Here is a 215042-nt window from a genome sequence, read left to right on the forward strand (position 1 = left end):
AGGACCTCTCACTTCGACCGTGTACTTAGAAGGGTTGTTTGTGAGAAAAGGATCAAGCGTATTGGCTGTATGATTCGGATTGTCCGGTATTCTTGTAGGTAAATGAACAATCTGTGCTAGGTCATTAGTAATTGCAAAAGCCTCAGCATCTCGACCTGCTGGGTCGGTGTGACTAGAAAACGGAAGCCAGCTGGAGTTGTGAACATTAAAATCACCAAGGAAAATTACCTCACTGTTAGGAAAGTTGGACTGGAGAAAGTCAAGTTGCAACGAGAGGAAGTCAAAGAGCTCCAAGTGATTAGTGGAGTTGGGAGAACGGTAGAGACAACAGATGAATTTGACACAATGAGGTAGAGAGATTTTAAGCCAGAGAAGATCGAAGAGAGGAGATTCCAAATTGCCAAGTCTCTGACAGGGAATATCGGAACGGACATATGCACAAGTACCACCTTTGAGGCGAAAGGAATCATACAGCAAATAATTTGGACATCTGAGATGAGAAGTAGTTGAATCAACTGATAACTGAGATTCAGTCAGAAAAGGTACATGGGGTTTGGAAGGCAAGTGGAAATGGACATCGTTGAGATTGGAATTGAGACCACGTATATTTGTGAAATGAATTAGGAAGTCCTTGGGAGGTTTAGATCTTTTCGCAGATAAGCTTGTTCTATTAGTTTGACAATTCATGGTGTATTCAATAGTAAGAAAAAGTGGGTGGGACATGCTGTATGAAGTAATGAAATTTTTGGATATGGCGTACATGTGGTAAGAATATACCCAGATCCTTGACATAACGTGGCCTCGACAATGCTCCCCGCATACACACTACTCGGACTCCCTCCAGTCACTATCTGGCAGAGTAGAGGTAGCAAGATTATACACTAGCTGATCCGGAAGCCTCCTAGAGAGTTACCAATAGGTTCGGTCCGGTGAACTAACTAGCGGCCGGCCTGCGAAAACCGTTTTAGAGCTGTACCCTCGAAATGTAAGGAATATTGGATCTCGCCACGACGTTCATCATAACCTCAAAAGTCATCAATCATACTGCATGATGGAAGAGATAGGGAAGGGTTGACCGGAACTTAGCTCTAGAGACTAAACATGGGTTCCACCACTTCAAGCCTCAATAAGCAAAGTGGTGGTATTTCACCAGTTGATGAGAGTCATCTACCACCTAGTACTGCCTGGTAACATAGAGGGGCGGCGTTCCTCCATGTGGTGTGGGCGCCACACCTCGACCCCTGCTTACGTTGGTTCACACCTGGGTGGTCACCCACCATGTGCTTGTGCATGGAGGTTATACCCAGGATTACTAACAGTCCCACCATCGTGAAGGTGCAAGCTGAGGATTTGGCTGTCACAGACCGTCCGGACTTCGCCGAAATTCGGACCACTTGACTTGAGTGTCACCCGAATATCAGTTCCATCAGCGTTTTAGACTCCCAGGTAGCAAGTACAGCTTGTCTGGCATATCTGAGAGAATGTCTGTGACAACCTCATGGACCCTTATACAAGGGGACCCTTATACAAGGGGATATCACCTCCTTATCCCTGCTAGAAAAATTCCTGTATTTCATTGACAAGACACCATGAGCTACTCTTGCAGCCCGTCTGCACTGCTCAGAGAACTTCATATCTGCCTGCACAATTACCCTCAGTTCCACGGAGTTGATACGTTGCTGTTTACCATATGTAACACTCTTTACATTTGTCAATGTTAAACTTCATTTACCACCTCTCAGCCCATCTGCTCAACCTTTCCAGATCCTGTTGCAGCAGCATAGCGTCAGTAGAGTCCTTAATAGCCCTACCAACCTTTATATCGTCTGCAAACTTGGACATTAAGCTTGATATACCATCATCAATATTATTTATAAATACAGAAAACAATAATGGATCCAACACTGCACCTTGAGGGACCCCATTATTAACATTAGTCCACGATGAGCAGTGTTCATTGATTACCACGCACTCTCTTCTCCCCTCAACCACACCTTTATCCATAGCAGCAATTTGCCTCCAATGTTACACTGCTCCAATTTGTGCTGCAGTCTTTCATGTGCAACAGTATCAAAAGCCTTTCTAAGATCCAAATATATAATACCGAAGTTATTCCCTGCATCCAGTTCTTTTGTGACTGCATCATAGTATCCAATCAAATTGGTCAGGTAACACGTCCCCTTAACAAAACCATGCTGTGTCTAAGGTATAACTGAAGTCTTGTCTAGATGATCCTGCAGTGCTTCTTTAACCAGTGCCTCCATTAATTTCCCTGCAACAGAGTTAAACTAACAGGTCTATAATTACTTTTGTCTCCCTTTGATTCTCCTTTGTGAATTGGGGTCACATTTGTACATCTCCAGTCTATGGGTACCTCCCCTGAGTCCAAGGAAGCTCTCATAATTATGGCTAAGGGTTTGCTTACTTCCTTTGCTGCCTCCTTTAATATAACTGGATAGATCCCATCCACTCCAGGTGCCTGTCTTGTGTTTATCTTCAACAATTTCTTCACCAATTTATATGTATCCCATGCATTTTCTTCTCTGCCTTATGTCTCATTAGTTCATATGACATCCATTTTGGCCTAAACTTTGAACAATATTTCTTAGTTGGTATGTAAAGCCTTGTAGCTTCCAAAATACGTTCTTTGAATGCTTCCCATTTTGAATTTAAAAACCAACATCATCAGTTGGTCCCACTGTATAGAATTTAAATATTGTCTCAGAAGGTCTTTACGAAAGCAATAACCCTTCCCCCCCTAATGGTAGTTACCTCTGAGTAAATCCAACTTCAGCACACTGTGATCACTGCCAGCTAGTGGTTCATTTATCTGCAGATTCTTAATGCATGAAGAATCACTGCTGATAATCAAATCAAGAGTATTACTCCCTCTAGTTGCCTCCCGAACATGCTGATGTAGAAAACAATCATCCAATAAATCCACAAAAGCCTTGCTAGTGTGTGTGTGACCAACCCTCAAATTCCAGTCAATATCTGGGAAATTAAAATCCCCCATTAGAAGACTCTCTGATTTACTGGCCCACTCTATTTTGCTGTACAGTTCTTATTATACTCATCAGTCATTAGGCTTATAGCACACTCCTACTCTCAATTTTGATCTCCCAATGCTTATATCACACCAAACTGACTCGACACTGCACTGCCTGTCCAACAATGTCGACTGGCTTCCCTTCCTTGGATTTTATGTATTTCTTAACTAATAGCATAACCCCTCCTCCCTTCCTATCCTTTCTGTAGACGCTGTACTCCCCAAATTCCAGTTCTGCATTCCTTATATCTGTGTGATACTACGTGTCTGATATCCCAACAATTTTGATGTTTTGAGCAATACCTCAAATTCATTTGCTAAACTCCTAGCATTGGTGTACACGCAAGTATACCTGCACCTGTTTCTATTCTTAGCTACCCTAACACAACCCATGTGTTTTCTTGTACCGCAATGACTACCAGTAGTCTCTGAATATCCTGCATCTTGTTTTCCAGGCTTCTGCTCATTCCAATAGAAGCAGCGCAAGAATCACTTTCACCTCTGCCAGTAGCTACTGTTAATCTATTAGTCCATGTATACCCCACAAGCTAGCAGGTTTCCGACCCACCTAACACTGCCTCGATAGCATCAGCAAACATTCTTGCACCCTTTCTATTTAAGTGTATCCCATCCCTGTAGAAGCAGTCTCTCCTGTTAACAAGTACAGACCAGGCTGAAAAAAATTCTACCTCCTTGAGCCTTGCACAATCTTTCCAGGGCCGAATTGATCGACAAGGCTCTCCTCATATACTCCCTCCTATCGTGTCTGGGCTGAATTACAGACACTTTCAAATTCAACCCTAATTCACAGCTTTTTTTCAACAGTGACCTGTACTTTTTAATTCTGCCGGTCTCCTACTCTTAATATCATTAGTGCCAACGTGTACAACTATATCACCTTTTGTGCCCTTAAAAGATGATATCCGCTCTACAACGTCATCAACCTTTGCCCGTGGCAGACATACCCTGGTCCTGTTCCACCTATCCTTTTTACAAAGCATGTTCCCTGTTTCCCTGACAATAGAGTCACCAACAACTACTAGTTCCTGTGGGACCAGCGCATTCTGCCTTGGGGGCTGACGCTGTGTTGCGTGATGACCAAGTGCAAGCTCTGGCATTGGTGTGGGCAGCTGAGAGCTTGATAGGCCCCTCACTTTAAATCCTTCGAGGGCATCCACCCTGTCCTTCAAGCTCTCATATAGGCCCATAACAACGCTGAATTGTCGCCTGATTTCGTTACACTCCTTGCATCGCGCACACATAAATACATCCCCCATGGCAGTATCATGTCCCGTACCCGACTGCTCCACAAACATCAAGCAAGTAGTGCATTTTAAAGGCTGTGATTCAGAGGGCAACTGCCCCCCTCAGTTCTCCTCGAGCCACAGCATTCCCATTAGCTTGAGTCTTTTGTTTTGCTGCTCTGAGTCATAATTTCGATTTCAGTACAAAATTACAACCCTAAACTTGTATCGCAACACAGTTATAACGCTATATATATTTTTCAGTATCGAGTGTTATCTGCGAGTTCCCTTTATATAACTTCCGTATCAAGTTATGTATTAATTAATTATGTGTCGTTTGTAATCTAAGTTATATGTATTTAGTTAAAAGTACAGTTTAATTGACAACGAAGTTTAGCAAGATTAATATATTTTATTGATTAATTGGCAATCACAAGGCCGAGTAAAGAATAAATACACCAGATTAATCAGAAAATCACAAAATAATGCTATACTACGAAATTTAAATCAAAAGTTTTAGAAAAACAATAATTTCAAATCTATAAATAAGAAAATCCACTTAGCGGCTTTGAACACTCTGACTCCCACTAGCCTCGTCAACAGAATCCAAATAACCAAACAGCACAACATAAAGTGGTGTTCAGGTAATTAAGAAAGGCCTTTTGATATTTGAGCCCGTTGGGAAGTGTGCGACTTTCTACTTAGTTGACTTACCCTGCAGGAAGCGCTGCCTTGATCAGTAGTACTACAGGCTGGGAAGCCCAACTGAACATGTTGGTGACGCCTGCAGATAAGAGCCGTGGTATCTTTAAAATGCAAGAATCGCCCCTTGGATAGTTCCTAGAAAACCGAGACATCCAACATAGCCCAGATGGCAACATCAACAGAACATTGGCAAATATACCTCCCTGCAAGGATTCGCTTTTACTAACATCAGATGACATCCCTAGAAGATATCCAAGATCTAGAACCTTACAAACACCTGCACAGGGGTTCCTCTACTAGCACCAGATGATTCTAATGAATCCAAGCCAGACTTACCAGACGGTAGCCAACCAATCAAACCAAGCTCTTTATATCAATATTCACTCCCTTGGCATCCTGCACAGATATTTGCATTTAAAATAGACAAGCCATAAGGGTATCAACATAACATGCATGGACGCTTTTCTATCCACGAAGTTTATAAGAAGCCCACTAGTACTGTATTTTATAAGAGGAATGATCAATAGGTTTCAGGTGGTAGATGACTTTCATCAACCGGTGAAATACCACCACTTTGCTTATTGGAGGCTTGAAGTGGTGAAACCCATGTTTAGTCTCTAGAGCAAAGTTTCCGGCATCCCCCTCCCCCCATACTTCTCCTTCAACCCATGCACGGCACTAAGTACTATAGGTTTTGATACCTTTCGTGTTTGGGGTTTTCATAAAAAAAAAAAAAAAAAACAAATGTTCTAGATTGTAACTGCTGTGATAGACAAAATTATATTACAGTGCAGTCAACGCTGCAGGATGCCCCCTTCCCCCAATCATGAGCATTGTACAGCTTTTAAAGCATCCTAAGAAATACATTTTATGTTAGTCCAGTCTATTCTGTCTGTAATACATATACACTGAATGATCACCCCTGTGAAAACTGAATGCGACCCGTTGACCACGTGAAGTACGAGAGTTGCAGAGTTAGTCAACCTACATAGCACAGATAAGGTGTCAGTGGTTCAGTAGGTAGTAAACTTCCGAGCATGATGGATAAAAGGAAGGATTTATCGGACTTTGATAAAGGACAGATTGTGCATGCTCGCCGAGCTGGTGCCTCGATTTCCCAAACGGCTGAACTGGTGGGGTGTTTGAGAGCCGCTGTAGTTGAAGTGTACCAGGACTGGCGTCAAAATGGTCAAACAATGACCCGATGGCAAAACTTCAAAGGTCAGCGAAAGGTTGTTAGAGGTGAGCGTTGGGTCCGACAAACAGGCCCAGCACTGTTGAAAAGTTGACTACCCAATACAACATGGGCCAACCCGGAACAATATCTGGCATGACCATACGTCACAGGCACTTATGGGCTATACCAGCAGATGACCCATACGGCATCCTCTCCTAACCAAGGTTCATCGGCGTAAAAGACTCGCCTGCTGCAAAGATCATGAAAGTTGGACGTTAGAAGACTGGAAGAAGGTGTGCTGGTCGTGTACGGATTTGGCGTCAACAACATGGGGTTGTTTATCCATCATGCATGGTATCAAAAGTGCAGACCGCTGGATGCGGTTGTATGGTGTGGGGCATGTTTCACTGGCAGGAACTTGTACCCCTGGTGCATGAGGAACGTATCAGTGGTCTCGGCTATCGTCAACTGCTTGCTGACTGTATACATCCCACTATGTTACTTTTTCCCGAATGGCGATAGTGTCTTCCAAGATGACAATGTGCCAAGCCAGCGGGCACTTGTTGTGCAGGAATGGTTTGAGGAACACAGTTCTGACTTCTTGCATATCGATTGGCCTCCGAACTAGCTGAATATCAATCCCATAGAGCACTTGTGGGACACTATGGAAAGGCATATCAGGTGTCTGGATACACCAGTCACCTCCATTGCTGACCACATTATACACAGCTTGGTTGGCCATACCTCCCAACCTCTTGTTGAATCAATGCCATGTCGGATAGCTGCTGTACTGAGGGCAAAAGGAGGATCTACAAAGTATTAGGTAGGTGGTCATAATTCAGTGATCGCTCAGTGTATACCTACCAATTTCTAGAAATCAGACTAGAAAAAATAATAAAAATCATTCTTTCAACCAGAATGAAATTCTAGATTGTTTCTTCCAAATTAATAAGTATTTTTTTTTTAATGGAAACACGAAAGGTATCAAAGGTATCCAAACATGAAAGGTATCAAAACCTTTAGTACTTAGTTGTGTGCATGGGTTGAAAGAGAAGTATGGAGGGGACGCCAGAAACTTTGCTCTAGAGACTAAACATGGGTTTCACCACTTCAAGCCTCCAATAAGCAAAGTGGTGGTATTGCACCGGTCGATTATCATATAACAATATTAATGAATCTGCTATACACCAAATTACTGTGATGAGTATAACAAACAATTGAGGCAGATAGACTGGGCAGATAGATCAGAATGCCTTATAATGGTGGACTTTACCTTTCCAGATATTGACTTGTAGTTTGGTAATTTACACAGTTGCAGAAATTCTGGATTTATTGGATGGCTGCTTTCTACAACAGCATGTTAGAGAGACAAGAGAAAGCGATATGGTCACTGATTATCAGCAGTAACTCTTCATAAATTAAAAATTCATGAAAGTGGTTCCTTTATCTGGAGATGCTGAATATCCAGATAAAGGAAGCAATAGATGGCAGTGATCAGTGTATTGATGTTGGCTTTACTTAAAGATGTTAGTATTATCAGGGTAAGGGATTTTGCTTTCATAAGGGAGGGTTACTACAGTGGTCTTTAGACAGTTTTTAAAATCCTTTCAGTGGATCACTTAATGATGCTATGGTCAACTGCAAAATGGGAGAGATTCCGGCAAGGAATCGTCGAATTACTAGGCTTTTTACTGTACCACGTCTGGAGGCTTCACTTTTAAAAATGTAGATATGCTGGAACAGGTGCAGGGGACATCCAGACTGATGAAGGGAACAAAAGGGTGTTCAGCAAATTACTACGTTTTAAGACTAGGCAACTGCAGTTGGCAGCCAGCAAGTGGTTTGATTGTTGGAACAGGTTTCCATCTGTTGTTGCAGAAGTGGATCGGTTGAATAAATTCAAGGAAGAACTAAACAAGTTCTTGGAGAGTAGGAATGGGTGACATTTAGAGTTTTGTAGGGGTGGTTTTTTTTTTTTTTTTTTGGCTGAAGCTATATAAGCTTGCTTTCTTAGATCATTTGCCATTACTACTACTACCTCCTTTGTGACTGGCTACAGACTAGTTTATATCTACCATAGCCCTCTGTATCGTTCAATAATTTATTTGCATCCCATGCACTTTTCTTCTTTGGCAAGGTTCATCAGTTTTCACGAGTTTCATCAGTTCATCTAACATCTATTTAAGCCTAAACCTTGAACAGTATTTTACAATTGGTATTAAAAGCTTGGTAGCTTCTATGATTAATACCTTGAACGCTTCCCATTTAGAATTTTCCGATGGTAACATCAGGTGGTCCCACTGTATAAAATTTAAAAACTGTCTGAGGCCACCATAGTCACCTTTACGAATTCAAAAACCCTTCCCTTTACCTATGAATGTAGTTATATCTTTAAATAAATCCCAAATCACTGCCACCTAGTAGTTTTTATCCAATATCTGTGAGTTTCAGTTTCAGGGTGACAGTTCCAATTCCAACCGAAATGGATACAAACTATCTTTTAGGATGAAAACCTGAAACAGTTGGCCACCGCCCAAGAGTTAATAGTCAATGACATCCTGCAATTGCCTTTCGATAACCGTCATGTTTCATGACTATGAAAAGATGCTAATCATCAATGAAGAGGGTGTTGTTTAGTTAGAGGTAGCTCTTCAGTAATAAAATTAACTTTGATAACAGAAATCATTACACTTTGGACTGATTCTTGAGGAACTACTCCTTTTGGCAAAATGGCTGTGTGCAAGAGAGAGAGCAGATCCTACAATAACTTGGAATGACTGGTTTGAGAGAAAAAAAAAAAATGGCAATGTGTTCCCTTGGACAAACTTGTAAATACCCTTTAAAATTCCAAATCTCCAAGTCGTTTCATACACTTTTCTATATCAAAGAAAACCAACACCTGGTGCTCGCATTTCAGTAAGAAATTTCAATTAAATGGCTGCGTGTGGAAGGCTACTATATTAAATAGTGACTAAATATCCCCCCATGACTTGTTTAGTGGCTTTCTTGCCACTATGTATTCTACCATGGTTTTGGAAATGGTGGAAATTTGAGTAGAGGTCTTTGGAATTGTTTTACATGCTTGGCCAGTACTTTCTGTGATGCTCTTAACTGCATCATTAATTGGCGCTTTGTTAACTGTGGCATTCAACATTGCCAGACATTCGAAGGAATTCCAGTTTTGATCGATCTTCCACCAAGATATCCTAGATAGGTGGCATGATCTCCCATTGTAAAGGGTAAATATCATAGGTGATCACTACCATAAGTTTTCTTTAACCTTCCAGTTTTCTTTAACCTTCCATGGACATAAGCAGGAGAGCAGAGCAGATGGATCAATGGCAGTAAATGGGCTAGAAGTTGGTGAAAGGTATTAAATCCCACATTTAGACGTCAATGTTTTCAAATATACACTCTGTAATCCAATCCCTTCTACTGATGTTAGCAGTACTCCAGAGTTCTATATAAATTGAAATACCCAATAGAAAAGAGGCCATTGTTCAATGAGATTATCAAGGTGTCTGGGTGATGTCATTTGCAGGTAGAAAATTGATCGAGCAGATAGAATGAACCCTACTGTAAGACGAATAGCTGTAGCCTTCATTGTAGTGGTCAATGGTGTAGGTTGTAAGGGGGTATATAGAGACTCCGCACACCCACACCATTGCCAGCCTGTATCCTATCCTTCAGGCCAAGGGAGTGCAGGCATGGCATTGATTCTTGCAGGCAAACCCACTAATTGATGTCCCCTCAACCCACTAGGATCCCCTTCCCTTTCTGAGTTTACATGGGTCACACAATATCTGAATTCATATGGTTAATCTGGAACCTAGGCTGTAGGTGCAGGGTCAGTGATGCTAATCTGGTGGCCTAGTGTCATTGGGAAGTCTTTGCCACATACAGGTGTACACATCAAGGGGTTATCATAGATGGTTGTGGTCAGCAGTGCACTGGTGACTACAACCAGCATGGAAACCTTCGTCTAGTGGTATTTCCAGGAGAGCAGGTATGAGGCAGTGGTATTATAACTTAGTTAAGTCAGAAGAATGCTTGCAACTCAGTAGCTCAATGAATGCGTTGCTTGATTGATTGATTTGATTGTTGTTGGCGCATCGGCTTCTGTGGCCATATTGCACCTCCCAAGGTTTTTGCAGTACTTTGATCCAAGCCCGAGGCGGGAATCGAACCCGCGACCTTTGGGTTGCCAGGCAGGTACTTTACCCACTCGGCTAGCCCGGTCGGCGAATTCTTTTGCAACGGCCGGCCGTTGCAAAAGAAGTTTCATTCTGTTGTCTTTGCATGGATGAGCACAGTTTAGTTTTAAATTTAAAACAAAATTTTAATTTTAACCTATAATAATCAGAAAATGATTATTGAAATTACAAAGTATCAAAAATCAAAATACAAGTTGCAACCACTACTTTCTTACACCAAGTACCACCACTGGTTTAATCAATAATACTCCATCAAATGCATTCTCGAATATGTTTGTCCACAATCTTATGGTCCACAGGATATTTTGAGAGTTTTGCATATACAAAGACAATTATATAGCTTTTAACAGAGCTATTGTGTAGAATTTGAAGTCTTGGACAAAGAGTAGAATTTATAATCAGAATTAAATAATTAATTTTTCATTCTGAAATACTGAACAATTGCTTTTGTTCCAAGTTTTGCAATTCAGCTGCTCACTATTGTAGTGTGGCAATAACTCGATAAAGGTATTAATAAAGAACAAGTGGCATAGCACAACCTCGTGCATAAATGAATTTCTTGCAGTGCTCTTGATTGTTGGTATACATCTGTGGATGGAAAGCATTAACTTTTTTAAAATTAACTTATAGACAAATGCTATATAATTTATGTTTGAGATGATGCTATTGGAATAGCAGTCATAACAAGAATATCACAGAATTTGGCTCACCTCTATATAACAGTACAAATATGTGAATATGTATTGCATTAAAATAATACTAAGGCGCATTTAGGGCTAGAGCCTCAAGCTGCGAACAAATTTGGACTATGTATATATAAAGTGCTTTAGCATCATAATACACAGCCATTTCTGAATAAATGAAGAGTTACTTATTCGAAGTAGTGCAATATCATGGCAACTCGTTGTGAAGGTATTCACGATATGAGATATAACCTAAAACGATGCCGCCTTAAAAATTTTCTGTTTATTCAGAAATGGCTGTGTATTATGATGCTAAAGCACTTTATATACACATAGTCTAAATTTGTTCGCAGCTTGAGGCTCTAGCCCTAAATGCGTCTTAGTCTAAATACTTCATACACCATCAGGCATCTCTCATATTGTGGAGTTATACTTCATAACTGTTTTTGCCATCATTGCATCACTTGGGTACCTACCCACTCACCGAAGAAGGGCCAAATAGCCCTGAAACGGCACCAGGGGGAGCCTGATGATGTCCGGAGTTTCCAAGAATAGGCAACAACAGCCTTCTCCACTGGGGAAGCGTTGCCTATTCACGGAGTTTGACTTTTTGAGTGGTGTGAGTTGAAGGAGTTACTGTCCCTTTCATTCTTCTACACCGTTTCTTTTCTTCTTCCACTCCTACTATTACTTTTCCTCTATCTTTTTGCTTTTCTAAGTCTAATAGGGACAAGTGGATAGTCGAGTTATTATCCCACATATATACAAAATAGCCCTGAAACGGTGCCGTCTGGGTGGTGGTACCTATCTGAGAATAAGTAACGTTAGTCTTCTCCTTAGGTGAAGCGTTACTTATTCGAAGTAGTGCAATATCATGGCAACTCGTTGTGAAGGTATTCACAATATGAGATATAACCTAAAACGATGCCGCCTTAAAATTCTGTTTATTCAGAAATGGCTGTGTATTATGATGCTAAAGCACTTTATATATACATAGTCCAAACATTAAAATAATACTCAACTTATATAAAAAAAAAAAACGGCATTTAACTTTTTTTTTTTTTTCATCCCTTACATTTATCTTTCACATTCTGAAGCATCTTTTAATTAAAATAGACTATTTTATTGCCAAAGCAGTGATTTACTGAATTACCCAAATTCAGCAAATTAATTTCTTCAAAGTAAATTGTTAAAGTCAGTATTGTTAAATTTAAAGTCATGTTCTGTATGTTTTGTGAGAACACATTATCAGTTCATTGTGTATCAAATCTTTTGTTGAAATAACAAATGCTATTTATTAGCAATGTGTGCTGTGGATTTATCAGCTGATAAAGCAGTGGTTTACGACCTTTTGTTTTAATAATGGCACCCCTAAGTACGTAATTTATTTCATTTTGTGGCACCTCTACTCAATTTTCTGCAGGTTAGATCCAATTCTCTCTCTCTCTCTCTCTCTCTCTCTAATATTAAAAAAAAAAAATGTTATATGATAGTTACTACAATAATATAACTATAAACAAAATTACAATTCATAATACAAATTATATATTTTATTCTTTATATAGAGGTACTAAGTAAACATCAATTATAGATCACCCCAAAATTAAAAAGATACCATACACCTTTTTATAATGAAATAAATAAAAAATAAATAAGTTTAAGTAACTTAAATCCAAATTACGTGGCACCCCTGGAACGTTGTTGCAGCACCCTGGTTGAAAACCACTGTGATTAAGGTTAGAATAAAATGGTATGTCAGAAGATTTCTGCATGATGATTGTGGCTATTCCTATGAAAATCAATGTGGAAACTAAAAGTAGTTTTAGAAAAAGTTTATATCTGTTTGATTATTATTAACTTCAAGTGGTAAAAATTAGCAAACTTTCATTAGAATATACTGGATGAATGTATGATGAACTAAGGGAAATCAGGGCCATTTTCAACCATAAAAATATCATTACAGTCTTATATATCCTATGAGTGGGCCCATCTGTTTTTGTATATAAAAAACAAAAAACAAAAAAAAAAAAAAGAAGAAGAGGAGGGGGAGGATCCCTTGCCCCAGAAATAATACCTAGACCTTAGAATGAAAACAGTTCATTGAAACTCATCCCATTCCTAGTGGAAAGTATCCCTCAACTTAGCAGTTTGTGTGCTTATGCAGAGAGAGAGAGAGAGAGAGAGAGAGAGAGAGAGAGAGAGAGAGAGAGAGAGAGAGAGAATTAGAATTCAGGCTAATCCCTAATAGAGATATGTGATTTTATCTAGAAATCTGAGTATCACTGAAGACAGGAACAGAAGAACGCTTTTTGCTAGATATAAGACAGGACTATTGAAATAAACTAAGTTATCCTTGCCCCACTGGTGAATTACCTGGAGATCAGCATTTAAAGAATTAGTAATGGACATTTGAGAAATTGGAGCTGTTTAGCAGGGCAAGGTTTTTCAAACTGGAAGGTGGAATACAGTGCTGGATTAAGGTATGAGATAGCAGGGCTCCTGCCTGGGGCACTATCCTCAGTAAAGGGAGCCAAAAAATCATTCTGCCCGTGGCACAGAAATACCTTGGCCTGGCACTGGTGGAATACAAACTGCTCTCATCAGCAGAACTATGGATAATTCAACAGTAATGGTTGAATTATCTATTTAGTCACTACTTCAGAAGTATCTTACTGAAATTCCCCATGTATGAAATGAAAAAAAAGTTTTCATTCTAGGTTCCAGGTTAAAGTGTATGATGTATACACGCTCACATAGTCCCACTTCCCTGGAAGTTTCAATATGGCCCTCATTCACAAAAAAAAGGGTTGAACGGCTTGATAACTTGTGTGTGTAATCTCAAAAAAAAAATAATAATAATAAAAAAAAATAAAATAAAAAATAAATAATAATAATATATAAAATAATTTTTCTTAAAATCCACTTGCCTGATTTATAAGGTGCATATGATCTGATGAATAAAGAAGTAATCCATCTAGATCGATCTTTCATTATAACAGAAAATAAGTATAATTTTCTGCATATGTTTGAATATTTTTGTTTAGGCACACAGTAGTTATTGCCTGATGCTAGATTATTAGAGATACATACAGCAACTGAGCCTACAGTTACTATCTTGAACTAAATACCAATCTGAAGGCAGTCAGGAGCTCCTGCTTAATCCCTGTCATTAAGCTGTGAATTTCCAACTGACAACTAGCTAACCCTTAGGATCTACATATAAAAATTTCAAATGTACATTCTGATCAGCTATGCACTTAAGATTGTGGTTTCTGCAATGACTACCTGTTGTAACCAAATGCCAGAAGCTCATAATGATCTCAGTTCAATGCATAAATTTTTTTTTTTTGCTACTCTACATGAATAACCTATCTACGATGCCTCTAGGTCATAAAATAAATCGGTCAACTACTGAGTGCCAGGCAATCAGGATGAAGGGTCCATAGTCACGAATGGTCATTAGTGTAGTATCTCAAATAGACAGCTTTATGGTAACTGAAAAAAAAAAAAAAAAAGATTAGTACCCCGGATTGGCCTAAAACTGAGGAACTAACGAAAACGTCTATTTGAGTCTTTCCAGTTGTTGTAAATGACAAGGGTGGGAGTAGTGACTGGCAGATGGGGGCCATGCAAGACTCCATGCAGGTGCCTCCCAACCACTGTTGCCTCACAACACTGGCTCTCTGAGTACCTCCTTGCTGGGACAACTCCAGCTTTGAAAATTGTTAAAAAATACTTCTCGTTGCAAAATTTATAAGTGACCTTTATAGAATTATTAACTATTTAGCAACCATTTTTTCACCAAAAAGGAGAGTTACTTAGTACAATAAAATGTTTTTTTTTTTAAATTTTAACACAAAAAGTAAATGATAGATTTCAATCGGAATAGTTTTCCCTTGATAAGCATCGAATAACGTATAGCTAATGTGATTTTTAAATTTTTAGCTCCATTAGCAACAGAAATAGAGGGGGGGGCACGAAAATTACTCACATTTTCGTGTCTGGCGCTGCCATTTTTAATTTTAAAAATATTTTAAAGTTATGTTTTAAACCTACTCGTTGAGCTCTTTCCAACGGTGTATAATAAGCTATAAGTTGTTGACAACATTTTTGTTCCTCCACATTTTACCCCCCCCAATTCCTCAGAAATTTTTGTCAACAGTGATCAATACGGTGTTATGTTGGCCACCATGATGTACATCCCCATGCAAAATTTCAAGTCAATAGGTTAAGTGGTTCCAGAGCTACAATTCTGTGACAGACAACTGAGTGACATAAGGGTCTTTCGTTAGACAACAGACCCTAAAAAAAGAAAATCACTTATATCAAACATATCTACTCAAAAATGTCAGCTAAAAAAATAAGCAAAACTACTGTAAATTTCAGTATTCACACCACCAGCACCAGGTGGTTGGATAGCCATCCAGTAGTGCCACAGTCACTCAAAGCAGATGCACTTACTTCTGTGTGAATGACCACTTAGCTACAGGGGCAGCCTTTCAACATATTCACTGCTTCACTATGCAAATACGTTACATTGGGTTTTTAATCCCCTTGGAGGGGGAACCCATCCTACTTTTAGAACCTTTTCTTCCAATTTGCTGGAAAAAAAAAAGTCGATATTTTTGTCAAGCAACACTGACAGAATTAGTTGGCCCCAGAGGCCAACTAATTCTGTCACAGTAAGAGGAAAGCCCAAAAACATCTCTGCCCTCTCCAATCCAGATTAACTCCACTCCACAGTTTTGATCTCAGGTCAAAAAAGGTTGTTGGAAAAGCCAGCAGCAAAAGTGTTAAGAAGCTTGTGCTTAAATATAATAGCTCAGAATTAAAATGCTTCAAAATAATACCACGGTCACAATGCAGGAAAAAAAAAAAAAAAAAAAAAAAAAATTTACAGTTGTAATATGCTGCATCCATAATTCCAAAGGAGACCTGTCCCAATCACACAAGGCATCCATCAACAAAACTTGAATAATGCAAACCACTGCTTGCAACCCTTTAACTGAAGAAGCCACAACTCAAACTTAGTTATGATATTGTCAATAGAAACCTAAAATGGATAATGACAAAAGCCACTCATACTGCTGGGACAAAACAAAGCTATGCTGATGAGTGAATCTATTGGCATATTCTGAAACCATAATCAATCCTGAGAACATTAACAATACTATGAATTATGATAATCAACTAAATATGCTCACAAATACTGAAATAAAATTTTATTCTTAAGACTATTTGATAATGATATCAATGAAGGAATCTGGCTTAATGTCCAAGTTTGAAGATGATACAAAAGGTTGGCAGGGTTGTTAATGATAGTAAAGACAATATGCTACTGAAACAGGATCTAGAAAATTTAAGCATATGGGCTGGGAAGTGGCAACTGAAGTTGAATATTGACAAATGCAAAGTACTGCATATGGGTAGCAGTAACCCAAGAGAAACATATCAACTGTGTGGTATTACACTCAGGGAGGTGGAGAATGACAAAGACCTGAAGGTAATTGTGCAGGCAGATATGAAGTTCTCTGAGCAGTGCAGACAGGCTGCCAGAGAAGGTTATGGAGTTTTGTCAATGATATATAGAAATTTTGCTCGCAGAGACAAGCAGGTGATTATACCTTTGTATAAGGCAATGGTCAGGCCACACCTTGAGTACTGTATACAGGTCTGGAGGCCTCATTTTAGGAAGGATGAAGAGTTGCTAGAATGAATACAGAGAAAGGCAAAAATATTGGTGAGAACAACAAAGGGGTTCTCTTACCAGGAGAGGTTTAAATTCTGTAAGTTGCAGCATCTGAAGACTAGGCACCTGCAAGGTGATGTGACTGAGGTGTATAAGCCTAGAATGGTTTGAGCAGGCTCAATGCTGATGAGATACTTCCGCTTGATCAGGTTAAGAACCTGAGGGGGCATAGATTCAAATTGAGGAAAGACAGTTGTAGAATAGATGTGCAGAAGTTTGCCTTTAGCCAGCAGGTAGTTGATTGCTGGAACAGACTTCCATCTGTTGTGGAAGTTATTAGCTTAAATAAATTTAATCGGATGGGTGAAATGGGAAGGGTTTTTTTTATTTTATTTATTTTTTGGCTGATGCTCTATAAGCTTTCTTTCTTGCATCATATGCCTCAACTAATGCTAATAACCAACTCACTGGCAAAGTGAAGAAGCTTAGTTCTGATGTAGGCCCTATGTATTTGTATTTCATAATTGCCCAGATCAAATTCACAATGGGCATCCAGCTTATCAACAGCCTTTAAACAGAAACAATTGCTACATAAACAATGAAGACCTTAAACCAACTGGAAGATAAAATCAACTAACTGAGGGGTAAGGCACACTACAAAATGTATTGGGTCACTAGGAGCTGATCCCGAATTCCTACAAGCTCTTGTCCAGCAGCAGATATTATTGTCTTCATGTGAGTAAAGTGTTAAGCAAAACTGAGTGTCATCCCACTTAAGACCCAGGTCCAGGTGAGAGAGGACTTTTATAATGCTAGATGTGCTCTCACACAAAAAAAAAATAAAAGAAAAAAAAAAAAGAGAACTGAGATATTATTCTTCTTCTGCTTATTAGTTATGGTCATTTGAGCTAACTTCTGTGCATTAATTTGAAGCCCAATGCCACCTAAATATGTCTCAAATTCTCTGTTTTTACCATTTTCCAGTAGACAAATACCTTCTCCTGATTTGTGGTCTTTGGACCAAAAACTTCACATCAGTGTCACAAATTATATCATCAGAAATTGTGCTTAATCTATAAATGTTTAGTATATGAATATTATAAATATTTGCCTTATATAATACAGTTTAAATATGTTTATTTTAGCAGGGTTTCGCATTGATAAATTATGGTGTTTTCCTCTGCCACACAAATTGGCCTTTTGAACCTGTACTATATCAGAATTAGTTACTTAATATGGAAGATAGGGGGGTTCAAATTAAGATATAACTACAAAAAGAGGTAGAAATGTTTTCCTACAAACAGCTAGCATGGTAATTGTCATATCATGCATAATTACCACACTAGACTGTGGTAATTACAATGGCATAAATGCCATTTTAAGAAACATTACTCTTCTTCATGGCATTATCTGCCATGAAGGACATTTGCCCACTACCAAAACTGTACCAGCTTTGGTAAAGGCAAATAAATTGTTTATTTTGCTACTTTTAATGTTACATTTAAAAATGCATAATTACTTATTTGCATTTGTAAAACAAAGCTTAAAACTAACCTTTAGTAAACATTCTATGCCTTTTCACCTTCAAAGCATCACCTAACTTTTTCAAAAGATTTCTATAGTATTCTCTGGTAAGTGTGGAACTACAAGGTAGATAATCGGTCAGGATAACCCCCTGTTCTGTCCAAAACATAGACATCATCCCCCTTCTTTTCAGATGGAGTGGTCTTTGCCTTTTTGGGAGGTGGGGGAGGTGTGCTTCCACTGCTTTGACATATCTTTAGTCTCTGAATCATACTGGTATGCCCAGCATTCGTCACCAACAGATCAAAGTTCTCAACATCTGCATTACACAAATCCAACAGTTGGTGAGAACAGTGCATTCAACATTGCTTCTAAAAAGGCTTCAGCAATCTTGGAATTCATCATGCGTAGACCTTAGACATGTGCAGATGGTCATGTAAAATGCTGTGGGCAGACCCATAACTAATTCCCACTGCATTTGTGCTGAAATGAATTGCCACACATCTGTCACTCAGCACCAGCTACTCAACCATTGCAACAGTCACAGTGTCTGTGGATGTTGATGGCCTTCCTTCTCTTGGCTCATCAAAGACACCTGTAGACATCTACACTTCCACTTTTTTGTAGTGTCATAAGATGGACAATTCTGCCCATATACAGCTTTAATTTCTTTGTCAATTTCCTGAGTTTTCTTACTCTGCAAATGCAGGAACTTTATCACTGCTCAATACTCCAATTTGTCAACCATAGTGTCCTTCCTCAGATTCCGGGCTGCACCTCTGGGAATAAAATTTCACATGTTAGTTATTGAATATGTAGACTACTTATATTTAAAACAGCATCTTCCTACTGATGTTTTATCTAGGTCAGGGTACAAACATTTTGAACCCCCCCTGCCGTATGACTGATATCTCAATTGTAATTACAGTTGAACTATCCCTAGCTGAGAGAGAGAGAGAGAGAGAGAGAGAGAGAGAGAGAGAATTAACAGGCTGAAAGACAACCATGTCCTATGAACTGGAGATGTGAGAATGTATTCCCAATTCACATAGGGTGATAAAAAAAAAAAAGGTAACAAGTAATTAATAGACCTATCAGTTTAACATCTGTTCCAGGAAAAATAATGGTGTCACTGGTTAAAGAAATAATGCAGGACCATTTGGACAGGAAGGCAATTATACTGCAGTCACAGCATGGATTTCTTAAGGGGAGATCTTGTCTGACCAATCTGATAGGTTAATATTATGCAATGATGAAGGAACTGGATGCAAAAAACCATGTGTACCCTGTACGTATGAAAGATGTTTTATCTGAAAACATCTTTGATGAAAATCAGAACCGTTTTAAAATCGAACAACTAGAACCAAAGTCGTGAATGATGTAACATTTTATGCTGATGCCCGCTGCTTACTCTACTGAATTAACGTTAGTGAAATTAGTATCATACTTCAGTCCAAAATATTTAGCATGAACAATGTCATGTTTTATGCACATGCCTGCTACTTACTCTACCAAACCAATGTTTGGAAGAAGTTGGCAAAATCCAAGCCAATAGCCTAATTACCCATTTGATTGTAGCTATTTGTTGAATAATAAAATTGCAACAATACAAGTATTTGTATTGTTGCAATCCACATTTTCGTTACACTCCATTGTTAGGTGCAGCTGTAGATGTTTTCAAGTCAATAATTTCCTGAGTAGTGAAAGGGACAGAATGCCACACTGCTATAGCTTTTGTCTTCAATGATGCCAAAGTCAAATGCAAAGCGTTGAGAGTATCGAGCAACCCAACATAAAATAAAGATGGAGGTAGCAGTGAGTGTGTGAGAATGACAAAGACAATCGAGATTGCGTAAAAGGCAAACAGAAAATCAAGCATTGGATTTAGCAATGCCTTCAACCAGCAATGCCACTGTATCTAACAATAATGTACCCGAAGTGAGTATTAATTATGTACAACGGAACATTTCTCCAATTGCGGGACAGATAAGTTTAAAGATCAAGCTCTGTGTCCTTATGCCAATTACTATTTACATAAAAATGCACATAATGAGTTTGAAAGGATATTTATGAAAAATTATTTGTTCTGTATGCTACATTTGCGATGATTGTCTATGGTTTGAAAACGACACAAGGAAACCAGCTGCTAAAGATGCATCAGTACTAAAATAGACAAAGTCTTGGAGTCTAAAGTCACTGCAGCCTAAAGCCTGTTTAGAGCCTAAAGTCACTGCATTTCCTAATGTTGAAACAGGAAATGCAGTGAAAATGTTTCAACAATAGGAAAAGCTTCCTTCTCTGCCTTTCTCTTGCTGAGACCACACACATGAGGGAGCATAAATTCAAGTTGAGGAAGATGGTTGCAGGATAAACATGTGGAAATTTGCCTTCAGGCAGCAAGTGGTTGATTGTTGGAACAGGCTTTCATCTGTTGTTGTGGAAGTACAGTTTGAATAAATTCAAGGAAGAACTAGACAACTGCTTGGAGAGTATGGATGTCTAAGTTTTTTTTTGTTTCTTCTGGCTGATGCTTGCTTTCTTGCATCATTTGTTACTACTAACTACTACTATCACCACTTGGATATTTTTGTTTTTAATTTTTCATTGAGGACAAATTCAATTCTCAAAAAGAAAATTTCAGTAAAAAATACTAAATAAAACAGTCACTGAGGAAAAGCTTTATTGGAGGAAAAATGTACTGAAATGCGCCATGATTTTGGAGCAGTTACGACAGCCCGGTTTAAATGTTCTTGGTGTATTCATATACAAACATCAAAATAGAAATAACTTGGACATGATCTGAGTTTACAGGTATACACAACAGGTTTCTGTTTACTTCTCTTCCTTCTATCTGACTTTTCTTTTTTTTACATAATTTTATGTTTAGAAAAGTAGGACTCTTGTTGCACATATCTGGAAACTCAAATCATATCCTTATTTGATTTTTACAGGCATACAACAAGAGCCCCACATTTCTTCCCACTGTATTCTTTACACAGTTTCAATATTACATATACAATGTGGAACCAACTAAATTACATACATTATATCAAATATTTTTTTAATATATATAATACTAAATATAAAATCTTTTGTGATAATATATATATATATATATCTCTCAGTTTAATTACTTTAACTAGCACACATTTGTAGTTTTACTCAAACAGCATCGAAAAAAGGAACTACCTGCCTTGCAAGTAATTTGGAATTAACATTCGCTAGACAAAAAGTTCCTGACAGCATAACTTCAAATTAAAACTGTTTGAAAATAGCTGCCTTTCCAAATTTCAGAGTGATAAGTTGCAACCTATTACAGTATTAAAGACATAATATAACAGCAAACATTTTTGATTCATTTTACTATTGCATCATATACCGCTAGATACACAATTACAGAAATAATATTCCAGAATATAGAAGTGTTTTTAATACTGTAATATACCCTTACTACCCATCTCTTGAAATTAAGCAATTTCAAATAACTGCAGCATAGCAAGAAATTGACTATAAACCACATCACCACTTGCTACAACAAAATCTTGAACCATTACTTTGCATTTTGTTTATCACATTTTTATTGAAACTATTTTACACTTTTTTAAGCCTTGCTGCCATAAGATAGGTAGTAAGCAACACTCTGATGGATCAAAATTACTTTAATGTATATCAACTATTCAAAATAAACTAATATTAAAATTTTCATTGTCCAGTTTTTTTTTTTATATATATATATATAAAACTTTACAAAGAAAATAGCCAAAAACTTCACTGAAACCTCGAACAGACAAAATTTGTTAAAAAGGCAACTGCCAGAATATTGATGAGCAACACAACAGTTGATCCATGCTGCAAAATGGAGCCTGTGCTGTGTGGATGGAAAAGTGGCAAAGCCAATGCACAACATGTAACCTCTGACTAGAGTGTCTTTGAATTTTCTGGTCTTTGCCCAACTACCTAGCGCACTTTCTGGTTTAATCAAACAGAAAGGGAAGCTCATCAGTGATGCTCCTCAATACCATCTGGTGCTACAGCAAGGTGGACGACTTCTGTTTCTGCCTTCAGCAATGATTCTGTAGTGCTGGATATAGTCGAGGGAATAGATGGACAAGCCAGTATATCGGGAGTTCCTGCTGCAGAATCTGCTCCAGAAGTTTCCCTCTTGTTGATTTCTAAAGAACCTTTTTCTTCAGGCGTCTGAGAATCTTTGGGATTTTTAATGGTACTTTCAGTTATTGTTTCAGCTTTGGGTTCAGCCTTTAGGTTAGGCAATGAGGATTTGGATACACTTCCACCTTTTGAAGTATTTTTGGTTTTCATGTCTCTATTATGGTAACTGGTTTTGTTTGGTATATGTTTAGATGCGGTTAGAAGAGGTTTTTGGGAAGCAGATTTTGCATCTGTTTTATTCCCCAATGAAGAAAACTTTGAAGAGGGTTCAGGTTTTTTAGCAATAGTTCCAGTTGGTGCCACATTCCGTCGGACCACATCTCTAGGATGAGGAGGCACTTTTGCAGTAGAAGAGATTTGTTTGTTTACAGTTTCTTTAGTTAGCTTCGTATTGAATCTAGAGGCAGAACTCCTTGTCGTTGTAGAAGTTAGTACTTTTGGTTTTGGTTCACTAATACTAGTGTGAGACAATGTTGAAATTTTAGTTTTGTCTGTTTTAATAGATGGAAGAGTTCCCCTTGTAGAAAGTGGTGTGCTGGTGAGTGGAGCTCTAGGATGCGCTTTAGGAGGTATATCGCCATTCATTTTCAACGTATTTCCAGGCTTGGTTTGGGGATGACTAGATGTACTGTTTTTAGAGCGATTTGTAGGTGCACTTAATGGACGTGGTGGACCAGAATGCGGCCGTGAAGAGGCAACTGATGGGACGGATGGCCGAGCTGATGGCTTGGATACTGATGAAGAATTTGTTGGAAGTTTGTTAGATACTGTTTGCTGCTCCTTTGTCAGGGGTGGACGTGAAGCCTTTGTAGTAGTGGACGGTTGGGAAGAGCTTGGCCTAGGAGTGGAAGGTAATCTGGTACCTGAAGTACTGCCAGGTTTGGATGCTGCTAATCGTGGTGGCAATGTTGTTGGCTTTTTAAATGCAGAAGACTGAGCGGTGTGTGATTTGTCCTGAGCTGTTCCTAATGATGACACCTTTGTACTAGACATGGGTCTCTCTCTTTTGTCTTTTCCATCTAATTTCTTTTCTAATGCAGGTGCTACAAGTGATTTTACCTGTTTTGGTTTAGCTCTTAGACTTGATGCTGGTTTCTGCAGTGGTTCTTTCTTGGCAGGTTTAGAAGTACTTTTTAACATTTTCTCTGGTTTCTTTGTTTCTGCACTTGGAATATCTGTTACTAGTGGTACTTTTGTAGCTTCTACAGTAAGTTTTCCATTTTGTGCTCTGTCACCTTTGATATAACTCCACCCACCATCCTTTTCTGAATCTGTATCAACATCTTCAGTGACACCTTCTGCTTCAGGAACACCATCAGGAATAGCTTCGATAACAGCAGTACTTCCTGGCAAAGTATCTTCAGTTAAAGAATCTGAAGGAGTAGGTGTTGCAGTTGTTTCTCTGACTGCAGATTGTATTTCAGGGGGTAAATCTTTGGCTATGAGAGGTTCTGACAGTTCATTTTCAAGTAGTTTTGGTGGTAATACTTCATCTTTGCAATCCTGCGGAGCAGGAGGAGGAGGAAGAAGAGGAGGAGAAGAACATAAAGATTCTACAGCCATTAAATCATGGGTGCCTTGCACTTGTTCTTGACTACAAACATCTGGAAATAATGGATGAGATATATTCAAAACTGTTTCCACTGGGGAAGATGTTGCAGTGGGTTCTGGAAATTTCCCATCTTGATAATGGAGACTTCTTTCAAATTCTAATGCATGTTGTCTAAGTATTCCTTCGACTCCCATATCATTTGGAGATATTATAGTCCCACCTTTTGCAATCACTTCACTAGTTTCTAAGGAAGCTTCTTTTTCATCTACCTTCATACAGCTACTCTGATCAGACAGCGATAATTGAGACACATCCCTAATGATTCCACTGCTTAAGTCATCTAATGGTATAAAACTTGCTTCTGCCACAGGATCTGCAGCATTACCTGCAGTGAACTGATCTGTCATTTCATATTTAAGCTCATTTTTATCTTTCAGCTCCAAGGTTGGAATTAATATTGGATGCTCCTGATGATTTATTTCGTGATTCAGCTGACTTTCGGGGTATTCATATAATGCTTCTGGTGTTTCTAAGGGACAGTTCCCCAAATTTACATCGGTTTCGAAAGCACCTAATGGTTGAATACCACATTGAGGTGCATCTAATTCAATTTTCTCATTTATTTCAGGCTGAGACACAATGCTCTCAATTGGTATGCCATTACTGTATTCCAAACCACACTCTGAAGTATTAATATTTGTCACATTTTCTATGGAATTTGCAATAAAAGGCATACAGGTTTCCTGAATGGCTGGTGGTACTGTGTCTAACATCTCACTTTCTACAATATTTTGTTCAATTTGAGGTACTGCAATATTTTCTGTTTTATAATCTACTAAATCCAATAGGGAATTTATATTAGGTGATACTGTGGTTTCTTGGGTAGGTAATGGAGCTGTATGTGATGGATCTGTGTCATTCATCATGAACTGTGGTGTATCATCCATGTAATTTGGTGATATAGTATCTAACAATAAAGGTGCCTGTATCATTTCAGGTAAATCAAGAACTCCCTGCCCTTCCACTGTTGGTGGGCTTTCATTCATCTTCAAGTCAAATTCACCAAAAGAATGGTTTTCATTGATGCTTCCAATCAAAGGAGTTTCTGATGTTTCAAGACCAGTACCTTGAGAAACAGGCAACACATTTTCCATAGAAAAAGGGTCATCAGAAATGCCCTGATCTATTTGAGAAGACCTGGCCAAATCTGGTATTTCTTTTCCCAACAATAAAGGTTCCTCACTTGAAAATGCTGTCTGTTCTATACTATTACTGGTATCAAGATTTTCATCTAACTTTGTCTGAAAAGAAGGCAAAAGTGGCTCATCAATCAAGTATGGCAATGTGGTGATAGCCTCATTTGAAGTTGGTTGCTTCAGAGTGTCTTCAATTTCATACAAATCATGACTGTCATGAGTTGGCATGAAATTCATTGGTGATAATTCTTCATCCAAATCTTCCAATGGGCCTTCTTCAAGACCACTATCATCATAATGAATATTTTGTGGGGAAGTTATATTAGTAACTTGCTGAACAGCTGTTTCAATAGCAGTGCTTACTATTTCTGAAGCCATATCCACTGCTTCAGTACGATCAACATCTGGAGAAACCAGCAATTCACTATTTGACTTAGATTCCATTGCCTGAGAAAATTCTGGTGCTGTCGGAAGGCTGCAATCAAGAATTTCATTGCCTTGTTGCTGCTGGGTAAAATGTGAAATATTTTGAGACTGGGTGATAAGGGCATTTCCTAGTTTTTGCGCAGCTACAACTTCATCTATAGGTGGTGTGGGAAGTTCACTAAATGCTGTGGCTTCAGGCAGAAGACCTTCAGCAACTGGCCTGCTAAAGTCCTGTTCATCATCACTTATTGGAAAATGCATGTTATTTATGTTGTACTGGGTTGCAAGAACTCTCTGTGAATGACCTGGTGAAAATCCCCAATACAAATCTAATATATCTGGTTTTACAGCAGCTTGTTCAGAAAAATCCATACAATGGATGTCTGAATGATCTTGGGCATCGCCATTTAGGAAAACTTGTGACTGTCCACCAAATTCAACAGGAGGGAAGTGAGCTGCATACTCTGGTGCTGCCTCAATTAGAATGTCCAAGTCCTTGAGAAAAACTATAATGGTAGTAATATTATCACTAGAACCTTGATCCTTTGCTTGTTGTACTAATTTTGAGGCCACATTTTGTGCATCACTGGGATCTTCTGCTAGATAATGGTAAGTTGCACTTCCAACATCAGAAAATTTAAATCTATCCCATAAGCCATCGCATGCCAGTATGAGAAAATCTTCACTTCCATCCAGAGGAATGGTAGCTACATCAGGCTCACTGGTAATAAATGGCTTGTGTTCAGCATCACCTGTAATTAAAATAAAAATTGCAATTTTCTATTAAACAATATATATATATATATATATATATATATAAAAATACAAAATATGAAAAAAAAATGCAATTTGGTTTCCAACCTTTTGTCTTAAACAGAAAAAAGCACAAGAGGGCCAGTTTTTACTGTTAAGAAAATATATTTCTACTTATTTTTAGTTTAATGGGACCTAAAAATGCAACAATTTTATATATACAATCATTTATATATTTAAAGAATAACAATGGGTAATTATGGTTTAAATATACTGAATGGTGACAATGACAATTGCCAATGAGCAATGCCAATGGGCCATTCAATGTATTCGATCAATAACTGGCAATTATTATTATATAGTATGAATCAGAGCTGTAATGTTCAATACATTCTACGTTGATGTTAATATTTGTAAAATATTAATATCAACGTTGTGTTAAATTGGTTTTTAATTATTTTTTACTCTAATGTAAGTTTTTTGATTTTTTCGTTTTAATTTCTGGAGAGTATCATATGGAAGTATTCTACGTACTATATTGAGGTAAACTCCTCTTATTATTTTACAAATATTATTATTATGTAAATATAAAATTGTTTAAGTTTGCTTCTCTAGGGTGGAAGACTTTAGAATGGACTAAAGGTACATTGCTTTTCTGTTCGTAGCTTAAAAAGTTTCTTTTATTAGCTTAAAACATTTATTCATATTTAAATGTTTTATATAAGAATAAATTTTATTATATTATCTTCTATTGATATGAATCTTATGTGTGCAGGCTAGAAAATCGCAAGCTTTAGCTAAGTGGTTTCTGATGCTGCCTCCATATAGCAACTATCTTCCTAAGAGTTCTCAGTGATTGCAGTTTGGACCTTTGATAGCTTTGGCCCAAAGACATACTATAATGGGAAATTTTTACACGACTCTAGTGAGAGTAAAATACAGATTTTACAATTCTTCATCCAAATCATATTATATTAACTTGAACGCTGCATACTTGCTCGTATTATATGAATTTCAGCTTGTTTATAGTTTCTTCATAAAGTAGGAATTGCAAACATGACAGTATTTCAACAGGTTGCTTCAACAGTCATAAGAGGGAACAAAAATTTTTCAATATGGTGGGTGGGACCCTAAGCATAGTTCCTGTACTTTAGTTCTTTCACAAGTACTTTATTAGACCTAAATATGGGTTTCTTGGATCTTGAAACATCTTGTAATGAACTATATACTGAAAATTTACATTTCAATAAATTTATCATATATGATAAAAAAAACATGAGCATTTACTGCCATCCTAGTAGTTGTTAACATTATTTAAAATGTCTAATAAATAAATAAATAAATACTCTTTCCAAATACAAATAAAATAAGTTAATGTGCTATATGTGTGTGTGAGAGAGAGATTGGCTGAAATTATTTTAAGTTGTCTGTAATATCTCCTCCCTTGTTAACTGCACTCCAGCTATAAAATGTGGTACTTTGTCCAAATAATTTCTGAAGTTCATAATACCCAAGCTGAATCTCTATTTCAGTCAGGGACTGTCTTTTGTTACTGTGGGTAAAGATTAAAAACTATCATATCAGGATCACCCAAGAGCCCTCTCAACTGCCTATGGATATGTTCAAAAATTTAATGTGTTCTCCGGTTGATTTGCCTGTTTTTGCTGGATGAAAATCCTGAGTTTCTGCGGAGGGGGGACCTTGTTAGCCTGAGACTGACTGATTCAGCCAGGGAGTGAAAAAACCCCATAAATATTCCTAGCATTATTGATGGGATTCAAACCTGGGCCTTTTGAACCCAGTGTATGAAGGATGGCAATTATAACCATTGTGCTATCCACACAGTGTGGGTAAAGATTACCTGCTACTTGGAATGGAATGTTCAACCCCATAACATCTATAGGGGAAAAAAAAAAAAAAAAAAAAAAAAAAATTTTCATTCCTTATTGATAATGCAGGTAAAAAAAAGTATGGAAATTTTATTTTTTTCTCCCCAGGAAATAATATACGTTGAGACATCTCCAAACTATTCTGGAGCATATAACTTCTCAAATGAAGTGCCAGTAATACTCGAATATCACTCACACACACACACACACACACACACACACACACACACACACACACACACACACACACACACACACACAGAGAGATAAAACAAATAATCAATGTACCATAGAAATATTACAAACAGCAAAAATAATACAATTAATATAAAATAATAATATAAACACATGCAAGTCTGAAGAGGGGGGAAAAGGTAAGACAGAATAACTTATTCTTTATCTTGTGAGTAGGTCTACAAGGCATGAAAACTTATAACAAAGAGGAATTCTTCCCTTAAACATTTCCCAAAATGCATTAAGTATCAAATAGCATGTGGTAATATGCTCCAGTTGATATAGCTCCAAAAACACCCAAGCTCACCATACTCCCCTGTCCAATAATTAAAGCCCTGGCCTTTTCCTTTGACCACCAAAATTATTGTATTATCACTCAATTTTATGGCATTATGGTCATTTTCCATTATAATATGACAAAATGTAGTATCAAAAATATGACAGTTCCTGGGAAACATATTGCCCCAGGAAGCTATAGCAAAGTCTTCCACAGTCTTAAATAATTTACAACTGTAAATTATAAAGCAAAGATAAAAAAAAAAAAAAAAAAAACATTAGTGATTTTTTTAAAACCTAAAAATTAGGTGTGTTGCTTGAGACCTTGAAAAGGTGAGAATAACTACTGCATAACTTCTGACATTGCTTTGCCACTCCATCAGAACACTGCATAATCTTTTCATGGTAGATGATCTGTGCACTTTACTAACAGCAGCTCTATGCGGCACGTGGTTACAAACACTTCATAAGGGCTAAGTCCCAATGCTGCCAAATTTATGAGGTTCCACTGTATCCCTATAAATATTGTTTCTCAAAATTGACATCCATAATTCCATCATTTCCTTTTAAACCAGTTAACATACAATTAAACTCCAGATTATTCTTCTTCTTCATTAATGCTTTATACAGTGAACTCTCGATTTTCCGGGATAGATGGATAATCCGAGTTCCCGGATAATCCAAAAATACAGCAAGTCCTCGACGTATGTAAGAGATATGTATGTCAGGGACTTCTTACGTAAGTAGAGTTTTACGTAACTAACTCGAAAATGACTAATAAAATATTGCTACTATAACCCTGATACCAAAATACTTATATATTTTTAATTAGTTCAATTAAAAACTTTATCTGGGGACAACGGCAAAGTAGCTGGAGTGGCACATAAGAAAGGAAAACATAAAAGGAAGGAAAAAAAACTCATGTTATTGTACTGTAAAACTGATTTGTATTTCGTATCCTTGGTTATTATAGTTAACTTCATTAGTGCCAATCACTTCACCGTTTCTCGCATTGTCTTTATACTTTATTGTGTTCACCATTGCCACTGACAAATCTGAATTCCGCACAATACTTGTTAATGTTTGGATATTTTCATACATCGTTATTATTTTAATTTTCTGATCCAATTTGATCGCTTTCTTTTTCTTGGTAGATTTACTAGTACCACTGTTACTTATTCTCTTAGTCGGCACTGTGATAAGTCAAAATTAAATTTTCTGAAAAGGACTTCACAGGGTTAAGACGAAAACTCACTATTAGACCTCACATTTTACTAAAGCACATTTCTGGAGGTGACTGCCATAAAACAATAAAAATAATTTGTACTTTACGGGTTACTGGGCTTTTCTGGTAATGCAATTCATTATAAACGGGTAGTAAACTATCTTATTGCATTTGCGATAATACCGATAGCGGAATTCTGTGGGTTTTTGCATTATTGTGGTGAAATGTGTGTCCCCCTCACTGAAATCTTCAGTCATATAAAAAAAAAAACATAAATAACGTAAGTCTGAAGCCACGTAAGTCGGGAACTTACTGTATCAAAAAAATGTTCGGCAACCTATGTAAAAAATATGGCGATAAATAAAAAAAAAAAACGAAAAAAAAAAAAAAACTTACCATGCACTACTCGTGTATTGGACATGCATTTATTTTTTACGATGTTGATTTTAAATCTAATAGCTTCCCTTTGTTTTTTAAAATGTTGCGTATGGTTTGGTTACCAACATTATGGTTCTTTTGAGATTTAACAGATGCACAGTTTTCACACTTTTGAATAATTTCAAGTTTTTGTTTAATTGAAAGCATAACTCTTGCGTTTGCCCATCATTTTTGCAATTTCTAAACAAAAAAAAAAAAATTCCGACATCCCTGACAAAAATAACAAAACAAAATCTGTCCTTTTGTGGTACGACAGAACACAACAATTGACACGATGCACTAAAACTAAACATTTGGTTTTTTTTTTTTTTTTTGAGCTGTGGCTGGGACCCCGCTATCAGAAGATAGCAGGGTTGCAATATAATAATCTCCCAATGACGACTTATAATGCCACTTCTTGTCACTTATTTACGACTTGCAAACATTTGTTCATACCTATTCTAGTCATTACTTGAATTTTAAGATTTCTGGTTGATGTTTTTTTTTTCTTTTTAATTTGGAGTTGAAGTGTCCCAGTTAATCCGCTTCCTGGTTAATGTGATCTCGGTAAATTGAGAGTCTGCTGTACTTGCAAAGAATACACTTGAGAAATAATCTCAAAATATACTTTGGAGAGAAGGAATTAAAAATGATAGACAAATAAAGGGATTTTTTGAGGGGAGGGGATCAAAGTAAAGGCAGAATTAAGTTTTCTATACGGTGCAGACAAGCAGCAAGGAGGGCCCCTTGTTACCGGCTGATGATTTATCAAAATCTTGATAGGAGGTTATAATTCCACTCTGTACGGCAATTATGAGATTACACCTGTAATACACTGTCCAACACTGGAAACCCTACCTACTGCCCAAAGAAAGACATGGAGTTCCTTAAAGATCCAAAAATAGGCAACATACTTGGCAACGTTACTAAAGGACGCCAAGCGGGACTTTGAATATATGGGCTACAGAGCTCTGTTAACAAAGTAGCTTAAACTTAAGAGGAGATATGATTGAGGACAATATGGCTATTCATGGTATTAAGTGATACTAGACCAGAAGACAAATTCAAATGGGGTTTCAGGGTAGAGAACTATACACCTGATGGTAAAAGTTCTCTTAGCCGGCAGTTTAATTACTGTAATAAAGATAAGTTAGAGGATAGTTGGGGCCAATGACTTAGGTAATTCCAAAACGCCTGTAGAAAGAAGGAAAAAACTGTTTCTCTTTTTTAAATAAAATTTCATAACTGTTCACAGAACAAAAAAAAAAAAAAAGTAGCATTCTGTTACTTTCAGTCTGTAGCTGTTTCTCACTAAATATTTTCATGCTTTGCACAGCCAATTTTTAACTCAACAATTAATTCACCACTTCAGTTTATGTTATTAGTTTGCTTTTAATTTATTTTAATATTTTACTAACTATATAAGGATTCAAATAAATTTATAACAGGTAAGAGAAAATCATGTGTGCGATTTTCTCAGAAAAACAACAAAAAGAAAAACAGTAAAATTCTTTACTTTTATAATGGACACTGCTCTACATGGACTAATATTATTAGCAGAGTCCCACAGGGTTCACAATGCTGGGCCCATTGCTGTTTTGTGTATTTATTAATGATATCAATGAAGGTATATCAGGCTTAATGTCCAAGTTTGCATATGATACAAAGGCTGTCAGGGTTGCTAATTACAGTAAGATAGTATGCTACTGCAACAGGATCTAGAAAAGTTAGGCAGATGAGCTGAGAAGTGGCAAATGAAGTTTAACATTGACAAATGCAAAGTACTGCATATGGGTAGCAGTAACCCAAGAGAAACGTACCAACCGGGTGGTACTACACTCAGGGAGGTAGAGAATTAAAAAAGACCTGTGGGAAATTGTGCAGTCAGATATGAAATTCTCTGAGCAGTGCAGATGGGCTGCCAGAGCAGGTCATGGAGTTTTGTCAATGAAATATAGGAATTTTGCCAGCAGAGACAAGGAGTATTGCATACAGGTCTGGAGGCCTCATTTTAGGAAGGATGTAGAGTTGCTAGAATGAGTACAGAGAAGGGCAACAAGATTGGTGAGAGGAACAAAGGGGTGCGCTTACGAAGAAAGGCTTAAGTTCCACAAGTTGTAGCACCTGCAAGGTAATCTGATTGAGGTGTATAAGGCCTTGAATGGTTTGAGCAGGCTCAATGCTGACACGATATTTCTGCTTGCTCAGATTAAGTACTTGAGGGGGCATATATTCAAACTGAGGAAAGACAGTTGTAGAATAGATGTTTAGCCAGCAGGTAGTTGATTGCTGAAACAGACTTCCATCTGTTGTGGAAGCTGATAGCTTAAATAAATTTAAGGCTGAACTAGACAAACATTTGGAGTGACTGGATGGGTGAAATGGGAAGGGTTTTTTTTTTTGGCTGATGCTGTATAAGCTTGCTTTCTTGCATCATATACCTCAACTAATGCTAACCAAGATAGCAGACAATTCACGTGAACAACTGCAAGATGCATCCTCAACATTTTAATTGCACTTGACAAAAGTAATGATATTCAAGATATGGTGCAAATTACACTGTTTCTTCATGCTTGTGATGACAATTTGAAAATAACTGAAGAGTTTATGGAAATGATTCCCATCCATGGAACTACTACCGGGGAAGATACTTGTGACGCCGTATGGAGCATTCTGGAGAAATACAAGCTTTCTCTCAAAAGACTCATGGCTGTGACTATCGATGGCACTTCAGCAATGACAGGCAAAGTCAAAGGATTTGTATCAACACTAGGAGCAAAATTGAAGGACGAGTACCCAGACAAACAAAAATTGCAATCTTTCCATTGCATTCATCAGCAGGTTCTGTGTTCAAAAATACTGAAAATGGATTATGTGCTCAAGAATGTGAACTTCATCTGGTCCAGAGGACTGGATCACCACCAGTTTGCTCTCCTTCTTAAGGACCTGGAAAGAAAAATTGAAGGGCTGCAGTACTGCACAGAGGTTCGTTGGTTGTCTTGCCACAACATACTAAAGAAGGTTTTTTTTTTTTACTTTTGGAAGAAATAATACTGTTCCTAGAAATGAAAGGTCAGGATGTATCGCTTCTGAAGGATCAGTCTTGGGTACAATGTCTGGCCTTCTAGTAGATATTACAGATCACCTAAAAGATCTAAATATCAAACTACAAGGGAAAGATCAGTTGTTGATAACAGACATGCACGACAGTGGCAGATTAAGGCACGGGCTAGCAGAGCCTTTTCCCGGGGAGCCATTCTTTAAAAGTTGCCAAATTTCACAAATCATGAAAAAAATAAATAAAATAAAATAAATAATATACACACACACACACACAGCAGGCCCCTGTTATAACGCGGTTCGCTTTACGCTGATTCGCTATAATGCTGTTCTTATATTATAACCCGTATCTGACTATAACGCTCTTTTACAGATTGCATTTTTGGCATATTTAACGAAATCGTTTCATTTGATGGAGTCGATAGCTTGAAAACGAATATAAAAATACGGTTAAAACATTTCCCACACCGACTTGAGAAATATTCCCACACTCAGTGAAATTCTCTCGCGCACTAATTTAATTGAAGTTCCGAGATCAACATTCTAAAAAATGACGAAGTATATTGCTTGTAATATTTGCATTATATGCATTTATCTAAAGTCTAGTCATCACTCAGTACAGTATTAGACATCGTGTGTAATGGACAGTTTACTTGAACATTGTATCATAATTAATGCAACCAACGCAGTTACATTTTTGAAGAGTTAATAATGGCCAATAAGAATGAAAAAGCAACAACGTCTGGGTGCAGTACGAAGGCTATAAATGTAAGAAAAATACTACTGAATTTTAAAATTAAATTAGACGTTTTGAAGCGAATCGATTCCGGTCAAAGACAAGCAGATGTGTGCCATAATTTAGGATTTGCAAGTTTAACTGTAAGAACAATTATAAAAAAATAAAGAATTAATTTTAGCAGCGGGAAAGATAGCTGTTCCACTGCAAGCAACTAGGGCTAGGTCGGCTATTAGGATTGAAATCGAAAGACTAACTAATTTTACTGAAGATAATATCCAATGCAGAATTCAGTTAAGTTAAATATTATAAATAATAAAAAAGAGAGAGAGATTAGCCTATATGATGATCTGAAGAAAACTCACCTTAAAAAAAAAAAAAAAAAAAAAAAAATTGGAACCATTTAAAACTAGTAAGGGCTGGTTGAATAGATTTAAAAATCCAGGGAGAAGCCGCAAGTGCAGATCAAGGAGCCGAAACTTTCAAAAAAGAACTTGTTAAAATTACTGAAGAGGGGTATTGTGTGTTATACTTCTCAACAAGTTTATAACATAGATGAAGCAGGACTTTTGTGAAAACAAATGCCTAAAAGAAGTATCATATTGAAAGAAGAAAAAAACATGCCAAGTTTCAAAGCGGCTACGGATCAGTTGACTTTATTGTTGGGTGGTAACGCTGCAGGGGATTTAAAATTAATACCCCTTTTAGTTTATTTGGAAGAGGGCCAAAGTTCAACCCAAAATCTACACATTTTTCATGATTAAATTCATCAATTAAATTAAATCAATTAAATTCATTATTTTAATTGGAATTTTAAGTTTAATTTTGATACGTAAATAGTTACCACATAATTATATATGTATGTAATGCAGAATATTTTATATGTACAAATATCTGAATATTAAATATTTTGACGGACATTTGTGCATCTTTTCACTACCGCTTATTATTGATTAGGAAATATCCTATGGCACCAACCGCAACTCACAAATACGTATGTTACCTTATGGGAGGGAATGCGGCGCTCGCTTAGCGCGGATTCACTTAGCACTCTGTTTTTCCAGAACGAATTATCAGCGTTAAGCGGGGGTTACCTGTATGTATAATGCTTAGTAAAGAGGGCATCGAAAATACCTTGGTCCGGCACTGATGTACGATGCACTGGCTAGTTTTCAAAAAAAGTTGATTGTGTGGCAAAATCAATTAAAAGAGGGTACTGACTTAATTTTCTATGTTTGAGCAGTTTAAAAATCAGAGTCAAAGTTATACCTTTTCAAAATATTGTGACAGAATAGAAAAGATTAGAGATGAATTTGATAGGTGCTTTAAAGATTTCAAAGAGCACCAAGAAGAATTCTCTTTTTCATGGGTCCTTTTTCTTTTAATGTTGAGAGAGCTCCCATTTCCATACAAATGGAACTAATTGATCTGGAGAACGACTCAATTTTAAAAGAGAAATACCAAGAAGTTGGGATCCCAAAAATCTACTCATGTTTAGGGTAAAAATACCCAGAGATAAAGTTTGCCGCACAAATTCTATGTTACTTTGAGAGAACATATTTATGTGAACAACTGTTTTTGCATATGAAAGTTAACAAAACAGCCCACAGATCAAGGTTAACCAACGGCGATCTTTCTTCCATAACAAAGGTTGTGTCATCTAATTCTTTGACTCCAAACCTTGTGAAGTTGGTTGCAAGCAAACGGAGTAAAGTGTCTGGCAAAAAGGCCTAGATTACCTACTAATTTTATTATTATTAGTTTTTATTATTACAAACCCTCCAAGTTTCTCTACTAATTTTATATATATTCCCTCGTTGAAATAGGGTATTATCTGGAATAATACTTTCTTTTCATTATTCGTTCTGTTGTTTAGTTATTAGTACATTCTCAGCTGAGAGTATCAATCAGCAACAACTGGGAAGTTAAAAAGCATCTTTAGGCTTAGCAATGGCACGGTTTGTAGGTTGCGTGTGGTACATTAATACAGGAAATGGCCCGTGGCCCAAATAAGTTTGACACCCCTGGCCTACAGGCTCACTTTGAATACTTAATACACAGTTTTCAGAGAAGTTAAATTATATCTATTTGATTGAAGTATTACTAATGTCTATGAAACTTACCTAATGCTCTTGATACTGCTAGAGTACCATTCACTCGCCATGTTCCATGGAATATTACAAACCCCCCAAGTTTCTCTATCCTCTGCTTTTCATCCTGAAAGCAGAATTAAGAAGCATGTAGTTAGTCATTTTGAATAATATATTCAAAAAAAAAATTTTTAAACAATTGACTTCAAGTTATGCAATTTTAAATGTTTTACTGAGTCCCTGAAGTAAAAATCAGAAAACAGACAAACCTAATTCTCACCAGATGGCAAGCCCAATATACTAAATAATATTGTATTATATAGTACACTATTTTGGGTATCCATTATCAAGACAAAGTTGGGCAGTTAAGTGGGATCCAAAACACTGACAAGAATGCAATATTATTTAGCATATTGAGCTTGCCTTTTGGTAGGAAATAGGTAACAATGTGTATGTCTGCAATTCTGCCCAGACACGGCAGGAGGGATATGCTGAAAGCCTTGTGGATTAACTTGAGAGAATCTGCAAAGGCTCTAGGGGGATGAAATTTTTTAATCAGCGTGGCCCACATTTGTAGGTAGAAGGAATCTGTTTTGTAGAGATGGTATTCATTTGAACAAAGGTGGTGCAAGGATTTTTGCCAATATCATTGAGGATACTATAAGAGTTTAGGGAAACTACAAGTTAGGGGAGGGGGAGGGAGAGAAGAATAATGTAGATCAGAGTTTATCTGATGATATGGGTCAAAGTAATGCTTGCATTCACCTCATGAATCCTTGTTTGTTGAAACAATAGCCAATGTTGATAAGATGTTCTGAGGGGAACAATGTTTCAAATGAGGGAGAAGATAAAGCTTGGGATACAAACCTAAATAACTTCAAAGGGTGTATCAGGGTAGTAAACTATGGAAGATTATTTAGTCTCAACTGTTTCTACAGTAATGTCAGGAGCATTGTCAATAAAATGCTGAATTTGAACTCCTGGTTAGAATAACTAATGCTGACAGAAACATGGTGCCACCCAAAAATTAGTGATGACGAGTTCCACTTGGTATGTATAATGTAGAAGGAGTCATGTTTCTTATAAAAAAAAAAGCAGCTTGAGCAAGAAAAGAGCTTCTATTGAGTCTGAAGTTATGTCTGCCAGCATAGAATCTGTGGTGTGTTAGTTGGAAGCAAAGGAACAATGAGAGTGGGAGTAATCTACGAACCAGAAGATTGTGAAAAATATGATGAGTCTTAACATGCAGATGGAATGGGCAAGCAAGCATGAATGTCTTATTATGGTTGACTTTAATCTACCCTAGATTGATTGAATAAGTGGGAGGGAAACTTACCATAGGGAAAAATCTTTTTAAGATAGGGCTATATTGAGATAAGGCCTTGAATGGTTAACTTAATGCTGATGGGATTCTTCCTCTTGCTCAGATTACTCATCTGTTGGGGACAAATTCAAACTGAGGAAAGACTGTTGCAGAATAGATGTGCAGAAATTTGCCTTTAACCAGTGAGTGGTCGACTGTTGGAACAAACTTCCATCTATTATAATGCAGGTTGACAACTTAAATAAGTTCAAGACAAAACTAAATAAACATTTGGGTGAATGGATGGGTGAAATGGGAATTTTTTTTTTTTTTTTTGACTGATGCTATATAAGCTTGCTTTCTAGCATCATATGCCTCTACTAATGCTTTCAATATAGCTTTCAGTTATATTGAACAACAGTCTAATTCAACAGCCAACTTATTAAAACAAGTCATTGTTTATTAAAAAAATAATAAATATTTTGCAAAACTATGTTGCAAAACTGCATTTCATCATCTAAACAGAAAAAAAAAAAAAAAAAGTGAAATTAGCAACTTGTTTTATTTGCTTGTGTTTTATTTGTGCTGATACTAGTTTATGTATGTGAATAAAGTTTTTATAAAATTAAGATGTGTTCTGATTTACAGCTTAGTAAAAAAAAAAAAAGTAATGTTCACTTTAGCATGGATTCCAAACATGGAATTTTCGACCATTATGTACGAATTTTCAGAATGCTGGGAATGTTGAAACATTGATTTTTTTTTTTTTTTTTCAATATTCCAAAAATTACAGTGCAATGAACAAGCTCTCTCATTTTTAGGTGGCAGAAAAACTGTTAGGAGATTCTGTAACTGTAAGGTAACGGGGTACACTTTATATCTAAAATCATAAGCTAATTTACAGCCTAAAACTTTAAATATTTAATACAGGAAAAAAAAAAAAAAATCTATAGAATCCATGAAATAAATTAACAGTAAGTACTACTTTGTTCTAGATATCTGGCAGGCAACAACAGCCCTTCAACTGCTATAAGAAGGACAAGTCAGTCCTTCATATTACTAATCTAATTTCATAAACCACATAGCTTTTGGAATAAAAATTCCAAGTTATCTTCTTTATAGCACACAGCAATTCCCGTATACTTGTTTCATTAATCTTTCATTAAACTTGTTTCATTCAAGACTTTTCTCAAGTAGCCAAAGGCTACTTGAGAAAAGTCTCGAAACAAGCTGTTGTCATAATGGTATCTTTTATTTTAAAGAAAAAATTGGCTAAACCTTTCAGTGATATTTGTTTAAAAACAATGCTTCTCTAGGTAACTTATGATTGAGGTTTTGTTTGGTTTTATTGGCGCATTAGCATCAAGGCTATAATGCGCCAAGACCAGGTAATATATTAAAAATTTAACATCTCAGTGACCTAATTAATTAGGCCACCGTGTCCAGATCTAATAACAAAGATAAATCAATAAACGAAATAATAATAACAAATTTTAAATACGATTAAAAACGTTTATTGCTTTCAAAAACCTAAAAATAGCAGACACATTGTCATCATGATTGAGGGAATTGGTCTACCTTGAGTAACAGTAACTGAAATTCTGGTGGCTTCCAAATTCTCATAAGGAAAAGACAGTCTTTGGTGCTGCTTATTTATAGGTTGTTAATAAATAATAACATAGCTGCCAACTTTTTTTTCTTTCAAAAAAGCTGGAGATCAGGCATCTGTAAGCAGGAGGAAAACAAGTTTTTGGGCCAAAATATGCAAACCATTGGGTTTTTTTTTTTTTTTTTTGTAAAAAGTCCACACTACTATAAATTAAATATTACTAAAAACATTTTATATTAAAATGCAGACATATGATTGTTTACCAGTAAAGTATTCTTTCACACCAATTTTCTTCTTTCATAACACCACCCTTACATATCACAAGACATCAAACTGCTTCATCTATAAATAAACTTGTTCACAAAAAACTTCAAATTTTAAAATGACACATTGCCAATTGATGAAATTTGTACTACCACTTGGGCATTCTTAAGAACATTTTTAAATGGGAACTAAGCACCATATAGCCATACACAGCAATGGAGTACCTCCACAGAACCGAACCAAAACAGAACAGAACAATGAATAAGTCAGGATCATCTTTCTGGTTTAGCTTACTATGGTAATCAATTACCAAAATGGAAGTGAAAAATTTAAAAATTGTTGGTATAACAAATATGCACATAAGATTCTTCAATATATCTAGGAGTAATGACATCAGTACAAGGTTGTGAAGTATGTTGGATTGAAGAGCTATGTTACCAATTTCAAACTGATAACATTTAAAAGAAACAAAGAAATTGCTTTATCAAGCGAGAAAAGAGGAAACAGAAGCATGGGTGATAATAACATGCTAACATTATCAGCTTGCTTGGCATTGTTCAGGATTTCTTCTATCAGAAATTTGCAATTCAGATGTTTTTTTGAGGATTTAAAAAATTTTCTACTTTCAAAGTTCATGATCCAAAACCACTCACATTGATCACTTGCACCTTTTAATCTGCAATCCTAAAAAGTGTTCATATGGCTTTTCTCACAACTTCTTCTAACCGACTTGGCAGAGGGTGCCACTGTTCTACCAGCCTATTTAAACAGAGACAGATGACATGTGCATACATGCTTCAAAGTCTTTCCTTTTAATACCTCTTTCCAGATAGTAGTAAATGCACACCAAATATTCATCCACTTCAGAGGAGGCATGCACCCCCATTGCCAGCACACAAATTAATGAGATAAGAACAGCTTATTACTACCAATTGTTCAGTTTCCTTATTTACACGAGTATTGATAATGCATAGAGATATTATCAACACAGAATATATGATGAGAGCCTTGTCGATCAATTCGGCCCTGGAAAGATTCTGCAAGGCTCAAGGGGCACAATTTTTTTTCAACCTGGTCTGTACTTGTTAACAGGAGAGACTGCCTCTACAGGGATGGAATACCCTTAAATAGAAAGGGTGCAAGAATATTTGCTGATGCTATCGAGGCAGTGTTAGGTGGGTCAGAAACCTGCTAGCTTGGGGGGGGATACAAGGACTAATAGATTAACAGTAGCCACTGGCAGAGGTGAAAGTGATTCTTGCACTGCTTCCATTGGAATGAACAGCAGCCTTGAAAACAAGATGCAGGGTATTTCAGAGACTGCTGGGAGTCATTGCGGTACAAGTAAACACATGGGTTGTGTTAGGGTAGCTAACAATACGAACAGGTGCATGTATACTTGCACATACATCAATGATAGGAGTTTGGTAAATAAATTTGATGTCTTGCTCAGAACATCAAAGGTGGATATTGTTGGGATATCAGAGACGTGATGTCACACAGATATGAGGAATTCAGAACTGGAATTTGGAGAGTACACTGTGTACAGGAAGGATAGACAAGATAGGAAGGGAGGAGAGGTTATACTATTAGTTAAGAAAAACAAAATCCAAGGAAGTGAAGCCAGTCGACATCGCTGGACAGTGCAGTGTCGAGTCAATTTAGTGTGACATAAGCACTGAGAGATCAAAATTGAGAGTAGGAGTGTGTTATAGGCCTAATGACTCTGATGAGTATAATAAGGAACTGTACAGGGAAATAGAGTGGGCCACTAAATCAGAGAGTCTTATAATGGGGGATTTTAATTTCCCAGATATTGACTGGAATTTGTGGGTTGGTCACTCACACACTAGCAAGGCTTTTGTGAATTTATTGGATGATTGTTTTCTATATCAGCATGTTCGGGATGCAACTAGAGGGAGTAATACTCTTGATCTGATTACCAGTAGCGATTCTTCGTGCATTAAGAATCTGCAGATAAAGGAACCACTAGGTGGCAGTGATCACAGTGTGCTGAAGTGGGATTTACTCAAAGAGGTAACTACCATCAGGGGTAAAGGGAAGGGCTTTTGCTTTCGTAAAGGTGACTACGGTGGTCAGAGACAGTATTTAAATTCTATACGGTGGGACCAACTGATGATGTTACCAACAGAAAATTCAAAATGGGAAGCATTAAAAGAAATCATCTTGGAAGCTACTAGGCTTTACATACAAACTAAGAAATATTGTTCAAGGTTTAGGCCTAAATGGATATCACATGAACTAATGAGACATGTGGCTGAGAAGAAAAATGCATGGAATACATATAAATTAATGGGTGACATGGAAGCCTATGATAGACATAAGCAGGTCTGTAACCAAGTCACAAAGGAGATTAGGCAGGCAAAGGCAGATGAGAAATCCTTGGCAAAGGATGCAAAGAAAAACAACAAAGAGTTCTTTACCTATGTAAACTCTAGAAGGAAAGGGATGAATCAGATTGGTCCACTGGGTATTGATGGTTCAACTGTTAATGATCCTGCTCAGGTGGCTAACAAACTAAATGAGTATTTTGCATCTACATTCACCCATGAGGAGTTATTCAGGGAGGGGAATGCCAGAGGTAAGATAAACTCTGGCAGTGAGCTGGATGATTTTGTAATAACTGAGAGGAAAGTGGAGGAGAAATTGTTAAAGATAAACATAAAAAAGGCACCCGAGGTGGATGGGATCTATCCAGTTATATTAAAGGAGGCAGCAAAGGAAGTAAGCAAACCCTTAGCCATAATTATGAGGGCTTCTTTGGACTCGGGGGAGGTACCCATGGACTGCAGATGTGCAAATGTGACCCCAATTCACAAAGGAGGATCAAAGGACAACACAAGTAGTTATAGACCTGTTAGTTTAACTTCTGTTCCAGGAAAATTAATGGAGGCACTGGTTACAGAAGCACTGCAGGATCATCTAGACAAGACTTCAGTTATAGCTCAGACACAGCATGGTTTTGTTAAGGGAAAGTCTTGCCTGACCAATTTGATTGGATACTATGATGTGGTCACAAAGGAACTGGATGCAGGGAATAACTTTGATATCATATATTTGGATCTGAGAAAGGCTTTTGATACTGTTGCACATGGAAGACTGCTGCCCAAATTGGAGCAGTGTGGCATTGGAGGCAAATTGCTGCTATGGATAAAGGGATGGTTAAGTGGGAGAAGACAGAGTGGTAATCAATGGACACTGCTCATCACGGACTAATGTTATTAGTGGAGTCCCTCAGGGTTCAGTATTGGGTCCATTGTTGTTTTCTGTATTTATAAATGATATTGATGATGGTATATCAAGCTTAATGTCCAAGTTTGCAGATGATACAAAGGTTGGCAGGGTTGTTAAGGACACAAATGACAGTACGCTGCTACAACAGGATCTAGAAAAATTGAGCAGATGGGCTGAGAGGTGGCAAATGAAGTTTAACATTGACAAATGTAAAGTACTACACATGGGAAACAGCAACCCCAGAGCAACGTATCAACTCTGTGGTACTACACTGACAGTGGTAGAGAATGAAAGAGACTTGGGGGTGGTTGTGCAGGCAGATATGAAGTTCTCTGAGCAGTGCAGACAGGCTGCAAGAGTAGCTCATGGAGTATTGTCAATGATATACAGGAATTTTTCCAGCAGGGATAAGGAGGTGATTATTCCATTGTATAAGGCGATGGTCAGGCCACACCTAGAGTACTGTATACAGGTCTGGAGGCCTCATTTCAAGAAGGATGTAGAGCTGCTGGAACGAGTACAGAGAAGGGCAACAAGATTAGTGAATTGAACAAAGGGTTGCTCTTACGAAGAAAGGCTTAAGTTTTGCAAATTACAGTTGTCTGGAGACTAGGCACCTGAGAGGTGATCTGATTGAGGTGTATAAAGCCTTGAATGGTTTGAGCATGCTCAATGTTGATGGAATTTTTCCTTTTGCTCAGAATATAATCATTTGAAGGGCATAAATTCAAATTGAGGAAAGACAGATGTAGGATAGATGTGTAGAAGTTTGCCTTTAGCCAGCGGGTGGTTGGTTGGTGGAACAGACTTCCATCCTTTGTTGTGGAAGCTGATAGCCTAAATAAATTTAAGGCTGAGCTGGACAGGTACTTGGAACGAATGGAGGGGTGAAATGGGAGTGTGTTTTTTTTTTTTTTTTTTTGGCTGATGCTGCATAAGTTTGCTTTCTTGCATCATATGCCTCTACTAATGCTAAACACTAAGTGGAACACATTATCAACACTAAGTGGAAGGCAGTTTAATAGAATCTCACATGCTCTCGCATGAAGAAGACTCTCAATGTTGTACCTTGTTAAGTCATCTTCTGATACTGGCACCGAGAGCAAGTTTTTTTTTTTTTATATTAAAGGAAAGGTCACCACAATGGGACATAGCTTGAACAATGAGCTTGCCCGATTAGCACAACTCATAGGAAGATTATGTTCTACAATAAACTATGCAAATAAACATTCAACATAGGACAACATTGTCACTGTGAAAGGCTACATCCATTTTCTGCATTTCTATCTATGCATGGAATGTTTTCTTATGCTTATTTGATTGCAAATGTCCAATTACATCACATTTATCATCATCTGAAATTGAATAATTACATCTACACACATTACACAATGCAAACAAGTTACCTTTTCCAGATTTTGGAAAGGCCGCCATAGCCTAGTGGTCAAGCGTGCGGGTGCATAAGTACACGTGCCTTGAGTGACTGGGGTTCAAGCCCGTGACTGCTGAATACGGTGCTGTTTCTTGTATTGTGTGTATCTTGTAAACTCCTCTGACTATTTGGTCGTCCCGGAGTATAAACAGAAAATTTATTTATTATTTATTTATTTTACAATACATGGAAATTTTTCATGTCTCTCTTCTGAAATTATTTCAGATTTCCTTGGTATCTTACTGAAAGACATTGCTAATTAGTTTTGCACCATATAAGTATGATGAAATGAATGTACATTACAGAGAAAAATTCTGTTTTCCTGTATTACTGTTTGGAAATAGACCATCAATACATGATAGCCAATTCATTGAAAATAAGCAGAAAATAAATTTTCTGCTTATTTTCAATGAATGCATATTTTCTGGAAATTTCTGCTTATTTTCAAAAAATAATAATAAAATTTTTTTTTAGATTTTAATGTAGTTTTATTTTTTTTTTGTGAAAAAGGGGAAAAAAAGAAAGAAAACTATGTTATGAACTATTTATTTTATGACATCAAGACAGAAGGGTTAAAGAGAGCCAAAAATACTGATTCTCCATTGAAAGTTGACGGCTATGCAATAATAATTGGTGAGAGAAACAAAAATTCACATGTCAAATCAAACTGATAACAGAAGGAAAAAAAACAATTTACAAGAGTACAAATATTCATAAGTCAAAAATTTAAACATACTTGTCTTTCAGGTTTGTGAGGACTCATTACGAATTCAGGAACTCCATTTCTCACTAGAACAGCTTGGGAATCGCCAACCCAGGCTAAATACAATGTTTTCTCCCTAATTAGGGCACAGAGTGCTGTACACCCACTTTTGACATTCTGAAATTAAATATGAAAATATCTCACAAAAAATATCAAATATTAATGGTAAATTTTTTTTGTTAATCTCGAATTAATTTATAAATTATGCATTTTCATAAAAATAGTAGGGAAAAACTACTACGCTAAAGTAGCACCTGATTAAAGTGACCTGACACTGGGATGTGTCAGGTATACATGACTTAATAGGTTATTTAACTCATTATCAAGTTTGTCACTAAAACAAAATCAAACCTAGGTGAGATGCAAAATTTCTCCCAATCTATTATCTAATGGCTTTCAACAGAAATTTGACAACTCTTACTAAGCTGTAAAAGGACTCTGTAATCTTCACATTCCAACTTAAGGTTGGTGAACAAGTTGTATAGTTAGAATCTCACATGTGGTGAATGAGTGTGCACTTCAAGAACTCTTTTTTTGACATTTAACTCCCAGACTTCCTGGGCTCTGATACTGTAACTTGAATTAGTGCTTTTGCTCTCCTTCCCCTTCATTTTTGGATGGCTGGATAAAAAATAAAAGAGTAAATTGCAGCCATTATCAACCCACCGCAGGATGGAAGCCTCTTCAACAATTCATGCTGAGGGAAATGGACCATAACCTGCCACGCTGGTCCAGTGCGGGTTGGCAGATCGACCGTATTTAGCAGTCAGGGTCTTGAACCCCGGTCTACTCAAAGAGCGTGTGCCACTGCACTCCCACTCCTGACCACTCTGCTATGGAGGCATCATTGGCTGGATATCTTTACCCAATCAAAAGTAGCAGTGGAAAAGTCCTAACCTATCTCAACATGAAGACAAATAGCCATCAAAGCATGCAAGAGTTTTGTGAAAACTAGATCTATACTGGGTGCTTCAATAACCACTGACACTCTTTGGCAGCATGGCTCAAAATAAAGAATTCCTATAGAAACATAAGTTGAAAACATTTACTTACTGACATACAGCCTTTTAAAGTTATGTTATTACATTTTAAGAAATGTAATTAACAATTAAAAAAAAAAAAAAAAAAAAAATTTTGAAAAACTTTCATAACAATTTTCATGTAAATACAATAAAGCTCAAAACAGATTAGCATTAGCATTAGTAGAGGCATACGATGCAAGAAAGCAAGCTTATTCAGCATCAGCCCAAAAAAAAAAAAAAAAAAACCCTCTCCCATTTCACCCCTCCGTTCGTTCGAAATACCTGTCTAGTTGAGCTTTAAATTTGTTTAGGCTATCAACTTCAACAACAAGTGATGGAAGTCGGTTCCACCAACCAACCACCCGCTGGCCAAAGGCAAATTTCCGCACATCTATCCGACATCCGTCCTTCCTCAATTTGAATTTATGCCCTCTGAGGTGATTATTCTGAGAAAGATGAATCCCATTGGCATTGAGCATGCTCAAACCATTCAAGGCCTTATACACCTCTATCAGATCACCTCGCCGGTGCCTAGTCTCCAGACTCTGTAATTTGCAAAACTTAAGCCTTTCTTCGTATGTTCAAAGTGACCACCTGTTTCGATCCACTAACCTTGCTAGTTGCTGATAACAAGGTTAGAAGATCATTATAAAAAAGTCTCATAACAATGAACAAAGAATTGATTGCTGTACACAGTAAAAGGACCCTGGGGTCAAGGAAATTCTTCTTGAAAGTTAATATACTAATGTAATTCTTATAGAGTTAGTACCTCAGTTCTGTAAACTTACTTTTATGAGTCCCCCATCCCACCCCACAAAAAATCATGTTGGGGAGGACTACGAAATTTTCCAAGGTGATTCCATATATATGGGTGCATACATCAAGGGACTACCAATCCACTATGACCAATCCACCTTTCGGGAAAATGTTTAAATGCACAATGAGACCATTGTGGAATATAAAAAAAGGCTCCATTAGAACAAACAAGCAACACTGTCAGAAGAACAATTTCAATAAACAAATCATCCAAAATCAGGTTGCCTGCAAATTGAGAATACCACTTGTACTACACAAAAATCAAAAGAAATTATCAGAAATCATTGTCATTCCCTGAGAAAGCTAGTGAAGTACCATTTGAGAAGTAGTCTACTGCAATGGTTCCCAAACTCACTCACCTTGTTGATGCAAGATGTGACAAGCACAAACTTCCCCAGCAACAGAGATAGTGATAGTAGTGGTAAATGATGCAAGAAAGCAAGCTTACATAGCACCATCCCCCCCCAACAGATACAGCAACTTGTCATATTCGATGGCTTCCAGTATTAATCAGTTTTTTTGCTGAAACCACTTATATATACTCTCAATTAGTAACAGAAGCCACTGAAAATGACAAGAAGTTGCTATCTGAGCAGTCATCTGTTGCTAGGGAAGCTTGTGCTTACTGACAGCCCATTTCAAGAGGCAATAAAAGCTGAAAATAGTGATTTAATCATTTCTGGAGCAGCTGACAGCACACAGAAGTGGGAGAGGACCTATAGTATTATTATATATCATGATTGTGTGTTAGTAATAAACAGCAAGTGCTGATTGGAAATCCACTGAAGGCAAGTGGTGTAAATCAGGGGCTTCTCCAAGTAGTAGCTGAGCACTGTTTGGGATCAAACACTACTCCCAGATCAGTGTTTACATGGGAATATCAAGTGGCTTAGGCTAAATGGATAGCACTTGTTTCAGAGAGAAAAGAGAACATTGTGCACTCAGAAATGCTGATTTATTAGAAGGCTAAATTGATTAAGATATGAGATATGCTGCAAGTTCATCGGGTAATCTATTGTATGAAGCAGTTTTAAGTGCCCGATTATTGTGTAGCCAGAAGAGAGAATCTTCAAGGTTATCATCATAGCAGAATTGACATTATTTTGACTTAACAAAAGGTGAGATGAGTGCCATTAACAGACCAGATAAAAACACTATTCTGCAGGACACCAACCGAGATCGAGTAGATGTGAATCATCCACTCGATAAAAGAACTTATTGTTTGTGAAAGGAAATTTACAGACACAATTTATACTTGGTGGCCTGTCTGGGTATTAGCAAGTATAAAGAGGACACTAGCTTAGTCCCACTTGAATAGGGATCAATTACTGGAATACTTCCAAATGAATGGTCAATGACAAATCTACTTAGTCCTGATATTCGGTGAAATACGGTAAACTTCTTACTGCACACGTTCATATCCAGTTCTGCTATACTTGAAGATGGTATACATGAAATTAGAGTTTTTCCCCTCTGTGCTATTTCTATGAAAACAAAAATCAAAAATAGAGGAAGTCGTCTGTCCATCTGTGTGTACTTTTCCAGTTAAAAAACAATGATGTATACTTAAGACAGTACTAGAGTCACATACTGACATAAATCTTATAGATACTGGTTTAATTTAAATTTATTTTTGTTGTGCTGGGGCAATCAGTATGCCTACTAGAGGATTAAAGTTTTCAGAAAAAAGGAGAAAAGTTTAACTATCTACAACTTTACTGAAGAACCTTGATCATTTCATACTGCATTTATTGGAAAAAATGGTGATGATCTCAAATGACCTAGTGGCAATTTACATCCTGTGATCTAAAAAGATTTCTGCTAAGCAAATTCTAAAATTTTTTCAGTTCTAGTCCAAAGTTTGTGGCTGGTTATGTACGATTTCACAACTGTTATTCTTGAAGACAATCCAGAATGAGTTTTGTCCCCATGTCAATATATGGATTTATAACCTTAAACCTCTATAGAAGAACCAGCACACCGATTTTTCACAGTCAAAAATCTACTTCCAGAGCTCATAAATTACTTTTCTGGGAAGTGCAAGATAAGCTCTCAAGTGACCAACTATCACTGACGCTTATTATGCTTGATTACTGTATCAACAAAATGTGATGGTGATTGGAAGAAATTAGACAAAACATTAAGTTACATTAAGCAGCAACAAAGATGCATTAAATTGTTCACCTAATTCACGTAATGCCCAGATTTCTCTCTTCATAGATTTCACAGATCACCTCCAAAGTAAAGTATTTTATTATGACGATTTTACTGCTGCTATGGAGTAAAAAATTAGAATAAACATTTAATACTAAAATGATGTGCAACCAGTAATTATTAGAAAATTTAATAATATTACTTACTGTTTTTTGGGCTCTCTCAAGGAACTGATTATCAGTAATCTGAAAAGCCTCTTTGATGGCCAATTCAGTATCTTCAAAAAAAGCAGGATGGTTGACTATATTTTGGTGTAAGTGTGCAGAAGCAAAGCTAGCAGTGTCAACACCAGCATGGCCATCGAACACTGCATAATAACTGTGGTGTGGAACATCCTATTAAAAAAGTAAGATTAAATCAAAAAACTGCCTTTAACCAATGCTGGCTCAAATTGAAATACCTTTACAGTTAAAGAAAGATATTATTCAAAATAAAATTTAATATAATAGGAGGTTTTACAGCTCCACTGCATCTGTTTATGGCAGCCAATATACTACTGCCACCAATATATTGAACGCCAATACACTAGTGGCAAACTATTGTGGAGCCACAGTGCAAAATATGATTTTGGAACCTTGTGCACAGTCCTTTGTTCAGCTATCAAAGGAAACTTGTTTGAACCCCTTTATGCTGGTCTCAAAGAAAGGAATTTAAACTTTGTAACCTAAGTGGTTGCAATGAATTTCTGAGAATGCAATTACAGGGAACATGAACAGCATCAGGAAAACTGCATTCAGCAATCCACCAAATCTTATTTAATGCATCGCAATCAAGATCCTACTCTGTTTAACATGTGCCTTAAATAAGATTTTGTGGATTGCTTTGTTCACAGATTCCCAGGAGGAAGCTGCCAAACTGAAGAGATTGATTCCTCAAGTGATTTGAAACAAAACAAAAAAAAAAAACCATCAACCAATTCTAGATGGGGTACAGAGATATGGTCATTTCACAGTTCACCTGATAGTAACTGTAATGCTGCCTTTAATCAGTCCAAACTAGATTTTGAACAGGCTAAGAGTAGAAAACTTGCTTCTCGTCCAATGGTAGCCGACCATTCTGGTCTCTTGCCAAAACTATTGGCTGCAATTTTTGCCCATCTCCGTTCCCACTTCTGTCAAAACCAGATGGTTCTGTTGCCACATCAGCCAAAGATAAAGCTTACCTGCTGGCATCCTATTTTTCTTCCAACTCATGTATTGATGATCTTGGTAAGTCACCTGAAACCATTCTCAGTACACTTCATTCAATGCCTCTTGTGGTTTTCTGTCAAAAGGATGTCAGAAGGATTTTGATGAATCTGATGCTAAGAAAGCTCCAGGTCCTGATGATATTTCTCCACTTGTTCTCAAAACCTGAGCTCCTGAACTTACTTCTGTTCTTTGCCACTTTTTTCACTTCCTTATTCCAAAGGTGTTTTTCTTTCTGATTGGAAATTTGCTCGTATCCAGCCAGTTCCTAAAAAGGGAGGAATTAATTAAATGGGAGGGAACCTCCCATTTAATTATCGTCCCATTGCAATTACTTCTACTTTTTCTAAAGTAATGGAGAAATCAATTAACCGCCAACTCTTAAAAACTATCTAGAAACATTCCGTCTGATCAACTATCGCCAGTATGGATTCCGTCAGTGTCGATCCACTGGTGACATTCTGGCTTCTGTTACCCATTTATGGACAAATTCAGTGGAAAAGTTGGGTGAAACACAAGCAGTTGCTCTTGACATCTCAAAGTCTTTTGTTCGTGTTTGGCATAAAGGTCTTCTAAATAAGCTTCCATCCTATGGTTTGCCAGCTGTTTTTTGTAATTAAGTATCAAGTTTTATCTCTGATCACTCACTGGTTAATGGTAGACTGCTCTCTGTCTTTAACTCCACTAATGCTGGTGTTTCCCAAGATTTAGTTCTTTCTCCCACTCTTTTCCTCTTGTATATTAATGACCTTCTTCCACTGACCAGAAATCCTATCCATAGTTTTACTGATGATAGCACATTGCATTCCACCTTCCAGTTTGAGAAACCTTGCCCTGCTCAAACAGTTTCAACTTCTCAAATATCCACTACCATTTCCTTAAATGCTGATCTCCAGGCAATTCTCCAGTGGGGCAAAGATAACTTAATTCCAATCCTTCTAAAACTCAGTCCTGTCTTATATCGCACAAAAAGGATTCTTCAGTTCCTATGTTTATCTTCAATGACACTCCGATTTCTAGGCAAGATCTTGGGGATTACCCTGACTTCTAATCTCTCCTGGCATAAAGCACATTACATATATTGTTTCCTCTGCATCTAAAAAAACGGTTTTCTCTTTTTCTTCCAAACTGTTGTCGACTCTAGAAATCGCAAATCTGGCCATGGAATATTGTTCCCACGTCTGGGGTGGTGTCCCCAAAACCTCTCTAGATTCCATTCAAAAGAGGGCAATTAGGTTAATCTCATCTCTAACAAAAAAAAAAAGATATTAGGGTCACCCCATATATTTATTGGGTCTGAAACAGACTAACTCGGCCATGGAGTGAAAAAAAGCCCATTAAAATTCCTTGTGTCATTGACGGGATTCGAACCCGGGCCTTTTCCACCTGGAGTGGGGAGGACCGAGACGATACCACTGTGCTACCATGTAACAGTCTCATCTCTCCACGGGCATTCTCTCTCTCTCTCTCTCTCTCTCTCTCTCTCTCTCTCTCTCTCTCTCAAAGCAATCCGAACACGTGCCACAACCAGTCTTCCTCATTTATTCATTCAATTTCCGCTTTCTGGAACAACCTTTTTTCCTTATGTATTTCTTGAAAATTACAATCTACAGAAGTTAAAGTCTAATGTCAACAAGTATCTTCTTTAAGCTGTTCAACCCATGTACAGTACTATAGGTTCTTTAAAAAAAAAAAAAAAAAAAAATAGTATGGAAAACATTTAACATGATATACTGTAAGATAATAAATTCTTATCATAAGGAATTGTGGGAGATGTAGCTGCTTTCTTTGGCAATTCTTTACTTTTTATTTAATTTGATTTTACTTTGTTTATTATTAGTTATATTTTGTAATTTACAATAATATACCTAAGTAAATCTAAGCAGACAACATCATAGAATTTTTAGTGTGAACCCCCTGGAACACTTTTGCGAACCCCCAGGTGTTTGTGAACCGCTGAATTAGGGGGTACCACACTCAAGCTGTGGAGAATGAAAGAGATCTAGGAGTAACTGCACAGTATGACACCCAGTTTTCTGAGCGGTGCAGACAGGCTGTTAGGACAGCTCATGAGTTTTGACAATGATATACAGAAATTTTTCAGCAGGAAAATGGGAGTTATTATCCTGTTGTATAAGACAATGGTTAGGCTGCATTTTGAGTACAGCATACAGGTCTGTAAGCGTAATTTTAAGAAGGATGTGGATCTCTTGGAATGGATACAGAGAAGAGCAAAACCAGGTTGGTCAAGGGCACCAAAGGTTACTCTTATCATAAAAGACTTCAGTTCTGAAAATTGCAGTGCTTGGAAACTTAGCACCAGTGAATTGACCTCAATGAACTAAACACTGATGACATTCTTACTTTTTCTCACACATATGGGGATATAGACTTAAATTGATAAAAGGATGGCTGCAGAATAGCTGCGTGAAAGTTTACTTTCAGCCAGACAGTAGTTGTTGGAACAAACTACCATATTGTGCTACAGAAGAATTACAAATATGATTAGAGAAGATGGAGAGATGAGGCCCCCCCTAACTGATGCTGTATAAGCATGCTTCCTTGCATCATTTTCCACTACTAAAAATACTAAAACATCAACAAGTTGTTTAAGGCATCGACAGAAGTTGGTCTGTGCAAAAACTGTATGGAGCTGTATAGCCTTGGCTTTCATGGGAGAGCAGTAGTACATAAGCGTAGCATCATTAACTAACCACAAGGAACAGTCTTGATTTATACAGAGTAATAAATTCTATATTGGTTCACAGAGCAGTAGAAACTGCTACTATGAAGTATCAAATCTTGCTAAATCCCATTCCAATCAGATAGAAAGGTGTAGTACGATGCCTGGAGAAAAATCCATTGATGGAGTGTACAAAGTTCAGAGGTGGTGAGATTATGGTGCGATTTTTTCATGGTAATGCTTAGGGCCTTTGGTTGCTGTGTGGGGAACCATGAATGCCAACACCTACCTTAACATTTCAGATAATTGTATGCTCCCTACAATGTCACAGTTCTTTGATATGGATCAATGTTTGTTTCAGCAAAATAATGCCCCATTTTCCATACCTCTTGTGCTGTTTGAGAATGGTTCACAGAAATGAATATGCAAAAGCTGGAATGGCTAGTGCAGTGTCCTGAGCTAAAGAAAATATATAGATGTGGTCTACTTATATAGTGGAAATATATAGAGGAAAAACTGCTTGACTTTAGAGCAATTTTCTTCCAATATGATGTAAGAAAAACAATATATATTTGAAAAGTAACTTCACTAGCAGCTGACTAACTCAGCCATAGTGAGAAGAAAAGAAAAAAAAAAAAAAAAAGCTGAATATTGTCTCTGCCCTCCTCAATCTGGTAGTTTTCAAACCCGGATTTATAAAAAAAAAAAAAAAAAAAAAATAATTGGAAAAGCACACAGTGAGCATATTAATCTCTCCAGTGGTCACTGCTTAAAAGGAGGAATGGAGGACTATACCTGTTGCAGTCTATCATTCATGGGCAAGAAGTCTACCCAAGAGGGTAGAGTGTGAGCAAAAAGGTGGGTGCATGCTATTGAAATGGATGGCGAAACATCCATGTGAAACTAACACGTATCCAGATACTTTCTGGAAGGTAGCGGAATTCTGATGAACAATTTTATTCAAGACTATTTCACTGAATTAAAGTAATGTGCATTAATTATGAAATTAAGTAATTATGGCATTCTGTTTAATAAAATATAACAAATGAATATATTTATCTGTAAAAGAAAACAACTCACTAATAGAATATCTTATACAAAGATATTTTTGCAAAATTTCACTTCATTTACAATACTGCTTGTGCTATTATATAAAATGAGCAGTAATAGAGGTTATCAAAAATACTTACTTGCAGTCCAAACAAAGTATTTAGATCATGTAGCACAACATGCCTATCCTCCATTTTCCTTCGAATATTTTTTATTGCACTTACTGACGTGATGTAAGGAAAATGAGGCAAACTGGGATCTGCTAGGTCTGGACAATCTCTCCAGTGGTCACATAAATCATGTAAGCTGTTGAGAGTTTCCATATACAAATGATGTGGTTCTAATACTAATAGGAGGAAGAAAAAAAATAAATTTAAATTATCAAATCATTATATATTAGTACAAAATAACCTTCAATGATATGTTTATAAAACAAAATTTATCAAATTAAAGTATATAAGTGATGTTTTGATGCTTTTATATATACATAAGTACAAGTGAAGCTTGGATAATGACCATTTACTTCATAATATGGATTACTTATTACAGTAGAGCATCAGTTATCCGGAATAATTGATGTCAGACCTCTTCTGGATAGCAAAATTTTCCGGATAATCGAACTCAAGGTAAAATTAAATAAATGTTAAATAAATTCTGTTAAGGTAAAAGAAAGAGACTTTAAATAGCCTGAAAAACCAAATTTATTTAATTAAAAATGATAATAATAATATTAATTTATACATAAAAATTTGCACATTTACATATGTATGTATATTCGAATAGGTATTTTATTGCAAATTTTATGTGGGAAAAAATTTAAAGTAATTTAAAATAATGTTAGATCATTTTTTGTTTCATTTGTTGCAATTTTTTTTTTTTTTTTTGCTGCGAAATCTCTCAAGTTCCTTAATAATAAATCGCACAGTTCCGAAATCTCTCAAGTTCCTCAATATTATTCTTAATGAATCTGGAGCTAAACTAAACATAATATGAAATGAAGAGAACAAAATATGTCAACGAAAACTGGGTTCACAGAAGCGAATGACTAAACTATCACTCGTGATTTCAGAGAAAATCCATTAGTCCTAATCCAACATTTCACCAGATAGAAAAACAAAAAAAGGCAAACGGCAGCCATTATCAACCCACTGCAAGATGGAAGCCTCCTCAACAATTCATGCTGAGGGAAATGGACCATAATCTGCCACGCTGGTCCAGTGCGGGTTGGCAGATCGACCGTATTTAGCAGTCAGGGGCTTGAACCCCAGTCTACTCGGAGCGTGTGCTACTGCACTCCGGCTCCTGACCACTCGGCTATGGAGGCCTTTCACAAGATATACAACATAAAAAAAACAGACAGAAACACTCTCATAGTATAATAAACATTTGTCTCAAATAATACCATTAATAAAAAATAAAGAGAAATCAGCCTTTCAAATTATTCTGGATAACTGATGTTCTACTGTACTTATTTTTATTATTATTTTTTTTTGCGTTTCTCAAAACTCCTATTCCATATAATGAGGGAAAAAAAAAAAAATTAATTAGAATTTAAAGCATATTATGATGGATAATTTAAAGTTAGCCAGTCAGGTAGTTATATGCATTAGGAATTTGCTTCTACCATAGCTCTTCCAACCTCTCAAAAAAAAAAAAACCCCAAATCCTCTCCTCTAAGGATACCTAGTTACCAACTCCTGTAGTCCATATAATCAGTCTTTCCTCATACAGGCAAATGTTTTCTGATCTCAGCATGCTCAGCTTTGGACCATTTCAAGAGATTTAATGTCATGTTTAAAGTGGTTATATTTATTTATTTTTATCATTTTATTTTTTGCATTTTAAGTGTTTTTATCTTATTTGGACAGATGCAGTGTCAACTTCCTTATACAATAGAATTACAACCTTATCATCTACTAGATAAATGTTCAATAAATCATGGACAGGGCACCATGGGGCTCTCCTTGCCACCTCCCTACACTGCACAGAAAGCTTCATGTCTACATTGTATTTTGCAGTAATAATTAGTTGGAATTGGCTCAAAGATAGTAAAAAAAAAAAATGGCAGCATAATAGCTGCCAATTTTCTGACCAACCTGGAAACCTATTCAAGTCATCCTGAAGGAGTGCTGCATGGTGTTATTCATTAACTATTCCCCTGATTTTTCCCTTGTCTGCAAGTTTTGACACTGCCCTCGGTATCCATTCAACAATGTCATTCAGGAACATTAGTGGTCCAAATGTTGATCTCACTTTAAAAGTGTAGTGTGCATGCATGCACGCCACAAAAAAAGTCTTGCATCTGTAAATAAAAAAAAATCTTTACTCTTCAGACTGAGCTTGGGTTAGCTAATCCAATCTGGAAAGCATTAGCATTAGTAGAGGCATACGATGCAAGAAAGCAAGCTTATTCAGCATCAGCCCAAAAAAAAAAAAAAAACCCTCTCCCATTTCACCCCTCCGTTCGTTCGAAATACCTGTCCAGTTGAGCTTTAAATTTGTTTAGGCTATCAACTTCAACAACAAGTGATGGAAGTCGGTTCCACCAACCAACCACCCGCTGGCCAAAGGCAAATTTCCGCACATCTATCCGACATCCGTCCTTCCTCAATTTGAATTTATGCCCTCTGAGGTGATTATTCTGAGAAAGATGAAGAATCCCATTGGCATTGAGCATGCTCAAACCATTCAAGGCCTTATACACCTCTATCAGATCACCTCGCCGGTGCCTAGTCTCCAGACTCTGTAATTTGCAAAACTTAAGCCTTTCTTCGTAAGAGCAACCCTTTGTTCCATTTACTAATCTTGTTGCCCTTCTCTGTACCCGTTCCAGCAGCTCTACATCCTTCTTGAAATGAGGCCTCCAGACCTGTATACAGTACTCAATATGTGGCCTAACCATTGCCTTATACAAGGGAATAATCACCTCCTTATCCCTGCTAGAAAAATTCCTGTATATCATTGACAAGACACCATGAGCTACTCTTGCAGCTCGTCTGCACTGCTCAGAGAACTTCATATCTCCCTGCACAATTACCCCCAGGTCCTTTTCATTCTCCACCACTGTCAGTGTGGTACCGCAGAGTTGATACGTTGCTCTGGGGTTACTGTTTCCCATATGCAGTACTTTACATTTGTCAATGTTAAACTTCATTTGCCACCTCTCAGCCCATCTGTTCAACCTTTCCAGATCCTGTTGCAGCAGCATAGCATCAGTAGTGTCCTTGACGACCCTGCCAACCTTTGTATCATCTGCAAACTTGGACATTAAACTTGATATCCCATCATCAATATCATTCATAAACACCGAAAACAACAACGGACCCAACACTGAACCTTGAGGAACTCCACTAATAACACTAGTCCACGTTCAGCAGTGTCCATTGATTACCACTCTCTGTCTTCTGCCACTCAACCATCCCCTTATCCATAGCAGCAATTTGCCTCCAATGCCACACTGCTCCAATTTGTGCAGCAGTCTTCCATGTGCAACAGTATCAAAAGCCTTTCTAAGATCCAAATATATAATATCAAAGTTATTCCCTGCATCCAGTTCTTTTGTGACTACATCATAGTATCCAATCAAATTGGTCAGGCAAGACCTGCCCTTAACAAAACCATGCTGCGTCTGAGCTATAACTGAATTCTTGTCTAGATGATCCTGCAGTGCTTCTTTAACCAGTGCCTCCATTAATTTACCTGGAACAGAAGTTAAACTAACAGGTCTATAATTACTTGTGTCAGCCTTTGATCCTCCTTTGTGAATTGGGGTTACATTTGCACATCTCCAGTCTATGGGTACCTCCCCTGAGTCCAAAGAAGCTCTCATAATTATGGCTAGGGGTTTGCATACTTCCTTTGCTGCCTCCTTTAATATAACTGGATAGATCCCATCCACCCCAGGTGCCTTTTTTATGTTTATCCTCAACAATCTCTCCTCCACTTTCCTCTCAGTTATTACAAAATCATCCAGCTCACTGCCAATGTTTACTTTACCTACATCATTCTCCTTCCTGAATAACTCCTCATGCGTGAATGTAGATGCAAAATACTCGTTTAGATTGTTAGCCACCTGAGCAGGATCCTCAACTGTTGAACCATCAATATCCAGTGGACCAATCTGATTCATCCCTTTCCTTCTCGAGTTCAAGTATGTAAAGAACTCTTTTCTGTTTTTCTTTGCATCCTTTGCCAAGGATTTTTCGTAGTCTGCCTTTGCCTGCCTAATCTCCTTTGTGACTTGGTTACAGACCAACTTATATCTATCATAGGCTTCCATGTCACCCATTAATTTATATGTATCCCATGCATTTTTCTTCTCTGCCACATGTCTCATTAGTTCATCTGACAACCATTTAGGCCTAAACCTTGAACAATATTTCTTAGTTGGTATGTAAAGCCTGGTAGCCTCCAAGATTAGTTCCTTGAATGCTTCCCATTTTGAGTTTGCTGTTGGTAACATCATCAGTTGGTCCCACTGTATAGAATTTAAATACTGTCTCAGACCATCATAGTCGCCTTTACGAAAACAAAAACCCTTCCCTTTACCTCTGATGGTAGTTACCTCCTTGAGTAAATCCCACTTCAACACACTGATCACTGCCACCTAGTGGTTCATTTATCTGCAGGTTCTTAATGCATGAAGAGTCACTACTGATAATCAGATCAAGAGTATTGCTCCCTCTTGTTGCCTCACGAACATGCTGGTGTAGAAAACAATCATCCAATAAATCCACAAAAGCCTTGCTAGTGTGCGAGTGACCAACCCACAAATTCCAGTCAATATCTGGGAAATTAAAATCCCCCATTATAAGACTCTCTGATTTACTGGCCCACTCTATTTCCCTGTACAATATCTTATTATACTCATCAGAGTCATTAGGCCTATAGCACACTCCTACTCTCAATTTTGATTTCCCTATGCTTATGTCACACCAAACTGATTCGGCACTGCCCTGTCCATCGATGTCGACTGGCTTCACTTCCTTGGACTTTATGTGTTTCTTAATTAATAGCATAACCCCTCCTCCCCTCCTGTCCTGTCTATCCTTTCTATACACATTGTATTCCCCAAATTCCAGTTCCGCATTACTTATATCTGTGTGACACCACGTCTCTGATATCCCAACAATATCTGCCTTTGATGTTTTGAGCAATACCTCAAATTCATCAAATTTATTTACCAAACTCCTAGCATTGGTGTACACGCAGGTATACATGCACCTGTTTCTATTCTTAGCTACCCTAACACAACCCATGTGTTTACTTGTAACGCAATGACTACCAGCAGTCTCTGAAATATCCTGCATCTTGTTTTTCAGACTTCTGCTCATTTCAATAGAAGCAGTGCAAGAATCACTTCCACCTCTGCCAGTGGCTACTGTTAATCTATTAGTCCTTGTATCCCCCCCAACTAGCAGTTTTCCGACCCACCTAACACTGCCTCGACAGCATCAGCAAAAATTCTTGCACCCTTGCACACTTCCTTGAAAGTAACCATTAACATGTTAAATACCATGAGACATGGCATTTGTGCTACTGGATATGTGCCATTAACTGCAGAGGCCTTACCTGCCTTTAGACTCAAGTTTTTTTTTTCTAATGGAAAGCCTCTGTAATTTCAATATCATTAATTTCATACTGGTTACCTTCTCTTGAACAGTTTCACTTCACCTTGAAAGGTCTTTCATCTGTAAATATCAATGAAAAGTACCTGTTTAAGTCGTCAGCAACCACAGATACATTTCCTGAGACTGACCTGCATCCATTATGAAGGGTCTGCTCCAATTCAATCCTTTATTTGTATTCCTACACATGAAAAAAAAAAAAATCCTTGCCGCTGTTCTTTGCTCTCATATCTATAATCCATTTCATTTTTGCTTATCAATGTAAATAAATGGGAATTCTTCTTACTTCAAAACAAAAGCCATCTCATTCATTGCATAACCATCAAGCATGAAGTGAGGTTTGCTGACAAATTAGCTAAGGCAATTGCATGCTTAATGGTTATGCTAACAAATGAGACTACTATTTTTAGAAATGAAACAAAGAGTAGTGATAACTTATAATCAACCCTTGCCAGCTTAATTCTTTCTGTGGCAATATTATAGATCAACTTGTTGCAATCATGTCTTGATCTGTTACAAAACAGATCAAGATGATGCCAGCTCCAGTACTATTTGTTACTGTGTAAATCTCCCCATATCACCATTTTTCTGTTCTATTAAACTGGCCAAGTTCTTATTCATCCATCTTGACATCCTCCTTGTGCTATATTTTTTTAAATGGTATTTATAATACCCTGCACAAGTATCTGAATGCCACTATTTTCATAATTGATTAGATCATCCTGGATAAGGATAGACAGGATACGAAGAGAGGAGGGATTATGCTATTAGTTAAGAAACACAAAATCCAAGGAAGTGAAGCCAGTAGGCATCACTGGACAGCACAGTGTCAAGTCAGTTTGGTGTGACATAAGCATTGGGAGATCAAAATTGAGAGTAGGAGTGTGTTATAGGCCTAATGACTCTGATGAGTATAATAAGGAACTGTACAGGGAAATAGAGTGGGTCAGTAAATCAGAGAGTCTTATAATGGGGGATTTTAATTTCCCAGATATTGACTGGAATTTGTGGGTTAGTAACTCGCACACTAGCAAAGCTTTTGTGGATTTATTGGATGATTGTTTTCTACATCAGCATGTTTGGGAGGCAACTACAGGGAGTAATACTCTCGATCAGATTATCAGTAGTGATTCTTCATGCATTAAAAATCTGCAGATAAAGGAACCACTAGGTAGCAGTGATCACAGTGTGCTGAAGTGGAATTTATTCAAAGAGGTAACTACCATCAGGGGTAAAGGGAAGGGCTTTTGCTTTCGTAAAGGCGACTATGATGGTCTGAGACAGTATTTAAATTCTATACAGTGGGACCAACTGATGATGTTACCAACAGCAAATTCAAAATGGAAAGCATTCAAAGAACTTATCTTGGAAGCTACTAAGCTTTACATACCAACTAAGAAATATTGTTCAAGGTTTAGGCCTAATGGATGTCAGATGAACTAATGAGACATATGGCAGAGAAGAAAAATGCATAGGATACATATAAATTAATGGGTGACATGGAAGCCTATGATAGATATAAGCTGGTCTGTAACCAAGTCACAAAGGAGATTAGGCAGGCAAAGGCAGATTAAGAGAAATCCTTGGCAAAGGATGCAAAGAAAAACAGAAAAAAAAAAAAGAGTTCTTTACCTATGTAAACTCTAGAAGGAAAGGGATGAATCAGATTGGTCCACTGGATATTAATGGTTCAACAGTTGAGGATCCTGCTCAGGTGGCTAACAAAATAAATGAGTATTTTGCATCTACATTCACACATGAGGAGTTATTCAGCGAGGGGGAATGCCACAGGTGTATTGAACTCTGGCAGTAAGCTAGATAATCTTGTAATAACTGAGAGGAAAGTGGAGGAGAAATTGTTGAGGATAAACATAAAAAAGGCACCCGGGGTGGATGGGATCTATCCAGTTATATTAAAGGAGACAGCAAAATAAGTAAGCAAACCCTTAGCCATAATTATGAGAGCTTCTTTGGACTCAGGGGAGGTACCCATTGACTGGAGATGTGCAAATGTGATCCCAATTCACAAAGGAGGATCAAAGGCTGACACAAGTAATTATAGACCTGTTAGTTTAACTTCTGTTCCAGGAAAATTAATGGAGGCACTGGTTAAAGCACTGCAGGATCATCCAGACAAGACTTCAGTTATAGCTCGGACACAGCATGGTTTTGTTAAGGGAAAGTCTTGCCTGATCAATTTGATTGGATACTATGATGCAGTCACAAAAGAACTGAATGCAGGGAATAACTTTGATATTATATATTTGGATCTTAGAAAGGCTTTTGATACTGCTGCACATGGAAGACTGCTGCACAAATTGAAGCACTGTGGCATTGGAGGCAAATTGCTGCTATGGATAAAGGGATGGTTGAGGGGGAGAAGACAGAGTGGTAATCAATGGACACTGCTCATCGTGGACTAATGTTATTAGTGGAGTCCCTCAGGGTTCAGTGTTGGGTCCATTGTTGTTTTCTGTATTTATAAATGATATTGATGAAGGTATATTAAGCTTAAATGTCCAAGTTTGCAGACGATACAAAGGTTGGCAGGGTTGTTAAGGACACTACTGACACTATGCTGCTTCAACAGGATCTGGAAAGGTTGAGCAGATGGTCTGAGAGGTGGCAAATGAAGTTTAAGATTGACAAATGTCAAGTACTACATATGGGAAACAGTAAGCCCAGAGCTGTGTATCAACTCTGTGGTAATACACTGACAGTGGTAGAGAATGAAAAGGACCTGGGGGTAATTGTGCAGGCAGATATGAAGTTTTCGGAGCAGTGCAGAGAGACTGCAAGAGTAGTTCATGGTGTCTTGTCAATGATATACAGGAGTTTTTCTAGCAGGGATAAGGAGGTGATTATTCCCTTGTATAAGGCAATGGTCAGGCCACACCTTGAGTACTGTATACAGGTCTGGAGGCCTCACTTCAAGAAGGATGTAGAGCTGCTGGAACGAGTACAGAGAAGGGCAACAAGATTAGTGAATGGAACAAAGGGTTGCTCTTATGAAGAAAGGCTTAAGTTCTGCAAATTACAGTGTCTGGAGACTAGCCTTGCGCCAAAAAACACAACAACTGGAGACTAGGCACCAGCGAGGTGATCTGATACATGTGTATAAAGCCTTGAATGGTTTGAGCATGCTCAATGCCGATGGGATTCTTCCTCTTGCTCAGTATAATCACCTGAGAGAGCATAAATTGAAATTGAAGAAAGACAGATGTAGGATAGATGTGTGGAAATTTGCCTTTAGCCAGTGGGTAGTTGGTTGGTGGAACAGACTTCCATCCCTTGTTGTGGAAGTTGATAGCCTAAATAAATTTAAGGCTATCAACTTAATTGTTTCAACTAAATAAATTTAAGGCTATCAACTTAAGGCTATCAATTGTCTGCACTGGACAGGTATTTCGAACGAACAGAGGGGTGAAATGGGAGTGGTTTTTTTTTTTTTTTTTTTTTGGCTAATGCTGCATAAGCTTGCTTTCTTGCATCGTATGCCTCTACTAATGCTAATAAACAAGTGACTGAGACTGATATATAAAGGAAGGTTTACGAGAGCTATACAAGCTCTCATTTCGAGAGGAGCATTATCGTTAGATGTCATCACTTTGACATCATATACTTGGGTTCCAGGAAAGCATTTGATACTATTCTACATGAAGGACTTGCTATACAAACTGTAGCAATGTGTCATTAGAGATAGATTACTGCTATTGTTGAAGGGAAGGTTGAGTGGGAGAAGACAGGGTAGGTATCAATGGGCACTGCTCTTCAACTAATATTATTATTATTTATTTTTTTTTTTTCTTGTTAGTTGTTGGCGCATCAGCTTCTATGGCCATAATGCACCTCCCAAAGTTTTTGCTTTTTACTGTGATCCAAGCCCGAGGCGGGAATTGAACCCGCGACCTTTGGGTTGCCAGGCAGGCACTTTACCTACCTGGCTAGCCCGGTTGGCACTAATATTATTAGTGGAGTCCTCCAGGGTCTAGCCCTGGGCCCATTGTTGTTTTCAATATTTATTCATGATACTGATGAAGATTTGTAGATGAAACAAAAGCTGGCAGGTTGGTTACTGAGAGTAATTGTGTTATGTTACTGCAACATCTAGAAAAATTATACAGGTAAGCAGGGAAGTGACAACTAAAGTTTAACATTGAAAAATGCAAGGTACTGCACAAGGGTAGCAAAACACACCAATTGTGTGTGGCACTGCACTCAAGGTAGTAGAGCAGAACAAAACAGACCTGAGGGTGTGTGCAGTCGGACATTAAGTTCTGAGCAGTGGAGATGGGCTACTTACGAGAGCCCATGGGGTTTTGTCAATGATATAGAAGAATTTTACCAGCAGGGAGGAAGTGATTATCCCATTGTACAAGGCAATATTTAGGCTACACCATCTGCATAGAGGCTTGGAAGCCTCATTTTAAAAAGGACGAGGATCTGTTAGAATGGATGCAGAAAAGAGCAATAAGATGTGAGAGGAATAAAAGGGTACTCTTATCAAGAAAGACTTCAGTTCTGTAAATTGCAGAATCTGGAAACTAGGCACTGCAAGGAGATCTGATGTTGAGTAACTAGTGTTCATGGCATCCTTACTCTTGCTCAGATAACACACACATAAGGGAACACTTATTTAAAGTGAGAAAGAATGATTGCAGGATAGATGTGTGGAAATCTGCTTTCAGCCAGAGGGCAGTTGATTGTTGGAGCAAACTGTCATCTGATGTTGTGGAACTGGGTAGTTCTTGAATAGATTTGAGAAATTAGATAAATTATTAGAGGGGATGGACAAGTTGTGTGAAGTGTTTAATTAATTTATTTTTTGGCTGATATAACCTTGCTCCCTTGCACTATTTGCTAATACTAATGTCACACTGCTGTCTTGTCAATTTGTGCAATTGACAAGAGCATACACCATCTGAAGTCAACAGTACCAATACCATCAGCAACACACAGGAATCCCACAGACACTTACTCCATATAATCAGAGGGTGCTAGGAACAATAGTACAACAATCTCAGACTCCTTGAAAACATCAACCAAGAGTTAAAAGGCATCAACAGGGCTTGGGGTGAGTATGAACACAATACATATATGGAGCTCCACAACCCCCATCATGGGTGGACAGTAGCAGCACATAAACCAAACAACTGCAATTAGTGGTCTTGCCTTGCATGGTGCAAGAAATGCAATAATGATCTAGAGAGCATTGGAAATTGGTTCCATGGATTGACAAATTGTATCAAAGCTGTATTCCAAAAGTTGAGTGTAAAATATGCCTGGAGTATGTCCCCTACTGCTGGGGTGTATTGTGCTAACAATGAAGTTCAGAGAAAGTGTAGTTATGGTGTAATCCCGTTTTTGATAGCATGGCTAAGGACATTTTGGTGGCTATGTGGGGAACCATTAATGCATATGCCTCCCTTAACATTGTGATACTCCCTGTGATGCAGCACTTCTTTGGTACAGACCCATTAGCATAGGCACATGATGCAAGAATGCAAGCTTATATAGCATTAGCCAAAAAAAAAAAAACACCCTTATTTCACCCATCCACTCTCTCCAAGTGTTTGTCAAGTTCTGCCTTGAATCTATTTAAGCTATCAACTTGTACAATGACAGATGGAAGTTTGTTCCACCAATCAACCACCCGCTGGCTAAACGCAAACTTCCGCACATCTATCCTACAACCGCCTTTCCTCAATTTGAATTTATGCCCTCTCAGGCGATTATTCTGAGCAAGAGGAAGAAGCCATCCGCATTGAGCATGCTCAAACCTTTCAAGGCTTTATACACCTATTCTCCAGACACTAATTTGCAAAACTTAAGCCTTTTTTAGTAAGAGCAACCCTTTGTTCCATTCACTATTCTTGTTGTCCTTCTCTGTACTCATTCCAACAGCTCTACATCCTTCTTAAAATGAGGCCTCCAGACCTGTATACAGTACTCAAGGTATGGCCTGACCATTGCCTTATACAAGGGGATAATCACCTCCTTATCAATTCCTGTATATCATTGACAAGACACCATGAGCTACCCTTGTAGACTGTCTGCACTGGTCAGAAAACTTCATATCTGCCTGCACAATTACCCCCAGGTCCTTTTCATTCTCTGCCACTGTCGGTGTGGTACCACAGAGTTTTATACGTTACTCTGGGATTACTGCTTCCCATATGTAGTACTTTACATTTGTCAATGTTAAACTTCATTTGCCACCTCTCAGCCAATCTGCTCAACTTTTCTAACCCATGTTGGTTAACAGGATAATGGCCCCAAGGAATACCACTAGTACTATGTGAGAATGGTTAATGGATATGAATGTACAAAAATTGGACGGATAGCACAGAATTCTCATCTGAATGCTATAGAACAACTACGGGATGGACTGAAATGTTGTGTGATAGTGAGACTAACATGTCCCACATCAGTGGGCTCACGTGGTCACTATTCCACAGGAGGAATGAAGGATTATACTTACTGCTGTTTATTGCACATTGGTGGAAAAACTACCCAAAGGGGGAGGCTGAGAAACTACTGAAATAAGAGGCAGTGACACCAATATGAAATGGACTTGTGTCCAGATACTTTTTGGATGTTCTCACCTCAGCCAATTTAAAAGTCATCTTAAAAATATGAACTGCAGAGTTTGGAGACTAGACACCTTAGAGATGACCTGATTGATATGTATATTAATTTTGCCTGCTTTCTGATCCTCAAAAAAACAGGCAAAATGAATGAGGGAGGTATATGCACACTGACAGATGAATCTAGAATAGGTGGGGAAGGGATATAAAATTTTGGGCAGCAAGAGGATTAGATTCATGTTACTTTCAGTCAGTGTGCTGTTGATCACAGCAATAAGTTGCTTCCCAAGATAGTTGAAATGAACAAAGTTTAAGATGGAATTAGATGGTTACTTTTTACCAATAGGATAAATTGTGATCAATTAAGGATATTTTATTACTATTGCATTATTAGTATGCTAATAATATCCTCCATGCATCCTTCCAATATCAGAAGGTGCATTGGCTTATATGCTTATGATTCACACAAGAACTCTCAAGAGGTATACAAGGATACTTTGATCTATGTTATCAATTAAATGAATAACTGCAGTCTCAAAAACCAAATTATAGCTGTTTTTATAATAATAAATTTTGATAACAATTGTGACATTCTTAAAATGAATTATAAAGTCAGTTATTTTGTTTGACCCCATTAGTGGTGCCTATGGCCAGAGTCCATACACAATAGCTTATTATACAATATCATGCCACTATTGCAAACCATGGTGTGTGCTACTGTGAATGAGTTCCATTTCTTGAAATGGAAATAGGATGAGTATAATCCTTCATTCCTCCTGTGGAATAATGACCACTTGAGCCCACTGATGTGGGACATGTTAGTCTCACTATCACTCAACATTTCAGTGTGAGCATTTCAATTTTGGTTCAAAAAAGTTTTGCTGATGCCACTCTGATACTGGTATATCAATACTTACAAAACTAATTAAGCTTTCAAAATAATGGTCTTATAAACAAAGATATACCTAATAATAAATATGAAATAAATTTAAAATATTTACAGTTTTTCTCTTCTTCCACAGAGTTGCTCCCATGGTCCAACGCCCACTGTTGGACAGATAAGGAAAGGCTGTCTGCTACATTTTGAGCCAGCACCAATGCTAAGGTGGGTGGACATCTCCTGAAAAATATCAAAAAAAAAATAAATAAATAAAATACAATTTAACTACAAATACTATACAATTTATAACAGCATAATTAATATATATAAATAATTACCTACAATACTCAGATTTGATTCATATCTCTGTATTTGAGATTTTTTGTATGTAAAAAACCAGGAAGGCATATTAATACAGGATAATCAACTTCTCAGTTCTCATTTATGCTGAAAACGATGGAAATATGTTTTTGTACTAACAAAGGAAGAGAGGAGGTGCAATCAGTCTATTGAACAATGGAGAACTGGGAATCCTAAAATTTTGTCTTGCAAAATTTCCCATTTTATCTGGATGCAATGAATTAAAAATGAACAAAATTCATTGCTATGACAGAAGTAGGAAATTACTAGAAGAGGCATTAATTTGATTCAGCTGTTTTAATGGCAGGGTGAATTTGAATTTATACAAGATTTACAGCTACTCAGAACAAAAAATACTACTGAATAGAAAAAAGGAAAACATAGTTCTCTCACTGCAAAAGAATTCTGATAGGTTAGTGCTTTGAAATGTTAAAACTTCATCAGAAGAGTGGTTTCTAAACACAAGAGCAAAAAAAAAAAAAAAAGAAAAAGCAGTTTGGGTTGCAATAACCCATATATAAGCTAGCACATTACATGTATTAATAAAGGCAAATCTAAGTGAAGCTAGGTTTATTCAGAAGTCGCTTTGGTGGGGGGGGGGACTAGCCCTATCCAATCTTTCTTCAAATTTACATAAGCTCTAGTTCTACAAGATTAGATGGTAATTTATCTCAACAGTTAATATGCACTCATTTAAATTGGGGAAGACTGGTTGTATACTGAATATAAAAAAAAAAAATTACAAATTTATTCAAAGGCTTACTAACTATTGGTTTATACCACACATGAAAGGGAAAAAAAAAGTTAATTCCATTAATTAATTTACTTAAGCAGTTCAAATATTTAATTTTGTACCCATGCAGATGTCTGATTCAAGACTTGGGAGATAATCTCCCTCTCTCTCTCTCTCTCTCTCGTTAACTTAATATTTATTAATTTAATCAGCTAGTGGAACTACCTATCTGTAGGTTCCCCTCTGGTAATGTAATTCTTACATAAATTTTTTATACTACTTTTTGTATCTACTTGACTATATGCATACAGTGTTTTTATGCAATGCTGTGTTCTATTATTATTAATGTAATAAATAAATTTTTTTGTGTGTAAAATGATAGAATATAAAAAAATATATAAAGTAAAATATATAAAAAAAAAAAACACCCTTTTGGGCTGAGTAAAAATTTAAAATATTAAAGAATTAATTTTTTAAAGAGGTGCTTCAACAACAATAATATCTTATAAATTAGTCATATCTATTAACCCAACTTTCAAGAACATTACAAAATGATTGGCACCTCTGTAGCCAGGTGGGCAGGAGCAGCAGTGCATAGCACACGCTTCTTGATTAGACCGGGGTTTGAGCCCGTGACCACCAAATACAGAGGATGCGGAAAGATTCACGGAATGACTTGCATATCCCCAGAGCAATATGGCCTTAGTTGCTAATGCTCCTAAAAACCAAATAACAAACAAACAAAATGATTACTTCAAAACAATAATTTGTAATTATCAAGCATCTATCTTGGGCGAGTGTTCACATGCCTGTCCAGTCCAGCTTGTAGCTCAGATGACAGACCAGCCAGTTGTAGCAATAATTATAAAAACTGCATCTTTAAATGTGATGATAAAAATAAATATTCTGCCACGAAATCCTACTGAAGCTGTTGCAAACAACATACAAAAAAACATTAATTCCACCAGGACTTCCGGCATTGTTAACAGACTTGACTAATTTTTTCTTATTATTATCTTATTTAAACTAATTTCTGGCCGAAATTAGTAGTTTAAATTTGCTCTCTGGCCGAAAGCAAATTTTTGCCAATCTCCAGCATGCTTTTTCAAAGGAAACTTATGGCCTTTTGTTGTGCTGTATAAGAAAAAATTAGAATACTATCACCATTAAGTTTACTCAAGCCATTTAATGCTCTAAATGCTTCAATCAGGTCTCCTCAAGTGGCTTCCCAAGAAGCGTAATTTTCAAAACTAGTCTGTGGTAAGGGCACCTTTGTGCCCTTGAATGATCTGGTTGCTCTTCTCTGTAGCCATTCCAAGAGATCCATATCTTATTAAAATGACGCTTCCAAGACCTATATGTAATATAGGTCTTGTAAGCATCATTTCTCAAATATCATCAATACTCCAAGGTGCAGCCTAACCATTACCTTATACAGTGGATTAAAAACCTCCTTGTCCCTGCTGGTAACACTCCTGTAAATCATTGACAAAATGCACTGTCCTAATACCTTGACTACACTGTTCAGAAAACTTTGTATTGAACTTTACATAAGTAGTAGTAGCAGCAAATGATGCAAGAAAGCATTCTTATACAGCATCAAGCAAAAAAAAAAGAAAACCCACAATTTCACCTGTCAATTCCCTCTAACAATTTATCTAGTTCTTGTTTGAATTTATTCAAACTATCACCTCTAAAACAACAGATTAGAGCAATCCAATAATCAACCACCTGCGGGCAGATATGAAGTTTTCTCAGCAGTGCAGATGGTCTGCAGGAGTAGCTTGTGGTGTCTTATCAGTGATATACAGGAATTTTTCTAGTAGGGATAAGGATGTGATGATCCTCTTGTATAAGGCAATGATCACGCCACACCTTGAGTACTGTATACAGGTCTGGAGGCCTCATTTTAAGATGAATACAGAGCTGCTGTAACGAATACAGAGAAGAGCAACAAGATTAGTGAATGGAACAAATAGTTGTTCTTTCAAAGAAAGGCTTAAGTTTTGCAAATTACAGTGTCTGGAGACTAGGCACCAGCGAGGTGATCTGACAGAGGTATATAAAGTCTTGAATGGTTTGAGCATGCTCAATGCTGATGGGATTCTTCCTCTTGCTCAGAATAATCGCCTAAGACGGCATAAATTCAAATTGAGGAAAGACAGTTGTGTAGGATAGATGTGCGGAAGTTTGCCTTTAGCCAGCGGATGGTTGATTGCTAGAACAAACTTCTATCTGTCGTTGTAGAAGTTGATAGCTTAAATAGATTCAAAGCAGAACTAAACAAACATTTGGAGTGAGTGGATGGGTGAAATGAGAAGGGCGTGCGTTTTTTTTTTTTTTTTTTTTTTTGGCCAATGCTATATAAGCTTGCTTTCTTGCATCATGTGCCTTTACTAATGCTAATTCTCTCTTCTTTGCACCCATTCCAACAGATCCATGTCTTTCATAAAATGAGTTTTCCCTGACTTGTGTGCAGTATTCAAAATGAGGCCTAACCATTGCCTTATACAATGGGGTAATCACTTCATCACTCCTGGCAAAATTCCTGTCTATCACTGACAAAACCCATGATATGATATGGCAGCATATCATCTAAACTGCTCAGAGAACTTCATATCCGACTGCACAATCACCCCTAGGTCTTTTTCATTTTCCACTGCTGCAAGTGTTGTACTATGCAGCTGGTACTTTAATCTGGAATTACTGCTCCCCATATGATGTATCTTTCATTTGTCAACATTTAAACTTCAACTGCTTGCCACTTCTCAGCTCATTTGCTAAGATTTTGTTGCAGTAGCATTATTATGTGATTAACTACCCTGCCAATCTTTGTATCATCTGTAAATTTAGATAAGCCTGATATATCTTCATTAATAAGTATAGAAAACAATAGGCCCAGCACTGAAGCCTGGGGGACTTTTCTAAAACATTCATTCAAGAAGAGCAGTGCTCATTGATAACCACTGTTTTTTCCCACTCAACCTTCCCTTTATCCATAGCAGCAACTTGTCCTTATTGCCACCACATATAAGATATAGCAGTCTTTTATATGCAACAATATCAAAAGCTTTCCTGAAATCTAAGTATGTGATGTCAGAATTATTTCTTGAATTCAGTTCCTTTGTGACCTCATAATAATTAGATTAGTAAGGCAGGATTTCCCTTTAACAAACCCATGCTGTGATTGCCTTATAGCTCAACTATCGAGATGGTCTTGTGTAATGCAAGACCTTTAACTATGGTGTTCATATTTTCTGTCATAGAAGTGAAGCTTGCAGGTCTGTAGTTGCCCACTTTAACCTTTAACTATATTATTACGGTTAAAGGTTTAACTAGCTCATTTGTAGCATCTTTAATAATTGGGTAGATTCCATCAGTCCCACCTGGGACTGATGGAATCTACTAACTCCATCACTAAAATCTTCATGCGTAAATGTAAATGCAAAATATTTTTTCAGTTTATTAGCAATCTGTACTGGATCATTAACAGTTATAGAATATCCAGTGAACCAATATGATTTATCCCCCTTATTCTAGTGTTAATGTATGCAAAGAATTTCTTGTAGAACTATGTAGCTTTAAGAGCAATGAACTCCATCAACCAAATAGAAAAATAACTGTGGGTAGAAGTTTACTCCTAATTTTAAAACCATTCAATCCAAAACTTTTTTGATAATATATAAATGGAATAATTATATTAATGTACATTATAAAATCAAAGATACACTTATCAATATTAAATGATTACACAACCGTTTGAAAAATTATTTTATTGAAAGAAACTTTAAAAAATGCAAATTTTATTCTGACCCATGAAGGTCTTTCCATAGTTTTGTTCTTTGTAAACCTAACATATTCCACTTGGTTGCATATGTGGTGACTTCAGAAATTTTCTGAATACACATTCCTATAGCATTTCTCTATACCAGTGATATTCAATTTTTGTTGATGCACCCCTTTATAATTATTTTATACCTTCTACATACAAACGTATGTAGAAGATATTTGAAATAACAGCTGTGTACATTACCAATGGCAAATTGATGAATTAACATAAGCATATAATTAATACAAATAAGTTTACCAAATAGGTATTAAATTTATTGATAATTTCTTAGAGCCAGTTTCTTAAGCCAGCATCCCCCCCACCCCAGAAGGATCTCTTATCCCCATGGGTATGCATATCACTGGTTCAATACCACTGCTGTATACAACTGGTTGGGTCCCATGATCCATACACTTACAGTTAGCTTCAGCTCTCAGAGTCCATGTTATAAGTACTGCCCCCTCTCCCCCAAGCACTTTTACCCACTACTTCAGAAATTACTGCATATCTGAATAGGAAGAATTATTATACAACTAAGCACTGCATTCAACTACACACTGATTTTGAGTAAAGGGGTAATTAATGATGTAGTTTAATAATATTTAGTTATATGCTGATTTTGACACCTAAGAGGGCATCATAATTTGCCCTTTTGGCAATCATTTATTACTGCACTATTGTAGATGGTTAACAAGTTGATTATCAGAATTTTTTTTTTAATTTACTATTTTGGCAATTTTCACTCATACAAAATACAACAGAGAACAAGAGATATGATCAAACCAAGGTCAGGATTTATGTTTATTAATTTATTTTTTGCTGTTCAAAACTCCATAACTATTTTTTTTTTTTTTTTTTGAATAGCTATTGTTCAACTATTCAGAATGATTTTCCTTTTCTTTTTTTTTTTGCTGTAACAAATTTTTTCACAACCAATGAAGCTGAAAAGGCTTTATTAAAAAATTTGTTGATGGTAACAATAGAACAATTAGACTTTCAGAATAAAAGCAATAATAATATAAATAAAAATAATACAAGCACTAAAATATACAAAATAAAAATTATATTGTAGAACTGCATAGCTTTTGGATAGGTTGACCATAATTCCCTGAGGCCAAAATGAGACAGGAAGAAATGTCTGGAAAGAGCAGAAAAAGAAGAAAAAAAAAAAAAAAAAAAAATATATATATATATATATATATATATATATTCAACAAAAAATGTTTTTAGGTTGACATGGGGAACTGCGTATAAAGTTCACGCAAAGAATATTTTTCAGATGAACGTAATTTGCATTAACAAATTTTAGTCTTTTAAGATCTTGTCATAAAACTTATCAACACTCCATATTACAATTTTCCTTTATAATTAACATGGCTTTCAAGGTTTCAACATTTAATCTGAATTTCTCCAACCACATGCTATTCATTATGGAAAATATTCTCACCACGGAAGCTGTACTTCCAGGTGTCTCTACCTATGATTACGCGAATGGCTACTACCTACAATGCCAGCCATCCTATGATGTAATCATGATTATTGGTTACGTTGTGCCAATATTTAAGTGTTCTAAAAAGGGGGGGGACAAAAATGACATGTTTACTAAAATGACAGGATGGCTGGGACATAGCAAAAAAAAAAAAAAAAAAAACCAGCACTGTCCTGTTGAAAATGGGATGTATGGTCAGCCTACTTTTGGAGCAATGAACTCCATCAAATACTATGATATTCATCATTATATAACAACAGGGTAATGCAATTGGAAAAAACTATGTGACAAAGAGCACATGATAAATGTCCCAGATGTTTTTATCACATACTTTTTTAAGCACTCTCCATATTAAGGAGGGCAACTCATGAAGGATTTCACAACGAGATGTTACAACGATGATGCCAATGTACATACTTTGGTTTGTCCAAAAAAAAAAAAAAGGAACTTAAGTAGTAATTATACAAATGCACTAAATCATAGTTTTAATTTTACATGGTTTTGAGGCTTTCTGTATATAAAAACAGCCATAATGCTCGTACTTTCCCTTCCTCAAATATTTATTTAAAACACTTGAAAAAAGTGGCAATTAAAAAAAAAAGTGGAAAAACAATTATGGAATAACTTAATTTTGCAAAAAAATTTTTAAGACTGTCAATAACAAATAAATCTTTATTAAAAGGGAAAAATTATTGGCACTCATTCCTTATAAAATGATTAATCATCATTACTCATTCTTTTGATCAATGATACAATTGTTCCCAACTCCCTAACCTACACTGAATATTCAGATATCTGATAAGACAATGAATTAAAGATGAGAATTTCCTCATTAAGTGTTAAAGAAACCAATTTCTCAATTACCCACTCCGAAAGTGCACCATTACTAAACCAAAATTGTATTTAATATCGGATGACAGACTCTCGACCTTAAAATATTTTATGACGAAATTTTGCGTGCGTGTCCCCCCTCCCCCATTTTTACACAAATAATAGTGATTGAATCACCGTCACGTTCACACACGTACATTAAAAGTGTCAACAAGCAAACTCGACGAAGCGACCGCACTTGGTCGAGTGGAAACGTCCGCGTTACGCAGTACCAGGGTCTAGCGTTCGACTCCGCTGGCGGGACGCTTCTTTCTCTTAAAAACAGTGAAATGATGCAATCAATCCATTCTCTGAGCGTTGCTCTTCTCGTCGGTTCTTGCGCTGCAGACGGTAGTGCGCCGTTGGTGGAATGCGACTTCTCTTCCAGGTAGGGTTCTCCTATCAGGTTTGAGAGGCACTTTCCGCTGACTTCCCACATAAGGGAGCGGGAGGAGCAAGGGATTGTAAACGGTTCTCTGATCACTGCTTTTTTTAAAACAACCAAGTTAGTTAGATCCGTCCGTGTGAGAGAGACAGTTCATGTGGTCACACAAACTTTTTGGTTAATTTTAGATGACTAGATAGTTACATTGCGTGACCACGCAATTATCTCGTCATCCAAAACGTTTTAGCCACTTAAAATAAAGACATTTCACTGATATCATGGAATGGGGAGAGGTCATCCCAGCTAAATAATATTTTAACAGCAGCACATCAGGAGCAATTCAAACGAAGGTTACAAAAGCGATTTGGAATAAGCATAGGTTGTATTTATATTAAAAGAAATGCATCTCTTTAAGAAAAAAAAAAAGGGAGGGGGGGAACTATAATAGCTAACACCAAATTAAGTTTTATTAAGGGAACTTGAGTACTAAATTCGTATTCGCCGTGTACTTGATGTTTGCGTCTGTTTCCACCTCTTGGATATGTGAGAATTTAACAATAAACGTACGATCATTGCCATTCTGGGAATCATTACTCCAAACTTCAATTTCCCCTCATTCTAAATCGGGTTGACCAGATTACGACTTCACTTTACGATATTGTCTACGTGACCTTTACACATGATTGCGGGTTGACGACAGTTATAAGGAATAGTTCTTGTTAGCATGTGCTGCCATCTAGTATCAAGCATTCGATATACGGGTGTGATGTCCATGTCTATACTATAATACTAGGCAGATAATGTAAAGGGGAAATTATAAATAAACACTTTTTCTTCCTTTGAAAACAGGTTCGACTAGAGGAAGAACAGTGTTTTCGAAGGCATCAAAAGCTATTTGGAGTAAGGCAATGTAGTGTTTTTATTAAAATACACCACGTGACAAAAAAAAAAAAAAAACTTGGACTTTAAACGGGAAGTGCGTGTGGTGGCGGAGTTATTTTCATTAAACAGAATGTATTCATTTCAAAAATGATCTTTTAATAGAAAAACCAATTTTCAATTTTAGATATTCTTTGAGCGGCATGGTGCAAAAAAAAAAAAAAAAAAAAAACCCTTTCACCTAGCTATCCCCTCCAATAGTTGGTTTAGTTCTTCCTTGAATTTATTTAAGCTATCCACTTTCACAACAATGGATTGAAACTTGTTCCAGCAATTATTTAATTTATTTTAACATATAATACACACAACAGGCATGCTGCGTTCAGTTAAAGTGTATAAAAGAGCAGAAAAAAGACGAGAACAAAGATTGTACAAAACATAAAAATAAATAGTAGAATAACACACTTTGTACAATGAAAGTTCATTCAAACGGGAAAAGTCCAATTCAAAGAAATAAAAAGGTATTCATGACATCACGTCCAGTGCCATTGAAGAAAATCGCAGGTAGCTGCAGGAGACCACGCTCGCTCTCGCTTTCTCACACACACGCGAATTAATGAGGACCTCTTTAACCCAGAACTCATCCATCAGCCAGTCAACCTAGTGCAAATAGTTCTGTGAAACTCTTGTTTACAGCCATATCCAGACCAAACTTTTCATGAGTGCCAGCGTTATTTTGAAGTTCTTCGATATCTCTAATCTAGAGTTACCGATGTGGAATGCAGCCTTCTGTCTAGTAGCCACCGCTGGAGCGTGACGATCAATATGCCATAGAAGATCTGGCAGATTGAACCAGTGAAGATGATACAACAGTTCGTCGGGTTTCCAAAGACTGAAGCAGAAACAAAAGATTCGGATAGAAAATTGGGTAGTAAAACATGGCATTACGTCTGGAAAGATAGTGGATGAATTTCATTTGCAGCGATTCTATTTGCTGCAACAAGTATGCATAGTGTGGGTTCCATGCAGGAGAAGCAAACTCCAGTATAGGGAGTACAGTTGTTTGTAATAGGAGCACAGGGAACTGAGGATCTTGAAATTTGTACGTCTGCCGTTTAATGAAGCCAATTTGTTTTTTCGCTTGGTTTAATATATATTTCTAACATGTATAAATCCACATGCAGCGGCAAAAGTAACTCCCAGATCTTTAACTTCGGAAACTCTGGAAATCGGCATCTTCTTGATGTAATATTGGTTAACTAAAATCTTAGTTTCCTTGAAATTCAAAGGAAATAGAGCTGCATTTCCTAGAATTAACCTTCAGATCATTCAAAGCAACCAATTAAAACTTCCGCACATCTATTCTGCACCCATCCTTCCTCAATTTCAATCTCTTCATCTCATTAGCATTGAGTTTGCTCAAGCCATTCAATCTCAGATTTGGAAATATGTACATACTGGAGTCTAATGTTTCGCGGTATATTCTTACCACTTCAGTGACAGCTGTCTTTGCAATATCACAGTCACAAAAGGCCACACGAACTTTATTTATTCATTCTTCTAACGCTGAATAGCAACGTAAACGTTCTTAAACCCTACAGTCATTAATTACACATTAAGATTCACTTTGGCTCAATAAAAACCCATTAAATTGATTATATTCTTGTTTCAGAAATCACTTTCTTCATTAAGTCTGCCATCCTATATTTCGAACCTTGCTTCGAAACAAGCCAGGAAAACACTGAAGAAACCACAAAGTCAACAGCAATACCAGAAAACAAGTAATATAATATTCTGATGATTATAACCATCAAAATAATTGCACATGACTTTTAAGATGAACATTGAGAAATTACCCATCAATGTTCAATTTACAAATCTAATTTTTAACGACTTGTTCAATTTAAACACGTTTAAAATCAACCTTGTCATTAACTTGAACTATGTGGCATGTCTTAAGGCTTAACTTAAATATCTAGCTGGACTTTGGACCATTCTGAAGAGATGTAAAAATCAAGTTCCACTGAAAGTGCTCTGTGACTTTTGTACTTTCTTCCTATTCTATAAGAATGACTGGTTCGAATGTAAAAAGTTTAGCATCTCTAAGCAAGAGCAAGATGTGTTGGAGGAAATGAAGTATGCCCTTCTGAAGTGTGACGTTTGGTATTACAATCCATTCTCCCTCCTTAAAAAGGCTATTTTCAGATAGCAAAGAGTGAACAAGGACAAAAATCACTACGAACTGCTGCAAGCTAATCACTTCCGATTTCAGAATAGGCGCCTGTACAGAGAAAGGGAGAGTGAAGGCAGTCAATCAACCCAAATACAATGGAACGAAATCGCTTTTACTAATGAATAGGAGAATAGTCCTATTTAAATAGAAGTATTATATTACATGATGGAACAGCTAATCAGCAATGCAGACGTCACCAGTAACCGGCAGCAGACGACGACGTGCCCTGAATCCATAAAGCCTATCTTTTAATTTCAATACAACACCAGGCCAGGAACTCCCAGAATGCCACCAGAATTAGAAATGAACGCGAGCACTGAATTTGTCATGCACAGTGAGTGCAAATCATTTTTGTTTGTTGGGCGTGTCCGAGGCTGGAAGCCTTCAATAAAATGGCAGCGGAAATTTTGCTCAATTAAAAAGCAGACGACTTAGTCAGCTCCCATACAAAACGCTAGTTCGTATGCCTGTCGTAAAATAAAAAGGGCAATTAAGTTACGTAGTATCTGGGTGGAATAAATAAAAGCAAATGGATCAGAAATGGATGACCAAGTATACTTCATACCCAAAAAATAGAGTAACCATGGTGACATTTTCTTTGAGGAATCCACGATCGCGCTCCGCGTATACGCTATTACAAAAGCAACATGTCGGAAAAAAATCAAGTGACTTATTCTCGAATATTCTCCCGCGTACAAGAATAACAGGAGTTCTATTCCTGGCAGTGCTTTGATTACAACACATCCTTCGCGAGTGATGCTGTTTAAGATTACGGTTTCAAAGTTACGGCTGGTAGAGACCATACATCAATTCTCGACTGCTTTTCCGTGAAAGGGATAAACTAAGCTTGACAGGTACAGCTTTGGTCCATTTACAGCCGTGAACGTATCCGTTTCCGAGACTTCCCAAGTAGGGGTGTAGGCGGTTAGAGAGGAATTATTGCAAAATGCACTTTGAGAGATTTCAACGCATATTTTCCCTTGCGGTGAAAACGATCCAAACCCTCTGAATAGAAAGAACGCTTCTACTTCAGAAGAAATGTGTGGGTGAGGAGGAAGGAAGGCTAGCTGATTCATCATCCTGATATTGGACACCATTCCCCTTTATCGTAACTTAGAGCACAAGTCAATTTGTTTACACACAAAGGAATCTCAAATATAAATAAATAAAAATGTCTCACTGGCGATAGGTGCATGATCAATGATGCGACACTACGAATGAGGAAAACGTTTGCAGGTGTGCGCATCAAACCCAGAAGGGATTCCCATGATTATAAAGGAATTCCGGACGGCTTTGGAATACTCAACTAGCTAGCAATCATTTTCCCGACGTAACCATTAAAATAGTATTACTCATTTCAAACGGAGAAAAAAAAAAAAAATTCGACATGCATTTCAGGATTCTCTATTGAAAAAGATCTCCAACAGGGCTGGTTACCTTTTGGAATAACGACTGGGTCAATGGACGTGAAGGGTTTCCTTTCACACAAGCCGCGACTTTATCAAACAGGGAAACTCAGTGATTACAAGCTGAGACAATCAGAGTCGATCCGGGTCCCCATCTGTGTTAATATTAAATAATCAGTCATGGTCCCTTAGCTAAGCTACTGTGTTACATCAGTTCTGCTACGTCTGCTTCACTTGATCGAAGAATTTGTCCCTTTACACTGCCGCATAATTCTGCCCTCCCCCTTAGACGCCCCTGTTGCTTACCAACCGTCACATTCTTCTGCAGCAGTTGTGTATCAGGTGGTGCACTTGCAGCAGCCCCTCAAGAGTCGTAAGAAGTGCACGAATAACGTCATACTGGCTAAATTAGAACGGAACGCAGTCATGTAAATAGCGGTAGACGGGAGGTTAGTCGGCAAGGCATCGGTGCTAGTGGCGAAAGGGTTGTTTATGTCTGCAGAGGAAGTCGCTTGTACCACTGCGGGAAGAAAGTGGGGAAGGCAGGGGAGGTGGGGAATTTTGATGAGTTCTTTTGAGTGGGAGGGCAAGGCCTCGCTGTTCAAGTCCAAGTTGAATGAAACAAGTAAAACGATGCCAATATGCGGCAATCAAGCGGAAGACAAACGTTCATCTTAGATGAAATTGCAGAGTAAGGGTTACGCGAAATAAATTATACCTGGGGACGAGAAGCGAAGGGGAACGAAGGTATCCGAGACGCCGCAGACGACATTATCCAAGTTGGTGCGTAACCTTATTCAGTATTCTCCTATTCCTTCCTCTCACCACCCCCGGGAGGGAGAAGGTTCTTCAGCGGAAGCTACACATTCCATGGAGCGGAGCGAAGCTCTGTCGATGGGATATTAACAGGATAAAAGAGGACTTTCGAAAAAGGTGTCGAATGTCTTTCCCCCAAGGAAGTTCAGGTATTTACGGAACCAGCTCTCGCTGCACGACACGGGGAGGATTTTAACTCGGGGGTGTGCAAGGAAGAACACCCCACAGTAAACCCGTTGCTTAAAATAAACGTCACGTGCAAGAAGGGAAAACACATCGGCATGTTTAAGAGGTCAATTAACTTTGAAGATTAGATGCACCACACTAGATTATAAGATTGACAAAACATTTGAAAAAAAATAAATTGCACACTAAGGACAGGATCTGGTCAGAACTTAAGGCAAAGATTTGGCCATAAATTTCGTCGGTTTTTCGTTCAAATCCTAAGACTCTCACTAAACTTATATTGCTATTTCAGTTAACAAATGGTAATTTTAGTTATGAGGGTTGAGATGAACTTAAATATAGCTGGTTGATTTTACCTGGGATAATCGAAACTATTTTATATTTATAAATCTTAAAGTCGGTTTTTCTGACAGCTTGAACTACGTCCCTTTTCAGAACTTGAATAAAAAACTCTTTATTTCAATCTAGGACCACTTATTATTTTCAGCAAAAGCTGATGACTTATTACCTACTGGAACCAAAATCAAATTTCTGTTTTTAACTCAAAAGGTTTATATCACACTCCATAAACAAAAAAAACTGACCTCCCAAAGAAACAATATTTTCTGTTTATGCTCCAGAATCTCTGCACTGAGCCAAAGGAAGACAGCGAATGCAAGAACATTACAGTATTCTGTGGTATCACGCGGATTCAGGCATTCGCACTACTTCGTTCCTGAAGGAAGTTAGATTAAACTCGCCAAAAAGCAAAATAACTAAGTTTACAGTCCAAAATATAATTAAACGGGGACATGGCAAAAAAAAAAAAAAAAAGTCTGAATAATTTTGATACATCGCAGAATTATGATTTTTGTGTTTTCCTGTTCAGCAGACTTTATTATGAAATAAGGATATTATCAAGCCGATTTCATTCCTCACCACCAGATGGCGCCACAAATGTGCCAAATGGTGTCGCCACAAGCAATTATTAAATACAGTAGCCCTGTTGGAGCCCATGACACTGAAACCCCAACACAGATAACCTCGCACAAACATGTCACTTACACTATGATCCATGGTGTGAGTAGAACCGAAGGGGACTTGGTGAGGTCCGCAGTTCCAGAACAAAAAAAAAAGGGTTCCACCAGCTCCCCTTCCCAACAGACTGAAGCTGCGTGACTAAAATTCACAGGTGGTACTATTCGTTCTCGATGGTGGAATGATTTTCATGCGTTATACCCAATAAGGATACAATGTGGTTGTAATGCAGCATAATTTTTTTATTTAAAACTATTGCGTTTCTAGCCCATCACTGTTAAATACGCCCTCTTCTATTCTCTGTAAGCTCCTCTATGTGGCAGTTATAAACAGAACGTTTATTATTATATAAAGAGGTTACACCTGTCTGCCTAACAGAAACGCCGCCCTGGGTTGATTACACTTCTTTACTGTACTAAATTTTTGGATAAAAAAAAAAAAAAAAAATCTAATTTTTCATCTGTCTGATATTATCATGGATAACTTTATTAATAACCATGCAGCATATTGTACAAAGGAAAATATACCTAACGTAAATTTTATTTTACGTTGTTTCCATATATAGAGTTTGGCCACGGACATCATGAATTGGTAGCAGAATCGCCTACATTTCTTATACAAGACAATCCCAAAAGAAAATAAAAACTTTACTTATTAATAACAAGAAAATTAATGCACGTGGGACATAAGTCTGTTGTATTTGACTGTTTAACACCAGGGGCAAATTTATGTACCTTCACAAGAGGACGCTACTCTTTGGGAAGAGGTCTATAGGAGGGAGGAATCTAAAGGCTTTGGGCAGCAAGTCTCATCCATGTCAACACCCAAAGTTTTACCAAGCCGAAGCGCTTCGACATGTGCGTCATCAGCTGATGGAGCTTTTCTTTGGCATACTTTGAAAACCTTGGTCATGAGGCGCCAGTTCGTGGGGAGACTGAATTGTGTTAACTGAAAAAAACTCTTCTCCCTCAGACACAGAATTCTCTTCCAATCTCCGACAGAATCGAATCCACTGCTCCAGACGAAAGGCTTATCCACTGCAAGGTGCCATGATTCTACGTTTCAGGTAATCGATAGCTTTTTTCCCTAAATTACATCGTTCACGTACCCCTACAACAGAAACTTAAATCAGGTGAACGGAAAAACCATGGTATTAGACTATCACATCCAGTCCAATTATCCGGTGAAAATTGGTGACTGAGGCACTCATAGGTTGGAGGGAAAGCCGAGAGTGGTTGTGTGCCATCTGGCTGGAATAAATGTGCGGTTGTAATTCTCGGAGTTGCTGATAAAGAAAATTGTTGCAGTACACCCAAAGAACTAACAAGAATTGTTTTTTCAGCGAAGACAGAAGATACGATCGTGAAACACCTTTGGTGAATCGTTGAAGTTTACTATTTCGTGTGGATTTCGGGAATCTTGTATAATCGCATTATGTTTATTAACATTTACTGGAATCACTACCAGTCTTTGGTCGACATGATCAAATATCATTGCATCGGAGTACTCTTGTACCACCCAACAAACCGAACCTTTTCTTGCAGCGTAGCCATTTTTTATATCGAGGATTACTCTTTAGTAAAGCCACCTGCGGAGAAAATACAAAACATCAATAAAACTAATAGTTGAAAACCGGTCAAACAGAAAAAAAACGGTTACATCCTACATGTATTAACCCTTGTGTTATTACAGAGCCAAGTCGTTATGCTCTTTTTAGAAAATCCAGTAGTTTACAAGTGTGTAAAACAAGGTTGCAAAAAAAAAAAAAAAAAAAAAAAAAAATGGTAAAGCATCTGGAACAAAGCTGAAGATTTAAAACAATTGTTAAATGAACAGGTGCGCCACTAAAAAAGGAGAAAGATATTGAGAAAAAAAGTATTTCTTCTGCAGTCTTTTAGAGAAAAGATTCAGTAAAAACTTTTTCCTTCTCCTTATAAGACTGCGCGAGCCATCTGGAATGTGTCCTGACATTTTTGCTTAAGACTGATCGTTACCGGCAGATAAGCAGCATTAGAACTTCTAGATGAAAGAGTCTTGTTGCCCATGGGGAAAAAAGAACTTCTAGATGAAAGAGTCTTGTTGCCCATGGGGAAAAAAAAAAGTTTTTTTCCCTTACAAGGCTGGCAGTGTTTTTAGCAGCGGTACAAAGGAGATAAGAAATTATTTCCTCATTCTAAGAGTAAAGTAAGAAATGATCCTCTTATTAATACTTTAATGTTGCGTTGCCGCAGTCGAACATTTAGATTTTGTTTCATTAACATGGTTCTCAAAAAAAAAAACTTGAATTCACAATAATGGTTATTAAAACTGAATTGGTAAGGGAGAAGCTAGCTTTTTCAAAAAGAGCAGTAACTGGCACGGGCGGGCCGGTTTTATTCGCAAAATTCTGTTTACTTTACTTTCCTTTTTTTTTTTTTGCAAAATTTTCACTTACAAAAAGACCGTTATGTTCTTACTGGAAGTGTTTTCTTTCAATCGCTTTTCTTAACCATCCCTCAATTTCTTCAGTGGCCCTCTACTTGGCAGTCTGGTTTCAAGCATCAAGTTTTAACATCTCCCAATCAATATTTGCACGATTTCAATTATGTTAAAACATATCTCTTCCTGCCAAGATCTTAGGAATCGTCATAACACCATGAAGTTTGGCCAGAGTTGCCGACCATCGATTTAATTTCTGAAATCAATTCGATTCGACCCACATTGCTTGTACTAAACAGTACAAATTCTCGATTATCCGAGAAATAAGTGGGTATGAGGTTTCTGAAATATGCAAGGGTTTTTTTCCGCAGGGATATTTTGTAATGTGGGCAATCAAAGAACACCTGTAACGGATGTCACGTATTTCTTTTTGTAACAGGCTAGCGCATTAGCATCATCATGAATCTTCCATGAGTTGAGGCTTTGGCCCTTCAAATATTTTTCAGTTTATACTGTTGCACACCATCTGGCGTCTCTCCTATTGTGGAGTTACCTCATAACTGGGTTGTCACTTATTGCACCACCAGGGTACCTACCTACCTACCCACCCACCCGCCGATGCAAGCCCTTCTCCGGTTGAGGCTTTAGCCCTTAAATATATTTTAAGTATTTCTTTTTGTTATCAGATTTGGACTAGCGCAGACTGTAGGGAACCTCGAATGATGAGCCTTAGCCGATTATATAACAGCAGTTTGGTTTTCAAAAATGTTACTATTAGTATGAATACGTGAAGCTTATCAATTAAGAAATCTTTATTGCGACAACAGAAATCTGAAAAACATGGATCATTCTTCAGGTACCAAAGACAGACGAGCCTCGACACCTTGTCGCTTCAGGCTTGATCTGAATACGGCGTCCTTCATAATTAAACATTAAAAGAACCGTACCATTCGCGAGTGAAAGATACACTGACTCTGTTGCCTCTCTGCTTCATCTATCCGGCCAGACCCTATATGGAAGTAACCGAGAAAGGTGTTAAAGAAAGGCTGCTCTCAAAAAGAATTTATTCGCAAATGTCTAGGTAAGAAAGATGGGGAGGTTCAGGAAAATTACAAACAATTTAACGGCGACAGCCAGGGATGTATGGAGGAAAGATCTATTCCTCATTACAGAGACAGACATTTGCACCCTATAGCAATAAATGTCCTCTACTTTCTTAAAAATGCATTCTTAAGATGCCCGAGGCGAACTTCACTGCAGTTCGCATTCCACCCTTCCATTAACCATTCCAAAATAACTCGCTCCCTCATGCACATTCCGTGGGATGATGTAAACCCCCCGCTCTCCCACAAAAAGCATCGCATCAGCGTCGTACCCTTCGTTTATCTTAACTTCCATTGCATCTTTCAACCTCATCTCGCTTCTCACTACACCTCCAAGCATTCAACTTTACCGCTCTCCTAAATTGTCCTCGACAACCTTCCCCTTTCAACGGAGGAACAATGAAATGATTCCGAGGCGGGAGTGTATAAATTGTCTCAAACATTTACACCAATTAAGACTTGTTGTTAACTACACACAAACCACGCGATTCTTACTGCACTAAATCTGCTTGCCCGGACCATAAATGGTGGCACGATGGGTATTATTAATTACGCGTGATAACAGTCGATAAGCTTAGAGCAAACCCGACCCGAGAAAAATAATCGTGCGCAGGGTCGAAAATTACAAGGATAGTCGGGAGAGCTACCTCTTACCGTAGCTTGGTTTCCATGGTAACCGTTAACAATCAGTGGAGCTAAATCTACATTTTCTTGAACATTGATTACTGACAGTAAGGATGAAGATAGTTACAATCTCTATCATTCCATTCCAAAATTAACGCTGAAAGGAAGCACAAGTGGACTTGTATCGATAATGTAGCCCATCTTAAGAAGATGGACCAATCCTAGCAAGAAAGGAAAGCAGTTCCTGCATAAGCAATCTTATTTGAGAGATAACGTCATCGTACTGCTACTTCTAGTCACTGTTTTGAAGGGAAAAAAATAAATAAATAAAGACAGAAAAAAATCAAAGGAGGACTCCAATTTCATTCACGACAAACATGAGATTAAGTTGTTTTTCTTCCAAGCAGCACAATATTCTGCTTTCCATTCCTCCATCTAATCTTTCTTTTCCATAATACAGGATGATAAAAATAAAAAAAATAAGTCGGGTACTTCAAATATAAGACATAAGAAGTTGAGTTTGCTGTCAAATGTTTTAAGGATTTACAAAAACATTTATCCTCTTAACAAAAAATGTGCGCGCGCGGAAGGTTAAAAACCCGGAGGCATTTGTCTAGATGTTCAATCTAGTCTGCAAACTAATACCTCATAAATGAGAGGGTTGATTGGTAACGCGGGTAACCATCAACTCCGGTGACGAAGTCACTCTTTCAATATCAAAAACTGCACCCACAAAAGGTACGTCACTATATCATTAACTTATATTAAAGTGTTAATATAAGTCGAAGTAACACATTTTTAAGGTGTCCATCTCTATGTAAATGAACTCTGATATGCCGCTCACAGAAATTACTGAATTTAAACTAATTCAAGGATGCATACCAAACCTGATGATCTTTTATTTTTAGTCTCCCTGCACTGCATTTTTTGGAATATATTATCAAATCTTTGGCACCACGCCAAAGAGTTAATAATACTATGAACACGTTGTGGCTCAAGGCTGAAGACGGATGTTTACTTAGAAACCATATTTAAAAATTCATTTTTCTCCTGGGCTCTGGTCATTGTTTTATTCGATTTCATGATGAAAATACAGTATCACCAAGAAAAGAGGCTTTTCAGTGTCTATGTTTTTTTAATGTATTGCGCTGGCAGAGGCAAGTTTAATGACACCAAACACGTAAACATTGGAATTCGCTTACGCAAAAGCATACTCAGTATGTGATCCCTGTGCACCCAAGACGACCACAAAAGCACACGTAGAATAAAATTTACATTAACTGCAGCCAATGTTTTTTTTTTTTTTTTTTTTTTTTAGCCTCCCGAGATACCCTCCACAGCAAATGTAACTTCACTTTTCAATTCTTCAAGAGGTATGTGGTTTATTTCTGTAGACATTATCTTTTGGAAATCCTGCTAATAATCAATGGAATTCAAATCCGACGAGTACGAGGTTTACGACCATCTAATATAGTCCAGGATATCGATCAGGAAATGAAACACCGTTTGTGGACGTGCCCCATCCGTTGGGGGGAGGGTGAAATGGGTCTTCCACATTCACTCCCTTACCTTGAAGAGGTTTCAGGTAATGTTTCGTATTAATTTCGTCGTCCAAGAAAACTGGTCCCATGATTCCAGTAGATGAAGTTGCACACCAAACCGTGCACTCACTACTCCCATACACATATTCTGTTTATTGACGTATCCACTAAAGCGAAAGCACACTTCCTGTGGCGAATAACTTCTGTATTGTTTATTTGAGTTGAAAAACAAAGGCGATTCGCCTTGGTTTTTAAACGTTGGCCAAGCAAGACTTAAAACATCCTTACTAAATGCAAAAGTTTGTTTTAAGTCTTGTCGAACAGTGCGTGTTTGTTTTAATTGCTTCCTATACGTCAATATTTTCAGGAGGTACTCAAGGCATTTTCTGCAAAACGCACTGCTCATTTATCTACCACAAAGCCAGATTGCTCAAACTCCTTTACTAACCACCTCGGAATTATTTGAACTTGAACTTTCTCTGCCTTTACTGCAACGAAATCTCACAACTGCACTGTAACTAAGCCTTGACAAAACTTTTCACACACAAGAAAGACTTGTTTGATGACACTTAAATTCAACGAAGCTGACCCAATACATTAAAAATAGACGTTTAAACTGTTGCACTTTTTCTTGATGATTCTGTGGCTTAGTTAGAATTGTTTAAAAATAAAATTAAAAAAGAATATTTAAGGATAAAGACACTTTGAATTAAACTGGGGCAATACACAGTACAGTATTCATTTATTTGTTCATGAAGCTGACCGGTGTCCCTTACTAATAAGAATGCATTTTTGTTCAAGAACACAAGTTCAAGTACAAGGCCATAAAGTTGAAAGTGTTCTCAATTAAACAAAGACCTATGGAATGTCCAGTGCAGTTAAAAGGAAGAACTGCCTACATGTGGACAATAGACGTGTCCGGTTTAGAGATTCCATGGCCCAACCCAGAAGTAGATGGGCGTTCTTTGAAAAGGGGAAGGGGAGAGAAGAGTCTGGAGAAGTCTTTAAAATAAAGCAGAGAGACACTACTGGTATTCTATCAGCATTTAACAAGATAAGCGGGAATAACCTTCATCGAGCCAAAAATAAGACTACGTAAGAATCTGGAGAAAAATACACACAAAAAAAAAAGTGGAAATGAATATCGGAACATTTTAAACCCAAAAAGCTAATAAGACATATCAGCTTGCCTACATATAGTGTACAAGAAATCACTCAAATAATATATAGAAGAAATACTGATAATACAGTACTTTGAAATTATTTTAAAAAGAATCTGATAAGTGAGGCTTACTAAAAAATAAAAATAAAACTGAGGTAATCTAATATGGTCCTGTGGTTGACCACAGGACCATGATATTAGACTGACCACAGTTACGGTTGATCTTAGCAGTGATATTTACATATCTGCCAAATGGATGACGTCACCGATCGGATGGTTCAAAGTTGACTGGAGTTTTATTTATTATTATTTTATTTATTTTTTTTAACAAAAGACATACCGAATCGACAGAATTATTTTTCAAGACATTGTTCCTCTATGCCGATATTTTTACCATCGCTGTGGCAAGACACTGATGTCCTGCCACAGCAGTGAAATATATATATCCGAACTTTAAAGGAGGATGGTTAATGAATCCTCAGCCCAACGTTGCCAATGTCGTCAAATTCACTGTAATGTGGATATTCGCTGTTATGCAGCAGAATGATTCCCTTTAACAGTTCTCCAGAAACACTTTCTTGGGGACTATGCACGATGGTGACACTGGCAAGCTTGGGCGCTGAGGATTCATCAACCGTCCTCCTTAACGTTTCCTTCCAGATCAAACGTCAGCATTTTAGGAATCCATAGCGCGTATACTTGCTTGAAAGACTGTCTCCTTCTAAATACAAGTGTTCATGAACAACTACCTCTACAATACCATCCAACACTTATTCACGCTTTCAGTGCAATATCAAGCGCAATTAGTCTCTTTTCCAAAATCAGCTGCTCAACGAAACGAATGTTCACATCAGAGGGAGTTGTCTGATAGTGGATTAGCAACTTCTTCACAACCTTCGGAAAACACATTGCACCAATTATATGTGACAAGTTCTCTTCCCTATATTGTGAAATAGTGATGGAATTCAGAAATGATGGATATTAAAGGACAGTGATTACCGTGTAAGATTAACTTTTCAGGTTGCACAACTGACACTGAAAGCTAACAAGATTTAACTTTCGATAAAGGTGGTCAAAATTGTGACAAACTCCATGCTCGGCGACAAACATAACTATGGGATGAAAGGTCTTCACTGATTTCCTTAAGAAGCGAATGGCTATTAGAGCAGCTCAGTGCAAACTCTTGTGGGCCAGCGCAAAATTCGAATTTAGGACTCCCATCGTTAATTTTATTTATTATTAAAAAAAAAAAAAAACTTTATTGCAAGCGTATACAATATGTGTATAGCAATAACCAGTCGCAGCAAAGCGTCAGAGGTTTACAACTTTTCTTGATTAACAAAAAGATTAAACACTAACGTTTAATCAAGATGGGATAAATGCTAGAAATTGGATCAAATGAGAATAAAATGCAAAACACTGGGCTACTCAGTCACACTGGGATCTTTAAACACAAATCCTTTTTCGAGGTGAGTGGATTTCAATCGCACATTTTTAGTCTGAAGTCAACACCGGTTAGAAAAAGGGAGGAGGAATCGCTGTGCGTTTCACCGATTTCCTACATGCACGCTGTGCCTCTGGTGCGGATTACCATTATAAGTTAGTTACTGGAAGGCAAGGCAAAGCTGGAAATACTGAAAAGCTGGAGAACTGATCAAAGATATGAAGTGCGTTCATGTTACAAGGTATCCAAATTTATTTCTCATAACGTACACATGATACAGAAGTGATACATAACGTACGCAGATGTGATACAGAAGCGATTCCTCCTCCCTTTTACCAACCGGTGTTGACTTCAGACTCAAAATGTGCGATTGAAATCCACTTGCCTCACTTTTCAATACAATCTCCTACAAGCTGCACACATTTTTAACATCTGTTCTACGAAGCTGTCACTGTTCAGCCCACTGGTAAATGGCTGAAGTAGCTGCTTCTGGGCTAGGAAATATTCTGCAACGAAGAGCATCCATCGCTGGGAACAACTAGAAGTCACTAGGTGTAAGGTCAGGAGAGTATTGAGGATGTGTGGGATAATTAAATGTTATTTTCTATACATCTCAAGAACGGTGGAGCGTTGTCCTGATGAAAACGAATATGATTCAGGTGGACATTTCTTATGAAGTGCTGGGAGGAACTTTTTCATGAGTTTCCTGTCACTACTGTAGTGCCCTTGGATACATTGTGTAAGGATTATTCCATCAATATTCTGGAAAATAGCAACCATCATTTTCTCTGCACTTGCAGCAACACGAAACGTTTTGGGCAGTGGTGAATCAGGGTGCTTCCATTGGGCAGACTGACTTTTCGTTTCTGGATTGAAGAGCGGAGCCCATGTCTCATCCATCATGACAATTGAGGAAAAGAAAGATCCATTCACTGCAGAATCTCGAGGGAGCACTGCTTCACACAAGTTGATACGACTGTCTTTTCGTGTGCGTCTTCTCGATGAATGAAGGACGCCATTTTAAGTATTATAAACATAGTACATTTTAGGGTTCTACAATCAATGACATACTGCATTGTGCTGCCATCTCATGAAAACATTCAGAACTAGCAGTTAAACTAAAAGCAATCTCGCGCGTATACTTAGATTATTTTGTGAGAAATAAATTTGGAGACCATATAACTGGAACACATCTCGTACAATCGCGGTGACATGGACTTTAGAGACAGTGAAGGAAAGGAGGACTGTCTTCTGAGTTCCTGAATAGCTTCATAAATATAAGAAATAAAACATATTAAACAACTTATGTCAAGATTGAGTAAAGATGGCAAATGATAGATAACTCAAAGTTCTTGAGCATAGGAAAAACAAGATGTTCGTATCCAGTACACCAGCAAGGTTCGAATCTGAAGGCCCCTTGTTTCATAAATATTGCTAAAAAAAATCATAAGCATCTAAAATAAATAAGGTTATATAACTGCGCTGAAATACACAATTTAGTATGCTTTATTTTATTATTTCGAGTTTTTCTAATCGACTTTATAAAAATAGTGTAAAATAACTCCTTTCTGCACATCTCTCCGATCACGGATTTTGAACACCAATCCAATTCTCAATCATACCTTCCTTACTGCTAACAGTAAAGTACTGTCTTTAGTTCCGAGGGTTAGCAAAATTTCCAAGGAGAATGTTACCGTCAGATTAGTATGTGGGGTGGACCACTCATTTTCACTGAATGAGTCACATTGGAATTTCCAAGTTCTTCAAAACTACTCCCTTCCGCCCAGAGGTGTATTGCCACTTTGGCTCGCAATACTATTCATGAACAGCTCTTAGCACAACTAATTCTTACAACAGGCACGGCAAGCAATCCAATTCTAACGGGTTCGCGCAGTCCGCGGCAGCACGCCTCTACCTTTCAAGAGAAGATTCTCAACGTTTAATAAATAATTTCTTCTCCATAAATCGGAGACTTCTTCAAAATGAACAATGTTCGGATCACTTTCTTTATGAAAATGGCTTGCGATCGAAGCTCCAATAAATAAATCGTTGCATGCGCTAACTTTTAATGAAGCTGGTTCAAAACACACTAGAAGGCTATCCGCTCTTCCACGCTAATTACCTCAATAAAACTTTCTTCAACAATGCCTATATATTGGCGTGACCTATCTCCAAATCAAACGTAACTTGAGCCGCAAAGGAAAAATCTTTCGGTACTGGGCAGAAAGCAATCCAGTATCCACGAGGAAAGCCAATAGTTGATTGATTGCAACTGATACCACTCTCATCAACTCCCTCCCCAACAAGAAACTAGGGGGAAAAGGTCGTCAAGATATCTATACATTACGCAATATCCGATGGGATTAAGTTTCCGATGCCACGCAGTCTGATCAAAGAAGAATTAAGCCCACACATGCGAAGATAGAATATTATTTAATGACAAACCAATTTTCGCCCCTTTTTTCCCACCTTGCTCCACTCTAGACACAGATTTCCATTGGGGAGTGTGTTCGTGTTATGACTGAATCGAGTTCCGATTTGTGTCGAGAAACTTCAAAATTTCTATTTGTTCATCATTGGCGTTGGGAGAATGTCGATACTTGCAGAACAAAAGCTCAACGGAAATTGCTTCTCTCGAGGGTTCTCCCATCTCTCGATGGGATTCCCTCGGCATCCCCGAAATCTCAAGAATTACGTATCGCCTCTTACAGTTTATCTTATCTTAGTGGCAATTCATTCATTCTCAGTTCACTCAACTATTACAACAACATAAAAGGAAACTCCAGAGCTTCACATTACTGACAATTATCAGACTTTACAAACGGTCAGTACTCGATTTAGTGTTCCATGTCCTCCAGAGGTCGCAACATTCAGGGTGGCTGTTGTGTTATCACGCAGATGATTTATGGCCATCTACAGTACCACGTAAACAACCTCTGGCTCAAGCCCAAAAAGAAAAAAAAAAGCTGGCGGGAATATTAAACTTCACTAGAAGTTCAATGGTGGTAACTGAAACGATCATGATATGCCATTTTTTGTTTACCCAGTTCAAAGTTCAGTGTATTCGTCCGTTAGCTGTGGTATAAATTTAGACCTTGAGCTTGACTTAGCCGAAGATTTCAATAACGAATATCTCTCTCTCTCTCAAACAACAAATAAAAAAAAAGTAGTTTGCCAAGAAGACCTTCGCTATGTCGAACAAGATATTTTTAAAAGTGTTACCTGTTTGGAGTAAAAAACTGGTTTGAAAAGATTTTAAAAGAAATGCAACGATGGCGTTAAGGGTAATGGAGCCTCCATTAGAAAAACTTCCCGAAGAAATATTTTTAAAAACTTAACAATTAACTGAAAGACATGATAGGCTGTGTGTGTTCAGTACTAATTAAGCAGCTCCCTGGATAAAAACAGCCCTTCCGATGACGTTACCATGACAACAAAAAGAACAGCAATTAACCGAAGAAGGAATTAGAGAAAAACTCAGACGGCCAAGCACCAAAGACAAATAAACAAATCCGCAGATGATATGCCAAGCTCGGTGAGAGCAAAAGTCAACGGATGTGCACTCGGTTGGTTTATTCTTAAAATAGACAATGTGTGAAGAATGTGTGCCAGCACCGCCCAGTGGCAAATTGCGCAGTCTTATACTGTCAACACAATTCACACCAACTGTTAGGCCTAGTTCTATCGAGTACCATTCCACAAAAGGCAAAGCTTTTTGGGTCTTCATACTTTCAGCTTATCTTTCTGGTCATACATTTCCAGCTAGTGTCGGATCTTATCATAAATGAATTAGAGAAGATTGTGAATCTAATAAGACACTCGGGACTTTCGGCCATGGAACGATGAGTCGGTTAATTTTCACTAATTGGAACGCGAGATAAAAGTATGTCTGATAACCTAGCGTTTCGAGATGATAATTAAAACGCCAAGTCAACGATGATATGAAAGATGATAAATCCCGAAAGGGCTTATCAGGCCCAAGTAAATTATTCGGTTTTTGTATCTACTACTATCGACAATGCACAGCCGTTCGTCACCTGAAGTAATTGCCTGGCAGTGCATTCACATCGAGAGGGTGCAAGGTTTGAAGTTGTATCGTTCAAGAGTTAGATTACTTACATATCATTATTGCATGCTTACATTTTCGTGCTAACTACAGGGCTAGTTGAAATCAGAAGTTTTGATACCTTAAGAAATCTTCGGTAGGTGTTTACTACCTTATTTCCCAAAATGAATATTTGGCATATTTTCTAGCTTTGTGATTTGGAGTTTCAGAGGTCATAGCGTTCTACATAATTTCTCTGGCCCTCCCCACCACCAAGTATGTGAGAAAACCGATATACCAACCAAGTATGTGTTGAAAATCTTAACTACAGTACTTCCTCTTGAAGCCCAGGTTAACTGCTGAGCTTAAAAACGCAGCCCGCACACGTAAACCTAGAATGCCACCATCTTTAAGAAATTTAATCTGGTAATAAAACCTTTGTTGTCAACATTCCATAAAATAAAATTCGCGTTATACTTTACACAATGTCCTCGTGTAACTAAAGAAGGACAAGCAGCCTTTTGTACAGTTACTCAAGTTTACTACTTACAACCAGGGTTAAACAGTAAACTGTTGGAATAAGTTTCTCTCCACAGGAGAGTTGGTGGGGAAGCTTCCTCCACTCGCAAATCTTGGTAAATCCGTACTGTTTTTAAAAAACCAGTCAACCCAATGAACAAAACAAAACAAAACAGTAAACAACAAAATTAATGCTAAATCAAAGTAATTATTCTAAAATAAGTCCCCCATCCCTTTTTAGGTGTTAGCTTATATGTATAATACGCCTATTGTCTTCACAATGTCCATCCGTCCGTTCGCATGTAACAACTCAACAACCAGTAGACGATGTTCAAGAAATTTTATATTTGGATCTTTTAAAAAAGGTTTGTTTAGCAATTCCAAGTTTCATTAAAATTAGCACTAACAATAATCTCGTCAGAATTTGTTAGTGGTAATTATAATAGAAATTATATATTTATTTTATTATTTCTGTCCATTCTCACGTAATAACTTCATTCCCACCGGATGAATTTTCTTGAAATTTTATATTTTGGCTTTATGGAATGATTCGTCAGTCATCCCAAATTTCATTAAAATCGAGCTAACAGAAATTGGGCAATTATTACTAAATACGGTGCTGTTTCTTGTATTCTCTCTCTATCTTGTGAACTCCTCTTGTCCCGAAGTATAAACAAAAAAATATATATTTTATATATCAAACAGACCATCCCCTTATCGTATATTGTAGCAGAAGGATATGTTTGTGGGCATTCGCTGGTTGGAGAAATGAATGGGCAATGTGGCAGATGCACAGAAATGCATCTGCCACATGCTTTTTTTTGTTTTTTTTTTTTTGTTTGTGTGTTATTCATGAATTATTACTATTTGCTAACGCTTCTGAAGTGCAATATACATTAACTACATTTTTTATTTATGCAAAAGGTGAAAATATGTTGGGTTAGGCTGCTCAGGATAAGCACCAAGGTAACTAAGGGCATGAGTCGTCAGTTATGGCGTCTAAGTACTGTATTTTCTATGGCTGAGTCGCCGTTTGCATTGTGAAAAACTAGAGCATCCAGAAAAAAATAATAATAACATTAAAAAAAAAAAGAAGTCTGGCCCCAGTTTCTTTTGATTTGTTGGGAAACTGCAAGATATATATGATCGGATGAGAAGCATAACTCTAAGGGGCAGTAAATGGCAATGCAGGTCAGCTGAGTGTCCCTCGATTTGAACTCGAACGGTTTTTTTTTTTTTTAAAGCCAAGGGGGAAAAAAAAATTCTTTTCTCTTAAATTTTATATATTCCAAGCGCGTGCCTATAGGCAACACCGACAATATCCGAGTCATCCAGGAAATTCTCCAAGCGCGCAGCATGGCCTACAAGTGCATCAGACGGCGGGTAAACAACCCCGTTGAAAGGGGTTTCACTGGGGACCTGGCAGTGGTGCTAAGAATAGGAAAAGGTAAAAGACGCAGGCCACTTTTAGAAACCCTTTCGTGTTCGTACAGCCATGGAGTCACGCTCGACGACACACGTCAACGGTCTACAGCGCACACTGGGAACTTCACAGAAAGAGAGCATGCGTACCAGGCACGTGGTGGATAAAGATGGGCACGTGCTAATGGACTAATTAAAACTCTCGAAACTACAGTCAGTTATGATTAAGCTGTCCATCAACAGTTAATATATATATATGAGCTTGCGATCCAATACCACCTCCCCCCCATCATCCAATACAACCAACAGTATCGTGTTTTCCTTCAGAAGAGTAGTTGGGATGGCTCTTCCAACTGTAGCACCTGCAACACGCCATCTTATAGACGTAGTTTGAATAAAGGGTAGACAAGCAGAAAGGATCAATAAAGAAAGAGGGAGAAGAATATCGAAGCAACGTCTCATTACCACCTACTTATGCATAGTGATCGATCAGAAGGGTTAAAGCATGGAACTTGGGTTATCAGATTCTGTAATCATCTCTAAGGATCCGTGCGCAAACAGTTTAGTTTATCGACGTTATGCGCGAAGTATTTCGGTAGGCAGTTTTTATTCAAAAGTATGAAACAACAGCATGAAATTCTAGTGAGGAAATGGTCAGGCAGTCTAGTATGCTTGAGCCAGCTTAACTCTAAAAATTGATGATCCTGCTCTTCTTCATGAAATTCCCTTCAATGTGCCAATGAGTGGGTTTAGAAACCTACACACCTTCATCCACCACTCTAGCACGCCAAGTCAGGAGTTAACTTCCTTAAAAATGCTTTATTGTTTTTAAAGATATTTTTGATGAAGGACGAGCAGCAAAGTCCATTCATTAAGAAATCGGCAGTTCGTGTAGTCTTCTGAAATCTGCAGGTACAGCAAAATTACGCGACCCCCACGTAATTTTCAGCATTTACTTTGTAAATGCTGAAAATAAAAACTAAACACAAAAGGTATCAGAACCGATAATACTTAGGAATGGCTGAGAGGAGAGATGATACTTGTTGATGGACTTGCATTTCTATAATTGTAATTTTCGGGAAATATTCGTGGATGAAGGTTGTTCAAGAAAACAGAACCCGAATGTAGAAGAGGAAAAAGAAAAGTTGGTTCTGTGAGTGAGTTTTGAGTTGGACCGTGAATGGATACTGACTGGTTTAGAAGAGAAATGGGAAGGGTGGAGTGAATTACAGATGTCAATTCAGAAGAACAGCGGCCATAAAAAACAGAAATATTTCAACAAAGTAAATGCTGAAAATCATATTACTCTTCTTATGAAATATTAAATGAAAGTGAAAAATTGTTGCATACCCCGCTAGGCTTCAAATGCTATTTTCACACGAAAAAATTAGAATATGGCCATCTTCCACTAAGAAATTTAGTTCAGTAATAAAATCTTTGTTCTTAACATTCCATAAAATAAAAAACTCTTACTTTAAATAACGTCTTTGTGTAACAAAAGAAAGACTTATTTAAAGAAAAGGAATGCAGCAGAAACTGAATATCTCTGAGACAGAGTGGAAAGAATTCACATCATTAATTAACTCAACTTCCCTCTTTTGACATCTGGGTGCATGAAAGAGGTTTCGGAACACCACCCGATTTGTGCGTACAATATTTCAAGGTAGCGTGGATTTGAGAAGATTTGTACAATCAGCTGCTGTTTAGAAGGGAAAAAAAAAAGTAATGCAGTGTGTGTGTGAGTGAGTGAGAGAGATAAAGAAAGAAAATGCGCTTATGGCAAGACAGATTGGAAGTCAGAATAATCCCCAATACAGGTATGTGATCTTGCCTAGAAATCTGACAGTAAAGGAACTGTTCTTTGCGAATGATTTACTTGAACTCCTCTGACCTTATGTGGTCGTCCTAGATTATAAACAGAAAAAGAGTTTTACTGACAGTCTGAGTTTGAGAAAGATTGAAGTTAACAATTTTATTTTTGGCTCCATTGGAGAATTTTCTGTAGATCAACATTTAAGGCATTAATGGTATACATTCAAGAAGTTGAAGTTGTTTGTTCAGGACAAGGTTTCTCAAAACTGAAGGTGGAATACAATTTTTGAACCTGATATAGCTCTCGGTCTTCCATTGGATAAAATAAGAGGCTTGGCCAGTTTGGGTTACGCTAGCTCCGAAGGAGATTGGCAGAAATTGAAAACAGACGTACGATTCAGAGGTAAAACGCATCAATTGGTGCTTAAATGTTTACCTACAGCTGTATTCTAAAATACAAGACAAGATTTGTATGTTATGTCTGTATCGCAACATGCTTATTCCAAGGAACGTAACTGTGCGAGTACCCTACCCTTATGCCATTACTAATGGCTACAATATGAAGATGTGCACAACCGCAGATCATAACTCATGATCTGTGCAGATCACGACTGAGATGGATTACTGCATGAGAACAAGGAACTGCCGATCATTTAGAGTACTGGCCTCTCAAACAAACAACACAATGAATTCAGTCCATCAAGCTCGGTCTAGAGATTGAAGATTTCCACGGGCTGTGTAAAGATGATCTTCTTGCTGATGAAGGTTTCTGATGTGGTCGGAAAGTGGCGTTGATTGATGGCTGTTGTGTATTGGCAAGGAATCTCTATCAACGGATTAGTTACCGCAGCTGGTTTTCGTGATCAAGTATCCGACATGTACATGGCGGGGGTCGAACAATGAAAGGGCAAGTAGCAAGAAAATAACGTTACGACGAAGCGAACAAAACATGACAGCGAGAGATTATCCTCGACATTGTACTACGAAAGTAAACGGCACGCGACTTCGAGGTGCAATCGTCGTTCGGGTGGAGTTGGAATAAATCATTCACTAGGCTCGCTGTGCATTCACACAAACGCCGACTTGGGAGTAGCTGGGGAAGTGGTGGGGAGAAATTCCGCATCCTATAGCGCTGACCGCGCGTTTCCGTTGAAGTGGCCACATCGTCTCTGCACTGAATGGAGCTGCTACGACAGCAGGTTTTCGAGGACTGCACGAGTTTACAAATAACGCGAAATTGCCGACTCCTCATCCCGTAATCGTCCTTTTACGACGTCAAATGGCATTCAATCCCACCTGGAGAAAAGGAATTTTCGTGAATACCTAACTCGCCTATTTCGCATGAATAGAATTGGCGTAAGGATCAGAGGATACTCGTTAGGTCTTTCAAGTTTCTCAATTCCTGAAGGGTTGGTTATCTTTTGCTCATACTATAACTAATACCAAATATAATTATGTTTGACACATTTTTACGAGAGTAGCTCCTAGTGTGGTGAATTAACAAATTCATTGACAAGCAGTTAAATGTAAAATGTTTATTTTCAGCTCGTTGGAAATAAGTCTCCACTTATTCCAGAAGCTTCTTGGCACTTTTTTTAGCCGACTATATATATATTATTTTTCCTTCTTCCTACAAGTCCAATCCAAAAAAACTTTGACGGTATTGGGTGGCGGGCGAGTTAGCTTGATACTACGTTTTTATTTTGATGCGCTATCTTGAAACAAGATGGCTGCCCTTCAAAAAGATAATTCCATATTCTGACGATGCATTTCTATTTAACAAGTTCTCCTTAGAAGTACAGTAGTTTCGGCATCTGTAACTCGTTTGGGGGAGGTCTGCGTTCGAATTGCAAGAATTTCCAAAGGTCTCTCCAATCGGAACTGTAGTATGCCGATCTCATATTGAGGGAGTAAGACACCCACGAGTTATTCTGGTTTTTTTCAGTCCGCATAACATGCAAATCGGCCCTTATAATACAGAGATAACACACAACGGATCAATATGGTCTGAGTCACTGATGCTCGTATAAAAAAAAAAAAAAAACCCTGCACAGTTCTATTTAGAATAGTCTTGTTTGTACAGGGTGCTCATTTCTTAAATGATCAACCCCACAAGAAATATTAAAAGAATAAAGATATTTGCAAATAACATTATTTTCTGATGCGTTACTTAATTTATCTCACAAATGATGAAGATCAACTGCTGCCTCTCCAAACGTTCCTCAATCAGTCTATATGAGAACCAAACTAACATCATTTTCGCAAGGTTCCATATCTCAGATTTGTATGACATCTTAACGAAATCAAAATTACCTACAAAAATCACATTGCATAGTGTTTTGAGGTAATGTTCCACCATGAAAACGCTCCTCTATACTGAAAACCATGCTCATTTACTGTTTGTACTACGCACCAGTTGTTTTACAGGTTGTCGACAGATGGAGAGGCCATGACCAGAATAAAGAATGTTACTCGTAAATATCATGTCTCTAGCACTCTTTTACTTAAAGTTATTCGCACTGTTATAGATTCTCAGTTAACATGATCATCCTATATGTTTGCTTATTATTTGTAGTTCAAATTATTAGTGAAGACGAGCATTTATATGATCTTGGGGTGGAGGATCTAGGGAGAGAGAAAATGAATGAATAAAAGATGGGATTGGGAATCTTAAATTGGTGCCAATAACCCGACCCACAAGATGTCAGTATGAGTGTCATGTCTGTGAGATGCAAGAGTTCTACAGGCAATTTTTTCTGTGAAACGAAAAAAAAATAAATAAAATAATAATATACAGTATAAATAAAATAGTTTAAGCGCGAAATCATGTCCAATAAAATGCAAATAATACATTAAGTAAATGATTACTATATCAAGGAAATTCAAAACAAAAAGGCTTGTTACAAGGGTGCTGTTTATCCCCCACGGATTCAAGTTGTACCTGGAAGTGACTCTGGAGGATTGATCCCCAAGATATCAAAAGACAAGCAAATCTTTTGTTTGCAGATGACCAGGTTACTAATTTGCGCAGGATGCTGACTATATGGGCACAAATCTATTGGAACAATAGTAGAGAATGGGGTTTGACAATAAATTTCAATAAGACGGAATACATTAATTCAACAGAGGACAGTTTGATGTAAATGGAGCAAAGATAAAGAATTAAGCAGTTTAAATATCCAGGAGCTATTGTGCAGATGGATGGTTCATCTGAAGATGAGATTACAAGAATTAATGAAGGAAGAAAGGTCTTGGGAATGTTGAATCCCAAGTTATGGAGCAATAATATTCTCCCAAAAACCAAACGATTAATATATAATGCAATATTTCAGAGTATCCTACTATATGGATCTGAGATTTGACTATAAAGGAAACGCAGAAATGGCTAGAGGTCGAGATGGATTTGTGGAGATCAGTCCAGAGATCTAAATTAGAAACAGGAATGAAGACAAGAAAAGCAATGGACGCTCAAATAAACATCACTGACAAAAATAGAACAAAATATATTAAAATGGTATGGACATCTTATGAGAATGAGGGAAGAGAGACTACTTAAAAAAAAAAAAAAAAAGCAATGGAATGGACCCCCCCTAAAAGGAAAAGGAGGGAATACCTAGCACATGGTTGGAGGGAGTGGGGGTTGGTATGGAAAAGAGGAAATTGAATGGAGACTGGGGGGACAGAAAAGAGTGAAGGAACAAAATTTAAAAAAAGTTAGGTCGAGGATAACCACTGATACAACAGAGAATGTTGTATCAGTGGTTATCAGAAATAAAGGAGACCATTTTTTTAAATGGTATCCTTTATTTCTCTAATTGTTTTATACCAAAAAAAAAAAAATCGCTGCTGAGGACAGTAATTGCGAGGCTAAGTAAACATTAACTAGCCATGGGGGTGCAACAGTGCCATGAAAAAAAAAAAAAAAATAATAATAAAATAAAATATGGAAAAACGTTCATGACGAAAGGATTCTTATTTTCTTATTTTTCTAAATGCATTAACAGCAGCATTTATCCCAAGAATGACACTATTTAATCTTTTAGATTCGAAAATCGGATACGTTTAATGCTGCTGTCAGTCGATTTCTACCGAACGCTATCCCTCCCCCCCCCCAAAGGTAAACAATTCTGCATTGGGGAGGGAGGAGAATGCAAGTGTGCAGGCCAAGACAAGAGCAAATCTATGATTATTCAACGCTGATAACACTGTTTCCAACAAGGAATTATTCGAACGGTTCGCTGATCCAACCCTAATAACAAGATTAACTGCAGCCACTTTCCGAAAGTCATGAAGATTAGCGGTAACATTTACTTCGTAATGGTGCAACTGCGTGTCTGGCATCTTCAAACCGCGGAAGATTACAATTGCTGGAAAAGATTCGTGTCTAGCCACTAGCGTGACGCTGATAGCGGGTCACTAATTTCTGCGAGTATATCCCCATACAAGCACGGTTGCGATAAGTGACATAAAACACCCTCCCGAAATTGGTGGTCACGTGGCTACTGTTAACACTTCCTGTACACAACGAGGCAGGAAGCCGCTAAACACGCTCATTCATTTCGTATAATGGTTCTCGCAAGAGTCTAGTCAGCAGCCATCGAACAAGAAAAGGTTAATCGTTGGAATAATGCACTTGGCAGGGCATTAGGAATAATCTTCGTTTAAGATCGGTCGAAGAATCCGATGAGGTATGAAAATATAAAAAGACAGTTCAATGGCAAGAACAAAGGAAAGACAAATGCAACAAGCAGCTGCCGAACTTCACCTGAGATGGAATGAGGCAGAACAGGCGGATGACAAAAGATGGAGTGCGCAATACTAGCACGCTGAACAAGGTCCAGAAAGCCAATTCGATCAACTAAGTGGTCTCACTGAAGTGGAAGTCAAAAGGCGTTAGGACACGCATTCTGAAAAATGATGCAAGGTGACAGTCCCCGGATCGCGAATATGTTCTGAAGGCTTTATTCCATAGAGAAGCATCTCAATTTTTCTCCCTACTTTAACCTCTTCAAAGAAAATTAATGTAGCGTGATGTATCAAGGGAGTTACTTCCCTACTCAAGGATGTATCCGCTCCCTTTCCCCACACGGGCGTAGTCAAAATTATGGGGGGGGGGGGGGATGAGGAAGATAATCTCCTAAAATTTGGGAGGAAAATAGTTTTATACTTTAAGTTATAAAAAAAGTGCATATAAATCTTAAAGAGAATTTTTACTGCTTCGTACCAAGAAAACAGTAGTACCGTATCCTCATTCTTGCATAATTTTCTCGGTGTACATTATTATCCATCCCCATGGACAAAACTCAATCACATGAATTAGAAACTGGATTTTTTTGTACGGCTAAGGTCAGAATAAAAAAAGTTTTGATTTACTCAGTGCGTCTGCAACCAAATTTCCAATTAATCTGCCTTTTTCGCTAGTCTTTGAAAATATGGCAGCATAGGGGGGAGAAGGGGACTCGTTCGTGCGCCAAACTCCCCCCCCCAAAAAAAAAACGTTCTCTTTACAAAGCTCCAACATTTGTGCGGAATTCTTTCCTGTGAAGCATTTGAGGAAGCGTGAAAAATCTCGAAACCCATCGGCCTGCCACCTTAGCTACTTGCAGGAACTTGTGCATTATGGTGGAAGCAGACCCATGACTAATGAGTCTGCTTCCACCATACACTTCATTTGTTACAAAATGTATAGTTACACATCTGTCTTAAAAGACTAGCTGTTCCTACAATTGTGGATAAAGCGGATCTGTGGCTGAGACGAGTCTCCCTTCTCTTGGGCCAAGGTCTTTTTCATAGTCTCATATGACGGGCAACAGACTTCACCAACAGCTTTCATTTCCTCATGGATTTGTTTTGCTTCTTTGCGTTGAAAATGAAATTTCATAACGGATCAGACCTCAATCTTCTTCAGCATACCAACTCTAGCTGTATTCATGGCTCTAGTTCAGTAACCGATGGATCTAGAAAAAACAAATATAAATTAACTTATGAGACTTAGCAGCGCGCACATGCACACAAATTCCTGTTTTTTTTTTGGTCATATATATATATATATATATATATATATATATATATATATATATTTTTTTTTTTTTTGCATATTAAAATTCTCCAGTACGACCTGGAGAATTTTAGCCAACAAAAAATTGCGACCCCCAGGGGTGGTGACTTTCAGTTTCAGCCATTGGTTTAAACTACGGTAACAAGTGACCTCCTACAACACACCACCATACACAATGCAAAGGAATGCAAAAGGAATATGAAATCCTTACTGGCAAAGCCAGATGGGTAACGAGTTTCCACTTAGAATGTCCGTGATCGAGAGCATTATCTGTAACGCTCCCTCAAAAGTACCTTACGAGACAAATGGCTATCATTAGCACGCATGAAGAAACTGGCAGCGTTCCGCCCTCGTGCATCTCTGCACGCACGGAGAGTTCTTATATCGTAAGATAATGCGGCGATGGATGAAAATCAGAATAACTTTGATGGATTAACAGGTTTTAGCAAGAGAAGGATGTTGGGGGAGGGAGGGGGGGGAAGAGTTATGCAGGTCTTCCCCTTACTTCGTATGAATGTGGGTCCATTGGCCGAAATATTCCAATTAGCGAAAGCCGTCGATGACAGCAAATTAAACTATTATGGCCTTTTTGAAATCTCATTTGGAAGTGATAATGTGTTGATCCATAACGGAGATCTCTCCCACCGCAGATTAGGGGATATGGGCAAGCTTGTAATCACTACCAATTATTACACGGAGTGCTAAAGGATATATATACACTACCCTCAAAATATTTGGAACCACTCCGAAGGTACCGAATGATTCAAGCCGGAAGACGAGAAAAGGAAAACAATAGAAGCATCACAGATATCACAAGCAGCTAGTCTGAGTCGCAAGAGAAATTTAAAGTTCTACAGATGCGATTATCGGTTACTATAATCAGTAATTTTCGCATAAGGGCAGAATGCTTGGGCATCCTAAGTTAATATTGCCCAATATTGTGAAAATTGTGAATGTTGGAATTCAAAAGTACATCACCAAGGGTGTCAAGACTAATACTCAAGATTTCTAAGAGGTACAAGCTAAAGATTATAATGATTTATGCACCAACATCGAGCCATGATGATGAAGAGGTTGAAGAAATGTACACTGAAATTGAGTCTTCTAGATGAGCAGAAAACCCACTACACTATTATTATGGGCGACTTCAATGCTAAGGTTGGAAAAAGGCAAAACAGCGCAGAAAGAGGAACTATAGGAAATTTTGGAATTGGTGAAAGAAATAAAAGAGGTGAAAGACTTGTGGAATTTGCAGAATCTCAAGGAATGTCAGTAATGAACACTTTTTTCAAGAAAAGGGTGAACAGAAAGTGGACATGGAAGAGTCCAAATGGATTAACAACTAATGAAATCGACTTCATCCTCACTAACAGAAGATATATTGTGAATGATGTTACCGTCCTGAATAAGGTAAATGTTGGAAGTGATCACAGAATGGTAAGATGTACACTTGATATAGATGTAGGAAAGGAAAGGAAAGGAAAAAAACTGACTCTAGTAAATAATACAAAGGTCTTTGAAATAACAGAGGAGAAGAAAAAGCAGTATGTACTGGAACTGAAGAACAAGTTTGAGCTTCTGCAGACTGCTCAGGACCAAGATATCGACGAGGAATATTACAACTTTCTGAAAGTGATAAAGCCCAAGAAACCTATAGGGAAACAGAAATCCAAAGAAGAAAAAATTAGTCAAGAAACACTTGTCATGATGAACCAAAGACGACAAATGAAGAGCAAGAAAAACACTGCCAGGGAGAAAATTGAGTATACTGAGTTATGCAAAGCCATTAGAAAGAGACTCAGAGAGGACATAAGAAGATTTAACACAAGAAAAGTAGAACAAGCATTAAGGGAAAACAAAGGATTTAAATCAGCAGCCATGAGCAGTAATACAGAAAGACAAATGATACTGAAACTGAAGAATAGCGATGGTGTACTTATAAACAGCAGAGAAGGCATAATTCAAATAGCAGAAGACTACTATAGAGAATTATACAAGGAGCGAGGGAATGATACCAGCAGTGGGGAAGATAGATTGCAAAGTAGCAACACATACAACATACCCTATATTCTTCCTGATGAGGTAGAACATGCATTGAAGAAAATGAAGAATCGGAAAGCCCCGGGGGAAGATGAAGTTACTGTAGAGTTGTTAAAATTGGGAGGAAGAGACATAACACAAAAACTGGCAAGGCTCTTCACAAAGTGCATTAGAAAAGGTGTGATACCTAAGCAGTGGAATAATGCAATAATGTTTTGCTGCATAGGAAAGGAGATAAATCAGAAATTGGAAATTATAGACCAATTAGCTTGTTATCCCACATCTACAAGTTGTTCACAAGGGTCATTACTAACAGATTAGAAAGAATACTTGATGAGAATCAACCGAAAGAGCAAGCTGGCTTTAGGACAGGATTCTCAACTATGGATCACCTTTACGTAATATCACAGCTAATGGAGAAAGCAAATGAATATAAAACACCATTATGCCTGGGATTTGTGGATTATGAAAAGGCATTTGACTCCATACAGCATAAGGCAATGTTTGGGGCACTGGAAAGACAAGGCATAGATACTCCATATATTATGATTTTGAAGAAAATATATGAGAGTGCTACATCCTTTATTAGACTAGACAAAGACAGTAGGGAATTTAAAATCGAGAAAGGAGTTCGACAAGGAGACACAATATCTCCGAAGCTGTTTACTGCTGCCCTTGAGGAAGCTTTCAGAAGATTAGACTGGTCGCAGAAAGGAGTCAATGTGAACGGAGAGTACCTAAACCATTTACGATGACATTGTGGTCATAAGCCACGATCCCAAAGAATTAGAGGAAAATCTTAATCAGTTATGCACAGTTAGTAAGGATTTTGGACTAAAGATGAATATGGCTAAAACAAAAGTAATGATGAACAAGTATGCCACGGAAAGGGAAATAATGATTGAAGGAGCAGTAATTGAAAAGATGGAGTCATATACTTATCTGGGACAAGTTATTAGCTGTAATAATGATAAATGGCTGGAAGTCAAGAGAAGAATAAATTTTGGATGGATAGCATTCAGGAAATATAGTCACATACTGAAGAGCAATATCCCAGTTTGTCTGAAACGTAAAATAATGAATCAATGTATACTCCCCACCATGACTTATGGAAGTGAAACTTGGGCACTCACCAAAAGAATGGAAGAGAAGCTAAGAACTACACAGCGAAGAATGGAACGAATTATATTGGGAATCAGACTGTTAGATAAGAAGAGAAACACATGGATTAGGCAGCAAACTCAAGTAAAGGACATTCTTATCAAAACTAAAGAACTAAAATGGTCTTGGGCAGGACACATAGCTAGAAGACATGATGACAGATGGACTAAGAAAATAACAGAATGGTACCCAAGAGGAGCTAGAAGAAAACCTGGAAGACAAAGGCGGAGATGGATAGATGAAATTCATGAGTTTGAGTAGTAAATGGATGGCCAGTGCTCAAAACAGAAGGAACTGGAAAGTTGCTGGAGAGGCCTTCATCCTGCAGTGGATTGAAAATGGCTGATGATGAATATTGTGAAAACATGGGAAGCAGTCCTGTACAGAGGTTTGTATCGAAGGATGTACATAAAAAAGGTATAAACAGATTATGTAAGTATTATAGGAAAATAATTGAGTTGAGTTTAACAAATTTAAAGGAAAATATGTTAGGGACGGACGTTAAGTGGTTATTTTCCCATGAAAATTAATTTCTATAATTACTCTTATACCACGTGAAATTAATAGTTTATTAAGCTTACAGCCCAAACCACTATACATTTGTGTGACGTTTCAGGCATCTTACCGATACTCACCAGTAGACCATGCTGCTGACATACTCCTCTTTGCCGATACTACCAGAACCTGATACTGAGCACACTGAATATGCCAGAACCTTGTGTGCATATTGAGTATGCACGTCACATTCTGATAGCATTGGCAAGGAGTCTGTCAGCAACATGGCCAGATGATGGGTATCGGTATGATACCTGAAACGTCTCCTTATATGTATAGTGGCTTGGGCTATAAGCTTAATAAACTATATTATTAATCTGACGTGGTATAAGGGTGGTTATTAAATATAGTAATTAATCTTCATAAAAGAAAATAATTAATTAGGTTTACAGATGTATTTAAAAGAATATCAAGTTGAACAATATAGTTATAAAGAATTAATTTAAAAATTGACGAGTAAGATCAGAATACCATGAATAGAAATCGGAACTACAGTGACTGTCCATTGGGTACATAAGTTGTAAGTCTGGTTCAGGGAGAGCTGCACAGCCAGTCCCAAAACGATTAAAAAAAAAAATCCTATGATGCGACGATTTAACGTTACAGAATGATCAGGTCCGAGGTTGAATTTGGAAATAGTCACATACCACAAAGCATGGATCGGCTCACATGCTATAAATAAATTTTTTCCAGTGAATACTTTTTGGTATTCATTGAAAAGTACAAATTATTTTAATTAACGCCACCTGAACCATATCTATATTGTTTTTTACCCTTTTCTCCTCTATGTTCGCTGACCGATTTACGTGTTTTTCGTGATGGAATAATTCAAGGAGTAAACCCTACTCCCTCTGCCCTCGATTAAAGAGGCCTTCAAACATTCCTCCAATCATCGATTCGAACCCAGACTTTTCTAAATGAGTAGCAGACAGTCGGTATTGTGCTCACTGAACTGCCACAATAGACAGCGTCTAAGATTATTATTTAGTAGGAATCAGTCAAGAAGATATTGCAATTGCGATTTAATTATCTGTCCTATTACAGAGACAGAATATAGAGACAAATGAAACGGAGAATATGTAACCAATTTTTTTAACTTGTTTTCCAGCAGTTATAATGTTCAAAAAGGTACACCTAAGTTCACTTTCATCAATGCATTGTCGTACAGTACTTTTTCAGATAGACAAAAAAAAAAACAAAAAAAAAAAAAAAACGCCAACTTGACTCCAAGACTGTTTATTTATATGCGTAAGACTGAATGATGCAAGGAAACAACAACTTTTACTGCATCAGTCAAAAATAAATAAATGGTAATACATAGAAGACAGTATTCTTAATATTAGTAGTAGGACTGATAGATGATGGAAGGAAACAAGATTACACAGAATCAGCAAAAACTACCAGCCTTGTCTTGTCCAGCTCTTCTATTACTTTTTAATCCTTCCTTAAAAAGATACTGACTTCCACAAAACCAGATGTTAATTTGTTCTAACAATCACTCCCTGGCTGAAAGAATTTTTAAACATCATTCTGCAGCCATTAATTACGTTCTCACATAATCATCCAATTTTGCTTAAGATTAAATCAGATAAAACTGCCTCCAACATACTGCAAGGCAGCTTATTCAAATATTCGGCAACCAGCTATCCACAGATGAACTTAACATGATCCAATCTTCTGTATTCCCTGAGATTTTATATATAGTTCCCCTAGTTAAGTGTTTCACCCACAAGGAAGAATAAATCTTCCTCATTTACTCAATCCCTTCAGTGCCTTATACACTTCAATCGGATCTCCTCTTAGGCTGTGAAACTCTGCAGTTCAACTTCTAAGCCGTTCCTCGTACCAATAAATCGTGGACAAAACACAATGTGCCCTTCCTAGCCGCCTGTTGACATTAGATCCAATTTTAAATTGGATATACGAAATAAAATTAATTAGATAATAAATTGATATAGTGACATTAATTATAACCCATAAACTTCTAGTAACCGTGTCTTACTAATCTAGCGAATAGCAAGAGCTTCTTTTTAACATTAGATAATAAATTGAATTAGGAAGTTACAAACTAGTCAGTCGCCATATTCTTGAGATGATAAATACACAAAGCCATTAGTAAGTACGGCTTTGGGACATTGACTTATTGCGTTACTCTAATGGATTCTTCGTGTCTGTAGGTCTTCTCATGCCATTCGATACTAATCCGCTAGACAAGGGTCACTATCTCGTGATCTTGTTCTGGGCGGGTCCCAGAGATATCAAATTGGATAACCTATCATATGTGCCCCACCAACGCCGCTACCTCCAAACAGCCCACACCAGGAGTGTCAGATCGCATCATGCAAAGCAAGTGAACCGTCACTCAGAGAAAGTATCGCGTGATGTCACTTCTGACCGGCTTAGTGAAAAACATCTGACAGGAGACAGTTTCGTACTTTCTCATTTTTGAAAATCGAAGAGCAAAAACGGGCAGAGCAAAGATGGGAATTTCCGATTTACTGGCAATAGTGAACAGTCAGAAACTCTTCTAATTACCTCACTTGAGCAAAATTTTTCTAATTACATATTCACGAGTCATATAATATATCACTGGCGCGTGAAAGAATTGGTTCAATATTTGGAAAGACATCCTCACCAAACAAAAATAAGGTAAACTCACTGGAGTAGCTAGAAGAATGCAATATATTGTGTACCGCGGCAAAAATAGTTTTTTTTTTCCTAGTGACTAAAGATCATAGTTATCCATAGAAGGATGGATCACAATCACTATCTTCAGTATAATATCCAAAATAACCCAATATAAACAAATAAATCAACCTGTTTTGCCTCTTGCAGTCAAAAGTCTGGAGTCAACATCCAATCAAAGTCACGAGAACGTCGATTTAAAAATAAATGTCAAGCTTGAAATGGCTTCTAGACATTCGTGCGTCTGTTAAAGAAGAGCCATATGTTCCTTTAAGTACTAAAGCAGAGTCGGACAAATAAACCAGTCACCAGACGGCACTTCTGGGAAAATTACTCCGACCAAAGAGTCCGTGCTATTTCGAAACCTGCCTTAAATACTTTGGATTCTTTTCAAAGAAACACGAGGCCTGTTCCTGTCTAAAACATTTTCCATTCCCTCTGCAGGAATACGAAATAGCTCCCGACACTGAAACTACAGAAACAAAAATCAATGCTCAGGGAGAAGAGGAAGAAGAATAAAAAAAAAAAAAAAAAGTAAAGAAATAGAGAAAAATAAAACACCAAGGGGAGGGGAAGGCAAAGCATCCAAACTAGATCTGTTGCCAAAGAGAAACGCGTCTCACAAATAGTTGGCGGATTGCACGAGACGTAAGGCACGTGGCGTTGCCAGGGGAGACGGGCAGAGTAAAACGGAAAGGTTTTTATGGGATGGGCATAATTTCTACCGGGGCGACACTCAGCTCCAGCTGGATGCAACTCGGGGACATCTGGAAGGGCGCAATGGGGGGAGGGACTGCCACCGATGTGATTCGAGAAGAGCAGACGCCTATCTTTTGTGGGATTACGGAATACAGTACTCACAGGAGACCATCCTGAATGCCAAACCACACGCAAGTCCCTCGACACACTATTCTAACGGGACGGTTCGACCTTCCGACGTCATCTTTTACAATTACTGCGCACGTTCGTTCTACGTTGTGCACACCCTTTAAAAGATAAGGCGACGTAATCTTGAGGACGAAGGAAAAAGTCGTTATTCGAGCAATTACCAAAGTCAGGGTGCACTACAGAAGCTGTCGATCGACAAGCCGCAAGACAATCCACGCCTCCAGCAGAAAGCACCAGCTAATTGGACAGCCTTATCGATTTCAGGACAATAAAAAACATTTCTCAGCCATTCAATTTACGACCACGAACGAAGAACAAAATATAGTCTGAACATAAATTAGTCAATAACTGCTTTCTTTCAGAGAACCGGCGGAGATAAGGGAGGAAGCAAGAAGACCAACACAAATTCAAGGAGTGTTTCCAAGACTATGAAGGGCCATGAATTTTTCATTACGATTCTTGTCAAATGTGCTGGCAGCAGATCGATCAACGTGTCTCGTCAATGAAAAACCTCATCTTAGAAAGACAAAATGAAGTGGAAAGAAATTTGCAAGTCGAGAGAACCTAAGACGGGCAGCACACGCTGATTAAACCATCTCTCGCCTCTTCCGTTAGCGAAGAGGCAGCTGCAGTATACCTACAAAGTTCAAATTAAATTCAGGAGTGCTTTTGCGTTCACTGTTTTAGTGGACTTCGCATTGCAAGCTACAAAAGAACTGTCTTCAACATATTAAATGTTAGCATCGTGTCTGGGTTGCAAAGAAAGGTCTACATTCCACTAATACGATCCCATTTAACATAAAGAAATGTGCTTTTTTAAATTTATTTATGTATATAGAATTATATAATCAGAAAAATTGCATTTTCTTGTTAAATCTCTACAAGTAAATCGCACATATGCGTTTAATCGGAAATTACAGTGCAATGTATCCAACACCACCTCCTTTTCCTGTAACCCAAGCAGTACACCACTCACGGGAATAACCCTGGTCAATAAACTATTTCAATGTCATTAAGGAGTTGTGTGGTGAGGAAATCCAAACACAGCTGCCCTACCAATGCCTTCTTGTACTTGTTCCAAATGGTGTTACGAAACTCACTTCGAGCACTGAACTATATAGGCCACCAAGTTAAGATGCGCAATTACAAATAAAGGAGCTATGGCTTCAATCAGTTTTGGCTTGCATGGGTGCTACAGAGCACCTTGCGTCGAGTGCAATTTACCACGTAAATGTGAACTATTGAAATTATCAACATGAGTTTTTTTTTTTTTTTCTTTTCTTTAAAACAGGGCTAAAAGTACAGGATGATTTAAGTGACTACCCAAAGTTCTATTTATTGCATATGGCACGTAATATGTGAACCGTCATCTTGTGAAAATAATAATCATAGTTTAAAACTTCCGTAATAGATGAAGCAGTGCATCTAAATGAGTGAATCAACAACACTAATTCCAGATGTAGCAGCAACCCACCATCCCACAGCTGAAAGATAATTTTGGCCCAAAGAACGGCATATGGACAAAATATTTCGTGAAACAGGAACTGCCTGTGGCTAAATGTCCAAGTTAAAAGCCAACTTGTCTGGGCTCCACAACGTATGCAAGTTATCAGCAATCGGTTTCTGCTGTTATTATTTAAAGTAGTGCATTAGCATTCAAGAACATATTGTGCTTCAAGACCAAATGCGAGAGTTCACAGCGTGTGTGCGGGGGAAAGGGGAACCTACTCCCTCCACTTGAAAACGTCTAACTACAATAACGAATGAGTAGACTGTTGCGAATTCCTCCAGTCTCTGAAGGAATTCGAACCGGATCTCTCCAAATGGGTACCAAAACAGCTATAATGTCACGGGACTCAGTTGATGCAAGGTTTGTCCTCATAATCCAACAAGACCGGCATAAATTATTAGGCTGAAAAATGGCAACTGAAGTTTAACATAAACGCAACGCAGGTAATCAAAGTAACAAACTCAACGGAATGGGAAAAAAAAAAAAAAACCTAGGGGTAATTGTACAGTCCGACTTGAAGCTCTCTGGACAATATAAACAGGCTGCTAAGATAACTCATGAGGTTTTCTCAATGAATTTTGGCAGCAGGAACAAGGTGATTACCCAGTTGTATAAAGCAGTGACTCGAGTCCATCTTGAGTACTGCATACAGGTCTGGAAGCCTCATTTTAGGAGGGAGGTGGATCTGTTGGAAGGGGAGCAGAAAACAGCAACATCACTAATCATTGGCAAAAAGTATGATTACCCAGAAAGAGTTGAGTTTTGAAAACTGCGCCGTATGGAAACAAGGCATCTTTCAAAACCTGTGTTTAAGGTTTTAAATGGGTTGAGTAAACTAAATGCTGAGAGTATCCTTATTCTTTCTCGGACGACACACAAGGGGACAAATTCAAATTGGAAAAAAAAAAAAAAAAAAAAAAGATTGTTGCAGATAGATGTGTGTGAATACAGTAATACCCCGACTTACGCGAACTCGGAGTTACGCGGTTCTTGATTTTTTCGTTTGGCAACGCTGCCGCCCACTATCTTCAAGGTCGTTTTTCATATGTTATCGATATACGGTGCGACGGCGGAGAATGAGAGCGAAAGATGAACAAAATTCAACTTTGCTGCTTTTATGTTTTTTATATCAGTGAAGGGGAAACACATTTCACCATAATAACGTAAAAACCAACACAATTCCAGCTATCGATATAATCGCAAATGCAATTAGATGGAGTTCACTACCAGTTTATAACAGATTCCACTAGCAGAAACGAAACTGGATTTTTATTGTTTTATGGTAGTAACCCCTAGAAATGTGAGGTGTTAATAGCGTATCTCTGCCTTTATGGTGTTGTTTATTCAGTTGCTACATGCGCGCAGCTTTGTTTATGCGTATCAAGCGTGTTTTGTAATTGTGCTTTATTCCCTAAAAATGAGTAAAATACTTAATTAAAAGGTGTGAAAAGGAAGCGTCCTGGTGAAGACACTGCAGATTCAGAGAGAAAAAGAAAAGCAATTATCGATAAACAGAGGCGGACTGGGTCAAAAATTCTTACCCGGGAAAATTTATAGTGGCCTCATACTATGGTTTATGGCCAAAATTACACTGGCCCACCGGGGTTTCCCCGGTAAGGCCAGTGTAATTTTGGCCATAAACCATAGTATGGCCAGTCCGCCTCTGTCGATAGAGAAAAAATATGAAATTGTGAAACGCTTTGAGCGAAATGAAAGACCATGTGATATTGCACGTGCTACAGGCCTAAATGAAGCAACGGCGAAAAGCACATGACAATTGCAAACTTGACAGGTTGAAAATTGAAAAGGGCTCAATTGTAAAGGGCTTAAAAATTTTAGAAAACATACTCCAACGAAGAACGCGTTATAGCTACAAAGCAAGGAATAAAAAAAATTATTAGCTTGCTACGAAGAAATTCTGCGTGAAAAAAAGAACGCGCTGTGTCGTCAGACGAATTTGTTAGATTTTATGAAGCCATCGACATCGAAATAACTTTTTAACGTAAGTCATTTGTTTTTTTAATACATATTTTGTATTAATATGTATAAAGAACTGCAATTTTATTAATATTTTTCTTCTAAACTAGTGTTTTTGTTAGTCCTTGGTCCCAATTAAGCAAAATTTATATGTATTTATATGCAAAGTTGTACCCCGACTTACGCGAATTCGACTTACGCGATTTTCGTCGGACCCACCTATCGCGTAACTTCGGGGTATTACTGTATTTCCTTTGAGCCAGAGGTTAATTGACTGGTAGAACAAACTTCCACCTGATATTGCGGAAGTGAATAAATTTCTGTCTGAATAAATTTAAAGATTGGAAATATTATTGGAAGTGAGAAGCAAACGATTTTTCTTTTTCATTGATGCTCCATAAGCTTGCTTTTTTGCACATTTTTCCACTACTAATCTGGACTGTGGCGTTGATCTTGCCATTGAACAGAATAAAAATTAAAACCGAAACGACATTAGTACTACGCTCATTTGCTCAAAAACCGAGATAAAGGTAAGTGATTCTCTTATTTCCAAAAGTCTGATCTTAACGGGACAAAAGGTATTGGAGATGACAGATGGCAATTTTTTGAGAAATAAGGTCTCTCAAAGATTGCATTAATAAACCAAAAGGACCTAAAGCAGAAGCAAAAATCTATATCTATTTCACAGATCTCTTAAAACACAACTGTATGGTGTTCCCTATTCCAGTCGGAAATAGGTGGGCAGTTTGATTGCTAAATTCTGTACATTATATACATTTTTTCTTAGCTTTATGGGCCACCAATAAACTTAAAATTTGCTCTAAAAGCGTGGCGTCTAGTGTTTTTCTATAATTAATTTTGAATTTTTTCTCCCCTTCTGGACTGTCCTGTAGGAATAAACATGTAAATCCATACGACTGGGACACTGGCAACTTCACAGTTCTAGAAAGTGTCTACATACATCGGGCAAAAAAAAAAAAAAAAAATGCAATTCTGCCATGGGGTGGGGGGGTGGAACTTGAATGAATTTGCCGATATCAGTTGCATTTGAAACGAAAAGTAGCAAATACTTTAACTAATATAATCTAACTTCCGCTACAAACTCCACAAGGTACAGGATGAATATTTAAACGTTCCTTACAGTCCCTTCAAGTAATTCACTGGGAAATTCTGGAGTTATAGTAACAGCACACCAAGATACGAAAGAGCAACAGGCGTGGGTTATTGACCTAACTGCCACCAGCACGAGGTTAAAGGTTACGGTTTAACTGCTGTACTTCTACAGCGTCGTTCCCGACAGCACTCGACATACTTAATGAATAACATAATGGTATGCAAGGTCTTACAATGTGTGGGAAGAAAGTTATCGGTGGACAGTGCTTGGTTGCAGCGTCAGGACAGTGAAATTGTGACATCGTTCTGGTGACCCAATATGTGGGTACAATTTAAAAACTAAACTTTAGATGCCTGCTAAAATGTATTATTATAATCTTGTCTTGAGGAAAAAAATCGATTAAATACATTTCATTTGCCAGAATTTTCAGGTAGTACGTTAAAAAAATTTCTTCAAGAGTGCAAACTTCCAGTATTTGAACAGATTCCTCCAGATCTGTTTAACCTTGAGGCCACCAATTCCTATGAAATTTCTTTTCGCCGAACTTAATTTCTTTTCTGCAAAATAAAATTCTCAGATGCTCTATAGAATATAAAAGAACGGCAACGGAGAATCGAACCCAAGCCTTTTCAACACACTGTGTGCAAACAGAAGTCTTATCCACTTCGCTACTTGCGAAGGGAAAATATCTGCCCAGAAACACGTATCATTAACATTTGTGTGAAAGGAAACGTGCGAGGGATCTTGTGTGGGATTACGAGAAAGTCAATTCAATTATATTTGAGTGTTTATGAAGATGAGCACAACTGAAGCTTGTTTCTTAGGGAGTGAGAAACGGACATCGACGCAGGTCGGTTTTTCACTGGGTACCAGTGACTGCTCATAGAGGGCGAAGGTTGTTAAACAGGAAAGTGGAATGCAAAGTACTGACCAGTGTGGATAGACTTTTAGTCAGTGGAATACGATGATTCATGTACACGAGAACAAGAGTGGGTGAAAGAAGCTTTAAGTAGCACAACACTGGTTGAAGACAGAGCCACCTTCATTTCTGTAAGCGACCACAGAAGCAACCGATCTAAACTGCGAAAGACAGATGAAACACAATGGGAAGGAATTTTGCTTTATAGGTTTTATGCAAACTCAATCAGATGCCTTAAAATAACTATTTTAGGTACTCCAAACGTTTCCGTGATTTTTTACAAAGATAAATGACATGTCAAGATTTCTGTGGATCCACATTTTAGAATATTAACCAGAGGGAAAGTCTGGAAGCAGAATCGAGTTGAAGTCCCATAATTTTCGCATTGTTTTAGACAGAGATGAGATAAGGGCAATAGAATAATAGTTAAAGCACATTCGCTCAGGTTTTTAAATGGAGAAGGTCGTGTTGACCTGTTAATATCAAGACTCGCTTGTCCTTTCTTCTGTCTCTTGATACTTGAATTAAACTGATAATGTGTTTTCATTATTATTTCATCTGGGCCCCTGTAATACAGCCGATAAAGAGTGTCAAGTAACTACCTCATAACTTGGTATATATAATGCATACAGATTTTTTTTTTAATTAGGTAATCACTGTTGACCGATTGGTATTAATCAAATGTGTGTGTAATTAACTGGATTACGTGGTTCTGGATTAACCATACTGCAACTGGAGGAAAGAATCATTTGCTATTACTACTAAAAATTAAAATTTAGAAGAAATCATTTTAGTAGATATGACAGCATGGATTCCAAATAACAGCGGTTTTCAGAAAGCTGCAATGCATCTTCTTGGAACCAAGCAAATAGAAAATGCAATTCCTCCCGGACAGATTCTGTTTGAAGTACGCACGCTGGCTGATAGGTGTAAGGTTGCTTGATCATCTATTGGTGCATAGTTGTTAGCGGTGGTGCCACGAGTTTTCAATATTTTGTTCGTGCGCAGGATTTGTGTTCATATTGGAGGTTAAAGGTAATTAATATGTTCTACTAGGGGGGGTTCGCCCCCTGCTCGTTGCGCTCGCTTCTTTTGATGAAATAAAATACAGAAGCTTTAGACACTGTCTCTCCCTAGGCTATGAATACATAAAAACGTTACATATGGAAATCAAGAATGGTACCGGGTGGTCATGTTAGATAAACATAGCGCGTACACGAGGTTTATCTAGCATGGCCATGCTTAAACAGAAGCTTGTTTTACTGTGGTAAAACAATTAATACGTAACAGAAGCTTGTTTTACTGTGGTAAAACAAGCTTCTGTTACGTATTATCTCGTAACTTGCATCTCTCTTCTCCCATTGGCTGAAGAAATATCACTAGGACGAAAATTTTAATGTGTAGAAAAAAGGTATATTGTTATGTAGCACCTTTATATTCCTTTCCATAGGCTATAAACATGTAAAGAACCTTTACCTACACCGTAACTAGAAATGTGACAATGTAGCTAGATGGAAAAATTACGGAACACCGGAATCCATGTACCAATCAAATTCACCGAACTGTCAAGCTTTAAGTGGGCCTTATCTGGTATACCTACCTTATTAACGAATGATAAAGAGACTGGGAAATTTTAAGTTCATTTATTCAAACTATCGGCGAAGAGTCAGCATAGGTCGTGGCATCAAAATCAGAGAAGTGCATTACAATGATATTTCTCGCAAAGAACTTCAGTTGTTTGGAACACGAGCCATGGCAACTAAAGCCAAGAGGTAGGATTATATCGTATCTGCTAATTGAATATATTCATTTGTCAATTTATCTGTTATGAGGGATGAAAAGCCGGAGTTCCGAAGAGGCAATAACCACGTAGTACTCAGTCGAGATTAACTGACCATGGGGTGGAGAGAAAGAAAGGCCAAAAGAAAAAGTTCTCCAATTCGGCGAAAAATGAAAATTAAGCACAAGCGGTCGTAGCCGAGTGGTCATACACGAGTGCTTTGGGTGACCGTGGTTCGAGAACGCATGATTACTAAATACTGTTCTATTCTATCTACCTTGTGAACTCCTATTACCATATGGTCTTCCCGGATCATAAACAGGACATTATTTTTTTTTTTATGCCTGACGTAGACGAGTGGTCAAGAGTGGTGTGAGATTTCTCAAAGGGAATGTGAACTCATTGTAATTTCACCAGCCAATCATAACAATATACAGTACCACGACATTACACCTCAACTATTACGCTAATTTGCCCTTGTCCTGAACGGTATCTTCGCCTTTACATGACGGTTTGTCCGAGGAGCTGGAACCAACTACACTACAAAAATAAAAAAGATTTTGCATCATAAAGTGCACTTTTTGTAATAATTTGGTAAAAGTTTAATTTATACGATTCGTGGATCCCAGAATAGGCACACAACAACCGCTTAGGTAGACGACCGACTGTCTATTGACATACCTATTGAAAAAAAAAAAAAAAGTTAACGCAAGACAAACAAATCTGAACTTTAAAAGAAGTTTTACTGAAATAGCCAAGTTCATTAATGCATAAGTAAGTGAGAGAAATAAGACCTCTGAGTAGAGTCAAAGAGCAATAATAGTGCCATATCCATTTGATTAAATGGCTCAACGCGCAAAGCAGACCAGTCACAGTACAAGCAATGCCGGGTTCGAAAAGTGGTACCGGTCACATTCGTTCAATTCCAGTTAGTGAGTTCCATGCAAGAGCACACTTCGGGACATGGTTGCACGATCCGTACGTGATATTTCGTCATGAAAAGGAAACGAAGCATTAGGTCAACCAAATGGAACATTCAGCAGGGGAAATTCACATTCGGGTCATTTACCTCCATGTTCAAACTCTTCGAAATTACACTTAGATGTGGTAGATGGCATTCTTGACACTGCACGTAACAGAATTTTAATGATTCTAGTCCCTTCACCTTATCAGATGTTTGCGGAATTCCCCCCTTCACTTTATGTTCTTTCTTCCGCCTCTTCGCGAGCAGTTAAATTCATCTAAGAACTAAGGTACATTAAAAAATATATAACAATGATTAATTTTTATTGGAAGAGAAATATTTGAACAAGGAGTTGTACTGGATATCGAGTAAAGTTAAATGTTGTTCGATGTGGTAAAGTAGCGTTTTATTTTAGATCAAGTAATGACGACCCAGGGCTCACAAGCCAAAAATTAAACTAAACTTATAGAAAAGTTGTGTTAAATATAATGTCCTTGCCAAAATTTAGTTTGGAAATAATCCAGAAAGATTTATCAAAATTAAGTTGGAGATGAGTCGTGCCATTTGCTGTTATCTGATAGGCACCTCATAAGAGTAGTCAATTCACGATTATCTGAAAATGGAAAGTGTGGGGGCAAGATTCAAAGATGAACACGAACTCAAGTCTCTTGACACAAAGGCGTTTTGCATTTTCACTTGAAAGTGTACAGAAGATAATTTTACAGACGATAAAACCAGTTATATACCCATTGAACCAGAAACAAATATACACACTCAACATCACTGAATAGCTTTTGTTATTGGCATTAGCGAAAACAAAAAGCGTAGGCAACATTTTGGGACAGATGATGTTGGGTGTAGATGCAGTCTGCAAGAGTATCTGCTCCCAACCATTGTAAGGAAACATTTAAGTTTGATAAATGCAGCACCAAACATGGCACCAATGAAGACATCTTTCAATAATAACCAAAATGAATATTGACGCAGCATTCCCTACTCTTTTTTTCCAATTTTGTTCCCTGCAATTTTTAGTTATTTTACCATATGGACGACACTTTTCGATCTAAATTCTTTAAAGTTCGGCATTTTAAAATCCAGCAATATTAAGAAACTAATCTGGCACTTGCATGAATAGCACTTTTTTTCCTTTGTCTTTAAGAAACCATGCAAAATAGGGTGCCATTCTGTGGTGCCAAGATGCTTGTAGGGCTATCATTTTGAATTGGTTTTACAGCCAGCACAATTTAAACTGCAGAGATAATGCAGCAGTCCTAATTCCCACATCAGAAAAAAAAACTTGTCTCTGCAATGAGTTGCCCTTGTATTGCACTACCTTCAAAAAAGACGACCTCTCCAAAAGGTTAACCGGCCATTTGTTTAAAGGATGAGACTGCTATGACAGCACAAAGTGGTCTCCCATTAGATCGCTGGTGGTTTCTACAGACAAAACAGTTGTAAGGAAGCTGTCCGATGTGATCTGGCATGCGGTATACAAAAATCTGTTTTCAAAGTTGCAATATAGCTAAACTACCATGCATTCTGCTCTCCACGAAATCAGATAGAAGGATGAGATGGTCATAAATATTTTCACAGATATTGTTTGTGCTTACTATTTATCGAACTGTGTTCCTCTAAAAAGTACTTAACCAAGGTGCCCCTTTCTAAGATTCGATTATCTCTTAGTCACCAACGATTCCGATTACGAGTTTACTGTATTGTTATTACTATTAGTAGCAATACTGGCAAATGATGCAAGCTTATACAGAAGAAAAAAACCTATTCATCCCTTCATAATATTTAATTCTCCTTTATCCATAACAGATGGTAGTTTGTTCCAACAACCAATTACATTATACTCTGATTAAAAGCAAAATTTTCCCAAGTCTACCCTACAGCCATCCTTTTCCATTTTGTGTCCCCTTGTGCGTGTCTCAATTTAATTAATGGGTGCAGTAATTCTTCTAAACAACAGCTTACCAAAGAACAACATTATTCTGGTGTTTCTACCGTTTGGAACTAAATTTAAGAAGCAGGGGAGGGCTCGGGTACAGACACTGAAAAGTGTATACGTTTCCTCTAATTTCTCTCGTAAAAAAAAAAAAAAAACTGGCAATCAATTTTCTAAACGAACCATGTCTAAAAACCAATACACAGAAAGACACTGCTCTCCACAGCGAAAACAAACAATGACGTTCCCTCTGTTCTAATCTACACACCTTTTATCAAAGGTTTTGTTGCGAATGCTTGATAATATCCTAACAGCGATGTGTTCTTCACGCTTCGTGCGTGTCGGCAATACAAAGTGGTTGTGTATCAGCGTGATAGACAAGCACCCGCGCCCATTTCAAAATACGAGTCCATTTGAAACTGTATCATCACAGAACTGGGACGCAATAAACAATGGACAAATCCCAAGATACCATCAAAGACCGTGTTAAAAGAAAGGCCTTTAAAATTGCCTTTCGCGCACACCAGATGGCAAATACGAGTAGTAGAGGCTATCGGATAAACACAAGAAGCGAACAGAGTGCAGAAAGATGTAACAGCGGGCCCTGTGTTCGCTAAATAAATCGCATATTCAAGAGTAGATAAAACACTCTCAAAGGGAAGACAGGAACTAGTGTTGGAAATGTTGTACAAATGCTATACAAGTCCGTGAGGGGAAGAGAAGGGAAGAGAATAAGGGACAGAAGGTGCTTTCAATGGATTTCTGGCATAGGTACTTGTGCACGACTTGACGCAAGAAACACAGCGAAGGCCACTTATTTCTTCGTAAATCTTGTCAGAGTCTTTGCACTTCTCGACTGACACACCAAAACTCGTACAAATGGCGACACAGTTTGGGTCATATTGCGACTCGTTCTCGGGGCTTTATCCTTCGCAATCGATTCAGCTGGTGTTTTGAATGTGAATGGCAATACAGTGTTTCTCTCGAGCACACGTTCAGCATTCCTGAAGACGTAAACGACTAAGACTGCAGTTCTTATATCGATCCCTTCAGTAAAACGCAAGTTTAGGTGGTGGGGAAGGAAAAAGGGAGTTCCCTCCTAAGTGTTGCTCTTTCACAAACGTTAACCACCTATCAACTTACTCCCAATACACCATTTTACATTCACTACGAAAAAAAAATTAAAGAAATAAAAAACAACGTAATTGATATTCAATGTAAAATTCAATTCCTATTTAATAGCTAATACCGAATACAGATGATTCGCACCAAACAAGCTTATTCACCCCAATGCATTCATGGAACGTTCATTCATAGTCCAGGGAATACATGCCGACCTTCGAACTGGACGTTGACTTCGTTGGATTTGACCATCCAGACCGGTTTTTCCCCTCATAGTGCACGCCGTGTCATGCATACACGGATGTACACTCCCTGAGGAATGTGTCGAACAGTAGCTGCATCCAGTGCACCAACCCGCAGATAATAACAGGTGATCGCACTAGTATTCCGCTTTGAACTTTTTTTTTTTTTTTTTTTTTTAGGGGGGAGGGGGTCAGATGGTACACTTAAATAGATAATAGTTGTCTAAATAAACATCGCTTTTTAAGTCCTCTTCAGAAAGACTAACAAAATTATAATGTACTAACTTCCTTTCTCTGCAACGTTCATAAATTTACATGTACGCGGGAATACTAGAGAGAGGGAAAAAAAACTGGGTGGCCACAGACTGTTTAACGCCATCTGTAGGCAGTCGAAGAAAACGAATCAACATCAGCAAACCAATTCAAAGTAAAAAGTTACACGCGAAGACCAAATCTGTATGCAATCAATTGAGGGTGGGGAAAGGAAGAAGGGTGGGGGAATACCACAGAAACCTTAAACTATTCTAAAACTTCACTGACTCTGAAGGAAAATGTTTACGAGCTTTTGAAAGAACACGTGTAAGCCTTCTCCATTTCAAAAGAAAAATCGTTGGAATCGAGATAGAAAGGGAGTTAGTAATCTAGTACATCCGTCAAGATAATGGAATCGATCTCGATACCGGCCACACAGGCGTATTGACGCCGTAAAATGCGGACGAGGCTCCTCCCTCAGTCATCTCTTGAGCGTCAGATGAAATGCACGTTTCAACATACAAGAAGCTGTCTACAGTTGCTACAGTTTGTCATCAACTTGTAAGGGGGATGTTTTTCCCCCTCCCCGAGCATCCGATATCATTTCGGAATGGTAGTGGATGAGCCATTTCGAAAGTCGATGCACGAAAGAAATTCTCAGTAGAAATCTCTCGCCGGAATATAAAATAAGGTAGACGGATGGAAAGAATAAAGCAGGTTTGTCTACAGTTCACAATTCCAGGCTTGTGAGCCCGCGGGCAAAAGCGTAAGGAGGGGAGTAATATGCTTACGGTAAATCGTGACGGGGTTGCATTCACGAGATAAAATAGCTTTTGAAAATATCGTAATATATGAAAGGGATGGAAATATAAGCGAAGAAAGTACACAAAGCAGCTGAGATAAGCCTTTCAATATTCGTATGCAAAAAACCAACAGCAGCATGAGACATCCCAACGAATCCTTTATTGAAAAGAGCAACGGATCGCGCATTCCTTCTCACTACAGCTGGTGTTTGTTCGGAAAATCAACAGAATGGCTCTCGAAAATAAGGGCAATCATACAGTGTTATATCGAAAAGTATCAGAACAATTTCGCATCTTTGTCCTCTGAAAACAATATTCATCTCTCTAATCCATTCCACTTATCCATATAAAAGTAATACGAGAGTCTCCATCTCGTTGAACAATATTTCAAGTTTATTCTAAACATAAAATTTTGTTTAGAAACAGAAATCAGGCAATTGAATTGTATTTAGCAGTGCTGGAAATTGTTCAATGTGTCCTCCACATTTATCAATAATATCTCGCAGTAGGAGCGTGAAGCTACAAAGAACGTGCTCCAATGTTTCCTAAGACATAGCGAAATCTTCAGTAGCTTTCTTCAGCGCATGAATGGTTTTTTTTTTTTTTTTGATTTGGTAGTTATTGGCGCATCGGCTTCTGTGGCCATATTGCACCTCCCAAGGTTTTTGCAGTACTTTGATCCAAGCCCGAGGCGGGAATCGAACCCGCGACCTTTGGGTTGCCGGGCAGGTACTTTACCCACTCGGCTAGCCCGGTCGGCTCGCATGAATGGTACTGCAAAGTAATTTTGTATGTCCGCTGTACCAATGGTACTCTGATCCTGTTCAAATTGTTTCTTTTCAGATAACAGCAGAATTAAAAAATTACATCGGTTTTAATCAGGCGATATTGGAGGTCACGCCACTCCTTCGCCACACACACAAGAGTAGCAGTTAGACACCATCCTGTTGCAAAAAAAAAAAAAAATGAAATTATCCAGGAACTCTAGGACAACGAGATATTACTCAATGTTGCCAACGAAAAATTTGTAGCTTGCGAAATTGGAAAGAAAATAAATAGTATGATAACGAGGGTGGGGGGAGATAATCTTTATAACTAGGGTGTGGTGAATATGGTACCGGCAACAAACACCGTTTAGATTATGGATTTAACAAAAGACTCAAAACAACTGAAAATTTGTAATTCATTTAAAAAACAAACTGTCATTGTCCAGTCATCAATGGGATTTGAACAGAGACTTCAAATGAGTGACGAAACCACAATACTGGCAAGGCGGACGACAGCAATAATATAATTTAATTTTTATTAAATTATTATTTAATAAAAGAATAGTCATTCTAGAAATTTTGGTTCTCTTTAACAAACAAATAGGTGGAGAAAGGACGGATAGATGTGGATGGAAGGTTAAACATCGAATTCACGGATGAAGAAAAAAAAAAAAAACGCATGGAGTTCTAAAAACATAGCCCACGTGAGTAGCACAGTTGGTATAATCACTGTCCTTCCCACACCAGATGGAAAAGACACTAGTTCGAATCTCGTCAATGATGCAAGGAATTTTTAGGAGCTTTTTTTTTTTTTTTTTTTTTTACAAGGTGGCTGAGTTAGTCGGTCTCAGGTGAGGGTAGCATGGTTTTTCGTCCAGCAAACCGACCACAGAACAACGCAAGGCAAATATATACGGAGCAACATAGCTTAAGTTGGTTGGCTGTTATTGAGTTTTAGGAGCATCGGCGATTAAGGCAATGCTGCTCCTTGTATATTATCTGTAAATTGCGTGTGTTCCTAGGTCGATTTTCTGTTTGATAGACGAAAAACCAGAGTTTCTGGGAGAAAAAAACTAACTCAATCATGTGAAAAATACCCATCAAAATTTCTCCTGTCATCGACGGGATTCGAACTCAGGTCTTTTCCACCCGTTGTAGGGAGGACGGCGATCCTACCAACTGACTGTGCTAACCACCAGAGAACCTAAGTTACTGATGAGCCTAAAACCCTAGTAAAACTAACCTAAAATCATACTTTTCAATATACCTGTTTCTTTACCGGTTAATTCATATAAACTGCATGGAGAAAAACATTGGCCACCTCATTTCTCTCGTCACTGACAAGATTCAAACTAGATTTCCAAAAGAACGGCGACTGATACCAGTAAAATCTAACCCATTACACAAACTGTTTGAAATTCCTAGATTTAAATACATTCAGAAGAGGATTTATTTATTTTTTCCTGTATGGCCATTCTTACCCTACGTGTGAGGTAACGATACATCTGAGGAAGTGGGCAACTTCACATCGTTTTGAAAGTCTTTCCAATGTTCTAAAGTTGTCGGCTAAGTGTATGATGGCTCTCTAGAGGGTGGCTGTTAGGAGAGGAGGGGGACGTCCAATTATAGTGGCTGACGGTTGCCTTAAGTAGTTCCTTCTCGGTGTCTTTGCTGCTAATCGATAGAGAAGACGTAGCTGTTAGAAGAGCAGCTATTGTTTGCGTTCTGCTCGACCACTTGAACAGATGTGGCACATCTTGGTGATTAGAAAACTGTTTACAGTCTTTAAAAGGAGAGACAAAACTGATAATCTTGAAGAAAGAGACACCATAGGTCTGATCAGAAGGATTATTAATTGTACTGGACAAGAAGTGCTTAGACAACTCATCAAATGATGTACTATGAGCAGTGCAATCGAGCACATCAAGTTTCAGAAATTAGTTAAACTACTGGCTCCCTCCCAAAGGACTTTCTCTCTGAATTTTCCACCACCATCACAATTTATTTGCACTTGGTGCATTGCTAGGTCAAAGTTTTAACATCCGATTCTAGATTTGCCTATATTACCTTACGTCTCCTTGATCACTGGCATGAAGCCTGTGTTAATCCTAAACTGCAACAAATGATAGTAAAGATGGGTCTGACGATTTCACAGCCAATAAAAATTCTTCGTGCATCAGAAGTGGTTTGTAGATTATACAATTATACCTATGGGGGATATGCAGAAGGCTTAATCTCCGGCTTCTGCCCTAAATTATCCGAGTTTATTTATTTTTTTTTTTTATTTACTATCAGTTTATTAACACAAGGTTCACCCCCTGTACAGCAAGTGGGCTAGAAGGGTATATTATACGAGTAATAATTTTTGAAGTAATTCATCTCGCAATGTCATTCTTAGATTCTTGTAGATACCAGAAATGATCTCTGTGGGAAAAGCTATGTACATTACAGAATTTATTTCGGATCCCTAAGTGAGAACACTATTTGGGGTCCCATCTTCAATAAAAAAAAGTTATATTCACTAGAAAATAAATCCAAACCATTTTAATTGAGTTAGAAGCACACTTTTATTAGTATATCCACGTATAGAGAGAGAGAGAGAGAGATGAAACAGTGTGGGTTTAAAGTGGACAAGTGCACTTTCCCGCAACGGATCATAACTGGTATACCAAAATAGTTCAAGGTCCCAAAAAGGTTGCAATAACATCCTCCTCGCTCCTCCGATTCAAACAAACAAAAAGGTACTTTGTTGAATTTCAAAGAAAAATGTATTTTCGTCTTCATCTTGCTGCTAAAACAACTTATCGTATTTACTGATATAATAAATTAAAGTTGTGAATTCAATTCTTTTTAAACTGTGTTCTCCGTGTTTCCAATTGGTTAATCAGCAATTAAACTTTTCTCCTCCCCGTCTCATCATAGACTATTACATCTTCCGAAGAACGTGGCCATTTTAATCGGCACCCAGTGAGGTGCATACTTACTAAGTACCCTATCGCACACCAATTTAAGTACAGGTTATTCTCACAGTGGGAGTCTGCTTTGCAATTACATCACGTCAGCAGGTGGCGCAGAGAATTTTTCGACCGAAAATACATCCTACTGTCTAAATGCAGTAGCAATAAACTGCAAGCATTAATTATCAGTACGTTAACTGGTATTAACGATGAAAGGTAATCTCAAATGATCAAACGCGAAGCCAGAAATTACGAATTTTATTATACTTTTGTATCTTCGAGTCTTGAAATATTGTGTCAAAGGTTAACACAATAAACAGCTTGAAAATGCGCAGATTTTAAACTCGCACTTGGGAGTTTGTCCTTCGTACGTCATTTACAAACATTTCCAGACAATTACTAGCCAAATACAGACATCACTGGACTTCCTGTGTTCTGCTTTCAAAAGAGGTGGGGGATTAAAGAGGGAAATTCGCTCCAGCGAATGTGCCGCACCGAAGTTCCGCTCCTTACAAAAGGCGAGGATTTAATCACCGGTTCTCGAAGAACAGGTGATTATACTCATAAAAAGTTCATAAGGAAAACAGAGAACTTTCAGAAGTCAATGTGTACAAGGTGGTAGATAAGATGCATATTTTGAAGAAAATGTTAAATTTAAACCAGCTCTCTAACTGCAGTTGTAACAAATACGCATGATCAGAGATGAAAAAACAGAAAAACGGGGAAGGGGGTGGAATATGAGTGAGTACAGAAGGTCACGCAACGTCGTTGGAGAATCATTTTTCGTCAGTTCTGAGCATTTAGGAACCGAGTCTTCGAAGTTCTGTTCGTAATTAATCCTCCATAATTGGTTTTGTTCAGCTGTTAAAACCCATCATCGGCGTGCGAGAAAGTGGACGTGATTTATGAATACTTTCTTCAGTTATTAGGAAAATCTCGAACAAAGACGACCAAGCAGAGCCATAGCATTGTGACGAGATGAAGTTAAAGTAGTTATCAACAGTCCATTGTACCATCGCATAATTATGCACGTGCGGCCAGCTCGTGCATAGCCTCCAGTCAAGGACTCCTTAATTATACGGTGTTGACAAGCGCGCTTTCAAGTGCAGGAATAAGTAATTAAACAAAAAAAAAAAAAAACACACACACACACATTAAAAAGTACCACTACCAAGCAACTATCTTCTTTTTCCATTTAAATGCATGTCAAAGCTTTAACAGATCCTTGAATGAAAAAGTTTCGATTTGGAGCACCTGAAGGACAACTTGAACAAGCAACCCATTCTAATACAAATTCATAAATGACATTAAGTGTGTTGCACATAAAGTACAACATCTTCATGTTCTTATCAGAAATGCATATATCGGATCGCTGCTGTCGCCATGGTACCAGATGGGGATGCAAGGCAAAACTCATCACGAGTCCCTTCACTTATGTGGGAATATTTCCGAACGCAGTGGACACAGAGGTCTCCAGACTAGTCCCATTGAGCATATGAGAGGAGACATACTTCGAGTCGTCCCCACAACCTTACAAATTGCTCTCCTTGAAGATGGAGCTTCACCACCACTAGAACTCTTTGAACATCTATTAATAGCACAATAGCCATTAAGCGCTACATGGCTGTCAAGTGTAATCATCCCCTTGTGTTGAATACCCAATTTGAATATTTCAGAAATATGCTAACTCTACTCGTAACTCCATACGAGGCATACTTTCCATACCAAATTTCATTGACAAAATTTTCACTATTGAATTTCTAACATTGGTACTGTTACATAACTTTTGGCCATCCAATTTTTTGCCAAAATGAAAATTATTTCTTGTATCGACAAAAATCCAGGGAAACTTTGTTCTCTTATTGTATAGATATAAGAAATAGTTTTTTGCTGAACTGGATGTTGGACTAGAACAGAGATAACCCTAAACTATCCAAAATACAGTACAAGGTTAAAAAGTAAGAGTTAAAATTCTAAGTGCTCTTTATAACGAATTTGCTAGAAATTAAGAAGAAATTAACAAAAAATGAAGTTTTAACAAATATATAAGCTTTATTTTATAATTATCTTAAGTGAATAGTGCAAAACTTGGTAAAATTAAAAAATGAACCAGTGACTATAGATTTATTTTTGGAAGAGTTATAATCATCTGCTTTTTTTTTTTTTTTTTGAAAAATTTTTCATTACAAAAACGTTCCGCTTTTTCTATAAGCACGGCAATCTTTTATCGCTTTCTGGCATGGTTTCAGGAATCAGCACTGAACTCATCTTTTTCTTTAGAATCGTGAAAAGCGTGGTAGATGTTAGCCAATATCGCATGCTACTTCCACTTTTGACACATTACCTTAAAAACGCCTTCGTATTCTTGTATTTTTAAGTAGCCCAATCTGAAGACATCCTTTGGAGTGCTATAAATTAAAAATTCCAACCCACAAGTGTTTTGGTGCAAATGTCAGCAATCGTAGCAGAGTGGTCAGTGAAAAGTACAGTTACTGAACGTGTTCTAACCCAAGTGATACAAAAAATAATAATAAATAAAATAAATGAATAATATTTCTATACTCTATAGTGCAAATCCATTTGATCCAAGGTATAAAAGAAAACTCATACACAATGGCCATCCGCAACATCCCGAATGTGTTACACACAAATTGAACTAAAATATATACATACCTAAATACAAACACATAGCAAAGATTGTAAAATCATTCTTCTCGAATTAAAAATCTTGCGGAACCTGAACTGGCTCTCACAGAACCCGGTTTACAAACTTGAGTCTATTTCAATAATTTCAAATGCCCATCGTACCTTATTTCACGCAAAAAAAAACTATTAGTTTTTAAAAAAATTTACTTTTTATATTAGAATGAGGTCTTGCTTATGGTCAATAAGCAAAAATAGATTTCTTAATCTACAACCCTTCTCAGTTTTCGGAAGCTGTAAACTGAATTCTCTGAAAACCCAAAGAGGTGATACGGTAGGTGTCTGCTGCGTTCGATAAATTACATAAAGTTCGTTCTAAAAAAGGAGTCAATTTTACAAGCAAATCATAGTAGAACAAAGATTTACCTCTCGCGGTGGCACAGTGGTTACTATCACCAATGTCATGGTACAACATTCAGCAGCAGTTGTCAAACCGACATACGTTCGTTCAAGAAACATGTGATTTTCCATTGACAATGTCTTGATGGAATCGTTCCCCCTGCTCATTAACTCACCTGCCGGGATTTTCAACAAAAATCCGAATGCAAGAAATTAAGTTTCAGCGACATACGACGTCCAATTTCTTCGTATGCATCGGGAAGTTTCTGAACTCCATCTTTGTATGCGGAAGACTTCGGGTTTCAAAAACAGCCATTTGAAAGCCTGACATTTTTACACAGAGGCATTTTTCAAAGCTTTCATCTTACAGACGCTCTCTGATTGAAAGTCCCGCAAAGATTCCCTCTTTCACTTTCGTAGGGCTGATCTTTGGAAATTTTTCACTTAAGTAATAAAATCCTTTTGAATTCATCTCACTCACTGCTTTTACAAAACTCATTAGGCCAAGTTTAATGGAAAAAGAAAAATCTTCAATTGATACACTAATGGAACGTACTGCACACTACTCATTTCTGGCTCATATGCGCTTCTTTGCGGATATTCACATCTGATGTAATGGTCTGCGGTAGATCGGCTGTTCTGTTAATATACCAATGGCTTTGGGATTACCGCAGATATTACATTGATGAGCGCTGTATGAATTACTTAGAGTAATATCTTTATATTACCGTATGTCTCCTTTAGATGAACGGAGTGACAATGGGGATGGATGGTTATAATTATGCAAAATTAGGGCTTTCAAATTTCGCTGTAAAGGGTCGATGAAGAAGCGCCATTACATCTGAATGTATATTTGTGACAATTACCTAAAAACTCCATTGATATTATGGAAGGGAGAGAGCAGACTATTTATTGTAATAAATTGCTAGAACTTGGTCACTTTTTCGCTAGTGAGATACGTTGATGACCTTCTTCTGAACTAAGTATTTCTGCTCTAGTTTGGAATCCAGCTTTATCTTTGGACAGAACTAGATCTCTAATGAAGTCACTCGTCTTGGGTAAACAGCTCTGGATCTGATGTATCTTCGTCTGTGTGTATATTCAGGATTCGCTGAAGTTCTCGGGTCTCCGCCAATCGAGCTTTATCACCTTCCATTTCGTCTTCTAGAGAATCTCTAGTTCGTGTAGTGGAGGTACCAGAATCAGAATACTCTCATCGTGAGGGATTGGTCTCATCGTTAAATCCAGGTTCGGATAATCTTGTGCATATCCTGCCCTGAGAATCCGATTACATTTCACATTACAAAAGTAACAATCATCACTGCAGTCTTTTCTCGCCCTCTATATCACGGTATTGGTATGGCTAACGTCATCGATATTTTACGATTATTATTATTTCGAGGTAAATTTTTACACTTTCAAGGCTTGATGATGAAGGTGCTTCAGTAATTCACTGGATCTCCATTGAAACAATTTATAATCAAATAATTAAATTATGAAATAGCAAAGATATGGAGATATTCAAATGGTTGCATAAATGTGTATAAACCAGCGTTTCTCAACGGGGTTCTGCATAGCATCGACAGAGGCTCCGAGAGAAATCGTAGAATCAAATTTTGAAATGGCTGCGAAAAATTTCAAATATCCTTCGAAATGTCGCCTGTAAAACTTTTCACAGGTAGAGGTACCTTGGAGTGCGAAAATTATTTTAAGGATTTCTGCATGAAAAAAAACAAGTTGAGAATCACTAGTTAACAATAATTAAAAGTGTACTTGTTGATCAGAGTAATTCTGAAGAACTGTCACTTGATCGATACACAGTTGAACATAAAATATACCGGGACTGTTGCTTAGCTCTTTGAAAACCAGTTGTCTATGTTTCTTTCCCAAAGCAAAAAAAAAAAAAAAGAAAAAGAGGGAGCAAACACTATTTTGAAAAGATATTTCGTTAAATAAAGGAACATGATGTTTGTTGAGCAATCAATCCCTGTAATTGCAACAGAAATTACATATGAAGCAATAGAAATGACAGCACTTAGGACAGAAACACTTCGAATCCCAGGAACACGATATTTCACTTATAATAAAAAAGGGGGGGGGGAGTCCGACTTCCACATGCAATATGCACACATGCTATCTGAAAAAGTAATCAACAATCAGCAAAAATAATAAAATGTACCAATAGGTTGAGCCATACACAAATTCAGCACGACGGCAATCGAGCTACAACCACATTTAACTCCACTTTTTGCATGCAGAATCGTGCATGCAAATGCATTAACAAACACCATTATGTAGGTTGTGTTCAACTCACAATCCGTAAGAAGTTTCAGAATGGGAGTAAAATCGATTTATGTCTTGCACTACCCCTTGAAAAACAGGCCATAATACTGTAATTATGGGTGCCTGTCACAACATCGCCAAAGAGCATTGCCAGTTCACTAATGACAAAAAAGAATCATCTAGAGAAAATTATGTAAAAATGAACACTTACTAAGTATCGTATTTTCGACACCAAGTTTGTTTGATGCAGTGGAAGATAATTAAGAAAAATAAACAGGATGCGAATTCGAACTGCACATATTAGCCATATTTTTTTTTTACACTAGAAATCGGATCCTTCAGGTTTAGTCATGAGAATTTTCTGGTCTTCACTTCATTCCCAAGTTCAACCAAGATGGAGGAAGCCATGAAAGCGCCCTGTTTCATCAACGTGGTGCAAATCCAGATATTTAAGCCTGGTGTAGCCTGTTTGAGTGGACCGTGCTCCAAGCCGGTGACTGCCAAATACGATTAAAGATTGTATACTCTTCTGACCTGGTGGGTGGTGCCGGGATATAAACAAGAACATTTTCCAATGGATGGAATGTGATAAGGACATAAGAAAAACATTTACTGAACGATTCATAAGTTTAGAAAACATGGTAACAGAGCGCAACTGATAAAGCAGGTCTCCAAATCGAGTGGTCTTTACATCGGCAAACTCATCGTTTCTAATTTCCTCCCTCGTGATCCCCAACCGACATTAACGATCGGCAGATCCAAAACGATCAGCGTACTGCGCCTGCACGTACGTTTTTATCCATTTAACTCGTCAGAGTTCTATTTCCTGTTCGACTTCCATTTCCGTTGGTGATGAGGGAGCTGCCTAAACCTTGTAGACTATTAGAACTAGGTTAAATGGGCAACAAGAGAAAGAGCGGCGTTTTTCAAAGTCAACAGGCGCAAATGGTCAAGGTTATCGTCCGCTCTCTGAACTGTCATTTAATATCTGGCGTCAACGTGTACTTAAACAACCACCCTTCACAATTAATACTGGCTGAAGTGCTTCCACGAAGCGTTAGTACAAGGAATAACCAAAAACGAAATTATCAGGCTAATCAATTTAGGGTAAACAAGGCAGGAGATTCGTATATAAATTATGCAACTCTGAAACTTGATGTGGCATATTTAGATGGTCCAAACTTTTTCTATTATTTTAAAGGGAACGTCTGTAATTCGATGCATTGAAAATGTAAGCATATTTTATTAATTCATAAATAAATGTTCAACCATACCACAGTTTGTCCCAGTTGGATCTTGAAAGAGAAATCGCGCGCTCGCTCTCTCTCTCTCTCTCTCTCTCTCTCTCTCTCTCTTGTTTTCACTCTTTCAACTATGATAATTTTTCAAGAGGAAGCCGCATCCATTCCACTAACCAAGATGTGAAACGTATTTTCAGCCTTCGAGATTAAATGCATACACATAGCTGTTTATCTATAATTGCACTAGAAGTGGGAGGAATGTGAAATTTATGAAATATTTCAAGGGAGGAAGGTATAAAAAAGATATATACCTCTGCATTATATTTTAAGTAATCTCATTATTTTAAAATATGAGTTACAAAAACAAGCATATATCAAATTACAGGTAATAATTGCTCATCAGCTAAAACAATATTTTTGCAACGTTTCTGGGCCCAATATGAAACCCGTCGTCAGACCTGATGGCGGAATATTTTCCCCCTAAATCATAAACTTTATTTCTATTTCATTGTTTAATATGAGATTATCTTGTTTAATTTAAGCTTTCTTAAATAAGAATATTTAAGAAAAAACATTTTTTTCCATGTGAAAAATTTAATATTCCCGTGTAATGTTCTTATTTTAAGAAGTAATTATATAAAAGTAATTGTTTTCACTTTACCTCCCAACGTAATATTCACTCAAGGTTTTTGTAATACAGTACTTTCAAAACTTGGGACTCTGTGATTTAAAAAAAAAAATAATAATTAATCACATCAACGCTTTAGTACTGCAGTTTACTTATTTCTCCCTGGATTTTAATAACAATTGAAATATAAATCGCATTTAACGCTTCTACTGTAATTAATATAAGTATGATTTATGGATTTAGTAAACTGATAACAAAAAGCGAGCAAAATAACTATTCATACATGAACTGACAGCAGTTCGTTTTTGCGCATCCGCCTCTACTAATACTAAAAAGTACTAACCAATTTTCATCGATTAATATAATTTTGCTTAAAGCTTTTAAAATTTAATAAGTGGCAATTCAAAACACCGTTGCCAGGGGGTTCGATTTTGTTTTCTTAAATTAATTTAATTTTTACTATTTTCTGAAATTAATGGAAGTGAAAAATTAGCTAACCGCAATATGCACAGAACAGTAGTTTACTTAAAAGGGTGGTTGAGTGATAGAAGAAAGAGGGTGATAGTCAATAGACGCTGCTCTTCGTGGACTAACGTTATTAGTAGAGTTCCAGAGGGTTCGTTGTTGGGCCCACTGTTGTTTTGTATATTTATCAAAATGATATTGATGAAGGTATATCAGGCTTAGTGTCGAAGTCTGCAGATGATACAAAGGTTGGCAGGGTTGTTAATGATGGTAATGGCAGTGCGCTACTGCAACAGGATCTAGAAAATTTTGGCAAATGGGCTGAGAAGTGGCAACTGAAGTTTAACATTGACAAATGAAAAGTACTGCATATGGGTAGACGTAACCCCAGAGGAACGTACCAACTGTGTGGTACTACACTTAGGGTGGAAGGAAATGAAAAAATACCTGCGAGTAATTGTGCAGTCAGATAAGTTTTCTAAGCAATGCAGACAGGCTACATGAGCAGGTCATGGAGTTTTGTCAGTGATATACAGGAATTTTTCTCTAGCAGGGAAAAGAGGTGATTATCCCTTTGTATAAGGCAATGGTCAGGTCAGACCACGCCTTCAGTACTGCGTACAGATCTGGAGGCCTCATTTCAGGAAGGATGTACATTTGCTTGAGCGTGTACAGAGAAGGGCAACAAGATTGGTAAGGAGAATAAAGGGATCCTCTTACCAAGAGAGGCTTAAGTTCTGCAAATTGCAGCGGCTGGAGACTAAGCACCTACGAGGTGATATGACTGAGGTGTATAAGGCCTTGAATAGGTTGAGCATGCTGAATTTTGATGGGATTCTTCCACTTGCTCCGGTTACGAACCTAAGGGGACATAATTCAAATTTGCGGAAAGACAGTTGTAGAACAGATGTGCAGAAATTTGCCTTTAGCCAGAGGGTGGTTAATTGCTGGAACAGACTTCCATCTGTCGTTGTGGAAGTTGATAGCTTAAATAATATATATATATATATATTTTTTTTTTTTTTTTTGGCTGATGCTACATAAGCTCATACGCTTGCTTTGCTTTCTTGCATCATATGCCTTTATTACTAGTTATTTAATAGGCACAGACTTCTTCAGTAGCAGCAACACTTATTCGCACCATGCGATATGTAAGTAAAAAGTGTAAAGTGTGTTCGTGTCACACGGCACCAGGGGTTTCCCCCATCTCCGCGTTGCTTTCATTGTGGGTGTAACAGTTCACTGTTAAGGCCAGAGATTTAAAAGTGTATGGGATTTGGAAGTATTGTGTTGTGTATCGTTGTTCCTCTGGCCATTTATCCGCTAGACCCCTGCTGGGGCCCAACGTTGCCCACACTCAGCCCCGTGGAGGCAGACCAGGTACACCCAGCATAATTATTTACTCTGGCAGGCCCTGCCACCTAATTTCCTGAGATTTCAGTGGCTAGGGCCTAAAAAAAAAAAAAAAAAAAAAAAAAATGATAATAATAACAACAACGCGATTTTAAGGGGTGGTTCACTAATGCGGTTAAGTTTCGGAATTTATGCACGATTTGGCTGTTATAATTTGGAAGTTTAAGTTTTTGTCGTGTGGGGCGTACACTGTGATGTATAGAGAGAGTGGGGGAAAGACTGAAGACTGGAGGGGAAAGACAGAAGTATGAGGCCAATAGGGAAGACGACCCCAGATATCAGTGCGGCATGCCCATGCCGCACCGGGAGAAGTAAACGGGGGTACGGCGGGGAGGGGACGTACCCGGCCCCTCCCCCCGCCAGGATATGGAGAGAAAGTGGGCCAGACTGGGTGTCCAACCCAGATCGCCAACAGGCGAGGCAACAGCGTAGCTGCGGTCAGTCATGGTTTTTGAATGTTCAGTTCAGTGTCACTTCAGGTAGGTCACAGTCTTGGTTCAGTCTCACTTGTCTCGTGTTCGTCTTATGGGCTCAGGAAGAGGAGTGATGACTCTGGTCAGTTTGTCGTACTGTTTTGATGTCAATTCAGGTAGTCATATTCATTGAGAGCATCAGTCCTGGCCACTTGCACCAGGTCATGAATGGAGAGTTATCTTTGTTGCTAATTTCTTCTGATCGGTTGTAGTCATGCGGTATGTTCATGCTGTAGTCTTGAATGTCTCCTCCTTGGTTAATTTCAATGGAGTTCTTCTATTCAGATGTTTCCATATTTGCGGATAGCGATTTCCATTCTCCGTCTGTTAAAGATGTCCTAGGCGTAGCGGCTGAACGCGGTGTACTCGTCTTCCGAATTCAGGAGGTGATGCTCATTGTCTTTTGGTACAAACTTTATACTGGTGATGAGTACTGATCTTTGTTCCTCATAGCATTCACATTTGTGCATGATATGTTGCCACGTCTCCATATTACCACAGGTGCAAGTTGGGTCCTCGGTCGATATGTAAGTATGGAGGGACGCTGTATACTGTATATGGAATTCGGTGCAAGATTTGAGCGACTTTGAATGATGCAGAGCAGTCAGCATCAGACGCACCGGCATGAGTATGTCGGGAATTACAAATTTGCTGCGTTATTCACGTACTGCCACGTCTCGAGATTGGTCCAATAACCAAATAATCTCCAGCTAAAGGCGATCCTGTGGTTGGATACAGCTCGTTCATGCAAAATGCCACGGAATGCTGATAAAACCTTGGACATAGTAACAGTAAGGCTATAGTCAATCAAATAACAACCCAGTACAACAGTAGCAACCCAAAGAGGCATTCCATGACGCACAACTGCACCTTGTCAAAAATGGGGTATCGCAGTCAACAGCCAAATCAGGTTCCGCTCCTGTAGGCAAGAAACAAGGTACAGCTGCAAAAGACTTAGGAATGAACACCAACACAAGATGGCGGAGGATACGAAAAATTGCTGCCTGACCTGCGAGTCCCGGTTACTGCTGACTAGAGGTTGTTGTTTGTTTCTTATTTGGCTTTTAGGAGCATTAGCAACTAAGGCCATATTGCTCCGGGATATGGGGTGGTCATTCCCTGACCTTTCCGCATCCTCTGTATTTTTATTATTATTATTATCACAGTTTATTTCTCTTAGGAGAACACCCGGTTAAAGCCACAGGCTAGAGGGTGAACATACATATACAACTATGTTACAAAACATACAAATATGTTACAGTTATAAAATACATGAAATACATAATATCTGATTTATAATTATCTGGAATGTAGAATATTTGAGTTATTGATTACTCGCAAAGGCTTTTACTACCGTAAACTGGTAAGAACATAATATCATGAAAATTGAAGCATACCTTCTGCTTAAACACACACACAAATGGGAGTTTCGCCATATTTACATAAACACAAATATTTACAGCCAGACAACGTACAGCATTTGAAAAACAGGAATGACAGCGATACAGTAAAATAAAAAATTTGAAAGTTCAATTTTCCCTCAGTCGTCTTCTTCTGTGGGATTAGAGTTGTGTAGGTAGGGCAATCCTGACATCTATTTCCTGATGAGGTCGGGTTTCCTAAAGCCCAGTGGCTTGTGTCTGGCCGAACAAGGTGCTGAAACTGTATCCTTACATCTGTATTTGCGAGTAAGAGTTTCTGAGAACTTCCTTTCTGTAGGATTTGCAAGTGCAGAGCTTTTCAGGATTGATATTTAGGTTGTTGAATAGCTGGATGGTGTTTGCTGTAAAGAATCTTCCGAGGCTATCCAACTGCATAAAAGCCGCTTTGAGTTGCGGTTCCTTATCTGCAACTCGTCTTGATTTTTCGCCGGGTATTTTTATCCACTCTCGGGCTTTCGGTGCGTCCAGTCGTCCCGTTAAAAGCTGAGCGAGGGTCATTATGTTCCTTGACGTGATTATTTGTCTCCAGGGTGTGACCTCTAAATCCTCTATATTTGGTGGTGACGGGCTCGAACCCCGTCTAATCGAGAAGCGTGTGCTATACACTGCTGCTCCTTCCCACCTGGCTACGGAGGCGCCGCTGACTAGAGGATCAAAATATGGTGAAAACAACCTAAGTCCATGGATCTATCCTGCCAGATGTTAACAATGAAGGCTGCCGGTGGCAGTAAAATGGTGTGAAGTGTTTGCATGGAGCATGTTGGATACCTTGACAACAGTGGAGCAATATTTCAGAGGTTATCTGGAAACTGTTTCTGACCAAGTGCATCCCTTCACGGCTGCAGTGTTCCATCTGCGAATGGTTCCCTCCAGTAGGATAATGCTGCATGTCACAAGTCCAGAATTGTACAGAACTGGTTCCAGTGACATGAGTGAACTCAGTTTACTGCTGTGGCATCCCAAGCCACCAAATGAGCACTTGTGGGATGAAGCGGAACGAGCAGCAATCCGCGACCATCCAATTTGCAACAACTGTGGGAAGCAGTTGAGTCAACATGGACCAGCATCCCTGTGCTACGCTTTCGACACCTCGTTGAGTATCTGCAACGACGAATTCTGGATATTGAGAGCTAAGGGAGGCCCTACTCACTATTATTTAAGTGTACTGTACGAACCTAGAAAATTTTCTTCAAATCCGTCGTGTTCTCCATTCATTCCTCCAACTGTATATGGATAACCTCAGGATATATACCTATCCGATTTCTATCAGTCAGTTTTGATAAAAAAAAAAAAAAAACAATTACTGGCCAGAACTTTCTAAAAGGGCCAAATAAAAAATTTCATGAAAATCCGTTCGCTGAGAGTAGAGTTATTACATGAGGACGGACGGACGACAAACATGCTGACGCTAATAAGGCACTTACGCAAACACGCCTAAAAAGAGCAAAAGCTTTAAACTCTCGCCCCTAAACACTCCCTGGATATCATCGATAGTACAGTGCAGTACTTTATTTGAATAGCAATATTTTTAAGACTAAATTGTTATGGAAATGGCGTCCATTTGTTTCATGTGAATAGAATTACAGCATTACTTACTCTTTGGGGAAAACAATTATGTTTAAATATCGACTATACGAAAACTCAATTACAATAACGCAATTTTATTTCTGCCTAGCTCAGAATATTCCTGTGGGTTTTGCTGTAACCATAAAAATACACAGGCATGTTTTATAGCCAAATATTACTCTCTCTTCCACCTGTGTTAGCTCAATCAATCATTATTTTGAAGAGCTTCACAAATAAGGTACACTCACTCCCTTTCCCCTAGCGAGAGAATTTATAACTTAGGCAAATATATGCTCGATATTAAGTCCAATTTGCGTCTGTGTTTATGTGCATTTTCCAGTGCAGTGCAATATATTTACCGCCATGAATACAAACCAAGAAACACTTAATAACACTCTAGCAGAAACAGTCTACGTTTTATTTATTTATTTTTACTCTTCCTCTCATCTCTTTACCGGAAAACAGCACACGCAGCTTTATTCAAAATTTAACAGAAACTGTCAATGGCGGCGCAAACATCCATGTTAGTACTTCAATAAATAACTTTTTTTTTAGCCTAGAATGGAATAAATATTAAATGTAACAACGCCATTAATCGTATTAAAACATTTGAAATTCACACAGAAAAAAAAAAAAAAAAAGGGGATTAAAAATAAATAAATAAAGCATAAAAGTATGCTCGAGTTGAATCGTATACATGTACATGAGTGAATGCAAACATTTCGACACTTCTCCACGTGGAAGCACGCGTTCTTTTCGCTCTTCTTTCAACGAGAACTTAAGTCATTATTAAAATTGCAGTCTTACTAAGAAAAGTAGACTATTCCTAGTTCGATCCAAATGTTATTCATTAAGGACAACAGTGACGACACAAGAAGAAAAGCTCTGCGAATTAGAAGATCACGGGGTTAAAAAGACATCCAGAATGAGATGACTCAAAGCATACGTGATGGGCGATTTAAGTTACAGCTAAGTATATTTAGTTGCAAAATCGGAGGAGGCTGAGTCATGGCTGAGTTACAGCATCGACGCATCCGCATACTTCGTCGTCGGCAGGGGAAAGGATGTACGTCTGTTGCGGAGGTGGGTAAGATGAAAGCAATAAGTACAACCCGGAATGGGGCTTTATAATGTCACGCAGATTTAGTAGAAGAGGGAAAAAAAGTTACCAATTTCGGTGTCCTTGATTTATTTATTGTTCTCATCTTAACTTGACAGAAAGGTGAGAACAGCGAAATAAAAGCTCCAATTAAGATTGGGTAATAGCCACTAGCCCTAAAAATAGGTCACTCAAGATCAAATATGACAACTTAAACACGTAACGACTGTGCAAACATTTGTCTTGAATATCAAGTAAAATTCAAAAGTATAATTTACTACCTTTTATTTATTTAAATAACTTCGAAGGCTACTTTTTCAAAAGGTTAAACACTGCACTCTAAACAGAAAGAATGAAATGCTTTCAAAAGTAAACACTTCGAACTAATTCTTCCCCCACCCACTACACACCCTGGCGAATATAGCCACGCTTGCATGCTCACTTCTTTCCACCTGACAGGTAAGGAAATGCAATTGTCTCATCATCTCTTGCGTGCAACGTCAATTACAGTTCATTATAGGGGCGAGCGTCTAAGGAGGGGAAGTAAAAAATAAACAACCTTCGTCTTATAATCATATCTGCCCACGACCCGGCGGAGATATGGTTGGTGACTAATAATGCCATCTGGTAGCACTACGTCAACGCGTGGCAACAGACTTGCATTATTATTTTCTCGAGAGAGTAATTTCCTTCAACTCATAGCGCGATACCCACTGCATATACAAAACAAAAACTGGTTCGCGTTCCACATCTGCCTTACTGTAGTATTCAATACACGAAAACAGATATGGTGCCAGTGAAAGTCTTAATTCACAACATGGTTCAATACCGGTGATGACTCAAGTTTCCTTTTTTTTTCCCCCTCCAACAGGACCCAACGTATTCCAACGCCACCGGTCCAGAAGTTCGAAGTCATTTACCATCAACAGCAACGAAGATTACCACTTTGCTGCTTTTGATTGAGCTTGATTAGGCCTTTATACCAAAATCAATTCAAAGCCTTTGAAAAGTGTGAGAAGCTCAGGCAGTTGCCTTGAGCAACCTCCTCCTACTTCTCCAATTAAGCATGCTGCTTGTTGGGTAAGTCCGGTTTCTATCCTTCAATTTCCTTTAAACATTTTAATTTCACATCTAAAAAGGGACGGCTTGCTAGCCCATCCTCGATAGTCGGCTACACTTCGTATCACCCCTATTCTTCGACCTGGCTGGCTAAAGTAACCCTAACAGGAGTTTAAGCTACTAACAGCATAATTCTCGGGGTGCTGAAACCTCCTCACCACGATAAGGTGGTAGTCCATGAGGAGGGCCTTAAACCTTTTTCCTAGAATTTTCTATGTTGGGGAAGTTAAATCGGATCTCCTATGGATTTATAGTTAGAGGAAATACACTAGTCAGACAGACGGTGTCAAGGTCATGTAAAAAAAGTTATGTTGAATTTTTCCAGTGCTCTAGAATGAGTGGAAGTGAAGATAAGGTAATTGGATGGCAGACATTTTTACATATACAGTAAATATATTATACACATCAGTTGGATATGGACGGTCTTCGTAGCTAATACAGTCTGTCACACTGTATGAAAAGGGCCTAGGTTCGAATCCATCTCGACTGGAGGAACTATCTTTTTTTTTATTATTAATAAACAACGTGACTTTTTTTTCAGTCAGTCAGTCTCAAGAGAGAGGATGCAGATTTTCACTGCAAACAAGCAAAAACCGACAGAGGAATATTCAATATTACAGACATAATATACTGGCGCCCCATGACCTTAGTTACAACCAACAGTACACAGGAAAATTATGAAGCCGCCAGGAGAAAAGTATGGAGTCACAAAATAGTGTTAATACGAAGCGTGGTTTTTAGAACTGTAGAAATGCTACCAGAACACCAAAAGAATCCTAATGTCAATCTTCGAAGCTCTCATATCTTTCTAAACAAAAAATCAAAGGCATCGTCTGGGATGTATCTTAAATGGAAGGCGAATGTGTTATCTGGGATCGTAGTTGAAATGGAGAAAGTACTGGCAGAGGTCCATCCGGACATAACGGGAAGGAAGTACGAATAGATCGAAGTTGCGATCAATCACTTCAGGACGGGATCAAAGGGTACTACTACAATTTTAATAAAAGCTCGTTTTCTACAATTAATTTTTAAATTTAACTAAAAACGTAAATTTATTAAAATGTAAGGAATGTTAAGTTTTACTTTTACAACTCGTAGTATCCACGAAGAATCCATTACGCTGGAAATAAAGCTTGAAATAGTAGTAATATGCTTTATTTCAATCATGAACAGACTCAGTACCTGGGATGATAAAAACAGCTTGTATGCTTTTTGAATGCCCACTATGGCTTATAACCGCCATCATTTGAGAACGTGAAATATTCCCAATTGGTTCGTTTTTCTTCTCCAGTGTTCTCAATTCACCCAAATGAAATCAGATAATTCTTTGGAACCTTCGTTATGAACGATATCACAGTTCACACAAACGCATACTTGGAATTTCAGCTCTTATGAAGAAGCGATGCAATTGCAAACTATAGATCTGATGCGATCTCACGAATGTCTGGACATTACAAAGTAGGCACTGAGCTGATGGTAATTCTTAAAATAGCCACAAGAAAAGGAAAATTTTAATCATTAACAGTATCTTTTCTATAAATGGAAAGCCTAAATGGACTTTCATTTACATTACTGGCTGATGATCATTATATCTGAGATATTGGTAAAAATCAGCAAAGCCACTACTCTACAGAAATATAAAGCCATAATAAACCTTTAACATTTGCTCAGTTCTAACGAGACCTAATTCCTGATGGATCACAAAATAAAGACTACTATCGCAAGTCAACAAGCATCGAACCATGGAGAGGTGGGAATGTGATCATACATTCCCACCTCTCCTGGATCATACATTTTTTTACTAGACTCGATCAGATAGACAGTGTTATTCATAACGCAGTAGCTCTATCTCCCCCCCACACACCAGAAATATTCCTGGTCTAGAGACCCCTACGCAAGTTCTAAAGCAGTTACTACCTAAATTTTCACTGCATTATTAGCCAATGCAGTTCAAGCTGCAACAATGAACCAGATTCGAAAGTAATATTTTAGCAATTTTCTCCAATAGTAAGCAGATTGAAAAAGCTCTCCAAAATGGCAATAGGCATAGATGGAATGAGTTCAGACAAAGCTTATGTGGGGTAAAGAGTCATTTGCTCAGTTCAATTTCAAGATAAAGGAGACACACACGAGAAAATTCGGAAGTGAAATTTAAGAAAATTTGATCAGCATCTTCAGGCAACAAAAGCGACATGGTAAGTTTTTCCCTCTTCAAAAAATATTCTGCTATCTTCTCGATCCAAGACCTTGGTTGTCAGAATGATCACAAATATAAGTTTTATTTTGCCCCTTAAGGTTAATTTTGTCGACAAGAATCGCCTTATTTGTATCAGACTGTCGCTCCATAGTTGAAGTAACAAATCTTAACGTATGCCATTTTTAGATGTTTTTGTAGTTATTATTTATTTAACATTGATGTATTAAAAATTAATTTTGAAAAATAAAAATGTAAATTAGTCGATATTAAGTTAAGCAACAGCGATCAAAAAGAAATGGGCCCTTCCGTACACGTTATTAAAAGCTTTACTAAATAAACTGAGCTCTGGTATGAGGAAAACATAATATAAAATTATTCCCAAATGGTAATACAACTCAAGCGTGTCGAACAACCTCAAAGAACCATGGAGTTCGCGGAACAAAGAATCTTTTTCACATTCAGGCATGTTCAAACAATGCAACCTCTTATTTACAAAAGATTTTCCCCATTAGCTTCCTTGTCGAACACGATAAACCAGTTTCCGATGTTTCTATAGCAGTCTTCATTTCCTCAATTCCCAAGAAAAGAAACTGTGGCCGAGACAAAATCAAAATCGTAACACTTCGACGTGACCTTGTAATAACTTTATATATTAAATATTTCTAATTCAATATTTAAAATTTTATTTACTTCAAATGAAGACCCTCCCTAATTTGACTAATTCTGTGGGCAGCACTCTGGGGGACACTTGAAAACACAAGGCTTCGATTTCCAGTTAAAGACCTTTGCGCTCAAGTTAATGCAATTTTTCAAGGGCAGGTCATTCATCCACTTTAATCGCCTCATGGACGCATAACCAAGAGAATAATAAAATGCTGTATGTTTATACAGTATTTTATATGCATACAGCAAACACTGCCATTCTTTTTTGGGGGATAGTGAATCTGCATGCTTCCTTGTTTTGATGTTTGTTTAGTTTCGGAGTCATAGTGATAGATCCAAGTTTCATCCACGGTGATGAGCCATGAAAAAAAAAAAAAAAAACCACGACTCTTGCTTTTCCTGGCAAGCACATCGACATTTTTATTTCACGTGCACATTGTGTATCTTCATCTGGTAAGGGGGTCGAAGTCTGGGAACCCATCTAGTAGGTACTTTACTCGTATTCAACTTGATGGTATGTGTCCAAAGGTCGTTACAAATTCACTGTTATGACAGCTCATTAAACTATACTTAATTAACAGTCGGCTTAAAAACGTGTGTTGAAACCTTAGCATTTAAGACAGCCTCTAGTCTCGGTGGAACACACTACACTTGTAAATGTTCTCCGATATTTTCCACCATTCAGACTTCAAAGCGATGCCCACTCCAGGTCTGTTTTTTTGAGCAGTCTTCTTTTCACACGCGCGCACACCCCTGACAAATCAATCCATCTGAAAGGTTCGTTATACGACTAAGGTCAGGGCTCTGGCTGGCCCCTTCAACTTTTTTTTCCTGCTGACGTCCTTAAAGCATTCCGTCACAAAGCGAGCAGTATGACAGAGCATTGTCCTGCTGATAGAGATGGGGGGGGGGGCTTTCCGACATACTGTGTAGTATTACACTTAGGGTAGTAGAAAATTAAAGACCTGGGGGTAGTTATGCAGTCAGATATGAAATTCTCTGAGCAGTGCAGACAAGTACAAGGACAGCTCATGAGGCTTTGTCAATGATATAAGAGGTTTGACGAAAACAACTCTGCTGCACTGGTTTTATGGTTTGGGGGATATTTCCGCATTCCTATTGAATACGCCCTCACCGCCAGATCTTACCTCAACATTGTATCCAACCATGTTATGCCCTACACGGTGATCGTGTATCCAAATCGCACTTTAAAAAGAAAGCCCCATGCAACAATGCCCATATTGTGCAGGAATGGTTTGAGGATCATGTCCAAACATTTCATGTTCTCCACTGGCCGGCAAATTCTCCCAACATCAATCCCATCGAACATTTGTGGGATGCTGTGGAACGCAGGATTCGCTAGTCAACGCCAGTATCTGCCTCACTCCGAAACGACCTTCTGTCAAGCTGGTCTGGGATACCTGAGGACACTTTCGCGGTCTCGTGGAATCTATGCCACGCCAGCATGCATGCTTTTAGGTAGGCGGTCAAATGTTTTGGCTCGTGAGTGCATATTTGGCAGTAATGCTGAGTGACTATATTATAAGAAATTACAAAATTTGGTTATTTCACATTTCAGCATTCGTAAAAAAACCAAATGACTAATAATTACTTCGCATCCGAATTTTCTTCATCATTTATCAAAATTTCCGTTCCACGTTTTGATTGCATCATTTGCTTAAAACAGCAATAAATGCACTAGTTCATTTTGAATACAGTACTGTTAAATTATTAATGCTAAAACAGAGAATTGCATAATTTTATTTTAATGGCCATTTTTGGGTATTTTCAACTAATTTGTTTATTTCGTAATAATTTTCTCAATTAGTAAACGTCTTACAAAAGATGGTTAAAGCCTTTCAAAATAGACGTTATATGAAACGCGACTTCTTATGAAACCTCATACGTGAGGTTACTTCCTTCAGTGAGGTGTGAACGCCCGCAAGATTATTTTTAGACTTAAGAGAAAGAAACTATATATTTTGTCCGTCTATGTAGACATTCACAAAGCAACATTTCTCACTATCTATTATACAAAGCATAGAGAAATAAATAACAGGACACGTCAAAACTTCAGTAATTAACTCCTTAAAAAGAATCCATCTACTCAACTACGTGTTGAAGTAACCGGATTGGTCCCGAGTTTTTGTGCATCTATTCTAGACGGTTTTAGATTCGGTCGGTGACTTTGAATTATGGGTTTTGCTCTTTTTCCAACAAAGAAATGTCAACTCCAAATTGTTGGTTCAATTATACGCGTATTTCAATGGCTCAACAAAATTATATCAAGTCACCTGAAGAGGAAGCCAAAGCTGTTTAGAATCAGGGCTAAGGAAACTCATAGGTCATAAGAAGTCAGTGTATCGTGCCTATAAATTTGCGTTTTTTAAGCTTAGTTTATTTGATGGCAGATGAAGAGAGAGTAATTGGGGATTCTCCCAAATTAATCTTTTTGGCTCCGATCGGAGTGTAATTGGTATTGAAAAATAGTTTCAATTTGAACTTCCTAAGTGGTCGAGGCGGAGCTTTGGGAGAAATGAGGAGTGACTGGAATTTTTTTTTTTTTTTTAACATTTTGCAGAGCCGGTTAGACTTCTTGCATTATTTGGTTATTCTAATACTAAAGAAATCCACTTATGGCGAGTGAAAAGATGTTTACCATAAAAGTTGAATTCATTGTACAAGATGGCCATTAAAAAATATATTAAAAAAATTGTACGTGTGTGTTTCGCTGTAAACGATGAGCAGAATGACATTGGATCTTTAAATACACTTCTGTCTGGAAATGCCCAAAGATTGAGTTGAACTTTGTTTTTACACGAGTCAGAAATATCTCCAACTTCTTGTAGTACCGTATACAGATAAAAATCAGAAACCCAGCGATTTACTGCATCCGCTGAACCAGGCTTTAAGTCCATATGGGCATAGCCTACTAGGCTATAGTACAGGACCCAGTGAGGACAGGTGGTATTTACCATCATTTTAAACATTTCATTAGCAAAGAATCACAGCTAACGAGGGTGGCGTTGCTTTCGTTTATCAATAGAGTATCAGACAGTAAAATGCGAAATACTGTATAAAGCAAATTTTGTTTTCTTTTATGAGCGCTGGAAACTACTTGCTGAAATTCTACACCTAAATCTTATTAACAATTCCTGCTACTATAAAGTAACTGTAAACAAATCAAAATGTGTCCTGAAGCTTTAAAAAGATCCACATTATAAGAATACAAGAGAGCAAAAGGTTTTTTTTCCTTATCACCTTCTGTCACCTACCTAGCGTGTCAGACATGAATCCTGCGGCGTAAATTCTTCAAACTAGACTTCAAACTGCAGCTATAACACACGGCAAAATTTCAAGCTATCCTACTCCATACAACTCGTGAAGAGTAGTAAAATACAATATTATTTTTTTTTAAATTTCGTAGTTTAGCACTTTTTCATAATATTCTAGCAACCTTGACAGTTTTAGCAGAATAAAATTTGCCCCTACATAGTCCATTAAATCGAGGTTTCACTATAGCGTCTTTTCATTAAGCAACATTTCTTTCGGGGCATTCTAATCAGGAGAATCATCAAATTACCAGACAAAGATGCTTTCCCTAATCACAACTTTAAAGAAATACTACTAAATACACTGGACTAATTACTTTTATAAACAGCATCACATTCCAGAACTTATACGAATCCCTTGGCCACTTATCGGAGATGACACCATAACACATGATTCAGTCATGTATCGATCCACTGGTGATATTGTGGCTTATGTTACCTATCCTATGTTATCCAATTTCTATGGACAAATTCAATGGAAAAGTTTGGTGAAACTTAAGCAGTTGCTCGACATTTCAAAGGCTTCTGATTGTGCTTGGCATAAATGTCTTCTAAATAAGCTTCCATCTTATGGGTTTCTGCTTTTTGTAATTGGTTATCTAGTTTTCTCTCTGACCGCTCAATGAGGGTGACGGTAGATGGCTTCAATTCTTTCTCCTACTCTTTTCCTCTTGTATATTAATGACCTTCCATTGACTGGAAATCCTATCCATAGTTTTGCTGATAATAGCACATTGCATTCTCTAGTTTAAGAAACTTGCCCTGCACAAACATCTTCATCTTCTCGAATATCCACTACCAATTTCTTAAATGCTGATCTGCAAGTAACTGTCCACTGGGGAAAAGATAACTTTATTTCAATCTTGTAAAACTCAGTCCTATCTTATATCTCGCAAAAAGGATTCTTCTGCTGCTATGCTTATCTTCGATGACACTGATTTCCAGGCAAGATCATATATCTCTATTAGGGATTACACTGACTTCTAATATCTTTTGGCATAAGGACATTACAAATATTGCTTTCTCTGAATCTCAAAAACTGGGTTTTTCTCTTTCGCCATTACTTTTCTTCAAAACAGCTGTTCGTTCTGTACAAATCGCAAAATCCGCCCTATTACGGAACATTATTCCTACATCTGGGGCAGTGCCCACAAAACCTCTCTCAAGTTTCTAGGTTCCATTCAAAAGAAGGCTCTTAGGTTAATTAATGACACTTGTCTAACAGAGTATCTCTACTGTCTCATACACGTTCTATTTCTGCTGCATTCCTTTTCTATAAAAAGGCACGGGCACTGTTCTTCTGAATTACCTTCTATAATTCCAGCTCTCTCTCTTCCAAAGCAGTCCGAACACATGCCACAACCAATCAACATACTTTCATTGTCCAACTTCAAACTCATAGAACCAACTTGTCTTCCGTTTTCTCGAACAACCTTCCTTCACACGTATTTCCTGAAAATTTCAATCAAAAAGTATTTTCTTTCATTTCATCTTCAACCTTCAACCCATGCACGGTACTAAGTACTATAGATTCTAATACATCTCGTGTTTGGAGTTTTCATGAAAAAAAAAAAAAAGGTAACTACAATTTAATCCACTAATAATACACTGTGATAATTACTTTTATAAACAGCATCACGGTCCAGAACTTACAATCCCTTGGCAACATATCGGAGATGGCACCATGAGAGCGGCTGTCACCTAATTGGTCAATCAGACTCACAGTAATCTATTCTACCCTAGTTTATTAAAAAAAAAAAAAAAATCTGTTGCCGAGGAAGTGTTTTAATGATATTCCCAGACCTAATATCTCGTACATAACGGCAAGCTGAGAGAGAGAGAGAATAAAAAAAAAAAAAAAAAAAAAAAAAAAATGGTGACAAGGAAAACATTTTCATACGTTACGAGAACGCTAAATCCACAACCTCAGGTCAAGAACACACGTCACGCGCACGCTTTCTACTGCTTCGAGGCATGAAAAAAAAAAAAAAAAATTGTTCAAAGCAAAAATTTCAATTTCGCTTAATCCGTTTTCTTCCCTCTCCCCCAGTCGAATTCGCCACGCTTTAAATTAAGTACCCTTAAGCGAATATCATTTTCAATTTAAAGACAACCGAATTCCAGTTCAATTCACGCAATGAACCCTAAGAAACATTTCAGTACATTAACAGAATTTATGAAAAAAACAAAAAAAAAAACACTTTTCAAAGCCGAGTGAGAAATATTCCAAAAATAATTTTCTAAGTGAACCGCTGCATTTAAAGAAACAGGGCAGTTCCGATGTGTTTTTAATGCCAACGTTCACAGTTGGCTATGAATAGAATTGGAGCCGTTCATTACCTTCAAGCATGAAACAGTTATAACGATTGCATAGCCACGAATATGCAAATCATGCCACGCCGAGAACGCAAGTAATGTATTACGCCATCCCCTGCACCCGCTCGCTTTCCCAGGACGGAAATTTATTATTTGAAAGTGGTGCCCTACGAGATATGCATAAGAATAGTGGAAAAAGTTGCGAGCTCAAATAGCACTTAGCTAAAACAGTTGGGGTGGGGGGGGGGGATAAAGGACGCTATTCTTCGAAAATTATGTCGTGCGGAACATGATTGTCGTAAACCACCAAATTTTGTTGGATACCATTGTTTTTCCGGCTATAATTGTGAATATTTTCTGGTAAATCAAAAATTAAAAATATCAAGATAATTAAAAAGATCCTCCAGCCACGAAAGCGGATTGTCTATATGTAAACATATACAGTAAAAATTATCATTACACAGCAGTCAAGTGATTTGAATGAGTCTTGCACCTTTTCACTGCCCCAATTTTGCTGAGTGCGAAACTAAAATGCATATTTTAACCAACTTCAAGGGAAGTAGCTTATTCTTACCTCGTTCCACTTTTTTTAAAATTAAAAAAGTGGATGCGATAAAAAGTGTGTGCGAGCGTTGATTTTTATTCCCTTTCGATGATCTTTTGAACTGAGTAACAACTTAAATATAAACAAATCTATACTACACTGAAAGGGCAGAATTCAAGGGATACCTGGTTCCTGTCACCCCTCTGGCTAGTGCACAAACCCACCACTTGGCAGGTATATAGGTATTCACGCAGACGGTAATGCATGGTATACTCGTGGAGTTGGTACAGAAGTTGCACTATTCCCGTTCGACAGTATCAAGAATAACGCCATTTCCAAAATAACATCTAATCGTGGACAGCTCTGTGGGCAAAAAGAGGTGGTGCAAGAACGTGGCCATCTGTCTCGCATTGTTACAGCAAACCGAAGAGCGACAGTGGCACAAATCACCGCCGATTTCAACGAGGGAGGTGCCAGAAACGTTTCGGCCAAAACAATCAGCCGATCATTAGCCGCAATAGGTTAATGGGAGCCGCCAATCCACCAGAGTCCCGTTGCTAACACCACGACACAGGATTATGGCTCAACTGGGAGAAGGAACATCGGAACTGCACCTTGGATGGTTGGAGACTTGTCTCCTGGTCCAGTGAGTCCCGTTTCCAGTTATTTCGAGCGCACGAGAGGGTGCGTATCTGGCGGAAACCGCACGAAGCTATGCACCTGTCATGTCAACAAGGAACTGTTCAGACAGGTGGACGGTCGGTAATGGTCTGGCACGTGTTCAACTGGCACACACTGGGACCTCTGATATATCTAGACGCATCTCTGAATGGTCCATCCTTGCAGATCATCTGTATCCTTTCGTGGTCATCGTGTACCCACAGGGTAATGGGCTCTTCCAGCAGGCCAACGTGCCTCCCCACAGAGCAATGGTGACTAGAATATGGTTCGAAGAACATTTCACAGATTTTACCACCATGGAATGGCTTCCCCGTTTACCGAACCCTATGGAGCATCTTTGGGATACTATGGAAAGGTCCGTTCGAGATTTGGATCCTCTACCCAGGAATGCGAAGGAATTATGGACAGCGGTGCAGCAAGCATTCAGTCCACTACTTCACACTTTCGTGAAGTAGTGGACTGAATGCCTCGCCCCGTACTGTCCTTATCCGGGCGAATGGTGGGCTTACCCGTTACTAGGTTGGTAATTCCCATGATTTCTGTCCACTCAGTGTACATGAATCCATACTAGTGGCCCCGATTCCTCCTGGCGTGGACGGGAAACAGTCTTCCTGGTAATCGCTGCCCCCCGTTAGTAAAATATCAAGAAACAACTAAACGCCGCATGAACATAGCACTACACTAATTTCTGACCATTATGTATATCATGACGGGGAACTACTGAGGATTGAACTAACGTTTGGAGGCCACCCTACGTAAGCCACAACACATGTCCACAAGTTATGGGGACGTTCTTTGAACTTTAATAACTCAAAGACTAAAACACGCTTTTGACCAGATTCCTTTTTATTCAGTAGTAAAATTGGGAGGAAGAATAAAAAAAATTGCAATAAAATTTTCCGACTAATTTTCAAAATTTCCGTTTTTTTTTTTTTTTAACAGTTTGATAACGAAACTGCTGAGCAATAGTTTCGTTACTGTTTTGGCAAAATATTCGCCACAGAACACTAGGCAGTTATATGCAAATTAGATGATTACCAAATCGACAATAAAAACTGGGGAGAGGGAAAAAAAAAAAACATGAGGATTCGATCCAACGTTATGAAAACTAAAGATAAAGTGCCGTTGCCACTTGGTGGGGGGGAGGTTAATGTCTGTCTCACATGTATGAAACAGGACAGACAGAATATACATCATCGTACTATTTATTTGCAGCAGTAATGAATGAAATGACACTTTTGCACCACTCTCCCTCCCTTCCTTCCTTCCTTCCTGTCCAAGCATTTCAGTATTATATAAGTGTTTAGTGGTACCGTGATCAAGATTAATATTGTCTCGTAAATTCAATGTTTTAATATTTATTTTAAATTCATTTTTCGATTCTTATTAAATACAATTCATGCAATGACACATTTAGATAGTCTGGCGTCCAGGCGCAATATTTTTAGATACCCTAAAAATGAGGTCTTACGACCTGGAACAACTAATTAGATTGTGCCAGGACCCCATCCCCTTAACATTGGGGGGGGGGGGGGATACCTGAAGAAACTGTGCCATTGCACCTTGGTAAATCCAGCCTTAGATTCGAGAACAAAGAATAAGTTTCGATCCCAAGAATTTCACTGGAAGCGCCGAAATGTATATTTACAGCAACACTAAAACCTTGAACACTAAAAGTTTTAGTTGCTGATATTGGTGTACTTGGATTCCACATGAAAGACCAATAAATGCTCCTAACAGATATAGTAAATAACCAAGTTGGTTAATGTATGCAGTGCGTTACATCTCAGACGCGTTGGAAAATATCAATAATTCATGATTTATACAAAAAAGAATTTTTTTTTTTCTGCGCATCCGCCACAGACCGATTTATTTCTTCAACCAATGCATGGAAAAAGAAACGTGCGGGGGGAGGCCAATGGAATAATAATTGTCGAATTTCTACTGGTCCGATTTTTAATTACATATTAATTATAAGACCCAAATATAAAATATAAAAGAAATGGTTGCTAATAGAATTGCGCGTTAAAATTCCTCCGAAGTAACATCGATATTCGAATTTCCAATTAATGTCAAAGTTGATCAGCATCGGTGTCCTTCACAATTCGCTACACGTACGCACTAAAGAATTAAACGTATTCTTGCTTATAAACCTTGCAAAAGTTATGGAACTTTGACGGAAATTATAGAATTTAGATATAGAGTATTTCGAATACACACTATTTTCAAAACGTTTGCAATTAGACGATGTACAAAAAGGAAATGTAGGTGCGTAATGCGCACCAAGAAATGTCGTCACGCCGTGAAACAGGGAAGTGACACACAAATCATCATAAACACAAATAGGAAGTGATTTCGGAGGTTCACTAGCGTGAGTCAATATAAAAGAGTCATTAACAGCTGTCTTGAACACTCCTAGAATGTCTCGGAAGGTTCAGTAGTGAAAGTGGTGGTCGCAGTTGGCAGGAGGAAACTTTGAATCACTTCCAGCGAACTGAAATAGAGATTCCCAAACGGTAGTTGACACACCAATGGTGCAATATTTTGTCACTTCCATTATTATCGGTGTCGGGATCTACCGACTGTTCAGTGTGCTATTATTAATAATTTTTAATTTATTACATGGCATTGAAGCTAGGAAAACCAGAAACACTTCATTATTTTAATAAGTTGTTAAACTTAGCATAGGCATATGATGCAAGAAAGCAAGCTTATGCAGCATCTGCCAAAAAAAAAAAAAAAAACTACACCCATTTCACCCCTCCGTTCGTTCCAAATACCTGTCCAGCTGAGCCTTAAATTTATTTAAACTATCAACTTCCACAACAAGGGATGGAAGTCTGTTCCACTAACCAACTACCCGCTGGCTAAAGGCAAATTTCCGCACATCTATCCTACATCTGTCTTTCCTCAATTTGAATTTATGCCCTCTCAGGTGATTATTCTGAGCAAGAGGAAGAATCCCATCAGCATTGAACATGCTCAAACCATTCAAGGCTTTATACACCTCTATCAGATCACCTCACCAGTGCCTAGTCTCTAGACACTGTAATTTGCAAAACTTAAGCCTTTCTTCGTAAGAGCAACCCTTTGTTCCATTCACTAATCTTGTTGCCCTTCTCTGTACTCGTTCCAGCAGCTCTACATCTTTCTTGAAATTAGGCCTCCAGACCTGTATACAATACTCAAGGTGTGGCCTGACCATTGCCTTATACAAGGGAATAATCACCTCCTTATCCCTGCTAGAAAAATTCCTGTATATCATTGACAAGACACCATGAGCTACTCTTGCAGTCCATCTGCACTGCTCAGAAAACTTCATATCTGCCTGCACAATTACCCCCAGGTCTTTTTCATTCTCTACCGCTGTCAGTGTAGTACCACAGAGTTGATACGTTACTCTGGGGTTACTGTTTCCCATGTGTAGTACTTTACATTTGTCAATGTAAAGTTCTTGGAGAACAGTAGACAGCCATGGGTAGAAAAAAAAAAGGGGGGGGGGAGGCAAAAGCAATAAAAATTACCAACTAAGATTAATTAAAATAGATTACTTTTAATAAACTAGCAGAATAATTAATTTTAAAACTATGCATTTCTACGTTCAATTACTGCCTTGGGAATGCTTTGGTCCCTCCAGTAACAGACTTATGACCATTTATGCCAAAAAGCAGCTTAAGATCACACTAGAAAAAAATACCATTAACCACAGTTCAACTTTAATTGCTAATATCAAAAATATGAATGCTTTAAATCTGTTTCTTCTTACAATTTGGTAAGACCCTGATACAGCATGGTGCTTAGATGAATGATTGAAACATCATTCATCACCATGACTGCTCTGCAGGATTTAGTGGTCACTCATAATACAACAGGTGGTCTCTATAAGCAAACATATGCCAATCATTACTGTATCATCTCTAAAAGCATATCAAATGCTGTTTTTTAAGCCCAAACCTTAAAAAGCCAAAAATTGGCCATTGTCATTGAAAGATCTCAAGAAAGCAAAAAAAAAAGTTGCCACAACCAAGTGGTCAAGTGTGGGGTGCATTATTACACATACATTGAGTGACCAGGGTTCGAGCCTGACTGCTAAATACAGTGCTCTCTATCTTGTGAACTCCTGACCATGTGGTTGTCCCAGGGTATAAATAGAAAAAAAAGTTTATTTAAATGCCTACAATTTTTAAATTATTTTAATGTAGGCAATGAAGTACTCCCTTCACTTTTTCCTACAAGTTGTTTATAGTTAACCATGATTAAAAATGCATCAGAAATCTTTTAAACACTTATTTCATTATAAAGTGCTGTATTTGCTACTTCTTACACAAATCCTTTATATGAATATGGAGAGAAGTACATATATTATTAATTTTATTATTATTAATTTAAATTTATAATGTAAATTAATATATAAATAAAATTTCCATATTTGAATTTTGGAAAAAATATTAAAAAACAAAATTAAAGTTGCTGGACATATTGTATAATTGAAAATATTGAACTAAATAAGTAGTTATTTTGAATAAATTAATTATTTTTAATATGTAGTTATATCATATCACTTTTCAATCAAATATGAGTATACAATCAAATGTTCAACAAATTTCATTCCTTCTTATAAAAGAAAGAATATTTCTGCTGATTTAAAGAATTCCGTATATTCAAACTTGGCTGCAGTAACAGAACACAGAAAATAAAATAAAATTTTGATAAACTAAAGTTTATCAATTGTAATAAAATAAAAATTAATGAATAAATAAGAGAACAAAAAACATGCTAAATGATGCTAAGTGTAATAAAAACAGAAAAAGCTCTGCCTTTTGGATATTCCTTTATATTCACACAAGATTCTCAATTCTTGTGGGGGAGGGCAATATTGCACCACTGATTTAAACCCTGAACATAAAGCTAATCCTGTATAATAAATTTTTTATGCATACTTATGGATGGATGGTTGAGAAGGGATTCTAAACTTTGCTGGGGTGGGGGAAGGTTTTTCAAATCTTCAAGAAAAAAAAAAAAAAAATTTTACAAACACTCTGAGGGTATACATTCATATCAAACTTTTGAATACTAAAATCCTCCAAAAATGAGAATGGCAACCATACTGTGAACCTTTGACAGTGACATCATTTCACAATAGTATCCAAATTAGATATGATTAATTACTGCTTATAAATATTGTATGTTTAAAAAGCTGTAGCACATGGTCATAATCAAAATGTATAAAAATTTGGCATCATATTCAAATTAGCCAATAAAACAGTAAACACAGGTTCAAGTTAAGTTCATGGACTGCATGTGCTGTCAATCAAACAAGTACCAAATTCTAACTGGAAGCACAAAATATTGTCTGTACTATGTATATGCATTCACAATGAAGGTTGCCAGCATAACTACAGAAAGTTTCCAACATCAGTTAAATGAGCAATATTCAACTGGTTGGCACAAGAAGTCTTTTAAGGAGGTATGCTAGCATGCAAAATCAACTGTACTAAAAAATTATCTAAAAAGTAAATTTGTGTCAATTGTCTTCAGTTTTATTCATTAGTCATCATCAGAATTATTAAAAGGAATTATCTTAAATATATATTTAAGGGCCACTTTGTAGGATAATAATATATATATATATATATATATATATATATATATATATATATATATATAAAAAAAAAAGGTGCAATATTATTCTGAGAGAAAATTATTCAAAACAGGCTAAATAGTGCAGAGTTACGTTGTATACCAATTGCACATAATTGGTATACAACTTCATTAGGCATAATCGGTGGTACAAACAATGTTTGCCTACTTGGTTCACCTTGATTATTCCCATAGCAAGTGGGTTTAATTTAACAAATTTTTCTTTAAAAAATTGTCAAAAAAAAACTGAAAGATATATTCTTTCAAGAAGATACTTGAATTTCTGTACAGTATTTTGTAATTTTCAAGAAATAAACATTAAGGAAAGTCATTTCAAAAAAGTATAAAGGATAAACCCAAGAAAAGTTCGTGCATGTAGTTGATGTGTTCAAAACTTGTTTCGACAAAAAAGAGGTTTAATTACATATGCTAATTCTGAGGAACAACCAATAGAAACCCTTTCTGCCTTGGATATATCAAGAATAAATGGAAATTTATTTTAATATCTGTAGGCAAGACAAGCAAAAGAAAATGTCTTAAGTGACCAAATCTTTCTCCTAGACTCTCCTCTCACAAACTCCTAGGGTCTAGGTGCTTGCAACTGGGCACCACTTTGGATCTAGAAACATTGTTTGTTTGTTATTTTGGTTTTTAGGAGCATTAGCAACTAAGGCCATATTGCTCCGGGATATGCGGTGGTCATTCCCTGACCTTTCCGCATCCTTCGTATTTGGTGGTGACGGGCTCGAACCCCCTAGAAACATTATAGTGTAGCAAGATACCTTGTGATTTGCATAGCCATAGCTTATTCAATAAACAAACTAGTAGTAATAATGCATTAATTATTGTAATATTAAGCTATGGCTGTACAACTAGAAATGCTTGCATCTATCACTGTGAACATACTGTCAATTTATCAGAGTTACAAGCTAGGGGCATTACTCCTGCCAGGCTTCAACACCTGTCCCCCCCCCTATAAAGGAGACTATCAAATTTATAAAAAAACATCTTCTCTAGATCAAAGCAATAAACTTATCCTCAATACCTTGTTCTGCCAAATAAAATTCTAGGTGTGTACCTGTTATAAGCTGCCAAAATCACCTGCTAGAGCTATCCTTTATAACAAAAATTCAAAACCCTAATGATTAAAAATCAAATTTAATAAATTTATTTTGTAATAATTTTATTAAAAAATCTATTCTCAATTCTAGAGCACCTGTATTAAACTCATTTTTCTGTTCACTTCTAAAGATTGATTATTTAATATATAGTTTTCTAATCCTAATATTAGTTCTGGGTATCTTGGACAAAATTGACCAAGATCCATTAATTAGTGCTGCTTTCAGTCATAAAAAGTGGCATGTTAAAAATAGTAGCCATAAGTGTTAAGTGAAAGAATACCCTCTTCCAACAGTTATAGATGGAAGCATTAGTGGAAGATGGATACTTGCCTCTCCCCGGATTTTAGAAATTACCATTTTACATTTCTTCTAACACAAAAATATACATAATAATAATATTAGCATGATGCAAATCCTAAAGCGAAAGCTCTGTTCCTCATGTAAGTGTTCACTATACTGTTTGCAAAATAGTATAAAAATATGCAATATAGTGTAGGAGAGTAGTCGAAGTTTCACAAATGGCTTCTACTTTCTAATTCAATAGATGACAATTCATTTAACCTTGTAGAATAAATGATATGCATTCCAAGCATATGATCAAAGAATCTTCTCTAAAATATCAATGAATATCTTTCAGCATTCAGGCTCATTATTTAAAAAAAAAAAGAAAAAGAACAAGAAATATTTATTCAGTCAAAGTACACAGACTCATAATTCTACTGAGCTCTTGTTGAAGTTCAAGTGTTTAAATAATCTATTTAATTTACTATAATGTAATATTTTTAAAAGGTTATGCACCAAAAAGTAATGCCCCACATTAAAAAATATATATACAGTATATATCAAATCACAAACTGTACAGTTGTAACTATTGAAGTTTCAAGCTTTAGTTTTCATTTATAGTTGGAGATTTCAAATGTTTGTACAGATTGTAGTTGAAATGGAACAGAAGCACTTGTATCTACTGGGAAATGTAAGTAAAGATGTCAGAATGATGAGATGAAGAAAATTACTGATATTTCCAACAATACCAAGTGTAGTTGCCTCCATAACTAAAATCACAATCATGACAAATACAGGCCTCCATTATCTTAAACAAGTTCAGCCACAATGAAACAAGAAAGAAAAATCCTGCTTTAACATTATAGTGCACTTCTTAGCACAAATTTGAAAATCAAAGAAGCAATTGCAAATTTTATTACCATGTATGACATCCTTCAAGATTCCAAAATGGTTACCACCATTTTGGAACCTTGAAGGATGCCATACATGGTAATAAAATTTTGGGTAAGAAAAAAAAAACATTGCCATCGGAGGATGACAAGACTTACCACTAAATAACATAATTTCCTGATGGTGTAAAGCCACTAAAGTGGGAGAGTACCATGTAAAAAAAAAAATTAATGCATCTGCTAATTCTATAGGAAAGTATCACTTTTTAGTATTAGCAAACTGATGCGAGGAAGCAAGCTTTACTGCATCAACAAAAAAAGAAAAGTACCCACATCCGTCTAACTTTTCCTTAAATTCATTGGAATTATCCACTTCCACATGGAAGCTTTTTCCAACAATCAATTATCTCTGGCTAAAAGCAAACTTTCACACATCTATCCTGCAACCATCCTTTTTAAATTTATATCCCCTTACGTGTGCTGCTGTTTGGGAAAGAGAAGGATGCCATCAGCCTTTAGTTTACTTAACCCGCTTTAAACACTTCAAAATCAGATGCATACTTTTCTTGTCCCCCGATATAAATACTCTGGAGAAGGAATTCCAGAGGAAAAAACAAATTTCTCCACATTTCATCTGTGTACCCTTGAATTCTAGCTGTTTTCTGAAAATTTAGTGAAGCTGTGAATGGCATTTATATTTCAATTCTATAGAAGCAAAATACATGAACTTTGATGGAATGGGCACAGAATCAGTTTAGATTAAGATCTGCGGCTCTAAAAAAAGGATGAGATAATAATACAAATCTATATATCTAAGTGCACTTCTGGAGGATTTACACATTATTGAAATAGCTGCCTATGATTATTTAAGTTTTGCTGTCATTCAACATATCATTCCTTTCACATATCTGTATTTCTCCTGCATAAGGAAAGGTGCCTCCATAGCCAGGTGGGCAGGAGCAGCAGTGCGTAGCACACACTTCTTGATCAGACTGGGGTTCAAGCCCGTGACCACCAAATACAGAGGATGCGGGAAGGTCAGGGAATGACCACCGCATATCCCCGGAGCAATATGGCCTTAGTTGCTAATGCTCCTAAAAACCAAATAATAACAATAACAGCATAAGGAAATCCTGTTTCATAATGTATAATTTATTTTTGGTTTTAACAATTGCAACAGGTTTTGCAATCTCATGAAGTAAGAGTAAAATTATTCATCTACTTATATCAAATAATTATTTCAGAGCAAAACAATAATGGATATCCCTAAAATTAAATGAAGAGATGCATAAATATAGAAATTCCTTCTAAATACATACAAAATGTTTAGTGAAGGTAAATATGATCTGAAATGTCAGAAAAAAAAAAAAAAAAATTCTTCTATAATTTAGTATTGGAAAATGATACAAGGAATAAATGGATCGACTTATACAGCATCTGCCAAATAAAATAAAAAGAAAAAAAAAAACACTTCCCACGATTTAAATGCACATTCACTAAAATCCACATTCACATACCTTGTGAACCATGAAATGTTCAAAATTAAATAAACATAACAAAGAAAGACATTACTTATGTGAATCCTATTCTTTCCATATGCCTAGTGAGCTTTAAAATAGATGGTACTGAAATCAAAAAACTTTATTACATTCATTCATTTAACATATGGTTTTTTATAAATACTTCATCTTGCTCAACTCCTTTATATATTATAAATAACCTATGCAAACAGAAAGCTTGTTATAATCACATTATCCATGTCCCTGTTAATGTGAGGTTGGGCAACTTGGCAAGTCACTATATAAACACTACTTTCTCACTCCACCCCCTCAAGATGTTGCAATAAAATTAGAATGCTTCCAATCTATATAATACTGCAAAAAATATATAAAATTTATTATAACAAGAAATTTAACTGTCCATTTCTGTTTTTTTTATTATTCTCCTACATCATATAATCTTTACCCAAATATATTAAATGTTTAAATATTTCAGCAATTCTTTTTTTTTTTTTTGGATACCTTGGTGTACCATGATGCCAAGTTAAGAGCTACAGATGTCTCAGGTAAACAAACAGGATAAAAATAAAATTAAAAAAAAAAAGTTAAACATTTGTTATAGCACAAAGAATTTGTCTCAAATATTAATTTTGGTTTTCAGAAAATTCCAGATGTGCAATGTACAATTAAGATTCAATAGGCCACATGCCACTAGTTAAGATTTGGAAAATTAATTTTTACTTTAAAATTTGCTTTGTAATACAAGAAGAGATTTGCTTATAACTTAATATATACATAAATGAATATCTGATAGAAATATCTTATCCCACTACACATTTATACAGGGGGTCCTCATTATCAGGGGATAACTGGTTCCAGGAAATTCCACTTAAAACAGGGACCAAATTTTCATAGGTATTATGTACTTATACATAGTAATAAATGGATTGAAAGAACTGAAAAATGAGAACTATTTTATTTGACATTTATTATAATATGTTGAACAATGTAAGATTAAAGTTACACTACGTTTCAGTTTTACGAAAAAAAAAGAATGAATCCAGAGTTCTTTGGTTTTTTAAGCCGTATTTTTTTCAGATGATAAAATTGTGTTGTAGCATTCAGTTGTCTAACTTTGCACTTAACTCTTGCTGCACAATCATAAAGAGGGTTGTTCTCACAAAATATTCAAATACTGGGTCAATTTTCTCAAGGCCTTCCTTTAATTCTCAAATCCTCCTAACAGCAGAGACTCATAATGAATACTCGGATAGCGGGGACCCCCTGTATTAGCATTTTACTCTGTTTAATCCTTCTACTCTTTCTCAGAAGCAAACTTTCTTAAAATTAAAATCCAGTATTAATAATTTCCTTCTTAACCCTTTACTCATTCATGGTACTTTTATGAGTAAAGAAATCCATTATCCTGATGTATTTGTAACTACCACAAAAAAAAAAAAAAAAAAAAAAAAATTGACGGGCAGCAAGGATTTAACTCAGTTATATTTATTTAACACATATTCTTATATAATTAAAAATATGGGTAGAAAAAGTATAGTAGGCCCTAGGACAAGAAAATTTTGCTAACTGCATGGCAAAGACAGATGAACTCTCAGCCTGTGCACTGCATTCAAAGAAACTTTATATAACAGTACACATTTCTTATTAATTTTTATGGCTTTTTTGGTTTGTTAATTTAATTTAAATTATTGATTTATAATTGCAAATGAATACTATTTTAGCTACATTATGGATTAAATAGGATTTGCAAGCTACTCTGAGGGAAACAAAACACTTTTTATAAGTTTCTATAAGAAAATGAATTCAAAACAATTAGTTTAAAGAATGAGCTTTAAAAACATAACCCATTAGTAATTTGTACAATGCCAAAATGAAAGGTTCAAGCTAGAATAAAATTTTTCAAAGTTCAAGAAATTGAGGAATTCAGGAAAAAAAAAACAAGGACCAGTCCTGGAGCTCAGAGTGGCCAAGGTGCAAAAATTAATGATGTGGAGAAGGACGACAGTAAGGAGTTCTTGCCTGGTTTCAGGGGGAAAAGGGACACATTTGTTGGGATTTGAGGCCCTTTTCAGACAAGGACCCAGAAGTATTGAACCTCCTATGCCCACTTTAGAAATGGTCCTAATAAAAAGTATAATCTTATGGTAAATTACTGGATATGTTAGTTTAAAAAAATTTTCTATAAGGTTTGGTGTAAATTGCTTTGAAAACAGGAAATGGGGTGAACACAGGACTAATAATTAGTAACAAGTTGACTTTGGATGCATGTGACTTCTAATAACGATTCAATCAATTGAGAAGAGTGAAATACTTCCACAAATGTTATTACCTATATTATAATTTTAACTAATTATGATAAAGTATAGTAATAAAAATAATAATTTCAGCACAATGGCTCTTCCTTTTCCTCATTCCACCCACACTTTTGGTCTGCCTTGTGAAATATGGGCACTGCCCCATTCAAGTTCTGCAACTGATATATATATTTATTTATTTAAAAAATATATAAATAAAAACTTGTTTAATTCAGTTCTATCATTTGACTTAATGATAAGCCTCTCCTTTAAAAATAATAAAAATTTGATTTTTTATTATTCATATATTTTATTTATTTTTTTTTTGCCACTATATTAATTAGAGCTAGCTCTTGTCATTACGGAAAGGGTAAGGTCTGTTTTTTTTTTTTCAGTACGCAACTGTATTGATTATCATTATACCTATAGTATTGGAGCTTGTTCTTCCCAGCACGATAAATAAAAACTCAAAAACATTTTTTTTTTTTTTTTTTAAATTCTACATAATCTGCTTCAACCTAATTAACCTCCAACACATTCAATTACACCCTGACTACAAACCACATTATCTGTACAAGAAAAAATCATTAAATTGTGATTTTATTTTAAAAGATGGATGGTATGTTATACTTTTTTAAATTGATCGGAACTGTTTCAGCAGTTAATATACTACTCTGGAAATAGGTAAGCACGACGTTGTATAAAAGGTGTTTTAATACACTGCAAGTTATTACAAGTACCCATCTTGCACTAGCGCACTATGGCCATTGATGACGATGCACCGCAAAAAATATACTTAAACAATCTTGCACGTAATTCTCCAGTTGAAACGAAATTATTTTTGGTACCATGTTTTTGCCAAAATTACTGTCTACATCTCATCTATACCACACAAAAATGTATTTCTTAAATTATCAATCTGCGTGTATCCTTATTCATTTCATGCCAGTTTAGATCCCCGGTTCTTTCAAATGGAACAGCAATTACGATTGAAAAGCATTGCTAACAGTTCAACAAACACAATGAAATGGCTATCAACAAGATTCAAAAGTTTCTCGATTACATATATTTTTTTTTAAATCACCAATAAATTAAACGCATCTAAACTTTTTTTTTTTTTTTTTTTTTTAATTCGATGGCAGTTCGTCATCGAATTACGCCATTCGCCACCTGCAAAGAACTTTTAAATAACTTCGAAAGTTATTTAAAAGTTATATTAAATGTTAATAAGCACGGATATTGGGGGTGGAAAAATAATAATCACTAATTGTCATAAAATTCCCCAAAGTCAAAAGATGCGAAAAGAGCAACAACTCGCAATTTCCTCTTCGTGTCATTCATAGTATTTGGTTTAACGTCAGGAGTTAAGTTGTCTACACTCTACACAGTGACCTCAGTAAATCTTGCGCACATAATCTTGGCATTGTCACTTTTTTATGATGGAAGTTAATCACCTGATAAAAAGAAGAAGCTCACTTTAAAATTGCCACCGATGGCAAAATGCCAACCTCTTTCATGGCTGCGATCTATTGAAAATATGTATTGAGATGATGGAACTAATTTCACGCCATATTTACAAATTCCTAAGAAATTTTCTCTGGTACGTCATCAACAATTTAAGCAAAGTCTTAAGGTACAACTCTGTAAAATTAGCACCAAAATTCCTGGTGAAATTTTCGCGTTGCTCAAAATAGTTTGCCGCCTTCGACATTACCGATTAAGGTTTACAACTTACGCCGCAACGTCCGGCTGCAACACGGTAGGTTACGTTACAAGAACGTGCTCCTAAGCCTAAAGAAGGCCTTTACCCCTTACCTCTGTTCCAAATAGTGCAACGCCCAGTCGATAATTTCGCCTTTGACATCGCTGGGATTGAGAGCGTAATTTCCTACGATTCCTATCCTAAGTTGGACCGCATCTTCGCCCGTCGGAGAGACCCTCTCACTGTTAAAATCCTTAAAAAACCGCTGAATCGCCGTATCCTCCATCACAACTCTCCCGTGTGCAGCTCTCACCAAACTGACGTCACAAAAATAGATTCACGAGCAGTATGAAGCGAGCTCATTCCACGCCTTATATTTTCTGACCGATAGAGGGCAGCATTAAAAAAGGAAAGTAGGTAGGAAAGTTGACGTGCAGCGTCCTCTGCTTTTCGTGTTGATGATGTTTCGAAACCAATAAATTGCGATACATTTTGGCTGATGCTAAGCTTGCTTTCTTGCATCATACGTTTATACTAATGTTAATATGCACAATTACAGATAGCAGACATGCGTGGATTTTATTGTATTTAAAATATTAAAGTCCATTGTTGATTTTTTAAGAGTATCATTGAAATCAGCAGTTCTCAACCTTTTTTAATGCTTGTATCACCAAAACCAAAATTGGAAAATTTCGATACCACTCATTAAAATACACTGTGCTGCCACTTTATTAGGTACACCTACCTAGTAGCGTGTTGAGCCTCCTTTAGCCTTCAATACAGCCTGAATTCGTCTAGGTATGAATTGAACAAGATGCTGAAAACGTTGTGCAGGAATGGAGTTTCATGCAGACATGAGTGTGTCACCAGTTCCTTCAGATTTGACGGAGGTGTAGGCCTGCAGCGAACAGTCCTTTCCAGCTCATCCCAAAGATGTTCAATATGATCGAGATTCGGGGACTGAGCGAGCTACTGCAGCAAAGAAAAGTCATTGTCAACCCCAGGGGCTCGCATCTGGTGAGTATGGGCTTGGCACACCCAGGGTCCTGAGCAGCTCGATATCATCATTCTTCTCTTTCTTGGTGATTCCCTGTTCTTCTCTCTCTCTCTCTCTCTCTCTCTCTCTCTCTCTCTCAGGGTAATTCAGAAATATTTTTTAGCTGGTGCAGCATAAGCCTCAGGCTTCCTTGCACCACATAGCTAATATTAATAATAATAATTAATAATAAACAATAATGTTCCTGGAACCATTCCATAGCGATTCGGACTTTGTGCACCGGCGAATTATTCTGATGAAAGTAACCATCTGACTGAGGATAAATTGGCAACGTGAACGGATGCACTTGGTCAGCAACGATGTTTAGGAACCATGTGGTATTTAGAGTGAATCTATGGGTATTAATGGACCCAACGTGTGCCAAGAAAACATTCCCCACACCATTACACTGTTCCCCCCAGCCACCTTGCATAGTAGTCGTCAGACATTACGGATCCATGGATTCATGTTGTTTTCTCCAAATTCTAAGCCTTCCATCAACAAGATGCACCAGGAACTTCAACTCGTCAGACCAAGCAACTGTTTTCCAATACTCAATAGTCCAGTCCAGTCCTGGTGTTGCTGTGACCACAGGAGGCGTGCTCTCTTGTTCTTCATTGATAACAGAAGATGTGGCCGTCGGCTGTTGTAGCCCATTCGCGACAAAGTGAGACTAGCGGTCCATTGTAATATTTTGTTCTGTGCACCAAGGTTGTATTCGACGTGATGTGGGACATTGTGGCCCATCTGTTTGTTTGCACAATTCTAGCCATCCTCCTCTGACCTCTCTCATCAACAAGCGATTTTCTTCCACAGGAGTGCCGTTGAGAGGATGTTTTCTGTTCGTTGCACCATTCTCGATACATCCTTGAAACTGTAGTGGAGAACTGCCGTTTCAGAGATGCTTTGTCCAGCACGTCTTGCACCTACTACCACTTGTGTGAACAACAGGGTGTACCTAATAAAGTGGCAGCACAGTGAATGTGTTTGTATTAAGAGGAAAAGTCAAGAAATTCACATAACAAAGCGATGTTATAGATTATACATAGCTTTATTTGTACTTTCCAAAGAGATTCTAAAGTACAACCCCCAGGGAAAGGGCAAAGTGGTGTGCCTCAATGATATACAGGAATTTTTCTAGTAGGGAAAAAAATGTGATTATTCTTTTGTATAAGGCAATGGTCAGGCCACACCTTGAATACTGTATACAGGTCTGGAGGCCTCGTTTTAAGAAGGATATAGAGCTGCTGGAACGAGTACAGAGAAGGGCAACAAGATTAGTGAATGGAACAAAGGATTGCATTTATGAAGAAAGGCTTAAATTTTGCAAATTGCAGTGTCTGAGGGCTAGGCATCTGCTAGGAGATCTGATTGAGGTGTATCATTCAAGGACAAAACCACAAATGCTAAGGTCGTTCCTGTCTTAGACAGTACTGCGTTATGTAAGTTGTGGCAGAACATCAAGGAAGGGCCTTATCGGCAGGACAACGTTCCATGTTATACTGCTCGCGTTGGAATGGACTGGTTTGAGAATATGAATTAAAACAGTTGGACTGACCAGCCGAGAGCCCTCATTCAAATAGAGAACCTTGAAGTTGAACTGGATCATCGGGTGCGTGAGTGAGGAGAAACCGCCAAAAAAAACAGAAAGAAAGACCCATTTTTAGATGGGCCTCTCTTTATTTATGGCAAATAATATAATCAAACATAGCTTATTTTGAATAAGTTTCATATTAAACTGTTTTCAAATTGAATTTCAACAAGTTCACCTTTGATTCCATAACAGTAAATGAACTTGTAACACCTTTGGACAATTATCATTATAACATATAAAAGGAAACTTACTTAATTAGTTAATTAATTAAACTTACTTAATTGTTTTCGAAATTTCAGCTTTTCTTGAATGTGATCAAGGCCATATGAATTGAGAATTCATGATATTCAAAAAACAAATGAGCCGAAAACAAAGTGACTATTTATTAGTATTAGTAGCAGAGAATGATGCAAGAAAGCAAGATTATATAGCATCAGACAAAAAAAATAGAAAGAAAAGAAACTTCCCACATCACCTGCAATACTTTGTCTAGTTCTTGAATTTATTCAAACTTCCCACTTCCACAACAACAGATGAAACTTTGTTTCAACAATCAATCACCCCTGGCTAAAGGCAAATTTACCTATCATCATGCAACCATCCTTCCTCAATTTTAATTTATGCCTAATTATGTGTGCAATCTAAGCAAGACGAAAAATATCATCAGCATTGAGCTAATTATCAGTGAATATTCTAAATGAAGGATATCTAACAGTATAAGTACACATAGATCGCAGCCATTTTATTCATAATAAAATGGCTGCTACATCGATTCGGATGCCCATGTGCAGAAAGCTGGTAAATAATTCAGTGTATACTTGAATAAGTATATCATCACAACCCTTCCGAACATATTAATGTGAAGGGTTAGATTACATGATTGTCTGATATCATAAACTAAAAATTCATTTATTAAAAAATTTCAGCTGTAATGGTAGAATAGATAATATTTTCATATTTATAATAAACTAATTAAAATGGTTAAAAGTAAAGAATTACTGATATACTTATACGCTACCCTTCTTCTTCTTCTGGCGTTATAACCCATGGTGGGACTTATCCTTCTCAACGATGTCCCAACTTCTTATTCTCATGGTCTTTAAGTCCTCTTCTACATCATCCATCCATCTTTTCCGCGGTCTTCCTCTCTCTCTCCCTCCTCTCGATAGGTTTCCATTCATTATACTCTTAGTTGTTGTACTATCATCCATTCTCATAACATGTCCCAAAGGCAAGTCTCTGGCTCTTCACAAATCTGACGATGTCAGCGCCCTTAATAAGATGGTAGTGTATGAATTACATTACACACTACCCATGATATGTAGCGTATACAATAGTAGTTGGTAGGGGAGTGTATACATTATCCTACCAACGCTATTTGGACACAATCATCATTACTAAAAAAAAAAAAAAAAAGAGTTTAAATGACTCTGAAATAGTAAGAATTTCTTTCGCCAACGTGTCCCTCATCTACATATGAGTTGGTGACTGTATAAGTGAAGGCGGAATGAAGAAACAAATTCTACTATTTCAGAATGATCCCGCCTCAGGACCAACCTGAGGACAGCAGGAGATAGAACGCAGGAAAACAGTGATCGTTCAGCATGTACAAATGAGATTAGGAACTGTCTAAGTCGAAGGTGGTGATGGTGAAGATGGGTCCTTGAGTTAAAGACGGCGGCAGTGACGGTGGCGGTACCACGAAATGGAGACGACGGAGGTGATGGCCTGAACTGAAGGTGGAGCCGGAATAGAAGTAGTTCCCGGAATTGAAGTACTAGTGGTGAAAGCGTTATGTGCAAAATCTTGCAGAAGATTGAATTTTTCTTTGGAATTTAATAAAAATGACTCATTGTCTGGGAAACATGATTGAGAAAACATACAGCAAACAGAGACTGACGAGAATCCAAGTCATGTGGACAAGTGAAAAGAACATGCTGCCAGTCTTCTCGGCTTCAGCAATTACAGAGGGGAGAATCAGACAGATTTAAACATATCAAGTTTAGCGCGAAGGGAATCACGCCAGTTAGAAGAAAAAGAGTATGGAAACTTGGACAGAGCCAGTTTAGAACAGACTTTTTTAAGGTAAAGGATACAGATGGAATAAACTTTCTTGTGACCATACCTTTGGAAGAAGACCACCGACCTTTTCAAGAGTTGGATTAGGTCCAACTCTATCAAATATCTACCAGTCCAACTCTTTACTAGAATTGGACCAGGTGGTTCCAGCAATGAGTTTTTTTAGTTTTAGGATCGGGATAGATACTTTTTTTTTTTTTTTTTATGAAAACCCCAAACACGAAAGGTATCAAAACCTATAGTACTTAGTACCGTGCATGGGGTGAAGGAGAAGTATGGGGGAAGGGAGATGCCAGTAACTTTTCTCTAGAGACTAAACATGGGTTTCACCACTTCAAGCCTCCAATACTGAGTGTTATGTCTGAAAATTCAACAGAAATTGCATGTCTAAAATAATAGGAAAAAGCCCTTTAAGCGATTTGAAGATGAAAATGTAGGCAACCATTTAAAACCTTTAGCGCAGCTGTCGAGACAGTGCAATGCAGCAGGAATGACTCATCATTAAGAGCATACGTCTTTGGTTAGAGAGTTTCTCTTGAACAGCAACATTCTTAATGTACCAAAACAGGTTCCAGTGCCATTGTCGGTACAATATCTCATTGGAGTTCTGATTTTGTTTTAATAAATTGTATTCTTTTTTGATGAAATCCCAGCGGAATTGATTAAAGCTACAGGTGTGAAGGGCGCTGAGTTTTTTCCTAAAATTATTGTAAATTTAGGAAACGGGACGGTGGCCATCAGATTGGAAGAAATCAATTTTCATACCCTTACCAAAAAAAGGAGATCTGAAAATTTGCTCAAATTACAGGACTATTAGCCTAATTTTTCACGCTAGCAAGATTCTTCTTAAAATCGTATTGAACAGAATCTCAAGAAAACTTGAAGAAGAAATGACAGAATAGCAAGTATTTTTCAGAAGGGGTAGAGGAACCAGAGATCAGATCTTAAGCCTACGACTGATTATTGAAAAATGCAAAGAATTCAATGTTCCAGTCGTTTTGTGTTTTATAGATTATGCAAAAGCATTTGATTGTGTTCATCATGAGAAACTATGGGAAACGATGACTATTATGGGTTTCCCAATCCACATAATCCAGCTGATTAAGCTACTGTACCAGGAACAGGAAGGAACTGTGAGAAGGAACATGGGAAACACAGACTTTTTCACAATAGCACTTACTTAACGGTATCAGGCAGGGCTGTATTTGGTCACCGCACCTTTTTAATCTTTATGCCGAAGGTATCATGCGTGAAGCTTTGGAAGATTTAGATACTGGCATCAAAATTGGAGGACTGAAGAAAAACAACCTTCGTTACGCAGATGATACTGTGCTAATTTGTAATTCTAAGGCTCATCTTAAAGAAACTCTGAGGAGAGTACGTGAAGCAAGTAAGAAAAAAGGATTGTTTCTGAATGTGTGTAAAACTAAAATTATGGTGATAATCTCGGTTCCAGTAAAGTGAAGGTTAATGGGCAAGATATCGAAGAAGTTGATGAATTTGATTACTTAGGGTCTAGATTAAATAGTGACTGACTGCTCAAACGATGTAAACAGAGGAGAGGCAATTGCTAAAACGTTGGTCGCTGATCTGATAAAATTATGGAGAGATCATGATCTGCCTCTAAAGACGAAGCTGAGAGTCATTGATTCGTTAATTTTTCCAGTTGCCACTTATGGATGTGAAGGATGGAATCTAAAAATAGTTGACAAGAAGAAAACTGAGGCATTTGAAATGTGGTGTTACAGGAGAATACTGCGTATTTCTTATTTGGATCGAAGAACAAATGAGTGGGTGTTGAATAAAATTGGCAGGCCTAAAATTCTTCTTCATAGCATCAACAAAAGAAAACTCAAGTTTTTTGGTCATATAGTAAGAAGTGAAAACTTTCTGTTGAAGAATATAATGGAAGGAAAAACAGACGGGAAGATGTGCATAGGAAGACCTGTAACTAGGTGGAAGGATGGGATCAGTGAACTTCTGGGCATGACACTTTGCGATGCTGCTCGTATAGCACACGATCGATGCAGTTGGAGGAATTTGTTGGTGGCCACAACAGCTCCTCAGGGAGCTATGTGACTGGAAGAAGATCCTTTTTTAAATATTATATATTTTTATCAAAGATAATTTTAGTCAATGGCAATTAATATTTCGTTGATTCCTAGATTGTGGCCCTTATATCTAAATTATAGGATGTTAATTTAAATTCGTATAGTTGTGTAATGCAATCGTCTAGTTTTCAATAGCTGTTGTGTTGAACATTATAGTAGTTCTTTTGGAGCCCAGAAGAACGCTGGCATATGAATATTGGGCAGAAATTTCATCGATTTAGCCATCAGTGTTGTTATCAAATTTGATCTGTAATATAGTTCAAAACATGCTGTTTCAGTTACTTTCTTCCTTTTAGTGCTGGTGTTTACATATTCAAACAACCTTGCTGTTGAACTTTCAGCTGTTTGCCAAAGAGTTTTCAATTCTGACTTAACACGTTTTACTCCCATTTACTGCAAGTTAATATGTGCTTGTTATAATATTCATTCTTTCAGTGCCGGATTAAGGCACGGGCTAGCAGGGCCCTTGCCCGGGGCGCCATTCTTTAAGGGGCTCCAAATTTTATAAACCACGAAAAGTATATATATATCATTAGTAAAGGGGGCGCCAAAAAATCTTTCTGCCTGGTGCGCAAAAATACCTTGGTCCGGCACTGCATTCTTTATGATTTATATTCATCCTATGTAACTCTATTTTCTGTCACTGGCGTCATAGATTCAGTAATCACTAATTTGGCCTAGGCCTGAAACAATAATTCTTTAAAGGCATAAAATGATAAGTAACTTTTAGGATTCTTTGAAGTTCCTCAAGATATGTCTTTACTATGCTGGAATTCCACTAAGCAAAATAATGAAATGCAGTAAAGATCAAAAACACTATTGCAGGTTTCCAGGTTTAACTTAGAACGCTTAAGAATGATAAATGCGCACTTCAAAGGAGTAAGTGGCTATTAACAGAAAGTCGATAATCTATAAAATTCGTGTGACCTAAATATTCGAGATTACGAATTCCTTTGAAAAGAAATCAAAGACTGAAATTAAATTTAGCTGACCTCAATATATAGACACCGTTTACAAATTAAAAAATAGTCCCAAAATAACTTTAAAGTATTTGTAGAAATCATATGAAATCGTTATAGGAGAGAGATTATGTACTGGGTATAACCACAGGAAACCTATTCATTCTTATACGCAAATTTGTGGAATAAAAAAAAAAAAAAGCATGCATGCAGGTATTAATACGTTACTGATAACGATGCCATTTATAATTGTGACATGATGTTATCGGCACGGAAAGAATTTAATATAAAAACGTCAATCCATTAGAATGAAGGAACCAATAACTTACTTTGTTACTTTTTATATGCTGCAGTAGATGATCTAACTACAGCCGAATGGCAGCATACCACTACAGAGATACTCACGCACGTATTCGAATCCACGTGATACAAAAAAAAAAAACAACAAAAAACCGCACTTAAACTCAAGAAACTTTTTTTTTTCAAATATTAAAATTCCAGATGGCGTGTGAATACTCTATCTGAATTGCAGACTACTTTCATGAGTAAGAACGTGGTGTTACTTGCGAATTAGATCTCATCAGAAGACGATTTAATTTGACACACTACACTGAGTGCACAGAAATAGTAGGATACCAACCTAGTAACGGGTAGGCCCAGCTTACGCTCGGATAAGGGCAGTCACACAGTGAGGCATTGTGTCCACTAGTTCACGAAAGCGTTCCACAGATATTTCCATCCATGCTTGCTGCACCGCTGTCCATAATTCCGTCGCATTCCTGGGTGGAGGATCCAAAGCTTGAACGGACATTTCCACAGCATCCCAAGGATGCTCCACAGGGTTCATGTCTGGTGAACGGGGAGGCCATTCCATGGTGGTAAAATCTGCGGAATGCTTTTCGAACCATGTTCTAGTCACCACGGCTCTGTGGGGAAGCGCATTGTCCTGTTGAAAGAGTCCATTGCCCTGTGGGTGCATGATGACCATGAAGGTATGCAGATGGTCTGCAAGGATGAACCGTTCAGAGATGCGTCTAGACGTACCAGAGGTCCCAATGTGTGCCAGTTGAACATGCCCCAGACCATTATCGACCGTCCACCTGTCTGAACAGTTCCTTGTTGACATGACGGGTGAACAGCTTCGTGTAGTTTCTGCTAGATATGCACCCTCCCGTCCACTCGAAATAACTGGAAACGGGACTCATCGGACCAGAAGACCAGTCTCCAATCATCCAAGGTCCAATGCCGATGTTCTTTCGCCCAGTTGAGGTATAGAGTCCTGTGTCGTGGTGATAGCAATAGGACTCTGGTGGGTCGGTGGCCCCCATAACCTATTGCGGCTAATTAATGATCGCCTGATGATATTGGTGGAGACGTTCCTGGCACCTCCCTTGCTGAAGTCGGCGGTGATTTGTGCCACTGTCGCTCTCCGGTTGGCTGAAACAATGCGAGACACGGCCACGTTCATTCGCACAGCGCTGTCCACGACGAGATGTTAAATGGCGTATTCCCGATACACTCGATACTGCCGAACAGGGACAGTGCAATTTCTGTACCACCTCCCTATCATCCCTCTTTCAAGGTCGGTTATTCACAACTTTTATCCATACTTACATCGAATTACCGTCTACGTGAATGTAGTGTACCTATATACTTGCCAAGCTGTGGGTTCGTCCACTAGCGAGAGGGGTGACAACGTCGCTTTGCCCCGGAACCAGGTATCCCATAAATTCTGTCCCTTCAGTGTACTTCATCATACTACAAATAACTGAACGTTACTCTGTGAAGAATTTACAATAGAAAAATATTATGGGATCTATGCCAATACTAAACCCACACAGAGTTCGACACTACTTTTGCATCTTGTGGTCATAATCATTGTGCTTCCACAGAGTGTGGGAAAAGGCCTAGGTTCCAATACTGCCAAGACTGAAGGAATTTTTATGGATATTATCGCACCAGTGCTTCGGCGCAAATCGGAAAATAAATGTTTTCCGATTTGCACCGAGAGAAAAAACGTGGTTGTAATTGCACTTACAATTGCAGCAACTTTTGTTCCGATTGTAAGTGGAATTGCGAACGACTAAGAGGTTGAGGATATAACTTAAAATACGAAATCGTATCCTGGTAGATAACAGAAGGAACAGTGTTTTTGTGCGTGGTTTCGTCTATCGGAAACAGAGATTTTTCACACAAAAATGGGGGAACTAATCGTATGATAAACTCGGTTTATGAATGCTATATGCTGCGCCTCGTGATTCTAGTTTCTTAGATGCAAATTCAAACCAACCAACAAACTAATAGATAATTCGCAAGCACTGATAACCCACGGATTGACACGGTCACTGGTTTTCATATATGAATGGCCATGACAATATTGTGGTATTGATGGAGGAATTTCTAAACTTGTATTCGCTATTCACTGCAGTTAGGCAATCTCAGGCGAAGGGAACAGGGTTCCATACATGAGTTTTTCAGGTTTTCCACCCTGCACAACAACAACACACAACGGAACAATATGGTCTAAATCGCTGATGCTCCTACAAAACACTAACAATTCCTCAGGTTTATTGCTGGGACCTGGATATGCTCTACAGATTGTGAATGTATTTTCTCTTGGTAAAAATGACGTGACCTTTAGCTTAATTACCGTCAGCACACATGGGCTTGTGGGGGCATTGTTTCGGTTAGCTCTCTCTCTCTCTCTCTCTCTCTCCACAACGAAATGTTGTACGGTGAGAGGAACTTAGTTGGAATGGACAGTATCTGCACAGAGAATTAGAATTTGTGAACATGGTCTTTAAAAATAATATTAAGGATATTATTAGCTATATGGTGTAAGGAAACCCCAAGAACTTGCTGCACTACCCAAAATAAAATAAAATAAACTACCTACTTTCCTTCTCAAGGAAAAGTAAGAAAATTATCTTTGAATTTTCCAAAGTTGTAAGCGTCAACCACACATGGAGGCAACTTATTTCAGTAATTAATACTTCTCTGGCTAAAAGAAAACTTCCTACGATCCAATCTAACTCACTTCCCCATAATTTGAAGATATGGTATGTCATTCTGGTATCATTTAGAACAGTGCAAATTTCACCTTCATTTATTTTATTGTTCTCTCTCTCTCTCTCTCTCTCTCTCTCTCTGTTACAGATTTATATACCTCAGTCAGGTATGCCCCTCTAGGATGCCTGGTTACCATGCTCGGGAAGCCAGAAATTCGATGTCGTTCAATGTATGGACGCCCATATGAGGAACGACTATGGGTTAAGCGCCAAAGCGATCAAGGCTATGAGGCGGCAGTATATTGCGTATGGAATTGCGTTTATTCTTCGGTCAGTTTTGTGTTTTCTGGACAAAAAAAAATACTCAGTTTCCGAAGGAAAAGCCATACTTGCCTCGTTAGAGACTGACTAAATCTGCGATTTTGTAAAAAATTGCCGTAAAAATTTCTGAGATCGTTGACGGGATTCGAACTCGGACCTTTTCCAAACGGTGTAGGTGAACGATGATTAAAATTACTGTGCTGCCCTCAAGGGCCAGTTCGACGCTTGTTTGACCTCCAGGAGACAAAATCGATGATTTATCGAACATTTGCCTATGGAGACATGATGATCATAATCTCATTGTACGAGACAATTGTAAGTCCACACTGGGACAGTGGGACAGAGTATTCTAAATGTGGACTAACAATAGTCTCGTACAATGGGATTATTCCCTTCTTATCTCTACAAGAAAATGTTCCATAAACCATCGATAGAACACCTTGCCATCCGTCTGTACTGCACAGCAAACTTGAATTTTACTGCGTTAAAAAGTTGCTTCCACTTTTTTAACTATTCCTGAAGCTTATCAGAATCATTCTAAAGAAGTACTGCTTGGCACTGATGATTACCTAATCTCCTGACCTTTGCATCATCTTGGCATCTTACAATTAATTTTGAACCCTCTATTCTTTCGTCAATGCCATTGAAGAAATTCACAAACAACGAGTGTCCCAGTGTACTGATCCTTAAGGGACCTCACTTCTTATGTTAACCCAACATGAAGAGAAACTATTAATCATAATTCTTCAGCAACCCTGCGATCCAGGGTTATCTAAGAATTTAAAGAGTATTTGAAGATGTGGATTCGATGTGTTCCTCGGCAAAGGCGATATTTATAGACTCATGTGCTTTCGTAAAACCACCACCACTGACGCTGGTGTGTTTTTTTAGTGAAATTGTCTCTGCAGATCTGTTCATCACGTTATCCAGATGAGTACTATTGACTGTTCTGTAGATGTTTTTATCTCTCAGTAAAGCCATATATAAGATACACCACATGTCCCAGCAAAGCCATGATTATCGTGATAAAATTGATGATTGAGGATCCAGTTTTATTCCTTGATTTCTTGAAGTTATTTTTGTTGTTTTGAAATTTTTAGTGCATAGACTGCTTTTGGTCAACAGAAGTCCAATATTGTTTGTATCATGGCTATATATATTATATTGCCAAAAATATCCTAACACCCCTATGATTAGGCAAAAATGAAACACACCTTCCATTCACGTATTACGTTTTATTGCAGATATACATTTACTGTGAATACTTCCTGAAACTGCCGTCTTAACTGTTCTTCATATCTAATGTAACAGTTCTACTTATCTGACGGCTCAATCAAGCACGTGTTTCAAGTTCTGATAAAGTTGTAAACATCTATCTGTGAAGGTTATGTGATATCTGACTGTTTTAAATATTCACTTCGGTTTGAATTTTAATAAAAGTTTGTGAGGTCGAAACCCAATCATAGTCACAAAAATATTTCCCCGCCCTAAACGGGTAGACTGAATTACGTAAATACCATATCTGATTTATGGTATTATTTACGTAAATAGGTAATGGTAAAGCAGGAAATGATCAAAACTCCGAGCAAAAATCCTTATTTAATGCAGAAAATCTCATACATCAGCACCTAGCGTGACTCCCTCTGGCAGCGATACGAGCTGTCATGTGTCCTCGCATTGAGTCAAAAGGGTATCTGATATCCATTTGAGGAACATCCCGCCATTAGCATCAGCATTAGTAGAGGCATACGATGGAAGAAAGCGAGCTGATGCAGCATCAGCAAAAAAAAAAAAAAAAATACCCTCCTATTTCACCCCTCATGCATATCCAGCTCAGCCTTAAATTTATTTAGGCTATTAGCCTCCACAACAAAAGATGGAAGCCTGTTCCACCAATCAACTACCCGCTGGCTAAAGGCAAATTTCTGCACATCTATTCTACAACTATCTTTCCTCAATTTGAAACTGTGCTTCCTCAGGTTCTTACTCTGAGCAAGAGGAAGAATCTCATCAACGTTCAGCTTGCTCAACCCATTCAAGGCCTTATACATCTCAGTCAGATCACCTCGCAGGTGCCTACTCTCCAGGCGCTGCAATTTGCAGAACTTAATCTTTTCTTGGTAAGAACATTTCCTTTGTTCACCTCACCAATCTTGTTGCCCTTCTTTGTACTCTTACTAGCAACTCTACATCCTTCCTAAAATGAGCCCTCCAGATCTGTGCACAGTACTCTAGATGTGACCTGACCATTGCCTTGCATAACAGGATAATCACCTCCTTGTCCCTGCTAGCAAAATTCCTATATATCATTGACAAAACTCCATGACCGCCCTGGCATCCTGTCTGCACTGCTCAACGAACTTTATATTTGACTGCACAATTACCCCCATCTTTTTCACTTTCCACTTCCCTGAGTGTAGTACCACACAGTTGATACGTTTTTCTTCGGTTATTGCCACCCATATGCAGTATTTGCATTTGTGAATGTTAAACTTCAGTTGCCACTTCTCAGCTCATCTACCTGACTTTTTTCTAGATCCTGTTTCAGTAGCATAGTGTTTTTACTGTCGTTAACAACCCTGCCAACATTTGTATCATCTGCAAACTTGGACATTAAACCTGATATACCTTCATCAATATCATTGATAAATAAACAAAATGACAATGTGCCCAACACCGAACCCTGGGGAACTCCACTAATAGCATTTGTCCATGAAGAGCAGTGTCCATTGATTACCACTCTCTGTCGTCTCCCACTCGACCATCCCTTTATCCATTGTAGCAACTTACCCTTAATGCCATACTTCTAGACAAGATCTCCCTTTAACAAACCCATGCTGTGTCTTAACTATAACTGAAGTCTTGTCTAGATGATCCTGCAATTCTTCTTTAACCAGTGATTCCATTATTTTCCCCGGAACACAAGTTAAACGAATAGGTCTATAGTTACCTGTGTCACCTTTTAAACTCCCTTTGTGAATTGGTGACACATTTGCACACCTCCAGTCCATGGGGATCTCCCCAGAGTCCAAGGAAGCTCTCATAATTATGACTAAGAGTTTGCTTACTTCCTTTGCTGCCTCCTTTAACATAACTGGATAGATCCCGTCCACCACAGGTGCCCTCCTTATGTTTAACTTCAACAATTTCTCCTCTACTCTGCTCTCAGTTATTACAAAATCACTTAGCTCCCTGTTAACGTTTGATAAACTTCTGGCACTCCCCTCATTGAATAACTCCCCATTCCCGAGTTAAGTGTACTGTTTAAATTTAAATACCATCCATTTGAGTTAGATGAGGTGTGACTCCAAGTTGCCTTTCCATCATGTCCTAAAAATTCAGCAGAAAACAAATCAAGAGAACAGTAGTCATGGAAGTATGTCGATATCGCAAAGAAACTGTCCAACAACATTAAGGTAGCGCTGGTTATTGTCAGCCTTAAAAAGATCCGACCTGTAACAAACACTTGAGCCATCTCTTACCTGATTATATTGCTGATTTTTAATAATTTCTTTCTATTTGGTGGGAATGACATAGAGATATGTCATATGGTGTATTCATTCCAAGAAGGAATGAATACACCATATCCCAAATGGCCGAGGAAACTGTTATACTTTGTTGAACAACGTACAGCAAATTATAATAATAATTTGTCATTTATCAATAAAATGGAATTTTTTCTTGCTTTATGTGACGTATATTTGAGGCCGGATATTGGATGAGACATCATAAAAGGTAAAGAAGCACGTAACCGTTCTACACTCCATCTTGTGTCAGAAGTGACACAAAAGACAGTCTTCCGGTTATTTGAGGGGATTACCAGAAAGAGTTGTTCACTTCCTGTAGGAATTTTTATTGAGTAACTAAAATTGTGATTTTATGATCTCCAATAACATTCTCTATTTTTTAAATTCTTATTCAACTCTAGTCTTTGATAACCACGTTTTATATTTCTTTTAGCAATTTCCGGAAACTCATTTTCAAAATCTGATATTCAATCATATTGATATATTGATATGAAATATGTTGTCGTAAAGTTTCATGTCATATCATATCCACATCACTTAATTTCACGTCATATCAATATCAGTTATCTCTGAACAGATATGCCCGAAAAAATTGTGGACAGTATTTCGATTTGTGTATGAACAAAGATTTGAAGGAGATTGAAAATAGATTTGAAAGGAGGATTTATGTAGTTCCATGTAGCTCTAAACGGAAGTATTTCATTATCAGACCTTTGTGTTTTCATAAACATACATTAAAAAAATTCTGTAGCCAATCTCCTACGTCCACCTGCTTCTTACAGTGCAATTTTTATTATGAAATTGGATTCTTTATAACCATAAGAAAGCCAACTTCTTAATAATAACCATGCCAAACGCTGGTCTATGCAGAAGGAATGAATACACCAAGAAAAAATTGTACTTATGAGTCACACATGGCCTTGTATAATGCATTTCCAACATACAAAGCGGTGTGACTCATAATTTCACAACAGGTAAAAAAGTTCATTTTCCTCATTTTAGAGGAAAATAAATTGCTTCTGCCTCTATTTTCCTTCCTTTTTTTTTCTGATTTTAAGATTGCGACACAAAATTGTCATAGATTTGCATAACTTCAAAATCCCCAAACAAACGCTGACGTAATTAAATAATTTGCCTCTCTACAACAACCTAAAATGATTGAAATAATGATATTAATTATATCCTTGATGGTATCAAGAATCAGGAAGAATGCATAATAGTTCAATGCAATAGTTAATACATTTGTATTAGGATGTACTGTATTTTTTCTTATGCGTAGTTTTTCTGAAAGTAGTGGGTGGAGAATTTTATTTTAGTTGGTTCCTTGGAATTGGTATTCCATAGTCGATTTTTTGTTTTGCTGGATGAAAAGCCCCAGTTTTCGGAAAGGAAAAAAAAATTCCTGCTATTGCCAAAGACCCTTAACTCCACCACTCCACGAAAATTGAAAATCGAAATGGAATGTATCAAAATATTTTGATTGAAAAGCATGCATACCTTCCATACAGCTGAATAATTTCACATCGACTCCATGAAGATAACTTTATATCAGAAATATTATATGGGAGTGTCCCTTCGTGATTCAACAAGAAAGACACATCTACCCAAAATCGTGAAAGACAATATTCTCATTGAGACATTCTTTGACAAAGTTCGAAATATCACTTGAGTTCAGAGTTCTTTGGAATGGACTGTAGCACACCAGAACACCATTCTGAACCTGAACATACTTGATTATTGAAAATAAGATAATTTATTAACGAGCGTTCCGTTTCGTAAAGATTTCCATCTCGATCCCTTCTTGGTTACTTTTTAATTTACTGACAGTAATGTTGCTCAAAGGTTATCAATTTTTAATTATTTGCAGAAAAGTATCAATCGACCGACAATTCTCTCAAAATTTATTTAATTTCTGGTTATATTCCTTCACAAAGAAGAGCTCAGACTACATCAAAAGGTTTTCATTCTGCAAGGAAAAAATTATCAGCCCACCTCGCTTAGAATCGTTTACTCACTGCCTACTTTTCTCTTCTTGAATGATGCCACTTAAGCAGTCACAGTTACAGAAAAAGTATGAAGAAATAAAATATTTTACGCTACAGCTCGTAAGTTCCAGAAGTTATTAAAGCTCCAGAACTCTCTTAACTTCCCTGTTTGTTTGCTTATTTCGTTGGGAGGAAATGGGAACAGTTGCGTAGGTTTCCTAATTATATTCATTTTGTTTATTTAATAAGTTTAAAGTGGCCAGGGAAGAAATGAAATCAAAGAAAATGTGAATATAGGTTGCTCAGTGCCATTAGGTGGCTTTAATGATGTTTTGCCATTGCTGTACAGTGGACAATGAATTTTATCTTTCTGTAGAGAGACAGATTTATGAGGTCATTCTTGTGGATATTACAAAAACAATGGATAGATTGGCCCTTGTGGAGCTCCATAGTCTAATTGGATTTTTTTCCCCTGTGTAATTCTATTTCTGTATACAGAAAAATGAAACGTACTCAGGTCTTTTCTCTCAGATGACCAATTGTACATCTTGACTGTCGTAATAATGGTTGCTTTTTTTTTTTTTCTCTCTCTTTCATTTCTTTTAAAGAGAACTTTGGGGTTCACTGCTTCGAAGTCTTTAGATAAGTCAAGCGTTAGAGGGAAACGAAATATTTGGTCAAGCATTACAGCCAAGTCAGAGTCCAATTTTCTTTCTGTAACAACACTGCGAATCTCAAAATAACTTGTTTTTAAATAAGTTGTTATAAGGTTATTTCTGATTCTTTCCATTATCTTGTCGGATGATGGGCTTATAATTATGATGAGGCTATAATTATCATGCTTTACTGTGCTTGCATATCTTACATGGGTTATAATGACAGTTTAATTTTTTTGGTACTGCTGTTTATTGGAAAATAGATTAAATGCATTTTTTTTTGTTATTGGCAAGAGTATATGAGGTGTTTTTTAAACCTTATACAAGGATATGATTCTGCCTTGTGGCAATTTAGAAATTTAATTACTGCTGGTCATTCGTTTGGAGTAATTCTAAGAAGCGCAGTCTACATGTCATAAGGTTGTAGAGTGTGTTCTTATATCAATGGTTTTGCGATATAAAATTTCATTCAATTTAATTAGCTATGAAATTATATGTGGAGAATCTCTTGATAATCATTTCTGATACTGAAAGTCAGTCTAACCACTAGGGAAACTTGCCTTCATAATCCTTCAAAGTATTCTTCCTTTGACTTAATACGCCATTCCCAATGTGAGGTCCCTTTTCAAACGCTGAGTCGAAGATTGTTCTTTTAGATCCTCTTGAACAATATTAGATTAGGAATGTTAGCGATTGTCCATCAATTCAATGCCTTTCACTTTAATCTTAAACTACTTGCAATCGATGGGAAAAGAGAATTTTTGTGATTCATAAATCTATTGTGTATCTTGATCGATCATACCTCCCTTTATTGGTTTTTGCGCACTATATCCTTAGTTGCTAATGCGCCAATAAAACTCAAACCAACTAACCTCCCTTTATTTTGGATTTTCCACTTCAAGATATCTCCCTAGAACATAAATACATTTCCTTTTCAACAAGATTGAATTTTTGCTTTTTTTTTGGGCGTGGACTATCCAAAGACTGTCGATTCAACCATCAGTTTTCCTGCTACACATCCTAGAAGCAAGAAAGACATGTTCAAATTAAAATGCTTCCATCTCCGAGAGATTCATGTATGCGTTCAATTTTTGATTAAGACTATTAATTTTTGATAGAGATTATTAGGATAATATGTAAAGAATCTACAAAGATTACTTATATATGCCTATAGGACACAGATCATAGGAAAATCGTGCATACTTATTTATAGGTTAAACTATACTTAAGACTCTTCCATGGATTTAATGTAAATACTTATTTACAGTTTATGTACCAGCATAGTCAGTTTAGGGTTACAATTTGAATAGTTCTTCAATTACAAGCCCTCGTTGGTAGCAGATCTGAGTTCGCATCCCATGAGTTACTTAAGGAATTGTAATAGATCTTTTTCAAAACGTGGGTGAGTTAGTCGGTCTCAGGGGAGAGTAGTATGGTTTTTCCTCCCAGAAAGTCGAATTTTTCGTCCACCAAACAGAAAATAGATCACAGAACAAATTTACAGACGTATTGTGACGCACCAAAAAACCTATAACAACTAACCAAGTGCAAAAAAAATTCAACAAGATTGAATTTTTGCTTTTTTTTTTGGGCGTGGACTATCCAAAGACTGTCGATTCAACCATCAGTTGAATCGACAGTCTTTGGATAGTCCATCCAGTCGACATCGCTGGACAGTGCAGTGTTGAGTCAGTTTGGTGTGACATGAGCATTGGGAGATCAAAATTGAGAGTAGGAGTGTGCTATAGGCCTAATGACTCTGATGAGTATAATAAGGAACTGTACAGGGAAATAGAGTGGGCCAGTAAATCAGAGAATCTTATAATGGGAGATTTTAATTTCCCAGATATTGACTGGAATTTGGGGGCTGGTTACTCACACACTAGCAGGGCTTTTGTGGATTTATTGGATGATTGTTTTCTACATCAGCATGTTCGGGAGGCAACTAGAGGGAGTAATACTCTTGATTTGATTATCAGTAGTGATTCTTCATGCATTAAGAATCTGCAGATAAATGAACCACTAGGTGGCAGTGATCACAGTGTGCTGAAGTGGGATTTACTCAAAGAGGTAACTACCATTAGGGGTGAAGGGAAGGGTTATTGCTTCCGTAAAGGCGACTACGATGGACTGAGACAGTATTTAAATTCAATACGGTGGGACCAACTGATGATGTTACCAACAGAAAATTCAAAATGGGAAGCATTAAAAGAAATTATCTTGGAAGCTACTAGGCTTTACATACAAACTAAGAAATATTGTTCAAGGTTTAGGCCTAAATGGATATCACATGAACTAATGAGACATGTGGCTGAGAAGAAAAATGCATGGGATACTTACAAATTAACACATGACACAGAAGCCTATGATAGATACAAGTTGATATGCAACCAAGTTACAAAGGAGGTTAGGCAGGCGAAGGCAGATTACGAGAAATCTTTGGCAAGGGATGCAAAGAAAAACAGCAAAGAGTTCCTTACTTATGTAAACTCTAGAAGGAAGGGGATGAATCAGATTGGTCCACTTCATATTGATGGGTCAACTGTTGATGATCCTGCTCAGGTAGCTAACAAACTAAATGAATATTTTGCATCGACATTCACACATGAGGAGTTATTCAGCAAGGGGAATGCCAGAGGTGTATTCAACTCTAGCAGTAAGCTACAGAATCTTGAAATAACTGGGAGTAAAGTGGAGGAGAAACTGTTGAAGATAAACACAAGAAAGGCACCCGGGGTGGATGGGATCTACCCAGTTATATTAAAGGAGGCAGCAAAGGAAGTAAGCAAACCCTTAGCCATAATTATGAGAGCTTCCTTGGACTCAGGGGAGGTACCCATAGACTGGAAATGTGCAAATGTGACCCCAATTCACAAAGGAGGATCAAAGGCTGACACAAGTAATTATAGACCTGTGAGCTTAACTTCTGTTCCAGGAAAATTAATGGAGGCACTGGTTAAAGAAGCACTGCAAGATCATTTAGACAAGACTTCAGTTATAGCTCAGACACAGCATGGTTTTGTTAAGGGGAAGTCTTGCCTGACCAACTTGATTGGATACTATGATGCAGTCACAAAAGAACTGGATGCAGGGAATAACTTTGATATTATATACTTGGATCTTAGAAAGGCTTTTGATACTGTTGCACATGGAAGACTGCTACACAAATTGGAGCAGTGTGACATTGGAGGCAAATTGCTGCTATGGATAAAGGGGTGGTTGAGGGGGAGAAGACAGAGAGTGGTAATCAATGGACACTGCTCATCGTGGGCTAATGTTATTAGTGGAGTCCCTCAGGGCTCAGTGTTGGGTCCATTATTGTTTTCTGTATTTATAAATGATATTGATGATGGTATATCAAGCTTAATGTCCAAGTTTGCAGATGATACAAAGGTTGGCAGGGTTGTCAAGGACACTACTGACACTATGCTGCTGCAACAGGATCTGGAAAGGTTGAGCAGATGGGCTGAGAGGTGGCAAATGAAGTTTAACATTGACAAATGTAAAGTACTACACATGGGAAACAGCAACCCCAGAGCAACGTATCAACTCTGTGGTACTACACTGACAGTGGTAGAGAATGAAAGGGACTTGGGGATGATTGTGCAGGCAGATATGAAGTTCTCTGAGCAGTGCAGAAGGGCTGCAAGAGTAGCTCATGGAGTATTGTCAATGATATACAGGAATTTTTCCAGCAGGGATAAGGAGGTGATTATTCCATTGTATAAGGCAATGGTCAGGCCACACCTAGAGTACTGTATACAGGTCTGGAGGCCTCATTTCAAGAAGGATGTAGAGCTGCTGGAACGAGTACAGAGAAGGGCAACAAGATTAGTGAATGGAACAAAGTGGTGCTCTTACGAAGAAAGGCTTAAGTTTTGCAAATTACAGTGTCTGGAGACTAGTCACCAGCGAGGTGATCTGATAGAGGTGTATAAAGCCTTGAATGGTTTAAGCATGCTCAATGCTGATGGGATTCTTCCTCTAGCTCAGAAAAATCACCTGAGAGGGCATAAATTCAAATTGAGGAAAGACAGATGTAGGATAGACGTGCGGAAATTTGCCTTTAGCCAGCGGGTGGTTGGTTGGTGGAACAGACTTCCATCCCTTGTGGTGGAGGTTGATAGCCTAAATAAGTTTAAGGCTCAGCTGGACAGGTATTTTGAACGAACAGAGGGGTGAAGTGGAAGTGGTTTTTTTTTTTTTTTTTTTTTGGCTGATGCTGCATAAGCTTGCTTTCTTGCATCAAATGCCTCTACTAATGCTAAATGCTAATGCAAACTGCTGTGGGAGGGGCCCTGCTGCCAAATTCTCTGGCATGTCTCCGCCAGGGTCACCAGAGCTTCCTGGACGGAGACAAAAAAAAAAAAAAAAAAAAAAGGTAGAGTCGGGGAAGTACAGAGTGTACGCAAGAAAGAAAGGTATAGCTAGAAATATGGAGGATGTAAGCGAAAGCATCCTCCTCCAGGTTATCAATGGAGCAATAAGCGGCATCAGGTGAAAAGGGAACCCGGGGAGGTGGATAAATAAAACAGCAAGAAAGCTGCGTATGAGTTGCCACTACTGAATCAGGTGGCCCGTAGGCCAGGTGATCCTATCCAGGTTAAGATAGGTTGGCCAATTAGGTAAGGATCAGATGTTTGGGGTGTTCCTGTTTTGCGTTCGCAATAGGTTGCTCCGTCTTATGAAGAGGGCTTGTGCAAACTTAGTAAACTCATAGTAGTAGTTTTCTTCTGTGATGAATAAGTGTTCATTTCCTTGAGAATTATCTTGTATACGAATAAACAGGATGCTGCGGAGGTCCTCACAGTGTTGACAGGTATATGCGAGATGGTTCCAGTCTTCTGTTTCACCACATGCACAGTTGGGGTTGTCAATGATTCCCATGGATGTTAGTTTATGGTTTATTGGTAATGAGATAATGTTCGGTAATGAGATAGGTGGTATAAAGACCAGGAGAGAACCAATTTGGAGACTTGGGAAATACGGCACTCACAAAAGGTATACATTTCTTGGTGATTGGGCCCTTGTCGGTAGCAGTCCATCTGTCCTGCCAAGTCTGAAATAGTAGGATGGCAATTTGTTACTTTTCCTGCCTGATTTCATTCAGGTTATTGATGGAGTGTCCAAAGATAGTTGCTGGTATGCCCCTGGATAGACAGTAGTGGAGGCCCCTTCGAATAACTTCCAGATCGAGAGGAAGGACGCCCGCAAGAACCTGAAGGGCTTGGTTGCTAATTGTGCAGCATGCCCTTGTAATAGTAAGAAGGATGGTGCGCTGGATGGTTCCCAGTTTACGTTTGTTGTTGTTGTGAAGAATTGTCCTGCGAAACCAGACCCCAGATCCATACGTTATGAAGGGAAGGAAGATTGATTTGTACAGAACCTTAAGGGCGCGTCGATTCAATCTCCAATCACGACGACTCACCCGTGCAATGAGAGCAGTGTAGTTTCGCCCTTTCGCGTGGAGGTGTGTAAGATGCGGGGAGAAAATGAGCTTAGGGTAAAGTACTGTTCCCAGTAGTTTTAACGTAGAAACTAGCTTGATGGTTTGGCCTTGAAGTTTGATAGTGGGGTTTCTAGAAGGCTGCAGTGATCCCTTCAGAATGGATTGTGTCTTTTGGGGTGAGAGTCCTTAGCTTGTGTAAGGCTGCCCAGTTCTGAAGGATTTGAAGTGCCTGGTTTCCTCTGGCTTCAGGAGAAGCTCTGCTGTCAGCCTCAATGGAGATGGTGACATCATCAGCAAAGACTTGTATAACAACAGGACCTAGGTCCAGTCCAAGGAGCTCATCCAGGACAATATTCCACAGAAAAGGACCAAAGACTGAACCCTGAGGACAACCTCTGTAGATAGACCTGGTGATTCTTCGGTACGTTGAGGAGATTGTAATTTTCCTATTTGATAAATAGTTTTGGATGCATTTGTATAAATTTAATGGAATATTTGCTTGCCTAAGTCTGCGATAAATACTTGCTCACCACAGCCTGTCGAAGGCGCCAGCGAAATCTATTGCTATTATTAGGTAGTATTTGAAGGTAGAAGTTGAGACCGCAGAGATGATCCTTTGTAGTGCATCTTCCGTGCAACGCCCCGTCGAAATTCAAACTGGAAGTTGGACTGGAGCCCGCTTTGGTGTAATGGTCTTGGAGCCGTACTAGGAGTAGACGTTCAAACAGTTTACTGACCATGAATATTTGTCACCCTGCACGATGCCACTATCCATCGCACTAGATCTCTCTGTGAGTGGTTCGAGGAGCATAATGATGAATTCAGTCACCGCCGTAGCCGAGTGGTTAAGCGCTAGAGTGCTTGAGTGATCAAGCACTCTAGCGCTTAACCACTAATATGGTGCTGTTTCTTGCATTCCCTCTATCTTGTGAAGTACAAACAGCAAATTTATTAAATTTATTTCTCCCGCCAATCACCAGATTTAAACCCTATTGAAAATCTGCGGGAGACTTTAGAACGTGGTATTCAATATCGCAGGCCGTTACCCTCATCACTAGTGGAATTGTTTCTACAGAATTTGTTTAAAATTACTTTGAATGTTTCGGATACCACTAGAATCCACGTCAAATCCAATTCGAGTTTAAATTTGGGCCCATGGAAGTACGACAAAATAAAGAATTTCGTTTTTTTTTTTTTTTTTTAATAATTTGGTTTATGGCAGTGTGTGTAATGCCAATATTTCGCAAGATATACATATGGCAAACTTGATGTCAAGCTTAAAGCGCCGTTTTATAGTAAAATTTTGTTTGTCTAATGCCCTGTTGCAATGGAGAAACCTCCACTTATGAAATATCCCTTAAGGTGTATCTTTCCATAATTGTACGCTCTGTGAGGTGTACTTTTGTTCGTTATTAATGTTCTTGGGCGTTCATTTTTTTTCCAAAAAATTAATTCTTATTTAATTGCAATTATTTTCCAGTTTTAGTAGAAGGCGACACAGCACTATGTCAGGAGTGAGAGGGTCTGCGAGCAGCAACTGTGTAAACGGAATCAAGATGACAATAATTAACGTTTACTTTGGCTCGCAGTCATGTACCCGATGATTAATTTCATTAATTAATTTTAGTTAGCTTAATTTAATTCTTGTCATCCATCTTATTATTATTTTTTTTTTTTTCAATCAAGAATGAATTTTTGGCGAGAAATCGATTGTGCTACTGGTAAAATTATTTAAATCCACTGTTTCAGATAATATTCTTTTTTCAGAAGCCATCTGTCATGTCCAGAACAAAAAAAATGCAAGAAGAGCGAAACGGCTCTTTTTCACTCCTTGTTTTCCATCGATAGCTGTTTGATGGTTCAGTTCGCTAGGGTGGGCTAGGAAATATCACTGCTTATTATGTGAATTTAAAACACCATTTCATTTGAGATAGCAGATAGCACTAAATTTGAATGGGATTACCAAATTTAAAGTTTTCTTATACTGAAAGAGCCAAGCCTTTCTGAAATATTTATGCATCGAAAGACTTGAAATCACAATATCTCTTTTGTTATGATCCCATTTCTACTTTTTCGGAAGAACCCCCGTTTCAGCAGTAGCTTCAGACATGACTGATGAATCCAAATAAGTGTTTATTCATTTCTGCGCTGACCATTAATGATTTTTAAACATAATTTTATATCTTCTTAAAACTTCTCAATTTATACATAGGCATTTTTTTTTTATTAATTCATAGGTTTATTTCTTAAACCCACTTTATGTATTTCTTAAATGCACTTTATGATCTTGAAAATAATTCCTTGTACATGTACTAAATTTTTCATCAGAATGAATTCGTTGAAAGAGATTTACAGAAACTAGCTATAAATTTATTTTACTGGGTCCTGAAATTATTCAGGACCCAGTAAAATTCCGTCGAGTACTATATGTTCGGCATTTTGTATCTGGGCTCACCCTCATAAAAATGATAAAAGATAGAATGAAATAAATAAATGTGAATTTATTCAAGCAAAGTAACAGTGTAAAAGTCCCCGAGTGTCATGTTTTGGATGTGATATTTCAGGTATCCTGTGACTCATAAGTCGTTGTGTGATCTCAGCTATTAAGTAGCAAAGTTCGCGGTGAGTCATAACTCAAAGACTTAATTAATAAGATAACATCCTTGTTCTCTCTATGACAAAATTACAGTGATAAAGAAAAGTCCAGAGGTTTCTCTCTTTATATTAAATAGCATATCTGTAAAAATTTGCTTCAGATTTAATTTGAATTATCCGCTTAAAATTATGCCAAAATGATTATTTTTGATTAGATAATATTAGATAGTTTAGATATTAATTATAGATTACAGTAGATAGATAAGATTATTTATTTTATTTTATTATTTATTTTTACATAAATAAACAATGCAATGTTGCCCAGTAGGGGGCATGGTATGTCGATGCGCATTAGTTATTAAAGATATTGAAAATTTATTAATTTTCTTATTTTTCTGAGCTAATGCACAATGAAATTCTTAGCTTATTAAAAATAAAAATTTCAATAAACGCAACAGAATTGTAAAACTAATTATATCGCTATCTTTATACATTATTAATTTAAAAAATTCCAGCAGTAATTCACTAAAATAGAACGATTTTCTTAATATCGTATTGCGAACTGTATGACTGATGGGAATGTAATCTTCCACAACATAAAAAAGTGCGCAGTAATTAAGTAACCTTCCAATAATATTTCGCGTCTTAATTTTCAAAACCCGGGCTGGAGGGGGGGGGGGTGATTCCAATTAAATGGAAATAAATATCATTTGAGATAAATTCATCATTTCAAATATAAATAATTGCGCACCTGCATGCAATGCAGGTGCGCAATTATTGAGCAATATACCTTATTTATTTATGTAAAAATAAATACAATTCCATTATTCCAAATATTTCCATTATTTCGTGAAATATAAATAGCATTTAGTGAAGTATTTCCAATTTGGTATCGATAAGTGAGATAGACTATTTGTTGCAGACAGAGAAACCGATGACATCGATGGTTCGACTGTTGATGATCCTGCTCAGATAGCAAACAAACTGAATGAGTATTTTGCATCTACATTCACACGTGAGGAATTATTAAGGTTTGAAAATGGCAGAAGGTTATCAAATTGTAGCAAGATACTTAATGATTTTGTAATAACCGAGAGCAAAGTGGAAGAGAAATTGTTGAAGTTAAACGTAAGAAAAGCACCTGGGGTGGATGGGATCTATCCAGTTATATTAAAGGAGACGGCAAAGCAACTAAGCAAACCCTTAGCCATAATTATGAGAGCATCCTTGGACTCAGGGGAGGTTCCCACGGACTGGAGATCTGCAAATGTATTCCCAATTCACAAAGGGGGATCGAAGGGTGACACGAGTAATTACAGACCAGTTAGTTTAACTTCTGTTCCGGGTAAAATAATGGAGTCGCTGGTTAAGGATGCATTGCAGGATCATCTAGACAAGACTGCAGCAATAATTCAGACACAGCATGGGTTTGTTAAGGGAAAGTCTTGTCTGACAAATTTGATAGGATATTATGATGTGGTTACAAAGGAACTGGATGCGAAAAATAATTTTGATATCATATATTTGGATTTCAGGAAGCTTTTGACACTGTTGCGCATGGAAGACTATTGTACAAATTGGAGCAGAATGGTATTAAGGGTAAGTTGCTACAATGGATAAAAGGATGGTTAAGTGGGAGAAGACAGAGGGTGGTAATCAATGGGTGCTGCTCTTCTTGGATTAATGTTATCAGTGGAGTCCCACAGGGTTCGGTGTTAGGTCCACTGTTGTTTTGTATATTTATCAATGATATTGATGAAGGTATATCAGGCTTAATGTCGAAGTTTGCAGATGATACAAAGGTTGGCAGGGTTGTTAATGACAGTAATGGCAGTGTGCTACTGCAACAGGATCTAGATAATTTGGGCAGATGGGCTAAGAAGTGGCAACTGAAGTTTAACCTTGACAAATGCAAAGTACTGCATATGGGTAGAAGTAACCCCAGAGAAACGTACCAACTGTGTGGTACTACACTTAAGGTGGTAGAAAATGAAAAAGACCTGGGAGTAATTGTGCAGGCAGATATGAAGTTTTCTGAGCAATGCAGACAGGCTACCAGGGCAGGTCATGGGGTTTTGTCAATGATATATAGGAATTTTGGTAGCAGGGAAAAGGAGGTGATTATCCCTCTGTATAAGGCAATGGTCAGGCCACGGCTTGAGTACTGCGTACAGGTCTGGAGGCCTCATTTTAGGAAGGATGTAGATTTACTTGAGCGTGTACAGAGAAGGGCAACAAGATTGGTGAGGGGAATGAAGGGATCCTCTTACCAAGAGAGGCTTAAGTTCTGCAAATTGCAGTGGCTGGAGACTAGGCACCTGCGCGGTGATCTGATTGAGGTATATAAGGCCTTGAATGGGTTGAGCACGCTGAATTCTGATGGGATCCTTCCACTTGTTCAGATTACGAATCTAAGGGGGCATAAATTCAAATTAAGAAAAGACAGATGTAGAATAGATGTGCGGAAATTTGCCTTTAGCCAGCGGGTGGTTAATTGCTGGAACAAACTTCCATCTGTCGTTGTGGAAGTTGATAGGTTGAATAAATTTAAGGAGGAACTGGACAGGCATTTGGAGGGAATGGTGTGATTTTTTTTTTTTTTTTTTTTTTTTCTTTTGGCTGATGCTGCATAAGCTCATACATTTGCTTTCTTGCATCACATGCCACTACTACTACTACTACTACTACTACTACTACTACTACCCTCAATAATTATCCGACGAATATATACATGGTGAAAACTAGATTAATGCATAAATGTAGAAATATAAATTATTCCTTCCATAAAGTAGGAGTTGGAATCGAATTATAACCAGCGTACTAATTAGTCAACAGTAAATGTGACAGGCGAATGCCAAATCGAATACTTTCGCGATTAACTCCACAATCAAACAACTGCTGCATAATGTTACCCGATGCTGACATTTATTCTCATAATTCTCAATTAATGAAATGATTAATTATATAGTCGTTATCAGTGATTTCTGTAGTTTATCTAAGTCATGGTATCTCTGGAGAAATTTTATAATTTATAATAATAATGGATAAATAATAATTTATTTTATTTTATTTATTTTACAAATTTTTGAGAGTTTTTGATGTTATAATATCAGTCGTACTACTAATGACTTTGGTTACATCCAGCTACTATTGCCTCGTCCTGTAACAAAACGGTTCTCAACTGAGTTATATCGGAACTTCAGGTGTAGCACGAGATTAGAAAAAATTTCCAACATATTTTACGGCAATTATTTGTTATGTATAGTAGTAGGCATGTGATGCAAGAAAGCAAGCTTATGAAGCATCAGCAAAAAAAAATAAAAAAATAATTCACACATCCATTCCCTCTAAACGTTTGTCCAGTTACTCCTTGAATTTATTTAAGCTATCAACTTCCACAACGACAGGTGGAAGTTTGTTCCAGCAGTCAATTACCCGCTGGCTAAAGACAAATTTCCGCACATTCTACAACTGTCTTTCTTCAATTTGAATTTATGCCCCTTCGTAATCTGAGCAAGAAGAAGAAATCAGTCAGAATTGAGCCTGCTCAACCCGTTCAGGGCATTATACACCCCTTAATCAGATCACCTCGCAGGTGTCAAATCTCCAGACGCTACAATTTTCAGAACTTAAGCTTTTCTTGGTAAGAGGACCCCTTCGTTCCCCTCACCAATCTTGTTGCCATTCTCTGTACTCGCTCAAGCAATTCTACGTCCATCCTAAAATGAGGCCTCCACACCTGTATGCAGTACTCAAGGCGTGGCCTGACCATTGCCTTGTATAACGGAATAATCACCTCCTTTTCCCTACTAGCAAAATTTCTATATAACATTGACAGCGTCCCATGACTTGCTCTGGCAGCATGTCTGCACTGAAAGAAAACTTCATATCTGACTGCACAATTACTCCCAGGTCTTTTTCATTTTCTACCACCCTAAGTGTAGTACCACACAGTTGGTACATTACTCTGGGGTTACCCATATGCAGTACAGTACTTTTCATTTGTCAACGTTTAACTTCAGTTGCCACTTCTCAGCCCATCTGCCCAACTTTTCTATATCCTGTTGCAGTAGCACACTGCCATTACTGTCATACGGCAGTGTGCTACTGAAAGTTATTTTATAATCATCAATATCATTGATAAATATACAAAACAACAATGGGCCCAGCACCGAACCCTAAGGGACTTCGGTAATAACATTAGTCCATGAAGAGCAGCATCCATTGATTACCAATCTCTGTCTTCTTCCACTCAACCATCCCTTTATCCATAGCCGCAACTTTCCCTTAATGCCATACTGCATCAATTTGTACAATAGTCTTCCATGCGCAACAGTATCCAATGAAATTGGTCAGACAAAGCTTTCCGTCAGCAGACCCGTGCTGTGTGTGTGTGTGTGTGTGTGTGTGTGTGTGTGCGCGCGCGCGCACCTCAAATAAAGAACGATCCACTGTTCTAACCTGCAATGAACTGTATTTATGGTATCCTAGATAGTGCTACCATCTATCGGCTATAAGAAAAACTACCTCAGATCTTAAATTCAGCATAAGCTGAGTAGGCGCCTTACTTGATGGAACTGGAAAATTAAGCCCAACAGAAGTGGCACACGAGTTGAATAGATAATTGCGACTATTAGAACTACATGGGGTCAGTCACACGGAGTTAGACCACTGTACATTAAGTAATATGTCCATCTCGGAGGTATGGCGGAATACATCATCATCATCATCAGAGTACATCATCCCGTTTTGAATATTAATAAGACCACCATTAGACTCCAGGACGACCAGAGAAGTGCTAACGATGATGGGCAACTATAAACCAGTGAGTTTAACCTTGGCGGTGGGTAAGATCATGGAGTCTCTGATTAAGGATACGATATAAGATCATCTCGATAGATCCATTTGTGGCTTCACAAATCCATGGATCACAGCATGGATTTGTGAAGAGAAAGTCCTGCCTGAGTAATATAGTTAATTATTATGGATTACATCCACTGTAACTATCAGTGACGGTCACTTAGGTGCAAAAAAAAAAAAAAAAAAAAAAAAACCTGAACATTATTTACGTTGACTTCAGTACAACTTTTAATATAGTTTCTCAAAGGCTTTTATAAGAAGATGGGAATGACGACGGTCCTTCACTGGATCAGGAGAGGAGACAGGCAGTAGTCATAAATGTACCCTCCTTAGGTTGGACCAATGTAGAAAGTGGAATCCTTCGGGGATCGGTATCAATGGTTCCTCGTATTTATGGAATTTGCCTACAGCGAAAGGATATAACTTCCAAGGCGACAAAAGCTGAAAGTTATTTTATAATCACCCAATACAGCACACCTAATTAGCTAAGTTACTATGTATTAATTGATTAATTATTGCATAGTTTTACATACTTCAAGGTGCATGAATAATATCTGTAAATTCCGTCGTCGATTTGCTGTTTTCTGGGCAAAACCTCATGTTACCAACGCCGTATATTGACTAACTCAGCCTATTGCAAAAAAATATATATATATAAATAAATAAAAATAATAATAATAACAAAATAAAAAACAAAAATTTATCGAGGTGATTTGAATTCAATTTTTGTTCTTCTTAGGTTGGGGGAAAACAGCGATTTTACCAACTGTCCTACTCGAAAGCGCTAATTGATTGAAAAAATATTACAATTGAACTAAACGATGGTTAAAAAATTTGGGTAAATATATTTTTAACTTTTATTTACTCGAATTTTATATTTCGTACCTATATAATCAGTTTTAATTATCAACTAAATACTTCATATTTAGTTGATAATTGTGCCCCAAGATGGCGCTGGCGAGCAATGTCATTTATTTAACAGCAAACAAAGTGAGATGGAATGTTTTTCGTTTTGGTGCCAAAGCAGATAAGACTATGAGGCGTTAGTTTATTATATTTGTAAGTACATGCGTTTGAGTCGCTCATGATTCAAGCGGGCCTGACTGCTAAATAAGGTTAACGATTGTACTCATTGTCAAAATAATAAATTGTATGTTCCTCTGAGCTAGTGGTCGTGCCAGAGCATAAACAAGAATATTAACGTTGCGTACATTCACTGGTCCCTGTTTTATTGGATGAAAAACTCGAGTTTCCAGAGGAGGGGAGTCCCATTGATGACTACGGGAATTTTATGGGCCTTTTTTATAAGCTGGCTGAGTTAATCAGTCTCAGGCGAAGGTAGCATGGTTTTTTGTCCCGGAAACTCGGGTTTTGAGTCAAGCAAAACAGAAAATTGACCTTGGAACAAATGCAATTTACAGACACTATACACGGAGCAATATGGCCTTAGTTTCTAAAACCCCTACTACAATAGGGGAGGGAATGTAACCCTGGCCCGAGACCTGGAGCTTTGTTCCTCTCCCTTAAAAACGTTCATCAACTACATAAGGAAGAGGTAGTTCTTAGCCTTGCCCTAATTCGACATTATAATTCATCCCCGAGATTTTCAGTTTGGTTGAGGTCATTTCCGCGCTGGTGACTACGATATGATGTGGTGTCACGCTGGAAGGTGCGAGGGATGCTTCCATAAAATTTACCCAATATACAACTGTGGAAATTTTATTTAGATATGCACTATTGTTTTGGTAGAATAGTGTACATCTGACACAAAAATAATGGTGCCGATGGAAACAGTAAATTACAAAATCTGGTTGTTTGTTTATAAATGTTCAATATGAGCTTTATGGGTAATACTATCAATATTCAAATTATATTTAAACCCTTCCCATCTTTCTATATGATCTCTCGGTTAAAAGATGCTACAGTTTTACCAATCCGATTTCAGATCATCCCCATTAAATTGTCTTTAATGACACAATCTGTAATCAAATTACATTATTAGTTACAATATATGGTTTTGAACTTCTACGTCTGATTTAGCCTTCGGGTCATTTTTCATACAGGAAACTGCTAACGGATCTGCGGGAGTGTAGTTGAACTCCATTTTGTTGAAAAACAATCGTACCGATGCATTAACTACATTTACAAAATGGATAGACAATTCCAGTTACATTGTTTTCTGCGAATTAAAACAGGCGATACACTTTGCTTGGAAGACTACACGAAACTAGTTCACCTTGGGACTGTTATGCACGCTTTGAACAATCACAGGGGGAGGGGGGGATTTTTAAATGTCCATACCAATAAATATCTGTGACAGTTCACATGTCTGGGTTTACGGAAAGTGGCCTCGTAACGAAACACAACATTTGAACAAGGTTAAATGTAATCAGTTCTGAGATCACAACAGAATATCTTTTTATTGCATTCCCTCTTCTTCTGTGATATTTTGAAGTAACGTGAACATATAAAAACTCAGTTATAAACGTTTTCATAACCCATTTGAAGTTTTAATAAGATTTTTAAGACTAACTCCCTTACTGACTTTGTCTCTGGAATTTTTTTTTGGGAATTATGTAGATTTAAACAAACTGTGTAGACCGCCCATAAATGTTTCTAGTTGGTGGCTGTTTATGAAACTTGCTATAATGTGAATGTTGCGTAGATGTTGATGGTTTGATTTTGCTAAACCAGAAAACACAACGCGCCTTTTTTTAACTTGGCTTACGTCATTGCTCTTATTCCCCCACTATGCATTTGCGTGAAATCATATATACAAAGTATTATCAAGTGCATAAATAGAAACATGTTCCATAGCATAAGTTAACGCGGATATAACAGAAGTCAGTTGACCGTGGTTCGAATATTTGGCTTGAGATAAATGATCACATCATGTTTTGTCTTCCGTTAGCGTACGATTTTTCATCCGTTGATTTTGAATGTATCACTTTTTATTTTAACCCTTAAGCCATCTTGGCAGGTTCTGGCTCCTTAACCACTCGGCCACCCTGGTATTCTATCTGGTGAGTAAATATGCTTCCTATTTGGCAATCTGCTATCTTTGTAAATGTCCCTCGCAAGTAAAACAGTGGTTACGATCACCGCCCATGAACACCATGTGTATGAGACCAGGTTCGAACCTTGTCAAAAATGATAGGAGTTTTTACGGACTTATTTCACACTGTAGCTAATTTAGTGGACTCGGGCAAGGATAACTTGGTTCTTCTTCAGAGCCCTTGTCTTGGGTCAAATCCCGTCGGCAACTAGAGAAATTTCTACAGTTCTCTTCAGTGAAGGCTGCAGTAGCCAATCTCAGGCTGAAGGTTAGGGCTCTTCCTCTTGAGCTATTCCTGGTTTTTCAGGCCGCAACGTATGCAAATTGGCCCTTGAAGACATACTTCTTCAAACACTTATATCCACAATTGTAACCATTGCGCTACCAGCGACTCTGCCGCAAATGCGTGGAAAGGTCCTAGACTGGAATGCTATCAATAACGCCAGGAACTTTTACAGGCTTTTTCCAAATCGTGATCGAGTTAGTATTAGTATTAGCCATAGAGTGAAGAAAATTACAGGCTTTTGCTGCAACCACCAAAAAAAAAAAAAAAAAAAGAGACTAATTATGTGCTTCCCTACTCTAGTAGGTTACTATTCAGTTGACCTTTGAATTTCATCAAACTTTCAGCCTCAACTATTTGCAGAGGCAACTTGTTCCAGTAATAAATGCTCGCTAAAAATACTTTCTAGAATCTAGTTTAAACCTCTTTCCCTGTAATTTTAATTTATGACTCCGAATTCTGGAATTATTTATAACAGTAAATTTTCGCCTTCTTTCATTTCGCGAGCTCATTTCAGTGCTTTAGAAACGTCAATTAGATACCTCGTAATGTGCCTGGTTCCCAAGCTCTGTACCCCAAGTAATCGAAGTTTTCGTACGGTCGCCCTTTTGTTTATGTCACCAAGTGAGGTTTCCGTCTTTGGAGGGGCAAATTCGCATGGCGAGTTGCCCGTCCAAAAACGAAAATGAAATCTCCGCATTTGGACAGAGTATTCCAAATGCGGTCTTGCAGCTGCCTTATAGGGTGGGATTATGACCTCCCAATCTATACAAGATATTATTATTTTTTATTATTATTATTAGCAGCAGCTACATGGTGCAAGGAAGCCTGAGGCTTATGCTGCACCAGCCAAAAAAATAATTTCTCAATTACCCCGAGAGAGAGAGAGAGAGAGAGAGAGAGAGAGAGAGAGAGAGAGAGAGAGAGAGAGAGAGAGAGAGAGAGAGAATCACCAAGAAAGAGAAGAATGATGATATCCAGCTCAGGACCTTGGGTGTGCCAAGCCCATACTCACCAGATGTGAGCCTCTGGGGTTAGATAAATCATTGATAGGACACCATGAGCTTTACTTGCCTTTAGGCTCGAAAGTTTTTCTAATAAACAGTAATCGGTAATTTCTAAATTACTAATTTGAGCCCCATTCGCACCATCTCGCCTCAATATGAAGGGTCGTCGAAGTTAGTCAGTTTCGGGCAGTTAACAAAACAAAATAGGCTAACCAGCCAAAGGACGTAATCAGTTTTTACTCAGATTGACGCACTTGAGGTGTATGAGTCACGGCTTTTACACCTCAAACTATCATTAAATTTTTTTGCGCATGCCTGTTATATTCTATTTTTAACTGGTAATGTTATCTACCTGAGGAATCTGACTTTTGTAATTAACCATTCCTTCCCAGGAGTGAGGTTTTCTAATACATATTAGACCCTAGTTTAATTAAAAACCAATTAGGTATCAAAATAGAATTTAAATTCTGTTTGAAATATAAAGATATACATGAACCGAGAGTACAATAAAAATGAGTTTGTAATGATGAAGGTAAACCTGTGTTTCTTCATATATTCTCTGAATGCCCTGGTGGGTAGCAAAGTTGGTATAATCGCCATCCTTTCCACACCGGGTGGAAAAGAACTGAGTTTGAATCCCGACATGACTTGTAACATTTTTAAGGAGTTTATCATACTGTGATGTAGTTAGTCGGTCTAAGGCGAGGGCAGTATGCTTTTTTCTCCAGGAAACTCGGGTTTTACTTTCAGCAAATAGAAAAATCGACCCCAGACCACGCAATTGCAAGCATAATATATATATACACACGGCGCAATATGGTCTAAGTTGTTAATGCGCATAAAAGCCTCTACAACAACAACAACGTTCCCTGAGTTTGTCAATTTATATTGCAAGAAGTGAAAACATAACTACAGGTTTACTTTTCCAGGAAAACTGTTAGTCACCTTACATAATACTCTTCAATTGAGTCTGTTGCACCATTCAAGGTAGATTGGAAACAGCAGTGGTGAACTGTGCCAGATTTGCAAGGTTTAAAGAACTATATTGGTAACCAATTGTCAAGGTAAAAAGTAATTTCATGGTTCTGTACATGTTATGTACAGACAGACCGACCTAGGATGTATTCCTTAAGAAAACATTTGCAATATTTCCTGAGCACTTATATCTTTTATTTTATTTATTCATTTATTTTTATTAAAGTTAATGAACAGGTTAACTGATAGCTAATGGATAATAAAAATGAATGGTATTCGCCATATACTACAATAATAAAATTATTCAAAATAAGTTTGCCGAAAACTGATGATACTTCTTAACTATCTTACAGATAAACTCTAGATTTAATAGAGTAGATATTTTAAAACTAATTTCAAAGTATTATTCAATTTTATATTCCTCAATAATAATTTTCAGTAATTTTTGTAATTAAAACTTATAATTAAATAATTTTAAAAATAAATTTCATGAAGCATTTCTATCTTGGTCATTTCTCTAAGGTGGCGCTGTGAATATCGCGATCCAAACGAAATAAGACGAACGAGAAATCACAAAATGGAAGTTTATTGATTTTTTGCTTTTTTCCTCCATTAAAATTATTAGAAATAAAATTCCTATTTATCGGTAAGCTCTTCATTTTAAGAAATTATTTATACCGGGTATTATAATTCAATATAAACCTTTACGATGGTATTTATTAGTGCTTTTGATTTCATTACGAGTGACTTATAAATGGCGTATTTATGGTAATCACTAACATGTATTTAAAACGTTTTTAATTAAAAAAATATTTCAAATTCTACCTTGGATAAAAATTCCTATTTTATCTGTAATTGCCTAAGCTGGATAAAAACCCTGAAACTGTGGTGTAATCGTGTAACGCATTAGGCAAATTATTAGAGTAGATGGACTGATTTATGGTTGGAATTTTTTTTTTTTTTCTAACTTTATTTAACTTAACTAACCTCACTTAAAGTTGATTATGCGATGTGCTGTTGCCTGCGTAAATTGGTTTCAGAAGTCGTTTAAACTCTTTTCTTTAGTCCAGTACTTATTTTCGTTTTTCTTGTTCCTTGAACTTTTCACTTGTTCATAGTTAGACTCACCAAAATGGAAATCTCACCTTGGCCTCGTTCATTTGGGTGGTTTGGTTTGCAGTAAATGACGCATGCGCTTTAATACATGCACTTCAATAGGCAGAGAAAGTTCGCTAGTTGTGTGACCTTCCCTTTTTGGGTTAGGTATACCTGCGTGAACCCACATAATGGAGACTAGCAAGTATTAAATATTTTCTATGGCAATAAATTTAGAAAGATTCAACTTCATGCTCTTTCCATCCAGCAAGTGGGTACCACTAGCGCCCTCGCCTTTTTAAACTTTATTATAGTTTTGTTTGCCAAAGTTAAAAAAAATTCTTTAATTTTTATTATTTAATTAAAGTTTAATAATTACAAATTATTGTTTTAAAATTGCTTATTTATTTCATATAATTTACTGTCGTAATTATTGCTTTTATTGGATGCATAGCTTTCTTTGGTGATACATAGATGGCAGCACGAGTTATTTTGTTGTTATTATGTTGGAAAACAATGATTTTCATATAATGTGTTTTTTTATTGTTTTTCCATAAAAATATATAATAATAAATTTATTTATTTTTTTTTAACATTCGATCATGTTTCTCTATTCCCCTGTTAAAACATCAGATAAAATGTCATCATTAATTGATGATTAAATATAAATCTCATTTTGTTTGTCTTTTATGAATTGTTATAACCAGAGTTTGGTTGGGCTGGGTTCGATCTTTGTCGAGAATGGTATATGGATTGGAAAGTCTTATTGGCTATTTTTTCATAGTTATTCCAATGGAATTGCTTATTAATTATTGATTGCCTGTTAATCCAAGGTTTTCATGGAATTGCTCCAATGAAAAAGAGATGTGCAGTCTTTTTTTGTATATGGATGAAAAATTGGTTTTTTTAAAGAGTATTTGGATTAGTACGCTGCAGTGTTCCCAGAAAAGCCAGGTTCAAAAGAATCGTCATTCTTTTTAAAATTATCTCCCTTTGCGCCCCCCCCCCCTCCGTTTCTCTTTCTCTCCATACAGAGAGAAAGAGAAATAATTACCAATCTTCCACAGATGGAAGATTGGTAATTGAATTCCTTCTGTATATTATTGAGGAGACGTTTTTCTTTTCTTTTTTTTTTCATCGTACTGTTATTCTCTTTAAGAAAGAAAGTCGTTGTGCTTCTTTCAGTGACAGACAGAGGGCGTTCATTCCCATATGGATTTCCCCTGAGCGAGATCCCATTCAAGTTTACTCCTTGTTGGGCAAAACTTCTGCTTTTCGCCAGACAAACCGGTTTGGATAAGTAATAAACAGGTTTGCAGTAGACGCCACCAGGAAGCTGTTAATCCTTGTGCTGGGCTAACTATGCTGCCTACTTTATGTGGGCTTCTTTTGCTTATAGAAGCGAATTTTCATTTTCTTTTTGAATTTCACTTGTGGGAGAGACTTTTAAAAGAAATAAAAATGCACATCCTGTTGCTGGCAAGGAAGGAAAAATAAAGAAGATGCAAATTATGTAACTATCTTGATGTCAACATGTTCTTAAGGAAGAAAAACGTAAAATTTTCTGTTTATTTCCAGAATCTCCTCTCTGTTCTGTTGTGGTGAGATATTCGCCCACTCTGCTTTGTCACCCCGATCACTACTGTGGGTGGTCCTAGAGTTTTCCATTTTCTCGGCTTTTAACGGTCAATTTTCATTTCCGGTTCCTTTGCAAACTTCAACCTCGTGATTTTTTTTTGCATTCCAAGTATTAGAGTAGAATGCCAGTTATTTTGACAGGCCTTTGCATGCAACGCCATCCTGTAATAAAGCCGTATACATTTTGGCATGGACTCCATAAGGTGTTCGCAGGGTGTTCTGTGGTAACGCTATTCATACGTTGCAATGCGCGTGCTGCCCGCACATTGTCAGGTGGATGGTCGTAGCATCGAATGTCCCAAAAATCTTCACTTGGATTGATATCGAGTGCATCGTTTGGGTGGCCGTGGGAGGACGAATAATTCATTGTCATTTTCCTGAATCAGTTAGCAACCTGTCGGGCCTTGTGGCATAGCACGTTGTCCTGTTGAGAGATTTCGGAGTTGTCTGGATACACTGTTATCATGAAGGGTGTATAGCTGGCGACGATAGAAAGGTAGGCGTTCCCATCGAGTTGTTGATTAACAGTAATCAAATGATCCAGGGTATGTCATAAAAAAAAAAAAAAGTCACCAAACCATAACACCACCGCCTCCAACCTGCCAAATACCAACAATGCTTCTAAATGTCATGGCCTCGTGTTGCTTTGTTCAAATTCAAATACGACCATCAGTATGATAGAATTGGACACAGGATTCATTAGACCTGGCGACAGATTTCCACATGTCGCTGGTCCAATGTTGGTGTTAATGTGCCCATGCAAGTCTCAGTTCCTTGTGTCTCGCAGTGAGTATGAGTATCCCTGAAGGCTGTCGACTGCCATAGTCTATACGAGCTAATTTCTGGCGCTAGTCCATGTGGATCTTGGTTTTTCTATTCTTACATTGTACTCTTGGTTAGCTGAGCCACTGCGCTGCGTCGCTGCTGTGCTGAGGCCAGACAAACAACGTGTACCACAGGCGTCGACCACACTTGTCCTACGTGTGACCTCTGGCTGGTTGTTCGACCACTGTTGAGCCAGTCATGGTAGACTCGTGACACCACAGAATGAGAGCACTTAACCACGTTGGTTTTTGTCGAGGTACTAGCACCTGCATGCCTTTCTTCACAATCATTCCACATTCGCAGTAGAAAAGATCTCGACGCCGACCTATTCTTCCTTGCAGACGCTCAAAAAACTGACTGCCACGTGTGCGAAATACAGTCTTATATCAGCCGTTCCCAGCATTGTACCTTCACCAGCATTACGGATTAGTCCATTCCTGTACGAGGGGGGGGTTAAATCCTGAGACTAATCAAATAAAAATTTAAAGACCATAACGTATAAAAAATTCAATAAAAACCTGAAAAGTTTAATGTGTTTGTGAATAAAAAACCAAGCAGAATGGCCTGATCATCCATGCCATCTCCAGTAATATCAGTCGCACTGATGTGATATATACAAATTCTGATGAGGAAAAAGAAAAAGTCTGCAAACTGGCTATTGCATTAATTATTATAATATTTATATTATCTATATATTCTTATCTGTACTAATTTGTAATGTGTTTTTTTTTTTTTTTTTTCATCATATCAGTGTAGTTGGTATAATACAGAAGTGACATTTAGACTTCTTTGTTTCATTCATGATATACCGGTGAGTGGAATCACGTCTTTTATTCAAGTAATAATATTGTTTCTTTTATTAAAAATTAAATTAAAAGTAATCGCAATTTCGGAAAAGTGGAATTCTATTGTGTTTAGATTTTGCACTCTGAGTTTCCTAACATCGTGCGCAGTAATGCGAGGTAACATATAATATCTGGACTTCCCTGTTTGGTAATAATGAATGATCTATTCATTTTTATCAAAACAGATTACAAAGGTTAAGTTCGTGACGCAATGTTTCTTGGTATTTCTGAGTCAGGATGTGATATTTTGGAATATGGGCGTAATCTTTAAGCCCTGTACTTCACTGTACAGGTGTATACATAATGCAGCTTCTATAATTAATGATGGCACCATCTTTCTAAATGCTGTCGATTCTTCTGTTCAATGGACAACTGTAACTGGCTGAGATTTAATTCCCAGAATTGTAAGACGTTTCATTTTCTGGGAATTCATTTTGCTCTCTTCCTTTGATCAGTCGGCAAGAAAGAGATTAAAAAAAAAAAAAAAAAAAAAAAAAATCTTATTTAAACACACGTAAAAGATCTTGGTATTTCTGAAACGTGCAACTTTGATAAGCACATTGAAAATAGGTCGGTCTGGATTATTAAGAGTCAGGATTTCTTAAAAGGAATACTTGCGGGTGTCAGAACTCTAAAATTTCATTTTGAAGTCTTGGTGTTACTTTTAATGGAAGTTGTCTTTCCTGTTTGTTCTCCCTGCAGAAAGAAATCCATCAATATTCTTGAGCCCTAACAGAAAGAAGTCCATCAATATTCTTGAGTCCGAGCAGAAAGAATTCATTCGCGTGGTTGATTTTCTGTTTGCTGGATGAAAATCCAGAGTTTCCGGGAATAAAAACCATATTACCCTTGCCTGAGACCGACTAACTCAGCCACGTTGTGCGTACAAAATACCAATAAAAATTCTTCAGGTCATCGACGGGACTCGAACTCGGGTCTTTTCCACTCGGTGGGGGGAGGACAGCGATTTTATCGACTGTGCTACCCACGAGGGCACCAACTACATACCTCAAACTTTAAAACCTATATTCGATCTAACAAATCCTGCTCGATATGGCAAGAATTTAATTCTACTGTAGTATATCTTGTTCGAAATAAGAATCATAGAGTATGCGGCATTGCTGAAGTACAATTATATTTAATTATCAATTCCTTCTGTCAAAACAAACAATCTACTAAATTGATGGAAACATGACCAAATCATTTATCCCCAGGCTTTTCGAATTAGTTCAAAGCATTTTTTACATAGTTGCGAATTCGGTTCCTAAGGAGAATTTTATCGAAAGAGGTACAGAAAATCATCGAAAATTGAAGTTTTCTGAGCAGTGCAGACAGTCTGCAAGAGTAGCTCATGGTGTCTTGTCAATGATATACAGGATTATTTCTAGCAGGGATAAGGAAGTGATTATCTCTTTGTATAAGGATGGTCAGGCCCCACCTTGAGTACTGTAAACAGGTCTGGAGGGCTCATTTTAGGAAGGATGTAGAGCTGCTGCAACGAGTACAAAAGAGGGCAATGAGATTGGCGAATGGAACAAATGGTTGCTCTTAAGAAATAAAGGCTTAAGTTCTGCAAATTGCAGTGTCTGGAGACTAGGTACCTGCGAGGTCATCTGATTGAGGTGTATAAAGCCTTGAATGGTTTGAGCAAGCTCAATACTGGTGGTATTTTCTCTTGCCCAGATTAATTGCCTGAGGGAACATAAATTCAAATTGAGGAAAGACAGTTGTAGGATAGATGTGCGAAGTTTGCCTTTAGCCAGCGGGTGGTTGATTGCTGAACAAACTTCCATCTGTTGTTGTAGAAGTTTACAGCTTAAATAAATTCATGATAGAACTAAACAAACATTTGGAGTGAATGGGTGGTTGAAATGGGAAGGTTTTTTTTTTTTTTTTTTTTGGCTGATGCTGTATAAGCTTGCTTTCTTGCATCATATGCTCCTGCTAATGCTAACTGTATTAGGTTGATAAGTGATAGTTTTAAAATCATGTTTATTAAAATGAATAGCCATTTGGATCAGTTGGGGACGCCTTCAGGCGCTGCAAGATTTTGGGGTTCTATTGCTACAAAATTTGTAGATTTTTGTGTATGTATTTCGACTTGGTGAACGAAATACATACACAAATATTTTATTTTTCTATACTTTTATCTCCTCCTCAGAGATATTAATTGCGGATCTGCCCTAGGAAATACCAAAATGGGGTATCCAAGGGGGGTAGCAAATAGTATGCTCACTTTGAGCACAAGGCTTCAAAAACTGAAATCATTGATACAGTTAAATTCCTCACTTACTGGCCATTACTGCTACGACTTACTGCTCGTATGTCGAATGATTTATTTTAAAGTGACTCGATGAATGGAGTCATTTTTCTGTAATGACTTAACTCATTCGATCTAACCAAATGACTCGTTTTACTCATCGCTAATACTTACGTATGCTGTATGTGTGCAATTTAGTGCAAGAATGGAAAACACGAAAGATTTAAGTGACAATGTAGGTATGAGTATCTCTGAAGCTGAAACCCTCATAGGGTTTTAACGTACGATTGCGTTTCGAGTATGTCGAAATTGGTTCGATAACATCGAGCCAACTGTGATCCTTGTCGGAAACGGTTCGTTGATGCGAGAGGGCAAAGGAGGAAAGGCCTTTCTGTTACTTTCAGGGAAACAGAAAGGCTACAGTCAAGTAAGCAACTAACTAACCCCGTGCTTACAGACCAATTAGCAAACCTTGGGAAAGTATTTGAAAGATTGTTGTTGTTGAGATTGAATTCTATTTTTATTAAAGAAATATATCATTTATAAATCAGTGTGGTTTCAAGAAAAATTTGTCAGCAGAGGATGCTGTGCAGGATTTAGTTACTTTTTGTCAAGAATCTAATGATAAGTATGTGCTAGCTCTACACCGATGAGCCAAAACATTATGACCACCTACCTAATATGATGTTGGTCCTCCACGTGCAGCCAAAACAGCTTGTACCCGGTGAGGAATGGCCGCTACAAGATTTCTAAATGTGTCTTGTGTTTCTGGTACCAACACGTAACCAGCAGATCCTTTAACTCCTGTAAGGTCCGTGGTTGAGATACCGCAGATGGGAGTTGCTGTTCCAAGACAAACCACAAATGCTCGATGGGATTGATGTCTGGAGAATTTGGAGGCCAGGGCAATACCTGGAAGACTTCCTCATGTTTCACGAACCACTTTCGAACAATCCGGGCGGTGTGGCATGGCGCATTTTCTTGTGATTATTATGTTTAGGTATGTATGTATGTGTTTTATGTAAGGGCTGCTCCTAGAACAAAGTTCATCTCCGCCTCGTTGTACTGTTCATTTTTACACACTCTGTTAAGGTTATATAGGTGTGTAGTGACCATATGTGTGTAGTGAGGAAGGAAAAAAAAAACGAAAGTGGAGGGAAAAAATAGTTTTTCATCCCGCGGAAGGAATTTTCATCCCCACTCGGGAGAAAGTGACAGGATAGAAAAAATTTTGTTAGTGAGCTTATGTGTGTGTTCTGTAGTGTAATGTTGTGTTTTGGCCTTTGGGCTACCTAAAAGCCGCAATCACCAGGACAGCCACTTCCAGGTACTCATCCCTAGCCGCCGGAAGGCAAAGCCTCCCTTGCTACTAGCTGGCCCTCCCTTGAGGAAGGAATTCCCCAGGGAGGAATTACTTACTGGATGAAGAGGGGAAAAAAGGTAGGATGAAAGAGAGGGGATCTCTCAGCCCGGATTGTACCGTACCAGGTAGTAGTGCGAGAGAGAGAGAGAGAGAGAGAGAGAGAGAGAGAGAGAGAGAGAGAGAGAGAGAGAGAGAGAGAGAGAGAGAGAGAGAGAAAAGAGAATGTGGTTGTCCAGAACTGGGGAGCCCCATTCATTGCAGAGCACGATAAAAAAATAAATAAAATATAATAAATAGAGAATGAAATGTAGCTGTCCAGAGCTGGGAACCCCCAGTTCATGGCAGAGCGCGAAAAAAAAAAAAAAAAAAAAAAAAAGAAGTGTTTAGTGTGGCAAGAGGGCCATAACAGTGATATTATCTGCTCCGACTACTTCTTTTTCAGTGATTTGTGTCTTCTTCGTTATTGATATTCGCTGCCAGGTAAAGCGTGTTTCTTTTCTAAAGAAGACATCTTTAGCAAAAGTCTGGAATGCTACAAGGGTTTGTGGAGTTAGAAGTAGTTATTCAAGTGTGTCCGGGGTGAGATTGGGAACTCTCTAAATAGCTGTTCTCTGTGATCAGAATACTCTGGGCATGTGAAGATTATGTGCTGCCAGTCCTCGCGTCCCCCGCAGTAACATTGATCCATGTTAAGCAGACCAAGTTGATGAAGTTTTGCGTTTATTGCTCCGTGTCCTGTCACTAAAAATGAGGCTTCCAGGGATAGTGAAAACCAAGAGTTCATTGTTCTGGTTGCTGTGAACTTCACATCAGGGAGGAATCTTCGCGTAACAGCTCCGGTCGTTAACGCATCCCATCGCTCTTGCCACCTCGTGATCAGCTCTGTGTAGCATCGAGTTCTTTCTTTCTTGGTGTCAGTGTCCAGGTCGATACTTATCTCTAGCAGTGTGGTAGGGATTCTTTTCTTAATTCGGTAGCAAAGTCCTCGAAAAATGAGGTACAGGTCAAGGGGCAGTCCCCCGCAATTACTTGTACGGCTGCGGTTGAAACAGTTCTGCAGATGCGGTGAGTGGATAGCAGCATGGATCTCTGTATTGAATTTAGTTTCTCTCTCATTTTTGACATTGGTCGCTCTGTGGAGCCAGCCCCCGGCTGCAAAGGTAACAATGGGGATAAAAACTGCTTTATAATAGAGGAGTATTGTTCGTCTTGACAGTCCTCAGTCGTTACGAGAGATTCTGACGATGGAAGCTGAAAAGTTTTTGATTTTTACAGACAGGTGTTGGAGATGTTGGAGGAATGAGAGCTTATGGTCGATAATGACTCCAAGGACTCTGGTTTGTGTTACCAACGGCAGCCGGACCCTGGCAATTTTGATCTGGGGGGGGGGGTGCCTTCTGAGGTCAAGGCTCGACTTAAAAACCATCATATTTGTTTTCAAGGGATTGATCTGGAGTTTGTTCTTTTTTTTCCAATCTGTTAGGTTATCAAGGATTCTCTGTGCATTAGCCTCCAGCTTGGCCCTGGATTGTCCAGCAATTACCAGTGTCAGGTCGTCAGTAAAAAGCTATGATTTTAGAATTGTCAAATGAGTTTTTCAACCAGTCCTGCAGTACAATATTCCATATTAGGGGTTCCAGTACAGATCCTTGAGGACATCCCCTGGTGACGTTTCTATTGATTGATTGATGTTTGGATTTGACTATGATATGCCTATCTGTCAAGTAGTCTATGAGGAGCCAGTAGAGACTGACTGGGCAGTCAGCAACTCGGAGGCGCTCCAGGGCGCTCTCCCACCACACTCGATCAAAGGCCCCCCCAAAGATTGGCGCACTATAGCCTTAGATGCTGATGCGCCATAAAAATCCTAATAACCAACCAACCAACCCCCTAAAGTGGATGCAAATTGCCAGTTCATATTTAGAAGCGGATGTTTTGATATCTGAGACCAGATCTGATAGGGCATCCTCGCACGACCGCTCCGGTGTAAATCCATACCGCGATGGAGAAATCGTGTCTGGAACAGGGTTGTAACTCTAAGGGCAATTAGCCTCTCAAATATTTTGTCCATATTGGCTAGCAGGGCAATGGGTCTTACGGATTTAGGATCGGTTGGAAACTTGTTTGGTTTAGGTATCAAGCGGATCAGGGCAATTTTCCAAGCTTTGAGGAATGTGGAATGGTATTCCTTATTCATGATATATGTACTTGTCTAAGGTGGCACCCAGACTAACGTCCATCTCCACTTGTATATTCTGTGTTCAAGTATTCTACTAATGGGCCTATAGTGTAAAGTGTGTGTAATATGTTATAAGAAAAAAAAAAAAAAAAACAGGCCTCTCTGCCACCAGGGAGCAGGCATCACCTGAGTATCTGTTACCTGGTGCCTATCCCTACGCACGTGAAGCCCGGTCAAGGGTCTGCTTCACTGTCTGTGCTGTTTGCACTAACACCCCGCACCCACCGGAGGTAGTGCAGTACCGGTGAGTGCCAACAATCCCACTACCAGGCTGCCCATACCTGGAAGCCTAAAAAAAAAATAAAAAAAAAACCCCGCCCCAACCCATAAGGTAAGTCCCGCATCAGATTTCTTGCTGATTCCTGCAAAAAAAAAAAAAAAAAACCCAACTCAAATGAGTTTGGGGAGGGGGGGGGGAAATAAATTAAAAAAAAATGATCCTCCTCCAAACCTAAGTCACATAACTTATATTTAAGCGAGCCATGCCCTGTGATTATATAAGAGGCTTCCATGCATGGAAAGAACCATTTATTATGTTTATTTCCAATATTAAAACATACATCAGGAATAAAAGCCTAGTTACAGTACCAGTCACGCTGGTGCTCCAACGTTCTTGCCATATTCCTGTCAACTTCACTAAAATATTTTTTCCTCTCTCTTCCGATCAATGAAAATATCATTCGTAATTCCCACGATTGTAACTTGTCTGCCCTTCCTTAAAAAGTAACATAAAGCTCTATATACAATATACAAATCCAAGGGGAGTGCCCCAGAAAGCACTTGAAGGGCAGGAGTCGATACTGTCTTACACACTCTCAGAGTTGTTAATAACATAATACGCTGTAATGAATTCAGCTTATTTCTAAACTTGACATTGCTCACACGCTTAAACCAGATAGAGGCAGAGTAGGCTACAGTGGGTAAAAAAATAGCCTTATAGAAAAGAACTGAGGACCCATTTACCGAGCCCCCCCCCCCTCTTTCCTGGTAATCCGGACTATAGAGGCTGTGTATTTCTTTACTTTACCACTTAAGTATTCCAAGTGCAGTATAAAATATAAATTGCCATCCAACAAAATCCCTAAGTATTTGACCTGAGACACCAAAGGTATCTGTTTACTATTAATAATTAATCGGGGTGGTCTCCTGTGGTCCAGTTTACCTTTCAATAACATCATTACAGTCTTATTAGAAGAAATTCTGAATTTATTATTCAAAGTCCAATTCATCAGGCTACCGACTACCCCTTCGAGTTTACCTTCAGTTACTCGTCTGGAATTCCCCTGCACACACAGAACTAGGTCGTCCGCATATGCGACCTTGTGACAATCCACACAGTCTTGTTCTAACAAAGTGTTAAGGACCAGATTCCAAAAAATCGGTCCCAAACACCGAACCCTGGGGCACCCTCGATTAATTCCTATCTCAAATTTCAAATGTTGAGAACTAACTATAATTCTTCTATCTGATAAGTAATTGCTGTTTGTCCTAAACAACAAATCAGGACAATTCAAAGCTCTCAAAGATTTCAAAACACTGGGGCAGCAACCGTATCGAAAGCCCCTTCAAAATCTATGAAGAGGGGCTAGGACATACTTAAAATTAGAACAAGTATCAAAATCAACAAGATCATGAATTGCATCCTCTGTGGAACATTTCTTTTTTAATCTGTATTGACAGGGAAAATCCAATTTCATTGTACAAAATAAAGTTTCAGGTCTTATAAGCAATAACCGTGTAAAGGATTAAAAATTAGGGGATTAACCTGATTTATAATCTCTCTTGACACAAACACATTACAAATATTGCTTCCTCTGCATCCAAAAAAACTTGGTTTTCTCTTTCGCTCTCGGCGTTACTTTTCTTCCAAACAGCTGATCACTTTGTACAAATCGCAAATCCGCTCTACCATGGAATATTGTTCCCACATCTGGGGCGGCGCCCCAAAAAATCTCTCAGGCTTCTAGATTTCATTCAGAAGAGGGCAGTTAGGTTAATTAATGACTCATCTCTAAGAGTCTCTCCACTCTCTGTCTCATAGAAGTACTGTTTCTGCTGCATGCCTTTTCTACAGATACTTCCATGGGCACTGTTCTACTCAATTGGCTTCTATAATTCCCTCTCTCTCTCTCTCTCTCTTTGCCGCCACCAGCCAACGTGCATTTACTGTCCAACTTCAAACTCACAGAACCAACTTTTCATCTTCTTCGTTTATTCATTCAGCTGCGGTTTTCTCGAACAACCTTCCTTGATTCATATTTATTGAAAATTACAGTCTACAGAAGTTCAAGTGTAATGTCAACAAATCTTCTTTCGTCTTCTCAATCCCCAATCCACGCACGGTACTAAGTACTATAGGTTCTAATACCTCTTGTGTTTGGGGTTTTCATAAAAAAAAAAGAAAAAAATTTAATGACAGGGCATGGGTTTTTAAATTATAAATTGTTTCAATGTGGGCTTGGGGATCAGCCGTATTGTTGGTGTAGGATGAATGAATCATGGGTTCATGTGTTATACGATTGTCCCTTGTATGAGGATTATAGTTTAAGATTAAGAAGAATATTCTTAATTTGACAAGAGGGTGTGAATATGTTTATACCCAATCTAATTGTGTATTTTCAGGCATTACAAGAGTATGGCAGACCATTGTTTAGGAAAAGAAGGCAAATGGTTGCCTTAATTTCAGAAGTGTAATGGATTAGTATTTAGGTTAATTTAAGGTTTTCTGTTGTCATTACCGATTACTATTTGATAGCTGTACACCTTTTATTTATTTATTTTTTTTTGCTGGCACTCAGGTTTGGGCAGCCACCTGTATAGCACCTCTTCAGGTGTGTGCGGGATTTTGGTGCGGTTAGCGCCGACAGAATAGTAGACCCAGGCAGGCCCGTCTCCAAGTGCCGAGATATGGGCACCAGGCAGCAGCTGCCCAGGTGTTAACTGCTCCCTGGGGGCTAAGTAGTTGCCATTTCAGTCCATTTACATAGTTTTGTATTAAAAGACAATAGCATTAGGAGGAGATGGACGTGAGTCGTCTAGGTGCCACCATACAACAGATACACAGATAAGATGTGATAAGTCAATCGAACAACAATCCAGTTGTTTCCTGTCGACAACAAAGAAGAAGAAATAGTTATAGTGGGCTCAGGTACACCAATACAGGAGGGTGAAAGATTGGAAGAACGTTGCGTGTTTTACGCTGATTGGAGGACTAGATATGACCAAAAATAGCGTGATTCCATGAACCCATATTGTCAGTTATCATGTGGGCTGGTGGTGAGCAGTGGTGAGCAGCTGGTGGTGTTGGACGTGTTTTCCTGGTGCACTTTGGCCCATTGATATGAACGAAGCAACAGTGGGATACCATGACATGTATATTATCTTCTGTAGTTCAACTCCGCCGGTGTAGTAGTAATGGAAAATGATGTAAGAAAGCAAGCTATTATAGCATCAGCCAAAAAAAAAAAAAAAAAAAAACCTACACACATCACCCATCCATATCCTCTAAGAATTTGTCTAATTCTTCCTTAAATTTATTCAATCCATCTACTTCCACAAAAACAGTTGGAAGCCTACTCCAACAATCAACCACCAGCTGGCTGAAGGAAATCTTCTGCACATCTCCCTTGCACCCATCCTTCAACTTCAGTTTACGCCCCCTCATGTGTGTGGTCTCAGCAAGAGGAACAGTACCATTAACATTCAGCTTACTCAATATATTCAAGGCCTTAACACCTCAATCAGATCAACCACAGTCTCCAGTGGTTATTAGTCTCCAGAAGCTGCAATTTTCAGAACTGAAACCTTTCTAGGTAACAGCACTCTTTTGTTCCCTTCACCAGTCTGATTGCCTTTCTCTGCACCCATTCCAGCAAATCTACATTCTTCTTAAAGTGAGGCCTCCAGAACTGTACGCAGTACTCATGATGCCGCCTAACAATAGCCTAATACAAAGGGATAATCACCTCATTTTTCCTGCTAGCAAATTTTTTGTATATCAATGACAAAACCCCATGAACTGTCCTGGCAGCATGTCTGCACTACTCAGAGAATTTCATGTCTGCCTGCACAATTAACTCCACATCTTTTCATTCTCCACTACCCTGAGTATAGTAACACCCAGTTGATAAGCTACTTTGGAGTTACTGCTACACATATGCAGTACCTCCAATTTATCAATGTTAATCTACAACTCCCGTTTCTCAGCCCATCGATCGAAGTTTCTTAGATCTTGTTCCAGTAACTCATCCTGATGACTATCGTTAACCACCCTGCCAACCTTTGTATC

At 37.7% G+C, this 215042-nt stretch overlaps 1 protein-coding gene across 2 annotated transcripts; it reads right to left on the reverse strand.

The window, feature by feature from the left end:
* Window positions 1-20948: 20948 nt before the first annotated feature.
* Window positions 20949-165348, reverse strand: LOC150089059 (uncharacterized). Of its 2 annotated transcripts, none has more exons than XM_090369795.1 (7): window positions 165103-165348; window positions 67123-67241; window positions 54048-54253; window positions 49134-49322; window positions 44909-45052; window positions 36343-36436; window positions 20949-26381 (listed from the first exon to the last, which is right to left on the reverse strand). In XM_090369795.1, exons 1-7 carry the CDS (start codon window positions 165273-165275, stop codon window positions 22285-22287), a joined length of 5022 nt encoding a protein of 1673 aa, XP_090225921.1. In that variant the 5' UTR covers window positions 165276-165348; the 3' UTR covers window positions 20949-22284. The 2 variants fall into 2 exon arrangements, with proteins under 2 accessions (XP_090225921.1, XP_090225922.1); XM_090369796.1 differs by lacking the exon at window positions 165103-165348 and adding an exon at window positions 109926-110025.
* Between the last annotated feature and the right edge of the window lie 49694 nt (window positions 165349-215042).

This window comes from Mastigoproctus giganteus, chromosome 3, assembly GCF_048544385.1.
Source record: "Mastigoproctus giganteus isolate SK-2022 chromosome 3, ASM4854438v1, whole genome shotgun sequence".
Taxonomy (NCBI): Eukaryota; Metazoa; Arthropoda; class Arachnida; order Uropygi; family Thelyphonidae; genus Mastigoproctus; species Mastigoproctus giganteus.

Excerpts from the sequence above, each read along its gene's own strand:
- LOC150089059 (XM_090369795.1), bottom strand. The coding sequence starts at position 165,275 with ATGGAGGATACGGCGATTCAGCGGTTTTTTAAGGATTTTAACAGTGAG. Across the intron at positions 49,323-54,047 it reads ATACTTTGTTTGGACTGCAA|GATGTTCCACACCACAGTTA; the intron begins GTAAGTATTTTT and ends CTTTTTTAATAG. Across the intron at positions 26,382-36,342 it reads AGCAGTATCAAGAGCATTAG|GTGATGCTGAACACAAGCCA; the intron begins GTAAGTTTCATA and ends TTTTAATTACAG.